Genomic DNA, 220,461 nt, shown 5'->3' on the forward strand with positions numbered 1-220,461 from the left:
ACCTCATGGCAGTGAGGAGACAGAGATGGGCGGGGGAGAGAAGAGAAGAAGGATCCAGGGACAAGATACATTCTTCAAGATTTCACCTTAGTTACCTATTTCCTCCAGGTAAGTCCTACCTCTCAACAGTTCATTCAGCTATATTGCCGATGAATTAATCTATTGATTAATCCAGGATTCATCATCTCTCATTCATGCCACCAGCTGGGAAGCAAGCCTTCACCACCTGAGCTTTTAAGAGGGGCTTTCATATTGAATAACCCTATGTAAGAGTCTAAATGCTCCTCATGGTTATGATAGCACCTCAGCTCACGCTAGACTGTGTTGTCTTTAGGTCCAGACTGGGCACAGATTCTGGGCTTATCCACATCAATATTCTGAGCATTTGAGTAAACTACCTTAATTGTTCTCTCAGCACAGACATTTGTTATTCTGAACTTCCCCGTGATTTCTTTTCTTAATTGCCCATTAAGATTGCAAATAAGTCACAATGGACTAACCCTTAGTTCAAACTGTGAAATATGACATTCTGTTAGTCATTTCTCAGACAGCTGACATGAATTCATTGTAACCCATAATTCAAACAAATTACCCTAATGTCCAATACAAGAACAAACAAAAAACTCACTTAAAAGTTTAAGACTAGAAAATATAATGTTAGTTGTTTAAAATGTCTGGCCTGCAGGTGAGGGGACAGATTGTACCTTAGCATGTCACCAAATTTAAAGGAAGAGTGTGACACTCTACAGGGCTGGGTCATCGTGAGCGCTTTCAACGGTGTTTTGCATTACCGTAAAGAAGGGGGGGGGGATTTTTATTATGAGCTCATGGATTGAGACAAATGACTGACCAGCCTGTAGTTTTGGGGTCTGTGGCAAGGCAGTGCATCAAGGAGGGTGTGGACATGGAGCAAAGCTGTTTGCCTGATGGCAGTTGGAAGAAAAGAAGGAAGAGAGGTCCCAATATCCCTTTTGTGGGGACATCTCTAATGACCTAAATTCCTACATCAAGCCCTCAATTCTTAAAATATCCTTCCATCTGCCAATGACATCACAAGCTGGTGACCAGGTCCTTAACATATGGACCTTTGAGATTCTTTCCCAATCCACAGCAGTGATGATGAGTGAAGACAGCCTCTCAAACACTGTCTTCAAAATGGCTTACAGTCTGACTCACTTCCATCATAGGGATTTTTCACAGCAAGTAAGTTTTTGTGATTCCCGGTTCCAATCAGGTGCACTTTTTTTTTTTTTTTCTCGAACACGACGGCCTTCCCTATCTAGAGCTTTCAGATACACAGCATTACATAACACCCTCTTTGGAACCTGCTTGGCCATGCAATTCAAAAGCAGGACCCCTGTGTCAGCGAGATGGCCCACCAGGTAAAGGCACTTGCTACCAAACCTGAGAAACTGAGTTCTAGCCCCAGAAATCCTGCCGCCCACCACCTCACCCCACCCCGTAAAAATTCAAGTTGTCGTCTGACCTCCACTTGCGGGCCCGGGGAAGTACATTCATATAAATAAGTAGAATGTTTAAACAGGAAAAGGAGGAGGCTCATCCTTGGAATTGGACAAGCTCACAGCTCTGCCAGCACACCAATGACTTCTCTGCAACCCCGGGTTCTCCCGGTTGGAAATCAATGCCACGCAATTTCTTACATTGGTTAGGGTGAACTGGCTTATCTTTCCAGCACACGGGGCACGGTGAGCACCCAAAACCTGTCTACCTTGAACGAATTTTATCCCACCTTACTTGGGGACTACAAAGTTACAATCTTATTCCCACTGGTCTTGAAAATTATAAACCTCGTAAGACTCTCAGTCCCGAGGCCAGTGACTCGCAGGAGGCCACAAAGCCAACATTACAAACACCAAGTACTGACTCATTTACCCTTAGGCCACTTCCCACTTCCCTTGTAAGGAACCCTTCCTTCTGGTCTAAACTGGACTGGGAGCCACTACCTCCTACATACAGAAAGTGAGCTGCATTCTGAAGACCAAGGGTGTCACCTAGTTTTGAGGCAGAAGGGTTGGCCCCACAACCTCAGGGCAAGGGCTCAGCACCACCCCGATGCCCCACCTCCTCTGCCTTGATTTTCAGGCAACTCCAACCAGCAGCCTCGCGTCCGCTGGCCCCGGCCCCCCGAACGTCACGGCCACTAGGTACAGTGCCCCCTAGGGGCCTCTGTTCCTCCCACGAGGAAGAGCCTAGTCTTTCCTGCTGCTGGCCCGTTACTGTGTAGCTTGGCTCTCTCTGGCGCCAGCCTCGCCAACCCGGGGAAGAACTTGCTGCCGCATCCCCGCGTCTCCGGAGCACCAGTCGCCCCGCGCTCCGCAGCACCATGAGCGCCCGCCTGCCTCTCCTGCTGCGCCAGCTCGGCCATCAGCAGCTGCCCCCGGGCCCGGCGAGTCGCCTCCGTGAGCTGTGTAGCTCCAGCAGCAACAGCAGCGGCAGCAGCAGCAGCAGCAGCAGCGGCGGCGGAGGTGATGACCCCGAGGGGGTGCGCGGGCGGCGGCTGCAAGATGGCCAGGCCTTCAGCATCCGTGGCCCCGGCAGTCCAGAGGCCTCCGGGACGGACTCCATCGTCAGGTGAGTGTCCGGCTTGCCTGTGTGCCGGTCCCCAACTAGGGACCCAAGGATGGAACAGCAGAGCACTCGGTGGCTGGGACACCCAAGGGACCGTTTCCGTAGGGCGGGAGGCAGAGAATGCTTGGTGCCAACTTGCTAGGGACGCCTGGCTATTGGCTGCAGAGAGGGCGTGGGGGGGGGGGAGAGAAAGGGACTCCAGGAGTATGGGACCCTGTGGGTGAGAGCATCCCCCGGCCGGCGCGCTCCTCACGGACCGCACGCCCCGCTCCACGTGCGTCGCCCGCCTCCGGCTCTGATGCAACCGCGCCGGGCGTGGCGCCGACAGGAAAGGGGCGGTGCGGCCCAGGGCGGGAGAGCTGCAAGGAGGATGGCCCTGCCATCCCGCCACTGCTGTCCCTGCCCCAGGAGGCTCCGGTAAAACTCACTGCGGAAGCCCTGGCGGTCGTGGCGCATAGTCCCGAGCATCGCCGCTCAGAGAACACGCGGGCTCCGGCGAGGCTGTCTGGAAAGTTCCTTCTCTGTCCAGTGGGGATCTGTGCAGACGCCGAGTCTGCGTCCCGTCCCCACATTGCCGCCCCCGCTCTTCAGCCTTCTGCCCCTGCCGGGGAGACCAGGAAGCAGGCCCTCTCCAGAGAAGTGGGTTTACTGGGCCACTGCGGTGCAAGGGACCCGCAAGGGACATACCTGCGGGAGGCGGGAAAGCCCTTACCGGTCTGGCTCCCACTGGGGCCGTGGAAACAGTTAAATGAGCAAAAATATATGGTCCGGGGATTGTCGCACATAGCCCTCAACAAATAGTTATTATTTTTACAATAAACGAGGATGTGCAAACTTCGTGTAACGGGCATGAGAGTAAATACTTACGGTTATTGGACTAAGAAGCAAAATTTAAAATACCACATAGATACTTTTGTAACAAGGAAGAACAAATTCCCACGATTTTTTTTTATAAAGTTCAACATTTTATGGACACTGAAATTTGAATTTCCTGTAGTTTTCCATGCTATGAAATATCCTTGTTTTTATGTTTCTACCTGTTGTTTTAAAATGAAAGCCCGGGCTAGGGAGATCGCTCAATTAGCAAAGCACTGGCTGGGGCAAGCATGAGGACCTAAGCTCCATCCCCTACACCCATGTGGATGTAGTGGTATACTCTTGTCATCCAGTCCTGGGGAGGCGGAGACAGGCAGATCACTGGGCTCACTGGCCAGCCCCCCACCCCCACCCCCACCCCCACACGCTCCCAGCAGAGTCTAAGATCTCCAGACCAATGTTACAGGTCCTATCTCCAAAACCAAAGTGAGCAACTGTTGAGGAATAACACATACCAACACACGTGTCCCCAAACATAGGTGAACACATAAATTAAATAAAAATGTATGCGCACATGCATGCATTTTTCGCTAGTGGGTGGTGGTTTCCTGGTTCTGCTACAGGACCAGAGGACAGTGCTTAGGAACCTTTTTACAATGTTCCGGTACTACTAGGTAAGAGCTCGGACAAGCCGTTGGTCTCAGCATCTTCACCTGCAAATGGAAAGCACAATGCCACCTACTTCAAGGAAGCCATCATAAGCTTTATACTATCCTAGCAATCCTAGAATGCGTATCCTGAACAGTTCTGAACCTAGTAATTGTCTTTGTATCGATTGCATCTTGTTGTTGCTGTTAACCGGGTGGCTATGTCAGCTAATTTATCACTGCCCACGCCTGTGGGATTTGGAAAGTGGACAAGTGATCAGATTAGATGTTACCCGGAGTAAGTAGCTGTGCAAGATCTTAGGATGGTATTTCTTCCATCATCTATGTACATCAGAAACGATATGGCATCAAGTCCCCAAGAAGCACAGCGACCTTTATAGAATGGTGTGGGACAATGGCCATGATCTGAAAGGTCATTTTTGGAAACATTGTGATTTCTGGTTATTGTCTGTCATCTTATGGAATCAAGGAAGTGTCAACCCCCAACACTTGCAGAGTAGGTGACAGCAGTCTGTTCGTTGGACCCCATGGGTCCATATATCGAAGGCTTGGGCTACAGAGTGGTTGGTGTCCCATAGCAACACCCAAAGGAAATATCCAGAGCAAAGCCTCCAGAATGGTCCCCAGGGTGGTTACTCATTGCTCCTGATTTCTGGTCTTGTCCCTTGCCAGCCAGGTTGTGTGTCACTACTCACTACACAACACAGTCCACACCCCCTTCTTCTGGCCAGAAGCTAGTCACATGATCCCAGCCAGGTGCAGGAGAGTGGGTTGGAAGACCCAGGTATGATCATATGCAGTTGAAACTCAGAATCCTGTTACTGAAAAAGAGGATTGGGAAAGCAGTGTCTGTAGGAAGTAGCTGGAGTCAGCTTTATCATGGAAGCTGTTACGGGGGATGTGTCTACCAATGGCCAAAGCCAAGAGTTATGAAACGGCTCTCCGCTGATTTTACCCTGGACCGTTTCTCTAAACACTAGTGACTGTCTTTGAAGGAGACCAGCTTCATATTCCTAGAAGGATCCTTCTTTTGCCTTTGGAAGAGATGAGAAGTGTGGACCTTGGTTAACGAATGGTCCCAGCATTCAGGCATAGCATTGGTAGTTTTCAGTAACAAGGCCAGCTGCTTCCGCCCACACTGGGGCGTGGCCACAGCTAGCCACAGGGAGAAGGAGGAATGTGGTTGTTAGGACAAGGCAGCTTTGTGCTCAGCTCATAGGCTTTACGCAGTTAGCCAGGCAGAGATGACCAAGCTGGTGGTAGGGGCAGAAATAGCAACACTGTCACTAACGGGTAGAATTAGAAAGACACCAGCTTAAACCTTTATCCACCTATCTTTAGTCATAGGCTACTTCAAGTTTTAGCTACACTGTTTCCAGTCAGAACTGAGGTTTTCCCCCACAAGGCCATAGACACATCTTTGGAAACATTAATGCTACTTTTTGGATGTGTTGGACCTGGGGATGCTGTTTGTTGCATTGTTTGCACTGCATTGTTTTGTACTGCAGGAATCAGTGAAAGGAATGGAAACATAATACTTATGGCCAGTTGTGGATGGGCACCCCAGCCAATTTTTTAAGTGGTATTATTTCATTGTGGACCCCCTTGGTGTAGCTATATCTTCTACTTGCCCATACCTCAATTATTCTGTCTGACAACTGACTTTTTTTTGTAAAATGTGTATGGGTGTTTTACCTGCATGTATGTGTATGTACCACTTATATGCCTGGTGCCCTTGTAGGCCAAAAGAAAGCATCCAAACCTCTGGAACTGGAGTTGCAGGTGATAGCCCCCAGATGAGTGCTGGGTGTTGAATGGTGGTCCTCTGGAAGAGCAGCTAGTGTGCTTAACTGCTGAGCCAACTCTCCAAACCTTTAAACCTAGTGGGCTTACCTATTGAAATGCTCCTTTCGTTTGGGTGAGGGTGGGCAAGACAGGAGGGGTTTTTGCTGTGCATTCCTAGGTTTAAAAGTTGGTTGCCATGACCAAAACCTGACGAAAAGCAACCCAAGGGAGTCGGGATGGGTGTGTTTGGGCCCATAGTTCAATTTTGTCCTCAGCAGAAGCTCGGAGCTAGAAGGGGGGTTGGGGGGGGGGAGGCAATTGGTTACATTATATCCCAAGTCAGGAGCAAGAATAAACCGGAAGTAGGGCCAGGCTTTGAAACCTCCAGGCTCTGTCCCAGTAACCCACTTCCTCCAGCAAGACCCCACCTCCTTAAAGGTCCACAACCTTCACAGCAGCAACAGCAGCAGGTGGGCAAGTATTCAGACACATGACTGTGTGGGGGACATTTCCCATCCAAACAGGTAGCTTTAGTAGCAGGAAAAACAATGTGTCCAAACAATAAGAAAAAGGTAAAGAGCCACTGAAATCTACCTGTTCCACAGGTGAGGAAGCCAGCCTCCATAGAAGGCTTCTCTAGTATACTGGAGGCCTGAGTGCCAGGCCTGGCTGTTTATCCATAGGCCATGCCCCAGAACCCCCAGGCACTAATTTAAAGTGATACATTCCTGGGCCCCAGGCCAGTGTATTGAGTAAGACTTTCTGAGGCGGAACCTTGATTTTTATCATGGTCCGCAGAGGATTCTTAGGCCCAGATATGCTTGGTGCTCACACCGCAATACCTCCCGAGACCAAGCAAAAATATGGACCCAGCTCGACTCCTAGTAACTTAGCTGCTCTGCCAGGCTGGGCGACCGTGTGGCATAGAAATCCTCATCACCCATCGCTGGAGAAGTGATCTTTTCCAAATCTTTCCCGTATGAGCACAATAATGAAGTTACTTCCCTGGAGACTGAACTGCTTTGTCCCGAGCGTATAAAAGCAAAGTCCAAACAGATCATTGCCAGCAATACGTACTTGCCTGGCTCGGTTAGCGTCTGTGATGGTAGGAAGGTTTACTCCACTGCAAGTTTTGAACTCTTTGTGGTTCTCTGAGCACCCTGCTTCTTGTGTCCACCTGCACCAGCGCTTAGCACCTTCCACTTAACATTTTTCAGCCACCACTCTGAAAACTGGGAGACGTTTGTTTCGGGCGGCTTACTATGGATGGCACCTGGCTGAGACTCATTCATTTTTTGAAACTTGTTAGGTGCATGTAATTAACACTGAGAACAGTATCTAAAGGTGGCCTGGAGCTGGCAGTGCCTTACCGTGCTTGTCTAGCTTGTGAGGCCCCAGGTTCACCCCACCGTCCCTGGGAGCGACTAAATCTTTTAACACTGAAACTGGGCACTGCTTTGAGTAGCCTTTCCGTCTGCCTTGAGAGAGAGAGAGAGAAACAGAGCAGATGGCTGGAGATGTGCCAGTGAAGACGTGGCGTAGAGGTGATGGTGACTTCTCTAGAAAGTTCTAGAAGGAAGCCTGGCTCTGCCATATTTATATATGTTTGCACATCTGAGAGGCGCCTCTCCTCTGCTTGGCTGTGAAGGAGAACGCGACCCTCCCTGGGCTCGGAGCGAGACTGCCTGCAGAAGCGGAAGTGGTCCCAGCAGTCTAATGCTGTCTTCAGAAGGTGCCCCACAAGCTACAGCATCCTTGGCTTCCCGCCTCTGTAATTTCCCTCTTCCGTTCCCTCCTCTTCTGTCTTGGAATCCTTTCCTTTCAACTCTGGGACCCAGAATGTAGCCAGAGACACCATTTCTTTGTCCTACGCCACTCAGCCACCACCATTCCTACATTTTGTTTCCCATCGTACCCCAAACCAATTTCTCCAGGGGGAGGAGTAAGGGAATATGGTGAAAGAATGGGATTGTGTAGAGTAGAAACCAAGACTTTAAAATTTTTTATTCCATTTATTTATTTGTGTGTGTGTGTGTGTGTGTGTGTGTGTGTGTGTGTGTGTGTGTAAGAGGACGACTTGGGAGTCAAGTCAGTTCCTTCCTTGTACATATGGGTCCGGAGGATGGACTCTGGTTGGCAAACTTGGCAGCAAGCACTTTCTCTCACAGAGTCCCCTCACTGGCTCCAGACTTTTTATTATATTAAACTTGGACACGACAAGAGAAAAATTTTAGCCTCTTGGAAATTCATGTTCACATGTACCTGGTTTGCCTCTATGTATTTTAAAAATCTGGTTGTCACATTCCATCCAGAATTGGCTTTAATGCTTCTCTTTGAATTTCTTTGGTTTTCCGAGACAGGGTTTCACCAGGTAGTCCAGGGGGGCCTTGAATTCGCAATGCTCTCCCGCCTGCCTCCCTAGAGCCGGGACTACGGGTTTGTGTGGGTACATACTGACTGCATCAGCAGTCCTTGGTGCCTCTGTGCCCTGTCTTTCCTCATGCTTAGTCTCAGTCTCCCTCCATTGTCTGGTTCACTTACAGTAGCAGGCTTTGTAAGGAGACGCATTGTGCCCGTCCTTTCTAATCCCTAACAAAGAAATGACTCTGGTGTTTTTCTTCCTCCGTATAGAGAGGTCATTCACAATTCCAAAGAAGTACTGACTTTGTTGCAAGAAAAAAACCCTGCCTTTAAGCCAGTCCTTGCTGTTATCCAGGTAAGCGCTGACCATGGTGCTCTCCTACGTTTTTTTACAGTGCAATTTAGCAAATACTTAGGAACAGAGACCAGGCGGATGTCCTGTCATAGCAGTGGACTCAGTGGCAAGTGCTGTTATGTGTACAGGTTAGACACTGCCCTGCTGGAATCACTCAACCTTCTGAGATGCATGTAGGTGGTGCGTTGAGGTCAGGAGGTGTAGGCACCCACATAAATCACAGGACACGATAGATACTAACCCCCATGCACTTAGGAATACTTAGCAAATACGGCTTGCAAGTCAGTCCTTTCTTGTTTCTGGGGAAGACAAATAGGTAGCGGCAGGTGCATATTAATGTTTTACAGCCCAAGTGTCAAAAGTCATGAGTGTGTCAGAGGACTTTGCATCCCGTGTTTATTCCTTGGCTGCGGCCCCTTAGTCCTGAGCTGCAGTTGGCACTGCGTTATTGGCATCCCTGTGTGGCGGCAGGTGTGGGGAAAATAACAGGATGGGCCAGGCCTGGAAGCAATTCAGCCCAGTAGTTGGCCTCTTATGGTGGTGCTTGGCAGGCTCTTCCTGGATCAGAATAGCAGCCTGCGTGGCGGCCAATGGTACCTTGGTTTGTGAGACTATGGAACTGTGTTCCATGTGACCTGCATCCTTTGGAAAGCTTCCACATCTCCCCACAGCAGGGGAGTTGGTTTAGGACCTTGGACTTCTTGGGAATCTGGTTCCGTGTTGCCATTCAGCCTAAGTACACAGACGCAAGCATCCAAATTCCTGTCTTTGGTGTTTCACAGAGAGTGATGCTGGCTATAATGATGTCATTCTTATATTCTCCATGTCTTAGTTACCCTTCTATTGTTATGACCAAACACCATGACCATGGAATCTTGTAAAAGGGAGCATCCAGTTGGGGTTATGGTTTTAGAGGTTTAGAGTCTATGACAGAGCAAAGGCATGGAGATAAGGGCAGCTGGGAGAGTACATCTTGAACCTCCACTAGGATCCAGAAAGACACACTGGAAATGATGCAAGCCCACCACCAGTGACACACCTCCTCCAACAAGGCCACACCCCCTAATCCTTCCTAAACAGTCCACCAAGTGGGGACCAAGTATTCAAACATATGCCTATGGGGCGGCATTCTCCTTCAAACCAGCGTATCCTATAACGTGCAGTCTGTCACTTTTTAAATGATGTAATTTTTAAGTCCAAGAAATTAATATGCATGTAAATCCCAGCTGTTAGCCCAATTTCCAAAGGCAATAGGAGTCTTTTCTGTATTTTTTCTTATCATCTTTGTATTCGGGTCACTTGTGTTCATTGTATTCACCAACGTGATCTCTGTGTTGTGGTTGGTATTCATTGTCAAGGTATTTTCATGCTGTGACATTCTCCTTTGCTCCTTTGCCCTTAGGCAGGTGGTGACAGCTTGATGCAGGAAGTAAACCAGAATTTGGCCAAGGAGGTGAGAACAGGTCATTTTAGCAATTTATTAGAATTCCTAACAGCATATTCTCTTGTGGTGACAGAGAATCTTGTGTTCCTTTTCAGGCTGGTCTAGACATCACTCACATCTGCCTGCCTCCAGACAGCGGAGAGGATGAGGTAATGTCAGCCTAGCTCATTTCCTTTCCTCATCGGGCCTATCAGCCTCTTCCGGAGTGGTGGGTGCAGGCTCAGTCTTCTCCTGTGGCTGAGTTTCCAGGAGAAAGAGATCTGATCACCTCTCTCCCTTCCGTTTGGTTTCTACTGAAGACAAGCTAGGAAATCATGTCATTGTAGCTGTTCATTCACTGTAGAAGCAGCAGCGTCTCATGAGAAAACTGTTGGGCTGGGGGTGTCTGGAGACTTGGCTCTGGTTTTGCTCTGTCCTAGCAGTATCTTTGACCTTGAACCATTCCTTTGGCATCTCAGGGTCACCATAGTCTTATCGATGTGATGTTAGAACAGGACAGGGTGATCTTCAAGGGCCTCTCTAGGCTTAGCATTCTGAGACTCCTTCATTGGCGTTTTGGGAACCGCTGACAGAACTTCCATCCTGGGCCACATCGCTCTAGTTGTGCCTGTCAGTGTCACCCCCCGGTGTCATCTCAAGTGTGGGAGAAGCAGCCCTCATCAACATGTGACAGACCTGGACTGTGTGCCGTGGTCCTGGCCTGGGGCAGGAGCCTTTGTGGCTACCTTTCCTCTGGCTGGCTGTGGCAAGGAGGTGTAGATTAGGATTCCCGGGATAGAAAACCTCAAATCACAGAATCCGGAATAACTAAGTTTGGGGTTTTATGTTGTTTGTTTGATGTTGGGGAATCAACAGTCACTTGCTAGGAAAAGCACCCCAAAGTCATGTGAAGCACAGCCCTTCCTTCCCCCTGCTCTAGCTTCTCTGTAGAGTACCACCGAGTTGAAGAGGGTGGAGTGTAGACGACTTTCTAAGCAGTCTTATTAAATAAGAAACACAGAGCCAAATACAGGGGTGAATGCCGTAGAGATCAGAGAAATAGTGAGAGCCACCAACTAACCTTAGCTCACCATGTCCCAAAAGAACCAGCTTCTTCCTGTCTAAGCTGTGCCTTTATTGCCTTGCTGTTCTGCCTTCTCATTGGCTCTTAGCCCAGCCACCTCACTTCCCCATCACTGCCTGTCTGTACAGACCTCCAGATCTCTATGGTTGGTACTGGGATTAAAGGCGTGTGTCACCACACTTGACTGTGTCCCTGAACACACAGAGACTCTGCCTGCCATGTGATCATATTAAGGGCCTGTGCTACCACCACCTGACTTTTGTTTATGGCTGGCTATGACCTCTGATCTCCAGGCAAACTTTATTTATTAACATACAAATAAAATATCACCACTTTTCAGCACAAATAAAATATCACCACAGTGGAGTCAACTCTACCTGTCATGGTGACATTCTCTCCAGGACCAAAAGCAACTCCACTCAGTGTGTTCAAAGTGATCATTGCTAGATACAGAGATGATTAGGGCAGGGAAAGACACCCAGCACATACCTCAGACTGCCAGTAGTACAGACCCTGTAGCACTGTGTGGCTCCTCTTTGGCTTATCTCAATCACCAGCACTGATGCTCTCATGCTTTGGCACGGTTATTCAGTAAAAGAAAAGTTACTTAAGCACTAACACTGTGAAGCTACCACAGCTGATCTGGGAACTCAGGTGACTCCTGAGTAACTAAGGAACAGGTCCCACACACAAGTGTAGATGTGCTAGACAAGAGGGCTGATCCGTGTCTGATTGGTTCTAGATCTCACCGTGCTACTCAGTGAGGTGCACAATTTCCAACTAATGAATTGTTTATTTCTGGAACTTTCCCTTGAGTGTTTTTTGTATCACAGTTGATGAAGAGCAACCGAAAACCTTAGAGTATGAAGTAACCTGCAGTTCCCTTCAGGGTTGGGCAGAAGCGTTTTTTCTTTTATAGAGAGGAATAAGTCTATATGTGAGGAATGGAACGAGGGAGTGGCTTGGTGGCAATAGATCAGAGAATGTTGCTACCCAATGTAGACAAATTGCTAAATAGTCTTATTACTAAAAAAAAACTTGGAGCCAGAAGTTGGGGTTAAAGCCTGAGAAAGATCAGAGGAATAGGAAAAGCCACAGCTACCCTCACCTCACCAACTCTGCAGCTTCCAAAGCGAGCTACTTCCTGTCTACCCACACCTATGTGCCTTTCTCTTCTGTTCTCTCATTTGCTCTCTCAGCCCGGCTACATCACTTCCTCTTCCTGCCCAGCTCTGTCATTTCCTGTCTGTCCTCCAGACCTCCAGACCTCTGGTTAGTGCTGGGATTAAAGGTGTGTATCACTATGCCTGGCTCTGTTCCCAGTGTGGCCTTGAACTCACAGAGATCCACACAGATCCCTGCCTCCTAAGTGAGAGGATTGTGTGCTACCATTGCCTGACTTCTATGTTAATATAGTGGCTGGCTTTTTCCTCTGATCCTCAGGTAAATTTTATTGGGAGACACAGTATATTGGGGGACACAATACGTCACCACAACCCCAAGCCAGCCTGTTTTCAGGGGTCATTGTCTGCCTGTTCAGCCTGAGGGTACCCCGAAGTTCAGGCATCTGGAAGGAGAAAGCTTGACCAGAGGTTGCTTTCCCATGCATTTTGTTTTGCTTGGTCAGTGGGAACCAGCAGGTGGGCCGGTCACTGGTGAGATGGGAGTGTGCTTTTGTGGTCTGTCTTTCTGTGTCTGTAGTAACTGTCATGAAGTGAGTCTTATCGAGACTCTATGGGGAAAGGTAATTCTTTGCTGTGCACAGAGGTTGAGAGTGAGAGTCTCCGCTATCTCTTTGTCCCAGCATCTCCGGTAAAGGTCATTGTCTAATAAGGGAAAGGATGAAGGCAGGCTCCTGCCTACACGCTTCCCTCCCTCTGAGGATCTTTTCAGCAAACCACAGTTTTCCTCCTATCCCATCTGCTGCAACCGCACTGTCTGGCCAGACAGTGAAGGAGGCGGGGAAATGTGGTCTTAATGCCAGGAGGCCCTTAGATCATGTCTAAGGACGAAGGGAAGCTGGGTATGGAGCAAGCAGTTAATATCGTATCTGCTAGTTATAGTGAGTACCAAGTATGAAGGGCACCAGCTGCAACAGAATGCAGGGAAGTAGGCCGGCTGTTTCCAGGACACTCACTGTGTGTAGTCACATCTTTAGATGGTTTCAACTGTATAGCCTGGGCTAGCCGTGAAAACACTCTGAAGCCCAATCTGGCCCCAAACTCATAATCCCCCTGCCTCAACCTCCCAAGTACCAAGATTATAGATGCACACCAAGCACACTTGGTCTGACAATTTTTTGATAAAGATTCATTTACCCCCTACCCCCCACTCTTTTTTTTTTTTCTGGAATTTTTGATAAATGAGTATGGTATTATAGTGAGTGTCGTAATTTATTAAACTTTTTCTAATTCCAGTTTTGTTCTGTCTTGATTGGTTCTTCCCCCAGCCAATTCCTTATTTTATCCTGAGCTCTGCTTACATGAAACCTCTGGCCCCCCTCATTCTGTGACCTCCTCACCCTGTTTATTCCACTTTGTTTTTCTTTACATTGTTGATCATTTTCAGAACTTACATTGTTATTGCTGTCGGGACTAGGCTTGCTTCCCTATTAGCATAGGAGGCTTACCAGGGCAGTTCAGCTACAGCTAGCTGTTAGATGCCGTACTTAGAACCTGTACAAAGTAGATGCTTGGAACATGTTTGGTTGGTTTGGTTGGTTGGTTTTTTTAATTTGTGATGGTTGGGTGTGTACACATGAGTGCTGTGCCCAGGAAGTTCAGAGATCCTGAATCCCCTGGAGCTTGTGAGCTACCTGACAAAGAAAGGTACCTTAGAACAGAACTCGCATCCTCTAGAAGAGCAGCCGGTGCTCTTGGCTCTGAGCCATTTTTCCAGCTCCCCCCCAGCTTCACAGAATTTGTTTTGTTTTGCTTTGATTTTTAGTGGTAGAACCAAAAAAGTCATCGGTCAAGGCACTTTAAAAAAACATTGACGAAACTGGGCAGTGGTGGTACACACCGTTAATCCCAGCACTCGGAAAGCAGAGGCAGGTGGATCTCCGTGAGTTCGAGGCCAGCCTGGTCTACAGAGTGAGTTCCAGGACAGATTCCAAAGCTACACAGAGAAACCCTGTCTCACTAAACAGGCAAACAAACAAACGATATATATATGTGAAAACAGCCAGCCAGGAACACAGGGGTCTGTGCTCTAAGCCTCAGGTGCTATGTGATGCCAGTGCTGAAGCCTCTGTGTTGGTCTGCTGTAAGCCTCTTAAGTCCTCTGAGGTTGGTGGAAGCTACTGGTGTGTTGCTAAGTTCTAGTGAATTTCATTTGTAGCTAAAGGACGTTAGATTAAATACGTAAGTGAGCAGCCAATGGCTATAAAAAGGATTAAAGATAGCCCAAGATAATTTATCCCCGGATCTCTAACATTCCAATGAGCCACAATCACGAAGTTCTAACCAGCCTTGCAGAATCTTTCACATTCTGTTACTCCCGCACCCCAAAACTTCAGTTCACATCTGAATGAATGAGACACATTTTCTTTCTTTACCAAACAGCATTTTCCCTCCCTACCAGATGGTAGTAATAACACAGATATTTTTGCCAAGCAATTAAATTAAAATGGTAAGGTGACACTTCCTGTGAGTGGGACCTGCATACGTGGGCAGGAGTCGTCCCACTTCTGAGTCAGTGGTTTTGTGAAGTGAGACGAATCAGTCGCAGTGCTTGAGCGTTAGGAGAGGCTTCTGGAGTGCCACTCGGATCCAGTGAACCACAGAGCCCGGGACACTGGTTGGACTCATTGCTGGGAAACCACTATTGAGCACATGATGTCTTAGACCCAAAGGCGCCACTGGACCTGGGTCAGGGTCTTGGCTTCAGGCTTCCCAACCTCCCCCCAAAGTGGTATGTGTTTGACTTAAAAGCAGTCATTTGGCAGGGAGTTGTCTTCTGTCTGTCTAAACTGGACTAACAGGGAAGCTCTGGGGGGTTTTGTTGAGGATGTTTTCTAGCACATGGCAGGACCATAGGAACTATGAAGCTATTAAAAGCTCTATTCATCCAGGTTTCTTTGGGGCTTTTCTAAACTATAGAGAGGAAATGGGACTCTTCACTGTGTTTCACACCAGAGTCTCCAGCAAGGACTAAAAAGAAGCATGTGCATCTTTAGGACTCTGTTTGCATAGGTGTTTGTGTGCATACCGCAGCCAGAGGACAACCTCCTCGGCAGTCACCCACCTCTTCATTTTTGAGGCAATGTCTCTCAGTGGCATGGAGCTCATCTACTAGGCTAGGCTGGCTGGTCAGGAAGTCCCAGAGATCTGCATGACTCTACTTCCCCAATACTGTCATCACAGGTCTACACTACCAAAGCCAACATTGTGTGTGTGTGTGTGTGTGTGTGTGTGTGTGTGTGTGTGTGTGTGTGTGTTCTAGAGATCCAACTGATGTCATCAGTAGGCACACATGCTACCAACTCTGCCAGCTTCCCGAGCCTATGTAGAAATCCTTTTTATTCCCCATCAATTTTTTTTTTACTGGCTCTTTTTTTCACAAGACTAATATTTTTTCTGTCTAGATCATAGATGAAATCTTGAAGATTAATGAAGACCCCAGAGTGCATGGCCTTGCCCTTCAGATCTCTGAGGATTCACTGAGCAACAAAGTTCTCGATGCTCTGAAGCCAGAAAAAGATGTGGATGGGTAAGAAAATATAAAAGAGAATAATCAATCTTACTGATAAGTATTGTCTGTGGTGATTTTTTTTCTAAATTTCTAATTTTTGCAAGTCTGTCAGTAATTAGTTTTAAAAAATTATTTTAAATAGCTTAGAAGGTTGAGAAGTTTTAGAATTTTGTGAACCAAAGTCATGTATCTTGGAAACCACACGTCTGTTTGGAGATAACCCTGCACTATGGTATCCACTCCATAGGCTCCTGTCTTTCTGACTCTTTGGCCCGTAATAATCTTCCCTGCGTAACTCCACTAAACAGTGAAAGAAATCCTGGGACCTGACTCCACGGGAACCCTCAAACCTCTTTCACTCTTAGACTAGTTGGGAAAAAAAAATAACAACAAATGCTTTTATTAACGATACGAGTTTCTTTTTGGTTTTTCAAGACAGAGTTTCTCTGCATAGCCCTGGCTGTCCTAGAACTCTGTCTGTAGATCAGGCTAGCCTTGAACTCGGTGATCCACCTGCCTCTGACTCCTGAGTGCTGTAATTAAAGGTGTGTGCCACCACTGCCCAGCTTATGATACCAGTTTCTAATTAAATTTTGAGATGGGGGAAGGAACTGTGACCATTGGGTGTTTTGTGAGCTGCCATGGCATGATGTAAGTATCATAGGATAGTGAGTGCCACCAGCCTGCAGTGGAGGAACAGTGTGTTTGCTAGGGAGTAAAAGCTCCATTTTCTTTTTTCTTTTTTTGGTTTTTCTGAGACAGAGTTTCTCTGTGTCGTTTTGGTGCCTCTCCTGGAGCTCGCTCTGTAGACTAGGCTGGCCTTGAACCCACAGAGATCCACCTGGCTCTGCCTCCCGAGTGCTGAGATTAAAGGCATGTGCCATCACTGCCTGGCTCCTTTTTCTTATATAGAAGCATGGGGAATACTTTTACCTGTAGACAAAACAACAATGGTGTGTTTAGGATTGTAAGGTTGTAAACAGATTTATAAAGTTAGACTTCTGTCTAGTGTGTCCTTCAGCAGCTGGATTGAGAACTTCGTACCTCACTGAACTACACTGGTTTCTTCTACTCCATCCTTTCTTTATGACCAGGGGTAGACCCCAAACAAGGGTTAGAACATTGTTTTGTAAGGGCTGGGGTGTTTGTAATTCAGTGGGAGAGTATGTGTAGGTAAGGCACTGAGTTCTCCAGGATGGAGATATGGATGGATGGATAGATTGGATGGTTGGATGGATGATAAAACCTCCAATTCCATAGTAATCATAAAGGGAGAAGTTGCTACAGTGGACCAGGAAGCCCCACAGGTAGGAAGATGTAGTTTCAGACTTTGCATACAAGAGGAGAATCAAACCTTCTGAAAGTCTTCATTCTGTTACTAATCTGGCTAGAGCTCATCATCACCTTGGCAAATGGTTTAAATTCGTTGTTCTAGATTTGAGTAGAGAAAGGCACACAGAAACCACTGATAACACGTTTGAGGTTCCCTTGTTTTTCCTTCATTTCCCACGGAGATAAATACCAAAGCCAAGGAGAAGTCAACCTGTGACAGTCTGAGCTCTGAAAGTGGACTGCAGCGCGTCAGGGCGCTGCAGCCATTGAAAGTGTCTCTGGAGGTGTGAAGTGCATCCCTGCATGGCCTCGTGCTGGGTCCTAGTGAGATTCCTGCACTGTTCTGAGAAGCAGATGTCTCTCTCGCCTGCCCATCACTGGCGTGCTGTTATTTGGGACTGAAGCTGTACTGTCAACACTGGCTGACTTGTGACTCACTTGTCCTTTTCCTCTCTGATCCAGGGTGACCGATGTCAATCTGGGGAAGCTGGCGAGAGGCAACGCCCCAGAGTGTTTTGTCTCACCTCTGGCCAGAGCTGCAGTAGAGCTTGTGGAGAAATCAGGTCTGGTGATCCCTCCTTCTGGAATGATCTATTCTGTGTATTGGGGTTTTCTGTCTGTTTGTTTCTCAATGAGGGTTTGTTGCTGGCAGATTCGAAATGAAGCATAGAAGAGAAATGCTATTTTCTACTTACTGCTCATTAGATAATTTTTTTTTTTTTTTAAATAATGACTCGTTGAAGTCTCAAAGTGTTGACTTTTCTCAGTTCTTATTTTGGGATGTAAATAGACTAATTGAAAACATTTTCCCATAAATACAAATGAATGTTGGCATCTTAAACATCAGTTTCTCTCAAGAAACAATCAAAATAACCACAGCAAAAATATTTTTCTGAATCAGCAAACTTGTCACGCAGTAGGTACAGGTAAGTCTCACCATTAGAACTGACAAGGTCAAGCAGGTGGATTTTGCATAGAGCTCCCAGGGGAGATTTAGTGACAAGTGGGTCTGTTTCAGTAGCCAGCACCTACTTACATTTTCTCCTTCTTCTTTTGACCACGTATTCCCATGCCAGGAAAATAGAGACAGATGAGTGATCTTTTTTGGTTACTGAATCTAATATTTACCGTGGGACAGCTCATGTATTTAATGGCTTCCCAACTGAGAACACAGAAACTCAACTTTTCTCAGCCCCAGTTTGAAGAGAAAAGAAACAGGTGCCCCCCTCCCCCAGCCCCACCCTCAAGCATGCAGCAGTCAAAATTCCGAAAATGCATGGTGAAGGTCTATCAAAGGATGAACTTTCAAGTTGTACCTTGTAGTCAGCAGCCACTAATATGAGCTCTGTGAGATGGGTCGGGGCATCCCGTCATGTAGGTCTTTGCCAAAAGTTCTTACAGGCCAATTACAGCTGGTCCTATATTTGTAAGGAGGTGTAGAAAGAAAATGAGCCGAAAGACTTAGAACCATAGGCAGGAGAGGAGAGTCGGGTTGGTTACAGCCCCTCTGTCCTCGCACACGGTCAGCGCACCGTGTTGCTGAGCCAGCCAAGTTCTGGATGTTTGTTTTTCCTTGTCTGCTTTCATTCTTATTTATTTTGATCAAACCCACCTCTCATCCCTCCCCAACTCCTCTCAGACCCCTCCATCTCAGTGTCTCTGGCAATTTCATGTCCTTTAAGAAAAGAAAAACCTACTGAGTGCAATTAGTGCTACCTACACATAGATGGTCTGTCGACGGTCTGTGGCTTCTCAGCCGGAAGTGGGGCGTGTGAGCCCCTACCCGTGCTGGAACATTGACTAGATTGGTCTTGTGCAGGCAACCACCGCTCTTGAGACCTCGGGAGCAAAACTGTCACGTCTAGGAGATACTGTTCTGCAACACCCCTCCCTGACCTGCGTGTCTTGTCATCTTTCCACACCCTCTTCTGAGGTGTTCCCTGAGAAAAACCATGTTAGAAGATGTTCTTTCAGTTAAAGCTATCTGGGAGGAAGTTTCTGAGGTATGATTTTAATACTGAGTTTGCATTGGTTGGTAGGAGTCACGCTGGACGGGAAGAAGGTCCTGGTGATCGGGGCTCGTGGGCCCCTGGAAGCTGCCCTGCAGTACCTTTTCCAGAGGAAAGGGTCCATGACAATGAGTTCCCCGTGGGCAGCACCTCAGCTCCAAGGCAAGGTAGGTCTCACGTGCGACTCTACAGCCTTGAATGCCTATAGTCGAAAAAAAGAAGAAAGACTGGGAATGTGTACCGTGAACACTGAACAGGAAGTTAGAAGAAAGATGAGGGGGTGATCGGGAAGGATGGAGATAATGAAAAGCAAAGCCTGCCAGCATTTGGAAACCTGAGACAGTAGTTTAAGGCCAGCCTGGGCTACAGATGAAACTGTGTCTTAAAAAGAAAATAACAAAGAGTCATTTATTGATGTGAAAACAAATGTCTATGAGAGATAGTTAATAGAGCCTAAAGTTGGTTCTTGGGAAAGATTAGAAAACAGACACAATTAGCCAAAAAGTAGAAAAGAAAGTACATGAAGGGCACGTGGATCTTATTGATCCAAAGCTGGATTGCATTTTGGTTATTTTACCTTCTAGGCGTTCTCCTACTGGAATATTAATGCATTTAAAAAGTGAAAAGGTTGTCACAGATTGGGAGTGTCTACAGCAGACGTTTAGCTGGTGATGGCTGTCTTGTACAAGACTTAGAAATCAATAAGACAAAAATAATCGATAGAAAAATGGCAGATGGCCATTCAAGGGCATGTGGTGATTCACCGACGTGTGAAAAGCTGCCCGGCTCCTTAGGATTTGTGCTCACCAGCCATGCCAGCCATAAGTAAATAGTGACAAGTACAGATATTGACACGTTTGTAAGAGTCCAGGAGCTGACATATTGCTGTAAAGACTTCAAAGTGAAATAAGCCCTTTGCAAAGTCCTTTCATAGAGTTGAAGGTACTTTTTTGACCCTGACATTTTCCTGTCTGCATATATCATCGACAAATTCCTGGACATACAAACAAGACCACAGGGGTCAGGGGTTTGGGGAGATAGCTCAATAGTAAAGTAGTTGCCTAGTATGCACATGGCCCTAGCTACAATCCCAGCACACAACAAAACAAAAGGGAAACACACACACACACACACACACACACACACACACACACACACACACACAGAGGGGGGGCACAGCATGTGTGTAATATAAAATAGGAGAGAGAGAGACAGAGACAGAGAGAGAGAGAGCACAGCATGTGTGTGACACAAAACAGGACCTTTGAAGCGGGATATGGGGCAAGATGGGAAAGAGGAAGTCCAAGGGGACTCTCTTCCTTTTGCTTTTAATAGTAAAATTATTCTCGTTTCGTTTTTCTTCTTCAAAAGCTCAGCTTTGGGGTTGGAGAGATGGGTTAACAGATAGGACTACTTGCTGAGCGTGCGTGAGGAGGACATGCGTTTGAAACTTCAGCACCATGTAAAAAGTTGAACACGGTCACGTGCACCCATAACCCCAGTGCCATGGTGGTAGTAAAAAGAGGATCTTGTCAGCTGCCAGCCTCGGTACAATTCTTACAGACCTTGTCTGGAGGAAATATGACAGAGAGCGATGGACCAGGACAGATAGCCAGTGTTCCCCTCGGGCTGGATATGAGTGTGGATGTACATGTGCGCACACACACAAACACACCACACAATTAACACTCACCTTGGAGTACCAGAGAAAGGAAATGGGAAACAGCTAGCATGGGAATTTCTGTGGTCCTTGCCATGACTTTGAGAATGGAGGAAGGCAGTGAAGAGCCTTCCCCCTTCACCTTGGGAAGGAGGAGCGAAGGAGGTGCCTTCCTCCCCCTGCTGAGGACTTCTCTCCTCTCCATCTCAGTCCTGTTTCTGTCCTGCTCTCGCGCTCTCTCTCTCTCTCTCTCTCTCTCTCTCTCTCTCTCTCTCTCTCTCTCTCTCTCTCTCTCCTTTCTCTCAGAGCCAGGCTTGGGTATTCACCCCAGTGGGAGCACTTCTAAGACGGTTAGTTTTCACTGTGTGGTGAAGGCCGGCGCATCACATTCTTCCTGGACTGTGTGATGCCAAAGGAGACAGTTGGTCGATGGGAAGCATTAGCAGGCTACCTGGCTTGGAATTAGGGCTCAGTGGGCTGGAACAATCAATCTTTTAATTCTCTGTCTTTGTTCCCTCTCCTTCCTTGACTTATTGAGTTTCGTGTGTTATATGATTATTATTTAATGTTTATTTTTTTACTTATATGTACTGAATAAAAATGCTAAGCAATTTTGCTTGACTTTATCTATGTCCAGGTTGAGTGAACGTAAATGAAAAATATTATAAAGGAGGAGGTAGATATGTAGCTCAGTTGGTAGAGTACTTGCCCTAGCATACATAAAGCCCTGGGTTCAGTCACCAGCACAGCATGCCTGAAGCAGAAATGTCAGAAGTTCAAGGTCAGCCTGGGCTAGAGAATCTGTCTCAAATTAAAGAAATAAAGCACTGCCACTCATGCTACTCATGAATAACTATTCTAGAGTGTAAGACTGGAGTATAAAACTGGAAAAAAATAGCAAGTCATTAGCGCTTAAATTAATGGTGGTTGTCGGCCATGCTCAGTATGGGGGCAAAGTCCTATATCTAAACAGTTTGGGTAGGAGCTGACTACCTGCATTTAGGAAGGGATGAAGAAGGAACTTGGTTTGGGCATGGTGACATGCCTGTAACCCCAGCATTCAGGAGACTGAGTCAGGAAGACTGGTTCGAGGCCAACCTTGGCTCCATGGTATAAAATTTGAGTTGAGGGGAATCGTTTATTTATAAATTTTAATTGAGACTTCAAAAGTAATTTATAATTTTGACTTATTTTCCAACATTAGAGCCTCTGTTTTAGGAGAGGAAATATGTGTTTCTTTTTACTTTATGAGTGTTTTGCCTGCATCTATGTCTGTGCAATACATGCATGTGGTACCTGCAAAGACCAGAAGAGGGCGTTGGATCCCTTATGATTGGAGTTACAGTCAGTTGTGAGTCCTTCATGTGGGTGCTGGGAATCAAAACCAGGTCATCTGGAAAAGCAGTCAGCCAGCACTCTTAACTGATGAGCCACCCTTCCAGTTCCAAGCATTTGTTTATCTTGAGAAATTGATTCAAAATCAAGAGTAACACCATTGTCCTGTTTTGTTAATCTGGACGACGAGTGCCATGTATGTATGTATGTATGTATTATTATTATTATTATTATTATTATTATTATTATTATTATTGTTATATCTGTCCATGTATGAGATACTGCGTAAAGCTTTTCATTTTAGAAAACAGCAACGAGCCGGGAGTTGGTGGTGCACGCCTTTAATCCCAGCACTTGGGAGGCAGAGGCAGGCAGATCTCTGTGAGTTCGAGGCCAGCCTGGTCTACAGAGGGAGATCCAGGAAAGGCACAAAAACTACACAGAGAAACCCTGTCTCAAAAAACCAAAAAAAAAAAAAAAAAAGCAAGAAAACAGCAACAAACAAGCGCATCAACTGTGACAATTACAGCAGAATCTTACTGGCAGTTTTAGCTCTCTGTGTCTGTGGGATCAGCGGGACCTGGCAATATTCAGTGGAAAATCCCACAATAAGCCACTCACGAGACTGCCGTTCTGAGTAGAGCAGGGAACTCCTGAACCTTTGGTGTGTTCCTTCTTCACCCTGCCCAAGGTGAACCCTCTCTGTCTGCCAGCTTCTCACTGTGAGCTACCCACCTGTTAGTCACTCGGTAGCCCTTGGGGGCCATCAGATCTAGTGTGGCAGTGTGACAGCTCCTGTATATGGCTGGCCTTTTGCTTTATTTAAGAAGGACCCCAAGGCATGAAAGCAGTGGAGATGGTGATTTGGATATAGCAGAGAAACCAAAAAGAAACTCTAAACAGCTTCCTTTCGATGAAAAACTGAAAGTTGTGAGTGTGCAGGTGTGCCCATGAATGGTGCAAATGGAATTAGTATAATCTCTGGCCGCTGGCACCCACCAGGGATCTCGGAATATATTCCCGCCCCGGGATAATGGGGACTGCTATATGCTGAATGATATCTAAAAATAAATATTACTTGTGGTAAAAGATGGGGAATGAGGAGCAGGTTAGAGGGTCCTACATGGGAGGCAGAGGTCTCCACCTACAGCTGGAATGGTGGCCTGGCAGGTGGATCCACCTGATTGATGCCATGCTTGCTGATTTTAAGACACTTCAGGAAGGTGGTCTTGGAAGTGAATGAAACTCGTGTGTGTTTTTAGTAATCACCACATGGGGGCAGCCTACTCAAGACGATTCCAGAACAATCGTTTGCCCCACCCGACCCCTCTCTCTCACAGAATCAAAACTTGTGCTTGCTTAGCTTGGCAGCCACTGAGTCACAGCCCCTATTTTGCACTTGAAAACCTAGAATTTGGGGTTTGGAAGCAGTAGTGGAAGAGGAAAATAAGCCTTGCCCTGTGCTGAACAGCTGTGGTGGGAAGAGAGAGGCCTTCCCTGCAGCTGAATGTTTTCACAGCTGTCCGGAGACTTTGGCTGGTTGTAGCTGTATTTTTGAAAAACAAAGACATTTTTTTAGAAGTATTTTTTTTTCTCTTATGAAAATAAATCACCTGGACTCTTCTCTGGGATGAAGCACATCCCAACTCTGAGGGGAGGATTCCATTGCTGTGGTTTTTCTAGAGAATCTGGGGATGATGAACATTCCTGTTCTCACGTATCTAAAAAGCTCTGTTTAATAATTAATATGCATTTTCCTCCTAATTCCTTCACGTCACAGTGGTATCGTAGTGAATCTGAGACACTTGGTTTTAGTTGGGAAGAGACACCATCGTGACTTGGTCACTTCCACCCTACTGCATGTGTGTTGATGTGTGTGTTTATGGGAATATGTGTGTGTGGAGACCAGAAGCACAGCCTCACATGTCATCCTCAGGAGCTGTCTGCCATACGGAGTGGGGTTTGTCACTGTCCTGGAGTTCACCAAATAATCTGTGCTGGCTGACCAGCGAGCTCCAGGGAGCTTCCTGTCTCTGCCTCCTTAGTGTGGGATTCCAACCCACCCCACCTTGCCAGATTCAAGTACTCAAACAACGTATGAGCCTATGGGAACTATTCTCCTTCAGACTACCACGGAGGCCTTCCACAGAGCTAAGCAGAAGCCAGCACTAAGCCCTTGAACCTGAAAAAGTTAGAAACCAACTCCACCGATCGCCTATCTTGGGCGTTCTGTTATAGTAACTGCACGTGAGCTGATATAGAGAGGGATGATACGGAGAGTCTCCAGGGGATGTGAGCATGAAGAACAGAGCTCTGACCTCCGGGAGCCTTGCAGAGAACAGAATGGACCTCCGTTCAGGAGTTATGCCCACTGGAGTTGGAGTATGTCACTGAAAGTTGAGAAATGTGCTAACTCATTGTCATGTGTCAAGTTTCAGACTCTGAGGCGCGGTGTGCATTTCCGTAGATATCCACAGTGGAGAGGAGGTTGGCCGAATGTAGTCCGCCTTTTTCATGTGCTAATGAGTGTAGACTCAGGTCTTAGCTGTATGCATTCGAGAAGGGCTGAGAACCCCTCTACCCCCACCCCACCTCTTCTCGTTTTCCTCCACACAAAAGTATCTTCCCAGGCCCCTTGGCAGCAGAGTGATGGAGCGGACAGACAGCCCATAACCCCCGTTGTTGGGAATTTGCCATGGCTGAGTGGTCCCCTCTTTCTCACTGAGGATTTCACCTTGGTATCCAACCCCGTCTGAAGTGAGATGATGCTTTGTCTTGGGTGCTTATGAGCCAAGTGGTACCCTGTCCTGGGACAAAAAGAAATTGCTGGGTATCACAGAGTTCTGCTCCCTTGAGAGTCCCGCTGAAATCATGGTTAGAGCGCAGCTGGGAGATACAACGGGAATTGCCTCCAGCTGGGGTGAGCCCGGTGGATCCCCAGCTGCCTAGTGAAGACGTGCTCCGGATAGCAGAGCTGTGTTTGAATTCATTTTTCTCTGAGAGTCTCATTTTCTCCTCATTTCACAGAGATGCTTAGAAAACCAGCACTCACAGAAAAAGGGAAAACATGGATCTTTGACATTTTCAAAAGTGAATCCCAAGCTCAAAAGCGTCTGGGATTTGGGAACAGAACTCCATTATCACAAAGTTTACATTTAGTGCACAGTATGCCTAGTAAAAGGGCTTAAATGTGAACTGGAAATCCCTAGATGTCCTGTGTCACGTGTATGAAAGGCTAGGGGGAGACAGAGCTGGGGCCTCCCAGCCTTTCGAGTGGACTGGGTCATCGAGTTCTATGACTGACTGATCTTGTCACACTTTAGGACAACACTGTAGACTAATACGATCAGATCATCAGTCACCTTAGCTGGGTGGCGGGTCACAGTGAGTGTTGTCTCAGTGATTTCAAGCCTTGTACCCTGTTAGACAGGACTGAGGCTCGGAGAAGACTTTCTGGAGATTGTAACAGTTAATAACAGATACTTGGGGCTGGAAGGCTGGCTCAGCCGCTAAGAGTGTGTGTCCTTCTCTTGCCGAGGACTCAGGTCCAGTTCCCCATACCTAACATTCTCTTCTGGCCTCCACAGATCTGTGCGTGCATGTGGTGTGCATGGACTGATGCAGGTACACGTACATGCTCATAAATAAACAAATACATCTTTTGGGGAAGAGAGATGTTACCATGTTTTCCTCCTCTGTGCATGAAACCCTTATTCCAGATGTTCATGTGACTCTGATCTCTGAACTCAAAGCACTGCCCAGCTCAGCTGTGGCTCATCCCAGCAACCAGGGCCCAAGCCAGTGAGTTGACTGTTTAATCATTCCAACTCTTTATGATTGCAGAGACAACCTTGAAAGATAGGCAAGCTGAAGTAGGTTAAATGCGACTGCTTCCCCTAGGCGTTGGGTTTGACCAACCTTCCAGGCCCCCTTCTAGGCAACAGTGGCGTGCATCCTTTGAATGAGTGGGGACGACACCTAGCCAGGGGTGGCGGCATGATGCCTGTCATGTGTGAAATGGGTACCATATAGTTCCGCGCTAAGCCAGCATCTCGCTTTTCCAGAGTGTGTGTATTCATGGGCCCCTGGGGTGCTGGCCACTCAGCTTTCTTTGACAAAGTGCATTCAGATGTTGTCTTCCACTCTTTTCACTCTTTCTCCTGCCTGGTCACATGACTTGTCAACACCCACGGCGGGGGCTGATTGGAACTTTTTGGAAAGCCAAAATATCAGACTGTGCTGAGAAAGGGATTCATGAGCGCAGAGTGAGACAAATAAGCGTGAGGTCAAGTGGAACCGTGGAAATTAGCGGATTGATTAGCCTCAGCTGGTTCCGCATGTAAGCTGAGATACTAAAATGTGGGAGAAATGGCGTGTCCATCGGATAAATTTGTGGGGCCAATGTAATGAGAGAGGTGTCTGTCTCCACCTTGCTCTTTACAGTTGCCCTCATTTTAAATACCCTCCCCTACATCCTATAGACAAATTATTCTCCCCTACATCCTATAGACAAATTATTCTGATTTCAATCTTGATGGGTTATGTTAGAAATGTTCAAACATGGAATGCATTCTCTCAGTACTAGAAATGGTGGTGTAACAATTTTGTGGGATTCGGGAGGGGGAGGGCGGCAGTTTAAGGAATCAGAAGTGGAACTGTGTGGCTAGCATGCCTCATTCTCGGTGGGAAACCTGCTTGGGGACTGAGATGTTCTCCAGACATGGATTTGGGTTCAGCTTTCAGGCCAGCCATGTCACTTTGCAGTCCCCTGTGGTCCACCACAGCTGCGCCCAGCGTCATCAGAGTCCAGATGTGGTTGGTAGTAAGGTCTAGATTGCCCAGCAGGGTGCCCTCGTCAGTCCTGCTGGATTCTGGGGCTGTGTTCTGAAGGAATCGGGCTGGGAATGTCAGCTTCAGCCCACTTGCCCATGACTTGTGTTTCCCTTCTCCAATGTGAGTGGGTTTCTGAGGATATAAAATGAAAAGTTTATAAGGCACGCTCTTGTACATAATCTGAAACGCAAGTACATCTGTTTCTATAGTCATTTCCTAGTCTTTTGGGTGTGCATGCAAGTCACTAGACACCAGGTATTAGGCTTACCACAGGCCTGGATCCTGACCATCGCTGGTAAACCGAGCCTCGGCTTAAGTCCAGGTGATGTGATTCCACCTGCCATGTGTCTGGATTCCTCGACTGTCAGGGGAACAGCTAAGGCCCAGAGAGTTCCTCCAAGAGAGCAGATGCAGCAATCTGATCTGTAGATGGGCGGGGGGAGGTTGGGTACCGGAAAGCATAAATGCCAGGAGATGCAAAGCCTCATTCCCCCTGCCCCGTCCACGTACCTGAACTTGAGGCTGCTGTGTGCTTGAAGACAAACGGTCAGCCTGAAGGTGCATCCCGAGGCCCACCCTCCCCTACACAACCTTCACCACAGCACACACCCACTTCCCCTCTCCCTTCCCCTCCCCCTCACTCCTCTTCCTATCATCCGTCCCCCTCTCTACCCTACCTTTATTTTTTTTTTCTCATGAGTCTGAAGAAAATAATTATCTTTATGATCTTTCAAAGCATATATATTACTGTGTTTTCTTTTTTTAAAAAAAAAATCATCTCCCCTGACTTTTAGGGTATTTGGTGGTGTGGTGATGGTGTAGTAGCCTGTGTGTGTGTGTGTGTGTGTGTGTGTGTGTGTGTGTGTGTGTGTGTGTGTGTGTGTTTGGATAGGGTCTCATTTTGCCCAAGCTGTCCTCAAACTTGCTCTATAGCAGTGGATCTCAGCCTGTGGGTCTCAACCCCTTTGGGTGCTGAACAATCCTTTCTCAGGGGTCGCCTAACACCATCTGCATAACAGGTGTTTACATTGCGATTCATAACAAATTTACAGTTATGAAGTAGCAATAAAAATAATTTTATGTTTGGGGGTCACCACCACAGGAGGGACTGTATTCAGGGGTCGCAGCATTAGGAAGGTTGAGAACCACGATTCTAGAGCCAAGGAGGACTTTGAGCTTCTGCTCCTCTTCCCTTTACCTCCCAAGTTGAGGGATTATGGATGTGTGCTAACCACGCCTGATTTTAGGGAATCCCGGCTTCCTGCATGCTAGATAAACACAATAGCAGCTGTATTACATTCCCAGTTTTATCTAATTTAGATATATGAAGTTCACTTCAAAGGAGATGAACTGTCCTTTCTAGCATCTTTGGACATAACTGAATAGCTTAGATATGCACTAGAATGATGAAGTAAGAGTTGAACTTGGGAAAGTTGAGGAAAAGGAAGGCCATTTATTATCCTTCGGGGGGGATGCTGGTAGATATAGAAGTTTAATTCTCTGTTGCCCGTTCGGCTTGCAGTCATTCTGATTTATGAAATAAGCCTCAAGGTTTTAAAAGCCAATAATCTGTTTTACTGATCACAAGAGAGAGTAGACAACAGAAATACACATAATTCCTGCAAGGGAAAAAATTCTCCCAGGGTGAGGTCACTGGGTGGGCACAGAGAGGGGGAAATACCTTTGTTACGACTCTCATCCTCTTATCTTGCCAAAGCCTGACGACATCTGACTGAAACCATCTGACGGCCTGACATTTTAGAGTCGTTACAGCTCTTTCCATGTTCCTCATTTTATTATTGCAGGCGAACGTGGCTGTTGATTGGCTGATACAGAGCACAGCCTTATGGTATTTGCTCAGCTAATTTCAGATGAGATCTGGCACGTTCAGGGTGGTATGGCCCTAGACTCAGCTAATTTCCAATCAAATCAGGTGTTAGGCATTCTAGGTTTTTAAATTTTATGAATAGACAGGAGGGACCCCGCTAATGAAAAATTGCACCAGAAGGAACTCTCCGTACACAGCCCGCACACGCTGCTCCATTGAGAAGTGTGTGCCACGCGTGGTTGCTATGGTAAAATTGCCCATCAATTCCTAGTTGCCAGGAATGTATTTTTGGCTTCTAGTTTATGTAACTACTAGGGATGGTGTAAACCTCGGCCACGCCCCTTCCTTTACCCTGCAGGGCCATGGCCTCTCTTCCTAACTCCTGTGCCTTACCGTATTTCCATCCTTAGCTCCCCTCTTACTCATTAACACCAGTGCCTCCCAAAGATGAACTTGGGAATCTTACTCAGCCTTCTAGTTCTGCCTTTACTCTGTATGGGGGTGGGTCCTAGCTGGCTCCCCTTCCCCACCGCTCCCTGACCAGGCTCAGTTCCAGCCCCAACATCACGTGTCTCCCCCCCCACCTGCCCATCCTAATCTGACCTCTTAAGACATCTTCCTAAGACAAATCTCATACAGCTTCGATCAGTCTGACCACCTCTGTGTTTCTGTCACATTTTTAGAATGAGGTGTATTGAGCAACAATGAATTTTAGACTTGTACCTTAAGTGGGGTGGCAGGGAGCGTATTTCAGTGTTTTCAGATTCCTGGCTGGTTACTCTTGGAGATTCGGGGACAACAAATGAGTAGTCTCATAAATTTCCCAATTACTATTTGAAAGGATCCAGGTTGACGGGAAGGCTCTGGTTACAGGTCTCAAAGCAGCAGCAAGCTTCTCGTGTTTCTTGTTATTCTAATCACTATAGAGAGGAAAGGAGCGAAAAGGAGCCAGCCATCCATCCGCAGGTGAATGGACAGTGGAAGTCTGATACATATATAAAGTGATTCCCTTTGTAGCTCTAACCATAAGTAAAATCACACAATTTGCAGGAAAATGGATGGATTTAGAATGTATAAAATTAATAAAGGTTACTCAATCTCGAAACACACACACACACACACACATTCTCTCTCATGCAAATCCTAGTTTATAATGCATACGTGTGTGTGTGTGTGTGTGTGTGTGTGTGTGTGTGTGTGTAAACAAATGTATGTATAGCAGTTAAAAAGGAGAACTAGAAAGGGTAATTTTTAAAACTACAAAATGCATACTGATAAATTCCCATATATAGTATACTTTGTGTGATCCTGGGAGTGCTTTGCCAAGCTGTGACATGTTTTCCCTGCAAAATAAGACCTTAATTGTGCAGTGTCCACATGTGACTCTGTGAGGGCAGTTAACGTTACTGTGAGACCTTGATTTTAAATTACATTTTTTATTGTTTGAATATTCCTGTAGGCTGTAGTTCCTTCCAAGCCCTACTAAACTGAGCATATTTTATTCTTTAAACAGGAATTTTGCTTATCCAGATCCCTGTCTGTTGTTAAGAAAACATTAGCAATTTTGGAAATATTGGCATTTTCTAAAATAAAAGTGACACTAGCTAAGAGCTAGTCCAGGAACTTCCATGTTACACAGGATGTTCATGGACACTTCTCTCCTTACAAAGCACTGTGGAGAATCTATATAGAATGGAGTATTATAGGATCTGTAATGCCACTGAGCCTAATGTACCCCCTTTTGCTAGAAGTTAAATGTCACGTGTGGTGGGTCCTCCCGTTCCCTCGGTACCCCTCTGTTCGGTGTGTGTGTGTGTGTGTGTGTGTGTGTGTGTGAGTGACAGTGGGTGGGTTGAGGGGACAATGTCCATCCAGACATTAAATGCTCATAGATCTCACATTCAGCGGTGTGGAGGAAAGTAAGGAGCTATTGAATACTGACCGTTTCCTCCTCGTATCTCAGTGATTTGCCTTGTGTCTCCCCATCCTGAAGACCTCAGTTCTAACATCTGCATGCAGGGACCGAGTATTTACCATCATACCCCCAGCTACCTAAAAATAAATAAATAAATGAGGTGAATGAGCATTTTCAATGAAGACTCCTAAAGTTCATTTAGTCCCACTATTCAGTATCATTTTTAAAAGTGTATCTCTGCTGGTGAAAGCAGTTATCTGTTGAGTTTTGTGTTGTTTGTTTATTTAAATAGAGTTCTTCATTCCAACTTCATTTTCTTAGCTGGGCTGGTAACATTCAAAAGCAAGGTTTATTAACTCTCGGGTACCAGAAAGCAAAGTTCTTCAAGTAAAACTTTCAACTTAAAAAAAAAAAATTGCATTTCTATTTATTTACCGGTGGAGGGGGGTGGGGGCGATGGTACACATGGCCCAGCATGCATGTGGAGCTCAGAAAACTACAACAACCTGTGGGAGTCATTTCACACCGGGGCTTGAACTCAGATCTTCGGGCTCGGTGTCAGGAACCTTTACCCATGGAGTCAGCTTATCAGCCCATCTACTGGGTTTTTGTTTTGTTTTTATCTTTGGTTTTTTTTTTTCTTTTTGTCGGGGAGGGCGTTAGTTTAATTTTGTCTTGTTTTACCTGTTCCTGCTTTAATCCATCAAATGGAAGACCCTTATGTATTCCCCTCCAAAATACATTGCTGGAGAACTCCTGTGTCTCTTCCAGTCAGGATGATGGGGGTGCTGCATTCTTCCGTCTTTAAATGCATTACATTTGCTAGGCAGAAAAAGCCAAACTCTGCTGCAACCTTCCAGATCCCATCCACCTTCTTCCTTCCCTCCATATTTGATACCCCCACCCCCAATGAGTATCGCTGGAATAGTTTTCCTGTTACCTAAACCACACTGTACCCCACGTGATCCACATTAATATCCCTGTATCTGTGTCTTACTATTGTTTTAACATTTGGTCCTCTGCCTGGGGAGTGGGTGGTTCCCTCTGAGCTCTGCTACACTAGTCTCCACAGAGAAAGCAATATTTTGTTATGAGGTAAAGTTTCAAGCCAGGCTCTGGCCAGGGCCTTTCCCATGTGGGGAGAGGGGAGCAAGAGCAGCCAGGGAGACAATAATTCTCCTTGAATTTGAGCTCATTAAAAGCTTGCCCCCTCCTCGGTAGGTTATTTATTGATCTAAGCATCTAGCCCTTTTTCTTTCCAGAAAGAATTAGCATCTACACTGTGGTCATGGTGAAGGGAGGGGGGTTTTGCCCCTCTGTGTGACATTAACTGCCCCCTGATTGCTTTTTAGCACAGCCGCTTTATCAATGTATGTATGTACGTAGCTAAGGAACCGGAATAAAACTCAAGATTTATAGGTAATGAAAAGAATGGATTGTATCAAAGACACCACGTGCAGGAATCTGAGGGGCCTTAGGGGACTAGTACAAAGCTATGGTCCCTGGCTTTTCCCAAAATGAACACTTCAGCGTCGTTCTTCTAGAGACATCCTTTCAAGAAGTGTTTTTAACGTATTCTGGTTTCGCTGTCCTCAGGCAGGAAGATCTAGCAAAAAGATGTTTCTTATCTGCTGCTCTGGAGCCAGCCTTAAACATTTGCATTTCCTTCGAGGGTTGCTGTGGTTGGATTTATGACAGTCATTTAAGTATGTAAATGAGGAATGGCTTTTTGAAACAGATGTTTACAATCGCGTTTCCCACCAGAACACTTTTCCCCTACATATAACATCACCCACAAGTTCTAGCTGCTCTTCAGATCTGTCTGCAGAGATCATGTATAGCTTGAACTGGTCAGATTGCTGGGAGATGTTGGCTCCACGAGTCTCGGTGCAGTTTAACTGTGTCATGGCCGCGTAGTGCAGAGCAGGAAGACCGGCTACGCAGGCAATTGTTTCAGCAGAGATACCTATTTCCTTCGCTTTCTTTTCAAGTCTCTCCCTCTTTCCCCGAGTGTGTGTGTGTGTGTGTGTGTGTGTGTGTGTGTGTGTGTACATGTATGTGAGAGCGTGTGCATGCTTGTGCAAGTGTGAGGCCACAGAAAGTGAGTGGAGGTCAGGGGCTCACTTTGCACCTTGTTTGAGACAGGATCTCTTTGATCTATTGCCAATGCACGCCCTAGTCTGCCTGGCCCACCAGTTTCTGGGGAATTCTCCTCCACCACCTGACAGCTACACTACCAGGTCTGGTTATATGTGAGTTTGGGGGATTTGATCTTGGGTCCTCATACTTGCACTTAAGCTCTTTACATACTGAGCTGATTTCCCAATCCTCTGTTTCCTTCTGAACATGATTAATCTATAGAGTGGTGGCACATGGAACTAAGACGTGTGTAGCGTATACACTGAGGTGACTGTCGTGACGATGTTTTTAAAGTCCCGTCTTCTTTCTTTCTTTCTTTCTTTCTTTCTTTCTTTCTTTCTTTCTTTCTTTCTTTCTTTTTAAAGATTTATTCATTTATTATGTATACAGAGGAGGGCGCCAGATTTCATTACAGATGATTGTAAGCCACCATGTGGTTGCTGGGAATTGAACTCAGGACCTCTGGAAGAGCAGTCAGTGCTCTTAACCTCTGAGCCATCTCTCCAGCCCCCACCCCCCGTTTTCTTTCTAAGATGGGTTAGTTGTTGTAATCACTCACTTGAAAAATAGAATGTAACCACATTGTAATTTTTATATTACCTGAAAGATTTTGCCTCTGTGTAGAAGCTGTAGGGGAAAGAATAGAGTTAAAATGAGTGAGAAGGAAAAGCATCAAGAATGAGAGTTAGAAGGAAAACATCAAGAATGAGAGGAATGAAATCACCAGGAAAATAAAGAATAGGGAATGGGAAAGAAGAATAAAGAAAAGGTCTGAAAGAAACCATCAAAAAATAAATAAATAAAAGATGTGTGAGTTGTATTCTGCTTATACTGAGAAATGCTTATTGGTTCAGGGTCTTAGTCCAGGCCCACAGTTTAGAACAAAACTCAGACTCTTTTATTAAAATTGTCTGTTACTTTGGAGTCATGTGACATCAGAAGTCAGTCATGTCTTTATGCGATAGATTAATGTGTGTGGTTTTCTCTTTTTCTCCTTTTAGCTTCAAGAGGCAGACATTGTGGTCTTAGGCTCGCCTAAGCCAGAAGAGATCCCTGCTGCGTGGATTCCATCAGGAACCACCGTTCTCAATTGCTTCCATGACGTCTTGTCAGGTAAATAGCTTCACCTTGGTGGGGCAGGGGCCAGTGCTGTTGGGGAAAATGATCACCTTGCTTCTTCAGGAGAGAATGCGTATCTTAGTTAGGGTTTTATATTGCTGGGAAGAGATACCGTGACCATGGCAACTCTTACAAAGAAACATTTAATTGGGGTGGCTCGCTTATAGTTTCAGAGGTTCAGTCCGTTATGATCATGAAGGGGGATCATGGCGGCGTACAGGCAGACATGGTGCTGAGAGCTGAGAGTCCTACATTTTGCAAGCAGCAGGTCAACGGATAGTCACACTGAGGGAAGCCTGAGCAAAAGAGACCTCAAAGCCCCCACAGTGACACACTTTCTCCAACAAGGCCACACGTCCTCATAGTGACACTCCCTTTGGGGGTCATTTTCTTTCAAACCCCCACAACGTGTTCTTGAGATGCTCCCTGCTGCCAGTGTGAGTGTGCAGAACAGGCAATTGGACTGTGGATGTGCCTACCTTTGGGCTTTTCTGATACCAGCTTCATGCTGTGAGCAGAGAGACCAAGATGTCAATGGAGGTGCGCCCCCACCCCCACCCCACCCATGCCTCTGCTGACCTCTGGTATCTGAGAGACCTGACACCTGTGACCTCAAGGAGACAATCTGGATATGCATGTGGTAGACTAGAAATGGCGGCTGCTTTCCTGCCAAAGATTCTTGGCAGCGTCTCTGTAAAAGGCATCGGGGAAAAGCGGAGGGTTGGAATGGAGATGAGCCTGTGTCTCCGGAGTTCCCCTCCCGGGGACCCCTGAAGCATTCTGGCTTTAAAAGCACACAGATGAATGGAGCAGGCAGAGGTGCAGTCGTGTGTGAGAACAGGAGCGGCTGGGCTGGTGGGCTCAGTGGGTAGGGGCGCTTGCCACCAAGCCTGACGACCTGAATGCTATCCTCAGGCCCGACTTGTGGAAGGAAGAACCAACTCCATGTAGTTGACCTCTGACCTCCACACACACAAACCACAGCCACGGCATGCACATCCTCACACACATGTGTATATAAATAAATAAATAAATGTAATTTTTAGAAATTAAGCAAAATAAAGTGCATGCTGTGTGGAGGCTGGGGCATGTAGCTCAGTGGTAGAGGGCCTGTCTGGCCTGTGCAAAGCTCTGACTGCGATCCCGTGTGCTATAAAAACACATAAACTACATGTCATGTTTCCCCCCAGACATGCATGCAATGTTTATTTGTCCCCTGAGAAAATATCTAACCCATAAATGATGGCTGTGGTAGACTCGGCTCAGCATCTTAGGTGAGGAAACTTAGTTATAATACCCCTCCTTCCGCTTTTTCGTGATTTTGTATTCTTTGCAAGAATATTTACCTGCTGGTTTTTGTTAGCATTTATACTGAGAACAGTTTTGGTACCATTCTAGCTGGAACCTACTTCAGTATTCTTTTGGGCTGTCTTTAGTCTCTGCTGATATGTCAAAATGATACATTTTCTGTAAGGAAAACTCTTTAATGTTTCTTTTAGAGCTCTTGGTTTTGATAAATCTATGTCTAAAGATATTACACCTTTAATCACATCACTCAGAAGTCAGAGGCATACACAGAGAAACCCTGTCTCGAAAAACCAAAAAAAAAAAAAAAAAAAAGAAGTCAGAGGCAGATGGATCTCTATGAGTTCTAGGCAAGCCTGGCCTGCATACCAAACTCCAGGCCACCCAAGGACTACATAGTGAGACCCTGTCTCAAACCAAACAAACAACCAATAATAATAATAATTAATAAAAAAAAGGTTTTATTGAGGAGTTGGTGTGGGATTATGTACATATATGAAATTCTCTAAGAATAATTAAAAAATTCTCTTAAAAAACATTAAGTTACAGTGTTTCAATACTTAGGAGAGCATAAAAAAACTACAAGCCTTCTTCTGTATTGGTTTAATTATTCTGTAGGTAGAATAATTGCAGCTAGTTTATTTTAAATTTCTCTGGTCCCTTTGCAATACTTTTCTTGTTGGTTTTGGAATGTCACAGGAAGGAGATAGTGCCTGGCCCCATAGCGAGCACTGGGTAGAGACTGAGTGTTGACCACCAGGGGCTGAGCACTGCCCCAGACCTGTACTGTGCCTGCAATAGAGACGCTTCCTGGAGCTTGTCCTGCTCACACGCAGGGCTGACAGGACAGTATGCTGATACGATGCATGGCCATTTCAAGTGCTGCTCATGGTTGTAGCACATTCTAAATGGTCAGAAGTTCTCATGTAGTGACGTAGATGACTATGAAGACTTTAACTATGAGGAAGTTGGAGAAAGGTCCCTTCCCTCCTGCTCTTTCTTCATAATCTTGCCACTTGAAACAAATGAGTAGATTGTTTTGGAATCACTATTAATGAGAGAAGTACTTTTGTTTAAACTCAAGGTCAGATTTTTTTAATACACTGGCTGGGTAAAGGTGAGGATCTTTAATGAGATTTTCATTCTCATCGTGATCATGCTGCTCCACCGACTCCCCGGGTGGACAGGCCCTGGGAGGTTGTGGTGCCGCAACTCTGCAGAGGCGTTATTGATACCTAACCCTAGGAGACAGTTTCCTGATGGCTCATGTCCCTGAAGCTGTGCTCAGAGAACAGTTAGACCTGACTATCCAGGTCTTCCATTCCACTGTTAGATGAACTGAATATGTGGAATTTAGACCCAGAAATTCTGCGTTCTGTGTTCTGGCTATAAGGTCAACTGCTTTATTTATTACTTATCACTACGTTCAGTTGGTTACCTTTAAAAGGATTTAAGCCAGGGCTGGGGGATGTAGTTCAGTTTGTAGAGTTCTTGCCTGGCACACACAGGGCCCTGGATTCAATCCCCACCTTGGCATAACATCTGATGTGGTGACGCACACCAGGAATCCCAGCCCTGGGGAAGTGGAGGCAGGGGACCAGAAGTCTGAGCTCAACCTTGAAATACATGACAGCCTTCTCAAAAGAAAAAAAAAAGCCATTTAGATTATGCATGTAGTGTCTTAATTCCTCCTTAATTTGGTCTTAGAGGTTGCAAAGTTACATAAGGTAATTCTAATGTTTACGTTATTTTCATTTCTTTGTAACTCACATTCTTTTTTTTTTTTTTTTTTTTTTTTTTTTTTTTTTTTTTTTTTTTTTTTTTTTTTTTTTTTTTTAAAGAACCAGAAATTGTATATTGTGATTTGATAGTGGGATCCAAATGGTTGAAATGATGGTGACCGCTCCGGAGGGCACCCTCATGAATTTTCACTAGAGGCTCCCTTCTGGCTCCTGCCCTGTGTGTCGCCATTTCACCTCAAATTCAGTGTATGGAACTGGAAAAACTAACGACAGCTCGGTGTTTTGTTTAAGGATTATCTGCATTCGTTCCCAATGTTCAGCTCTTCTGGCTTTGGGGTCGCTTGCCATCCTAGAAAGGAAAACCATGAAAGAGTTGTCTGTGGATTCATAGGCTGGTAATAGAAAGGTGGTCCACCGGCAAAGCCAGGTCCTGAGGTGGGGGAGCTGTGAGTGAGGAAGGCTGTCTTAACTTTGTGGTCTGTCACGCATCCCAGGACAGTCCAGGAAGGGGCTGTTCTGACTTCAAGGGGTAGCAGCCTAACACTGAAGCCTTGACTTTTCTTTCTACACGAATTTTGGTTCTCATCATTTTAAAACATTATAAATGGGACGCCATCTGTTAAAGTGACTTGCCCCGGAGACGCCGTGAGGTAAATCAGAGTGTTTGGTGGGAAGTGAAAAGATCCATCCTTGCTTTGGGACAGGACCCGCTGTAGGCATGGATACCCAGCCTGAGGACAGCTTCCAGGTGGGATCCTTCCTTCCCACCTGAGGGTGCTGAAACAGCGCTTTCCTTTCTCAAGCTTCATTAGCATTAAAGTGCACTGAGAATGTATTCCTGCTTCACAGAGCCCTCCATGTTAATGGATTCAGATTCTCTGCAGAATCAAATAAAAGTCTCCTCTGACCCTATCATATTTTCCCATTTTAAAAAAAAAATCATAGTTTTACCTGAATCTAATAGAAAGAAAAGCAAATGATATTCCAAGCATTGCTGAAATTTAGACACCCACTTCCAGAATAGAGCTGCTGGGTTCTGTAAGACTCTTGTAAAGTGTGTGTGTGTGTGTGTGTGTGTGTGTGTGTGTGTGTGTGTGTGCGTGTGCGTGTGCACGTGCACGTGTGTGCTTGTGAAGAGCCCTGTTGTGGCTTAGTAATAACACACTTGTCTAGTATGTGTGAATTAGATGGCAAGCCTTTGTCCACTCACTGTGCCTAAAAGGCTAAGGTCAGCCCTGTGTGTGTGAACACAGTCGACTTGCCCAGCTTCTGTGAGCAGATCTGGCGCCCTGACACCTACAGCTTTAGCTGCATCTTTTGGTGTTTATTGAGTGTCATTAATTGAGTGTAAATTGCGGTTAGAGCCGGGTCCCTGCAGAAGGGAAGGCTTGACTGGTCACAGACTTCTGTTAGCATTAGAATGACAGCTCCCTCCACTCAGGCTTTTCCTCCCTCTAGTCATTCTTGCTGCGGTCTTCCACAAACTCCTCACGATGTCTGGTCGTTGTATTCTCCTCTAGATTTAGTTCCCTTCCACCAGCTGTCCTCAGGGCTAGAAGGAAGGAAGGTGTTTTGTTTTGCATATACCTGCTCTTCACACTGTTCATCATGCCTGAAAGTCATTAACGAGCTGGTTTGGACATAGCAGCCATTGTGTAGCTTTTCAGAACTGCACCATAGCGTCTCTCTTTGGGAGTCCTGTGTTGTGCAAGAGCCTAAAGTGATAAAAATTCTTTACCGTGCAACCGTGACCCTTATGTTCTGGGAACATGCATTTACAAATGGGTACCAGCCCCTGGAATGTAGCTGTCTTAATTGTCCATTGCTTAAAGACAGGAGAACAAGCAGTGCGCTCCTCTTTTCCATAGTAGTTGGACGGGATTGGAAGAGCAGGTCTCTAGTGGCTAAAACAAAGCAAAACAAATCTCTCCCATCCTTTGACTCTTGTCCCCTGCCTAGATGTGATTTATGGAGCTGAAGCATTGCTAATCTTTAAACTATACATGGGGGGATATGGTTTTCCAACGCCCTTAATGCATTTGACAATAAAACATCATGAAACACGTACTCTTAAGTGTTTTGTGCAATTTCTTGCAAAGGACTGTCAGCAGAGTGGATAATTTAAGAGTCGAGTGGTCCAGAAACAGAGGAAAATTGTTTAATTTAAAAGCATTGCAATTTTTTTCCCCTCGAAGAGAGGGTACAGGTCAAAGCATTTTACATGTGTGTTTTCTTTTAGTAAATTTTATAATTGCTGACTAAAAGAGGGGAAAGTGGAATTCTTATGGGTGCTCCCCAAATTTGAAAACCAGGGCTGTCTGTCAGCTTTCTACTACTGTGGGAATTATCGAGAAAAAAAGAAAAATCAACTGACAAGGAAGAAAGTCTGTTTCGGTTCATGGTTTCATGCCAGGATTACCAAACCCTGTTGCTTTAGGCCTGTGGCAGGACGGTACCTAAGGTAGGGGTGCTGGCAGGGAAACAGACAGGAAATGGAAGGATCTGGAGTCTCAAGGGCATAACCCCAGTGGCCCAGCTTCCTCCCACTAGTACCACCTTCCTAAAATGTCAACACATCCCAATGGCACCATAGACTGAGGAACCAGCCCTTTCCATGTGGGCATTGGGGACACCCCAGACCCTGAGTAGCACCAGATAACCCCTGAAGTTAATATCCTGAACCATAATAGTTTTTGATGGACATTAGGTCCTATTTCTACGGCAGGCATTTTCTTTGGATAATTAAAAAAACCGAATCTATGGATCTGGGGAGGTGACTCATTGGATAAAGCGCTTTCCACTAAAGCGTCAGGACCAGGGTTCAGATCTCCATCTCCTACGGAAAGCCGGGTGGACACAGCAGCTCTGGAGGCAGAGCCAGGGGATCCCTGTGGCAAGCAGGCCAGCTAGCCTAGCAGTCAGCGAGTTCCAGATCCAGCAGTACACCCTGCCTCCATAAACAGTGATGGAGGAAGACACCCGACACCAAAGCCCGGCCTCTGGTTCATGTGTGTCCGAGCATACACATAAACACACTCACATATGAACATATAGACACACACCCTGAAAGAAATGCCGCAGTTATGCTGGGAATAGTGGCACAGGCCTTCAATCTCAGAACTTGGGAGGTAAAGGCAGGCAGATCTGTGTGAATTTGAGGTTAGCTTGTTGTTCATATGTAGTGAGTTCCAGGCCAGTCAGGGCTACCTGGTGAGGCTCTGTCTCAAAACAAAAACAAAACAAGACTCCAAGTTATTACTTTGAAAATATAAATATAATCTGCAAGTTGTATGTATGTCTTCTGATTCATATTGCTTGCTATTCACTACATGTGATTGTATTTGAACTGAATATTTTTTACATAGATAAATTGACAGTACGTTTTCATTTTTTTTAATGACCAAAGGAAGCTTGCTCTCTTCACAGATTTTAGGTTTATCCTCTAGGTGTTTTTTCCTCCTGTTTGTGGCTTGTGTTTACAAGTAAACTCTCTTCTATTTATTTCTCTGGTGTTCTACTGTAAAGGTTACAGATTCTTGTCAGAAGACAAAGCCCCACTGTATCAGATATCCAACGTTAGCTAGCAAGTACATCTGATAGTTAAAATGAGTATCCTCCAGAGAGCGTACTTCGTGGACCATGTCACGTTTCATTCCACACAATTCTGAGAGGTTGATTTTACCCTTAGCAACTAACAACCCAAAGCCAGGCTGGTTTGGAGGTGGAGGTGTCAATCTGATACAGGTCTGGGGTCTGTTACAGACTGTGCCGCCTCTACCATGAATACTGGGCTGGGGGGTCGGGGAGGGACAGGGATGCTGGGCATTGAACCCAGGGCCTCAAGCATGCTAAGCAAACACTTTAGCACTGAGCTGTATCTCCAGTTCTTTTGCTGTTTAATTTTGAGACAAACTCTGACAGTCTTCTCCAGACTGGCCCCAAACTTGTAGTACGTAACCCCTGCCTCAGTCTCATGAGTAACTAGGATTACAGGCTACCAGACCCAACTAGAATTGTCTTAAGTTACTGTTATATTTATATCTCTGTTGGTTTGTAGTTATGTTCTTGGGAAAGGATAATGCTATGTAGCCTAGACTTTGCTATGAGCCTAGGATAGCTTCAAACTGTCTATTCTTCTGCCTCCGCTTTCCAAGTGCTAGGTTTACAGAGCCACATCCAGCTAATTAAGTATTTGTTTTTGTATGACACTTGGGGTGCTTGAAGAGACTGACTAGATTGTTTCTATGTCCTTCAGTATAAGATATCTCCCAAGCAGTGTGCTTTTTTAAACCCTGCCTCCATTTATCTCTGGTTAACAACTTAAGTGGATGTCAACATCTCTCTGATATAAAATACAAAAGAACCCCCACTGGGAGCCTCAAGGCTGTGCCAGAGGTCATTTGCCTATAGACATTCCCTGATCTCCCAACATTCCCTGATATTCCTTGGGCAGTACCTGATGGGCACCATGATTCGGTGTGCTGGATTTTTCACAAAGAGCAGTTGTTTATAAGTGACAATACGCTGTAAGCCTTTTCCTATTCAATGTTTTCGAAGGGAAGCTGAGAGGTGGATCTCCTGGGGTCCCGGTGGACGGACTCGTTGCAGAAGAGAACCTGAGGCTCCTTGCTGCAGCTCTGCGGATACAGGTTTGTTTGACACGGCCGTTTGAGTTTGGGTGTCTTGTTAGTAGTTGCCAGTGTGTTCCAAGTGTTCCTGCCTATCAGGTACAGTTTTAGACACTTCACACACCTGGGGTCAAGACCTTCTGATGTGAGGAAATGGGGACTCACAGGAGCTGTCTACTTGCCTACTATCCATCACATGATGTGTGCATGGCAGATACCGGAAGTACTGTCTATATAATGCGTCACCTCCCAAATGTAGCAACTCAAAACTTAAAGGGGGCATTGTCTCATAGCTTTCCCGTGTCAGAGACCTGGGAGCTGGCTAGGTGTATGGCGCTAGCTTCAAGCCTGTCATGTGGTTGAAATCAAGATGTCATCCAGGACTTGGTTAAGGGTTGAGAATTCACTTCCAAGATAGCACAGCCACACATGGCTTTGACACGTGACCCTGAGCTCCTCATTGGCTGTTGAGTAGGTTCTTTCATTCCTCATGATGTGGACCTCTCCAGAGGGCTGCCTGCATTGCTGCAGCTAACTGTGAGTAACCCCAAAACAGAGCAAAGGATGTGTTTTGAGGTGTGTTTTCGGAAATCACATGTTGCCACTTTTTGCTTTTGTTAGAAGCAAATCACCTGGCCTTTTTAGAGGGAAAACACATCGGGCTATTGAAAAGTCTGTAGGCGTCTTTTCCAGCCACCATCATCTGTGTAAACCCTGAAGTCCCCGGCTCTTAACTATGTCTAGTGAGCATGCTGAGGATGCCAGAGCCTGAAGGGCTACATCTGTTTATCTTAATTTCACATGCATACTGATGCACGTGTATCACTGTTGAGTAACTCAGTTTCCGTGTACGTTTCAACTGGCTGCGGAAGGATTGTATTGGGAATGGCATCACACATTTTGGAAGCTGGGCATCCAAGCTCATCTTCATGCCAGCTTATGTTGTCTTCATTTTTTCTTTTCTAATTGAAATGAAGAAGTCATCCAACGGGCTAGAGAGAGAGATCAGTCAATCCAGTGCTTGGTCCGCAAGCCAAGTGGCCTGAGTTCGATCCCCAATACCCACACAAAAAGCTGGGGTCAGTCTTGTGAGCCTGTAATTCCAGCACTCGTGAGACAGAGGCAGGAGGATATCTTGCTGCGAAGACGGTATAATTCCAGGTTCAGTGGAAGATCATGTCTCCTAACTAAGGTGGTAGGGCTGGAGAGGTGGCTCAGTGGTTAAGAGCCTTAGGTGGCTACTCTTACAGAGGACCTGGGTTTAATTCCCAGCATCCAGATGATAGCTCACAACCATCTGTAACTCCATTTCCAGGGGATCCAATACCCCTTTCTGGCCTCTACAGGCATCCTGTACACATGGTGCATAGAGGATACGTGTAGGGAAAACACCCATACACATATAATAAAAGTTAATGAATTAATTATAAAAACGTAATTTGGAGAACAATAGAAGAAACTGTACCTGATGTTAGCCTCTGGCCTCCATATATAAACACATGTACACACACAAATAAAACTTAAAAAAAAATCCATACAAAATAATTATCTTGGTATCTTTTGTGTGAATAGTTAAGCTATTTTAACAGTGCATATATCTACAAGCCCATCTGCAAGGCTAATTGCATGTCAGTCACATTATTGCTTATATTCTGTGATAAGTATCTTGCTTTGGGATTCCTATGGCTTTGGAACCTCCTCCACAGTGTTGCTGGAGTTTATGTGAGTGGCCTGTCACCCTGACTTCTATCTGGTCTTCTTCCCTCTCTCTCTCTCCTGAAGAACATGGTCAGCAGTGGCAGGAGATGGCTCCGGGAGCAGCAGCATCGGAGGTGGAGACTCCACTGCTTGAAGCTTCAGCCTCTCTCTCCTGTACCCAGGTCGGTGACACCGCACTCGGCTTGTACTAGTGGCGGCTCACTCGAGGGACGCCGGGCTCTCGTCCGTCAAAGATAGTCGGCCTAACTTGAGGCTTCTGAGTTTTTGTTCCTGTGAAACATGGTCTCACGTAGTCCAGGCTGATCTGGAACTCACTGGGTAGCCAAGGATGACGTGAACTTCTGATCCCCTTGCCTGGGATTCTACTCGTGTACCGCTCGGTTTTATGCAATGCTTGGATGTTGGGGATGAAACCCAGGACTTCATGCATACTAAGCAGCGCTGAGCTACATCACCAGCCCCAGGATTTGGATTTTGGTGGTAGATAATTTCCTCTAATCACCAAGCTGAGACACCATTTCTATCACAAGTCCTTCCTGATTAAGTCATGAACATGCTTACCGTATTCGATCAATATTAAGATTGCATGTCATTTCATTGCGTCTTAATGGCGTGTCCTTTATTAAATGGATACATACAAACTGTTTCTCCTCACTGAGCAGAAAGCATTGTCTTTATGTTTGACAGAATATGGGTCAAATATACAGCATTTGGCAAGTGTTGACCAGGACTAGTAACACCCAGGATGTGGACCAACTTAGTGCAACAGGCAGATATTTTTCTAGTCTTAGGGGAAATGACCCAACAAGATAACTACATTCACATGGGAGCTGCATTCAACTTTCTTCAGGATTGTCCCCTAAGACATCATGGTGATCGGGATGGGCGTTTTCCCTAGCATCTTAATGGACCTGAGTTACATAGTCTCTTTGTACAATTTTGAAATACAAACTACAGGCCATAATCTTAGTGTGTGATTTGGAACGGTCAGTGTGATACGACATCTGAACCAGGGTCACCGCTGACCGCCTCATCCCAGCGAGTTGGCCACACAACTTTATCCAGGTTCATGCTGCCCGAGCCCCAGGTCATCCCATCCAGCAATGCTGAGATGTACAGAGTGCTGAGTAGCTAACACCTCCAGTAACTGCCTGAGTTTTTCACTTGGTTATGAATTCTCCTGGGGAGGTAATAAGGAGAAATGAATCTTACTGTAGGCCAGGTTGGTCTAAAACTTGAGGTAACCCTCCTACCTGTGGCTCTCAAGTACTAGAATCACAGGCATGTGTGACCACACCCAGCTACCAGTGGCTTTCAGAATTGACCTCTTTTCTCTTAGGTAACCAGCTGTCTACTGGTTAAGCATGCCCATGAGATTGCTTTTATCTTCACAATAGGCTCTATATCATAGACGTGCTTGCTTTGAGGCATTAGCACAAATTCCTAGGAGGAATGCTCTTCTTTATAACTTCATCCCTATCATGGTACAATCAATTTTGTAACATATCTTCTTTTTTGATTGGTTTTTATAAGCACACCAATAAAGTGTACCTGCAGAAAGCTAAAAATAATAAATAATTATTATTATTTATATAATTCCTTTATTATTAAGATAGATTCCATTTCATTGTGTACCAAACTCTTCTAGAGTGGATTCTACTTAGGGAGGGCTGCTTTAGTTATTGAGCCAACTGTGATTTCTAGAGCCACTGGGAAAAGGAAGGCAGACTGTATAGTTTATAAATCACTAAAAAATTGAAATGAGCCTGTAACTCCAGCATAGGAGATAATAAAGCAGGAAGACTGAGTGTTTTCAGACCACCCAGGTCCCCTAACAAACAAACAAAAACCAAAATTGATGTCGCTGTGGCTCCTCGGGTAATAAAGGAGGAGACATGGAAAATCTCCAGGATTTAGCTGCTCAGTTTCCAGGATGACAAAAGGAAAAAAGCAACAGCTAGGAAGACAAGATAAAAGAAGATTCCAGAAGCTCAGGGTGGGTGACAAGAGAAAGGGAAAGAGCTATGCCCGTGACCTGGGAATCGCCTGACCTGACAGGAAGCCAAGAGTTCAGCCTACACTGGCCTAAGACACCACTCTTTTCTCCCAGCTTCCCACTGGTACCCTCTGGAGCAGTGAGGATGGGTTTGTTTGCTATTATCTCCCATACCAAGGTCAGACTGCCCTGGTCCTCTTGTCTAAAGAGAATTGTAGCATCGTATGGAGGCTGAGCAGATTGTTAGCAGCAGCAGCAGCGAACAGTTACAGCTGAGGAGTCGCCTTTAGCGGTAAGGGTGGTCTCCTGTTTCCCTCCAAGACCACTGTGCCCCAGGGACGGCCAGGGAGTAGTTGTCCTCTTACATACGATGCTCAAGGCTCCGGGAATAAGTGCCATCGGTGTGCCTCTTAAACCGATGTTCAGTGGGATAAATAGACAGGCTAGCCCCAAATAAGAGAGATGTCTGGGCATATCGGCCACAGCAGTGTTCTCTGTGGTCCGCAGTACATACGGTGGTGCTGAGAGCCCCTGAAATACAACAACTGTTTGCTCGCCTCATAGTGAAGTCTGGTGCCCAGCCACCCTGCCGATGAAGGTTCTGACTCTCCTCAGTCTGAGATTGAGTTCCGGGTACTGCATCCTCTCACGAGCTATTACATAATTAATGAAATATTTTGAAGTATTATTTTTGGACTGGAAATGGGAAAGAGAACAAATATGGAAGGAGATAAAAACAAAATAGCATTTCCATATTCCTGAATAGCCAAGAGACGCTTTGGCTAGCCAGGTGGGAGAGCATTGTGTGGTGGCCTTTCGGTCCTCCCCTGCCTCAGGGAGCTTTGTGCTCAATGATGGGTTTACCATAGCCATAGTGCAAAACACACAATTGCTCTCTCCGTGTGACACGGGAGTGGGGGGCGTATCTTTGTGCCTGACACCATTCTAGGATCTTGGTTAAGTGTTCTGTAATAATATCTCAAAAAGAAAGGGAGGGAAAAGTCACTTTCTCATGCATCTTAATTGTTAGCAGTTGTGTTTAATTCTGCCTGGGAAAAGGGACCGCAAAGCCATTGGGTTGATTTAATGGTTGGCGGGGCGCTTGGATGCTTTTCCCTCCAGCATCGACCACCTAAGCTGAGGCGACGGCCTCCTTCATGCTTCTTTCTTCCCCTCCAGTGATATTGAGATTTCAAGAGGACAGACTCCAAAAGCTGTGGACGTCCTTGCCAAGGAGATAGGATTGCTTGCAGATGAAATTGAAATCTACGGCAAGAGCAAAGCCAAAGTCCGTCTGTCCCTGCTGGAGAGGTTAAAGGATCAGAAAGATGGAAAATACGTCTTGGTTGCCGGGTAAGTCTCCACTACAAAATGACTCTCCTGAGGAGATGTGTTTCTAGAACTGTCTTCCATATTTGTCTCTGTCCACCTGCCCTTTAAGGGCATAGTGTTCTCAGTTTTGTCCTTGTCCCTTTTTGTTTCAGTGGACAAACCTCTGCTTGTTACAAGGTAAGGCTCCTCACCCCCAGGCCGGAACAGATTAATCTCTATTCTGTATCTAGAGGAACAAGCTGCTAACTTGGCTGTTTGACTTTTTAATTTATTTTTTAAATTGGACATGCTAGGGCTCAAACCCAGAATCCGTCATGCTATAGGCAAGGGCTCTACCATTGAACTACACCACCAGTCAAACCAGAAGTGGGGTGGCTTCTTTTAACAGTGCTGGAGAACATGCTAAGCTTCATGCATGCTAAGCAAGTGCTGTACCACTGAACTACACTCCCAGCCCCCAGGGCCTTCTTTTTCTTACCCTATACTTAATACTGCTCTCTGGGCTTCTCTCTCCCACCAAGTCATATGTTATGTAGCCCAAGATGTCCTTGAACCCTTCATGCTCCTGCCTCTATCTTCTAAGTGCTGGGACTACAGGCATTCATGACCATTCCCAGCTGTCCAGCTGTCCTGGACATTTAAATTCCATTTTCCATGATAAAAAAAAAATCAAAATAACAATTAGAAGCACATAATTTTGGACCGAGTAAGGGCTTTGAGAAGTGTGCTGCTGCGTGTTCTACTTCCAAATAATATTTTAAGATACATCGTGAAATGTACACACTTTTGTTAGTGTCCTTGGGGGTTCGTTTTCATGTGGACCTTACACAACCTCATTACATTTCAAACTAAGGTTGGGCCATTTTCAACTGTATTGACTCTTATATGAAAAATAAATCGGTACTTTGTGTGAAAGGGGTCAGTTGTTGTTGTTTTCTTTTAAAAATACATTTGCTAGCTGAAGTAGACAATCAGGGATTTGAACTATTGATTCATTGTGACATTAGAGAACATCAAGAGACATAAGTTCTTGTGTAGTTTTGCAATTTTGTGCAGTTGACTTGTCTATGATAGGTAGGTGGGCAAGTAGGTAGGAGACTAGGTAGATAGATAGATAGATAGATAGATGATAGATAGATATGGATAGATGGAGAGAGAGATAATAGATGATAGATATGATGGATAGATAGATAGATATGATGGATGGATGGATAGATAGATAGATAGATAGATAGATAGATAGATAGATAGATATGATGGATAGACAGATATGATGGATAGATGGAGATAGATAGATAGATAGATAGATAGATAGATAGATAGATAGATAAAGCTTGAGGTACAAAATGCATTTCTGTCTCAGCCAGAAGCATTTCTTAGCTATGGACTTGTCTCCTAGTTAATTTCAGTTTACTTACTTATCCATGTGATAGCTTTCTGCTTTCTTTTTGTTGGTTGTTGTCCTGGTTGGCTTTGAGGGTTTTTTTGTGTTTGTTTGTTTGTTTGGTTTGGTTTGGTTTTTTGTCAGCTTGACACAAGCTAGGGTCATCTAAGAAGAGGGATTCTCCATTGAGAAAATGCCCCCATCATATTGGCCTGTACGCAACACGGGAAACCTCACTCGGCCCGGACACCGACAGGATTGACAGATTGATAGCTCTTTTTTTGGTAGGCTGTTTTTTGTTTTTTGCTTTTGTTTTGTTTTGTTTTTTTGATGGATGGTTGATATGGGTGGGTATACCCCGCTATGGATGAGTATATCTCACTATAGGCAGTCCCTCCCCCATTCCCTGAGCCAGGCAGTCCTGAACAAGCCAGCGAGCAACATTTGTCCATGGTCTTTGCTTCACTTCCTGTCTTCAGGTTCCTGTCTTGAGTTCCTGCCCTGGCTTCCTCAGTGATGGAGTGTGATGTCAGAGTTGTAAAATGAAGTAACCCTTTCCTCCCCAACTTGTTTTTAGTCTTATGGTGTTTTATCATAGCAATAGAAGGCAAACTAAGACAGCTATAAAAATAATGTAGTCTCACTATAAGAATTTTTTTTTTTAAAATACTGAAAATAAACACGAGAATAAAATATCACAAATTCTCCCACCCAAGGGGAAACAGATCCTCAGGTCAGGGTGGTCTCACACTGATCAGTCCTTCTTTAAGTAAGGTCATCCCATAATGTGCTCAGTGGCACACTTCTGGAATGAGCTAGTGCACATTTACTGTTTTCGTGGCCATGGGATAAGCATTCTATTATATATCTGGATTATTTTCCAGTGTCTCCAGCTCCTTGTTCTCAGTGGGGCACAGGTGTTAAGATACCTCACCATCACTAGTATAGAGTGTTTCTAACTCTTCTAGTGTACTGAGGAGAGAAAACGGCTTGACAACGGGAGAGGGATGGTCCAGAGTTTATTCCCCTACTGATGGACATTTCCACTGTTTTCAAGTTTGAGATCACTGTAAACCGTGCTAAAATGAATAGCCCTGGACATGCATATTTGTGCATTTGTCTCCTCAGGAAGCTTCTCTAGAAGAGAAATCATTTGCAGTGAACTTTTAGTATCTGCAGGGGATTGGTTCCAGGGACCTGGGGACACCAAAATATGAAGTCCCAGCCCCTCTTGTAAAATGTCGAAGTATTTGTATATAATTTATACATATCATTTTATAAACATTAAGCCATTCTTAGATTGCCTATGGTAGTTAATACAGTGCAAGAGCTATGCAAATATTTATTGTCGTATCTTGTTGATGGAATAATGACAAGTTTGTACTTGTTCAAGACAGTTTTTCTTTTTCCAGATAACTTGGTGTAGCACCTCCAGGGTCTGTGGCTTAAATGTTGTCCCTCAGGCTGCCAGCATTTGTACTCACCAAATTCCTTTCTAATCTTAGAGCCCAACCCTATGTCCTTTTACCTGAGCTTAGAGATATTGGTCCTATCTGCAGGTACGCTGTAGGCCCTGCTGCTGAAAGGCGAGGTGGGAGGGGCATGGCCATTCCTCCACTCCTGGGTCTGAGTTTAGAGCAGCTTGTAGTCAAGGTTGCTTCTAGGCAAGTATGCTTGATGCCAGCTTGCGATGAGTAAGCACGTTTTTGGACACTGAGGTATTTAAAAGCATCTCAGAGCTGGGAAAGGGGGTACACACCTGCACTTGAAGTAAAGGGGCTCCCTAAGGAAACACACACACGCTTTAAAGAAAGTAATTAAAAATAATGTATCTGCTACACGGCTTTGCTTCGCTTCTCCAGGCTTTGCGTAGTCTTGGTGGGTTTTACTGAGTTTTCTCACTGTGGTCTAGTTCAGAAGGTTTGGGACGGGAGTTGTCACTCGGTTGTAGAGCTGCTTTCTTAGCGTATGTGAGGCCTTGGGTTTAATCTCCAGACCCTTTAGGATAGGATCCAAGGATCTCAGGAGAAATGTGTTATCTGATAATAAGGGAAGATTCATGAAGCACTTTTTTTCCCCTCATGAAGTGGCTGTGATATGCTCCATCTGGGGCTTGTCCATTTTAGAAATAAAGCCGAGATTTAGACATGGCCCCGCCTTGAGCTAAGAACAGAGTTGACATGTCTTAAACAAAAGCTATGATGATATTGTTATCAAGTTCCCAACGTGGGAGTTAAGCCATTAAGGCCTGGCCTCCGGCCACATGCTAGATCCAGCTTTGTAAGTCTGGAGTCGTGTCATCAAATGTGGTGGTTGTGGGGGAGAAAAAAAAAAAGAGGACAACAGTAAAAGGCTGGTTCTGAATGCACAGCCATGAGAAATTAATTCAGAAAGCACATAACGTAGCTGACGTGTCTTTGGCAGTACACAGCCTTGCTCCGTCATGCATCTTGAGTGTACACTGTGTGCCCTTCACACTGGGCCTACCTACCATCACACCACACACCGCCCATTCAAATTCCTGAAACACATGAGCTCACACTCACATTTTCAGCTGTACCTATGAACTATTCTGCTCGGACAGGAACACACTGGTTTAATTATGGAGAATAAAGGCTTTTGATACCTAACATTTTCCTCCCATCATTTGTAGCATGTAAGGGTCAAGTCGGTGTGTCTTTGGGTTGTATTGTGTTAGAGTGTTTGATTTTTTTTTTTTTTGTTTTTTTTTTTTTGTTTTTTCGAGACAGGGTTTCTCTGTGTAGCTTTGAGTGTTTGATTTTTAAAATTGTTATTTGAGTTGCTGACTTGAGCTTCCCAAAGAACAAAATGATGCGATGAACTGGGCTTGGGACTAGAACAGAATTTCCATCAGTTCCTAAATATGCTTCTGCTGTTCTTGTATGGCATATTTATGCAAAGCAGCGTTCTCATCATGGACGATTATTAAATCAAAATGTCTTTCAATTCTGAAAAAAAATATTGAAGATGCTTTATGTCCTTTAAATAGTCATCCAAGGTTTAATTCTTCTGTAAAAACCACTGCACTTCCATCTTAGTATGCAAATTCACTTTTTAATAAATGGTAAAATTATATATGCCAAAGAATTGAGGTATTGGGGGGGCGGGGTTTGTAGTTTTTTGAGAAAGGGTTTCTCTTTGTAGTTTTGGTGCCTGTCCTGGATCTCGATTTGTAGACCAAACTGGCCTCCAACTCACAGAGATCCACCTGGCTCTGCCTCCGAAGTGCTGGGATTAAAGGCGTGCACCACTACTGCCTGGCAGAATTGAGTTTTTTAATTTATAATTTATTATTAATTAATGGTTGATTTGCATACCTGAGACCACACAAAAATTTCTTAGTTGAAAGGATTCACAAGTGAAATAGGATTAAGAAGCCCTGGACTAGACCATACCATGGCCAGAATGGCTGATCACTGGCTTCCAGCAGTCTGCACTCAGTGAAACCTTACTCCACATCAGCCCATTGCTGACATGATTACTTGTGACCTCAATGGAACTAGCCTACCACATTGTAAATGAAAATATAAATTGAGGGCTGGAGAGATGGCACAGAGGTTAAGAGCACTGACTGCTCTTCCAGAGGTCCTGAGTTCAATTCCCAGCAACCACATGGTGGCTCACAGTCATCTGTAATGAGATCTGGTGCCCTCTTCTGGCCTGCAGACAAACATGCTGTACACATAATAAATAAATAAATCTTTTTTAAAAAATGTAAATTGAAGTTGAGTCCTCAAAGACAGATTAAATGGCAGAAGAACAATTGTTCTTTCTCTTGAGACTATGCATTAAACCCTCTCAGCTCACAGAAACATTTGAAGCCACATCAATGAAGGGGTCTTCCTTTCTCCTATATTCAAAACCACACAACAAAGCAAAAAAGAACCCGTGAAGGTGAAATTGTTTAGCCCTGAGCACATCCACGGCAGAAATCTATGGCTTCTAGAGAGCCCACACCCCACTGTATTCTATAAGAACAAACAAATTCAGGAGCCAGGTGTGGTGGCACACACCTTTAATCTTAGTACTGGGGAGACAGATACAGGTGGATTATGAGTTCAAGGCCAGCCTTCTCTACACAAGTTCCAGGCCGACCAGGGCTGCATAGAGAGATCCTGCACAATTAAATTACTTAGCTAATTCTCCTTCAAATGCAATACATGATATATTTGTCAGTGTGTTAACTAGTTCTGGCAGCTGAGTGATTGATGTCAGACATACAGTTGTAATATAAAAATGGAAACTAAAATTTGACATAAAATTCACCTCCCTTTTTTGACTTTTAATCAGATGAAAAGCTAGAGGGAAATTATAGTATCAACTATTATATGGCTTGTTGCAACTTTTTTAGAATACAAATGACCCCTCAAAGGAGAAATATTCCCCCCCTTTTTAAAGGCTCTTTTTATTCAGAAAATAATATTGACTTAGTGTATAAAATGTAGCATAACGAAAAGTCAGAAGGAGAAAATAAACTATCTCATTACTCAAAAGTTCATTATTTTTTCTATTTCCTCCCAGGATTTTACCTTTATACCCATCCTATTGACTTTAAAGATCACGCTATAAATAACATTTTGTGTCCTGCCTTTTTCTCTGAACTCTGTAACATAAATACTCTCCCATGCTTTAGAGAATTCAGATACCCAAGACATTTTTTCAGTAAACCTAAATCGCCAAAAATCCAATATGGTACATTCGAATCAAGTGTAAATGTGAGTTAAACATATCAACAGAAGGGATGAAAATATGGAAGAGTGGAGGTTTCTTTCTTTTTTAATTCTATTCTTAACTCAAATGGAGAACAGATTAAACCTTTTCTTTTTTTAAGAACCATTCTTCAGATTGTAAGATTTCATCTTCAGTGGGAATGATCTGCCTCTCATCGGCTACCCGTCACATGATATTTACACCTACACAGGGCTGTATTTGCTTTGCCTGACAAAATGAAAACTATTGGGAATTACCCAGGGAAATATGCCAAAGGATTCTTAGGGGCTCTTGAGTTTTACATTTTTTCCCAGTGACACTAGTGAAAAGGAATTTTGTGTGAAGGCTTGACATGGGGTACAGCTGCAAGCCTTTTGAATGTGCTCTGGTGAATTGTTCCTGCACCAACTACACTGTAGAAGATTCTAGAATTTCTGTGAATTTATTGGAAAGAACAGTTTTTAAAAGTCCAAATTGCTCTGTGCTCTGAGAATATAGTCTTTTATTTCCTCACACTGGAGGAAAATGAAGATCCTTTGTGTTGGTTTTATTTATTTATTTATTTTTCAGAATGCTAAGTACCGGATTTAAATTTCTTTCTTTGAATGTTTCAACCCATTATTTTGGTGCAATTTGGAAACAACTGTTACTGACTTTGGAAGATTTTCCCTTTCTACCTTAAGTAACATCTGTGAGGTTTTCTTTAAGTTGTACTAATGGCGACCTAGGACATCGATCATTAAAAGAAACAAGTGCCAACAGGGCCTTGAACTCTTCACCTCCGTCAGCTATAAAGGAAAAAACAACCAAATGGACTGTCACATTTACTCTTAGATAGTAACGGGCTTTTAAAACCTTCCAAATCATAAAGATGCCTATGTATTTATGGCTGTTTGTGCATGTAACTTGGGAGTTCATGGTCAGGCCACGCATAGCTGGTGCCCATGATCCTGTTTGACACAATTCAATTTTAGATATACTTCAAATCTTTACCTCTTGTCTCTGCATAGGAAATCTCTTTCACTTTTGAATAGACCTCTTTCCAGTTGTCACAGAATATTGTGATAAATCTCCGCTGTCAATAACAGCAAAAAGTACTAAGAAAAGGCTTCATGGCATTGCTAGACTTCTTTTGTTGTTGTTCATGTGTGCCCCGACAGGTGTCAGCAACGCAGGAAGTGTGGGCATTTTTCTTCTCCTATTAGCATGTCAGAATTCTTATTATAATGTCATCTCAAAAGTCATAAAAATCACATGATAAATGTTGTAGATTCAGCACCAGGAAGGCAACCACAGCTTGGAGATGGTGAGAGAAACTCCCGGCCATTTCCATAACAAAGAGGCTTCCTAGACACAGAAAAGGAAACTTCACTTGGAAGTTACTCCTTGTGAAACCCACTTGACAATTTGGGATCTGAGCTCAGGAAGGATATGGGGAAAAACTTAAACCAAATTTTGATATCAAATGCAGAGATGGGGGTGAAATAAAATTTTATTGTCGCTCTCCTTTTATTGCTTCCAATAAATACTTCCTACTTGGTGATTTTCCTGTATTGTGTTCGTTGGCAGCGAGCTGAACAGTCCTGTGTTTCCAATTAAGACTTGGATGGCTGGCTAAAGTTTGAGGTCATCGCGGGGTGTGTCTCCTTCAGCTCTGCCAGCATATCCTTGGGAGAGAAAATGGACTCCTCCGTGTGACATAAAGCGCAGCTCCTCAGACACATAGGTGGCTTTTGCAAGATGGTGGTGTCTGTTTGGGCTCTTTGCTTTCTTTGATTCAGGGTGCATCTACAAAAGTGTGACATTGACTCAGAGCCTTGTGTAACCGTCTCCACTGGGACTCCCCTTGATGCCGTGCTGTTTAGACATTTGGAGAGGGGCCTGATAAACCCTCCTTCCTGTGACCCGAGCATTTCCGGTTTCTTTCATCAAGTAGTATCTAATTGGCTCATCAGAAGTCCCTGCTGTGTGGTGGTCAGCAGCGGCCCCGTTTGTCGCTGAGCTCATCAGTTCTTCTTGGTCCTCATCCTGATTCAGTCCTTGGTGGCTCTTCATCTCTAGACGTGGTCTTCCTTAGCCTCTTTCCAAGCAATGAACATGCTCCATATGTTCTTCTTGACTGGTTCCTTTCCTGACTGTTCCTTAAAGAAAAACGTACCCAATGGCTCTTTACTTATCTTTACTCCTTGTATGCTTACATGCCCTGGGTGATGACCATTCGGAGCTTTGAACTGTTGACTGTAGCCACACTTTCCCTCAGTAGGAAAACCCACTAAAAGCAGATGAAAACCTAGAGTGTAATGCCTTGTCTTTGGCTCACTCTACATTTCATGTAGGTAATATATTTATCCGATAGCCATGTCCCAGCTTAGACTTGAGGTCTGCAGGAAGTGTCCCTTGATGTTCCAAAGCGAGTGAAACCTTGTTCCACATGCTTTTAATACAACGCCTGCCCTGTTTCCTCCTCTTGGTGTTTATCACAGTTGCTATAATCACTGAGTTATCTGTATCTCCCATCAGTTAGAAGTCCTGGTAGGGAGACACAGAGTCTGACTTGATCATCTTTGTGTTCCAGGGTCTAGCCCAGTCCCTGACTCATGATAGTACTGAATAAATATTTACTGTATGAATGACTGACTGATCATGTCACAGGGGTGTTCTGAGAGAGCTGAGGACAGAGTTGTATCTGAAGGCACGCCTTCCTCCTTGTGATAACATCACCAGATTTTGTAGGTTAGAAAACTGTCGTTAGAGTTGTTGTGGCCAAGTTTCCTAGACACCCTGACTCACACCATATAACTCATAAAAAAAAAAAAATGAGGTTGTAAGCACTGAAGAGAACATTTAAGGAATTTTAGTGATGGTTAAAGTATGCTGTAGAACGGTGCTATGGGACCTTACTTGGGAATGAAATATCACAAAATACAGCAATATTATGAGCATGAAAAAATATGTCTTTGTGTGGTGTCCTGGGAAGTCAACTCCTCCATGTAGGGGTTTCCTCCTGGGTGTGCAGTGGACTCTGGACTTACTCATCTAGCATTTGAAGCCCTGTACTTTTGACCATGTTGTCCTCTACAAAATTTATAATTGCAAAGCACATAATTTAGTTAAACAAGAAAACGTTTTTTTTTTTTAAACCTCAGTACTTGAAGTAAGTTTATGATTTTGTGTTGGGCCAATTTCATGGCTAGTCTGAGGTGTGTGCAGCCCACGGGCCCCAGATTAGCTGACCCTCCCAGGATGTAGGCAATAACAGGGAATCGGATGTCTCCTTTGGAACACGAGACTTGTTCCTAGAAATGTCACCTGGCCTGCTCACTTGGGCAGCACATCCACTAAAATTGAAATGATACAGGGAAGATTAGCATTGGCTTTATGCAAGGATGACGTGCAAATTTGTGAAGCATTCCATATTTTTAAGAAATTTGAAATCTAATGCAATATCCATTAAAGCATCTTATGGGAATGTGCACTCATGTGTGTGTGTGTGTGCGCATGCACACACACACAAAAGGTCACCTGGCAGTAATGAGCTTGAATCTACCTGTTGGATATGGTGAGGACCAAACCTGGATATGAGCATCTGGGAAAATGTGGGCAAGCCAGTGGGGATTTTGGGATCCCTTCTAATCCTGAGAATCTGGCCCTGCCTCACTCATTCAGCAACCTTTGAGAAAGTCCCTTTGCCCACTCTACCCCACATAAATAGCTCTGGAAAGCAAAAGCCAGGATAGCCCCAAAAGACACCACATCAAGTTGGTGGTCCCAACTATTTTAAAGACTATTTTTTATGCTACTCTCTAAAATGAACATTATTAACACCGTGACCCAGTAACTCTCCATTTTGGTCATGTAGCCTTTCACTTATGTGCCTCTGACTTTAGCTTAAACATGGCCCATGTGCTATGCCGGGAACATTCCAAGAAACTACGGTCTCAAGTATACTGGGAGAGTTTTGCTCGCTACCTGTGTCCTCGGATTTGGATTTGAAACCTCAGCTTGGTTTTATAAAGGTTGTCTTGGACATGCCATTAAATTTATCTCTCTACCCCCCAAATCAGGATCACGCCCACCCCACTTGGAGAAGGGAAGAGTACAGTCACCATTGGACTGGTACAGGCGCTGACCGCCCACCTACACGTCAACTCCTTCGCCTGTCTGAGGCAGCCTTCCCAGGGACCCACTTTTGGAGTGAAAGGTACTTCTTTAGCAACCAAAGCCAGTTTCCAGAGCAAAATGGGGGGAGCAAAAGTTCAAACTGAACAGGAGGCCCAAAGATGGAACTAAATGTTTGCAAAAGAGCTGCATGGTCTTTCCTCTATCTCCCCTGAACACTCAGGACGTAGGCGTCACCCCAACTTGAACCTCCTAGTGCGTAAAGGCATGCAGAGGTTGCTGCAGGGTTGGGGGGGGTCTTCCGTGGAGCCCCGGGAAGCTGGTCCCTTGACACTGTTACTCAGGCCTCCTGCCGAGTCTTCTGTGTATCATCCCCACCTCCTTTGCCAAGTGAGTTTGAAACTCCGCCCATCTTCTTGGCGCTTCCTCATCCCGGCCGCAGTGAAAGGTCTCTTCCTGTACACATATGAGCTCTGTAGGTCAGGCCCCAAGTTGCAGCGTGTGGGAGTTGTTGGGCAGGGCCAAGGAGCTCTGGAGAGGAGACAACTGGCTGTGTGTAGAGCTGTGAGGAAATTCCTCCCTGGCTGAGCTGCGCTGACGTCTGGCACCTTCCTCTTCATTACTCCTGCTCTGTTGATTTATCATTAGGTCGTTCCTCGGCCCTCATTGCTGCAATTACTGCGTGTTCTTGGCAGTTCGTGGTTTTTAACTGTACTTTATTTATATCGCTGCTACAAATATTAATAATTCCTAACCCATTAAGTACCGATTCCTCCTGGAGGGCCATGCCTTATGCAGCAGATTGAACATGAGGCTTAGAGGAGAGGGGCTAGGGTTTTTATCCTGGCTGGTGTCTCTCACCTCTGCAAGGTTCTGTGGCGAATCATAAAGTCTCTGAGGCACATCTCTTTAGTGTAGAAGAGCTTCTAGTACGAGGCTCATCTGGCTACTGTGAGACTCAAATAATGTGGAAAGAACATCCGAAGAACAGGGTAGATTGTAAAAATGATGTACGTTTGTGAGAGACTGGTATCTTCAGTGTAATAGCTAATCTTGGGAGGGATAAGCAGCCATCAGATGAATTGCCTGAAGCCTATCATGTTTATGTCTGAGGTGTTCACAGGTGAGTATTTTTTTTGGTTTAGTTCTTGTTTGGCTGTCATGGTGGTGAAGATTGAACCCCAGCAGCTTGGGCATGACAGGAAAGACACACACACACACGCACACGCACACGCACACGCACACGCACACGCACACGCACCCGCCCCATGGGCAGCCGTTTCGGTTTGGGTATTTTCGAGGGGTGGTCTCACTGTGAGGACAAGGCTGGCCTCAGGTTTGATGCCCCTGATTCTGCCTCCTGGGTGCTCCGCCAAGCCTGGCGGGTGGTGTTTGTATTTATATCATGTATGATTTAGATTAAACATAACCACATAGACCCTAAGATGAATTTAATAAAATGATCTCATATCCTCAAATACGTGTTTTACAGTACTGATATTTGCTATATTGTATTTACCTTTGGGGATGTTTTTTGTTTGGTTTCAGATGTTTTGTGTGTGTGGTACTAGGAACCGAACTTAGGGGTCTCATGCAAACTACAGCAATACTCGACCACTGACCTATAACCCAACCCTTTTTTTCAAAAAAAAAAAAAAAAATTTTGAAAGCAGGATGTTGCTAAGTTGCCCAGGCTGGCCTTGAACTCACTCTGTTGTCCAGCAGGCCTTGAATCCATGATACTCCTCTCCGTTTCCCTAGGAGGGGTAATTGGAGGCCTATGTCAACTTTCCTTTTTAAACACAGAAACAGAAGGCCTAAAATGGCATTATTGGATACAGTGCACTGTTTTTGTTTAATTTCTGTCTGTGTGGACAGAACCTCCGGGCCTTAGCAGGCTTCTCTGTGGAGTATGAGTAGTGTCCTTAGGTCTGTGTGTATCCTGTAACTAAGTCTGGGGACTCACCTCACTGTTCCTGCTGTCTTGTCTAGGAGGAGCTGCAGGTGGTGGATATGCCCAGGTCATCCCCATGGAGGAGGTAAGGCCATGAGATGCTCACCTGAACACCTGACACTGGCAGCTACATACAGATATGTGTGTGCTGCTTGGCGTAAATATTCACGGTCCACTAATGCACATATATTCTCCTATAGCAAATGGATGCTGACCTAGTCCCTGGTTGGAGTCTTTTATGAATAAATTATAAAAATATGTGTGTGTATGAATATGTATGTGTGTATGTATTTATATGTTATGTATATATGTATGTGTGTGTATGTATGTGTAGGCACGCACACACATGAGCACACACACCATACTGCCTTTCTAAATTCCAAAACGATTCTGTGTCCCCAAGCCTATGTGGACTCAAGCCCATTTTAGCTAAGACAGTGTTGTTCTGGGTCCCATCATTCATCTATCTCTTAGACTGCCAAATTCAGAAAGAGATGAATGATTTGTTTGACTGATTGAGGACACAAATAAAATCATCTCATAGAAAATGGGCCAAAGGAGTCGATGGCGTTGATGCTTATTTCTCCAAGAACGCTTCCTTCATCTTGCTTCCCTTATCCCCATGTCTCGCGAGGACTTGTTCACCTCAGCCCTGCCTGCTCTCTCTCAGCATCAGCCTCGAGGATCAGTCCTGAAATCCCCCTAAGCTCTTGTCTGAGAAGGACACTGTCCTTCCTATTACCTGTTACTTCTGTGTGGCCTGAGAGATCAGAGCAGGCCTTTGCTCCTACTTTGTAGTCTGTGTGACCGACCCCTCCTTATCAAGTTCCTTGGAGGTGCCTGTCCTGTTTTCCAAGTGGGTGCTGGGGTGTAGGGTCTCATGAACGCTGAGCATGCACGTAACCACTGAGCTGCACTGGTACGCTGTTTTCTCTCGATTCTAAGACTTTTCCCATGCATGGAATGTTCTACCCTTCCTCTGTCCTCAGTTCTCTGCCTGAGTTATGGCCTCAAGATTCTGCTTCACTCCAAAAGTCCCTCATTCTCCTTCACAAGGTAGGAGAATCCAAGGCCTGAAGGCCAAGTTAGGATCAAGAACAAGGAACATGCCAGGGGAGCAGGTTGAGGTTTAACTAGCAAAGACGGACAGAGCAATAGTGCTCATCTGCTCATCTGCATGGGTCTTCAACGCCATGGCTTGGTGTAGGGGTGCTGCCTTACCCCACACAGAGGCAGGCAGGTCGCCCCTTGAAGCTGGGACAAACTGGGTGTCTGCTCCATCTGTATCCACAGCTTGTGGCACAATGCCTTCCATGTAGTGGGTATTGATTGACCAGATTCCATACACAGGCATCAGAGACTCAAGGGTTTGTGGAGTGAGTTCTAGATGGGCCAAGGAATTCAAGGCATTAGATTGAAGAGTGCCAGTCTTGTGAAAAATGAGGTAAGGCATTTGTAGTCAGAGAAACCCTATAAGGAGAGCCCTGAGACAGAAAAGGCTTTGCCTGTTCAGGAACCACAGGATGTCACTGAACTTGACCAGAATGCAGGGCCAGGGCATGCAGACCAAGGAAGCTGAGGCAGAGGAGTAGGCATGAATGAGCCAGCCTTCCGTTCATAGCCAAGAGGTTAGGTTTGACTTGAAGGGTCATAGTCAGCCATTGGAGGATCTTGAAAAGATAGTAATAGGATTACACTGGGTTTTTGTGTAGTAATGTTAATAATTTCAGTCACAAACAAAATGTAGGATGGAATTTTCCACTTGTGGCTTCATGTGGGTATTCAAAATGTTACAGATTTTGAGGCTCTTTGGATTTCAGATTTGGAGGTTAGAGATGTGAAACCCATAATAACTTTTCCTTGAAGGTTTGCAAGGGCCCACAAGATAGATGGCTCAGCATTTAAAGGCACTGGCCAGTCAAGCCTAGAACCTGATTCAAGCTCAGAACCCAAGTAAAAGTGAAAGGAGACCAGCTCCATGAAGTTGTTCTCTGACCTCCATGTGCATGTCATGCCCACACCCCTCCTTCCACCATATACATACATGATAATAAGTAAAACTTGAATAAGTTAACTTTAAGAATTAAAGTTTTCAAGTTATGAGTGTGTTGATTCTGTAGACAGTAATCATGTGTTAATACAAAACTAGCTTTCAGTAATTTTTCTCCTACTTCATTTTTCCTATCAAAGTCTTGTTTCATTCCCAAGTGTATTTGATATAGTACAGTTTCCTAAATAATGAAGTGGTACAAATAATAATTAGAAATGAAGAAACTAGTCATTAAGTCCATTAAAATGTGTCGTCTCTAACCTGAGGATGGAGGAATCTGTGATAACCTCAAGAGTTCTTTAACATCAAGTGGAAGGCCTTGACCTTGATTTTCTAATGCCGGCCCTCTTGTCTTGGCTCTTGATAAAAACAGATAATTAGCATACCATTTATTAACTCAGCCAATTCTTGAAAACTGCCCTATCTGTGTGATATAAACAGAAAGATGTGACATTTCCTTTCTAGTTCAATCTTCACCTGACTGGGGACATCCACGCCATCACTGCTGCCAATAACTTGCTGGCTGCGGCCATCGACACAAGAATTTTACATGAGAGTACTCAGACAGACAAGGTGAGAGGTGGCCCTTGTTAGCCATCTTGGGGCTTTTACCCGGGGGTTCCTGCGTCCTTGAGGATTTCATGAAAGACTTTTACAGCCCATCTGTTCTGAAATTGTATTCAACATTTGGTGAATTTTATCCATATCCTCACTTCCAGAGGAGGAGAGCTACCTGTCAATCAGGTTCTCAAGAGGGTTGATGATCACTGCAGAGCAGCTGGGAGAATTGTGGTATACTGATTAGGCCAAATGTTACTTGAGATGAGTCTTTTTAAGTTTTAAAGGTCTTTGGTACATCATTTGTTTTCACTATGGTCATAGACACATTGGTCCATTCTAAAGGGGATTGAACTTTTGGGGGAGGGGGAGTTGGGGCTTCCAGTACTGGGACTTGAACCCAGGGCTTTGTGCATGCTGTACAAGAGCTGGACCATTAAGTGATAGCCACAGCCAGCCATTTGTAATTAAGTTTTTTTTTTTTTTTTTTTTTTTTTTTGAGCTGAGGATCGAACCCAGGGCCTTGTGCTTGCTAGGCAAGCGCTCTACCACTGAGCTAAATCCCCAACCCACAGCCAGCCATTTGGAAGACTGAAATTACATGCAGCAACCACGCAGTGTGAAAGAGCTCAGAGGCCCTTTCTGCCGTCATAGGCGTGAAGTCCAGCTCAGAGCTCACAGCTGTTAAACCAGCTCACAGCTGAAAGCGACTGAGTTCTGGGAGTTTATTCCTCGCAGGCAGAGGTCGTAGGTGAGAGAGTTACTTCCTGGCATGATTTGCCATAAGGGTTCGGAGGTTTTCAATGATAATAATCCCCTAGTGAATCTTTCAAACAGAATTCAGGTAACTATTTGATAAGTTGTAAGGGTACAGACCAGATAGGCTTATGCAAATTCTCTGTAATGTGCATCCTTTCCATTTTACTAAGTTTTATTAAAAGGACAGAATTTAAGCCTAGATCGTTTCTATCAGCCCTCAAGTATCGATAGAGTCTGTTTGGTTATAAATGTAATGCACTGTGTCCATTCACGGACACAAAGGCTCATGGCTGAACCTGAAGCTCTGGTGTATCGTTTTCTTCCCTTAGGCGCTGTACAATCGGCTGGTTCCCTTAGTGAACGGAGTCAGAGCATTTTCAGAAATTCAACTTTCTCGGCTGAAAGTAAGTTTCCAGTTAGTAGTGGTTTTTAAGAAGAAAACATTTGGGCTAGAGAGATGGCCCAGCAGTTAAGAGTCCTGGCTGCTCCTCCAGAGGACCCGTGTTCAATTCCCAGCACCCACAGGGCAGCTCACAGCTGTCTGTAACTCCAGTTCCAGGGGTTCTGGCATCCTTACACAGACATATGCAGGAAAAACACCAATGCACATAAAATAAATAAATAAATCTTTTAAAAAAATAGACAAAGAACATTCTAGAAACTTGACTTGACTTGGCTTTTCAGATACTCCTTTGGCTATTAAATTCCAGATCTTGGTTCCCAACCTTCCTAATGCTGCAAACCCTTGAATACATTTCCTCATGTTGTGGTGACTCCCAGCCATACAAGTATTTTCTTTGCTACTTCATAACTATAATTTTGCTACTGTTGTGAATCATAATGTAAATATCTGATATGCAGGATATCTGATACGTTAACCCCCCAAAGGGGTCAGGACCCACAGGTTGAGAAGCACTGCTTTTAGAGAGTGTTAACTCAGAATATCATACACAGGGATGTCCACAGATGAATCCCTACACCAAAGAAGCGGGGGAAGTGATAACTTATTTTTTCCTTTTAAAGATCATATAGTTTAAGAAAACTTGTTTATATTTTGTTCTGCTTATTTTGTGTGTATGGGTGGAGGTCAGAGGACAGCTTACAGAAGTCATTTCTCTCCTTCCACGTGGGGTTCCTCCAGGGATTGAGTTGTTGGGTTTGGCATCAAGCACTTGGCCTGCTGAGCCGTGTCCCCAGCCCGAATGATCCACTGTTTTAGGGCTCCGTTTCCTCATGTAGGAGGTGGGAGGTGTGCCTTCTAACCTGGGAGCGCCCTAGTTAGCTCACACATCAGGTTGTATTGCATGCAGCCTTCCCCTCCTGAAGGGAAACATTTTCCTACTTGTAAACGTTCTAAAGAATGGGGAGACAGCCTTGGCTATCCATCGCTGAGGTTTGTTTGTTTTGGATTGGGTTTTTGTTTTTGTGTTTTGTTTGTTTGTTTTTGTTTTTTTCAGGACGATCAGTACTAACCTTTGTATTTGAAAAAACCATCTTAATTCTTTCCCATATGTTTCCTGGTGCTATTAGCTGATTCTGTCCTATGAGTCATTTTTTTTTTTTAAAGAAATAAGAAACAAAAAGCACCTTTATGATATAATTTATAACCATTAGTTGGCATTAAGTATATTTCTAGAGCCAGTTTTTAGGATATTTTCTTTACAGAATTAAATCCATTAAAGCTTTATGTTGCTTTGACTTTATTTATTTTTTTGAGACAGCATCTCATGTGGCTCAGCTGCAAACTCCTGATCCTCCTGCCTCTCTGTCTCCTAAGCCCTGGGATTGCATGAATGTACCACCACACCCAACTTAAAATTTTTAATTCCTTTTTCCAAGTGAAGTAGAAAATTATTCCTTTGAAACTTAGACAGGCACTTCACTCAGGATATGCATTTGAAAAGGCCAATGAAGCCAGGTGGCTGTGGCAGCGCATGCCTTTAATCCCGGCACTCGGGAGGCAGAGGCAGGAGGAGGATCTCTGAGTTTGAGGCCAGCCTGGTCTACAGCTTGAGTTCCAGGACAGCCAAGGCTACACAGTCTCAAAACCCTGTCTTGAAAAATCAAAAAGAAAAAAGGAAAGGGAAAAGGCCAATGAAGTAAAGCATCCATGGTGACAGTGGGTCATTCATCTTCTAAGTGAATGACCCTAAGTAGTCAGGGTCACCAGTGGGTGACACCAGCCTTGCAGGAGAAGTCCATGTGTTCACTGTGTGCTGCTGAGTGAACCCCGTTTTCAGAGCATCATTTTAGGGTATCCACAGATCCCCACTATCTTCCACTTGTAGAAAACATACGCTGATATGATTTCACCTAACCCACAGTTCACTCCAGGTTTTCTTTTTTGCAAGGACTTTACTAAGTATGGGAATAACACCATAGGGGATGGCTTTTGTTTGGGTCTGGCTCCTCGTTCCTTCTTGTTCTTATGGCATTTCTCCCCAATTAGAGACTGGGGATCAATAAGACTGATCCAAGCACGCTGACAGAGGAGGAAGTGAGGAAGTTCGCCCGCCTCAACATTGACCCCTCTACCATCACATGGCAGAGAGGTAGGTACTGGGGGAACCAGGGGGCGCTCGGGGCCAGACTGGGAGGATGTGTCTGAGCACCATCTCTTAAGTTCAATTCATAAACACTCAGTCTTACACATAACCGCCTAGTCTGAGCTTTATACTCTCACCTTCGGTTGCTGCCCTTTCCTAACACCTCTCTCTAAACTCAATTCCTTCCGTTCACTCCCTCCTCTTCCAAAGTGAAGGGCTGTGGTTGGAGCTCAGTGAGAGAGTTCTCTTCAAGCACGTGCAAAGCTAAAACACCACAAAGTAACACCACCTGCCCCAAATGTCTTAGTCAGGGTTTCTATTGCTGTGAAGAGACACCATGACCACGGCAGCTCTCATAAAGGAAAACATTTCATTGGGGAGGCTAGTTTACAGTTCAGAGGTTCAGTCCATTGTTGTCATGGTAGGTGGCATGGCGGCATGCAGGCAGACGTGGTGCTGGAGAAGGAGCTGGGAGGTCTGCATCTCAGCCCGCAGACAGCAGAAACAACTGTGTATCCCACTGAGCATAGCTTGAGCAAAGGAGCCCTCAAAGCGCCCCCCCCCCCACAGTGACACTCTTCCTCCAACCAGGCTACACCCACTCCAACAAAGCTGCACCTCCCCATAGTGACACTCCCTATGAGTTTATGTGGGGTTATTACACCAAATATGTACGGGAAATCTTCTCTTCCTAAATCTGCATTTAAAAATGTTTTTAAGGCAGGACCTCTCTTTGTCCTGGTGAGTTCTCTTCCCCCAAGCCTGGTTTGTTCCTCTACTTTTTAAAAAAAAAAAAGAAATACATTTTGCATTATTCTTTGTTACATTCAGGATCTCAGTGGGGAGGGACATTGGAATAACAAAAGACATGAATTGGCCCTAAAGCCTACATTCTTTTATAATCTTTCGTTTTGCCTGTGTGTATGCGTGAATACCATTCATATACAGTGCTCACGAATACAAGAAGAGGATGTCAGATCTGGAACTGGAGTTACCCGCTGGCCATGTGGGTACTAAGAGCCAAAGCTGGATCCTCTGCAAGAACAATAAGTGCTCTTAACTGCTGAGCCACTGTAGCAGGAATCTTAAAAGTTCTTACTAATAAAATCAAGCCCGAGGCCAGTTATTGGGGTCAATGCTGGTAGATCAGAGAGACAGAACAAGCCACAGCTGACCTCACCTGGTCAACTTCTCAGCTGGTCTTGTTTCCTCATACTGGAAGCTTCTGTGTCCTCATCCCAATGGCTCTCAGCTGAACTGCTGCTTAAAAGCCTGAATGCTTAACCAGCCAAATGCTTAACCAGCCAAATGCCTCTAGTTTCTGGTCCTCACACCTTATATACCTTTCTGCTTTCTACCACCACTCCCTGGGATTAAAGGCTTGCTTCCGGGGATTAAAGGCGTGAGTCACCATGCCTGGCTGTTTCCCTGAACACACAGAGATCTATGGGATTAAAGGCGTGTGCCACCACCGCCACACTCTGTCTATGGCTCTAATAGCTCTGACCCCCGGGCAACTTTATTTATTAACATACAATCAAAATCACATTTCAGTACAATTAGAATACCACCACAAGCCACCTCTCAGCGCCTCTTTTTATTTTGATTGGGGCATGGGTGTGTGTGGATGTGGGTGTGCGCAAGCATGCACATGCGCGTGGAGACCGGCAGTTGACATCGGGTGTCTTTTTGAGCCTATAGTTAGACTGGCCGGCCAGAAAGCCCAAAGGCTCCTCTTTTCTCTGCTTCCCTAGTGCAGAGATTTGAGTGTTGGGGATCAAACTCGGGTTCTCTTGTTGTACGGCATACTTTATCAGCTGAGCCATCTCCCTAGTCCCTTCTGTTTCTGAGACAATCTGGTGGTATTTTGTGTGTGAGCTAACAAATAAAGCTTTCCTGAAAATCAGAGAGACAAAAGAGTAAGCCCCCGCCACCACCCCTTACCTCGACAACTCCTTAGCCTCAAAGAGAATGAGCTCCTGTCTCCTGCTGCCTTATATTTCTCTCTCTCTGCCCAGCCGAATCACGGAGCTAAGCCACTAGTTAGTCATGGAGGTCAGGCAGTGGTGCTACACACCTCTAATCCCAGCACTCGGGAAGCAGAGGCAGATGGGTCTCTGAGTTCAAGGCCAGCCTGGGCTACACAAGATCGATCCAGTCTAAATGAGAAACAGAGCCGGGCAGTGGTGGCACACACTTTTAATCCCAGCACTGGGGAGGTGGAGACAGGAAGTGATGTGGCTAGGCAGAGAGAGGAATATAAGGTGGGAGGAGACAGGAGCTCACTCTCTTTCAGGCTGAGGAGTTGGTGAGGTGAGAGGTGGTGGATGTGGCTTGCTCTTTTGTCTCTCTGATTTTTCAACATTTACCCCTGTGTCTGACTCTGGGTGTTTATTATTCAGACCAGTTAGGATTCACGCTACAAACAAGGTCTTGTGATGTAGCTCTGGCTGGCTTCAAACGGCCTGGAATTTGCCTCAATCCTCCTGTTTCTGCCTCCCGAGGGTGTTAGAATTACAGTTGTGTTTCCAGCTGTGTCCTACGTATGCATCGCTCCGGCAATCAATCACACGCTGCACAGACAGCCTCCGTGCTCCCTCCTCCTTCCTTACCTCCCTCTCGCTGGCATCCCTTCCCCCCCCCCCCCCCCCCGCTTTTCATCAGCTCACTTCAGTGGAACCGTGGGCAAAGGACTGACCATGGAATTCAGCCTGGAGAGTAGCCGCCACTCTGCTTAGCGATGTGGCCTTGATCAGGTGTCCCTGCTCTGTGTTCTCGAGCTTTGAATAGAGTCATGGAGATGATGATGTCTGTACTTCACAGGAATGTGGCAAGCTCAGCTGATAAACCCCACAGACCACCAAAATGATGGATGACATGTATTCCTGGACTGACTGTCTCAGACATGCCCCCATTCTCCCACTTCTGTCCTCTTTCAGAATATGTTTAATCAATGCCTGAATTCTAAGTTCCCTTTTAGCACATTCTCCTGTTTGCATCTCCATCCCTTAGTTCAGTAGGTTTTTAATGCAGAGTGACCAGCCTGTCAGAAGCCTCGGTAGCTGCCATCATGGTCCATCAGATTACCATTAGTCTGTCACTCAGGACTTCTGGTACCTAGTTTCTGTCTTCTCTCCACCAGGGGCCTGCTTCACCGTCTTGCCACCCTTTTCTTGGCCATAACCATCCTTAGCCCATCTCTTTTCTAGGTCAGTCTTCCTCCCAGACTCAGCCAGCCTCCCACCTTCCTGAGCTGTCTTCTCAATAGCCCATTCAGCCAAGCCAGTAAGAATCTCCCAGCAGACCTTGCAGCCAAGAGACAAAGGAAGACCAGGCACAGTCTTCTTAGCTCTGCAACATTTGAGCTTTACAACTTTCGATTAAACCACTTCCTCAGTTTCTTCATCTACACAGTGTAGTAGCCCTTTATCCAGAACAGCCGAGACCAGCAGTGTTCCAAACTTCAGAGATTTGGTGGTTTGGGCAGATAGCGCAATAATGACGGCCAAGCCTAAACACAAAGTTCATCTGTTGTATTTACATCTCCCGCTCATAGCCTAAAGGGTGTTTCCTAGATTCTTTTAAATCGTTTTGTACATGAAGCGGTTTCGGGCTGTGGGATTTTCCACTAGCAGTATTATATTAACACTCAACAAGGTTTGGCGTTTGGATGCCGAACCTGCAGTAACATCAGCTTCGTCCGGGGAGGCTCCACTGCAGTGTGAACACACGGAACCGCAGAAGCACGTCCCCCATGACCCTTCGAGGGTCACGGCTGTGTTGTGTTGTTTCTCTGCGGTCTTTGTCTCCTAAGATCCAGTTAAAATCTCCTTCAGCACTCTTGCAAGGATCCGTTTTTTATTTTAAAGCAAGTAATACTATCGTAAAGATTTTGTCAAAATGTGTCCAAAAAAATGAAGTGACGTTTCACAATGCTAAATAACTGCTAATCATGGTTTTGGGTGTATCTGGTTTTTCTGTACAGCTCTATTACCATTTATTTGTGTGGATTCTATTTCCTCCCCAATTCAGTTACAACCTAAGCACGTTCTACTTTGTTAGCCCTTTCTTGGGATGGTTTATTCATTTATTATTTCTCATGGTGGTAGAGATTTAACCCACACAGCCTTCGGCATGCAGAGCATATACTCTGCCTCCAAGCCATATTCCCACTACCTGGGGCGGTCATTTTAAATGACTCCAGAGTAGTCCTTTGGGGATGAGCTATGACCTATTCATGCCTCAAGTCTAAACTAGACCAACAAACAATATTTTAAACAGCCGACATGAATATTTTCAGCATTTTACTGGGGCATTATTTTTTTAAACCAGAAGGATCTATTATTAAAATGCCACTTGTTTGCAAAATGTGCAGTCAACCTTTCAAAGCTTTCTCTGAGTTTGTGTTCCTCTTTAAATTGTTTTGTCGGGGGGCGGGGGAGTTTTTAGTAAAAGAAAAATTAGGTGATGGAATATTTTCAACCCTATGGTGGCGCTGCTGAAAAAGACACTCTCAGACCAACTGGCATCCTTGCACATCTGTACCTGGGCCCCAACCTCAGAAATCATGATGTATCGCCTCTTTGATGTGCATGCAATTGGATTCTCTGTGCAAAGACAGGAAGGATTGGAATACTCTGTGGTTACAAATCAATTTTAGTGGAAGTGACAATTTCAAAAGTTATCCCAAGAAAATCCAGACTTCCATTACTGTCCGGGGTGCTAGAGGGAAGCAGTCTTGATTACTGAGGACCAGCCACCTGGGCCCGAGGAATTCAGGCTGAAATTTGATCGGGAATTTGGTTCTGACTGGTGAGTTAGTTTGAGAAGGAGGACTCGTCATAGATGAACGGAACACGTTTACTGGTGGAGTGCTCTGGCTTTGAGTGAGGACAAGTATAACCCAGGTGATAGAATAGAGCTTAAGATGCTGGACTGTTCCAGAAGCACGTCACAGAGGCAGGAAGAGAAGCTTATCTCCAGGCATATAAGGGCCAGCAAACTAGGCTTCCTTACATTGGGTACCCCAAAGCCGCTGCCTCTTAGAGAACCCCGCTCCCCAGACTTACCCTCTCCCACACAAGTCCATCTCCCAGTCACAAGCCAAGGGCCCACCAGCCCTACTCAATGTCGGCCTCTGCTTCCCCTCAGATACCACGCCTCTGCTTCTCAACCGTAGCCCAGTGGCATCATGGGAAAAAACGAGCCTGCCCTGGTCTGGCACCTGTCCCTGCCTGTGGTGGCATGGTATTCCCCAAAATATTGTATTGTGTACCTTAATAAACTTATCTGGGGTCAGAGAATAGGAAAGCCACTAGTTAGGCATTGATAGCACACGCCTTTAATCCTAGCATTCCAGAGGCAGAAAACCATCTGGGATCTCTGTGAGTTCAAGGCCACATTGGAACCAGCCAGGCATGGTGACTCACACCTTTAATCCCAGGAAGCAAGCCTTTAATCCTAGGGAATGATGGTAGAAAGCAGAAAGGTATATAAGGCGTGAGGATCAGAAACTAGAAGCATTTGGCTGGTTCAGCATTTGCCTGGTTAAGCATTCAGGCTTTTAAGCAGCAGTTCAGCTGAGAGCCATTGGGATGAGGACACAGAAGCTTCCAGTCTGAGGAAACAGGACCAGCTGAGAAGTTGGCCAGGTGAGATAGCTGTGGCTTGTTCTGTCTCTCTGATCTACCAGCATTGACCCAATAACTGGCCTCAGGTTTGATTTTATTAATAAGAACTTTTAAGATTCCTGCTACACCTGCCCTTCAGTTCCTGGGCTGGCATTGGTTCCTTGAAGGATCAGGAATGCTCCGGGTGTTCCTCTGAACATCATCAACACTAGCTAAAGAAACTGCTTAGAGCAAGAAATAAATAAATAAATAAATAAATAAATAAATAAATAAATAAATAAATAAATAAATAAATAAATAAACCCGTCAGCCCCCAGGCCCCACTGCCTTCCTTCCATGCATGTGCTCTGGTGTGCATCTCCTCTCGGGAAATGCCAGGAGTCAGAGACTGGTGCCTGGTGCACCTTCATGTCCCTGCCTAGCCAGCACAGGACTGAGCACAGCAGAAGCCCTCAGAACCTGCTCTGGGAAGGAATGAGGATGTAGCATATGCTGCCTTTTGCTCTGTCACAGAGATGCCAGCTGTGTGTTCCTGTTGGTTTCTTAGGGCTTTAGCCACATCTGTGTCTTGTGGGTTGGAATTGATCCGGCACATCTTCTCTCATGTGTCACTAGTGCTGAATTCACACAGCTCTTTCCCCCCGGGTGGAAGTATCCTGGTAGGTCACAGCACTCTGCCGAGGCATTACGAAAGGCACAGTGTCCTTTGGATGATGCAGTAGTTTGATCGAACCCTTTTGCTTGTCTTCCCTTGATCCAACTAAAATTTGAATGCTCCGCTGCTGACTTTAAATACATTTGATGGGGGCGTGACCTCAGTCTGTGACTAAGAGTGTTGATAGACTACACAGCAGAAAAGGAGATGGTTTTATTGCGTGTGACTGTGTGCCTAGCATCGTGGGAGTAAAAATAGTAGCTGGTGACACCATTTGAGATGTAAACCTTTGACCTTGCAGGTGTTCTACTTCAGGCTTAAAAAATAAAAGTGGAAGTTTGTGTATATATATAATTTGGCTGTGAGTGTGGCTGAGTGTGTGTATTTGTGAGTGTGTGAGAGAGAGAGAGACAGACAGACATGGCAGCAGCAGCTAGGGTGAGGGCCCAAGAAGGGTTTTCATGTCATTAGGAAGATGAACAGTCTCCATCCTACAGATACTCCTGGTCCCCAAATACATAATCTCTGTTTTCCGTTTTCATTGGTGGCATGTTATGCATTTAGTAAGCTGGATCTCAGTTGTTGCTGTGAACAGCCCTGCTGTTTTAAATCACAACGATGAGGGAAGTGTCTCTTCTGCCTTTCTTGGCATTATAAAATGGGTTTTTTCTAAGCCAAATAGTTTTCACAGATATTCTGAACCGGTGCAGTTCACACAAGCAAGGGCTGTGTCTGATCTAATTACAGTCAGTCTCCTCCCGTGTGCTCTGTTTCCTTTGGCTTTTCTTTTTATTGCGGTTAAAATATGCATGACCCAATAGTTACCACGTTAACCATCCGTAACTGCGCAGCTGATAGCGTTAACTGCATCCACAGTGATTGCTCTCTCACCATTGGCTACACCCAAAGCTTAGCATCATCCCCTACCGAAGCCCGAGACCAGCGGCTCTCAACCCTCCTAACGCTGTGACCCCTCAATCCAGTTAATCCTTATGTTGTGCTGACCCCCAACCATACAATTACTTTTGTTGCTACTTCATACCTGGAATTTTGCTACTGTTATGAATTGTAATGTAAATAAATATCTGATATGCAGGATGTCCAATATGTGACTGCCGAAGGGGTCTCCGACCCACATCTCCTCTGCTGCTGACCCTGGCTGTTCTGTTTTCTGTGTCTGTGGATTTTCCTACTCTTGGTCCCTCATGGAGGGAGAACCATACAGCATTTGCTCTTCTGTGTCTGCATAGTCTTTCGAATATATGTGGAGCATATACCCAAACGCTCATTTTATGGTGTGTGAGATTGCATTGTGAGTCAGTCCATTTATCTCATTGGTGGAAACATTGGTTGCTTCTGCTTTCTGGCCACTGTGAATGAGCATGAACACATACACATCTGTTCAGGTCTCCGTGTTCAGGCTTTTGGATACCACACAGGAGTAGAATGACTGGGCCATTTGGCTGTTACTTGTAGGAGAAGCCGAACTAACTTCTCCTTGTCACTTAGATGTCCGTGTAAAACATACTCTCGGAACTACTTGTCCTTGCTGCCTAATCAAAAGCACCCCAGCCCAGCCCGCCGTCACCTGACACGCTGTCAATGAGACACTTACCCCTAGCCTATGTTTTTCACCCTCATTCGATTCCTCCAATGAAGCCAGACCTTGACTCTTGTTTTCTGCTCCTTCCTTACTGTCTCCCAGCATGGTCAGTCCCTATTTGTTGATTGAATAACCGACCTGTTCTCTTTCAGTATTGGATACCAATGACCGATTCCTCAGAAAAATAACCATCGGGCAGGGAAGCACAGAGAAAGGATGTTCCCGGCAGGTAGGTAGCGCCATCTTCCCGGAAGTGTCTGCCCTTCCTCGCCTTGGTTTCCAGTCTTTGCTTTTTGCATCCGTTCCCCCAGCAGCAGCTCCGGTGGCTCTTCCGCTGTCTCGGGTGGGTTTCCAGTTGCTCTGCTGCTCTAGGACTGGAGGGTATCAGGATTGCTCTGGAAATGACAGTGTCAGGAGGCAGAAAGTTTCCAGTGTCCTCTTCCGTGTGCTTTTGGCTGTGTTTCTGGGGAGACTCATTCGGGAACGTCCCACACTACAACTGTGTAACAATGGAAAAGTGAAAGTCTCAGGTTACACCACTCCAGTTTCATAAACCAAAGGGCAAACACCTACTTATTGGGTTTAATAATATGGAGGAGTTTTTTTTCCAAAGGATAATAGCTTATTACTCAAAAGCAGACAATGTGGGGCGAAAATTATGAGCTCTGCCTCCATTTAATGGGTCTCTGATGTGGGATAGTGGCACTTAGGAAATATAAATTCACTCCATAATTTTTTAGCCAGGCACAACAGCCTTCTAATTTTTTTATAGTAAACTTTCTTTGGATTTTTTTTTTTTTAATTTATGGGCTTTACATTAAATTTTTATTAGTGGAAAAAGTTACTTTTATGATAATAGTCATTTCTCATACCAAATGGATTTGGGTACTTTTGATAGACTTTGAATTAAAAAGGGAGTGAGAGGAGATCACTCGATGAGTAAAGCACTTTCTGCACAAGCATGAAGCCTGGAGTTCATGCTCCCACACCCTCACTTATGCTGTACAGGCATGGTGACCCTCTTGTGACCCAAGCACTTAGGAGACGAAGATGAGCTCAACCCAGCCAGCTTTACCTGATAAGCTCTGGGTTCAGGTGAGAGACCCTGCCTCATTGTGTAAGATAGAGCGTGATCAAGGCAGACACTCCTTCTTAACTCATACTCATGTACACATGCATACCATACACACACATTCATGGGGGGGGGCGGGGGAGAAGACAAGACTGAATGTGGAATTAGATCAAGAAGCTTGACTACACCCAGGTACCTCCCTTCTTGCCCCAAACTCTGGATCTTTCACACACAAACATTTCACATGATCAACATTATCTGTGCTAGAAAACCAGATTCCTGAAAAGTTTGGAGAAGGAATTCAGTTCATAGAGAGGACAACCTAGAATATGGAGAGGGACCTCTAAATTCAACGGTGCAAGGTGTCCTAGCTCTCAGAGCAGGAGAAACTGGCCACCCTTTAGAGTTAGTATTTGGGGATGATCCCTAGACATTGGTGGATGGGGACCTAACTGTGGTACTTATCCACCTGGCCACAGCCTGTACACAGGCATAACCCAGCCTGGGGACCTGTGCTGGATTCCGAGGTCAGGGACAGGATCACTGTCCGCCCCACAGGGAACCATTCATGTTGCAGTCACAGGTTGTGGTCTGCCATGCTGCTTGCCTGGAAGGTGTCAGTGAAGTATTCATTTAGAGAAAACCAGCATACTGCGGCGACCCTTTTTTGAAGAGAACACAGACTTTTGACATTAGCGTGTTAAGCACCTGAAGGGTAGCAATGGGCCTGGGAATGGTTCTACTACTGAAGGGGTCAACGGCAGCTTGCCCTCCTTGGGGACATGGGCACGCGAACTAGACATGGCTGATGTTATATCCTCAGACATGTAAGAGAGGGCCTCAAGTCAGCAGTCACCTCACGTGTAAAGAAATATACAACATGAAAACTGACCGGGTCCTGGGAAGAGGAGCTCAGACACCCAAGAGAACAAAATAGGAGACCAAGGGGCGGAGTCTGAGTGGTGTGGTACCCAGTGAGAGTTCACTGATGCTCCAAGAATTGTGTTAAGATCCGAAAAGTAGTACCATGGGTGTAGAAAACTGAGGTGAGGAGGGAGTAAGTGCACGAGAGAGGAACTTCAAACCAAGGAACTCTCTAGAAATGGTTCCCAGAGGAAAACAATAAAAAAGAAACCCAAAAGTTTAAGAAACCGAAAGCACATACCTGGAAGTCCTGAAGACCCTAGATTTGATCACCCAAACACACCCACCCTCAATTATAAAGGTTCTATCAGGGCACAATGGCACATGACTATAATGCCAGCACTCAGGAGGCTGAGTCAGGAGGATTGCAAGTTTGAAGCCAGCCTTGGCTACAATAGAAAAACCCTATCTCAAAAATGATCACATGGACTAGGGAGATGGCTCAGTCGGGACATAAATATAAGGACCTGAATTCAGATTCCCAGTACCCATGTAAGGGAAGTCAGGCGTGATGGCATGTACCTGTGACCCCAGCATTGGGGAGGCAGGGACAGAGGAATCCTTGGGAATTGCTGTTCAGCCACTTCTACTCACAAGGTAGAACAGTTGAGGAAGACCGATGTCAACCTCCAGCCTGCGCGCGCGTGCGCGCGCGCACGCGCGCGCGCACACACACACACACACACACACATACATGAAGACATAGGCAAAAAAGAGCGTCCTCAGTCAGAGTCTCCTGAGGACTGCACCTCTGAACAGAGTGGGCGGCCTATTCAAAGAACTAACAGGACAAGAATTCCTCAATTGGAGGAAAACAGCGTTTTCATTTTAAAAGACAAATACAGCACAGAAGGGGGGAGGGAGGTGGGAGAGAAAAAAAACAAAGACTTCTGCCCAGAAACATCAGGCTGAAATTTCAGAACATGGAGGAATAAAGAAGAAATTCCTAAGTGCTGCCAAAGAGAAAAGGTCCTGATTACTCACAGAGGAATAAAAATCCTCATCAACAACACCAAATGCCAGGTGGCCTTGGGGAAATTCATTCAGAGTCCTGAAGGGGAAGGATGATGGAAACTTCAGCAGAAAGAGAAGAACAATGGAGCTAACGTGAAACACATTAGCGTGAGAAAAAAAACAGGAGCCAGCCATGCCGGGACAAGGCAGCCATTAGCAGTCACTATACAGCGGAGCTGTCCCTGACAACATGCCGAGACGGCAAAGGAAGCCATAGACCATTTTTGATAACCTTCAAAATCAAAATCTTCCTTCTAAAACAGTGACTCACACAGAAAATTTAAGACTAGTGGTCATCTGGGACATACGACATGGATCATTGTGTCTAACAAAAACATCCAACCATTAGTACTCAGATATGGCTGGCCACCCTGGCCACCTTACATAACACTGCAGGGTTCTGTCCCCAAATTCTCCTCTCTCCTGGCTGAATCCTGCACCTGAATACCTTCTTAACAGCCGGTTCTCACACGCTCCTGAAAGCGGAGTTCTGCCTTCTGTGCTCACCATTGTCCTCTATACTTAGAGCAAATATTTGTCACAGTGAGTAGGTGGTATCAATAGGTATCTGTTAAACAAATAAATGACAGTTGACAGATATAAAAATCAAATACCACTGTGAAATGGTATCTATAGCGCTATAGATTAGTAGTGTAGATACATGTGGTGGTACATGCCTGTAATCCTAGGATTTAGAAGGCAGAGGCAGGAGGATCCCTGTAGTATGAGTTGGGGATTTAGCTCAGTGGGCCCTGGGTTCGATTCTCAGCTCCAAAAAAAAAGACAGCCTAGTATACATAGTACCAGTTTAAATTACTTGGCAGGTTGCTTATATTTTGTATTGTCTTGGGCATTTTTTAAGTAATAATGAGTTATATTAGAATATTCATTGCTTATTTTAACCATCATACTCAGTACATCATTATCCCGCATTAATAAAGGTAAAACTGTATGTCATGGGTTTTAATGGCTACATAAACTCATGCAGATATATCAGCTAGCTCACCAATTTCTGTTAAAGGACACACAGGCTATTCATTGTGGTTGACTCTCTTAAATAGGCTGTGATAAGTATGTTTGTGCTTATGTACTTGTCTGGTATTGTTGGGGGTAGATTTCTGGTGATATAATTGTAGAGTCAGTGTATTGTACATTGCATAGATTTCTGCATTGCTTTCCAGAAAAGTTAAATCCACTCACTGACCTAGCTGCATTGTACACTCACTGTCCTTTTGTTTCAATCTCTGGCAATCTGAGAAACATTATATTCTGTCCTTTTGTTTATATCCGTGGCAATCCATTTGTCCCTTTATGTAATTTTGAAGTGTTTTATTTGCTACAAAATATGAACATTTCTCTCCCAAGCACATTGGTTAGTGACATGAGGAACAATGGTCCCTAAATAGTCTCAATTATGTGAATGATCTTAGATTGACTCGGTTTGCATTGATACATACATGCATACACACACAGAGAGAGACACACACACAGACACACACACAGAGTCTTGCTATTTAGTGAATGCTCATATGGAACTTAATAGGTAGCCCAGGGTGGCCCCAAACTCATGATCCTCCTGCCTCAGTCTTCCAAATGCTAGATTAGAAGCATCCACAATGATACAGGCTTACAGTTTTAGAACTAAAACAGTTATAAGTGAAGTACTTGTATACACATTATAAATTCTACAAGTTGCTTGCTATGTAGTTCATATTGCAAAAGTATTTCCAGGCTCACATTATGCATTGGAAATAGTAATATTTTGGTCATTTTTCCAGGCACTGTTTACAATGTAATATGTGCTATAGGAAGTTCGATTGCATGCAATGAAAAATCACTTACGTTTTAGAATGAGTTGTATTGAGAATATAGTCATTGGATATAGCTGTATTTAACTTTGGGGCAGTATTTTTTCAGTAGATCAATGGCTAATACAATCTCAACCAGGAAGGAGCCAGCCAGCTCCTTCCTGCCTGCATTTCCTCATCTGTCAGTGATGGAAATAGGTAATAAAATATCTCCTGAGGTGATCCCACCAGGGCAGAGCCATTCTCTCTCTGAGAGCTTGAACCTGTCTGACTCACACTCCCCCTGGGATCCAGAGAATTAAGCTGGAGCTTAACGAAGTGGCTATGTGCAGATATTTCCCCAGTGGCTGGATTGGAAGGAGAAGGAAATACACACTCTTGTCTCCCTCTTCATTCCCACTGGACTCTGTACAACGTGCTTTTGGAGCCAAGAGAGGGGAGGAGGAAGTCCTGGGAAATTTTTGAAGAAAGTCAGTGCTCTCTGACTGTCATTGCTGGGAGCCTTAGGATAGGATGGAGCCATGAACCAGACACACATCGGTTCTGGGCCATTCTTCAGCTGCTGGGCCAAGACTGTGCTGAGATTAAACTCAACGAGAAGTGGGCCTTGTGCACAGGACCAGGAAGCTGGCAGGATGCTCTTACTCCACACTGTTTCATCTTTCCTGGACACAAAGACTTGTAATTAAGTATTAATGGGCCGATAGCTCAGTGGTAGCATGCTTGCCTAGCATACTACCATCCTGGGTTTAATTCCTACCTCAACAAAAAGAAGAGAGATGAGATCCGCAGGGTAGAGACGAATATAATGTGACCCACCGCTATGAAGAGAGATAGCCAGTAGTTCACTGACTAGTTCATTCAGCATGCACTAAACACCTATTGGGTATCACAGGCTGTTGTCCCTGCTGGGTATCCAGGAGGAGTCTTCCTATATGGCCCCTGCCTTTGTACTTTTGGAGCCAAGAGAGGGGAGGGAGAAGTCCTGGGAAATTTTTAGTTTTAGTGATAAAGATGCTCAGAAGAGAGATAATGACACTCATACTTTGGGAATCGGAGGGAACCAAACCCAGGGCTTCATTCGTACTAAGCAAGAACTTCACCATTGAGCTGCACCCCTGCCGTATATTAGTACTTAATTTTAGTCTGAAGCACACTGCATGGTACAATAAGCAGCGGGTTTCACAGGCCTCACCCACATGACAACTATTCAGCAGAGCACAGGAGACAGTGTAGGCAACCCAGGGAGGCCATCTTTGATGGTACAAGCCAAGACCCTACATGCTATGCAACTCTAGAAAAGTGAACCTACCCACAGGGGATAGACCCCGGCTATGACTGCCGAAACCTTGTGAAAAGTGTCCATCCAGTAACACTTCAGATGACCACAGCATCTGCTTTGCTCTCTCAGGCACAGTTTGACATCGCAGTGGCCAGCGAGATCATGGCAGTGCTGGCCTTGACGGATAGCCTCGCAGACATGAAGGAGCGGCTAGGAAGGATGGTGGTGGCCAGTGACAAAGACGGGCAGCCAGTGACAGCTGAGGACTTGGTGAGTGTTCCTCGGAGGCCCTGGGGAGCTTGCTGCCCATCCGGAGAACAGAGATCTCCCTCTTAACACTGGTGTACAGTGGGGGTTCCGAAGAGTCGCACATGCCCGTTATCTCCTTCACATTGGTGTTAATAACAGGTCTGTACCTGGCTGCAACCAGAACACATGAGATGTATTTCATAAGCATTTCATATTCTTGTCTGTCTTGACCCCTACTTTCCTTTGCCCAGGCTGGGCTGGTAGGGTTGGCCAGGCTGGGGTGAGGAAGACATGGGCAGAGCCAACAATCCCAGGTGCATGATCAGCTTGGGGGATGCCCCCCACCTAGAAGCAGAAGGGGGGGCAAGGGGACAAATCAGCATGGGCCTAGGGGTTCTTATGCTGATTTGTGAGTCTTTTTCTTTCCTGTAGGGGGTGACAGGTGCCTTGACAGTTTTGATGAAAGATGCCATCAAACCAAATCTGATGCAGACCTTGGAAGTAAGTAGTTTCCCTTTTATTTTTTTGTATTGCTTTTTTTTAAATGTGTGACTATGCATCTGTAGGTGTGTGTGCGTGTTAGGTGAGGGTGCCACATGCATATACATGCATGTGTGTAGAGGTCAGAGGTCAACATCTGCTATTATTCCTCAGGTACTATCAACTTTAGTTTTTGAGACAGGGTCTTTCCTTAGCCTGGAACTTGTCAATAATGCTAGACTGACTGGCCACCCAGTCCTAAGGTTCCACTGATCTCTGCCTCTCTGGTCCTGGGATCACAAGTGTGCCACCATGCTGTTGCTGGAGGGCTCCTCTCCAGGTTTCACCAAGCCCCGCAGTCCCACAATCTACGTATAAAATAATCACTCAGACGCTTATATCACTTATAAACTGTATGGCCGTGGCAGGCTTCTTGCTAACTGTTCTTATATCTTAAATTAACCCATTTCCATAAATCTATACCTTGCCATGTAGCTGGTGGCTTACCGGAGTCTTTACATGTTGCTTGTCCTGGTGGTGGCTACAGTGTCTCTCCTTCCTTCTTCCTGTTTCCCCAATTCTCCTCTCTCCTTGTCCCGCCTATACTTCCTGCCTGGTCACTGGCCATCAGTGTTTTATTTATATAGAGTGATATCCACAGCACCATGCCACCTTTTTTCCCCCTTTACTGTCTTTTAACTTGAGTTCTGGAGTTCAAACTCAGATCCTTCATGGTAAGGTATCTGTCTACCCCTGGTTTTCTTTTTATAATTGTTTGTAACATAGCATTTGCTTTCATTGGATTGACGTTAGGCAATACGAACATTTTCGGCCAGAATGTCAAAATAACTCTTCGGCCAGAATGTCAAAATAACTCCTCCGTCTTCTGAAAAAAATAAATAAAAAGTTAAAAGTGAATTTATTGATTCTTCAGTGTGACTCATGTCTTGGCTTTGGCTTAACTGACTAGAATAGGAACATAGGAAATAAAGATCTACCTAGTGCACCCATGGGTGGTAACATCATGTTTACCTGACATTGTCTAACTTTTTTTAAACTTTATTTATTATGTTAATTATCAATTGTTTGTTTTATAATAATAAATTGTTTTTCCCCCCAAGTAAAATACAGTAAATACCAAGAAATATTTTCTGAGGATATATATTTATTCTTGTCACTTTTGTGGAGACACTTTTTATAGTCTTGTACACAAACACAGACATTTTGTCTTGGCTTCTTTGATTCAAAGTGTTTTCACCAACATGTATATACATTACAATCTAGTTTCTAAGTTACTGGTCATATTCATTTGATTTGGCTAGATAACAGTTTTTAGGATTTAGACCCAGAGAGATCCAAACGGGGAGGGAGTATCTGGATTGGGTTTAGCAAGAGACAGATACTGGGCTAGAGAGATCGCTCAGGAGTTAAGAGCACTTCCTGCTCTCCCAGAGGAACTAGGTTTGATTCCCAACACCCACACAATAGCCCCAGTTCCAGGGGATAAGATATCCTCTGGCCTGAGCCATGCATATGGTACACATGCAGGCAAAACCCTCATAAACAAAAAAAATCAATATTTACAAAGAGAGAGAATAGATGTGGGGGTGAGAGATGTTACACTGGTCTTTTTATAGGCAGTTGCCAGGGAGAAAAAAATATTTCCACTCCGGTCAATGTCACTGGATAGAGTTAAAATTTGTGCTAAGCTGCCATGGGAAAGAGGGTTAAAGGTGGCCAGCGGGCAAGTACTTGGGAGAACAGAGCAGAAAGACCACGTAAATGTCCAAATCCATCCATGTACTCAGCTGATAAGAGGTTGAGTTTGAATGGACGCGTTGCCATTTACATTTGTGTCCTGGGGATGAGTTATTTACTCCTTCAGTCTCAACTTTCTCCCATGTAAAGTGGTGGCGGTAACAAGTAGCCCAACAGGGTAACGGTGAAGATTGAATGTTGCTGTGGGATGGTCTTTCTGCACGCTGTGAATATGTGTTGCTATCATTGGTTAATAAAGAAGCTGCTATGGCCTATGGCAAGACAGGATACAGGCAGGCAGGAAATCCAAGCGGAGATACAGGGAGAAGAAGATGGAGTCAGGGGAGACACTGAGCGCTGCTGGGGGAGCAATATGTAATGGAACACAGGTAAAGCCACAGACACGTGGCAATGCATTGATTAATAGAAATGGGTTAATTTAAGATAAAAGAGCCAGTTAGCAGGAAGCCTGAGCCAAAGATCAAACAGTTTGTAATTAGTATAAGCCTCTGTGTGTTTATTTGGGACTGAGTGGCTTTGGGACACAGGAAAACTTCTGACTATAGAATGTTGACATAGGGTGGTAGTGGCACACACCTTTAATCCCAGTATTCAGGAGGCAGAGACAGGCGGATCTCTGTGAGTTTGAGGCCAGCCTGGTCTCCAAAGCGAGTTCCAGGAAAGGCGCAGAGCTACACAGAGAAACTCTGTCTCGAAAAACCAAAAAAAATAAAAATAAAAATAAAAATAAGAATGTTGACATACATACTGCGGGTGGGTGCTGAGAACACTATGGGGAGCTTGGACTCAGAGGTCCCTGCACTCCTGAAGGTCGCACAGTGGTTGGGAAGGCAGATAGCAGACTGACAAGTCCACTGCCTGCCCCTTGGTATAATAGCTGAAAAAGAAAACTCAGAGAATGTGAGCACAGAATAGCATGGAGCATGAATCTGTGTGTTCATAGGATAACTGGTGGAGGTGTGAGAAGCCGAGGGACCATGCTATCTGGGCCTCAGGGAATACTGCTCCAGGCAAGGAGACCAAGGACAGGGGGTCTAGGTCAGTGGTTCTCAACCTTCCGAACACTGCATCCCTTTAATACGGTTCCTCATGTTGTGGTGACCCCCAACCATAAAACTGTTTTCATTGCTACTTCATGACTGTAATTTTCCTACTGTTAAGAGTCATAATATCGGGCTGGGGAGATGGCTCAGAGGTTAAGAGGACTGGCTGCTCTTCCAGAAGACCCAGGTTCAATTCCCAGCAACCACATGGTGGCTCACCACCATCTGTAATGAGATCTGGTGCCCTGTTCTGGCATACAAGCAGAACACTGTATACATAATAAAGAAATCTTTAAAATAATCATAATATAATTATCTGTGTTTTCCCAAGGTCTTAGGTGACCCCTGTGAAAGGGTCGTTCAATACCCCCAAAAGGTTTTCGACCTACAAGTTGAGAACTACTGGCCTAGGGCAAAAAGAAAGCTACCAGACAGTTTAGCAGGACTATGAAACCTGAGCTGGATACTGCCAATTAAGGATATGATTCAAAGGCATCCCTGGGCTTAGGAACAAGGCCCAGGCTCCAATTCAACAGACAGCTGTAATGCCAGAGGAACACAGAACAGAACCCTGAAAGCACAGGCCTGCCCACCCCTACCCATCTACCTTCCCCAACTCCCTCTGCCTTTTCCCCATAGCCTGAACCCTTCCTCTCTCGGACCATGTCCCATCTGACACCTATAAGTGTGCTTTGGTAGGTTGTTTTAAATCTTAGCAATCTCTGTGTATGGTGGTATTCACCTGTGACCCCAGTACAGAGAGGCAGGAGAATTAGACATTTTGAGGTCAGGGTGGACTGCATAGAGAGTTCAAAGTCAGCCCGAATTGTGTACTGAGACCTTGTCTCAAAAACTCACCGTGCAGAGAGATAGCTCAGTGGTACAGTGCTTGCCTCCAATGTGCAAGGCCTGGGCCTAGCACAGTAAGTGAACTCATAAGTAAGTAAATAGATATCACTAAGCATTTAAGATATCTGCCACACTGAAAGTCTAGTTTCACTTAATAGATGGCGTTCTCCTAAGCAATGCTTAGTACATTGACATTGTTCCTAATTTTCATTTATGGAATTGACTAGTTTAAGATTATGTGAACAGATAATTTGTTTAAAAAACAGAGTGCAGATTGGTTAAGATAGTTGCATATATGAACTCCTTCTGTACCTTGATTCTAGACAGTCATTTGGGAAGGGCTCCTGGAATCAGCGATACTGGGGAGGGGGGAGGTCTGTATCCGTGGATAGCCTAAAAGTCTAATTTGTGGGCAGTATTATATTTTGGACACACCCATTGCTAGTGTCATCAAAGGGCATTGGGGAGTCCCCTGCCTCATGACAGGTGGCCAAGATGCCAGCAGTTCACAGTCCTAGCTGTTCCTTGGAACACCTCAGAAGACTCTGGAATACTGATCCATGCCAGGTTCTAATGTAGACTAAGAGGAGCAGGTGTCTAGGGGAGGGGTTAAGGCCTGGATATTCCAGACAAGCCTATCTAGAGCCATGTTGGAAACCAAAAGATTCCCGTAGATGAACTCACACGGCATTGATGAAATCACCGTATGATAGAGCACACGGTCTGGTGCCGTTGTGGCCACAGGTTACATGCATCCTTCTAAATTAAAGTTTGATAAAGTTAAAAATGTAGCCTTTCAGTTGCTGGACCACCTGTCTGCTGTTGCATTTATTTAGGTTTTAGAGAAAGGAGTACTTGCAACATTTTAAGTACTTACAGCTGTACATGGCCAGGGGACTGGACAGAATGGAATTGTAATACTCTGTTGATGCTCTGGGAAGCAACCAAATCACTTAAGAGACTGAAGTAAGAATAATTGGAAGTAATAATCTTAGGAAGTTTCTGGAAAGAACCATTATGGAGAGTATTCATCAGGAGAAACTAAGGCAGTTCCTACTTCCCATTCCCAAGCATTCTGCGTATGAAATAAAAGTCAAGATGGCTGTACCTCCGAATGGAATTTTTTTAGACAGTGTGTTTAGCTCAAACGCTGTTATTGAATGTGGTGCCATGGTCGCTGTGTTGAGTGTCTGATAACACCGTTTGATCGTTAGTCCACTCACACTCCAAACTGGGAGTTTCAAACCAACACTGTAACCTTAATACTGTTATTAATCTGCTCTGTGGCCTTGGAGAATAATACCCCTTGTTTCCCTGGGCCTTGGGTTTCTCATGTCAGGAAGAGTCCGGCTCTTGCTTGCACATTATTTGGCTCCATGATTTCCAGCTAAAACTAAAACTACACAAAATTATAAAATGCAAAGTAGAGGGTAAAAATCATGATTACCAGGCTGGATAGAAATCGACCAAATGGTTCCTATTCTGGTGAGATGGGAATAATGACATTTCCGGACCTGTCAACCATAGTTAGTCATTCACAGAAACCAGAAAGGAGAGAGAGAGAGATACAACAGGATGTGTCAGGTGATCTAATATAACCTGTTAGCTTCCCATTACTGTAACAACTGCTCAGATAAACAACATCTAAAGAGGAGAGGTTTCTTCTGGCTCACAGGGTCAAGTTTTCAGTCTGTGTCTGGTCACCCTGTTGTTTTTGGCGCTGTGAAAGACAGCACATCCTGATCAGAGAATGTATCAGAACGAGCTGCTCCCCTCATAGCAGCACATGAAGGCAGTAAGTGACCAGGGTTCAGTGGTCCTCTTCATGGAGATGCCCCTTCCCCAGGACTGAAATCCTCCCACTTAGGCCCCATTTCTTAAGGATTTCACCACTTTCCCTTGGTGCTAAGACTTCACCACAGAGGCCCATGGAGGATAGTCAGGAATCAGACTCCAGCAAAACATTCCATAATGCACACATCAAAACATCCTGTTGTTCTCCTAAGATACATAATTGCCGATTAAAAAACAAAATTTAAGGGCTAGGGAGGTTGCTCAGTGAGTAAGAACGCTTGCTGTGCAAGCATTGGAGCCTGAGTTTGAATCCTAATTGCCCACATAAAAGGCTAAGTGTGGCCACAAACACCTGTAACCCTACCTCCTGTGTTGAGGTGGGAGACGGAGAAGGGAGGACCTGGGGCCAGCTAACCTGGCATGTGAGCAGTGAAAAGCAAGAGACCCTGTCTCAAATAAGATGGAAGGCTCAAGACCAAAGCATGAGGTTGTCCTCTGACCTCCACATGCAGACTGTGTCTTGCGTGATGCACCTGCGCACACACACACACACACACAAGAAACAAAGATAGAATCACAAAGAAGTTTTGCTGATAGATGAGTCATATAGCCTAGATAATAAGAAAAGCTCTGTGGAAGATGCAAGTCCTTTTCCTTTTTTAATAAATAGATTTGCCTTAGATTAAGCAGCAACTTGGGGTGATTATTCCAGGAATCATGAAGCCTATGCCTGTTCGGCCACACCATGTCACCTGTGACCTGTGGGGAACCAGGGCCTGATGCCTCTCTGACAGATGGCCACAATGAGATCGCAGTCTGTGGAGGAGGGGAGCCAGCTGCCATGCAGGGATGGGGCCGGGGACTTGGTCTGCATTGGGCTTCTCCAGGGTAGCAGCATGCCCCAGGCGACAGACAGGATTGGGAGACTGTGGACCAGACTTGCGAGTCTCTTTTTCAATTTTTCCTCAGAGCACTTGAAAGGTGTGCGTGTGTAGCTAGACGAGAGGTGTTGTGGGTAGTTAGGGAGATGGACAGTAGTCATGTGTACCTGTGAACACGAATGCTTGTCGGATTTTATAGTCCCCGTATGTTTGCATCACTTTGACCTCAGGACCCGTGTTATTCACTCTCCTGAGGACTCGGACAAGAAAGCTAAACATCGAGTTCAGATCGTGGCTTTGAGAAGCTGTTTTATTCTCAGACCATTTTTTTTTCTTCCACTAACTGTCTTCCTGCTTTTGTTCAGCTCTCTCGTCCTTGAGCCACGCTCAGCGAATAGCCCAGCGTGGTTCATGGGAATTTTCCGTGCTTCCGAGCCGCCCCACCCCCACCCCGTATCACCCCCTGCTTTCCACTGTGTCAGCAAAGGGGCAGCCTATATTTTCACAGGTGGGGCCAAGCCTTCCTCTGAGCAGACCCCCAATAACCTGCCTGGGGTAGGGATAAAGCCTGAATGTTTTAATGAGAAAATTATTTTCAGATAGGACTAAAAAGCCTGTTGTCATCAATAAAGGAAAATTTAAAAGTGTATAAAAATGACTATATTGACAAGGTTCATTTAAAGACTTTGAAAGCCTGAAATTTTTAATTAGTCCCTTATATTGGTTTTGTTTTGTCTGTAATTATGCTGACTGGTTTTATGTCAACTTGATACAAGCTAGTTATTTTTGGAAGAGGGAACCATATCCCCGCCAGATTGACCCATGAGCAAGCCAATGGTTGACGTGGAAGGGTCCAGCTCACTGTGGGCAGTACCATCCTTGGACTGGTGGTCCTGGGTGATATAAGAAAGCAGAAGGTTGAGAAAGCCACGAGGAGCAAGCCAGTAGGCAGCATTCCTCGATGGCCTCTGCCTCGGTTCCTGCCTTAAACTTCTGTCCTAACTTCTCTCAGTGACGGAATGTGATCTGACGGTGGTATGCTGAAATAAACCTTTTCCTCTCCGGGTTGCTTTCAGTCATGGTGCTTTATCACAGTAATAAAAACCATACCTAGGACGGTAGTCAGTAAGAATTGCTCATAAACTAGGTATACACGTATATATTTTGTATGCTTTCTATAGTAAATTTGAGTTGGGTATGATGGTACTTGGCTGCAATCCCGGTATTTAATGAGCAGAGATAGGAGGATCAGGAGTTCAAAGTCATCCTTGACTACATAGCAAGTTTGAGGCCACCCTGGGCTACATAACAACCTGTCTGAACAACCACAAATCGTTTCTATCATTGGTACATTTCACCCATGGTGTTTTTTCTCTTTTTCTTTGCTTTCGTTGTCTTAATAATTGCCAGGTTTCTAACATATAAAATAGTTGGATTATTTTTCAAGGAATTAAACAGAATTTTTAAAAAGTGAGAAGACAGCTTTAGTATGAAAATAGTAGTCCGATCTCGTCCTTTATGTAATTGGCCTGCTCTGGTTCCCATAATTCATGAGTTGTGTTGATTTTTATATTCAGTTCTTTATTTATTTGTTTGTTTTGAGACAAAATCTCATGTAATCTATACTGGCATCGAACTGATAATCCTCGATTCTACTTTAACTTCCCAGATTCTGGGGTTGCAGGAATGTGCCACCATGCCTGGCTTTGACTTTTCTTCTTTTCTCCCTCCTCCTCCTCCTCTTCTTTCCTCTTTCCCTTGTTCCCTCTGTCCTTCCCTCCCTTTCTGTCTCCCTCCTCATGTCCTCTCCTCACTATGTAGCCCTGACTAGCCTGGCACTGACTGTGTAGACCAAACTGGCTTTGTATTCACAGAGATCTGCCTTCCTCTGCCTCTTAAATGCTGGTAAATGTTTCTTGAATTGACTAATTGTTATTGGGGGGAGGGAGAACATGGAAGATATTATTTAGACTATCAGGGTTTGAGTTATTTTTTTAAATATAATTGGGCAATAAGAAATAAGGCACAGGGCTTATTTCATGATCAACAGGCAATGAACAGTAACTTATCAAAATTATAATTGGAGGTGATTGCATTCTTAGAGATTTTATCTCTCACTCAGCATTAACTGTAGGCTAATTCTGTCCAAGGAGACTTGAGACATACTTAATGTCTAAATCAATCAGGGTATCTTTGATTTCAGTTTTGTTTCAAAGGGTTTTGTTTTTTGTTTGCTTTTTATTTGTATGTATGTATGTATGTGTTTATGTTTGTATAATGTGTTTGGAGGCCTCACATTGGCATTGGGTATCTTCCTCTATCCATCTCCACTTTGATTTTCAGGCAGAGTCTCTCACTGAATCTACAGCTCATCGACTGGGTAGACCAGCTGGCCCAGCAACCTCCCCGGATCCACCTATGTTGGCCTCCTTCCCCTCCCTCACTTCTTGTGTGCTAACGTTTACAGCCTGGTGTCACCATGCCCAGTTTTTACATGGCCTCTGAGGATATGAACTCAGGTCCTCATGCTCTGGTGCCAGGCATTTTACTGGCTGAGCCATGTCCCCAGCCCTGTTGTGTTTATTTTTAGGTCAGGCTCCTGTAGCCCAGGCTGGTTTCTAACCCCTTCTGTAACTAGCCATGACCTTGTGTCTCTACCTCAAGTGTTGGAAGTACAGAGGTGCTCCACCCTATCTGGCTCACAGTACATTTAGATCTCTTGGGAGCTATTGTGCTTTGAGTGCGCAATATGGACTCAGAATGTCCGGGTAAGCTTTAACACGGAGCACTCTGTGGCACCTTGTGTCCCCAAGTTAAGCGTGGTTTCCATTCTTCCCTTTCCTTGGGGATTCTGATTTGTTCTTCTTCTTCTGTAGGGGACGCCTGTGTTTGTGCACGCTGGTCCCTTTGCTAACATCGCTCACGGCAACTCGTCGGTGTTAGCCGACAAAATTGCTCTCAAGTTGGTCGGGGAAGAAGGGTTTGTAGGTAAGTAGTATTATTTAAATTTTAATGATTGTGGAATACTGATAAAATTGAAAAGATAATGGCTGGGATAGAATATTGACGTGGAATCTCATCTTTTATACCTCTCTTTGTAGAGGGTCTGTTCTATTCCAGTACAATTATATTGGTTGAGCCATTGATTCTGTGGTCAAGCACATATGCCTTCCAATACCTGTCAGTTGAATGACCTTGGATGTATTTTTAAGTAGCACTGAACCTCGATTTTCTTATCTGTAAAATGGTGCTATTGAAATTACTTTAAATAGTTCTCCAATGGATAAATATTTAGAACTTACCACATTCAATGCTCAGAACTGGGGATCCAGTGGTCAGCAGAGCAGATCTAGTGGCAGGCCTTGTGGAATGTCCTGTCAATGGTGTGTGCACAGGAGAATGTGGTCATTGCCTGAGCCATTAGCAATCATCATAGTACTAATACATTAAAATCAATGGGATTTTTTTTTTTTCTTCCCGGAATCCTGGTGTGTTTCTTGTGACCTAATAGAAGGGAGGCTCCCAACCAATAGGCTCCAATTTTATTTGGTAGATTCATACTGTCTGCTGTCAGGAGGGGCCACCTGCCATAGAGCTTTCGTCATGGTTACTAGCCATGATCTTAGGCCAGAAGGATAAAGCTATGAAGAAGCAAAAAACAAAAACAAGGATTCATTTGATGCTGGAAGGATTTGATGGTCAGATTCCCCCCAGCCCGCAGGCAGTTCTCATTATCCCGTAAATGTCCATGATCAGGTCCAGCAGCCGCTTCCTTCCCAAGGACCATCAGCCCTGCATCAAACTCAAAAAGTGAGTCCTTTTAGTAGAAGAAAATTCTGCTGGGCAGAGGAACCTAGATCTACACTTTCGCACTGCAACAGCTCAGGGTTCTTTCAGAGTTATTGAGACTGATTTAAGGATCCCTTGTAGACACGGAGTCTGGATCAAATGAGGATTTATGTAATTCCATCCTTCAAAGATCTGTGTAATGCGCAATCATGTACTTTGCTGCTTAGGCACCAAGTCCACAGCAAGAGTGGCGAGGCACGCTAAGTGGATTTGCTCGGATGAGCATCCAAAAGCAGTAGAGCTAATGACCGAGGAGGCTGGGGAAAGGCAGATACTGAGGAGATGGGCACTTAAGTGAAGAGGTTCTAATGTATTGACTGTGGATAAAAGGGCTTCTAGCATAAAGCACTCTGGTTTGTGCTGACAGGGCTCTCTGCTTTACTTTATCAAGCAGGTATTTACAGAATATGCATCATCATGACAAAATATCTTTGAAGATACATGTTGATGGTGTCTGCAAAGCATGCTACTTCTCCTGTGTGGCCTGGATAAGGCATTAGACTCTGGGTGTGCTGCTTGGTGGCGTACTCATTGGGAAACTGTGAAGGTGGATCAGAAGAGGAGTGGGAAATGGAGGGTAGCACTGAGGCAGGGTTAGACATTATGGGATGGGAGCCTCCTCTTGGTGGTATGAAGCAAGAACTTTCCTAGGGCTCAATTTCCTCTTTGGTAACAGCAGAACCCCTTTACTATAACATTCAATAATATCCAAAGGAAAAGTGATCTGTAAGACATAGGCGACTAGGCAATGTCAACCACGCTTCTAATTACTCCTCTGATCCCTTGTAGTCTGAGGGGAGAGTTCCCTGGTAAGCTTGCCCAATGAGGGTGTCAGAACCCTCCTCAAGGCGCATTAACTCGCTATGCCTCAAATTCCTTGTGTGTAAAGTAAGGCCGTTTAAAAATCATAATTGTGTGTATGTGTGTGATGGGGGGTGGGGTAACCATGGCACATGTGTGGAAATCAAAGGACCAGTTTGCAGGATCGGTTCTCCCGCTCCACTTTAACGTGGGTTCTAGGGTTTCAAGCTCATGTCACCAGGCTGGCTCGGCAACGCCTTTATGCAGTCTGCCATCTCCCCAGCCAAAATAAAAAGTTTAAGAGAGCTTTCCTCACGGATTTAAAAAAAAAGGGGGTATGTGACAGTGTGCCTGTCAGGTTCTGGCCTGACCCCTTCGAACCCTTAACTAGTCCTTATTGTGACTCTTCCCCCATTATTGACGCGTGACTAGGAAAGGTTAAAGTCCTTTGAAGAATTGAGTTTATTTTGGAGTGATAATGATCCTCATTTTAATTGCTGTACAGTACACATCACTTAGAGTCCGCCATCTTAGAGTCCACCATCATCTTAGAGTCCACCATCTTAGAGTCCGCCATCTTAGAGTCCGCCATCTTAGCTGTACAGCGGAAGAGAATCAGTCACTGCACAGCCAGTCTTCAGAACTCTCCATCTTTGTGGTCACCAGCCCTTCCTTGCCTGGACTCCAGACGCTTACCATTGGCTTCTACTTTTTCTACCTTCTGCCTTTTCTACCCTCTAGTCAATCAGGGTGTGGTAGGGGAGACAAACCTGTTGAGTCTCAGCAGAGAGTGGGGTGTGGTGGTATTGTGTTCCCCAAAATATTGTGCACCCTAATAAACTTATCTGCGGTCGGAGACAGAACAGCCACTAGATACAGAGGCCAGAAAATGGTGGCACTCACACCTTTAATCCTAGCACTCCAGAGTTAGAAATCCCTCTGGATCTCTGTGAGTTCAAGGCCACATTGGAAACGGCCAGGCATGGTAACTCACACCTTTAATCCCAGAAAGCGAGCCTTTAATCCCAGGGAGTGGTGGTAGAAAACAGAAAGGTATATAAGGCGTGAGGACCAGAAACTAGAAGCATTTGGCTGGTTAAGCTTTTAGGTTTTGAGCAGCACAGTTCAGCTGAGATCCATTTGGATGAGGACACAGAGGCTTCCAGTCTGAGGAAACAAGATCAGCTGAGAAGTTGACCAGGTGAGGTAGCTGTGGCTTGTTCTGCCTCTCTGACCATCCAGCATTTCACCCCAATGACTGGCCCCGGGTTTGATTTTATTAATAAGAACTTTTAAGATTTCTGCTACCTACTGTGGGGTGCACGTGGGGGCGGGGGGCAGGAGCTTGTTGATTAACAAAGAATGTGGAGGCACTTGCTGGGAGTGGGGGAGCATCTCTTGGACAGAATCTTTCCTGTTTACGCCATTTAATATCACTCTCAGTTCTGCCCCAACATCCAGCAAGGACTCCTTTTGTCTACCCAGAATAATTACTCTAAGATAATGGAATCAACAGCCCATTTGGCCTTTGCCGTAGCTCAGTGTTTATTTAGTTAGCTGCATGGATTTGTCAGATGAGAGCCAAGTGCTTCATGAGAATTTTAGAAGAAAGTGCTGTGGGGACTGTAATGGCCCCTTCTTGGGAGCCAGTGGTCCCCACGGGAATCCACCCAACCTCCAGGCACTGCTGAGAGGCAGATCTCTCTCCAGCATCAGACCCAAGTCAAGAGTTATTTTTACTCTTTCTTTTACAAAGAAAGGAAAGGAAAAGGAACATTGACTTCCTAATTTTTAATTATTATTATCTCATTTAAGTTTATAAAAAAAATCTCAAAATTGTTCCCAAACCTCAGCTTTTTTCTTTTTCTTTTTTCCTGCTCATTTAATTGACTTCAACTCCAGTTTTCAGCTGAAGGCCCCGCCTCTACTTGAGAGTGTGAACCTGGAATTGTATGTGCTCATAGCTGAGGGTCCTTACATCCAGCGGTTGCAGCCACTGGAATCCATGGCTAGGCTTTGGAGGTCTACTGTCCCCTCCCATACTTAAATACTAATAGAGTGGGCCGAATGTGATAGCATATGCCTATAATCTTGGAAGACTAAGCCAGAGGGACTATGAGTTTGAAGCCAGCCCACACTTGTCTAAATAACTCAACCATCTCCCACCTAGATCAATCAATCAATAAATATAATTGTGATAATAATACCATGCCAGTGCATCTTAATATACTGTGGTAGATCATGTTTGTCTTGCCCCAACCCCTCTGTATTAGCCCATTTTCTGTTTCTATAATACAAATACCACAGATTACGCTTTAAAGAAAAGAACTCTGCTTTGACTTTTGTTCTTAGCCTGGGTTGATGGCCTGTGTTTTCTGATGGTCTTCAGGCTGGCAGAGTTGTGAGACAACAAAAGGCATCACATAGCAAGAGGTGTGTGTGTGTGTGTGTGTGTGTGTGTGTGTGTGTGTGTGTGTGTATACATGGGTATGGGGTGTGTGGGTGTGTGTATAAGTGCATGCCTAGATATGGTGTGTATTTTTGCCTACTTCTGCTCTTTTTTTAAATTTTTTTCCCTTTTAAAAATTTGTTTTGTTTCTTTGTTGTTTTGACTGTTGTTTTAAGAGAGCTATTTTTAGTACATGTGAGTGCAGATGTCTTAGGAGTCCAGAAGAGGGCATCAGATCCCCTGAGTAACAGGTGGCTGGGACCACACATGATATGGGTGCTGGGAACCAAACTCAGGTCCTCTACAAGAACAGCACATGCTCTTACCCACTGAGCATCTCTCCATCCCAGGGCAGATGCTTTTGAGACAGGGTCGCACTTAGTAGCTTTATTTGGCCTAGAACTCACTGTGTAAACTAGGTTGGCAGAGATTCTCTTTCTTACCTCTGCTTCCTGAGTTCTGGATTACAGACACCCCTTGATCCCTCTTCTCAAAAACTCATCAACCTTCCATCTCAAGGCCCCAGCCCTGGTGACCATATTGAACCCCATCAGTTCGGAACACCAGAGCTTGGTTCAGGCTCTGCCCTCTTGTGCCTCGTCGTGTTTATTCAATTCCAATGGGAGTGTAGAGAGGAACCGTATTCTAACGCAGTACTCTCTTGCCTTGAATGGTCTTTCTCAATACGTTGCTGAGTAAAGGTGACCTTGGGGGCCACTGACTCTAGTCATCTTGCTTTGCCTTCATCCCTCATCCTTTAGGACAGTTATAAATCTTCACTCCTGAGTTTCAGAGGACTCTAGTGAATAGTTACACCCAGCTACTGGCTTATTCGCGCCATCTGTTTTTATTGCAATGAAATGTTAAATACTCCATCATTTAGGTAGAAGAAAGCCAGACCAAACTAAACATTCCTATAATTTTATCCACCCTTTAAAAAAAAAAAGTCTGAGTTGAAGTAGTGTCCAGCTTCTGAGCTTAGAGGCTCCTGGAGCTCACCCTGCTGACATATAAAACCCTGCTCTCGGCCAGGGCTTCACTCTGTTATGAAGTTCATTTTTGTGTCTTGAGTAATGCTATACATAATCATGTCAGGGGTAAGAACTGGATTATTAGCGATCTGGCTGGAGGGGCTGTGCAAACCCAGGCAGCTGCTGAGTCTAGGGAGTGGACTTCAGGCATTGGACTCCAAAAAGCTCCACTGCAGGAATGTTGGTTCGTGCTGTCCCTGGATGTCGGATTCCGGGAGCTCGGTGCTGACTCCCGTTCGCTGGCCTTTCTCTACCACACATGCTTTCCTCCAGACTAGACCTCTTTGGGGTTTGGTTTTGATTTTGATTTTTAGCAGCCGGTCTTCAGCCCTTAATAAAATAATAATAATAATAATAATAATAATAATAATAATAATACCAAGGGGAGCTCAGTGGTAGAATGCTTTCCCAGCCCTGGGTTCGATCCCTAGCACAAATAAATGATAGAGGCTGCAGAGATGGCTCAGTGGCTATGAGCACCTGTTGCTCTTGTAGAGGACCAGGGTTCAGATCGCAGCACCCACATGGCAGCTCACAGATGTCTGTTACTACAGTTCCAAAGGCTCTGAGTGGGCCCCAGGCAAGCATGTGCTGCACATACATACTTGCAGGCAAGACACTCATACATGTAAAAGTAGAAAATAAGTAAGATTGGAACGTTCTGGTTATATACTACTGGGGAAAGTAAACAGATGATGTTAACCAACCCCTTTCGTTCCCGACACGTCTTGCTGTGCTTTCCCTGTGTGCTTTAGATTCAAGGGTTGGTTTGTGATCAGACGATACCTGGAGATAAGATTCCAGGGCAGAGGCTAGCAGGGCTAGGGCCTTGGACTCAGTTCCCAGCACTGAGAAAGAAGGCAGAGATATGACATGTGACTGAAATCTCTGTGACTTGGTGGCTGTGACCTGATAGTTGACTGCCGGATTCCTCCTCATAGCAATCCTGGGCGGCCCTCGTGGATGAAAGCCTTTGGTTTGAAGTTAGCTCCTGAGCTCAAGGGACAGGCCTGGTTATTCTGACCTTACCCCTCCTGTCTTAGATGTGCCTTGAACTTGTCTTCTACGTGTGTCTCCTTACTCTTCTACTGCGTTCCAAGACAGTCACACACACGCAGAGTAGGTGGTGACATCATGCCAATTGACTCCTAGAACCGTTAGCCAAAATCGACCGCTTTTCTCTAAAAATTATCCCATCACAAACATTACAGCAATATGAGATGTGACGCCCTCCTTCGCTCCGCCTTTTTTCTGCCTCTCTAGAGCAATGGTTCTCAACCTGTGGGCAAACCTCTATCTCCAGAAATATTTACATTATGATTTATAACAACAGCAAAAATACAGTTATGAAGAAACAGTGAAAATAATTTAATGGTTGTGGGGGTCACCACAACATGAGGAACTATATACTAAAGGGTCACAGCATCAGGAAGGTTGAGAATCATTGCTCTAGAGGGAAGCACTCTCCAGATGGGAAGAGGTATCATTTCCGGGTATACATTTATACCTTTACCACAAAATATCTACAATAAACCTTCTCAAGCCAACTCTGTTTACAAGATTAGGTTACAGTAATTTTTTGGACAGTACCCCAGATCCAAAGAAATGCCAGACACATCCATTTATTATGTAATTAAAGGTCAAACAGTTTAATGGGTGTTTGTAACCTAACAGTTTACTAGCTGTATCTAAGAATAATACCATCAATTGAAAATAACTATCATTCTTTTTCTTTTTCTTTTTTTTTCCTTCGAGACAGGATTTCTCTGTGTAACTTTGTTCCTTTCTTGGAACTCACTCTGTAGCCCAGGCTGGCCTCGAACTCACGGAGATCCGCCTGCCTCTGCCTCCCAAGTGCTGGGAATAAGGCGTGCGCCACCACCGCCCGGCAACTGTATTATTCTTAAGTAACCTCCATACCATATTAACAAGACACCTGTTGGGCACCACCCAACTTCACAAACCCTAGAACAGATGTGTTCAGCCTCTCAGCTTCTACTCGGTTCTTCCTTCTTCCTACAGAAGTCGTTCTAACTTGGCTTCACGAAGCACAGGATCGTAATAGATGCTGCTGTTGAAACAGTGACCTGCTTCACAGTAGCAGTACTTGCCATACCCAATAGATATTGTATACTACCTTTTTACCCTCAAAAATGTCAAGTATGCCAGACTGGAGAGAGGGCTCAGTGGTTAAGAATACTTACTGCTCTTACAACGGGCCTGGGTTCAATTCCCAGCACCCACACAAGCGACTCAGAATTGTCTGTAACTCCAGTTCTAGGGTATCCGATGCCCTCTTCTTGCGTCTGAGGGTACCAGGCATGCATGTGATGCACAGATATATACATGCAAACAAAATACCCATACACATAAAATTAAAGAATAATAGTTGGGTTTTGTTTTTGTTTTTTAATGTAAAGTGTCTCACAAGATGAGATGGCTCATATCTGTCATTCTAGCACAAACCTTGGGCACGCTAGCGAGATCATGTGTCAGAAAAGAAGGGAGAGAAAGTCTCTCAATATTATCCCCAAGGGGTTTTTTGTAATTTTTAAAAAATATATATTTATTTATTATCTGTGTGGGGGTGGCAGGAATGATGCTTATAAATCACATGAGCAGTTTCCGGCCTAGATAAATCTTTGCTGAGAGCATCATGAGTTAACTTTCCATCCTGAAAGCCTACTGTGTGCCAGACACCAGCCTAGAGCTTTGCGCTTGGGACCTCACTGGCTTGTTCTGCGACCCTCTGAAGGAGCCACTGCACTGGCCACATCTTCCAGCTGAGAAGACTGAGTATCAGAGTGAAGGGGTCTGTCCCAAGCGACAAGCTGGGGCTGGAAGGATAGTGAGTCGCACCTAGTCCTTGGCCCCTAACCTGAACTCTTGCTCACTACCTGTAAATGTATACTTTGGGTCCGCACCATCATTTTCCAGCCCTGTCTTTGCATCCAATAGGACTAATGTTTGTTGAATGAAAACCTAACAGTACATGTCAGTTATACAAAAGACTTCTCTAAAGGCAGGAGTATCTAGATTGCCATTAGGTTTTGTTGTTGTTGTTGTTTACCATGACCATGAGCATGTTTCCAACATGGCTTATTGATGTAGCAAATAAATAAATTGAAAGTCATTACATGAAGCCTGTTGCAGTGATTACAAGTCTCAGCTACTCAAAGGGCAGGGGAGAAGGATTTCTTGAGTCCAGGAGTTCAAGGGCCAGCCTGGGAAATAGAGTGAGATTCCCAAAGACTCCATCTCAAAATAAATAAATAAATATACATTAATTTTTATATAAATATAAATAAAAAGGCAGGGACTGGAGAGGTAACTCGGTTGATACAATGCTTGTTTAGCAGGATAGCTCCATGGGTGGAACCCAAGAACCTTGTAGAAACTAGACGTAGTGATGCATGCCTGTGATCACAGGGCTCAGGAAGTGGAGTCAGGGGGCCCACGAGCTCAGTGTCACCCTCAGCTCCAGAGTGATCCTAGAAAGGCCTGATCTACTTGAGACCCTGTCTCAAAAAAAAGTAGTTGGGGACTGGAGAGATGGCTCAGTGGTTAGCGTGCTTGCTCCTCTTCAGGGGACTTAAGCTGGGTCCCCAGCACCCACATCAGACAACTCACAACTAACCCCCAGCTTCACAGGACCCAACAGCCTCTTCTGGCCTCTACAGCAGACACAAGTACACACATGGCCTTCGCTCACAGACGCATCACACATAAAGAAAATAAAAATCAAAAATAAGTATGTTTAAAGTCATTTTTAAAAGTAAAATGTTTTAAAAAGCCATTTTGAACTTTAGGAATGCTCAGGCCTGACCTTGACCTTTTCTTTATGCCCTACATAATGCAAATGTGTTTAAAAATGAGCTCCGTGGCTCATTCCTGTTTGTGATTTATGGATATTCCAAACGGCATGCTTGGAATATCGTTCTGCTTATCATCATAAAATGTGGAGTTCAAATAAGTCCCTTGTCAAAACATCGTGATGCAGAGAGATTAGCGCTGTGAGAGATGACATAGAATGACTCTAAGAAGTGGTCCTGAGGTTAAGCTGGAGTTCTGTAACTTGTGATTACATGGGCCTTCTAAGGGATTTTCTCTAACGTCCATTGCACAATACGTTTTCAGATTACGTTATGTGACTGCTATCCTAGCCCATCTGGGCCAAGAACATCTAGCCTCAAGGTGCTGGACAGGAGCCAAATTGCCTTTTATAGTTTCAAAAATTGCAATTATGTGAGGTTGTTTTTTACATTTTTGAGCAGCATTTGGTGTAATTACAATATGGTGCTGTTCCTATACAAGACATGTATTAGAATTTGAACGAGGAATGCTGGGACACTGGCAATTCCTAAAGGAGTATAATTCAGGATGTCTTGTCAGGGACTTCTTTGCATCTTCGGAGAAGGGCATTCTGAAGAGGAAGCAGATTACATTGCTTTCTAAAAGCTGCAGGCCTCTAGCCCCCTCTACCTATAAATGTTCTCATCCTTTCACTATTAATAGTTGGGTACAAAGTCGGTCGCTGCAAAACGCTGCATAAGGGTTCAGGGTCCTGTGGGCTGCTTGTCTAGCTCACAGCAAAGCAGAGTTTAGAAAGCTAGAGACGAAAGAGGTGTCTGGATGAAATGATATAGACAATGGAAGAATTTAAACAAAATCAATAAGCCAGGAACTAGCGAACAACATCGCAATAAATCGCATCCCTCTTGGGCACACCTGGTCAACCTGGCCAGGATGTCCATAACCACCGCTGTTACTGTCTTACTCTGGAGACCTAGCCAGTGGGGTAAAGTACGAGCCATGTAAAAAGTATAGATAACTTTTCTATTATTTATATGTGTTCGTGCAGAGATAAAATTCAAGACGCCAACTAAAATTTATCGTAAGTAATAAAAGTTTTAGTTTGCCCAGTTGGCTACAGTATAAATATGTAAAAGTCAATATAGCCTTCCTTTATGTCAAGGATAAACATAATGTGGAAAACGATCCTATTTATTCCTACCCTCCTCCACGCCATAAAATACCTAGGAATAAATTTAGCAAGACATGAACATGGAGAAAGAAAAATACAGCCATGTAGGAAAGTCAAAGTTATTGATGCAGTGAGCCCGGAGTAAAGCATAATCCTATGGTTATCTCTGTCAAACTCATACTCAGGACCATGCTGTGTTGCACTGATTTTACTCCACAAGAAATGAAGGAATGTGAGCCATTTAGAATGGACTCCTTTTTAACTTCTTACAGAGATATTTTCGTCAAATGATTTCAGGAGCTCCTGGGACTCTTTTTTTTTTTTTTTTTTAAATCTTTTGTTTGAATTTTTCAAAATTTTATCTTTAGCTGTCTGTTTTGTGTACGTGTCTGTTGGTCTGGGAACTGAATCAGGGTCCTCTGTAAGAGCAGCAAGTGTTCTTAACGACTGAGCCACCTCTCCAGCCCCCATTGTTACCTTTTTTTTCCCTAGTTTTATTTTGACCTAGGACTCCATGTAGCCCACGCTGGCTTCCAATTCAGTATATAACTGACACTGGCCAGGAACTGCTGACTCTCTTCTGAGTGCTGAGGAGAGCAGACCCTAAATTGACCGCCTCTCCTGCTTCCTTTGGGATGTTCCCACCCTGGTCTCGCCTTTACTCAGGACAAGTTAGTCTGGCGTGAGTGAAACGGTTACAGCCGTGGTTCTCAACCTTCCTAAGGCTGCGATCCTTTAACATAGCTCCCATATTGTGGTGACCCCAACCATAAGATTATTTTCATTGCTACTTCAGAACTGTCATTTTGCTGCTATTATAAATTGCAATAAATGTAAATATCTGATATGCAGAATTTGTGATACTGGACTCCCATGGGGGGGTCTTGACCCACAGGTTGAGAACCACTGGGCTGGGCTGTATACCTATTACTGTGTAACACAGAGCACCATGTGTATATATAATATTTTTTCATGATGCTTATTATGCCAGCAAGAGGCGGACATTACAAAGATTGTTTCTCCCCTCTTCTCTCCCCCTCCCCTTCCCTTCCTTTTGTTTTTTTGTTTGTTTGTTTGTTTGTTTGTTTTGTTGTTGTTGTTGTTGTTGTTGTTGTTTTTTCAGTTGGAATCTTGTGTTATCCAGGCTGGCCTTAAACTCACTGTGTAACTAAGGATGACCTTGAATTTTTAATCCTCCTGCCTCCACCTCTTGAATGCTGAGATCCTGCAGCGGCTAGGATCAAACCTGGTGCCTTATGCAGCTAGGCAAGCATCCTATCTACCTCTATCCCCGGTTCCCAAATCAAAGTTTCATCATGCCTATTGGCCTTGCAAAATTTTGGAGCAAGCTTCATGGAGGGCAGGTTGAAGTTGTTCCCAGAAAGACTGTAATCCCTAGCTCTATGTTCCAGCTTGGACATCATGAAGCCTCGTAAAGGACAAGTTCATATCCTGATCTTTTCCCTTTGGAGAAGTCTCCCTTGATTCTAACGTATTTTAAACAGTATTTCATCGTGTAATATTCTACTGTCAGAATACGAATTCTCCAACTTCCGCTGGGCAGGCCTGATTCTTCTCTTCAGAGCCTCCGCCTTGCCATCTTTCTCTGATGGGAGCCTGAACTCTCCTCAGGCTTCCTGACATGCTCTTGTTTATCTCTCTGTCCGTAGTGTTTAATAATAAATTCTATGTCCCCAGCAATCTGTCTCAGTGACCCTCCTGAACACCCCATAAGACCTTCCAGGTCTGCCCCTCCCTCCTCCTGGCCTCCTAGCAAAAGAAGATGGAGACCTCACAAAACAGATGATGAGGAGAAAAGGAGGAGGCATAGGAAGACTTGGCAGGCTAAAGCAACTTACCAGGAATGCTCTAGAAGCCCTGGGAGGCTGAAAGACTCACCAGCCCCTCCCTGGGGTGATATCTGAGCAGTAAACAGCCACAGCAGTGTGGTGGGTATCTGTTCAGAAGAGCTGCCAGCCAACTGGACCCTGAGCCCCTGCGATGCAGCTGTCTCTGGTGGTCACTCATGCTGGGGGCCTGGGGTTGGGGAGCCCTTCTCCCTGATGCAGCTGCTTGAGAGTCACCCCACCGACCAAAGTCATCGCCCCACTGACGGACGCTGGGATTCTTTCTCTGGTTTGTCGTCAGTGCCCTGCCTGGGGTGGATAACTGTTAGTTGCCGTCTCTTCAGGAAAAGGCACAAAGCAGACGGCGGCACAGATGACTTGGCATGAGCTCACGTCTGCCTGGAGAAGCATTCTGAACGCCGCCGCCGCCGCTTTCTGCTTGAGGGTGATGGCGGTGGATCCCAAAAGGTCTTAGCTTTCCAAGCCCCGCCCCCACCCCCACCTCTCGGTGTCTCTCTTCTCTTTTTCTCTATCTCGTTCTGTGTGCGTATCTTTCTCTGCCGCTCTCTCTTGAGACAAGGCTGGCCTTGAACTCGTGTATCTGAGGATGACCTTGAATGTCTGATCCTCCTGCCTCCACCTCCAGAGTGCTAAGATTACAGACATTTGCCAACCTTGCCCTGTTTAGGAGGTGGCGGGGGTAGAATCCAGGCCCTTATACAAGCCCTCTGTCTACTGAGCCACATCCCAGCCCATCCAGGCAAGTCTTTTGAAAAGGGGTATGCCTTTCCTCCTCTTTCCCCACTGTTTGGGACTTTTCGTTATGATAGCAGGGGCCCCAGCAATCATCCTGGACCCCTGGGTAGTAGCAGCTCCGGATGATGGAGGAGCTGGTCCACCAGCGCAGAGTGCCAGCTGTGATCTTCTTCTGTGTGAGAGAAAATACACTTGTATTGGCATTGTGCCACTCCTTCGTGGCTCCTCAGATTTGTGGGTAAACCTAATCCTGATTGGTTCATTCCTGAAAACAGCCTCCTTACAGACATCGTAGTATTTTCTCATTTAGATCATTTCCTCCTGTGTATTCCTCATAGGCTACGGGCGCTTTCTTTCTCTGCACAGCATTAACTCTAGGACTGAAGTCAAGGGGACATTTCTAATTTAGAAGAGATGTGAGGTTTGCTCGAAGTTTTACTGATGGAAGAACTGAACTTCTAAGGGCTAGAATGTGGTCAGGATTCTGTGTGTGATGTGTGTGTATGCGTGTGAAGGCCAGAGGTCGATGTTGAGTGTCCAGAGGTCGATGTTGAGTGTCCTCGTCTGTTGCCTGCCACCATACTTTCTGAGACAGGTCTCTTGGGGAGGCGGGAGCTCACTCTTTTGTCTAGATTTGCTGTCCACTGAGCACCCAGCATATTCCTGTTTCTACTCTCTCAATGCTGGGGTCACAAACGTGCATGCCAAACCTTCAGGTGGATGCCACTTGTACAGCAAGTCCTGTACCCACTGAACCATCTCGCAGGTCCCAGAACTCACTGATTGGTGCTTAAAAGCCTCGGCACTGAGGAAAACAGCTGTTGGTTTAAAAGCTCTGGATTCAGACTTGACTCAAGACAACAGAAACCATTATTATATTTTTGTTAACCTGGGAGTAGCATGGAATACATGTGTAGGACTCCGGAGGGTTTCCTGTTCGTGGTGTGTTAAAATAATTTCTACTCTAAACTCTATCTCTTCTGTGTATATTCTAAACCAAGAAGTGGTTTTTCGAAGCAAACTATTTTCGTAGTTATTTTAAGTATTTTTAGAAGTTATATCACAAAATTGTTGCCTGGCCTTAAAAAGTAAAAGCCATCTACACTCATCCAAAATATTCATGCAATTTTATAAAGCAAGCCGAAAGACTCTAAAGGATGTGGCGGGGGAAATACAGATGCAGGTAGTGTTGAGATTGCTCGCATTTGGAGCTCAGAATGTGTGTGCACATAAACGTCCAAAACATGCTAAGCATCTAAAAACCGAGTGAAACACCAGCCCTCACCTTGGTTCTGAGCCGGGAGTTAGAATGGACACATCTGCCACTCAGTGCAGGCTACATTGGAACCCAGTGAGAAATAACAGCCAGATTCATTTCTGTTTGCACAGAAAAAGTCTCAGCCCTACCCCCACCTGCCTATCTTCAGCTGGTCCGCTACTGCCCACATCTGCACCGCTCATCCCAGGGGAAATGCAAGTGTGAACTCCTGTCCACAAAACCTGTCAGCACCCCTGGCAGGCAGCTTGAAGCACCCAGCCCACGTACACACCGCTCTTAACATTTATATTAAGCTCGGCGGACAGCATACAGCAGCCAGTCTGGGCATTAGCCACACCCTCTGAAATTACAGATGCAAATATCCTCCTTTTCTTCTTCACCAAGCACACCAGACCGCTTCCTTGAGCTGTAACAACAGAAGGTGTTCTAGGCACTTAACTCTGGTCGTCCCCTTCCCAAGTCATAGCTCTTAGGACCATGGAGGCCTGCCCAATTGCATTCTCATACATTTTGAACATATGTGCACAGGCAAAATAGAATTCAATATTGTGTGTTGGGCTCTGAAAATGTAGCAGACGTACAGATGGCCCCCCGTCTCTCAGTTTGACACAAACTTCACAATAGTAGGAGAGTAGCTGCATTCTGTGGACAGCATCCTGGGAAATTTGGGATCTCTGCTTTTTTTAGCTGGTGATTATGGCATAATACTAGGCAGCCAGCCCTGCCATCACCAAGGAAACAGCTGATAGGCTGCAGCGTGATGTGCTGTGAGGCTAGAATGTTTAGCTGGTTAGAGGCGTGAAATGCACTATCAGCTTAACGTGTTCTCAACTTAGTCTGCGTGTATCGGGACAAGTGAGGAGTATCTGGGTGTATGCTATCCCACATCGCTAAGCTCTGGCCTTGTGGGTGACCCCCCAGAGTGTGGCATGAGCTTTTTTTAACTGCTGGGAAGTTGTTTTTTTTTTTTTTTCCGAGGGAGAGAGCCCCATTATCAGCCAATTGTCCCAATATCACTTAGTCAGTAATCCACCTGCTCACCACCATTTTGAAATGTCACCTTTACTGATCTCTTTTCCCCACATCATGGGGTAAGTGTTAAGGACACTCTTGAATGTGGCTTTGTCTGGCCCTCTTATTGCTGTGGCCTGTTATCCCCTTTGATGGTGTCAACCTGTTTTGCTACATGGTCGGGTAAGCCATCCATCCGTAGTTTCTAAACTCTCCTGGAAGGCAGCTGTGTGGCCCCGTTCCCTATGGGGTGGTGAAGATAAGCACAGAGGTTGCTGATGTTAGAATGAGTGATGCTCCCAGAGTTCTCCTCTGCCCTGGGTACCAATGCTGAGCAGAGTGGGCCAAGGCTACCACGGTCTGCTTGTGAGAAATGGGCAAGCCAAGCTCTTCTTCCCCTAAATAAAGATCATGGGTGAAACTTTTCCCAGAGAATGTTTGGCTAAAATCCAGAGGCGGGAGTAATTTCCCCATCAGCCACATGTGTGCAAGAACCATCCCTAGGGTCCAGAGAGATGGTTCCATTGGTAAAGCACCTGCCATACATACCTGAAGAGCTGAGTTTGGATTCCCAGCACCCACATAAAAGCTGGTGGTAACCCCAGCACTGGAGGAGGCGGGAGGGTACAGGCAGCCCTGTGGAGCTCATTCACCCACCTAGCCGAAACAGTGAGCTCCAGGTTCAGTGAGAGACCCTACCTCAAAAGTAGGGTGAAGGGAAAATGAGGAAGACCCTGACTTAGACTTCTAGTTTCCATGTATGCACAGGTATGTGTATGGATGCACACAAACATATATACACGCCACACACAGGTACGTACATTTTTTTTAAAAACACACCCAAAGATTATAGCTTTCAGTTTTAATATATTTTCCTTCTATCTTCATTGCTGCTGGGAATCTAGAAATTATAAAAAGAACTTCACGGAAAGTCTGTCTGCTGTGATTCGAGTTTCTCAGGAGTCAGAGCGGGTTATCCTGACTTTGTGATACTGTTCTTTCTGCAGAGGCTTTACGATAAAATGTGTGTACCTCCACATTCCTTCATTCTTCTTCCTTAGGTGTGTTTACACAAACTCTTCTTAGAGAAAATGCTCTGTCCCATTTTTCCATTTTACTAAGACATACTTGTTAGTAGCTAAGCCAGGCATAATTCTTTTTTAATTCTAAGATACAGCCTCACTGTGGAGCCCAGGCTGGCTCAACTGGCAATCTTCCTGCCTCTGCCTCCTGAGTGTAGAATTATGGGTGTGTACCAGCACCCTTAGCTTCAGAATTTGTCTCTGGAGATGGGTGGACATAGGGCCCACGTCTCACAAGCTGCAAGAGGACAGCTTTGCCCCATATAATCATCCAAAGGGCAAACTCTCCCAATCCAGAGCATAGATTTTTATGTGGGAAATAAAGCTAACATGAAATATTGGGTGCAGTGGGCTACACCTGTAATCTCAGCACTCTGGAGGCAGGGGTAAATGTATCTCTCTGAGTTGAAGGCCACCTTCATCACTAGAGTGAGTTCCAAGCCAGTCTGGGCTACATCGTAAGACCCTGTCTCAAAAAAATAATTAGAATGCATAACTTAATTTTTATCTAAACATTTGATTATTCCAAATTTAAATTTCTCTTTGGCCAAAATTAGTTTACAAAACAAGATGGTTAGTGATAGTTCTAAGTAACTAACTATAACTAATCAATCTCGGGGAGTAAGTTCTGAATCCTTCTTCCAACGTACATTGATATTTTTAAATTTTTAAAACTTTAGTTACTGTACACACACACACACACACACACACACATATTATCCAAGTGTTCCTATATCCTATTTATTTATCATTAGCTTTTTGAGACTGAGTCTCACTGTTGCTCAGATTGGACTAGGACTCACTCTGCAGACCTAACAGGCCTTGAGCTTCCCAAGCATCTTGCCTCTGGCTCTCCAGTGTTGGGATTAAAGGCATGTCGACTCGTTATATGTTGTTAATGTTCTCTTTCCCTTCCCCCAGAGTACACCCCATAGATTCCTCATCCTCTGTGCTCCAACTTCAACCTTGCCCAGGGTGTGGAAACCTGGCCATTGGGTAAGAGGGAAGGGTCTTCAAAATAACATTCATTTGTGGTTTTACTGATCTCTTCCTTCAGTCTCCAAATATGCGCCCCATAAGTAGATTTTTTTTTTTTTGTATTCTCTATGGAAATTCAACTCTCTTACATTTAATAAAATCAAGGGACCGTGAATTACATCAATGAAACAGACAGAGCAGAAAGGATTTTGTTTTTAGTAAAATTTCATAGACCTGAGATGAGTTAGAGCCTCACAATTAATACGTTCTAAACCAAGGTCGTTGTTGTTTTTTAAGCTGTAACAATAACGCTGAGCCTCCCCTGTGGTTCATTTGATGACTCATCCCCATTTATGTAGTCTCCTAGCCACTGAGAAAATAACTAAAACTCCTCAAAGGCTAGCCCACCTTGAGCTCCAGTTCAGAACGCATGTGCTTTGGTGACTTTGAACTGACTCTTCCCGAGTTCCTCTGCAGGCGGCTGCAAAGAATAACTGTGTTTACACAGGCCAGAGGGGGCCTGTGGGAAGACTCATCTCTGTTCCCTTTAGCTCTGTACAGAAACTGTAACCCGGACTGCTTCAGGGTGAAGCCTGGCTCCGACTTCTTCCTATGTGTGCATCCCTTACAGTCTCTCATTTGTCATGAGGAAGTCAAGTCTGGACTGGATGGAAGCTACAATTTCATTTCCCCCTGTGTTTATAAAAATTCATTTTGAGAATTGACCAAATCTGTCCTGTGCAGACATTTTTTTTTTTTTTAACCTCAGCCCATGCTGAGCTGGTTGTGGTGACTAGTTCTGTGAGAACTTCAACAGTCCATAAATCCGATTTCATGTCCAAGGATAATGGAGAACGCAGTATGTTGAATATTATATGTGTGTGTTGCATGCATCACACAGAAAATTTATCACTGTCGTAAAGTAGCTATGAAATCTGACAATACTGGTTTTTCTTTTTATCTTCTGAGTTCTTGTGGAACAAAGGGTGCTTTCATGGTAGAACAAGGTGAAAATTCAATTCGCAGTTCTGGTGGTAATCTTCAGGTGCTTCGAGTAAGAGAAACTCAAGGAAAACCTGGCTCGATTGAAGGAGGGTCTCCTCGGTTGGGAAGCAAAAATGGGAATTTCAAAAGTAAACCAGTTTCCTTATTCCCAATCTGTCTGCACATTTGGTACAGACGATCTAAGCTAGGATATTCAAGTTACCTGCTCCGCCAACCAGTGATGAGAGAGCTGGTGTCTGATTTAGGGAGACAAGTCTTGGGGAGTCTCAGACAAGTTGGGGAGTGGCTCCAGGAGACTACTTGGTTCTGAGGAGGGCCACCACAGTGTGCTTGTGTGTCCTGTCTGTGCTTGGTGTCAGGAACCAAGTACAGATCGACCTGGTCCCTGAAGCAGCCTCTCTAAAATCTTTTTTAATTCACCATAAGGCTCCCCTGCCCTCCGCTGCCCCAAATCCCACCTCTGTTGGCATGGCAACTAACAATTGGGAGAGGTGATGGGTAACCCCCACATGAATTGCTCTAAGAGAAAACAAATTTCTGAACCCAAAGAAGGACATGCCCTTGAAGCACAAAGGTATTTAGATTTTTTTTCATTGAAAGCAGTTCAGCTAGAGAAATGTTTCCTGGTTGGCTGATGCATCAGCAAGGCAGTGTGGATTAGGGACATTAGCAGAGACTGCATAACAGAGTGACATTGGGAACAGTTATTGGAACCTTTCCATCATTAGCATCATAGGCTTTAAGCAGAGGTTTATGTTGGTCACATGCAAAGGGGGAAGGAAGCACCCAGATCACATTGGCCTGCGCCCGTTGTCTTGATGCAGGAGGGGTCTGTCCCACCATGGGCAACACCATTCCTAGGTGAGTCTGGGCTGTATAAGAAAACTCACTGAGCACGAGGCAGTGGTGGAGCCAGAAAGCGCCATTCCTCCATGGCCTGGGTCCGTGCTCTGACTTCCCTCAAGGATGGATTGTGACATGACTTTTGTAAGCTGAAACAAATCCTTTTCTTCCCAAGTTGTGTTTGGTCAGCGTGTTATCACAGCAACGGAATAAAACTAGAACAAAGGGTCAAGAGGAAACGCCCAATAAATGGTCCCTTTGGCCCGTCTTCTTGTCTTCTCATGCCTGGTTTTTTTAAATAGTCCCCTCCTCTCACCGTCTACACTTCTTAGCAGGAAGGCTGACAACCCCCACCACCTGTGCCTTCCCATGCTGACTGTTTTCTTCCCCTGGCCCCTCCTTCCTCCTTAAGCTATTAAGTCAGGAATCACTTTAGACCCCAATGGCCAAGTTGCACTGACCCCGTTATTGATGCAATACATCAAAGCTGTGCTGAGCGGGATTTTTTTATTTGGATAATTCAGACTCCGGGATCTCGGTGGATGAGATTACGGTGATTAGCATAATGAGCTGGTGCAATCTTGTAGTCTAGCCTCCGGTGCATTTGTAATATTCTCAGAGGGAGTGTCTAGAAAGTCCAGTGCTCCTTTGTTCTGCTTGACCCATAGCCGGCTGCCTGATGAAGCAGTCTTTGATTTTTGGAAGTGGGCTGCAGTGTTGTGCATTATAGGATGCCTAGCAGTGTCTCTTAATTAGATGCCAGTAGTGACCAAAAATATCTTCAGAAACTGCTATGTTTCCCCTGTGCCCTCTCCAGTGGGGTGGGGGTTGCAGGGAGCAGCATCATTTCACTCAAGAAGAACTCAATGACATTTTATCGTTTGTGATGCCTGTGAACGCCATAGGGATAGGTAAAGAGGTTAAGGCTTTAGAATAGCCAGAGATAAATACGAGACAGGGTGGAATTCAGATTGACCTGCATACAAGTAAATAAATACAATTTTTAGCCAGGTGCAAGCCTTTTATCTCAGCCCTTGGAAGGCAGAGGCAGATGGATCTCTGTGACTTTGATGCCAGCTTGGTCTACATAGCGAGTTTTAGGCCAGCCAGGGCTACATAATAGGAGTCTGTCTTGAGGTTGGGGGGTAGAGAGGGTTAAAAGTATAAAAGTAATTTCAAAAAGGAAAGGCCACATCAACATTCCATCATGAATGGGACAGAAATTCACGATGCCCCACCCCACCCAGGGGCACTATAAGCAGTTAATGATTACTTTGTGGAGGTAGTCATATTCCTGGATGGCATAAGCTAGAGCTCAGTTACCCTTGCTTGTGCAAGCAACCATAATGAAATGCAGTGGGCCCCAAAGCAGATAATAAAAATAATAACAAGCGATGAAAGGAGGAAGACTTGCTGGAACGGAGTTTGGTGGCAGGGGGAAGGGACTGAATAGATGGACTATGTTTTCATGTAGACTATGAAGTTTAAAAAAGAAGAAAGGCCAAAGTCATGCTGCTTGTTCATTGGGTAATTAATTTATCTTCATCACAGTAATAAAGTCCAGTTGTGGACTCCATTGCCTCACTAAATGAGGATTGTAGCTGGAGTTATCTCCAGTCCCGCCTGGGCCTGTAGTCACTCAGATCCAAAACACACAGATGCTAATATTATTTATAAACTGTATGGCCATGTGGCTCAGGCTTCTTGCTGTCTAGATCTTATATCTGAAATTAACCCATTTCTATTCATCTATAAGTTGCCACGTGGCTTGTGGCTTACCGGTACTTCACATCTTCTCATGGCGGCGACAGCTGGCAGCGTCTCCCTGCCTCGGCCTTCCACCTCCCAGAATTCTCCTCTCTCCTTATCCCGCCTACACTAGACTTCCTGCCTGGCTACTGGCCAATCAGCATCTTATTTATACAGAGCAATATCCACAGCAGAGGATGTCTCCGGCAGTTGCATAGATACACCTCAGGGAGCAGAGGTTTCGTTGTCCAGGGAGAAGCAATGGCAGTGTTTTCCTAAAATCTGTGATGTATGTGTTGAATGGGAAGTGCTCTGTCATAGAATGGTGGACCGCAGCGCATGAAGTGGGCACAGCTCCTGACTGGGCAATAGAGGGACCTGGACACCGCCAGTGGGTCCCTTGACCTGATCTCCAAGAGGTCAATTGCCTCAGGCTGAGGAGCCAAGAGCTTAGAAACTGTCATCCCTAAAATGCGTCACAGTTCTAGACTTGGATGAACCTGTATTTGACAGGATTTCTCTAGAAAGAGGTAATCTTAATAAAGATGGGTGTTTCCTTTGAAATGCGGGTCTTAACTGTCACCAGCACTTTCTTCGAAGTGTGCAAGGAACCAGAGATGTCCTAGGGAAACCTGGCAAATACAGACTCCCTCCCTTGGGGGGGGTGGGTTGTGTTTGTGGAGAGCCCGTGGCTTGCCTCGTGTTGTGGGCAGTGTAGCATTTTTGTGGCTGTCCTGGTCACTCCTATTCCATAGTTTTTACTCCAGGACTCCGGGTGCTCAGCGGGATTGTCATAGCCAAGCCAGCCGCCTAGGCTTCCACCTCTGTCCATACTCAGAGCTCTGTTTTGTGAGAGCCTTCTAGCTTGGACCCAATGACCTGCGCCCCTGCCCCCCTTTCTGAGCAGTTTGTGGGTTTTGAAGTTTGAAGTCTGTAGGTTTTGAGTCAAGCCATCCTGCAGGATGACTTCTGTGCTTCCTCGATGAGCCTCCCCGTCAGCATTTCCTGTTTCCATTCACGCTGTAACTGAAAGAGCTGTAACAAAAAGAAGAGACATTGCCAAGACAAACAGTGGCTGCGGCTTGCGCAAATATTTTTTATCACAAGCCCTTTTTTTTAAGTAGGCAGCCTTTTGAAATCTACATCCCATGCTTTTCAGGAAAGCCAAGTCATGCTAAGTGGACTTGCTTCATGATTTAAGAATATGTCTATTACATTCAGTGTGAGATAATTCCTTTGGCTCGGCTCTCAAAAAAATTTATTAGGGACAGCAAATAAGATAAGAGAATAAATAGCTGATTCTAGGTCACCGGGGAGGTTTGACTTGTCGGTGATTCCCCGGAAGTCCTGAGGAAATGAAGCCTTGTCCTGTCACACAAGTCCAGGCTTCTTATCAAGGCCCTGCGGGGCTAAGGCTGAACCTTGCAGTATGTGCCCGTCTCCAAGTTAGTCCCTGGTAATGCGGTGGGAAAGCGCTTCCTTCCATAGTCAACACTGGTCACCCATCAGCCCAGCTCCTCCCTTCTCCTCGGTATCCTGCAGTGTGTGGAGCTGAACAACCTAAACGTGAGTGATCACATGCTCCAAAAACAGCAGTTTTCAAAGCCTGGGAATCTGCCTCTTTCTCCTGTTTCCTGTACGTCCTTTGGCAGCTGGAGTCCCCGGGACCTTCGCAGCCACAGTCCATTTCCACCCCCTGACTGAAATGCCCTTTTCCACCATGTTTTTGTTCATTTCCAGTTTGTGTGTTAAATAAAATACAAAATGGAGCTGAATTTGTCTGTGTAGACATTTGAGATGATCATATCATTTACTGTCGGACAGGTGTGGTATTTACACCACTGCATCTTTGATTTAAAAAAAAAATCAAAACTGAGTTTTGTAAGAAAAAAAGAGAACAGATAGAACTGATGCATTTTTCTTCCTACTTTTAATGCACTCATCCATCCGTCTTTGTTGAATTGTGACCTTCCCATTGGCTGTTGAGTCCCACGCTGTTCGTGTGTGCCCTTTAATGTGTCAGGGACCATGTTAGATATTGGAAATGTCAAGGTGTAAATCAGGCGGTGTCCCTGGTCTCTAAGGAGGAGCCAGCCAAGTGCATATATACATGAGGATGCTGCATGTACTTGACAGGGTGGGCTGAGGAGAGTGCAGATCTCAGGAGTGGAGGGTCAGGAGGAGACAGACAATAGCTGAGGTAGAAAATGCCCAAGAGGACAAGAAGGAAAGCTCCCCTGCCTGAGATCCAAACAAGCTGCTAGGAGATGAGCCACTGAGCTGGGGTTTAGACGCTGGGTTTAAGGAGAGGAGAGGAAAGAAAGGAATTGTCCAGGTGGGAAAAGAAGAGCAGAGATGATAGTAATATATCATCTCTGCAGGAAGCTGGATAGCTTGCTGCTGCTGCTGCTGCAGAATGAGGTGTGGGTGTCTGTTTGCGCATGCTCGCTGCATATGCACATCTTTGTGTGCACGTGGATGTAGGCCAGAGGACAACCTCAGTGTCAGTCCTCAGAATGTCACCCACCTCTTTTTTCTTTTTGAAGACACTTTCTCATAGGCCTAAAACTCACCCATTAAGGTTAAGTTGGCTGCCTATCCAGTCCCAGGGATGCACCTGTCCCTACCTGCCCAGTGCTGGGATTATAACATGAACCGCCATGCTTGACGTTTTATAACATGGGTCCTGGGAACAAACTCATGTCCCTATGTTTATGCAAGCAGCAGACCAACTGAGTATCCTCCCTGCCCTGGCCTGCAGAGGGGGATGAAGTAGGGATGGTTTGCATGAGCAAGCCCTCACAGCTCAGGTGACGAAGATCCTCAGATTTTTTCCCTAGAACCTGTGAGCAGAGGAGAATGTGGGGACCACACTGAGAGTTAAGACAGAATCACTCGGGCTAAGAAGGGAAAAGACTGTAAACGGAATGCGTTCGTCCTCTGTATCTGTGAGGAAGTGTTTAAGGGTTTGGTCTTTGCATTAATTACTTTTCATGCTGCTGTGCTAAAACACTGAAAAAAGTAACTTAAAGAAAAAAAGGGTTCAGTTTGGCTCCCAGTTTGAGGGGGTTTGTCGTGGCGGGGGAGGGTGGTAGCAGAAGTGGGTGGCATCATCCACAGTCAGGAAGCTCAGTTTCCCCTTTCCTCTGCGGTCCTTATGTCTCCCACATCCCAGGGTCTCCTTTGCATCTTAAGCTTTATCTTCATAGCTTCTTCATGCAATTGCCCCTCAGGGCCTCCTTGCTGGGGGAAGGAGTCATCTCTAATTTTGACCACTGCCGATGGAACCATGAGGACGGTCTCATCTGCTGTGTGAAGAAGGAATGTCCTTTGTTCTGTTATAAATCTATGCAAAGAGAACGTAATAAAAATCAGGGAGGGGGGAGGGCAGGCAGTGGGGGAGGGGAAGAAATGAGAAAAATGCCATGAAACCTATTCTTTGCTATAGCAACCTAAAACATTAATTCTAAAACATAAAATTTAATAAAATGTATATCAGCGGTCATAAAAGATACTTTATGTCCTTGGCCTGTCACCTCACCCTTGGAAATTTATTCCAGGAATATGCTTTGAAAGAGATTGGAGCTCGTGTGTGGCATGATTTCGGTGTGTCATTGTGCATGCTGGAGACTGCCCAAGCGTTCAAACACAAAGGGAACAGACTTACAAATTCTGGCACATCAGTTAACAAAATTACAAGCTGCTGTTTTTATAATCATGAATTCTGAAACATTTGTAATCCAGAAATAAAACTATACTTTTAAGTTAAAGGAGACTACAAAATCCTGTGTATTCTGTTAAAAAAAAAAAATAGGTACATGAATACTAAAAAGGAAAAAATATGAATTAAGTGTATTTAGAGTTTAATTTTACATCTGAAGAAAATTTATTTCCCTCGGTTCTTATTAAAATTTCTGTATCCCATGAATACTAGAGCAAAATATCATTTGTTCACTTTTCGCCTGTTTTGGTGCTGCCAAGAATTTGAAGTCGGGAATTCACTCAGGCAAGGCAAGCATTGTACTTCAACCTCAGCCCTTAAATAGTTTTATATAAACCATAGCATATCCGTTTACGTCTACTTCCTCTGTGTACCACTAATTATGGCCTCAGTCAGAATGTCAGTAGATGGTGCATATTCAACAAGTTTTTACATCCATAGTATCTTCCCAAGTGACCATCAACAACCATCGCACATGAGTGTCTTTTTAAATTACTGATTCTGGTGGGGCTGGAAAGATGGCTCAGAGGTTAAGGGCACTGGCTGTTCTTTTAGAGGGCTGGGTTTGATTGCCAGAACCCACATGGCTTATACCTATTTGTAACAGGAGATCCATGGTCTTCTCTGACCTCTGCACATACCAGGCACACAAATGGTGTGGATATATAAGCAGGCAGAACACCCATACATGTACCATTTGTTATTTTAAATTCTGGTTCTGGTTAAGTAGATCTCATGGGCCCAGTGTTCCACCTTTTTAACAAGCTCTTAAGTGATGCCATTGCTCTTGGTCCATGGGTCATACACACTGAACACCAGAGGTCACACACACTGAAATCCAGAGGCTTTTCTCTGCCTCGTCCCAGCATGCAGCCACTTCAAATAATTGACTTGGAGGCTTAATATTACTTATAAATGTTTGGCCAGTAGCTCAGGCTTATTACTACTAGCTCTTACACTTAAATTAATCCATAATTCTTACCTGTGTTTAGCCATGTGGTTTGGTACCTTTTCTCGGTACAGCATTTTCATCTTGCTTCCTCTGCACCTGGCTGGCGACTCCTGACTCCGCCCTTCTTCTCCCTGTATCTTTGTTTGGATTTCTCACCCAGCCTTATTCTGCCTGGTTATAAGCTAAATCAGCTTTAATTATCAACCACTGAGAGCAACATACATTCACAGTCTACAGAAAGGTCCTCCCCCAGCACCCTTGGGTAGGAAGACAATCTGATGGCCCAGTATCTGTCATGGTTTTGGAAAACAATACTCATGTTCTATCTGCCACCTCTACAAATGCCACAATGTCTTTTTTTGGGGGGGGTGGTTATACAGATATACATATGTGTGTACATGTGCTCGTGTGAACACAGAGGCCAGAGGAAGACTTAGGATGTCCTATTCCATCACGTTCTACCTTCTCTCCTTGAGTTGGGGTCTCTCAATGAACCTGGAGCTAGGCTGGTGGCCAGTGAGTCCCAGCAATCCTCCTGTCTCTGCCCCCAACAGTACCAAGGATACAGGTGCACACAGTGGCACCAAGCTTTCTTCGCGGGTGTGGAAATTCGAACTCAGTTCAGATGCTTGTGTAACATTTTCTCACCCACTGAGCCCTCTCCCCACCCCCACAGTAACATTTCTATCAACTTGGAAGTAGTCTGTAGAATTGTGATTCTATCTTTCGTCAGGTCTCGTGATCGTGCCTCCAGCTTAAATTTTGCTCATCAACAGAAGTGATCAGCCGCCCCTCTGATAAAAGTTGCCCCCTTGATAAAGTTTGGGACCTGATCACAAAGTTGAAAATCTCATCTATGTTGAGAAAAGCTTTGGTTTGAGTCAGAGTGCTGGGAAGACAGCTCTTGGCCTCTCTGTAGCCTGTTGAGTCCAACAGGGTAAAGACCTGCCTTGTGCAATGAGGTTGAGCATCTACCATTGTAAGAGAGATGTCAGGTTACAGTGCCTTGCCCTGGCCTCTGTGCAGCAGGAGTAGGGACCACTGTGAGCGCTTGACTTGTGGTTAAACATTGATTTCTAGCTCCCGCTTCTGTTTTCACACACCAGCTTATTCCCTACTTGTTTCTGTGCAGTGACTGAAGCTGGCTTTGGGGCTGATATTGGGATGGAGAAATTCTTCAACATCAAATGCCGAGCTTCCGGCCTGGTACCCAACGTGGTTGTGCTGGTGGCCACCGTTCGAGCTCTGAAGATGCATGGAGGTGGGCCAAGTGTAAGTGCTTGCTGTTTTTTCCCTAGCCAAAAAACAAACAAAAAAAAAAAAAAAAAAAAAAAAAAAAAAAAAAACAGGTGGCGGTGGTGCGCACCTTTAATCCCAGCACTCGGGAGGCAGAGCCAGGTGGATGGATCTCTGGGAGTTCAAGGCCAGCCTGGTCTACAGAGTGAGATTCAGGACAGACACCAAAACTACACAGAAAAACCCTGTCTTTAAAAAAAAAAAAAAAAAAAAAAAAACGGGATGGAGAGATGATTCAGTGGTTAAGAGTACTTGCTGCTCTTAAGAGATCTGGGTTCAGTTCCCAGCACCTACATCTGGTAGCTCTCCACTCCAGTTCTAGAGGATCCAGTAGCCTGCTCTAGATTCCATGGGCACACACCTAGTACTCATAAACACATCCAGGTTGCATACACACATACACATAAATAATAAAAAATTTTAAAGCTATATATGGGTTGGAGAATTGCTCAGTGGATAAGAACACTTGCTTCTCTTGCAGAGGACCTGGGTTCAATTCCCAGCACCCACATGGTGGCTCACAACCATCTATAACTCCAGTCCCAGGGGATCCAATGCCCTCTTCTGATCTTCTTGAACATCAGGCGTACATATGGTATACACATATACATGTAGGCCAAACACTCATACACATGAAATAATTTTTAAAAAAGTTTTTTTTTAAAGTTCACATCTGTAATCCTAGCACCCAGGAGACTGAGACAGGAGGATTGCCACAGGTTCAAAACCAACCAAGGCTCAGACTAGAACCTGTCTGAACCAGTAGAACCAGTGTGACTTAGTATTTGAGACATATTATATGCTAGATGTTTCCAATCGTCTGTAAAGTCAACTCCCTTCAAGTTCATCCCATAGAGCACGTGGAGTTTAGTTCACTCATGCCAGCTACTTGCGATGCCCACACATGACTTCTAAACTGCACCACAGAACCACTCTTGAGTCTTAAGAGTCATCCCTGACACACGGGCAAGCTTCTGTAAGGGTGTGAACCAGATCGGGAGAGTAGAAACGCTCAGTCCTCAATGAGGACCCCTGGGGTTGGCATGACGGCTCTGACGGACGTTTGCCATGCTTTGCCAGATACTCTTGGCACAAGGATGTTATGGATTATCAGGTTCCACCTAAAACCTCTTTCCCTCCGTCTCTGGTGATGGTCATGTTGCCTTGTGAATCTTGTATCTCACTGTATGTTTCTAAGGAGCCCTGTTTGAAAAACACAAATTCTGCTTTTTAAAACAAAAAAAAACAAGGTCTCACTATTTAGCCCTAGCTAGCCCAGAATTACTCTGTAGACCAGCTGGCATGGAACTTAAGAGACCCACTTGCCCCCTTCTCCCCACTGCTGGGGTTAAATGGATGTACCACCACACCTAGCAACTTATTTTACTATATGTGAAGATTTTTAATACCTATCTTTAAAATGTACAAAAGAGGTATGTATGTGTTTTATTTCACTTGGTTTTTCACTTTAGAAGTTTCCACGTGGGAAAATTATTATTTGAAGGTTCATTATGTTCCCATCTGATATCATTACAGCATGTGGCTATGAAAGACACACCGTCAAACCTAATTTCTTAATTAGAGTACTATGTTCACAAAACTCACAGTCAAGCCGGTCATCAGCTATTTTTTTCATCCCTTTCTATAGCTGAGGAAGCCAAGGTTTGCTAGGTTTAGAGACAATAGCCAGCAGCAATTCAAATCTGAAGCCAAGAATGTCAGTCCAACTACCTGCTGTGTCCCCATGCAGAGCGAGGGCCAGTGGGTGCCACACAGTCTAAACTCCGGCTCAGTACCAGACACTTAAGTACTTCATTTGACCTCAAGTTGCATTATCATCCCCAATGAAAAATTTGTAAAGACACACATTATGAATTTGTAAGGGCAGGCATTATGAATCCTCAATAATTCTGATGATGCTTAAAATTCCAATTCTTGCCGTCGGTCCTCCACTTTAGACTCTGAATCTCTAGGCCAGCTTCTACTTTCAAAAAATAAAATATGTGTGTGTGTATCATTTGAAATACTCTCTTCCTCCTCTACCATTCCTACATTTAAACTCAGAGAGCTTTGGTCTGCTAAAAGGCTGAGAGTCGACATGGTCTGGTTTGGTCTTTATAAAATAAGGGAGAAAATTGTGGAGATGTGTGGAGATCCAGCGGTGGGAACATCATACCTCTGTTTAGGGAACTGGCCAGACATAGAATTTACAGTCCAGGGTTTGCCCAGACCTCCAGGCTTTAAAAATGTTCGACATGATTTCCAGTCATACTGCACTTCTTTGTGCTGTGTTGTGAGGCTGTGTTTTCTCCCCAGTTTTTCCTTCCTGCCTCTTCCTTCCCTGCTTAACGTCGTGGTCCTGTGGCAGAGAGGGTTACCACGAGGTTCCGGACCATAGGTAGAAATGCAGACCATTTAGTCAGCTTCCTATTACTCAAACATACTTGATGATCAACTGAGAAAGAGATACGATTTATATTCACTCATATCTTTCTAAGTTTCAATCATGTGGTCGGCATTTGTGCCTGTAGCAAAGCAATACATCCATCTGGGAGGCCAGGACAAAGCGAAACCACTCACCTCATATCTAGGGAGGGTGGAATCCCATCTCTTTTGAGGGCTCCCATTCGATGGCTGCTTCTAAGACTCTCCCACCTCTCACCAGCTCTACCCAAGAGAACATACCCCCATAGACACATGGGGAACATTGAGAGACCAAGGTATTGCATGAATGAATGATAGTAATCAGGGAGGGCTGGACAGGCCAGTGAAGCCAAGCATTCCTTCCCTGGACCTGGGTTTTATAATTTTTATAAATGTTTCTCTCCTCCTCTGATTCTGAATTCCTTGCACTCGGGAAATGTCTTATTAGTTACTGTGCCCCCAGGGCCTGGCAGAGTCTGTATCCCGGAAATGTTTTTAGTAATTGAGTAGCAAATGAACTTTTAATCCTCCATCCATTTTCTTCCCTGTTCCCCACCCCAGTGCGTTCGCATCTTACTTGAAGCGGCTCTGTTCTCCTCTTTCCTGATCCAGGATAATTTCTGCTCCCTTTGGACACCGTTGCCCAGATAGCCGCGGCTGCCTGGCGTGTGTTTACTCAGCTGAGGTGGCTCTTTCAAATCCATTATTTGTGCGCTGGAAAAATCCTGTGACCTTTGAACCGACCTTTGAACTTAAAAAATAAGTTTTAACGCACTTATTTTTCTCATTGCTGTGACCGAATACATGACAAGAAGCCACTGGAAGGAGGAAGGGTTTGCTGTGGCTCGTAATTTGAGCCAACAGGAGAGGGGTCATCAGTGCGGGGGCAGGAATGGTGACCGGAACATGATGCTCAGGACTGCCCCGAGCCCTCAGTCGAGAAGGAAAGAGACGATGCTAGTGCATCTCTGGCTGTGTGCTATTTCCCTTTTCAGTCAGTCATGGGCCCCAGCCTATAGGATATCCCTGCCTACCTTCACCAGGAGTCTCCCCTCCTCCATGAAACCTCTCTGGAAGCACCCAGACAGGCACACCCAGGGCTGTTCCTCCTCCATGCCCGGGGCATTTCCTAATGCATTCAAGTCAAGGGTCACAGCTGCGCTACCAGCATTTTAGATGGTTAACCTGTCTTCCAGTGTGCTGGCCATTCTTGACATAGTATAAGAACTGGCATCCCTACACCCCTAAATCCACACAGTCTTTTCACAGTTAACCCTATAATGCACTCCAGTAATCAGAGCTCTCAAGAAAATAGAAGTCACTGTATATGTGGATATGTGGTGGGACGTGGAGGGTAATAAGGATTTGGGTCATGTGATCATAGAGCCTGGCAAGTCCAGAATCCAGGATCTCCATAGCCACCTGGAACCCCAGGAAGAGCTGAGTATGGAGGTCCAATCTGATGGCAGCCTGCTGGAAAGTCCCCCTTGACTTAGAGGAGCTCAGTCCGGGTTGTGTTCAGGTCCTCTACTGGCAAGTTGAGATCAGCCACATTATGGAGATGATACCACCCTGCTTTTCTCCAGGTCTACTGATCTATGTATATAATCTCATCAGAAAATACCCTCACGGAAAAACACACACAGTAATGCTTGAGCAAATATCTGTGCACTCTGAATTCCCACGAAGTTTACATGTGGAATAAACCATATGTTTTGGCATGTGGAGCGTTGACTAGATTTCATTTCATTCTTTCTTTTATTTTTTTGCATTGCCAAGTAATTGCCTCCACACTGTCTCTTAAGTTTCCCTCTTTGACTTAGGGTGAGATGGATCTGTTTTCCCAAAAGTGTGCAAGTCTCTTTCCAGGATCTCCCTTCAGTGGATCTGGTCTAGCTAGATCTCATCGTGAACTATGGAGAGACCTCATCTGGTCTCGTTATATCATGTACTCTAGAGATCCAAAACCAGGCCATTCCTTCATGTCTGTCTGTCTGACCTTCAAATGACCCTTTTCACTGCTATCTGCATCTTCTTGATGGATTTTATTTTATTTTTTGAGGTTTGGGGGATGCAGCCTACATAAGACCAGCTCTGTACCACTGAACTGCGTGCTCGAAACACCGTGTGTATTTGAGAATTAGTTTATAGGTTCTGCGGTCTCTTTAGAATTTCTATTCAAAGGACATTAGATATCTCTTCATTGGCTTGGGTCTGTTTGAATGTATTTTAATGAAAGTTATTGCTAATTTCATTAAAAAAAAAACTCATGTTTTCTTAGAGACCTGTTCCTATATGCTTTATATTTGTAAACAAATTTCTGTTCTTATATGTTACCTTATCTCTAACTTGTCTGACTTCTCTTAATTGCTCTACTGATTTAACCTATCCAGTCTTTGGGGGATTCTGTGCTGCCATTCATATCTGAAAGTGAGTTCCGTTTCTCCCTCCCAATCTATACTGTTTCCCCTTGTCCCTGGCAAGGTCTTCCTAATTGCGATGCTTCCTAATTGGGTGGGGGTGCTGGCCACAGGCATCTTCTCAGTCCTCATCTGGAAAAAAGGGTTGTTTAAACAGCTCTTCACTAAGCGTGATGCCTGGGATCCATTTTTAATGAGGATTCAGGGATTACCTTCTATTTTTAATTGGCCAAATTAGCATAATAACTGATGCAGGTTTTTCTTCATCTTTCGAGAAGACAATTTTCTCTTTAAGACTGTGCGTGTTGCTTAAATTGTTATTCCTTACAAGAAATCTTACATTGCCAGAGCAAGCCCAGTTCAGGCAGATATGTCTGCTTCACAAGGAACTGGATTTTACTAATCAGTTTGGTAATGTTTTGAGTCAGTTGTTTTTTTTTTTTTTAATTTATATGAGTAAGATGTTAACTATACAAAATTTAAAAATTTTGGAGTATTCTTTTTTTCTTAACTACGGAAGGCTTCTGTAAATATTACAGTAACTGAGTTATTCAACATCGAGTAGAACTCTCCTATAAAACCATCTGGGCCTATTGCTGTTGGGAACATTGTTTTTCCCCCAGGCAATGGGATGAATCTTACTTTTTGACTCTTTTTTATTGCAGGTGACTGCTGGGGTTCCTCTCAAGAAAGAATACACAGAGGAGGTAAGAAAAACTAATCATTCCACCTGATTAATAATTAGCTTCCAGTTGGCCATCAACAGTCCCACTAGCAACTTCTGAGAAATGTGCTTTTCTGGGCTGAGATGGCTCAGCAGATAAAACGATTACCTTGCAAGCCTGAGGACCTGAGTTCGATCCCTACCACCCAGGAGAAAAACACCAGGCATCGTGGTGCGTGCTTGCCACTAGGGAGGTGCAGACACGTGGATCCTTGGGGTTTGCTGGCCAGCCAGCCTACTCGGTGAGCCCCAGGCTAATGAGATACTACCTCAAAAAAGAAAGACAGACAGCCCCTAAGGAACAGCCAGGGTTGCCCTCTGGCTCCACATTCATGTGCACATGCATGCACACATACAATAATTGATTTTTTAAGAGTCTCTCTCAAGGGAGGAAGGATGGGGGACAGGAGGAGGGAGGAGAGGGGGAATCTGTGGTTGGTATGTAAAATTAATAGAAAATTTCTTAATAATTAATAAAAAGGAAAAAAATCCCTGTCAAAATGGATGGGACAAAGAGGTAAAAAACCATGCAGTTAATGCAAAGCTGAAAAAAAAAGATAGATTATAGGCTTATTTGCCGTCCTCTACTCCCAAGACAGCCATCCTGACCCAGAAAAGAGGGAAGCTTGTACTTCTAGTGTCTTCCTTTGTTGTAGAAAGGAAGCTGACTCTTGAAAGATGTGCTGTTGTTTTTATGGCTTACAAGAGAGCTTAGTAACTGTTGTGTGGATAAACCTGTTAACTGATGGCAGTACCACTTAGCTCCTACAGGTGGCGCCATGGGTTTAAGCCCAAGAGGCTTAAACAGGCTTAAGTCCCTGGGCCTTTTGCCCCCCTGGCTGCAAAGAGTAGGTTCTATGTTCTGATGGGCCAGTCCTCCAAAGAAATAATTGCCTGGCCCAAGACTCAAATACATGTGCTTGGATCCAACTAGTTTTAGAAGCTGACGTGAACATAAATTACCTCTGTCTTGGCCATCGTCCTTGGAAACCCAAGGTGACTTAGGTCTCCTTTTAGAAGTTTCCAGGACAATAAAGTAAGACAAGATAGAATCAAAAGTTGCCAGTGTGGTGAGGCTGGTCTGGCTTGGGGTAGGAGGGCAGCGATGGTAGGTAAGACATAATGACAGGAAGACTGATTTCCTTCCAGAACATTCAGCTGGTGGCTGATGGCTGCTGTAACCTACAAAAACAAATTCAGATTGCTCAGCTCTTCGGGGTGCCCGTCGTGGTGGCGCTGAATGTCTTCAAGTGAGTCCAGCTGTCTTGTGTCTGTGGGTGCTGAACCCCCCCCCCCCCCCCGTAGCCACTAGTGACCACGTTTGTGTCCTAAGGGCACTTGGGTTTCTCGGCATCAACTGCAAGACCCCGAATCAGTCAGCTCATTCTGTTTGTTTGATTTGGTTTCATTTTCACAGATGTGTTCTCAAGTGTTACTATGGAAATGAAACTCAGATAGTAAATTGCCATCTGTTTGGGTGGGAGGTGGGTGGGTTTTTTTCCCCATTCTATCCAATGCTTCTGTCTGGTAGAGTGAATGAATGATCAAAAGGAGATATTATGGAATTTTCTCGATTAGAAACCCTTAACGGCCTGAAACGTTCGAGTCATGTTAGAGAGGATTCTTTCTATGTGCTGTTCCTCAAGTCTGGTTTATTTAAACACAATGTGGCCGCTTTTGATGTTTAGAATATATTCAGTGTTAGGGAGCGAAGCTCGGTATAAACCGTTAGTCCTTCTTTCAAAACATCACTAAGTGAATACAGATGCAAAACCCACACACATTCTCATCACCAGGACCGACACCCGGGCAGAGATCGACCTGGTGTGTGAGCTCGCTAAGCGGGCCGGCGCCTTTGATGCGGTCCCCTGCTATCACTGGTCGGCTGGGGGAAAAGGGTCTGTGGACTTGGCTCGGGCCGTGAGGGATGCTGCCAATAAGAGAAGCCGCTTCCAGTTTCTGTACGATGTTCAGGTAAGTCGCAGCTGCCGAGTGGTGGCTCTCGGGCCGAGTAGAAGGCCAGTGCTCCGAGCACTGAGTATAGGGCCCACCTCACGTAGCCTTCCTAAAGGCTCTGCAGGGCAGGACGCTCATGACTACATGCACTAGCCATCTGGCAAGGTCCGTGTGCCAAGGGCAGATCCTATGCCTGCCCCTAACCTGCGTGATCTTAAGGCTCTGCTCTCAAATAGTGGGCTCCGGGAAGGGGAGGCTCTGGGTGGTAAACTCATACCTGCCAGCAACAAGACTTTTGAGCAATTCATAGCTGTTCAGTTATGAGACATTTTTCTTTTCTTTCTTTCTTTCTCTCTTTCTTTCTTTTTTTTTTTTTTTTTTTTTTTTTTTTTTTTTTTTTTTTTTTTTTTTTGGTTTTTCAAGACAGGGTTTCTCTGTGTAGCTTTGCACCTTTCCTGGAACTCACTTGGTAGCCCAGGCTGGCCTCGAACTCATAGAGATCCGCCTGCCTCTGCCTCCCGAGTGCTGGGATTAAAGGCGTGCACCACCACCGCCTGGCTGAGACATTTTTCATTATGCATTTCTGCTATGGTTCCTTCGGGTGTGTGTGTGTGTGTGTGTGTGTGTGTGTGGTGTGTGTGTGTGTGAGTGTGTGTGTGTGTGAGAGAGAGAGAGAGAGAGAGAGAGAGAGAGGTGTGTGTATATGTGGGCACGCACATGCCACAGCATGCACGTAGAAATCAGAGGTTAACCTGTGGGAGTCAGTTCTGCCCTCCCACCGTGGAGGGTCCAGGGATGGGACCCGTCCGTGGCAAGGCTCGTGGCAGCAGGTCCCTTTATCCACAGAGCCATCATCTCACCAGCCCTCGCCGTGGTTTTCTTGTGCTATCTTGCATAGGTTTTCCTTGTAGTCACGTGCACATGTTACCATTTATGAGTGTACAAATTCAGTGGCACTGAGTACATTCACATTGTTGTGCAACCAGTTTCTAGAACTAATTCCCATTGTAGTGGAAAACGGAACGGCTCCTCCTGCCCCGCTTCCATAGATCTTTCTAGGAACCACCACTCTACTTCATTTTTAGGAACTGACTACTTATATACTTCATACGAGTGGGATCCTGCAGTCTTTTCTCCTGTGGCTTGTTTCAGACAGTGCAGCGTCCATGGCTGTCATGGCGTATGTGAGAATTGTCTTTGCTTTTAAAAAAAAGACTGGATGTTGTCTTTACTGCATGTCTACACCACATTTGGTGGACAGGCCTGGGTTGCTTCCACCACATGACTACTGGAAGTGCTGCTGTGACCACATGTGTATAGTGTGTGTGTGTGTGTGTGTGTGTGTGTGTGTATGTGTGCGTGTGTGCGTGTGCATGCGTGCGTGCGTGCGTGTGTGTGTGTGTGTGTGTGTGTGTATCTCTTCCAAGATGGTTTCCAGTCGTGTGTGTGTGTGTGTGTGTGTGTGTGTGTGTGTGTATGTGTGTGTATCTCTTTCAAAATGCTTTCTGGTCTTTGGGTCGCATAGTCAGCAATAGGAATACCAGGATTTCTAGGTTGATTTCTTTCTTTTTCTTCGGGGTGGGTAGTTTTTGGTGTTTTGTTTTCCCAAACGGGCTCTCTTATAGTCCAGGCTGGCCATGAACTTACTCTGTAGCCGAGGGTGGCCTTAAATCCCTAATCCCTCTCACCTCCGCCTCCTTAGCACTTGGATTGCAAGCACGGGTCACTATATCCAGCCTCATAGTCCATTTCTTTAACTCATCTTGACATGGAGCCTTAAGTAGAAAACCCGGATTTCCCAGAATTCATTCCTAGACATTGTCCTGGTGTCCACCTCGCATCTTCATTCTGGATTGCATGGCCTGAGGACAATGGATTTGTCCTCGGAGGGTGTTCGCGGCTGCCAGAGCGTCCGCCTTTACAAGCTAACAGCCGCTCCCGTCCCCTTCCCTCGCGCATTCCTCTGGACTGTCTCAGAGGCAGCATCGCTGTCTCTCCTGCTCGTGTGACTCGGCAGTGTAAGGGACAGGAAGCAAGGAAGGGACGAGGGCTTGGTGACATCTGTCAGCCTGAGATTGACTCGTCAGCGAGAGCACCAGGTTGGGGGGAGCGGTCTGTCCACACGCCGCCTACAGGGCACTTTGAGTCTGTCCACTTCTTTTTGTCCTGATATCCCGGATTGGCCAGGACCAGTGGTGCCCTGCGCTAGGGTTCAGAGGTGAAGGGCAGAGGTGGAGGAACCCGCCCACTGTCCCCGAACGAGAAGGGCGCAGACCTGGGAGTCGAACTGAGACAAAAGGTCAGCATCCAGCTTTGATCTTCAGCACTGGGGACGGTGTGCAGAAGTATGTGTGAGGGAGGGGGAGCGACCTGCAGCTTGAGGGGGCAGCGACTATATAACTCAGGGAGGCGACAGAAATGGGAGAGGGGCAGAGTCCCCGCCAGATGAGGGTCATCACCGACACTCAGCATTTTGTGGCAGGAAGGACTTAAACAATGAGGTGTGATGGTCAGTGCAGAATGGATTTATTCATGGTAAGGACGCTTGATGAATGGCGGCCTAGAATATTCTGGGTTACTGGTCAAGATCAATAGGGGAGCCCTGGGGAGATGGCTTCACAGGTAAAGGTACCTGCTGCCAAGCCTGATGACCTGGGTTCAACCCCAGGGACCCACGTGGTGGAAAAGGGGCATCAGGAATGGGAAGTTGGTCTCCAATGCATAGTAAGTTTGACATCAGTCTTTTGGGGGTTTTTGTTTTGGTTTGGTTTTTGGTTTTTTGAGACAGGGTTTCTTTGTGTAGTCCTGGCTGTCCTAGAACTCACTCTGTAGACCAGGCTAGCTTGGAATTCACAGAGATCCCTCTGCCTCTGCCTCCCAAGTGGTGAGATTAAAGATGTGTTCTACCATCTGGTCTCAGGAAAACAAAACCTAAGTTTCAAAAAGTTCCTGACATCCACCAACCCTGAAAGGAACTATCCTTTTCTGTGTGTTTTACTCGTATTTTCATTATTTTCTTTCCTGAGTATCTATTCCTTTCTAAAATTATATATTGACAATCAGTTGTGTTTATTTGTAAGGTGCGTTCCTAATGCACCTTCAGCATCAGGCAGGCTCACATTAGACCACACTTCCTTCTCTGTGAGACTCAAGACCTCTAAGTGGAATCATAAAAACCCATTTTTGTGAAGTTGGAGGATGGATACCACACCGGAAGCTAGCCGGAGTCCGTGACCAGTTTATCCTCTCCAGATCCTTCCTCTAAACTCACAGACATTTTGAGGTGTGACCTTCACAGCGAGGCAGACTCACGTTTGTTTTGGTTAGAAGGTCTTTCCTGTTCCTTACGTAGAACCTCCCTCTGGCGCAGTGGGGGCTGGATGGAGAAAATCCAAAGCACACAAGACAGCCGGCAGTGAGTTCGTGACCTGGGACATTCTCAGCCCCGCTAGTTTAGGGCTGGCTTCTACCCTGCCAGTCATTTTCAAAGCAGAGTGTGTTTGGGGTTTTTGTTTATTTTGTTTTGTTTTCCTAGTCGTTAATTAGGAGTCACTTCCTTTTTCTTTAAAGATTCAAATTTGAACATATTCCACTTAAAGGTCTTGTGGCTTTCCTTTTGAGATGCAAGGTGTTTGCCACCAGAGCCTCAAATTTTATATGTATAAATTTAAATGCATGTATACATGCACATATGCTTCCGTCTATGGATGTAAAGTAGGTTTTTTACAGCAGAGGTGTGATTGACTCAACGACATTCGTTTTTACATGTCTGCTACTAGGGCTTTGCATACATTATTGTGCGTGCGGGGTTGAATTTGTAGAATTTTAAGACTTAAAGTGATATTTGCTCATCTCTATGCATCTTGCTGTTTGTAGCAATTGGGGAGGGGGGCGCAGTCAAATGCAAAAGATTGCAAGCCCCTTCTCGTTGTCCGTGTCCCGGTCCCCACTCTGTCTTCCCATTGTCATCTCCCCCTTGGTCCCCTGCACCTGCATGCCCTTTCCCGGCCTGTTTCTCCTTTCTCCTTCCTAGACACTGGGCCCACGGGAGGCATCTGTGCCAAGCCGCCTGCACATTTCCCGGACGGTTGCGTTTCTCCTTGGTGAATCTGCCCGTCTCACGTCTGTGCTGTTGGAATCTTGATTCCTTACCTATGCCTGAGCTGCCTTTGCAGAGCTCTGGTCTTCCATCCATCCTGCCCCTCACCAGCCTCCTGCATGACTCATTCCCAATTCCACGACACCCAGAGCAGATCTCACCCCCACTCTGGCTCTTCTGCACCTCCACAGCCCATCGGGTGCTCCATTCCTACGTGCTTAATGGCCACAAGAGGCCTGAGCCTCACACAAGAACCACCCTGGCTGGCGGAGCATCCTCCTCCTTGTCCCGTGTGGGTCCCCTCCTTCCAGCGCCGTCTCGCTGGCGAAGGAACAGCACTAGATCAGCCACAAACAGTTTGTGATTTCCTTTATGTTCCCCGGGAGAAACAGAACATGGCTGTGATGGAAGTTTCTAGAAATGCATTATCCCCTCTAACACTATGAGAGACTCTCCAACGGCAACCTAGGACGGTCACACCACAAGTGAGATGGCTCCCATTTACCCCCACCCCGTTCTCACCCAGCCTTTCTAGCTTAAATATAGAGGGAATGAGAATATAGTAGTCTCGTTGTAGGGGCTAAAAGTAGACCTCAAAGATACCAAATATAGTAAAATACATGCAGAGAAAGCGATCCCATTCAGATTCAGGGGAGACACTTATTCATCCTGGTCTCAAGAAGTTGAGGCTTGGTTTTAAAATTAATTTTTTTTTCTTCCTTGTAAGACTCTCCCTCCCTTTTTCCCCCTCCTCCCAGCATGTGTGTGTGTGTGTGTGTGTGTGTGTGTGTGTCTGTGTCTGTGTCTGTGTGTCTGTGTCTGTGTCTGTGTCTGTGTCTTTGTGTATGTCTGGTACCCATGCACATGTGTGTAGAAGCCACAGGACAACCTCAAGCATGGTTCCTCAGGTACAGTGCACCTTATCTCAGGTGGACAGGGTCTCTCTTTGATCAGGGAATTGCAAGTAAGCCAGGCTAGCTGCCTGAGAAGCCTCAAGAACCCACCTGTTTTCACCTACCTGTGCTGGTACTACGTGTGTGCCACCACGCCTGTCTGTGTTTGATGTGGGCCCTGAGGGATCAGACTCGGGTCCTTGTACCTTCAAAGCAAGCACTCCCCCCCTCCCCAAGATGTCATTCCAGCCCACTCCTTATTCCTGAAGGAGACTTTAAGTCTTGAGCCAGAGGTATTTTCCCCGGAAACACACGAAGTACACGTCAGTGCACACGACATAGCTTCGCTGTATAGTCCGGAAAGTCAGACCCGACGTGCACGGGCTCCTTGCACGTGAATGTGAAATGGAGGTGTGCCTTGTTTATTCCCATCACTTTTACAGAACACGCACACATGCACACGCACACGCACACGCACACACGTTTCCAAGTCAGATTTGTGAGACAGAAAGGACAAGATACAACATGGAAATGCTCGAGCAAGCCGGGCGTGGTAGTACACACCTGTAATCTCAGCCCTGGGGGAGCTGAGGCAAGAGGGTCAAAAACTCAAGGGGAAAAAAGGGGGACGAGGAGGAATAAGTGTTGGTAGTCCCTACAGAGTTCTGTTTGGAAATAATCAAAAATCACTCTTGGGAATTGCTTACTTGCAGTATTTTTCGGTGCTCGATACAGGTTTCCTAACAACAAGACATTTGTTCGTTTCCCAGACCCCATGGTTCTCCAACACACATTGTAGTTGCCTTACTTAGCAAGATGATGTTTCTCGGGGGTTCTGAGGTGAACCCACGGCTCAGAGTGGGATGCTTGGGGTCTAGGAAGTGCAACCTCACCCACTCGGTAGTTCACATGTGCTAGTCTGTTTGTATGGTTTGTGTCGGACATACAGAGCCCTGATGTCCCCAGGACAACAGGTGGCAGTGCATGGGCCATGCAGCTCTTGTACCTGTGTGGTCTGGTCAGTGTAAATGAACACGGACAGTTTCCAGTTGTGTGTCTGTTCGAATTACTGGAAAGGATGCCTGCCAAACTACGTGTACGTCATTTAAAATTAATGCCTCATTTAAGAGACAGGCGATGAGCTGAAGAAGTAATTACCGTGCACCTGGAGATTGATATTCGACTTCTAAGTTGTTAATTGCTCCTTCTCTTTAAATCTTTTATGGGCATCAAAATACATCATCCCAGTATCACAGAATAAAAACGGTTAACCTGCGCGCTTTCAGCTCCATGGCCATGGAGAAACAAAAGCGCACTCTTTTTTATTCAGCATGTCAGGATGCATACCAATGACTTTATTTGGTGCAGTGCTGAAGCAGCAGCTGTGTGGGCTTATTAAGATATGGTCGGGGTGGGTAGCAGAACGCTGTGGAGTGTGTTCATCACTCAAAGGGGATTTCTCCAAGCTGCTGCCTTTAGCAGCTGATCTTCAAGTGAGCGGAAATATCACTGTTTCTAAGACATTGGTTTGTTTTTGTTTTGTTCTCCTGTCTCTGTCTCTGTCTCTCTCTCTCTCTCTCTGGTGTATGCCCACATGCGTTGGGGGTAGGGTATGTACACCTGTATGGATGCACTTGGAGGTCACAGAACACTAAGCATTCCGCTTCATCACCCTCTACCTTATTCCACTGAGAGCGGATCTCTCACTAAACCTGGAGGTAGCCTGGCAACCAGCCAACCCCATCCACCTATCCCTCTCTCATAGCACTGGGGCCTATAAGCACATGACTGTTACATGGCTGCTAGGGATTTGAACTCAGCAAGCACTCTTACCCACTCAGAGAGCTCTCCAGCCCCACAAAGCCTTTTTTACCTTGTTATTTCTAGCAGCTTCGTTTTTAAACTTTAGTTCTGTTTCACTTTATTTGGTGCTTTTTTTTGGGTGGGGGGGAGCATTGAGACAGGGTTTCTCTGTGTAGCCTTGGCTGTCCTGGATCTCCAGCATTTGGTATTTTAAAATAATAATAATAATTAAGACATTTTTACATCACCTCCACTGTTTCCTCTCATCACCTCTAACCCTGTCCATGCCCCTTACTCCCTCTCCAATCAATGGCCTCTTTTTCCTTGATTATTGTTAATTATACGTATAATAGGGGGATGCATACATACATAAATTCAACCTGTCGAGTCCACTTTTGTTGGGTGTGTGTATATGATTTCATGGCTGACCACTTTGTATTGGGTAATCGATTGAAGGGCGCATCTCTGGGAGACACTAATTCTGATCTCAGCAGTTATCTGTCTGTCTTTGTCTAGGGGTGAGGCCCCTGAGACTTCCCCTTCCACTTTTGGATTTCTATTGCTACTGTCATTGTTCAGGTCCTGTTTGGGCAGCCATTTTGAGGAGACACAGTCTCACAGCAGATGACTTGATCTCTTGGCTCCTGCAATCTTTCTACCTGCTCTGAACTTTTAGAATAGAGCTGGGAATTTGCTGGTCTAGTAAAGCGGAAGTCGTGTCTTCACCTCTAAGATCCATGATCTTACTAGGTCTGGATGGTTGGTTGCTTTCTAGTACTAGCATGGTTTTCCTCCTTTGGCGTGGATCTTAACTACAATTGACAGCTGTTGGTTACCACCAACATATGAACACCACTACATAGCCTGGACTGACCTGGAATTTGCTATATAGACCACAGGCTAACCTTGAACTTATAGAGATCTGCCTCTGCCTCCTGAGTGCCTCTGCCTCCCAGCACCCACATGGCAGCTCACAGTCATCTTTAACTCCAGTTCCAAGGAATCTGACACCATCTTCTGGCCTCCAAAAATGCATCTGATACACAGACATACGTGCAGGCAAAATACCCATGCACATAAAATGAAATAATATTTTTTTAAAAAGCTACACAACAGTATAATAGTTGGTCGTATTGTTTTTCTAAACCCATACTGCCCACGACAGTTGGAAGCTGTTTAAATAATAATGAACTAAAGTAAAATTAAAAATTCATTTCCTCGGTCATGTTTCAGATGCACTAGTTACATTCCAAGTGCTTTAAATGCTCCTGTAACGTGCATTGCTACTTGGCTGGAAAGAACAAAAAATATTTGTATGGTGACAAACATTCCATTGAACAGTCCCATTCTAGAATGTTCCAGGATCCTAAGTGTCGATTTCAGAGGCCTGGGGAGAATTGACATAGAATGTGTTCGGAATACTCACGGTCTAACATAGTATTAATTCAGAAAGGATCACCAGCACTTGTCTAGATACCTAGCTCTGGAAAGCCTGGATTTTCATTCAGTGTGCATGAGCGTTTGCCTGCATGGACATCAGAGGCCAGAAGAGGACATCAGATCCCTTGGAACCGGAGTTACATGTAGGCTGCCACATAGACGTTGAGAACCAAACCCAAAGTCCTTTGTGAGAGCAGCCAATGCTCTTAACCACTGAGCCACCTGTCAAGCATCTATCAAGTCTTCCTCCTGTATTTTACACTCCTACCTTGTACAAGTAGGATACTCGCTGTTTTATGACAAGCTTTCTGAGCCTTGCTGTCCAGGCCAAGGCTTCTACTTTGATCTTCATGCAGAGTGAGTCATTTTGCTTTGCTTGTTGAGATCTTTCTTGTCCTTCCTTCAAGACACTATTCAAGTTGTTTTGTTTTGTTTTTCCATGCTGGGGATCAACCCTAGAGCCCTGTGCAAGCTAAGCAAGTGCTCTACCACCAAAGTACACCCTTGAAAGTTCCCTTTAATGCCTTGCCAGCTTCTGCAGATCCCCATGCCTTCCCTGCAGCCTGCCGCCTCCTGACGTCTTCATGTTTACTCGGAGCCCTGATCGTCCGCCGTCTCCTGCCACACTTGTTTATCGTGCCGTTGTTTACACTCTATCAGGAATTCGTGCACAGAAAGCTCCTGAAACTTGCGTATTAATCCTTGACATTGTGAAAGTACTTGCCATAGATGGTAATTTCTAATTTAGCACAGGCTTGGGCGAGGCTACTGCGTGTAAGCCGTTCTGCTAGACACTAGGCATATCAGGATGAAGGAATAAACAGATTCATCCCTGTGTACAGTCAGGAATGCCAGTACTGATAAATGCACAAACAGTTCTAACTCATTTTATCATCCTATTTGTTTTTAGAAAAGCTAGATTTTTCCACAAAGCAGCTTAAGTAAATCCCAAGTTCAGGTGAAGATTATTAGACTGAGCTTTCCCCGCCAAGTTTATACTTCTCTTCACAACCAAGCAGGAGAAGGATAGAAAGTTCTTCCCCTGAAGACATAGAGTACATAGATTCCCCATAGTTGAATATACAGATTACCCACAATGGAAGCAGAAATCCTCATCTGGGGAAATTTTCGCACTAGCCCTAAGCACTGAGTTAACTGAGATATTTTTATTTATTTATTTTATTTGCAAAATGCCGCAGCAGAAGTTCCTCGGAAGGAACCTTGGCGTGGGCTTCCTGCTCAGTGGGTTGGAGGGCCCTGCTGAGAGCCACGCAGCTGTGATGGTGAGAAGCAGAGGAGCAGAGACTGCCCACTGCTCGTCTCTTCCTGTTTTTCCACCCGCCATGGGTTCTGTGGGAGGCTTGCTTAGTATAGATCACAAAGTCAGCCTGGGCACTGGCTTGATGGTCCAAACGCACTTTCCAATAAACACTAGCAAGGAAGAGAGTTACTGGCGAGAACTATGCCCTCCCTTGTGCTCACAGGAGGTCGGAGTGAGTGGTCCTGGGACAGGCAACATCTGAAGCTTCGCTGGAGTGGAGAGATGCATAGGAACTACTGCTCCCTGCTTCAGGATCAGGGCTCCTGGTGACTGGCTTCCTCTGGTCCTTGGCTTTATGAGAGGATTCTTTCCTGCTAGGAAGATCTTCTAGCATCTCATTAAATTTTTGTTTATTTTGGAGTGGTGGTATATGCTATGCCGCACATGTGGAGGGCAGAGAACAATTTCTTCAAGCGTCTGTTCTTTCTACTACTTGGGTCCCATGGATCAAACTCCAGTCAGGCTTGTTGGCGAGTGCCTTTACCGGCTGAGCCCCTTCACTGGCCCCATGCTGCCGCTGACCATCAGAGGAGATTGTGGTAGCTTCAGCAGTGGCAGGAGCAAGCACTTCCTTGCATGGTGATGTGCTGTGCAGACACAAGATCGAAGGTTCATGTACCAGGTCCTCTGTCACTGCCACCCCATCATCTGAGCTTTCCTGTAGGTGGCATTTATCATTGAGACCATAACTACTCAGAGACCTATTATTAAATTATAAATGTTTGGCCGATAGCTCAGGCTTATTGCTAACTAGCTCTTACAACTTAAATTTTAACCCATTTTTATTAATCTACATTCTGCCACATGGTGTTACCTCTCTTTCGTCTTGCACCTCTCCATGTCTAGCTGGCTACTCCTCTGACTCCGCCCTTCTTCTTCCCAGTGTCCTTAGTCTGGTTCTCCCCACCTAACGTGATCCTGTCCAGCTATTGGCCAGTCAGCTTCTTTATTAAACTAATCACAGTGGCATATTTATACAGTGTAAAGGAATATTGCACACTTTCCTGTATCCTCTGTAAAGTTCATGTTTCAATGACAGAAAATTTGTAGTCATTTGATCACCAGTATATGGGGTAACTATCCACTCCAGAGGTTAGAATAACCTTTGGATAAATAGATGGTTCTTGCAATTGCTAACATTGTCCCCTTGCCAGGATCTAGAATTGCCTAGGAGACAAACCCCAGGGCATGTCTGTGAGGGAGTTTCTAGATTGGGTTAACTGGAGTGAGAAGACCCATGCTAAATGTGGGTGACACTGTCCTGTGGACTGGCATCCCAGACTGAATAATGAGAAAGCAAGCTGGGTGCTGGCATTTGTTACCCTTTGCTTTCTGGCCGCAGATGCAAGATGACCAGCTGCCTCACACTCTGTCGCCATCCTTTCCCATAATGAAGGAATGTATGCCCTCTGACTGCAAGCCAAAATGGACCCTCTGTGAAGTGGCTTCATTTCAGACCCTTAGTCACAATAATATAAGAAAAGCATCTGCTACAGTCCTTGACCTCAAAGACATCACAGCCCATCTCTGTTTTTCAGCTAACTTGAGCTTTGAGTTTCGTATGTTAGAAGTTGTGTTGGGTTTCATGGCATAGTCCTTTAATCCCAGCTACTCAGGAAGTTGAGACAGGAAGCTTGTAAGTGCAAGGCTAGCCTAGGCTGTGCATGAGGCCAAGGCCAGCTGGAGTGCATTGAAACCCTGTCTCAAAATTAAAAGGAAAAAAAAAGTAAATAGAGGGTAAGAATACAGCTCAGTGGTAAAGCACTTGCATAGTGTGAACAAAGCCCTTTGTTCAATTCCCAATACTGAAAAACAGTACCACCCTCAAGGGTATCTCTAGCCCAGCCTCAACTTCACATTTGTGCCGTAGCTCTTTCTATGACGTCCCTGCATCCCTTGTATTTGTACTGAGCTCTCCCTCAGTGCTCAGTCTGTGCCCGTGGGACAGAAAGGACTTCCCTCTGACTTCCAGCTCTTGATTCACCTTCACCTTGATGGGAAGTATTTAGTTGTCCCTTTTCAGAGAGGAACGCTCCCATGCGATTTCTCGATTTCTCGTATCATGTGGTTTGTCAACGGCACCTTGCCAGCCAGGAGCTTTTAGGATGAGAGTTCCATCCAGCCACTTGAATCCATCAGTAGTAGGACCTCTGATTCCATCAGTCCAGTCCCTTCTGAGGCAGCATAAAGCCTTGCCAGCAGCCTCTCCATCAGGAAAGAGCACTGTGGGTGCTCCTGCCAGCAAAGCAGGAAATGCTGATGCGTACTAAGCATGTCCCTAAAGGCTTTGTGGGAGGGGTGGCCGAAGAGATAGACCCGAGAGCTTCAGAGAGTTGGGTGTTTGAAGAGGACAGGGAAAGAGATTTCATGGGCCAGTCCCAGAAGCAAGAAGGCAGAGGACACAACGGTTCCCATGACATAGGGGCGGATGCTAAAATACCTCGGCCAGCGTGTCTGTTTGCAGACTGTGCAGTGCTGTGTGTGGTGCAGGACTTTTTTCGCACTTAGGTATATGTTGGGAAAGGAGGATTTGTGGTAGACTGTTCAAAGCAAAAGAGAAATCAGAGAGATTCCCCAGGAGATGAGACAGGTAGTCGTCCCCCCCCAACCCCCTGCAACTGAGGCAAGCATATGTACCCTGTGACTTCCTGCCTCTTCACCTGCACTTGACATTTCACGAGTGGGAATTAGAGTTCTCGGGTTTTTTTGTTGTTGTTGTTAGCCCTGTGGTTTGCCTCTTAGATGAGAGTGGGAGGGAGGGAGGGGGGAGGGGGGTGATACAGGGGCGTGCAGGGGGGTGCAGGTGCACTCACCCCGGGCATGCTCACTTGGAGGCCCAGAGCCTTCCTCTGTCACTTTCCAGCGTTAGTGTGTGTGTGTGTGTGTGTGTGTGTATGTGTGTGTGTGGTTTTCCCACAAACCACAGTGTGTGGAAGGCAGAAGGCAGCTGGCAGAAATTGGTTCTCTACATCCACCCCGTGGGCGCTAAGGATCAAACACAGGTTGCTGGGCTTGGCAGCCCCTCTGCCTTGTCTCTTACTAATGCGAGGCTTGTCTCGTTCCCTAGGCTGTAGAGGGAGCCTGTTTCCTCCTCCCCAGTACTAGAAGTGTTGGTGCATCGAAGCCGTAATTATGAGAGTGCTGGATCCGAACTCAGGTCCTAATACTTGTACAGCAAACACTTTACCCACAGAGCTAGCTCCCCAGCCCACGAGTTAGGGTTTTTTTTTGTTTGTTTGTTTTTTTCTTTTTTTATCATTATATTAGACATTTTATTGATTACCAGTGAGATGATTTTTTTCATGTGGTTATTAGTTTTTGCCCGTTATTAAGTGTCTTTTTGTAGGTATTCAAAATTCATTTTAATACTAATCTTTTGTCTTTTAAACTATTCAGATTTTAATCTTCTCTCAGTGTGCCCCTTATCCTTTTACCTTCAAAGCTTTATGTTTTTTAACTCAGAATTTGCTGAGTATAATGGGGTACACCCTTAATCCCAGTGTTCAGGGGCTAAGTCACCGTGTCTCAGAAAAAATGAATTTTTTTTGTTTAAATTTTATTTATTTTATATGTGTAGTTATATTGTCTATAATGTATGTCTGTGCATCGCATGCTTGCCCAGTGCTCTCAGAGGCCAGAAGAGGATGAACTAACCCTCTGGGACTGGAAGTTACAGGTGGTTTGTGAGCCGCCAAATGTGTGCTGGGAATGGAACCCAGGTCTTCTGGAAGAGTAGTAAATGAGTCATCTTTCCAGATTCCCAGAGGGAAAAAAAATTTAAGGATCCATAAAATCATTTCTTTTATGATTTATTGTATGTGTGCATGCATTGGTATAGGTTGAGAGTGTTTCATGTAGCCTAGGCTTATCCTTGAACTCATGTAGCCAAGGCTGGCCCAAACCTCCTGATCCTTCTCCCTGTACCTCCCAGGTGCTGAGAATACAGACATGCGTGACCCATGTCCAGCTTTACTCTGTTCAGTTGTTACCATCTTTAAGAAATCTTTCCCCGTGCTGGGAAGACAAATCCTGTGGTATTTAGAGCTTTGGTTTTCAAGTTGAGGCCTCTGCTCCATACTGGATTTTTTTTGCAGGGAGGCAGGCTGGTGTGAATCTAGTTTTCTTTCTTTCTAGTCCAAAGCCTGCTGGGTCCCTAACCCTTTTCTGCTGTACTTCTCTTATGTGCTTCCTCCTCCCTGGAGAGATGCCTGTCTGAGTCCATTCTTCTCTTCCATTGGGTAATTCATCCACTGCTGGGTTGCTATCACAAGAAACTGATTAAATATAACTTAATGTGCCTGTGAAACCCGCTTATTTCTAGTAATGTTTTTGCATAACATAAACCATTATTTCTAATGATGAAATGGATTAAAACTGTTAAGTAGATTGACAGCCCTTTTGTTGGCTAAATATCAAGACTTCCTTCCTGCCGGCTGACTTCTGATGTGAACACTTCAATGCCTTAGTAACTGAGGGAGAAAGGATAGCCCGTTGTGAATGCTGTGCTCGTGGCGGAGTTTTCCGTCAAAATCTACAACGACACCAGGCTTTCCCTTAGTTCTTCCACCATGTTAAGGCCGATGATTCTCTTCTCATTTCATGTTTCTCCAGCTTCCGATTGTGGAAAAAATAAGAACCATCGCCCAGGCTGTCTACGGAGCCAAGGACATCGAGCTGTCCCCCGAGGCACAGTCCAAAATCGATCGCTATACGCAACAGGTAAATAAGAGCCCCGTACTTTTAGTGGGGGAGTCTGCCTTGCAGTCTACAAAATGCACACCTCAATTTGAGGACACGTAAGTTTTGTCTCATAATTAAACTCTATTAACTTGCCCGAGGAGCAACAGATTAAAGTAGTAGCATAAGTACTGTTGGGTTAGGGCATTTATCCTCTGACTCGGGCATCATGGCTTCTGAGATTATGAGTGTGGCTCTCGTTTGCGGTGCTAGGGATGGAACCCAGAACCTGGCTCCTGAAAGAAGACAGCATTTTCCCACTGGGCTTCATCCGTATTCAGGGTCTTTGATATGGGTGTCTGTGGGGGGACCTGGCCCCACTTTTCTGCTCAGGGTACTCTTGAGTAGGGAGAACTGAGAAATATTTAGATAGAAATATAGAGGAGAGACAGAAACAGGACAGCCTCGGGAGGGCCTGGATCAAAACTCACCAGCCCCTGCTGGCTCTTCTAAAGGGCTGTTTATAGAAATACCAAGGGGTGGAGCAAAAGACCTCCCCCTAGCACAGCCAAGTGCAGACCCTTCCAAACACCTGGTGACCATGCATGTGGTCAATCCATCCCCTTATGCAGTCCTGCTGTGTAAAGCAAGCTCTGATCTCACTAGGAAACCTTTGTGGGCTCCCACAGTGTCATCATCCATGGTCACACTCCTGTTCACTCAGCCAAAAGCATTTGAAAGTGTCCCTTTGGTGTGGGGGGGGGGGGCAGCATTTAATTCTTTACAATTTCTCCTCATTGTGGAGCTCTACTATCGTAAAAATGCTTGCATGCTGTAGGTGAGTGACATGATGGGAGTGTTTGGTGGTGTTTTGGTTTTTCGAGACAGGGTTTCTCTGTGTTGTTTTGGTGCCTGTCCTGGATCTCGCTCTGTAGACCAGGCCTTGAACTCACAGAGATCCACCTGGCTCTGCCTCCCGAGTGCTGGAATTAAAAGGCGTGCTCCATCACCGCCCGGCTTGGTGGTGTTTTTATGCGGGTGGTTTATTAGTTTATTTTCAGGACTGTCCTTAGGTACTGAAGATTCCACCATCCTTTACCTCCGTACAGTGACAGGGGCAGCAAGCAGCTATGAGAGGGACTGCGTGCCTCCAGTGCCTCTGCCTGCTTTAGCCTCATCACATAGTGGTCAGCATCTCAGCAGCTTGCTGTCAGGGTCACTATGTTATAAGTTGCATCGCTGTCTGTCCGTCCCCCTCCCCCCCAACTCCCTTATGCTACTTATAAATAAGTTTGATATTTTGTCAGATGCTATCCTAACGGTGCCAAGTTGTTTCTCTGGGGTTTGGTCAAAAATTGTTTTTTTTCCAGCCTTTAACCCTGCATTCAGAGGCAGGTAGCTCTCTGAGTTTGGGGCCAGCCTGGTCTACAGAGCAACTTCCAGACAGAGCCATGGCTACACAGAGAAACCCTGTCTCAAAAAAAAAAAAAAAAAAAAAAAAAAAAAAACACAATCACGAACTTGGTTTTCCCAGGGCAAGGCTTATCCATTGCACTCCAGACATGCTGACCCCTGAATCTCTCCAAATGTGGGAACTCAGACTGCATAATTTTTGATAGTTGGGGACTGTGTTCGTGCTCTCCCCTGGGGGGAACAAAATCATTTTTTCCTTGAAGTTTGTACACGTATTCTCTTGGCTTGTCTTTTTTTTTTTCTTCCTATTTTTCAACACTAAGGCACGTTCTTGACCTCAGCTTTTCTTTCTTCCTTTGTATGTGTGAGGCAGAGAGTGTATGTTTTGCACGCATGTGAGTGTATGGGTGTGCACACCTGTGCATAGACACGCAGAAGCCAGAATGTCCATACTTTCTCTTCGTGCCTTGACACAGGGTTTCTCACAGAACTAAATTTAACCCTTTCAGCGGGGCTAGCTAGTCTCTATGCACCCCACTCCTGCTGAAGTTACAGGCATGCATAACCATGTCCTGATTTCCACATGGACGCTGGGGATTTGAGCTTGTAAGAGTAAGTGTTCTTACCCCTGAACCATCTCCCCAGTCCCTGAGCTTTTCTTTATTTTAAAAAAAGGATTCCCAGACTAGGGCTGTAGCTCAGTAGTTGAGTGCTTATGCACCAAACCCTGAGTTCAGTCCACAGTAGCACGTAAACTGAGTTTGGGATGGAAGACCTGTAGTCACTGGCCGGGGAAGGTGGACTCAGGAAGTCCAAGATCATTCTTAGCTACATAGAGTGTTGAAGGTCAGCCCAACTAAAGACCTGTCCCTCTTAAAACACACCCCCATTACGTACAAAGGCTTGTCAGTCACCGCTCTACACTCTGATACTCTATGGTCATTCTTTCACTGTCAGTCATCTCTCTACACTCTGATTCTTGGTCATTCTTTCCTGTCAGTCATCTTCTACTTGTTTTCTATGGTCATTCTTTCACTGTCAGTCATCTCTCTACACTCTGTTACTCTATGGTCATTCTTTCACTGTCAGTCATCTCTCTACACTCTGATACTCTATGGTTATTCTTTCACTGTCAGTCACCGCTCTGCATGACTACACTCTGATACTCTATGGTCATTCTTTCACTTCTGTACAAACACCTGAGTGAAATCAAGTCATTGTCATCAAGCTTGGGGTATTTTTCCCATGAAGTTTTAATGCTAAGAACTATCATTTATTCTAATAGTCTTTTTTAGTTCTAAAATATTATTTATGGTGTAATATGTTATTGGGGTGATATTTTTTTAATTTTTCTACTAAATTGTCAAAGGCTATATATATATATATAATATATATAATTTCATAGGAATTATTTCAATACTTAATCATTCCACAAAATCAGAAACTCTGGGTACCAGTTGTGATTTTTCTTTCCTCATCAAAATCCTCATTAGTATGTAAAAGTAGGGGTTTCCAAAACCCAGCATCCCCCACACACAACTGATAATACTCTAAGATGTTCTAAATAGTTTTAGGTTGAATCATAAGTAATTGCATTCTGTCATCTGTCTGTCTACCACGGGAATATTCCTTAAAAGTGAGTGTCAGGTATGTGACTGCAATTAATTAGTGAGACCTCTGAAGGGATGCTATGTGCTGTTTAATTACAGCATCCTTCCCAGACACTGTCCTTTTTGTGAGATGCTGCACGTGACTTCCTCCCCTTTCACCTTTGGAATTCTGGGTCAGGCACAGACTTTGGTCCTTAAAAATAAAAGAGGCTTAAAAAGTGACCTCATCTTAGTTCCTCTAATGTAATCGCAGATCAAATAGCCATGATTCATAAACCAGCACAAAGGGCCCTTTGCTTCCCAGCCAACTCCAAGAAGGACAGAACAATGAGACTCAGAGCCTCATTAGGAGCCTTGTTCTGTATTACCTTTCTCTTTCCTGGATATTAATAGCCTTGGAAAGTGCTTTCTACAACTGTTCCACTGCAGTGCCTAAAAAATAGCCTCGCCTTTACACACACACACACACACACACACACACACACACACACACACACACGACCGTGCAAGTGCCTCCTCTTTAGGAGGACCTCCAGAGTAAACAGTAGACCTCATACTCTGATAAATCATGGCCGTGTGGACATGAATTCTTATTCTCAGCGTCTTGCTCAACAGATAGCAGCAGCCATTCTTGCACCTGCCTGGATCCGCACCAGCATTCAGTTGCTGCAAAGGGGTTGTAAAATGAAGATTAAGTCCAAGGGACCAGCATTTATGGCAATGAATGCATTTCCTTTTCTTTCTTACAGGGTTTTGGAAATTTGCCCATTTGTATGGCAAAGACCCACCTTTCTCTATCTCACGAACCTGATAAAAAGGGGGTGCCGCGGGATTTCATTCTGCCTATCAGTGATGTCCGGGCCAGCATTGGTGCTGGGTTCATATACCCTTTGGTGGGAACGGTGAGTACCAGGCTTCAAAGCCTTTCCTCATTCCGTGTGGCTGTCATGTCTTAATCACGCTCTGCCAGCTCTCCAAATCGTACACTGGGGAGGAATTGACAATATCTGCTGTTTTTCTGAGTGCTCTTCCACCAATCACCAGGTGAAATCACACCTCTGCCATTGCAAGCCAGCCTGTTCTATTTTCAGATCCTGGGTTCAGGATCCATAGAGGCGTGAAGTGATTTTCCTGCAGGGACAGAAGTCACTGGGCTGTGTGGCCTAGTGCCGGACTTAACAAACCTTTTCACATTGTTTATGACTCAAACTTAGCGTATTGTGCCTCTCTGGGGAAATGGGGGCTGGCTACTCACACCAGCCAGGACACTAACGACTACCTCTGAGCTGAGGGGGATCAGTGTCACACCCCTTTGCTCCGTCCTGAGCACCTCTGATAGAACCTAGCTAAGAAAATGAGTAAGTCCCCTGCGTTCCCATCTTGATGGGACCGTCATGCAGAATGGTCATTGTTAGTTCAGTTTGTCTGTTGGAGAAGGGGGTTGGAGGTGAGCAGAGAAATAAATAGGCTTTATCCCAGTCACCAGGCTAGCTTCTCTCCATGGGCTTTTGTGGCCTAAATTTGACTTGTGATGGGATTACTTCTAGATTAGGTTTAGAATTTTAAAACCACAGCTGATTGATCTGGGCATGGCGGCACATGCCTCTAATCCCAGCACTCGGGAGGCAGAGGGAGGCGGGTCTCTTGAGTTCGAGGCCAGCCTGATCTACAGAGCAAAGGCTCCCCACAAAAGACAAAAAAAAAAAAAAAAAAAAAAAAAATACCTCTTAGCATCACTATTACTGCAAGTTGTTATCAACTGACCTGAATCCCAATTTTAAAAGTCATAATAATTTTTATAGTAAGGCTCTATAACGCAAACAAGGAGTGAAATGACGAAGAATTCTTTCCCCGATATTTAACCATTTCATCTGATGTTGGGCAGAATTTTCTGAGCACAATTTGTTAATTCCTGATGCACTTGAGGTACAGAGACTCTGAGAAAAGCAAGTGTGAGCAACAGAGGAAGGGCCGATACAGAAGCGTCTAGAATACGCTGCCTTGCGCTAACATGAAGTGTAGCCGAGGACGCACCAGCTGGTTCCACCACGGGACGGGAGGGGAAGAGGAGATGGGACGAGTTCTTCCTAGAGGATGTGACCTCAGGATTAAAGACACAGTGAATGTCACCTCAGAGGCACAAAAGGACATGGTGCCCCTACCCAGGTAGTTTAGTGTGACTGGAGACGTCAGGTAGTACAGAGCCTCGGTGGTCATCTTCAATGAGATCTCTAGGGGTTTGTCTTTCCCTCGGTCTGTCCTAGAGCGCCACTGAAGGGTGGGGTTGGCGTAGAATGCGCTTTTTAGGAAATGAGCTGCAGCCAGCACCTTGTGGGAGAGAGTTTAAGGGAGAAAGAACCAGCCCCGAGGGTGCGTGAGATCAGCTGACACCAGAGGTGGGTGGAGTCAGCTCTGCAGCTGCAGAGAAACACATGAATGGAGGAAGCAAACCCAAGCCATGGTGTAAGGATGGCTCCCTGCCGCGGGAGATGGTGACAGGGCTGGTGTTGCTGCCCTTCTCTTTGCCGTAACAAAAGCAAGTGAAGGGAGGAAGGGTGGGAACCGTCCTCATTATTTGGGCTCATGGGTTAAGAAGGAACGCATACAGTTCGTCATGGAGGAAAGACAACTGATCACAGAGAAGTGGGGCGGGGCTTTAAAATCTCGAGTCCTGCCTCCTTCACATGGGAGCCAACGTTCAAACACATGAACCTCCGGAGACATTTCACATTCAAGCATTTTAGCCGGGCAGCTTTGGGTAGTCCCGCTACTGTTAAGTAAGGAACAGGGGGAAGCCAGTGGCGCCTGCCTTTAATCCCAGGATTGGAGAGACAGAGGCAGACAGATCTCTAGGAGTTCGAGGCCAGTCTAGTCTACGTAGTGAGTTCCAGACCCACCTAGTGAGACCTTGTCTTTTGTGACAGAGGGAAAGGGGGGGAGGGAGGAAGGAGAGGGGAGGGAGGGAGGGAGGGAGAGAGAGAGAGAGAGACAGAGAGAGAGAGAGACAGAGAGAGACCATGAGCCCAGGAAAGAGGTAGATTCACAGGGACAGGGTTGAGTCTGTTATCGGATCATTTTGAAGGATTGTCAGAACATAGAAAATAAATCTGTACCCCACTTAGAAACACAGAAACAGCCAGGGAGATGCTTCTGTGGGCCAGTCTTCTCACTCCCCTCCACCTCCATGGCCAGACTAAGCCCAAAGCTGTTCTGGAAAATCAGAGAGAACTCTTCCGCTCCCAGCCTGGTCCCCGGCCTGGCCCTTTGACTTCTGAGTATTTAATAAATGAACGCGTGGAGTAGCCCTGGAGCAGTGGAAGCTCACGGGTTTCCTGGAGGGAGTCGTCTGTGCCCTTATCTCACCTCACAGGGCTCCGAAGTTCCTCCGTGGCCACTCTCAGGGACAGAGGGAGTGTCCAGTGTGTGCGCTCTGGCTCAATCCTGAAACAATCAGGCCTGAGGAATCAGGAAGGAAGTGGAGCCTGAGTAAAGGGGGTCCGGGAAGCAGGACACTGTCACTTGGAGGCAATGAGAGGGCTGCTTTTCGTGACCGCACAGGAAGCTGTATGCAAACCGGGCAAATGCCCCCAGGAGGCCAGGATCTCCTAATAAGGCTGCAATTTACTTTCTCTGACCCCACTCTGGGCCCTACCACAGGCTGCCTGGATGCTTCTAACATTCATCACCCCCTTGGAGAGAGACAGCGTGGTCACTTCCTGGTGGGGTGACTAAGGGGAAGGAATGGGAACCACGGAGTGGGGGTGGGGTGAGGACTGACTCCTGCAGGTGGGAAAATTCTCGCAGAGTGAATCAATGTTATGCTTAGTCATTCCACATGCCGTTGTTATCAGGCATCTGAGATGCAAGACCTCGGTCCACACCCCCAAACCCCCACCCCCGTGCCCCCTCCAGGCCTCACAATCAGAAAGATTCTCCGTTTCTCCATAGCGTTTATTTATGCATTCATTCACTTACTCAGCAAATCATTGATAAGTACCTCCAGCGTGCATGGCCGTGAACTTCATGGAGAGGAACCAGACCCCAGACCTCCCCTCTGGGCCTCTGGTGCATAGACTCTCCTAAATCAAGCCAACATGGACAGAGTGCTGTGGGCTTCGGAACAAAGGTCCCCTCTTGGGATGTCCTGAAGGGAGGCAGACAGCCCTTCACACCTTTGCTACTGCGTACTGATGCTTGGAAGCAAAGAATTCCCTGCACAAACCAGTCCAGCCTTGAGTAATACCGTGGTCAGCCTGACTGGTGCAGAGAAATGCTAGAGGGTGTTTACTTTGTCCCTTCCATATTTTAGCTGCTAAATAAAAGGGAAGCATGGGTAATATGCTTCCCTTTCTTACCTAGCTGTCCCATGTATTTCTATGGCGGAACTATCACATCACATTCTGTTTGGTCATTCCTTTCATTGATGCCAATTACCATAGTCAGTTGGTGACAGTCAATGCATGACCCAGTGTGGAAGCGTCCCTAGCCCATTCCACCTCCCCAGGCTTTCCACAGAAACTCCTCGGCTCTTGAGCTCCAGTAGACTTTGCTGTGGTGGTTTCCATACGTGTGAAGGCAGCTGATTAATGGTTTCTCAAGAAACTTCCTTTGTTCCTATGTAAGAATGCATCCTGGGCTGGCAAGATGGCTCAGTGGATAAAGAGGCTTGCTGCCAAGCTGACGACTTGAGTTCAAATCCCAGGGACCCGTATGGTAGGAGAGAACCTACTCCTAGAAGTTGTCCTCAGAGACCCCACACATGCGTGCACGCACCCATACACAAAATTAGTTAATATAAAAGAATTTAAAGAACACATTCTTATGTGGTTTTGTTTTTTTGGGATGATGCCATGCATACGTATTCTTGCCAACATATTATTGAAAATTACAAGATAATATAAGATTGTCAACCAGTACAGCTCCACCACTCAGTACTTCTTTCTCTAAGAAATAATTTGCCAGACTGGAGAAATGGCTCAGCGGTTAAGAGCACTGGCTGTTGTTCCAGAAGACCCGGGTTCAATTCCCAGCACCCACATGACAGCTCATAACTGTCCGTAACTCCAGTTCCAGGGGATCTAATATCTTCACACCAATGCACATAAGATAAAGTTAAATTAATTATTTAAAAAAAAGAAATAATTTGCCAAATGCATGCTTTTGTGGTGGGGAGGAAGAGAAGATTCTGTATTATGATTTTCCCAAACTTGTGTCTAATAAACTACTCTTCCTCAGAGCTAATGGTTTATAATAGCCAATAAACTAAATAGCCTATATAACTTCTCAGAAAATAATCTCATGCCAAAGAAAAGAATGAACAGTGTTCTTTGTCCTGTCACATGGCTGGGTACAGTCTTTCATTTTTAATTTATAAAGCCTGTTTAATCACCTGGCATGAAAATATTACTATGTAAGCCACATGTGTGAAATAATGTTGGAAAATAAATTCCTTATAAGAAGGACCGGAAAGTCAACACCAACCCCTTAGCATGAGGCAGCATCTATCACTTTTATAACATAAAAAATGCAATAAATGGGGAAATGATAAACCATAAGCACTTAGAACAATATTTAACTTGGGCCAGACACTTTGAGGAGAGTCAGAGCTTATCCCAGCGTGTGGGATCTGACCCCTCATCTCTAGCTTGCCTGTTTGGGCTGCTGGGTGGTGGTCTGCAGGGATCCTGCTGTGTTTGAGCAAGGGGAACGAGGAAGGGTGGCCCTAAGAGACGCATGCTCTGAGGGTGGTGTGTCTGGATCCGTCCAGTGTTTGTTCAAAAGAGATATAAGAGGTTTCTCCCTGTTAATTAGTCCTGCCCCCCCCCTTACATTCTGTATCAGAGAAGAGGTGAAGGACTCCTTTCTTCTCAAAGAACTTTCCTAAGCGGAGACACATTTTCATAACAGCATGGAGAGGTATCCAACCAAGCTTGAATTCTTAGCAGATGTCCATTTGAAGTTAGCGTTCTCTGTGATTGTTTTCCTTTGATATCATAGCATCGAGGCTGTGAGCAAAAGGCTCTGAAAGAATTCACAGTGTGAGTTCTTCCTTAAGGGGTTAGGGAGGCTTTGCTGAGGGGGACTTAATAGGGCTCACTACATGGCCTAGGCTAGCCTTGAACTCACGATTCTTCTGCCTCAGCCTCCTAAGTGCTGGAATTGTACGCGTGAGTTACTGTGCCCAGATTAAACCACTGTGGGGTTTAATGTGATGCCATGCAGGCTGCTTTTGGTTGACCGTCTTGACTGGAATCTTGGGCTTAAACAATCTTACAGTTCATCTAGGAAAGTTTAGGTCTCCTGGTTGGTATTTCTGTGGGAGCCAGCACCATATAGGGCATGTCTAAGGGCCAGGGTAGCTACTGGACTATAAAGGAATATAAATACACTGGGGTCTGTCTCCCAGATTCGTGAGGAAGATGTACACTGTGTCAGGGACAGCGAGCATGACACCCGTTCTGACATTGTGGCTGTCCGTGTGGTTCCTTCCCACTTTTTCTCCTAGTCCATTCATTCCCTTTGGGCCCCGTGCCCTGTCAAAGGAGGAGGTGAAAAGAGGATTCTGCGTGCATGCACACACCTTTCTTATTTTATTTTACTTTATTTTCCTTGTAGAAAGGGACTAGACGATCAGCTATGGCTTTTATCCCCGCTCTAAGTGCCTTGATTTGGGCTCATCTCTCCCAGGTGCACCCTGACGTCATTGCCTCAGCCCGCCTCCAGAAAGCAGGAAGCTGCTGGAGCCAGTGGGGAGGAATCAGTGATGTCATGCCCGACCGATGCTGGGTGGAGAGTACAGGAGGTGGGGGTGGGGTGAAAGAGCAAGCTGGGGCCCCACCCTCCGGAGGCATTGCCGGTTTGTTCTTTCTCACATTCGTTCGGTTGAACTCACTTGGTTTCCCCCCCCTGGTTCTCTAAGTATGTACTGAATGCAGAGCTGCCTGCTGGGTCTGATTCAGGTCAGCGATGATTCCTTTCAGCTTGCTGGGGTGCGTTTCCCCCTCCCCCTCCGAATGCACGGTTAGCTAAGCACTTTCTAAACTCCACTGGGTGTTGAAGGTGAATCCATTCAGACCTTGTAGGTTTTATTCAGAGGTATGGCTTAGGGCATTTTCCAGAGATTTACATCCATTTACACAGTGAGAAAATTAAACACTCCCTGAGCTGTGCTTTAAGTGAGACGCACAAGCAGTCACCAAGTGAAGAGTTCATTGAGTGCACCTCTACCAACCCGGGGTGTCCATTGCGAGCTCAGGGCAATGTGCTTCCTACAAAATCACCTGTTCCCCTACTCTCCTGCCTCATCGATGAATGGAGAAACTTCCAGCCTGTTTCACACAAGTTCCCGGAAAAACACCTTCCTCATTCTAGTGGCCCTGGCTTGACCCCTGTGACCTCTAACCCCGGGCTGAGTTCTGGGCGGTTTCCTCTTCTTCCCTACCCTGTGGGATTTTCCTTCCCCTGTCTTCCCTATCTCCACATCAGAATTTCCTGCTTTCCCTCAAACATGGCCCATGCATCAGCTGCTTCCTCTTGACGTGGTGTCCCGGCTGGGTGTTCTCCGCCCCGCTTGGCAGCACACTCTCTTCCAGGAGGTCACACGTGTGTCTGGCCAGAAGCAAAGGAGACCTTCCTGTACTTTCAGCATCATGTGCCCAAGAGGAAGGTGACTGGTGTCCTCAGTTTCCAAAAGCTATTGACTGACAAGAGGAGAAAGCTTTGTGACTCATGGCGATGGTGTCTTTCTGCTCTCAAAGGTCATCTAGGTCCCGTCGTTTGTTTCTTCGATTCTTTTCCTTCCTAACTGGAAGCCAAATTCCACTTTGCCTAGATGCAAAGTTACTTTACGGAAGCAGCCCCACCAGGGAAATTAATGCTGGTAGAAATGTCCCCACTGTGAGCTGTGCGTCGTGGCACATTCCAGCACTTAGGAGGGGGACACAATAGGATCAGGAGTTCAAGCCAACCTGGACAGGGTGAGAAAGAAAGAGAGGGAAAGGAAGATGGGGAAAAGGGAGGTGATTCCTGCCGCTAAGTTGCGGATGTCATCCTTCTGTGCTGGATGGAATCTAGGGCCTTGGCATGCTCGCCCAGCTTTCTACCACTGAACGACAATCCCAGACTAGAGTTGACCATCAGTCCGTTCCTTTCCTCCTATGTAGCTCTTTTAGACTACAATCAGCAGATCAATCTATTGTTTTCTCTGGTGACTGATGCAATCTGACCCCCCCACACACACACACCCCAACCTCCATGTATAGCCTCCTTGTTTTCTTTCCCTAGGGTTTTGGTGTGGATTCCTAGCATAGGAATGTTAGCAAAAATACATCCTAGTTCAGGAGGGCTTCTGAAAGACGCCCATCGAGTCGTCTTACGTTTCCAGAGTTTGTCATAATCTGTGCCTCTTTATCCTATCCATTATCACTTCCGTACCCACAGGCTTCGCCAAGAAGCCTATCATCTAAAGCAGGGAGGCAATTTGTGCAAATGAAATCAAATTAAAACCAAAATGCCAATGTTGCAAAAAAAAAATAATAGCAGGCCACCCTCAGAGTCTGTTTGAGGACTTAGCAGGAGGAGTGAGTGAAAAGAAAGGAAAAACTTTTAAGGAAAACATCATTCTTTAAAACTGGAGTTGCAGTGTGTGGAGAAATGTAACTGGTAGATGCTGGAAGTCACGGCAGTTGACAAGCTCAACTGAGTATGTGTCTATTAAGTTATCCAGCCATGAATATTAGCTTGAATGGAAATGTGATAAATTGCTCTTAAGAGACTCGGTATCGCTGCCTTCTCTGAGTGTCGCTGAAAATGCAGAGCATTTCGTTTGCTCTGGCTCGACTCAGTGTTAGAAAATCAAGGACCACGTATAGATAGGTTTGGGGAAATAGTTTATGTCAGTTGAAATGATCAGTGAAGGTATTTTTTTTTCCAGACCTATAGAAGACACAGAATAAATTTGTAACCTCCTCACTAGCCCCTTGTAAGAATTTACAAGACATCCACATTAAGCATGCTCCCCATGGCCATTTGTAGTGAAGGTACTAGAAGGCTGAGAGTATAAGATGCTGAACCCATCATGAATGTCAGTCTCCAATTGAGACTGGGCAACCCATCCCCAAGAATCAGTTGTGGGGAGAATGGTACCCATGTCTATTTGTACCTTCCAAGATCATCTTCCATTTTCCAAATATACCTGTTTCTCCCCTAAATACAAAGGTGCTGAGCTCCCCAAGCCTTTCCCGGGATGGGGTAGGGAGTGGGGGGAGGGGTGCCATGAGAATATACTTGCTCTCCTCTGAACATTCCACTTCTCCATCAAGTACGTGTCATTCATGTCCCCAGCTCCACCCAGCTAGAGCATGGCCCATGTACTTCCTCTAGGTGGCCTCTTAGTCTACCAGGTCACCTTACCTAGTGTCTCCTGTTCCTTCAAGCCCTGTTCTCTCAGGGAAAACTCACGCTTTCCTCTCTGTACACCTTCTGCAATTGGACACTCCATGTAGAACAGTAACTTGGCGGCCAGCTGAGTACCCAGTTCTTCACAGAGGACCAGGATGCCTTTAGGAGCCTTCTGCCACGATGAACTCACCAGCACCACAGTCTTGGGCTCAGAACAGTCTAAAACAGTCTTTTAAAGGTGTATTACAGGCTGAGGGGCTCACAAATCCTTTCTGCACTCTAGACTTCAGAATCAGTGTCCTGGTGGTCCTCATCCAACTAAGTGTTGACCATAAAACAAGGTCCAAATACATATCGGCCTTACTGATAAGCTCCAAATGTGGATTTACATATCAAATATCCCAGCATAGAAGAAGAAACAATGAAGTATGCCATCCGCCTGTTTCCAAATAAGCTCTGAGAACCAGCTATAAGAATGTTCATGACCAGTTCAAAACCAAGGGCCGCCAAGTATAACTCAATCCTTTAACTCCTTTTTGACATGATCTACCTATAGGTGGCATTAGATGCCATAGGTTGAGGCTCAGTCATACAAGACTAGGCTACACATCCTTCTGAATAAGTGACTGACTAAAAACTATAGTCCCTACTACCCTCTTCTCGGCCCCACTTCATCAGCTGGAATGATTCAGAACTAAGGACCATGCATGACTGCTTTGTTCTCATTGCTATGAAAGAGATAAATCAGGTGCCATCTGGAAGGGCCCCGGCTGCTGGAGCTTCTGTCCCCGTGGTATTCAGTTCACCATGCTCAAGGTCTTGTGAGTTTATTCTAGAGCTTTTGTAGAGATCAGTCCCCACCCCACCTTTCCTGGAGATTGAAGGGTGGGTGTGACTGAAAATTTCGATCCTTGTTCTCCTCCTTCCTAGTGCTGACCTCTGCCCCAGCCTCACAGTTCTCTCAATTCAAAAAGTTACCCAAGTAAACTCACATCTGCCCACCATTCGGAAAGTCAATCTCTGATAGAACAGTTGTAGGTAAAGAGAAAGTTGGAGGAGATGGGGGCCCTTTGACCCCAATCTGCCTCCTCTCTGATAGGATTTAGAAATACAACATTAAGCATCTGAGTGTAGCCAGGTGGTGGTGGTACATGCCTTTAAATCCCAGCATTTGGGAGGCAGAGGTGGGCAGTCTCTGAGTTCGAGGCTAGGCTGGTCTACAGAGTGAGTTCCAGGACAACTAGTGCTACACAGAGAGACACTGTCTAAAAAAAAAAAATCAGAGCAGGCTGCATCAGCATGGAGAAAGAGATGATCAGAAGGAGAAAGAGAAGTTGAGTAAACAATTGTCCACGCTCACAGACACTCTCAGCTCTGAATGGCTCATTAGCATGTGCTCTTGCAGAAGTTTGCTCTTTGGTATCAAAAAGTTGCCCATTGGGCACTTTTAACCGAACCAGTAAAGGGGAGACATGGTTTTAGCCAGTAGGAGTTTGACAAGGCTTCCTGAAAACTTTTAATTGAAAACAATCATTAACAAGGTGCGTGTGCATCAGGACTCTTAGAGAGTGCTCTTTGGTATCTGAGTTTTAATTAGAAAGAGAGGATGTCTTGGGTCTCTTACAAAAGGAAAGAATTGTGAATTTTGTTATGGAGAGTTGGTCCCAGAGCATTTGATTTTCCTTGTGACCAGACTCTTCCTCTGGTTTCCCTACAAGCCCCAACATAGTCACCTCATTAGCATGAACGCAGGTGTTGATCGAAGGACCTCATTATGAACATTATAAATAATGAAAAATGCTCCTGTCACACTGGAAATTCCATGGGTTTTAGGAGCCCTCTTGAATAGAACTGAGGATAGCCACCAATGTGCATAAGCTTCCACGTAACCATGGGTTGGAAATACTCGGCGTTTTCTCCTGTGTGTTTGTTTAGTATTCATACTGAACGTGCACAAACGTTTGCTCTTGTTCTTCCCTACACAGTACAGAATGACAGCGTCTAGACAGCTTTTCCACGGCTTTAGATATTGTAAATAATTTAGAAATACGTGAGGTGTGGGGGAAGATCATCTGTGTCATCTGTAAACACAACAGCATTTTCTAGACGGGACTTAAGCATCTGTGCATTTTGGTATAGGGACACTGCACATGAGGTTCCTGGAACCAGTCCCCTGCAGAGACCATAGGATGCCTATAATTCATACTGTACCTCACCCATCAAAAGAGAACTTAGAGCTTTTTGTGCATATTTTTGTGGCAATGTATTGCATTTGTTATTTCAGACTTTTTCCACAATTGTTGTAGTAGTCTTCTGCGGTGTGTGTGTGTGTGTGTGTGTGTGTGTGGTGTGTGTAGTGTATATGCATATGAGTATGCAGTTGCACATGCTTAGACCAGAGCAGCACATCAGGGGGGCTCTTTCTTATCTCTCTCTACCTTTCTTCCGTGAGACAGGTTCTCTCACTGGCTGGGAAGCTGTTTCTGGTGAAGTTGACTGGCCAGCAAACTCTCACACCTACCAATCTCTCACAGACACATGACCACTGCTAGGGTTCCAGGCACGGCAGCCATGTCTGGCTTTTTACAGGTGTGCTGGGGATTCTAACTCAGAACTGCTGATTGACTATAGACCACAAGCTTCTGAAGTTGTCTCAAACTATGATTAACACCAATGAGTAGAGTTGTCCATCAAGAGGAAATCTCTTCTGCTCTGAGGCCATTCTAGCTTGTCTTCCATGTACAGATACTTTGATACACTGTAATTCTCGGTTCTCAGCTGACGTGCTATGTATGACACAGGCTATTTTAATTGTGAGGCCACTGGGAACCACTAACCTGGTTTCTCGTCACCTCTACTTTCTGCCTATTACCTGGTTATACAAATTCCATGGCTGATGAGAGAACCTGAAAGCTATGAAGTCACAATGAGTGGTGAGAACATTTCTTCTGTGCCCGTGTTTACAAGAGAAGTGCACATTTCTTTCACATCGCTCATCTCGAGAGACAAGTGTTACCAGGCATGGCGGCATGTGCCCGTCATCCCAGCATCAGGGAGGCTGCTGAGGCAGGAGGGTCTCAAGGTCAACCTGATGTCCATAGTGAGACTCCCATCTCAAAAAGGGGAGCAAGCTCTAGTTTCAGCTTGATTTATAGTAGATGTCTTGCAAGGACTCATCTACTTCTGTCTTCTGCATTGGTCCGGGTAGCTCCAAGCCCATGACCGCCATTGGTATTCTCTCCCAAATAACAGTCATCACACTGGTAGCTGTAAGTACTTACTATTTAGTGTTATCTCATCATATCGTCATAACTGTATTTTTTTTTCCCAAACAAAGTTGTTTGACGGCTGGAGTTTGTTTTAATTTTGATGTTTGTCATAAGGAGTGGAATACACTTCTGTTTGAGGGTGGAAACATTTTGACAGGAAGAGAGAAGAGAAACTGCACCCCACCCAACCAAGGGGATCCCTTTTGGCTTCTATAGAACGTCCTGGTTTTCTCTTGAGGTACAAGCGGGAAGCTTGTGTCTTTAAGGTAGGAAAGGTTTCAAGAGAAAAATCCATTGCTAGGACTCTGTTGCTAGAAAAAGAAGAGACGGTTGGTTCTGTGCGGGATAATAAGAGTAACTTTACCACTCGGAACTTCGGGCAGAATCCGTCCTTTACTTAGGCAGTAAGTAGTTCATGGTGCATCCCAACCACAGTGGAGGATGTCTACGGCGCTTTTTGTAAAATATGCCCATAAATCCTCCCGCTGAACTTCTGAGATCACAGACCCAAGCTGAGGACAGTGATGGAGTAGTGGTGCAGTTCATGTGAAGTGCAAGTCCACTGCAGCGAGCTGCGGCAGACAGCCCCACCCCCACCCCGTCATCCACATGCAGCCTAGGCTTCCCATACTGTCTCTCTCGAAGCAAAGAATCTGCCTGCTACAGTTCAATGAATCCTAACGTCTCCCGTTGAGGTTTTCTTTCTTCTTTCTGTATCTTTATTTATTATTAGTGTGTGTTGGTGGTGGGTGGGGTACACATTACCACGGCACACATTGCCACGGCACACTCGTGGAAGTCAGAGGACAACCTTAGGGAGCCCAGTCTCTCCTTCCGCCTTGGGTTCTGGGGACTGAATTCAGTTCATCGGGCTTGTGAGGAAGCACCGAGCCATCCTGCCAGCTTCCACGTATCTTTATTGAGCCCCTGAGTTGATATATTTCTGGCTCCAAAAGAACCTTTGTCCATAAATAGAACTTTTTTAGATAGTTTCTATTCAGAATGGTTGTCTTGAAGTATATGCTATGACCCCATATCTAAAGTGTGTTATGACTTAGAAAACTAGCTTGTGTGTAAGGAGCGAAGAATGAGATTTCATGGCATATACTCTCATAAGAATGCATACAGATGGCCAGGTGTGGTGGTGCACACCTGTAATCTCAGCACTCAGAGGCAGCGACTAGCCTGGTCTACATAGCAAATTCCATGCTAGCCAGAGCTACACATTGAGACTGTCTTTAATTTAAAAAAAAAAAAAAAATGTAATGAATGCATAGAAGCGTAGCTCAGTGGTAGAGCATTTGCCTTTCTGGACATCCAGGAAACAAGGCATAGGAAGGGAAAGAAATGGAGGGATACTTAAATCAATTATAATAAATCAATACTATAGTCAGAGCTAGCGTTTATTGAGCACTCGAAAGTGTGGGCAATGCTCAGAGCAGTCTGTTTATGTTAACTCTTTTTCTGCTCCCAACACCCTTGAAGAGAAGTCACATCTCTGTCCCTGCTCTGAAAGCACAGAGGGCAGCCATAGATGGGAAGTGGCAGGTCAGGATCTATCCTCTACCTCACTTCTTTAAAAAAAAAAAAAAAAAAAAAAAGTGTTCCCATTTTTTACTCTGGCCACATGGTCCTCTTTCCTGTGAGTTAGTAGAATTAAACTTTGCTTCTGCTAACCAGTTTGTTAGAAAGGGCAGCTTCAAAATAACCACTTTAAAAGTAATACCATTATGTGGGGAAATGATGGCCACCCTTGTGCCTAGTGTCCAATATTTCTCTAAAAGCTTAGTGAAGTGGTCCATCACGTTGACTCAGCAGGTAAAAATCCTTGCCACACAAGCCCAAAAACCCGAGTTTGATACCTGGAATTCTCCGTAGGAGACAACTGACTCCTGAGAGTTGTCCTTTGACCTCCACATAGGTGACAAGGAACATTTACGTGTACACGTACAGAGGGGAAGGGTGACTATACAAATGTAATAGAAATAACAGTTGTTTGAACGAAGTCAAAATGCCTTTAGGGGCTTGGGGAGATGGGGAGATGCTCCGTCAGTAAACTACTTGCCACTCAAGCATGAGGACTCAAGTTCAAATCTGCAGAGTTCACATAATAAGCCAAGCTTGGCAGCACTCACCTGTAATCCCAGCACTGGGGAAGCCGATCCAGCCAGCCTCACCAAATCACCAAATCATTGAGCTCATTGAATCACCAGATTCAGTGAGAGACCATGTCTCAAAATAAGGTGGCAAGCAACAGATGAAGACACACAGCATCATCCTCTAGCTACACATACACAACATACACACACACACACACACACACACACACACCACAGATGCTCACAGAAATAAATTTCATCACCAGAGAAGCTTTCTCGGGTTCTTGATTGAAAACCTCCCCTTTCTGGGATTGGCATCTAGAAAATGAAGGGATGAAAAAATAAATGGTGGTACTGCTTCCAAATGCTTCTACACCAAGAGACAGAGATTCTCCTGACCAACAAAAAACATCCACACGTACAAAGAATGTTAATTTCTCTGGGTGCCAGGCCCAGCCTATGGCATATTTATGATGAATTGAGGTCCAACCTCTTCTCTCACTTCATTTCCATATGCAGTAAGAGCAGGCCTAGCCAATCTCCCACATTGACTGAATAAAATAAATAGCGTTTCGCTGCCAAAGAGAAAGAGTGAGGAAGGATCATGGCAGGACCCAGCATGGGTGGTGCCAGAGTGGAGAACAGAGCAGCCACTGAGGGCGCCGATGGCCTGTGTCTTAAACCGCCTGCACTTCTGGCTTCCAGGAGCTTTGGGTATATATCACTGAAACGTGACTCGTTTTGCTTTAGGAATGCCCTACCAGTGACAGCCAACCAAAATCATTATTTCCATTACACACCTGTGCGTCTTTCTGCGTGCTGGATGATAAGGAGCCTGCAGAGTCCCATTGACCCCACAAGATATCATGAAAATAACCACTTGGGGGATGCACATATAATTTACCATTGTGAGAAGGGAGAGACGTGACTCAGGCATGCCCTTAACCCCACATCCCTAATTCCCCACCCCTTTGACACACCTGTGAGGCCCTGGTTCCCCTCTTTGGATATCTTGGCCTGTAACAGTTCAGTAAATTCCTACAGGTCTCCCAGGGGATATTTCTCTCCCTCTCTTCTTTTTCTCTTCTTCTTTTTTTCTTCTTCTTTCTCTCTTCTTCCTGTATATTTTTCCACCCAAATAATCCTTTTCTCTAGTGGTAAGCACACTGCCAAGATACTCAGGGCAATAGGATACCTGGGTTTAGCACCCACCTCTGTAGGGCTGATGCCTTCATTCCAGGGTACACTGATGTCCTCCCACCCATCTTCCGTTTTAGGCTCTGTAATTCTGAATTACATGTAATCGCATTACTCAAAGACCAAAATATAAAAGTTGGTGGGCGTTAGGGTCTTGCTTTCGCTTTTAATGAGAAATGACAAGCACCCTCTTGAGGATGAAGGTGCCAGAGTTGAATCTCTGCTCTTCCGGTTTTGTTGAATAGTTTCACTACTGAAAATTCTTGGGAGTGGGGTCCTGTTGCTACCCGGGCCACCTGGTGATTGGCATGTCCCAGAGAACTTTCTAGAGCATGCCCGATGCTACACACTATAGGCTTCAGTGGAAGAAGCTGTGCACGGTGCCTGAGAGCATGTCCAGCTCCCCTTTGGCACAGTGAGGAAGACCTTTTCCTCACGATATTGTGTAATGCGCTGGGGAGTCAATGCTTTCAGTGGGTTTTTGGCTGTTATTGAGTTCCACACTGGAGCCTTTCCTGTATTGGAAGGGAGGTACTGGAGTCACCCAAGGAAGGACATAGGAATTCAGCAAAGGGCAAAGCAGGCCACAGAGAGCAGGGAGACCTCGGAGGTGAGGCAGCATTGGATTCATGGGAAATGGCAGAGGAACAACTGAACAGATGCTTTAGATAATGGGGGCTTCGGTGTGTCTCCTTGGCATGTGATACGCACCCCACAGGGAGCACTGGAAATTTTGTGGTGGTCCCCAAAAGTCCAGGTGCAAGAGTTCTCCCACCAGAAATGACTAGCCCTCTTCTTTTAAGTACCCAGTCCTCAGACACACAGGGACCATTCATTAAGCCGTTCCGGCCTGGGGAACCCATGCCCCTGCAGCCACACAGATGCCCGCGTTCTGATTCACTTGGTCAGCATGTGTGGAGGAATGCTGGGTATGGGGGCAAGAAAATAAACAACCACCAAGGCCTGAACCTGGGCCCTAAGGGGTGAACAAGCTAGTGAGGGACACAAGCTGTGTGTGGAGATGACCGAGAGCTGGATCCTCCAGTGGAGTGAGGCTGGGGGGCTCCAAGAGCCTACAGAGTTGATGGCCCTGAGGACTGGGACAGCTAAGCAGAGAGAGGGGTCACCCAAGCCTGATCCTGATAGACAAAAAAAGAACACCGTAACCGGGTGCTACAGGACAAAGAGGCGGGAGATAGAAAACTTCGAGGCCTGAAACAGTCCTGCTAATGTCCATTAATATGGCAATCTGTCAAATGTTAATTGACAATGTGTTATGACACTGGGTAGGAAGGCTTTGACCCGGGTGGCATGGACTTGAGGGTCAGGCTTAGGAGTCGGAGTTTATACTGCAAAGCCTGAGAATTTTAAGCAGAGCAATATCGTGATTATGTTCGAATTTTAGGAAGCTCACTCAGGCAGCAAGGTGGATAGGGCTGAGAGGGGAGCAGTTAGAGGCATACAGACCTTGTTAAGAGATGGTAAGAGTTACAAAGACAGAGGTACAGAAAGCCTGAGTGAGGTAGAGGCAGGAGATGGGGTAAGAGGTTATGAAGGTGGAATGATCAGAAAGAAGGAAAAAATTCTCCAGTGGTCCTCACTTCGGATGCTCACTGATGATGGAGTTTCCATTTCTTAGAGCTGTAGTAGAAATAGGCCCATTTTAGGGGAAAGATAATTCTTTGTGGGGGTCTCCAGGATCATTTACAGATACAGTTGTTCCCCCAAGAAGACGTATAAAGTCAGCGTACAGCCATACTGTGATTTACTGCAGAGGTGGAAGACAAAAAAAAAATAGAAGGACCCATCCCACAGGCTAAAGCAGAGAAAAAACCAGGGCGAGCCCCAGAGCCCTCCCCTCCTAGAGCCCAGCAGTGAGTCGTGACAGCGCCTGAGATGCTATGGATCAAGGTAGCTGATTAGAGACTCAGACCCCAAGGTTTTCATTGGGACTGATCGCCTGGGCATCTTCTGTCTGGCTCATACACATTGCAGTCTCTCAAAAGGAAAGCAGACATGAAGCATAAACATAATTTTTGGTTTAAAAAAAGAAAACATGTTGGGCAGAATGAGCTAGTCCTCCCACTTAGGGAATTGTGGGGGCCCTGCCCACACCCACACCCCCCACACCATCCTTGTAGGCGGAGTTCCATGAAGATCGTGTTCTCCCGCCTCATCTTACATCATCCCTGTCCTGCACGGCGGCGATGCATTTCTGTAAAAAACACGTTGACTGAAGGAGTGTTACAAGTTCAAGTGCAGACACCAGGGCACTTGGTATCGGGTGTAACGTTCAATGATGAAATCTGTTATCAACTTAGGGTTCCGGAGACACGAGCATCTCATGGGCATTAAAATCAAGGTTAGTCTAGGCACCAGTGGGACACCTTTGATTGGAGCACTCAGGAGCCCCGGCAGGAGTCTAGCAACAGTCGCTCCCAGGGAAGTCCCAGGGAAGGCCAGCCCTGTACCTCCTCTTCAGACTATTGTGTGGGGATGAGGTAAGTCAAGCTTAAGCTCTACCATGTGGCTTGCATGCATAGTTTCCTATTTCAAAGAACCTGAGCCTCAGACCTTCACAATAGAGCTGGTCACATCAAGGCTTCCACCTGGAAGGAATTTCTAAGCAGCCTTTGAAGTCAGCCGTTCATGTTCAATCAACCTGGTTGTCAAAGGACGAGAGAAGACTAAGATCACTCTTCTTTACTCTTGTGCCCGGCCAACATTTTTTTTTTTTTTTTTTTTTTAGTGTTTCCAGGTACTGTGAACAGCAAGGAATAAAAGAATGACATAGCAAAGTCTTTGCCCTCAACTACTTGTATTCTAGGACCAGGAATGGGATGGTTGAACCCAACGTGCATATCAGAAGTGTGTTTTTTGAAAGCAGAAACCGGGTAAATGCCCCTTAAATACAGAGAGTAAAAGGTCAAACAACCAAGCATATTAATGTTTGCATAAAGCTCTGTGAAGGATACAGCAGAACCTGAAATAGCTGAAGTAGCTCAGTAGGTACAGTGCTTCCTAGGCAAACGTAAGGACCTGAGTTCGGTCCCCAGAATCCGTGTAAAAAGCCAGGTGTGATGGCATACACTTGTGGGTCATTGTTTTGGTTTGGGGTTTTCGTTTTGTTTTGTTTTGTTTTTCTTCTGCTTTGTTTTGTCTTTATTTAGAGTTTTTCTGTGCAACAGCCCTGCCTGTCCTGGAATTCACACTGTAGACCAGGCTGGCCTCGAACCCACAGAGGTCCACCTGCCTCTGCCTCCCAAGCGCTGGGATGAAGGTTGTGCTCCACCATCGCCCATCGATGGCATACAGTTATAATCCCAACCTTGAAGAGGCACAGACAGGCAGATCTCTGGAACTTGCTGGTTTATTTGGTAACTTCCAGGCCAATGAGAGAGACACTGCCCCAAAAAAATAAGGTGGATGGCATCCTGTGAAAAGATACCCAAGTTTCACTTATGATCTCCACGTGCATGCATACACACAGAGACAGAGACAGAGAGACAGAGAGAGACAGTCTGAAAGGGGACATCACTGCTTGTTTATTTTGGTTTCGAATGTTATTCCAGGTGGCTTACCTTGGATGGAAGGCTTAGAAAGTCTATGACAGTTGTTCTTTGAAATGTCCATCTCACCTAACACATGGAATTTAGCTCTGGCTTTGGTCTCAGGAGTTAAACATGGGGACCTAAAGTGATCTTCTAATCCAGATGCAGTGATGCATACCTATAATCTCAGCCACTCCAGAGGCTGAGACAGGAGGATCACTGGAGCCCAGGGGTTGAAGGACAGGACTGGGCAATGTTGTGAAACTGGCGTGTGAGTGCGTGTGTGTTTAAGAGAAAGAGAGACTGGATTCACATTATGTGTGTATTGTCACGTTTTAATTTACTTCCACATCTCTCCCTTAGTGATGATAGGTAACACCTTGCATTGTCCTAAGTGTCTCAGGGAAAGCTGTGAAAAATATACCAACCAAATTTAATACTAGAATGTAAATTTTAAAACAAATTTCAAGTCTTTCATATAGTCTTGAAGTATATGTTTAAGAAAGTGAGAATTCCCCCTTCAGGTCTTTATTCCTTTGTCCGCTTCCTCTGCTCCCTCATGCGTCGTCCACACAGCCTTTGTCTCTCAGCTTTCAAACGTGATTAATTGATACCATGCAGCCTAGCATCAGGGAAAGCCTGGATATTTTGTGAGACCATTAATCTTGTTAAATGCCCATCTCTCTTTTCAGCTTCCCCCGATAAATACGGCTTCTGCAGATATAGGGGCGATTTGTTTATTTCCCTGTTTGAATTTGTGGCTCTTTAGCATAACATGTTCCCTTTCCACGAGGCTAGCCAAAAATAATATTGACAAACTCATGAAGGCTTCCATCTGATACTGTTGCAGTCTTATGCAAATATATTTAGACAGTGAGACGAATGGAATAATTAAACATCCAAATGTCAAGAATGGAGTGGGGGATGGGATGCCGCGCCAGCTGTCATTACATTTTCTGATTGGAAGTCAACGAAGCGTTTGGAAAACACACCTTTAAAACTAAAGGTCTGGATTGTGTCTGCTGGGTTTATTATTATTATTTTGTGTGTTTATCTTGACTTTGTTGTCGTCATTTTTGGACTTTATAGAGCACATTACAGTGACAGGAGATGGCAGGCATTTTAGGGGGCCGTATTTTTCTGCACGTGCTGTCAGAGGTTGAAAAGACCCCTGTCATAATTTTCCCACTGGGACCAGGCCACTCCTGGATGACCTCACACAGAGGGAGAGGCTCTCAAAATACAAAACCAAGTTGTTTGTCCATAAAAATATTCTGTTTTAGAGTCTCCAAAAAATCCCAGAATGAAAAGAGGCTAGTACTTGGCAAAAATAGTCAAGTGGAGGAGCTGTGTCCCGAAGTCCTCCGGTTTCTCTAACGAAGCTTGCTTCCAAAGAAATTCACTTCGTCTGTGATGAATTTGAAACTTTCTCTTCGTGACATCGGTTACATTCCTGAGGAAGATCCAACTTGGGGATAGGAGGTTTTCTTTTTCCAGCTTAGCAAAGATTGGTTAAAGATCAACTACCATGTCTATAAAAAACACATTAATATTAAAACAAATGATAGTTCATTCTTTATCAAGGCAGCAAATCTTTGCTCCCTTTCTGGTTTCTGTGCTGTTATTTTCAGGGAGCAGTTGATGGTGCCCAGGCTGTCTTTTCTGAACGAAGGGCCTGGTAGAGTTCAAGCACAGCCCTCTGTCCCAGGCTACCTCACCTCAATCCTGCCTCCTTGCAGACTTGCCCGGGGACAGCCCCTTCTCAAAACTGAAAGGCTTTGGGCTGGGATGGGGCTGCTTCCTGCATGGTGAGGCCTGAAGCTCAACCTGTTTGTCAGAACTCTCTTGTGGTTTCAAATGACAGAAACTCGACTCAAACTTGGACAAAAAAAAAGAGGGAACAGATTGGCCCACATAACACGGCAGTTCCCCAGTTGATCCTGTCTCAGCCGCTGCTCCAGGCAGGTCAGTGGCTTCTGTCCCCCTTTTCCTCAACGCCGCTCCAGCCATTCCACACCCCCATCCCCTCCACCCCACCCCACCCCACCCCATGCCTGTCCCAGTGGCCCACCTCAGCTAAGACTCATTGTCTCACAGAGAGGAGCCTCTCCTCCACCATAGCAAGCTGAGCTATACTCAGTGTCCCTTGGCGGCCCTGTTTGTCGGCCCAGCCTGACGCCGTCACCGTAACCCACCAGCAGGTGATCCACGTGTGCCAGTTAGAGTGGCCGCCATAGTCACGGAAGATCAGGACAACCCCGCCGTGGCTGCTGTATCTCAGGCTGTTCCTGGACTGCAGAATTCAATCAAAAATGTCCCACTAGCAAAGACGAGTGGTGGCAGCGCAACCTTTAATCCCAGCACTTGGGAGGCAGAGGCAGGCGAATCTCGGTGAGTTTGAGGCCAGCATGGGCTACCAAGTGAGTTCCAGGAAAGGCGCAAAGCTACACAGAGAAACCCTGTCTCAAAAAAAAAAAAAAAAAAGACAAGTGTTGGTTTAGTTGGGGGAGGGGTGGCCGGAATGTATGAGCTTGAAAGCCATTTGAAGCATAACTTAACGTGTAGCAGAGTCTTCTCATGATGCATTTTTGTGCTCAAATGGATTCTGCTCTGGGAGACTTAATTTTCTTCTTCAAACACAAGCCCCAGGGTCTCTGCGAATGTTTTGGCTAAAAGTAAAGCATAGAAACAAGCTCTTTATCATTGGCTCCTCCAAAGGGTTGGCCAGCAAAGTTAGCTTTCTCTGATAACTTAAGTGTCCTCACCCAGAGGTCTGCTGGCTAGTTTTTATGTCAACTTGACGGCAAGCTAGAGTCGTCCGAGAGGAGGGAACCTGAGAGGATGGTCCCGCCAGATTGGCCTATGGTGCATTTTCTTCATTGACAATTGATGTGGGAGGGACCGGCTCAGCTGTGGTTGGTGCACACCTCCTACCCCCTCAGAGCTGCTCATCCTGGGGTCTATAAAAAAAACAGGCTGAGCAAGCCAGTAAGCAGCTCCCCTCCATGGCCTCTGCATCTGCCCCTGCCTCCAATTCCCTGCCCTGTTTGACTTCCCCATGGGTGATGGACTACATACAGCCTGTAAGATGAAATAAACCCTTTCTAGGCAGAAAGGTGGCTCAGCAGTTAAGAGCACATGCTGCTCTTGCAGAAGACCTGAGTTCAAATCCCAGAACCCGGGCTGAGTGGCTCACAGCTGTCTCGAACTCCAGGTCTGTGGGGTCCAGCCCTCTCTTGGCTTCTGCAGGCACCCCATACATGCACACATACACACACATAAATTAAAATAATTTTTAGCAATTGAAAAGAAAAAAGAAAGAAACCTTTTCCTGCCTGAGTCTGTTTCAGGTTATGTTCTTTTATCACAACACTGGGAACCCTGACTAAGACAGGAGACTCTCAAACCTAAGCTTGTTCTTGTGTGCACACAAACTCCCTACAATTGTTCATTGTGTTTCGTGGTTCAGCACATAGAAGCAGTGTGGACAGGTCATTGTCCTCCATTTTGGTGGGAAGAGTCTATCAATTTGACTGCTAGGAGATCAAATGATGTTAGTTTAGCCAGTTAAAAAATATCGTAAATCATTTCATCGTTTTTTAGATTTCTATAGTTGACAACTTCATACATATATAGATGATATAGAGAACGTACTTTGCTCATTTTCACTCCCCAGTGCCCTCTCTGCCCCCCTCCACTTCCACTCAGCCCCTTACTGCCTTGTCTCCCTCCTATTTTCAGGTCTTTTTTTCTGTGTATGTGCATGTACGTGTGTGTGTGTGTGTGTGTGTGTGTGTGTGTGTGTGTGTGTGTGTGTGTGATGCGCGTGCATGTGCGCGTGTGCTCTACACTCAGTTTAATTCAGGTGGCTCATATGAGCATGGGTAGGATGTTATTTATTGGAGCATGGGCAACTTAACCGTGGTGACATCACTGAAACCAACCACATGTAAACATTTAATCTCCCTCCCTCTCTCCCTCCTTCCCTCCCCTCTCCCCCCTCCCCTCTCCCTCCCTCCTTCCCTCCCCTCTCCCTCCCTCCTTCCCTCCTCCCCTCCCCCCCACTTCCTTGTTATTTCGTTTTGTTTTGCTTTGTTTTGTTTTGTTTTTGAGGCAGGGTCCTATTATGTAGCCCTGGCTGTCCTTTAACTTGCTATGTAGACCAGGCTACCCACAAACTCACAGAGATCTCCCAGCCTCTGCCTCAGAGTGCTGGGATTAAAGGTGCCACTGTGCCCAGCAACAGTTAATTGTTTTTATAAGTAGTAGATACCACCTTCTCAGCCTGGAAACTTCAGGAATAAATGAGGTATGCTGTCAGCCCATGTAATCCAAGCACTCAGAAGGCAGATATAGGAGGGCCAGGAGTCTAAGGTTATCCTCACTTGCAAGGATAAACTCTGGTACATAGGAAAGTACTGGAAAAGTAAAGCCCTTAAATAAAAAAATAAAAAAAATTTAAAAAAAGATTTATTTATTTATTTATTGAGTGTCTTAGTTAGGGTTTCTGTTGCTGTGAAGAGACATCATGACCATGGCAAACTCTTATAAAGGAAAACATTTAAATGAGGTGGCAGGTAAAAATTACAGTTTCAGAGATTTGGTCTATTATCATCAGGACCCGGAGCATGGCGACATGCAGGCGGACAGGTGGCTGGAGAAGGAGCTGCTACATGTTGATATACAGGCCACAGGAAGTAGACTGAGTGTCACACTTAGAGAAAGCATAAACAAAAGAGACCTCAAAGTCTGCCCCACAGTGACACACTTCCTCCAAGGCCACACCCACTTCAACAGGCCACACCTCCTAATAGTGCCACTCTCTTTGGAGGCCATTTTCTTTCAAACCACCACATTGAGAGTATGTGTGCATTATACATATGTGGGCACATCCTTGCTGTGCATGCAATGGGATTGAGGCTAGTCTGTGATACCTCAGATTTCAGCTCAAAGAAAAAAAATCAAAACAAAGTGGTAAAATGCCTGCCAGGTTATACGAGGCCCTGAATTCAGTTTTTAGCACTGTAGAATGAGTGAATGAATGAATGAGTGAGTGAGTGAGTAAGTGAGTGAGTGAGTGAGTGAATGAATAAATGAAATAGGAAGCTTACATGCAGATAGATAGTGACGTACATAAACATGTATCTTCATTTTTTGTATCTGCGATCCACCATCCAGTGGCGGGACATTGCTGTATGGTTAACCCTTTAACCCCAAGTTGGAACATGATGGCAGCCTGCCAGCTAGGCATTGCCATTAATTCCTTCCTGCTGATACTGTGGGGATACCAGGCAAGGTACTCTGATGTACCCTATGGTTTGCTGCTGTTTCCTTAAGCGCTGACGGTGAGTTGGGAAGGGTATGACTTCTAGTGAGGCTCTCCAGAAGAGTGGAGAAGACTTGAAACTCACCTTTGCATAAGTTTGGCATAGCAACGTGAAAAAGATGAGCAGCCTTGAACAGACAGCAGAACTCTGACTGGGGGCCCTTGTCGCAGAGGAGACTTCTGGATAAACCTAAATAACAGCTAGAATGCGGACCTGATAGCAGCCCTGTGTTTTGATTAAATCAAGGGATGGCAAAGAAAAGTTTATTCCGGTCCTCCTAGCTGTAGTAACAGACCCATGCATGCCTGCCGGACCACACCGAAGGAGAAAAGCCACATTGTGATTTTATAGGGCACGGATGCCTTTTGACTGGTGACCCATCAGAAGGAACTTGAGCCAAGATCTTATCAGAGATGGAGATGGAAACACCTCAGGATTTTCCAGTATTGTTTTTCAACCGTTTTGTTCTTGCTTCATAACGCTACCGATCTTTGGAATCCTGAGGCATTTCCTCAGGGCTCCGAGGGGCTGCTTTGGGTCAGCTTCCTCTTGAACTGAGGGCTTCATTACAACATCCATATGTTTCTCAGCTCACTCCCTGACCTCCCTTCTTTTTTTTTTTCTGGAATCTCTTGGCTTTTTCATGTTTCCACCCACTAATCCCAAAAGAGTCTCTAAGTGTTCAGAGCGTATCGCCCAATCATTTTTCAAAAGCTAACTTAATAGAAATTGCTTAAGCTTGATAAAAATCGCATAAACATTTTAACTTAACCCCATATCCCAAGACAGTATAGAAAAGTCAGAAAATTCAAACTTTCTCAAATTGGCAAGAATATTATCATTTTGCCCACACTTGGCATTGTCAACAAGGGTCCATTCACTGGAAGGGTCATCGGTCTCGTAAAGACAGTATCAATACTTGTCTGCAGCTGTATTTCCTTTGAACTCATCTACGTGTCTTTGAAGCAATGGTCGTGGTCTCAAGCTTTGATTCCAACCCTGTGGACTTGAGCCAGCTTTCCTGATTTCATTAAATTTTTGGAAAGAACTGAAACTATGGTATCATTTTATTGCAGCCTTCACATCAATCATAATTTGGGGCGGTCTTGGTGAAAGATGAGGAATTCAGGCTGGGAGGCCAGGGAAAGCGGGTCCCGGGGCAGAGGAATAGAATGCGGTGTTTACTCCATCTGAGTTCAGCCACCTCGACCTCTTGGGTTTTTAGCTGGCTTTATTCTGAAGCAGCTACAGTCATATGTGGCCCAAATCTATTTATGAAAAAAAAAAAAAAAAAAAAAAAAAAAACGATTTTAATGAGGCCTCTCCTTCCTCTCCCCTCCCTCTCTCTCTTTTCTTCTCTCTCCTTGTCTTTCCCCTACTCTCTCTTCCCTCTCTCTCTTCCTCTCTTTCTCCTTCCCTTTTCTCTCTGTCTCTTTTGTTCCTTCCTCTCTGTCTTCTCCCCCATCTTTCTCTCCTGCACCCTCTCCCCTCTTGCCCTCACTGCTGGCTCAGGAGGCCAAAGCACGTTTGGGTGTTGGTTTATAGCAAAAGCCACACGCAGACTTCCCCTCAGTCGATTCTCACTCACTCTGTTTTTTCCGCTCCCCACCCTTGAACCGGGTCTGCCATTATCCAGTGCTCTGCCCTGGTCTTATCACGAGCATCTTTGGAAGCACCCTTCCTGTGAGAAGCCAAACCCCCATGCTACCCATGTTCCTTCTCCCAGCAGGGCCCACGGTTGCTTTCATCGAAACCTCTGTCCTTGGTCCTACGTACCAACTTGTCCAAAGCTCTTCCACTCTCTTGGTTTTTAAACCTTCCCGTCTGTAACACTGTCTCTTAACATAGATGGGGAAACATTTCCTGTGAAGGGTCCAAGAGCAGCTTGATGGGCCAGGCTTGGACCCACACCGCTGCATTCTAACTGCTCAGCTCCACTGTGAAGGTATAAACCCAGCCACACAATCCTGCACAGTATATTTATCCATGACTGTCTGTGCTCTAACAAACCTTTATTTGTAAAAAAAAAAAAAAAAAAAAAGCAGGCAACTATGGAGGCCTCATTTTACTGACTCAAAAAGAGAGATTCATGTGATGTTGTGTCTCAGTAAATGACCATGCAAAACTACTTCAGAAGGCCCCAGCATCCCCAGGTGCCTGTGGGAATGAGATGGAAGGGGCTAACGATACTCCTTCCTGAAGCTAAGAGTCAACCATGTTCCTTTGCCCTTTGGAATCCCCGTTGACTCCAGGGCGGGGAGACGGGCAGTGACAGGGAAGCCCGCAGCCAATCACAGTTCATTCAGAGAATTCTAAAAGCTGTTCTTTGTCACCTTCTCTATGCTCTAAAATGGGACAGGGAATGAAATGGACGCTCGCCACACTTAGTAGGCATGCTTGCAAATGAAATGTTAATCCAGGCATCTGATTTGCTGTCGGTGTACAGAATGTTACCTTCCGGGGAGTGAAATGACCGGTGGGGGGTGGGAGGAGGCGAAGACAGTTCAGGTGACGTGGTGTTAGTTGAAACTGGATGCCACTTCACCGCCATCCCAAGCCGTGACAGGAGGAATGCTAAGGGAATGGTCCCTGCTATAAAGTGTATTTGTGTGGGTCATCTGTGCCGTGTATATATATCAGGGAAACTCCAGCTTTCCCAGCCTGATTTCTGGAGGAAAACAGCTAACGGATTGATGGTATCCGTCTGCGTCAGCATGCCGGAGAATTACTCAGATGCCTGAGCCATGTTTATTTGAGAATGTGCCATCATGGGAAGCTGGCATTCACCAGGGTCGTGGAGAGGGCAGCAGGAGGAGGCACGTTGATCTTGATAGTTCTTGTGTCAGTGGCAAAGCAGTGAAAGAGCCAACCTGTTAAAAAAAGAAAGAAAGAAAACAAACTCAAAGTTAAGAGGACATGCATTTTGTTTAAGAAATGTAGAAAATTGCTCGGCGGGGCGGTGGTGGTGGCACATGCCTTAAATCCCAGCACTCAGAGGCAGAGGCAAGTGGATCTCTGTGAGTTCAAGGCCAGCCTGGTCTACCAAAAGGGACAGCCAGAGAAACCCTGTCTCAAAAAAATCACAAAGGACAAAGGAGGAAGGACAGAAGGAAGAAAGGGAGGGAGAGAGAGAAATGCAGAAAATTACAGGCACTGAAGAATCTTATTAGTAGTAGTATGTATATTAACTGTTATTTTTCAGTGTATTACCCAGATAGGAAATGTGTGTAATCTTATTGCCTGTTCATCCTACAAATTGTTTTTAGAGGTTTTGTTTCATTTTATTTTTTGAGACAGGGTCTTACTGTGTAGCCCTGGCTAGCCTGGACCTCAATATACAGACCAGGCTGACCTTGAACTCACAAAGATCCACTTGCCTCTACTTCCTGAGTGCTGGGATTAAAGGTGCATGCTACCACACCTGACCCTAAGTTTTGTTTTCTTAAAGCATACATATTATATTAAACTACATTTTACGCGCAGACCCTCTTGTGCCCTGTTCTAAGTATTACAAAAACATTTTATGGGAGAAGATTGCTTTTCTTGTGTTTGTTTTATGTGTTAGTTGGGTGTTGCATAGTGAAGCTTATTAATGTAATTTTGTTCTTGGGATCCTTATCTTAAAATCTAATTCCCCAGTATATCATGTTTCTTATAACATTGCTCTCTAATTAGTGGGTGGAATTATAGTTAACTTGAAAGGCTCTGTGAACTTATAAAATTTACACGCACATTTGTAAGACAATATTATCTCGCTTAATGAGAAATAACACTCTTCAGGGTACATTGCATGCTGGGGAAGATGGAGTTACAGGTTTGAATTGAGACTCCCCTTGAAACAACTGGAAAGCTGAAAGGAGTTATGAAAAATGATACTCAAGACACTGGGTGTCAGCTGGGATAGAACCCCAAGACGTAGGATGCCAGCAAGGAGGGCCCCAGAGCTAACGGTCCTGGCTGTTGTCTAGAAAAAGGTTCCAGGCTAGTGTGTAAGGAGAGGAACACCAGAGAATGGAAGCTCAGCCCGTCCCCTCACTGAAGACATAGAGAGGGTGTCCCTCCAGGGCAACCAGGCAGCTAGCATCCGAGAGGAAAACTGCCGTTCGCAGAGGGCCTTCCTATAACATTCAAGACAGTGTGATCAGCACACACATGGAAAAACTACCTGGGCAAGGGGTCACCCAGAAAAGTTAAGAGAATCACACACAAAGGCAGAAAAAGGACGGAACTGTCAAAATATTAAAAAGTCTTGCCTTAGTGCTAGGATAAAATTAATCCCAGACTAAACACAACTCGAGTTCTTCCTAACAGAGATTAAAAGCAAAACCCAAAAAAGCCAACCTGTGCTGGAGTAACTAAAATAACTTGACTGTCCCGGAACAGAGTAGAAGGCTATGTATTTGGGCCCGTGAGATGGCTTCTCCGGGGAAGTAGCCTAGAGACGAGCCTCGCAGCCTGAATTTAACGCCTGGGACCCACACGGTACAAGGAGAGGACAAACTCCCACAGTTTGTCCTCTGGCTCTCTCTCTCTCTCTCTCTCTCTCTCTCTCTCTCTCTCTCTCTCTCACACACACACACACACACACACACACACACACACAATTTAACTTACCAATGAACAGACATAAAAAGAATGAACACACAACAAAATAAAATGCCTGGCATCCAATCCAAAATTACGAAGTGCAAAAAGAAATAGGAACATGCCATGTGACGAAGAAAGCCAATCAAAATTAACCCATGAATTTTACAGATGTTAGAACTAGTAGACAAAGGCATTAATAACAGTAGTTCAGAGCCCTGGCTGCTCTTGCAGGGGACCCAGGTTCAATTCCTAGCACCCTGTGGTGGCTCACAACTGTCTCTGACTCTAGTTCTAAGGAACCTGATGCTCTCTTCTGGACCCCACGGGCACCAGGCACAGATGTGATGCACAAACGTACACTGAAGTAAAACACGTGAACATATAAAAAAAACTATTTGAAGTTACACAAATGTGGACTCTCTCAACAGATCTCACCATATTGCACTGTCATTTCTAGCCATGTTTGCCCCGTGGGTAACTGAAACCATGGAGAAAGAAACGGCCAGTGAGGAGAGGCCCGTGTGGGTTAAATCTAAAAAAGGGTGATGGGGAAACATTAATACTAACCAAAAAGCAGCCAGAGCTGTAGAACTCCAGGGCAACAAAGCAGTGAAAGGAGACTTCAGTGGGTCTTCAACTTAAAACGAGAGGCTGAGAGAGATGGCTCCGTGGATGAAGCATTGACCGCCCAAGTGTGAGGGTCTTAGTTCAAATCCCCAAAACTCATTTAAAGCCGGACACAGTGCATGCCTGTAATCTCAATGCTCCCACAGTGAGCATTGGAAAGTGGAGACTCCCCAGAGGCTTGTGGGCCAGCTGTCCTGGCTCACACAGTGGTGACCAGCAACGTGTCTCAAGGAAGGTGGGAGGTGAGGACCAACACCTGAGGTGTTACATGCATACACACACACACACACACACACACACACACACACACACACACTCACATACCATCCGTGTAAACAAATCAGACGCACAATACAAAAATATTTTTTAAAATTAAAGAAGCAGTTTCATCAATTGACATAATAATCTTGTGTTTGTAGATAAAATAAAATGTTCAACATACATGAAGGGGAGGGGAGCCTCGAGGGAAAACAGGCAAATCCACAAGTAGAGTCAGAACTGTTTCAACCCCTCTCGGAACAAATAGACTAAAAGCAATGAAGATGTAGAAGGCTAGAATAATACTATAATTGCACTTGACCTAATTGGCATCTCTAGAACACTCCACCCAGCAGGAGCTGAGCACAAATTCTTTGCAAATGTACGGAGAACATTTGCCAAGATTGGCTGTGTTCTGGGCCACAAAACTGGTCTCAATAAATTTTAAAGGATTCAGATCACACCAAGTTTATTCAGTAACCGAAATGGAATTAAATGAGAAGTCAAGACTGAAAGACATCTGGGGAATCTCCAAGTATTTGGAAATCAAGTAAGCTCCAGTGAGAGCGTGGACTTACCAGTCATCTGCCCCATAAGAATGTATACTCTGGAATGAAAGGGACGTCTAAAACTCAATGCAGAGATAATTTTTTTGAACTGGTTGTCTGAAATCCTATTGATGGTGCTCTTGTCTGTTGTTTTTGGAGACAGGATTTCTCTGTGAAGACTATGCTTTGTAGGCCAGGCCTGCCAGACCCACCACCCCCAACAATAGAGCTTTTCAACTTTTTATTTTATTTTATTTTATTTTATTTTATTTTTATGTATATGGTATTTTGCCTGCATGTATCTCTTGGGTGCCACTTTCGTGTCTGGTACCTGTGGAGGCTAGAAGAAGGTGCAGGATCCCCTGGAACTGGAGTTACCTATGGCTGTTGGCCACTGTGTCCTGTTGGGAATCTAACCTTGGTTTTCTGAAAGAGCAACGGGTACATGTAGCCAGTGAGCCATCTCTCTGCTCCCTTGTGGTGGTTTTAAGCAACTTGGGCAACAAAGGGCTTATTCCAGCTTCTCTTTCCACGTCACGGTCATTGAGAGAAGACAAGGCAAGAGCTGAGGCAAAGACCGTGGAGAACACTGCTTACCGATTCACTCCCTCTGCTTTGCTCTGCTCTCTCTTTTTGTTGGTTTTGGTTTTGGTGTTGTTGTTGTTGTTGTTATTGTTGTTGTTCACAGCAAGCTTTCTCTGTGTAGCTTTTGAAGCCTTTTCCGGAACTCGCTTTACAGACCAGGCTGGCCTCGAACTTACAGACATCCACCTGCCTCTGCCTCCCGAGTGCTGGGATTAAAGGCGTTTGCCACCACCGCCTGGCCAGCTGTCCTCCTTACACATCCCAGGCCAACCTGCCTAGGAATGGTACCTCCTAAAGAGTGTTGGACCATCCTGCATCAATAATCAATTACAAAAATGCCTCTCAGATGTGGCCACAGACTAGTCCAATCTGGGCAATTCTTCAGTTGAGGCTTCCTTCTCTTAGGTGATTCTTCATTTGTGTCAAGTTGACAACCAAGATTAGTTGTCATAAATCCATCCCTTGTTAACTTGACACACACACAAAATTCACTTTTAAACCATACTTTTTCCTTTCTTGTTTATCCTCAAGATAGCATGTAAATATTACAATATAAAACATAGTATAACTTTGAATGCCCACAGTCTTTTAAAAATTCAACCACTTTAAAAGTTTGGCATATCTTTAAAGTATCTAAAACCTCTTTAACAAGGATCCATGTAAAATGAAAAACAAACTAAACATCTTCTTACTCCACATGAGAAAAACCAGGGCATTAAAATAATCAGTTATATAAAACCAAAACCCAATAGTGTAGTTCCAAACTTGTAGCTCTCTGTCCAACATGTGGGACTCACTCAAGGCCCCCTGGGCTCCAAAGGTCCTGGGCAGCTCCACTTTTCTGGCTCTGCTGTCTGCAACATGCACAGTTTATCTGATAAGTCCGGCCAACTCTACTCCACACCTCTGCTGTCCTTGGTGGACAGTGACTGGTCCTGGCATCTCCAAAATATCAAAGCCTTCACTGCAACTGGGGCTGCATCTTCACTTATGGCCGGGGACTCAAACCCTGCCACATGGTGTCAAGCTTCAGTGTCTTTCCATGCTCCCTGGGTTTTCCACATTAAAACACTCACTATTAGTAGTAGTAGTAGTTAAAGAAATACAAATCATAACCACAGAGGATTCTACTACATAGCTATGAGAATATCTAAAAAAAAATTTTTTAATTTTGGTTTTTTTGATAACAAGGTCTCTCTTTGTAGAACTCGATATTATACCTCCTGGCTGGCCTTGATCTCACAGAGATCCACCAGTCAGCAAGAATGTCTAAAGTTTAAAAAGATTCATCATACCAAGTGCTGGTGAAGATGTAGAAACTAGGACTCCCAGACTCTGCTGATAGGAATTTGTAATAGTATAAGCCACCTGGAAGACAGTTGGTAGGCTCTTTTTTTTTTTTAATTAAGCAAGTAGATGAGGATGGCATGTCAATCAGAGGTATTGTTATTGCCTGACCTGTGTGAGACTCACTCAAGGTTCGGTCCCCAGCATTGAAAAGAAGGCAAAGCAAAATAAAACTTGAATATATACCTACCATATGACCATTTCATCTGTAATATTTACTTTAAAAACAAATAAGGTATATGCTCATGTGAAGACCTGTGTACAAGTATTCAGTGAAGCTGCTTGTTCTGTTTTGTGTACTGGGACTCAAACCTAAGGTCTTGTACATGCTAAGCAAGTACTCTACCACTGAACTGAATCTTCAGGCCCATAACAGATTGTTTATACAGCGGTCTACCTTAGCTTTATATTTGGATGTATACACTTTATTACAAGTCAAGTTTGCCCAGTAAAACTGGGAATAATGCAGTTGGGTTTGCAAACAAATTGCAGGAAGCACTCAGGAGGCTTGGGAAGGAGGATTACTCTGTGTTCAGGGTCAGCCTAAGCTACATACAGTGCATGACCTCGCTACAAAAATTCCATTATTAGTGGGGAACAAGCTAGGAAACTTAACATTCAAATAATTAAAATTCCAGATAGGCAGTGAAACCAGAAGGGAAGAGGTAAAATTACGAAAGAAATAATCCTCCCCAGAATTGTGTTTCTGATCAAAGCGGTCACCAAGATGAATTCATAGACTCACCCCAGTCTACCTTCTCACTAAGTACAAAAGCACACTGCTCAGAGAGATTCCTAAAACTATTAATTACAGGAAAATGAAACATCATTTGTGCACAATGGATCCAGAGTCCTAGTAACATGGACCTCTCAACAGCGATGAGGAGGCTAGACTACAGGAGAGCATTGTCTTCACACTCAGAACAAAATACTTATCTATAGCTCTGTGCCCAGCCAAGCTATCTATCAGTGTACTGATCATTAATGTAAGCCCCGTGGCCTTCAGAATGCTGCTAGAGGAGCTGTTTCACCAATGAGTAAAGACTGGGGTCGACTGGGGTCATCATGGGTGTGTCCAGTACAATCTGGGTCAAGGAAATGGAAACCCAGACAGCAGAAAGGTTCTATTGATTATGGAACAGGAAGAGCCCACTATGGGGTTTGTTTTAATAACCCTCTAGGACAATGGTGCCAGAAGGCTGGCACCAAAGAAAATTAATCTTTTTCTTGAATGCATTAAGAGATGAGTTAGAGGCCTGGAGCGATGACTCAGTGAGACCTGAATTTAGCTCCCCGGCACTAAACATTAAAGCAGAGCAGGAGCTGGATCTAAGCACTGAGGAAGCAGAGAGACGAGGAATTGATCCCTGGCCAGCCAGGCTAAACCGATCATCATGCTGCAGGTGTGGTGAGAGACCCTGTTTCAGAAAGTAAGGTGGAGAGGAAGAAACCTGAAGTGGACATCTCTGCAGGCACATAGTATACACACAGAACAGTGTTGGGCAGGCAGACCTTAGTCCTCTCAGAAAACGTCATATATAGAGATGGTCTTGCTGTGCATGTTTACATAATCCTAATCCAGCCTGACCTAAGGTAGTTCTGTAGTTACAGACTCAAGAGGCCAGACATGGGGTATATAGAGCGCTCAATCCTCCGTATCTACATTAGAATGCTCGTAGACAAAACCTGAATCTGCAAGGCTGTGTAAACGGAGGAAGAGGACGGTATCTTAGGGTTTCTGTTGCTGTGAAGAGACACCATGACCATGGCAACTCTTATAAAGAAAATCATTTGATTATGGCTGGTTTACAGTTTCAGAGATTTAGTCCATTATCACAGTGGTGGGAAACATGGCAACATGCAGGCAGATATGGTGCTGGAGAAGGAGCCAAGAGCTCTACATCTGGATCAGCAGGCAGCAGGAAGAGAGAGTGAGCCACTGGGCCTGGCTTGAGCTTCTGAAACCTCAAAGTCCGACCCCACTGACACACTTCCTCCAACAAGGCTGTACCTACTCCATCAAGACCGCCATGTCCTAATCCTTTCAAGTAATGCCACTCCCTAAGAGCCCTATGGTGCCATTTTTATTCAAACCATCCCAGAAGGGAACAGCCAAGAAGAGTTAATGGTGTCTTCCTCTTGGGAGCAGCAGTGCTCTTGGGGTAGGTAGGCAGCACATAATTTTTTTATAATAAGCCTTTGGGAGTGATGTAGGCTTTTAAGCCAAATACATGAATCATTTTGGCAAAAATTAAATTTGAAAGAAAAAGGGTTGATCGTCTTGTTCCCTTACTGTTTCTTCTCTTCTCCCTGCTTAGTGCTAAGGATTGAACCCTGGTCTTCATGCATAAATATGAGCTGTGCCAGTCAACTACACTCCTAGCCCCTCTCCTTATTTTTAAAAATGTTGCATATGTGAGCAAAAACGGGAGTCGCGATTTGTGCCTGGGTTAAATAGAGTTGGTCCTCCGTTTTCCCTATTGTCTCCCTCTGGCATCCACCCAGAGAGAGGTGGTCTCATAATGTGTCCCCAGCAGTATTGTGAGTATCAAGGAAGCCAGTTAAAGTTGGGAGGATTGGGACAGATAGTACCACGGGTAAAGGCTCTTGCCACCAAGCCTGATGACCCAAGTTTGGTGCCCAAAACCCATGTAATGGAAGAAGAGAATTGATCCCTGCAAGTTGTTCTCTGCCTTCCACATGTGTGCCATGGCACACTGCATACACGCATACATACATACATACATACATACATACAGACATACAGGCATACATACACACACATACACACACACATATATACATACATACATACATACATACATAGTAGGAGAGAGAGCACATCCCCAGGCAGTAGCATACCCCACCTTATCCTGTATGTGCCCTTAAAATAGGAAGCAATGTTCTGTTTATGCAAGTAACACACTGAGATGTTTTTCAGCCCAGGATTTGGGGAAAGTTAAAATAGGGAGGAAAATATGTTGGCATTCTCCCTGTGGCATAGAAGGGCTGGATGTGATAAAACAGGGCTATAGTTCCATACTGAGGAGGCTGAGGCAGGAAGATTGTGAGCTCAAAGCTAGCCAGGACTAGACAGTGAGATCCTGTCTATTAAAGATACATGGATGGGTGGGTGGATGGATGCATGCATGCATGCATGGATGGATGGGGGGTGAATGGGGGGGGGTAGATGAGAGAGAGAGAGAGTCAGTTCTAGACTCAGAATAGTGTCCTGAAATAAAGGCTCCAGAGCGGTGCAGACCTCCATCATCTTTCCCAGGCAAGATGGAGTGTAGGTGGTCCCCTGATCCATCAAGTGTTGGCTAGCCAAGCTTCCAGTTGGTAGACACGGTCTAAGGCCTCCCACCCTTACCCCTGCTCCTCCTCTCCACCAGGCTTCCACATAAACCCCACCCCCCAGCTCCAAGAACAGCATCCAGGAAGATTCCAAGAGCATAGGACCTCCCTCTGCACACTTTGTAGCTTTTAATCTCCAAGGGGGAGCTTTGCAGCAGTCTGGAGGAAAGAAATGTTAAACTGGTCAGATGTGGCTCCCTGGTACAGTGCTTGCCTGGCATGTGTGAGGCCCTGAGTTCAGCGCAGCAGGAGGGAAAAAAACAGTAAACTTCCTAGCGGAAACAGTGCCCATCACCCCACCCTTCCTTCCAGCTCCTTCTCCTCCCTCCCCTCACAGGACGGTCATTCAGTGACCAAGGTCTCAGTTAATGTTCGGGGGAGGAGCTCCGCTCCACAGGAACCTGTTATTAAATCCGTTTGTTTCACTGGCGCTCATGGACAGTCTCAGGGTGTGCCACCTGCAGAACAAATGGCCGGTGGGTGGGTATGGTGCCCAATGGCAGGAGAGACCCGCAAGCGTGGAGAGGTGGACAGAAGTGTTTTTGATCCATGCAGTTCTGCTGGTCCTGCGTACAGCAGTCTCCATGTCAACACTGGAGCTCAGTTTGGGATCATGCTTCATTCTGGTTTATAGCTAATGTTTCTGTAGGGCTCTGGGTTGATCAGAGCTGCCCTCATTGGCTTGAATATTTTGCATCTTGGCTCTTGAGGTTCGCTTGGATTTGACTGTGGTGACTAGAGACTATAAAAGTATGGAGTTGGAGCTGGGAGGTGGTGGCACATGCCTTTAATCCTAGCATTCAAGAGGCAGAGACTGGCGGATCTTTGTGAGTTCAAGGTCAGCCTGGTCTACAGAGTGAGTTCCAGAACAGCCAGGGCTGTACAGCGAAACTCTGTCGGGGTTGGGAGGGGCAGGAGGAGGGGTATGGAGTTGAGGTACAGCCTCTGCTGAGAGTGACTTTAAGATAACCAGTAATGCAAGAAAAATTAGGGAAATATCTCAAACCTAATAATTCCTGTTTGTCTCTGTAAAAGAAATACAGTCCTAGATCAGATTTCCTTTTGCATTTCCTGTTTCTGTCTTGCCATAAGTAAGTCTTATTTTTTTTTCTGTTTAACTTATTGTTATTTGTGTGTATATGTGTGTAAGTGAGAGTGTGTCTGTGTGAGGGGGTGGAGGAAGGAAGGAAGGGAAGGAGAGAGAAAAAGAGAGAGAGAGAGAGGGATCACACACACGTCATGGCACACACGTGAAGGTCAGAGCACAGCCTGAAGAAGCCATGTCTCTCCTACCTTTACACGGTCCAGGATAAAACGCAGGCCATCAGGTCATCACAGCAAGGCGGATGCCTTTCCACCTGCTGGGCTCTCCCTGGCTGCCCATTGCTTATTTCACAGGTAATGATTAAACAACAAAGTGAGTACAGGGTCCTGGTTGCCTGACTGGAGTCTCTTCTTACTTTATCTCATTTTCATAGTGTAGACATTGTCACACTGTTCTTACTGATGACTGATGAGGGCCCCGTGAGCTATCTGCCCAAGGGCCATGCCTCTCTCTGTGAAGCAGAAGTCCTGACCTGGTTCCCACAGTTACCCACCCCTCTCAGACTGCTGACCCACCTAGAACCGAGGTCCTTGCAGATCCTCCTGATCGGTACCAAGAGCATGGCACAACTGCCCTGAGCATCCCTGCATCTATCCCTGCATCTGTATAGGGGTGGAGGAAAGACTGTCAGCCTCCAGCTACTCAGGGCTGCTGAGGAGTCAGGAACGATGGTGAGGGTGACATGGGCCAAGACGAATAGGTTCTCTATAGTGACCCAGGGGACATCTGAAGAGCCACACGTAAATGGTTCCACGCCTATGAACTAGTGACCTCTGTGTATCTCTTGGGGAATAGAATGAATAGAACAGAGCATGGGAGACCAGTTAGCTAGCTAAGGCCTTGTCTTAGAACTCTCTTCCTTGAGTTTTGCTCACCCTTTAGAACAGTGATTCTCATCCTTCCTAACGCTGCAACCCTTTAATACAGTTCCTCATGTTGTGGTGACCCCCCCTCCAACCATAAGATTATTTCATTGCTACTTTCCAACTGCAATCTTGCTCCTGTTATGAATCGTAATATAAATATCTGATGTGCAGGATATCTGATACGGTACCCCCCAATGAGGTCATGACCCACAGGTTGAGAACCACTGCTCTAGACTTAGTTAGCAAGGTGACATTCCAGCTATAACTATAATTCCTTCAGCTTCCCAAAGATGTTGTGTGCGTGTGTGACTAGGGGAGGCGAGAGGGTCAAACCCGGGGCCTCAAGTATGCTAGGTCAGCACTCTGCCACTGAGTCCCATCCCCAGCCCAGATAATTTTTCACTGAATAGGTAGGTAATTCTTCAGTGATGTCATGCAGATGAGAGCTGTTTGCAGACTTCAAATGGGTGGCAATAATCCACATTTGAGTAGCAGGGGAGATCTGGGCACTTATTTTATCCATACAAATGTTCATGTTTCACAGTCAGAGGGTATTGTGACTCCATGCTATGTCTTCTTTCTAAAGATGATCTTTGTGAAGGTGGTCCTGGTTGTCCTAGAGCTCACTCTGTAGACCAGGCTGGCCCCAAACTCACAGAGACCTGCCTGCCTCTGCCTCCCAAGTGCTGGGATTAAAGGTACCCATCACCATGCCTGGCTGTTAACACCAGTCTTAAACAGACATTAACTTTATGTGTACATTTTGTCTACATGTATGACTATGCACCACGTACATGCTCGGTGCTCACGGAGGCCAGAAGAGGGCATCGGATCCCCGGGAACCGGAGGTCTAGACATCTGTGAGTTACCCAGCTCCTCAGGCTTAGCGGTGAGCCCCACCGAGTCATCCCGTCAGCCCTAGCGTACATTTCTAAACATTGTTGGTAGAAAGTGTGGTTTCTCATGGTCAAGAAAGATTTGGGAGATTAGCTGTCGTTAAAATCAGGGTCATGAAGACAAAAAGCTTTTTTCAGCCTTTGCACAAGAGCCCATTAATGTGACATGACAAAAACGTAGATTTAGTGTCTCCTTGGTTATTTTAAGCGGGAGCACACAGTTAGCACAGAGCCCCACTGACCCCGGGCCTGTGGCCAGAGGTCAATTCCCAGGGGCTTCTCATTTTTTCTTTCTTTCCTCTGTGGTGCTTTTCTGGAATCTGGTCTGGGAGCCACACTCTGGGGGCAGCTTGTGACGGGTGGAGGCCTCGGTGCGAGTGGGCACGGTCTGGGTAACAGAAATCCTCCATATTGTGCTTCCTCAGCAGGGAAGCGTGAACGCGGCTGTTTATTCACAGGTCTGGGCGTCTCTCACTCTCCAGACCCTGTGGTTTCTTGTCTGCTGTCCCTTATCCCAAATGAGTCGTCTCAGTTCTCAGAAGTGATTACTGCATCGCCGGAAAAAGGAATGTGGGAACCGTGCCATTCGGCCCCTGTCTCTCCCACTTCAGCGAACTGGCGGAAAGGGGAAGACAGACAGCTCTCACTTCCTGTCGCTTAATATCTTGGCTAGTTTTTTGGTCCCAACATTGTGTCAGAATTGGAATGACCAGAAGACACGTGGCCACCCATACCTCTGACTCTAGGACCCACAGGCTGACATCCTGCCTTTGAAGGTCTTGGTCCTCCATCATCTGAAAGTGCCCGTGGGGAGGGAAATGGTCCCGTTTATAGAAGTAGCACGTTAACAAGCAGGAGGTGACGAGAGGTTCTCTCATTTACGTTGGACTCTGTGATTGGTAGCTTTGTCACATGGCCCAAATGCACTTCCTCTAAAGGGTTTTCTCAAGTTTCGTCACCTTGAGTGACTCTAAGCTTTGCCCGCTGTTAGTCGGTAGAGTGGCAGCCTCAGGAAAAACTACCATCGAGTCTTCGTGGGTACCTCCATGCAAGTGATGCCTTGGACCCAGAGACAGAGCAGTGTCGCTGTGGCCAACATGACCCATCCTTTCTTCAGCTAGCCTAGTGTCGACTCCGAATCTGGAGCCCACCCAGACCACAGAGGCACCTTCTGCGAGTGCCACAGAGTGCCTCGGGTGTGAGTTCAGAGTGTGCTCTACAGAGAAGTTACTATTGGAACCCTTTGTGCATTGCGGCCCAGACGCCTGCAGACATATGTGAATGAAACATGCTTGCGGTCCCAGCACAAACCAGTAAGCATGGCTTTCTTTCCGTGGCCTCCTTCTGTCGGTAGAGGAACACAGTAGTAACCAGAGCAACATGCTAGGAGCCTGCCTGCCTTTTAAGAAGGTTAAGCTTTTATAGTACAGTAGGTCCCCAGCCACTAAGTCAGATGCCAGAGCTTACACTCAGTTCACTGTTTGAGATCCGGAATGGGATTGCCCACTTGTGTGTGACAAATCGGGGCCCGTGAGACACCGTGCTATAGTCCTATGTAGGTAGCAACGGTGTCCCGGACCAGCTAGCACCACACTGGTGTGCCTTCTCCTTGCTCTGCCTCAGTCTCCCCACTACCACACTCCAGGGCCAGCAGGGCAGGGGGTGGTCAGTGAGGTTTGGGGGGGGGGAGTTGGCTGGGCAGCACAGAAACAGGAGATAGCACTGAGATGTTAACCTCTTATGAGCTGATAGGAAACAAAGAGGGACTGTGGGCACCATGTGAGACACAGTTTCCAAGTCACGGTATGTGTCTGTGTCCCCTGGGGACTTGCTGTGGTCCCAGGCACCCACCCAGCAGGTCTATGGCTTTGCATTTCCGCCAGGCTCCTAGGGCGCTGCTGCTCTGCGGCCCTGGCTGAGTGAGAAAGAGTCCCTACACAGAAGGTCGGGTGTGAGAGAGGGCAGCAGGGGGCTGAGAACTGCATTTCACCTTATGTGGTTGTCTGCAAAGAACTGAGGAGGGATGGGAGGAAGCAGGAGAGTGAGTGCCGACCCATCACTGTGTGGAGACAGTGATGAAGAGTGCTGGGGACAGGGACAGGCTAGATGGCCTCAAAAGAGCCCGAAACCAGATCTCACCTCTGCCGGATGGATGCATGGATGCATGCAAGGATGCATGCATGGATGCAGTTGGAAGGCGTGTGCCTGTTATAGCCCAGCAGGAAATCCCGAATCCTCTCATCCTGGAACAGTGTGTTAGCGGGGTACCTGCCTGCTCTCTTGGTACACCAGGGCCTTCTGCGGCAGGGGACAAGGTGACAGTGCTGAAGGTCTCCACTCACCAAAGCCGTGAAGAGCCAGGCTCTGCCCCGAGCTAGCCATGCCCACCAGCACTTACCTTTGGAACTTAATATCCTCTCATCTTACCAGACAGGGTGGCCCCTGCCTGTGATCTGAGGACTTGGGAGATAAGTCACAGGAAGGTCAGGAGTTCAAGGTCACCCTGAGCTATGTGAGATCGTATTTGGGGAAAAAAAAAAAAAAACAGGCCACAGCACTCCTCACCCCCACCCCACCAAAATCAATCAAGTGAGGAGAAAGCAAGGTGCTGGAAGCTGGATAAAGCTGTCTGTCATCTGTAAAATACACAGTGTCGTTCCAGGGCAGTGATACGAACGTATAACATCACAAGCCAAGTCCAAAGGTTGTGCGGTGCCTATTACCCATGCAACCTTGGACATGTAACTTCCCCCTCTCTGGATCTCACTGCCCTTCCCCATGTGCCATGGAAATAGTAGAGATGCCTCTCGTGGGGGTTACTAAGAGAAAAAAAAATGGGTAACGAGCTCAGCTCTCTACCCAGTGCAAAGCGTCACTCAACACAGGAGTTCATGTTGGAAGGGAAGCCAGATGCCAGGTATCTGAGGGAGGGGTTTGCACGGCACCCACGGGCTTTTTGCTTCTTCGCCGTGCTTGGGGAGGAGGAGGCAATGCCAACCCCAGCCAGAGGGGCTGGTCTCGGGTTCTGTATGCAAATCTGACTCAGAAGAGAAGCTTTGGAAGTCACTGGTGGTTACTGCATCCTATGGGGGACCACAAGGGAGGGTGAATGGGCTACATTTCCGTGGAGGTGACGTGTGCTTTCTGTATTTGGTTGGTTTCCTTGCAGAGTGAAGGCTGGGGGGCAGGGGGGACAGCAAACCAACAGGGCTGCCTGTGTCCATAACCTAATGCGATATGGGGCTGTCGTGAATTGTATGGTTGGTTTCTGTCTTCAAGTAAACTGTGCCGTGATTAATCACTCGGTGGACTTTGTCACGAGCGATGTTTTGTCTTCTCTTCCAGATGAGCACGATGCCAGGACTACCCACCCGGCCCTGCTTTTACGATATAGACCTTGACACAGAAACAGAGCAAGTTAAAGGCTTGTTCTGATGGAACGGCACTCGCTCAGGACCTGAGCCAGGTGGGCAGCTGTGATTTGGGTCTTGTTGTCAACTCACATGCTTTCTTGTGTTGTTTTCCTCGTGTTTATTTTTAGGTGTGATCAAATAAGTCAGTTGATTCCTAGGTCGCTCCAAGTTTAGGCCTAATAGCTGCCTGTGACTTGGGTCCCCTCCCCAAAGTGGACATGCTCCCCCGTGTACCTGGACTTGAGTCCAGTAGCCGTTAGATCGTACATTCTCCCATTATGGACTTAATTGAAGTGCTTCTTGTCGTGACAAAGGCTAGTGTCAGGCGTCATTTAAGACTTACCTACCACACATATCGGTACAGAGTTACAGTTGTGTTAAAGAAGCCTTGGGTTTACTTCCCAGGGCTGCCATAACAAAGTGCCATGGACGCGTTGGTTAGAACAGAGCTGTGTCCTGCTGTCTGTCCTACAGACTGGAAGTTCAGGGTCAGAGTATCAGTTGAGCGGGTGTCCTGCTCCCTCTGAGAGAGGCCATGGCGTATTCACCACCACGTATCGTGTGCCCACCATCTCTGCCTCTTCAGTTTTCTCTTCCTTCTCCCTCTGTGCTTCTGCCCTTCTGGGGTCTTCTCTTTTTCTCCTTTTTCTTTTTTAGTGTGTGTTGATGTTGGTTGTCTTCAGATTTTTTGGTTATTTTTGTTTTGTTTTGAGATGAGAACTCACTAACTAGCCCAGGCTGGCCTTGAACTCATGATCCTCCTGCTTCACCCACCCAAGTGCTAGGCTTATAAGTATCCAACACCATTCCTAGCACTTTGTCCTCTTCCACTGAGAACCCCAGGCAATTCGATTCAGGCTCAGATAAAGATATCATCTTAACTTGATTACTCTCCAAATGCCCTGCTTCCAAAGGCAGTCATGGAGTCCCTGTCACAGGTGCCCAGGGGCAGGGTTCCCACATACCTTTGGGGCAACGCAATTCAACTTTTGACTATGGTTGGGCTCTTCTGCCCCTGGAAAACTACATACAGGTAGACAACAGGTCTATTGAGAGAAACCTTTCTGGATTCTGGTCACTCAGTTTGAGAAAATATGGCTTTAATTTATGCTTTTTAGGTCACTCAGAGCTGGGGGGTGTGGGCCTTATTCCTGTCCATCCCATGGTGTTAATGCAATACCTGCTGGCTTCTGGCTTGCCCGCCCGTATAAAGAAAATGACCACTTTTCCCATGTTCCTGCCTGGAACTCCCAAGCAGAAGTTGTAAAGGTTTTGGGTCTTCCTTTACATCCATACGTCAATGTGTCCTCACCATATTCCCAAGGTCCAGTCTTCCCTTAAACTTTTTCTCAACTCTCTTCCTTAGCTCAGAACCCCTCCTTCTTGGCATCACACTGTGTTCTGGGCCTTTGGGTGGTCTTGTTTAACCTGAATACCCTTCAACACCTCTGAGTTGGGACCCTAAGCAGGATGCAAAAATCCCATTTCCTTTGGTTTCAGCACTAATAGCTAAAACAGTTTTATGGGGTTTTGGGGAGCTGATGTTTGGGGGTGAGCTCAGGTGTGGGAATGAAAGGACAGCCTCAGATCATGCTTAGGAGCTATCCAGAGTTCTGCTGCTGTCGTTCATTTTAAGTAGGGTCTCCCATGGACCTGCGGCCTGCAAAGGAAGCCAGACTTCGTGGCCAGAGAGCCTGGAATTCCTTCTGTCTCCACCTCTCCAGCCCTGGGATTACAAACACACACCACTAGACCTGGAAATTTTCATGTGCAGGTTCTGGGGATCGAACTCAGACCTCATGTGTGCAAAGCACTTTACTAATTAAGCCATACTATCCCAAGCCCCCTTTGGTGTTTTGAGTTTGGAGAGGTTCCTTGTTTGGTTTTCTTCCTAGAAGATTTTTTTTTTAACTGAACAGTTATGATCTGAACTCTGATAAGAAAGGTAAGGAGCCCCTGAAATGGACTCATCGTGAACTGTCAGGTGAAATGGCTGTTTTCATGCTAGGAGTGGTGTTTCGCTGCCTGTGTGTGTTTGCTGCTGAGAAGCAGGGGCTGTTGTAACTTGCAGCCACAGCCATGCGTTTCATCTTCATCATCCTCGGAAAAGAAAACCCCAAGAATGGCATCAGATGAGCCATTGAACAAAGGAACCCAGGGACGTGACCTTGGATAACAGTGCTATTTCGGTCCTCTGTTGTGTTGTGCCGTGTGTTGAAGTCCCCAGCTAGGTCTTGGGAAAATAACAGCATCATTCCTTTTTAACCGAAAGTTGAACCTTGCCCTAACTAATTTCTTTTTGTGTCGAGAATCCTATGTGGTACATCTCTGTCATTTGTCTCCATAACAAGCGTGCACGAATCTCTGGTCTCTAATGAATAGTATTTTCCCCAGACTTTTGGTCCGTTTTCATTTGTTCTCCAAGTAGGTCATATGAGCCCAATGCTACCCTCATTATTGCCATTAAGACTGAGGTCATGCCAAGGATGTGCCCTTGTCTGTTCCAATGCATATACCTAAATACATTTGTGACTTAACCTATATGTTCCCTGGTAAGCATCCCTTCAGCTTTTATCTGAAGATGAGGCAATCCAGGAATGGGCTCAAGCTGTTAATCCCAGCACTCTGGAGGTAGAGGCAGGAGGATCAGGATTTCAGGGTTACCTTGACTACATAGTGATCACGCTGGGCTGAACAAGACCCCATCTAAAACTAACACATAGGGAGCTAGCAATATGGCTCAACACTTAAGAGCACTCGCTGCTCTTCAGAGAACCCAAGTTTGGGTCCCAACACCTATATTAGAGGGGCTCACAACTACTTGTAACCCTAGCTCCAGGGAAACCTGCCACCCTTTTATGGACAGACTGGGATGGGGACACACTCACACACATACACTGAATCTTAAAATATATGATTAAAATGGAGCAGGGGCCTGTGGTAATGATCTTCTGGCATGCCAGGTACTGTGCTCAGCACCTTGCACTCATGGTTCCAGCACCTGCAGCAGGTGTTGTCCTAGTATACCTTAGAGGCTTCAGGAAGATCGGTCCTCTGTGTGTGGTCACGGAGAGGTGTGTCTGAGGGTAATCTGCATCCCCGCTGCCTAGCACTCTAGTCATTATAGCGAGCATGTGTCGTTTTGCCATACCAGTCAGCTAGCACGGAGAGATTCAGTTACATGTCAAGGCTGTGACCACACAGACCCAGAGAGGTCAACACACTGCCCAGCCAATGGCGACAGAAGCCAAGCTCCAGGCCAGATTAGCCAGCTCACAGTGTGACGCAGCCCTCATACCCCATTCCCCTACATGAGCTTAGGCCCGTTCCAAAAGATGCTATCAGCCGGTGAATACATTTGGGTTCTTTTTAAGATAACCAAAGGTAAGTACTTGGATATTCAGCTCAAAGCTCGAAGTTTATCAAAATAGGGCGTGTAATAGGACAGCGGCAAGGTGGGACTGTCTCTCACCTCACCCTCTGCCTGAATGGCATTGCTTCTCATCTCTCCAAGGCTGCTGTCTTGGGAAATGACTAAATACCCTTCTAGGCTGGCTGGGCAGTAGTTCAAAACCCATCATTTGACCCTGCTGGAACAATTGACGAGGGATCTGGTGTCCCCAGATAAAAGCTCTTTACAAATAACCGTTCCCTCTCCGCGGCTCCTGTGTGCGGCTCCTGTAAACATTTTTCCTGTTTCCCGGGCCTCTCCCGCGTGGCCGTCCAGGACCACTTCTGTCAATACCCAGAGGTCTGTTAGCCCTTGAAATGCATAAATAGAAGACGTTTCCTCCTGGACACGGCTCCAGCATCTCGAATACACTGACTTGGTCGTCAGACTTTATCGCCACAGATCGTGTTACACCCGCTGCGGCAGCGCGGTCACCATCCTTCAAGGAATACGGTGGGAACTTGCACCTGTGCCCCACCGGGAAGACGGGGAGCTGATGACTGTCCTTCCGCTCCCTTCTCGCCTTTCCTGCCTCCCTCTCTTTCCCTCCAGGAAACGTCGTCGTGAGACTGGATGTGAACGTGAGCTCCAAGGAGTCACCAGGACTTGAGCTCAGCCCTTTTGTTACAAGACTTCCCTGTAATTAATTCTTTTGCTGTTGTTTGCATGAGGCGTGACTCATTCTTCTGGATGTCACTGAATAGAAATCTTTCAAATAAGTTGGGGCCTCGTGAAATCCATCCTGTGCTTCGAGGTGTTTGTGTTACAGGGGATAAGGGTGTTGTGCTCCTCTCTCATCTTCTGGGTTCTCATTCCCAGCCTTTATCATATTTCTAAACCTACAAATGCTCCACACAATAAGGTCTAGCAGACTTCCTGAAAAACCCAAGTGCCCTGCCTCCAATCTGCTGTACTTTTTGGGTTTTCGAGACAGGGTTTCCCTGTGTAGTTTTGGTACCTGTCCTTGATCTCACTCTGTAGACCAGGCTGGCCTCAAACTCACAGAGATCCACCTAGCTCTGCCTCCCGAGTGCTGGGATTAAAGGCGTGCACCACCACCGCCCGGCTCTGCTGTACAATTTTCAGTACCCACTGGGATCCACTCTAGTCCCACTGTAAACTCCAGTGTTTTGCCAGAAGTTTCTTTTCTAGAGTTGCACCCAAAGAAAGAATGCCCCCCCAGCTCGTTTCTTCCCTAATTGAGGGCAAAAAATGTCCAAGACCTCAAGTCAGGTGACCACATACTTGCCTTTCCATGGACAGACCTGGGCAACCTGAACTCCCACATCAAAGGGGCTCCCCGGGGTAGCATCTCAGCCCCATGATTTGGGTTTTGAAATTTTATCTTTTGCTCCACCACTACAGTAAGCACACACTTATTCTTTCCTCTCTTCCAGACAGGGATCCAAGCAAGGATAATAGCAGCCCTGGATATTCAATCCTTTCTGGCATCTAATGACTGCTACGACTAAGTCCTCCTTATCTAGCTTAGGTACCAACTGCGACCCTCTTAATTCCCCTTAAAGGGAACTATGGGGGCACAATACACTTACTGAAATAGAGTATTTCATATATATTTTGAACAGGGGATGTAGATCAATGGTAGAACACTTGCCTAGCATGAGCAAGGCCCCAGAGTCCATCTCCAGCATCAGGGAGCAGGGAGTATTTCATATATTCACCTATTACACTAGGTTCCCCGTGGATAAACTTCCAAGGTTGTTCCTCCCTTTAGAGTAAATAATTGATTTTTACATTTCCACCTCAGGCCCCCACCTCTTCAGTTCGACTTGGCATGTTTTTTGCCAATCCTTCAGCTTTCCTTACATGTCAAATGTTGTGGTACATGCCTGTAATCCAAATCCTGGGATGGCAGGAAGGTTGCAAGTTCAGGCTTGGGCTACACATTGATCCCATGTCTCACAAAAAAGAAAAAGGAGGAAAAAAAAAGTGCATCACAGACTCTTCTCTATATACAAGACCATAGGGCTCGCTGACCAGTTTTCCACTTCTCGCCTCAGCAACCAGGAAATTCTTAGCACACTCAGGGCATCTCCAGCCCACAGAGCCACCCCTCCGGGGTAAGCCAGGTCCAGCAATGCCGTTCCCCCCAGGACTCACTGACCACTACAGTGAGGCTGCTGTGTCTTTGAATAAAGAGCCAGGCAGGACCTTTACTAGGCAGCCCTCTTCACGTGACATATTTTCTTTTCATTCGTGTTTTGTTATACTTGCCATGTTTCTGGTTTCTGTTTACTCCCCTGACTTAGACTCTGATGTTGGGGGGTATTTGAAGTTCTGTCTTTCTCTCCATCACTGCCTTCAGTCTTTAAACTGCCCGGACATCTCCCCTGTCTCCAGACTGCTCAGTTATCTGTGGGAGGCAAATCTACCCGATTTCAACAGAATGAACTCTATTGGCCCGCAAATAAATCCCTCCGTGTATAAACTCAGATGAAAGGCTGCACACTGGCATTTACATTTTTCCTGGAGTGGGAACATGTTTTCTTCTGGGACTTAGATGTTTTGCTTAGTTATTGTTTTTCCAATGTAGTCTGATCACTTTCTCTTTCTAAAAGACTGCAAAGAGCTGGGCATGTGGTCCGTGTCTGTAATCCCACAGCTTGAGAGGTGGAGGCCGGAAGATTGGGAGGTAGGCCTAGACTACATATCAACTTTCAGGGTCAGCCTGGGTTAGATGAAACCCTATCAAAAATAAATGAATAAATTTTTAAAATGTTAGAGAATTTAAGACCTGCCAAAAATCATAACAGTTTTTGAGAGGAAGCAACAAATGGTTGAAAAGTCCGGGGTCTGTTTACTCCTGTCTTCTCCCAAGTGCATTTTTAGAACTTGCTGTCCGTATTAAACAGGAACAGAAATCCAAGACAACCAGATTGTTACTCCAAAGCCTGTAACAGTCCCAGGACCCTACATATTATACAGATCCAAAATCTGCAAGTCATGGAAATTCTGGAATGTCTTGGGAAGTTCAGGGGTCACCTTGTGGTAGAGCACTAACTCGTGGTTATGGGGCGCTACATCTGATTCTCCCTGTGTATATGTGTGGGGTTCATGTTTATTAGGGGTACACTTATATGTGCAACTATACATGCACTTCCGTGGAGGCTAGAAGACAACTCTGGGTCTCATTCTTCCGGCGCTAGAGCAGTTTTGACAGTCTCCTGCTGGGCTGAAGTCCGCTAAGGCTGGCTGGGCTGGGAGCTCCAGGGATCCGCCTGTCTCTGCCCTGATTCTCACTTCTCGCACGGGAAACATCCCACCCAGGAGTCCCAGCCTTGGCTTATGAATGGAGCCATTTCTCCGCTCTTGGGTTTTCTTTAAAAACAATGGCACAAGCAAGAGTTGGACACCGGAGGACGGAGGCGATTTAGCTCTGAGACAGTTTTCTCCTCCTATTTTTCAGGCTCTTAGCCTCTTTGCTGCAGTTGGAGAAGAAAGTGAGTTTTGAAATCCGCTTGTTATGCAATGGCTGGAGAAACCGAGAGACAGGCCAAAGACTGCTTCCTCCTGCGAGATGAATTCCGTTCCCAGCCAAGCCGTGTTCAGCAGAAGGACCTCCGCCACCACTGGAAGCAGCTCCAGAGCTCCTCTGGGTGCCTACAGAGTTCACACCATGTCTGCTGCTCAGGCTGTGGAGTGTTTATTTTACGGGCACTGGGGGATTACGAGAGTGTGAACTAAAAGCTGAGGTTCTCCTCTCTGGAGTTTCCTCTTTTGTCTTTTTTTTTTTGATCCTCCTTTTCCCCCTGTGTTGGGATGGGATGCCAGGCCTCCTCAGCTTGCACAGCCTCTACTGCTAAGCTGTCTCTTTATTTGTCTTTGAACTGACAATAAACATGTTTCTAGAACACCACCCGACCCAGTTGTGTTCAGTGCGGCGTAAAGCCGCGCTCCGGATGTCACGGTCCGCGTGGATCTTTGTGGGATGTCACCTGGGAGATTTGTGGAGGAAACTGCAGGTACGTTTGGTACTAGGAATGACAAGAAAGCGATCACATCAGAGAGGAATGTCTGGGCAGCTAAGAGCTTCTGACTATGGAAGGTCAGCAGGTCCCTGGGAACAAGGTACGCAATCTATGCACAGTGACTTTCAGGTCCCAGGGAAGTCGCTTACCTAATACAAGCTTACAAATTTCTTCCACCATGAATGAATCTCAATGACCATTCAACTCTCTGGGCCCACAGGGCTAGGAGAGTGCCTCTTAAAGGTCAGGTGATCGGCAAAGGTTTTTCCTTTGGCCCAGCGGAGTGCAAAGGGAGAACGTTCTATGCCCTGTTCCCTACTTTTTGACCCTTTTTTGTCTCTTTTTCCCCCTTGCAATAATATAAAATTATGTAAAACTTAAAACAAAACCGAGGATTCAGAAACAGACAATACGTCGTTGTACTTCTAAGCAATATAAGTAAAACTGTCACCATAAATATCCTAAATCACCCGAGGCACAGGATCCTTCCAGTGTGCCCTTACGGTGCCCACCCCAGTGACCCTGCTTGGCCCACAATGTGTCTTTATGCACAATTTAGCTTGTTCCAAAACACTGTTTGCAAACTGGACATCCCACTCAGAGTGCCTCTCCCAAGTGTGATTTGGCCTAGCGATTCGAAGGTGGCCTTCCTGGTCTCTGCTCTTTCTTGGGGAGTCCACCGCTCCACATTCACACTTACCCTGTCTCCTCAGTACTCAAACCTGTGTGGTGGTAGGTTCTCCATGGAACACACTCCGAGAGCAGTGACTGTGAGCTGCTGTTTAAGGAGTCCCCTCATCATATGGCCAAATATACACATGCTTTTAAAGCATAAGCCAAATATAAATCCCCTTTTCATTAGGTCCCTTTGTCAGGAATATAGTCACAAGAGGTTACTAATCCAATCTTCTATGTAGGAAAACAGTTCAGAGTCTCATTCAAGAGCTAAGCCAAATGTCCCTAACTCACCAATTTCCTAAAAGCGGGTTAATGTCCACAGGCCTGGGCCACCATCATGGGATACTGCAGAAGAATCAGAGTAATCTAAACTGTCCCTGTTCCTGAAGGGCCAGATTCCCCACCTCTTGTCACCTGTTTGTGGTCACTCTGTGTTCTGAATAAAGGACATTCATGTAAAACAGACGCAGAGATGGATTTTCCAAGGGACCATTCGTGATGACAGTGGCTGAGCCTTCCTTAACGACTTAGTTGGGGACTTGCTTCCTGAAACAGAAGAAAGAAAAGGATACAGAAAAGATGTCACTCGTGTAAACAAGACCACAGTTGAGCCTTCAAGATGAACACAACATCAAATGCTTTGCTACATTATCTTCCTGATCTCAGCTTTGTGAGCTGGGTCTTCATGTCCTCTTTCCTCTGTGCTATGTAAGCCCTAGGTAGGCAGCTCCCCAGGTCCAGGGTGCAGCTTCCAAAGCTAGCATTGCTTTGCTGAGTCCAAGGCTATGGGTACTCTAGTGGTCTGCTCCATGACGCAGCTCTAATTATCAGGCCCATACATTCAAGCTAAATTTGCCCCATATGGGTGTTAAGTAAAACACAGATCATCTCTCTGGGCAATTAACAGTAGACCCTTCCCGCCGGGCGGTGGCGGTGCACGCCTTTAATCCCAGCACTCGGGAGGCAGAGCCAGGTGGATCTCTGTGAGTTCGAGGCCAGCCTGGACTACCAAGTGAGTCCCAGGAGAGGCGCAAAGCTACACAGAGAAACCCTGTCTCGAAAAACCAAAAAAAAAAGTAGACCCTTCCCTTGAAGCATTTGAGCTCATTTTTTGCTTATACACAAGCTTTACAATTGTTGTTTTAGAAAAGCTGGTCTTAAGATTATCTTCATTAGAATACCTGAGATCCTTGCTAAAAGTGAAACTTTTGCTGGGGATGTAGCTTGGCTAGTAGCATGCCTGCCAACCATGCAGGATGCCCTGGCTCCATCCACACAAAACCAGCTCTCAGGAGGCAGAAATAGGAAGGTCACCTTCAGCTACACAGCAAGTTTGAGGCTAGCCTGGGCTACATGATACTGTCAAAAAAAAAGTGAAGCTTTCCTCTTATTTTTTACTTTTTTGGGTTTTGTTGTTGTTTTGTTTTGGGGGGGGTTGTCTTTTTTTTTTTTTTTTTTGTAATCCATCTGGTTCTGGGGTTGCTCCTTAGGATCTGTATTTTAACACACTTACTAGATGATTATTCTCCAAGCTAAGGATTAAGAATTAACCTGACCTCCACTTTTGTAGCATCACTGAGCCAGCACAATGCTAAACACACAGGAGGTCTAAATAAATACTCCTTGAAAGGCTGAATGATCATTGATGGCAGCAATCTCTGGCCCAGCGCCACCCCTCTGACAAATGTCCCTTGTCCAGCCCTGTCAATCCCTCCCCCCCCCCTCAGAGCCAAGCCACTCAGCTGCCTCCCCCACCGCCTTTCTTCCTCTGGCTCTCCAGCCCCCCAAGCTCCATTCTTTGCCATGTTTTTGGCATAGGGTCTCCCTGTGTAGATGTGAATTCACTATGTAGACCAGGCTGGCCTGTGACGTGAGATTCTCCTGTCCCTGCCTTCCCGGGCAGGCCACCACCAGCTCCGAGTTTATTTATGTGACCTCTTAGGGAAGGTTCATTTGACAGCAATGGAGAGATGAGGTCATCGGGCGCTGCCGCCATCCCTGAACCTTGTCTAACAAGCCACCAAGAGCGGAGTACCCACTCAGACAAGACATCAGCACAGCTTGGAAGATGAGAGAGAGAGAGAGAGAGAGAGAGAGAGAGAGAGAGAGAGAGAGAACTGAGGAAGGGTTCCCCAGAAATGGCTCTAGAAGCCATGAAGGGGAGTAGGGGTATCAGGAGCTGGTCAAACGAGGCTGGATCTGTAGGCAAGGCTTTTCACCTACCAGCCAGGGGGTTCCCTCCAGGCTTTGAGTTCACATTCATAAAAATCACGCTCTATGGTTAGGCTTCCCAAAACCATCTAGCTGGGCCTCTTGAACGACTTTAAAGAGCCAAACATTCAGATCCATTGTCACAGATTCATCTCATGATTAAGATGAGACAAAAGGCAGGTTGGTTCCAGAAATGGCCCGCGCCCGTCTCTGTGTTTTGGGACAATCCAGCTCTGAGGAGAGCAATGTGATGCTGTGTCTTTCCCTGAGGCTACGGTGTTTATGTAACAAATCAGCTCAACTTAAATATTTCTCATGGCGCGGTCAGGACTGCAGACCTCTGCCCAGCAGATCCACATGAATGTCATGTGTTTATGCAGCCCTGTGTGGGCATCTGTGTTTATGCAAAAGGACCCCAAGAGTTCAAAGCCAGTTAATAACTTCACTCATACATCATGCTGCTTACGTGCTTTGCTATAAAGACGGCGAAGAGGCAATTTCTCAAAACCATCAGACTGATTCTATTTGCCAGTATGCTTCAGAGCAGAGCCATTTAATGAATGTGTGTTTGGCAAAGTCTTACAATTAAGGAATTTTTCTTCCTCGGTAATTGCATGAGTCCTGATAATGCTCCTCTAAGTCAGCCTCCTGATGAGCCTCCCGCCCTGATAGAGACAATGTGTACCAGACAAAGAGCAGAGACAGACTCAGTGAAAGAACATGCAGGCTCTCCTGAGTTCAGGACAAGCCAACTAGACAAATGCTTTCCAATTTCAGCATGGAGTTCAGAGCCAGAGGAGTTTACAGGGACCAGGGGAACGGCGTTCTACATAACTACCCCTCCTGCCGAGTGTCAGATGGGGCCTTTAGGACCTCGAAAATTTGAATTCCCAGAATATCAAGTACCCTCCAACCTCAAAATGTGAGTGCAGAGATCATTCCAAAGCCGAAAAGAAATTATTTTTCAATTATTCATGCTACCTAGCTCATCCTTCGAACAGATAATTGAAGTGACTGTAAATATGTATAAACAGAAGTGACAGGAAAGGAATCATCCGCAGCAAACTACAGATGGACAGAAAAATCCACTTAAGTGCTAAATAATTAGGGAGGCCGGGAGCCAGGGATGACGGGAGGCCGGCCTTGGAGGGAGTGCTGAGCTGGGACCGAGCTGGAAGCAGCAGCAGCGAGTGGAAGTGGTCTGCTGGAGAGAGGGACCCACGGGCAGAGCAAGGGGGTGTAGACGCAGGCCCCGGAACCAAGCATGTGCGGGGAGAGAGCGGTTGGCAGAGGGTTCTGGTTTCTGACAATTCTGAACTCTCAGAGGCAGAAGTGACAGACAGGGCCTCTTGACAAAAAGCAAGTGCACGCTGTAGGAGAGATCTCAGCTGCCCAGCCCGGATTGGCTGCAATGACTACAGAGCAGCACAGAGGTTCTCAGGAGGAATGGCCGCCCCGGCTCGGGCTCTGGCGCACGTTGGCTTTGTGTTTCAGCTTACCAGTACAGAGCACTGTGAATATCCCGAACCCAAAGGATGGAGCGTGTGACTTGTTTTTCTGTTTTGTTTTCTAGTTTTACAGAATTGGTGACTGAACCCAGGGCTTCATATGTGCTAGGCAAGTACTATACCACTAAGCTACACGCCCAATAACAACAACAACAATCGTCTAAGGGCCTAGATTTGCCTAATCTGGTCATTGTACGTCAAAATGGAGGGTCATACTGTATACTATAAATATGTATGATGTTTGATTAAAAGTAAAATTAGGAGCAGGGCGGTGGTAGTGCACTCCTTTAGTCCCAGCACTCTGGAGGCAGAGGCAGGCAACTCTCTGAGTTCAAGGCCAGCCTGGTTCTAATTCCACAACAGCCGAGGCTACACAAAGAAACCCTGTCTCAAAAACCAAAAGAAGAAAAAGAAAAAAGAGAGAATGGAAAGGCCAAGGCCAAACTGAGTTACATAGCAAGACCTGTCAGAAAGAAAGAAAGAGGGTGTAGGAAGAAAGAGAACTCATAGCAGCCATTGATTACACAAGTTTTAAAGGTAAAAGAATACCGTGGCCCTCCAAATCACCAGCCTCACCCAGGACCTTTGCCCACCACAGTGTGTTCCCACTCAACACACGAAACTAACCAACAAAAAGAAACCCCATTCTAACCCAGCAGAACCAGCAGACAACCTGAAAATCAAAGCCCAAGACTAGCCGGTGTTATTGATCCACCCGAAAGGGCCAATCGAATATGAAAGGCTGCTGTGGGGTGTCTTTCTGTGTGCTGTGAATATGTGTTGCTCCCATTGGCTAATAAATAAAGCTGTTTTGGCCTATGGCAAGGCAGCTCAGAGGCAGGCAGGAAATCCAAGACAGAGAGAAGAGAAGAAAGGCAGAGGCAGAGAGAGACACCAGCTGCCACCCAAGGAACAGCAAGATGCCAGCAGACCGGTAACGCCACAGCCACATGGTAAAGCATGGATTAACAGAAATGGGTTAATTTAAGATGAAAGAGCTAGCTAGCAAGAAGCCTGCCATAGGCCATACAGTTGGTAAAGAATATGAAGCCTCTGAATGATTGTTTTATAAGTGGCCGTGGGACCATGGGGCCAGGCAGGAACAGAGAAAACTTCCAGCTACAAAAGGCTGAGCCTTTAAAGATTCTGAAGTAGTAGCAAAGCCTTGGGCAGCTACTAGACTACTAAGGACATGTCCCTTACTGAGACAGGTGCCCAATTCCACAGATGCCCAGAGACTGCACCCCAGGAGAAGCCTGCATGGAGAGCCTGTGAATACTAATATGAAGTGGAAAGCGAGCCATGTGCATGGGCAGCTATTTCCTTAATGACTCTTAATAATAGTTAACACTGAAAGATAACTATCTGCCAGGACCTGTCCCAGATGTTTTGTGGTTGTTATTTAAGGAAATAAATACAAGGCTCATTTGTCCTATGCTTGGACAGGTACAAGGACATGCCCAAGACCCCACAAGGGACACTTCTGGGACTCAACATAGTCTCTCTGACTCCTGAGCCATGCTCAACCCCACTGAGCACTATAGACTGGATCCAGGATGGGGTAAACCTGTGTTCAAAGAGATGGAAAGTCCCTCAAGGTGCTTGGACCAGGACCAACACAGCAGCTTCCAGTGAGGCTTGGGAAGCTGAGCGGAAGAAGCCACCTGTGGATAAATGACTTGTAGGCTTAACTATTAAAACATGGAAGCCAAGTGTGGTGGCATGGACATGTCATCCCAGCACTCAGGAGGCTGAGGCAAGGGGATTGCTGGGAGTGTGAAGCCTGGGTATGCTACACAGTGTGTTACCAGGGTTACATAGTAAACAAAGGGGGGATATAAAAATATCACAGCAGGACCAGCTGCACAACAAGCTCACAGGGCCCCCAGTCTGTGCCCACCCACAGAAGCAGGCTGTAACTGCCACACAGTCCCTACCAGGTACAGGCTCCATCCCTAGTACCGAAAGAGAAAAATCCTTTTAAAATTTTTTAAAGGACTAACCACTGGGTTATAATCAATTTGATTCAGTCTAATTAAGCTGAGGTTTTAATCGAGCTTCACAATCAATTTTTGTATGTGTTATAAATCTAAAAATATAAGGCCAGTGAGATGGCTCAGTGGGGTGTTACGGTTGGTTTTAATGTCGGTTTGCTACAAATTAGAATCCCTTGAGAAGGAAGCCTCGCCTGAAGAATTGTCCCAATTGTCTTAACTGATGGGGGGTGGGGGTTGGGGGACGACCCTGGTTGTGGGTTGCACCTTCTGGTAGCAACCCAGATAAACTCCCTTTTGTAATACTGGCTTTAATCTCTCCTGTTGCCTGCTCAGGCAGCCATCCCTCCTACCACAGTGTTGATTCGTGTCTGCCGCTGCTGCTGCTGCTGATTCCTTCCCCGACAAAGGATCAGGGTTTCCAAGCTTTCACCGAGGAATAGGGACCACCAGCTCTCCAGGCACTTTCCTGGCTTCCAGTGCCAGGTTGGGTCTACTGAGGTACCTGCCTTGTGGATAGAGTAACTACCTGTTCTGTCCCTTTAGCGAGCCTGCCCAAAACACCTCACCGGGGTTCATTCACAGTCAGAGGAAAGAACCAAATTCTTCAAGTGGTCCTTTGGCCTCCACCTGTGGCCTGTTGAATAAACATGCCCCCCCACCAGAAGTTATTGATTTTTAAGATTAAAAATACAGCCAAGTACAGTGGCTGCACCCTTCTAATCTCAGCATTTGAGAGGTGGAGGTAGGAAGATCAGGAGTTCAAGGCAGCCTCAGTTACGTAGGGAAACCTTGCCTCAGCTAACCAGAGGGGAAAGATTGGAAATACATTGCCAAGAATATGATTGGCTGCAGAGTTGATGGTACAAGTATGTAATCATACCATTCAGGAGGAAGATGCAGGAGGATTGGGATTTGAGATCAGCCTGGGCTGGCAAGACTCTGACTCAAAAAGCAAACAAAAAAAAGTCTCATTTAAAAAAAAAAAAATCAGGGAGCCAGGTTTGGTGTATTCCTGTAATTGCAGCACTCTGAACATTAAAGGCAAGATGATCAGAACTCAGTGAGTTTAAAGCCAGCCTCAGAACATCAGAATAAGAAGAAACAAAACCAGGGCTCTGTGCACACAAGTAAGTGTGCACCCCCTGAGCTCCACCCCAAGTCCCGTTCCAATTTCAAATTCCTTTATCACTTAGCTGTCATGACAAGTTAATGTAGTCTGGCTAGGAATGGCCTCCTTGGGGAGAATGGGGCCAGATCAAGTGACGGGCTAGACTTGGACTCTCACCCAGTCCCCTGCTTCCTGTCTGTGCAGCACAAGCAGACATCTATCCTCGAAAGGCCTTGGCTTCCACACTGCCCAGTGATATCAATGCATTATAGGGTAAGTGTGAAGAGGACGGTGTACTTCCTACAGCGCCTCCCACATAGTGTTCATAGGTAAGCTGTTACTTATCTTCTAATTATGGGGGGGGGGCTGGGTGTGTGCACATGAGTGCCTGCAGAAGAGGCCAGCAGAAGAGGGTGTTGGATCTCCTGGAGCTGCAATGGTTTGAGTCACTCAACATGGGTGCTGGGAACCCAAGCTCAGGTCCTCCGTCAAAGCAGTGCATCCTCTTAACCACTGAGCCATCTCTCCAGCCCCACACTATCGTTACAATATTATCAGAACAAAACTATTATTTGAAATGGGAGACTGGGCTTTAGAAGTCACTTTTAAAAAAAAATGACGAAGAACTGCTAACTGTTCCAATGACAGATCTGAGGAAGAGGGCTAAAAGGCCTGGGAGAACCCTGAGGCTCCCCTGAGCATCCTTCAAGGGTGGCACTAAGCCTTCTAAGCTTTCCCCAGATGCTACCAATCACAATTGTGAGCTAGCAGATCTCATTTCTTTTTCTTGTTTGTTTGTTTGTTTGTTTGTTTGTTTGTTTTGCAGGGTATGGAAGGCTGTAGGATGGAGGATACAAATAAATAAATAGCTGGGTGGTGGTGGCGGCACACACCTCTAGTCCCAGCACTCAGGAGACAGAGTCAGGCAGATCTCTGAATTCAAGGTCAGCCTGGGCTACAGAGTTCCAAGACCGCCAGGACTACACAGAGAAACCCTGTCTCAGAGAGAGGAGGAGGAGGGGAAAAAGAAAAGAAAAGAAATAAAAAGAAAAGATTGCTGTAGCCAATTTCAGAGAGCCTGGCTCAAAATTTAATTAATTAATTAAATGTATTTGAATTTTATTTTAATTTTTAAAAGTGGGCTAGGGATTGGTTCAGTTGGCAGAATACTTGCGTAGCACACACAAAACCCTGAGTTCAATCCCCAACACCGTATAAAAAAGACAATGCTAGGCTGGGGACTTGGCTCAGTAGGTAAAGTACTTACTGTGCACGCATGAAAACCTGACCTTGATCCCCAGTGCTCACATACAAAGTAGGGGGCGCAGTGTGTGCATGTGTCTGTCATCCCAGGACTGAGGAGGCCGACACTGAGGAGGAAGAGCTCGAGGACTTGCTGGCCAGCTAGTCCAGCCGAATGGTGAGTGCCAGGTTCATGGAGAGAGCCTGTCTCAAAAAAGAAGGTGGAGAAGGATGGAGAAAGACATTGGTGTCAGCTGCTGGTCTCCAAGTGCATAAACACTCACGGGTATGCATGGATCTGTACATGTGTGCACACACAAAGAAAAGAAGAAATTTTAACCAGGTGTAGTGGCATCCACCTGTAATCACACACTCAGGGGGCAGAGGCAGGAAACTGGTAAGTTTGAGGTGAGCCGAGGCTGCATATGAGACTGTGCCCCAAAACAAATGTTTTGGTGGTGGTTTGAGTGGATATGGCACCCATAGACACGTGTGTTTGAATGCTTGGCCCATAGGGAGTGGCACTATCAGGAGGTGTGGCCTTGTTGGAGGAAGTGTGTCACTGTGGGGGCGGGCTTTGAGAGCTCATGTGCTCACGCTACACCCAGTGTGGCTAAAGTCTCCTTCTGTTGCCTGCGGATCAAGATGTAGAACCCTCAGCTCCTTCGTCCAGCACCATGTCTGCCTGCACGCTGCCATGCTTCCTGCCCTGACAATAATGGATTAACCCTCTGAACTGTAAGCCAGCCCCAATTAAATGTTCTCCTTTTTAAGAGTTGTTGTGGTCATGCTGTCTCTTCACAGCAATAGAAACTCTAACTAAGACAGTTTTTTGGTTTTGTTTTTTTTGTTTTATTCTAAACAGGATCTCACTCTAGTCCTGGCTGGCCCAGAATCTATTATGTAGACCAGGCTAACCTTGCACTCACAGAGAATCACTTGCCTCTGCTCCCCAGAGTGCTGAGACTCAGGGGTTTACTACTACTCCTAGCCTCAAAAACTTTAAGCACATTAATCATCAACACCTCCAAACTTTCTGACTCGTCTGAAGCAAATTTGTCTCTCTATGCTTAGCAGTGTTGTTTCTGGGGTTTAAGTAACCTTGGTTCTGTTTACAGGGTTCAACTCAAGCTAATGCAGCCACCTGGAGTATGTCACCTCACTGTCCTGGCCTGCGGTTGCCTCTGTAAAATGAGAAACATCTGTCATGGTTCCGGGAGCTCTGAGAGTCTAGGTTCAGTAGCAACTGCCATTTGCTGGTGTCTCATTCATGCGAGGGTTTCTGCTAAGTGTAGTGTCACCAGCAGGATGTCACTCACAAAGGGCCCGTGACGGAGATATGAACAGCTTCCTCTGAGACACAGGAAGCCAGGCTCTGAGAAAGCCAGTGACTTTCCCATGAGCAGAAAGCAATCAGAAGGGAGAAGGGGGCTCTGGGAAGACCCCCAACCCCATAATCTCTGCTGTCGCTTGACTGTGCAGTAGGAAGAACAACAGAACCAAACCACTCGGGGACTTTCAGGTCGGAAAAGCCACCCGCCTGAGGCAGAAAACTCCAGAACGAGCAGCCAATCTCTGCCATGCTTCATTTCCTACTGGGCAACAGATAATTCATTCCCTCCAGGGGTGAAGGGTGACAGGCAGGGCGAGCCAGCGTGTCCTCGGCTCTTTCTGCATCAGATCTGCAGCATAGACTTCATTATTTTGCTCGCAGCAAACTGAAACACTCCTCCCAAGATTAGACACTGCATTATTTCAATAGAATGAAGGTATATATAAGGAAATGGGCTTCATGTCTAGATCATGCTTACTCCTTCTGTTCCTACCATGCATGCAGTCAAGACACAACTCACCCTGCATCCAGGCCCTGAGGCAGACATCAGCTAGTTCTCAGGCATACCATGAAGATCATAGACCTTCATATATTCTCTAGTTTCAATCTTTTTTTTTTTTCTTTCTCCCCAAACTTGATTCAAAACTAGAGCTGTTAACAAGAGGCACAGGGGACATGTCCATGCTTTACCTGGTCATTCCCAGCAAAGAACTGAGGTAAGCCCTCAAAAGAACCATTGAACCCTGGCTGAGCTAGGATATAACAAAACGATGGAGCATCCACCCCTATTGACTAAAATCATTGCAACTCACCTAAGAATTAGATAAAAATAATAATAATAAAATAAAGCATCCATATTGAGATATTACATGCCCATGAAGAATGAGTCAGACCTCCAGTGGATCATATCATTGTCCAAACCAATGTGCTAAGTCTTGAAAAATGCAGTCAACTTGAAAAGCTATCATCTGGATGTAACGAAGACAGACCTGAAAATGGTATTAACATGCTTAACCAAACCAGGCATGGTGGGGAGGGAGTTGGAGTCAGGAGAATTAAGAGTTCAGGGTCAGCCCTAGCTACGTAGTGAGTTCCAGGCCAGCCTGGGCTACCTGAGACCCTGTCACAAACAAAGGAATACATTCTTAGAGAAGTAGCAGCCAGTGTTACAGCAGTGGGAAAAGAACACCTAAAGGACACGGTGGAGAAGCAGCCTAGAGTCAGATAGGGTCACTGGTACCTCTAGAAATGTTTTTCTGCAAAGATTACCATCACGGCCCTGGAAAGGATGGGTTAGAGGAAGATGAGCGAAGAGGCAGGGAGACCAGTAGAGAGAGAAATGGTCCAGGTCAGAAGTGTCTGCAGTCTAGACAATGGCATTTGTCTGCAGCCCTGAGGCATCAGCCTAGACCATCTGCCCATTCTTGTTTCTGGCTGATTAATAAAAGCAGCTAGGACCTGAAGAGTTACAGCATCTAATATGAATAGGCAGAAAGACTATAGGAGTTTTCATTTGGTTTGGGTTTTTATTTTTTTGTTTGTTCGGTTTTTGTAGTCCTGAGAAGTGAACCCATTTCATATATTATATCATAAGGTTTTTAGGGTTTCTCTGTGTAGCTTTTGGCCCTTTCCTGGTTTGCTGACTCGACATAGTGCAGGCTAAGGCTCTTTTTACTGTGGTGTTTTGAGACAGGATCTCACTAGGTTGGCCAGGCCATCTTTAAACTTACTCTGTAGCCCAGACAATCCTTAAAGTTGCAATCCTCCTGTCTCAGCCTTCTAGGTAGCTGGGATTATACATATATGCCACCAGGGCCAGCCTATAGTTTTTTTTTAATATCCATTTAATATATAGTTTTGTATTCATGAGAATAAACATTGTACTTACTTAATATGGGGCTATAAAGTTTTATAAAACATTGATTTTGCTCATAAACCCCATAATTTTCCTCCTACAGTTTATTGGACTTGTTTCTGATGTTTCACTCAAACATATGATGCTGGTCCTTCTGTCCTGTGCTGACTTGACCCTTAGCATAAGTCAAATATCAAGGAGCAAATTGCATCCTTGGTTCTCTGGAAAACATGACCGATGGTTGAGCTACACTTCAGAGGTCTGAGAAAACCATGGGAGATGGGGATCATCACAGACATCCCTAAGACTATGATAAGAATTCACATGGGAGTTTGTTTTCTCTTGAAATGAGAAATGACTCTGGGGTAGTGACCTGCATCCACAGGGTCGTATGAATGAGCTTTAGATGGTTACCTGTATTAAATTAGAGTGCCCATAGGCAACCCTGACCCCCAAAAGAAGGGTTCTGTCTGACCTGAGGCCTTCACTCATCTCTTTGAATTTCAGTGTCTCAGAGCAAGAAAGGTAATAAGCAGACACACCCAGGAGGCAATGCAACGAGGTGCTGGCTAGCTGCCTGGTCCAGCCAAGACAAAGGAGATTGTTTTTACACCTGGTGCTTTTGAAGGTGCCATGTCAATGGTGACTTGCAGTTTAGCTCGCTCTTATGGCGCTTTACTTGAATTCTAAACTAGTTGAATAAACACACCTTGGCTTTACAGGTTTGCTAGTCTTTCTAAAAAAGTGACCCCCCCCCCTCCTCCTTTTTCTCCTTGAAACAAATTATTGAGTTGAGACTTTGTCAGGTTGATACATGAGTTTGGGGACTGTTTATACTGAAACCATATACACATTCCAGAAGACTGCCTTGTTACTGATCTGAAATCTCCGTGAAGAGCCTTGGACTCATACAGAAGCACCCGAGGGACCTTGCAAGCCTTGCTCTACTGCTAAAACATGGCATGGAGGAATAGCTCAAAACTCACATTGTTGCTTTAAAAAAAAAAACAAAAAACTTAGGTTTTAGAGAGAGCAACTGTAAGTCAACGTGGGAGAAAATGTCTCATGAAACCTCTCCATGGTGAACAGGCTGGGCGATCTCTAAACACCTGCTTCCCTCTCTAGAGAAGGACAGAATTGATGGACTATCTTCAAGAAAAAAGTATGGAGGGAAAGACCAGGGATGTCGATCAGTTGGAAGAGTACCTGCCTTGCACACAGGAAGCCTTGGGTTAGAGTTCCAGCACATCATACCTATAAATCAGATCCCCTGGAGCTGAAGTCACAGGCAGCCATAAACCACCCAAGTGAGGTGGCTAGAAACTGAACTTGGGTCCTCTCTGCAAGAGCAATGCTTGCTCTTAACTGCTGAGCCATCTCTCCGGTCCCCAAAGAACACACTTCTAAACTTTGAAACAGACAAGCTGCACTCATGAAATCAATGTTGAGTGGCTGCCACTTTCTAGTGCAGAAAAAAAAAAAAAACCTAGAAGTGGCAACGGTTTGCTCTGTCCACCTGCCACGGACTCCAGCTATTAAGAGAGGGTCCCCAGGAGTTCCGGGGATGCAGCTATGATACCTGATGCAACTATTCGTGAAGGTATGTGTAGGCGCACGAGAACCCCACCAATCCTAAAGCATGCTGGTGCCTATACATCCCAAGCAAATCCTGACTCTACTCCTGATCTCATAGGGAAGCTAGTAAGGTGGCTCATGCCTGTAACCTCAGCATTCTGGAGGCCAAAGCAGGAGAAGTGCAAGTTCAAGGCTAGCGAGGGCCTCATCTCAAACCCACGCACACCCCATATAGACTAGCACCTCGCTAGCTGTGCCTTCAACAAAAAGCAAATTATGCACCACATGGAACAATTCTTACACGTTTCTCCTTTTGAGGAGGGCAGATGAGAACGCAATGGCTAGGGTTGCCTCCATCTGTGATTATGACTCTTGTCTAATCAGGACTTAGAAATCCTGATGGCCCTTACCTGATTCTTCTGTGAAAAGAAAAAAGAAATGTGTGTATATAAAATTGTATATACATATATACACATATGCACATTATCTTTTTTTTCATCTATGAATTTCATCAAATCCCTTTGGACTACCAAACAGTAAAATTACAGACAACACTTTTCTGTTTGTTTGGTTTTTTTTTTTTCTCTGCTTATTGTCAACTCATATTCAGGTATATTGATATTCTGCCTGCCCAGCATCCAGTCCTCCTTTTCTAGAAACCATACCATAGTTATCCTTGGAGCAACCACATTTTTACCCTGGAGGGCCTCGGGTAGGGCAAACCCATCACTGGATCCAAACAGAAGCTTGATCTGCAGTAACTAGCGTTGTGTTAAGGATAGAAATGTCACCCAAACTGGGCTAGTCTACACCAGTCTTTAAAGTTTGGCGGTGGCAGGGCTTGGAGAATGAAAGAGAGTGGGCATTTCATCTCGGTGGGTTTCACAAGCACCGATTCAAACAACCATGGATCAAAAAGACTGAGAAATGATTGTGGCTGAACTGGACATGTGCAGACTTTGCTGCCATTCCTGGAACAATACAAATAGAACAACTATTTGCAAAGCATTCACACGCTCTGTGTTGTGATCTGAAAATTTAAAGTACTGGGGAGGACATCATAGGTTATATGGAAATGTGATGCCTTTGATATAAGAGACTTGAGTGCCTACAGGTCTGGCCATCCTGGAAAGGCCTGGACTCCATCCCCATGGAGACCAAAGACAGGCGCTTTGTCTCTGCGACTGCTGGGTTCCGGTTCCTGAGAAATAAGACTTCACTTGCTGGATATCACCTGGTGAGAGACGTCTTGAGAACGAGGCCAGCAGAGGAATGTGACAAATAGAGAGAGCGGCCGGCCGTGCCCTGATGACATTTCTTTAAGCCCCTGGATTTGAGCAGGGACTAAACCAAACCATTCCCTAAGCTTTTCAGCCCCTGAGCCAATACATGCTATTGCCAGACTTGGGTTATGTTTCTGTCACTTGTTATCTCAAGAGACATAAATGGAGAATAGAAGCCAAGCTGCCACGGCACATACAAAGAATCCTTCCTGGAGGTGGGGGGTGGGATGTAGGGGTGGGAGCACCATGCCAGGAGTCTGGCTGAGTGGTCTTAGGCAAACCTAACAAGAAAGAATCAATTTGGTGATAAAACTTGTTTGGGGTTTTTGGTTTTGCTTATAGTTTTGCAAAGCTGGATATCAAGCTCAGGGCCTCATGTATGTATATGCCAGGCAAATGCTTTACCAGTGAACTATATAACCAGCCCAACTTTGGGCCTTTCTGATTTGTGTCTTAATTATCGTCTTAACAATTGGATTTTTTAAAATATGATTTACTGGGCCTAGGGATATAGCTCAGTTGGTAGAGTATTTGCTGAGCACACACGGCACTGAATGGTAAGGGTCATTGATGTATCTTTCTTAAGTATTGTCCCTTCTGATTTGACTTTGTAAATGTACATTAGTAAAGCACACACCATCCAGAGTGAACTGGGCTTGAGTCCAGACTGACCACTTCTTGCTCTGGTGTTAGCTCATGCATAGTGAGACTCCTGAATTCTCCATTTGAGACGAAGTATGAGAAACATAAGGATATCCTCTCATACTAGGGTCTAAGGGAACCAGCTGAGAGTAGCAAACATGTGGAAGCCTGTTCCCTCTGAGGGATTGTGGAGTCTCCAAACTCACTTTAAGTAAGTATGCATATTTAACTTGTATCCAGTTAGGTTGGTGATTCTCAATCTGTGGTTGCGACCCCTTTGGGGTGTCAAAGAACCTTTTCGCAGGGGTCACATATCAGATATTTACAGTACGATTCATAACAGTAGCAAAATTACAGTTACAAAAGTAGCAACGAAAATAAGTTTATGGTTAAGGGTCACCACAACAGGAGGAACTGCATTAAAGGGTTGCAGCGTTAGAAAGGTTGAGAACCACTGAGTTAAAGAAAACCAGGTAGAGTCTGGAACCCTGATACAGCAATTCACTAACTGGAGCATCCGAGTCTGGGGGTGCATGAATAGACATGGCTCAGATGAATGCATTTCAATTGCGTTACTCCATATACTGAGTGCATTCTCTGCAGTTGAAAGCAGGGGGATGATTCCATTGCTATGTAGTTCATGAAATATTCAGCATTAGAGGTCTGCTGCAGATCAGCTCTTCAGAAACACGCTTTTTAAGCGGCAGAGTGATGTGGTCGGTTTCACATTGTGGAAAGATCATTTCTGATGCTGCCCCAGGGATGAACTAAGGGAGAGCAGATGGGCCAAGAAGGCAAGATTTAGGACAAGCCATTTGATAAGTGACAAGGACAGAGGATGTCGGATTACGGCAGAGGGTCCCTGAGGGACATTTGATCGGTGCTGTGCCAAGAGTGGATTGAGTATTGGTTCCTCAAAAGATACGTCTACCTGGAATCAGATGAATATGGCCTTACGTGGAAAAAGATCTCTGCAGATGCAATTAAGTTCCAGATTGTCCTGCATTCACTATGCATCCTCACAAGTGATGGGAGGAAGACTGGAGACTTGGGCAGAGGAGAAAGCTGTGAAGGGAGAGAGGCAGAGGCCACTGTCACAAGGCCAGGAGTGCTTGGAGGTAAACAGAAAAACAGAGGAGTGGATGGGGTCTCTGCCACCTTTGGAGGACTCATGGCCCTGGTCATAGTTCGCATCCAGTCTAAGGGTGCGAATGAGATTTTCCCAAAAGGAAAAGGGCTAAAGCCACAGACAACAGCAGCAGAAAGGTCTAACGATTATCTAAATTATTCTATTGTTAATAAAAACTCGGGAGTCGTGTATGAGGTTAAAACCTGATTGATCAGAGAAGCGGTGGACACGTGACCAGTGACCTCCTCTGTGTCTCCTTCCTCCATCCAAAAGGCTGTCCATCTGTCTAAGTCCTTCCCCACTACTTCCTGTGTCTCTCTATATGTCCTTGAACCTCCAGAACCTCTACGTCTAATTTTGGTCAGCCAGTAGCCAGCTCTGCCCTCTGAGTCAAGGTCAACTTTATTGGCGCAATGTTTCTCCCGAAACAGAAAGGAGTGGGTAGATGTATGAGAGTCAACAAAGAGAACAGCAGAACCAGGGGTGTCCCAGAACCCAAGACGGGGCGGGGCTGTCAAAGGTACATGAACTAGCAGCAAAAGGAAGAGAAGAAGAGAGGTACAGAAAACACACACTGGGTTTGGTCACGTGGCGCAGACTGGTGGACATGGTGGGAGCCGCTTGGTGGAGTGATGGTGGCAGACAACTGGGGATACAGGACGGAGCCTGCCCTGGTTTCGTTTTCTATTACTGTGATAAACGCCATGACCAAAAGCTACTTCGGAAGGAAAGGGCTTGCTCGGTTCACACCTCCATCACAGTCCATAAACAGGGAAGTCAGGGCAGGAATTCAAGCAGGGCAGGAACCTGGAGACAGGCTCTGAAGCAGAGAGTGCTGTGGGATGTTCTGTATGGCAAATGTGTTGCTCTGATTGGTTAGTAAATAAAACACTGGTTGGCTAGTAAGAGGAAGTATAGGCAGGACAAAGAGGAGAAGAATTCTGGGAAGTGGAAGGCTGAGTCAGAGACACTGCCAGCCGCCACCATGACAAGCCGCATGTGAAGATGCCAGTAAGCCACGAGCCACATGGCAAGGTATAGATTTATAGAAATGGACTAATTTAAGATATAAGAACAGTTAGCAAAAAGCCTGCCATGGCCATACAGTTTGTAAGCAATATAAGTCTCTGTGTTTACTTGGTTGGGTCTGAGCAGCTGTGGGACTGGCAGGTGAGAGAGATTTGTCCTGACTGTGGGCAAGGCAGGAAAACTAGCTACAAGAGACCATAGAGAATGTTGCTTACTGACTTGCTCTCCATTGCCTGCTCAGCCTGCTTTCTTATACAGCCCAAGACCATCTGCCCAGAGATAGAACCACCTACAATGGACTGGGCCCTCCCATGTCAATCATTAATTAAGAAAGTCCCCCTGACAGGCTTACCTACATCCCAAACTGAGAGAAGCAATTCCCCAATCTGAAGCTCTCTCTTCCCAAATGACTCTAGCTTATATCAGGTTGACAAGACAAACCTAACCAGGGCAGGGCACAGTGGAAGAGGCTACAGAGACACGACATTCATGAACTGGGGAACAAGCCTGACGAGGGGGGTGGACCGAGAGGTGGAAGGACCACTTGAAAATGTATGTGGAGACTTAACCCTGAACACCAAGGAAAACACCTTTTATAAGTCACAGACTTATAAAGGACTTGTGTGGATGTAGACAAGTTGGGGTGGTCTAGGTTGGAGTCCTCAGAGGAGGGTGCAGGAATTTGAGGGTATGCACAAAGAACAGTCTTGGTTTTCACATAGGAAGCAAGAACATTTTTGTTTCCTAAGGCAGCTTCTATGAGAAAGCATCACAAAGCCAGGCGGCGGCGGCGGCGGCGGCGGCGGCGGCGGCGGCAGCAGCAGCAGCAGTGGCGCACACCTTCAATCCCAGATCTCGGGAGGCAGAGACAGGCAAATCTCTGTGAGTTCCAGGCCAGCCTGGTCTGCAGAGCAAGTTCCAGGACAGGCTCCAAAACTACACAGAGAAACCCTGTCTGGAAAAAAAAAATCACCAACTGTGTGGTTGACAGCAGCAGGAACATATTCTCTCACAGAGACAGAGACAAACCAGGAGCACACTTCCTCTGAACCCTCATGGGAAACTCCTTTTTTCTCTTCCAGCTTCCAGCAGCCCCTTGACTTCCACCTCACCACCCCAGCCTTTGTCTCTTTGCTCATTTTTCCCTTCTGTATCTCTGTCTTTTCTTATAAAAGCTCTAGCCCTGTTAGATTAGGGCCCACCTAAAATCTCTTCCAGCCTGGTTATGATGTGATTGCCAAGCACGTCCAGGCAGCCTGTGTTTGCCAGCGTGCCCTAAATCTGTGCTATCTGTACATGTTGAATCAAGATGAGGTCATTCGGGTGGCCCCCAATCCAGTAAGACTAGCTTCCTGACAGAAAAGGGATGTTTGCCCACAGGCATGCATGCAGATGAGGTGGAACAATGCAAGGTGAAGGTCAGGAGAACCCCAGGAGAGAGCCAGGGCCTGACCCTTCTCCCTCAGATCCCTGAAAAGGAATCACCCCTGCTGACACCAGGATGTCAGATTCTCAGCTGCTAAAACCGTGTAAGACAGCCCATATCTGTCATTTAAGTCATCTGGAGTGTGAAAATATATTAAGGCAGCCCTAGCAAATGAATGTGGTTGTTCCTCCATAGCCAAAAGGAACTGGGTTCAGGACACCAGATCTCAAACTCCTTGGATGCTCAAGTCTTTCCTATAAATGGTGAAGTATTTGCATGTAACCTATATATGTTGAATCTTGAACCGTCTCTGAAATACTTGGAAGACAACACAATGTAAATGATATGTAAATAACTGTTTGCTGGGTTGTGTAAGAATTAATACGAACAAAACCCGCTCATGTTCAAAACCTTTTTTTTTTTTCTGAATATTTTGACCCAGGTTGGTGGAAAACACAGATGTGAAACTTAGAGATTAACAGTGTTCCCTGCACAGAAGATCCACAGAGGAATCACATTCAGTGTAGATTCTACAGGATTCTGGAACTCTCTCAGCCTCCCCTGACTCTATGCTCACCTAGTTAAAAGAATTAGCCTGAGGCAAGTCAGCAAGTCACTGACCTGGTCCTCATGCTTTTTCCTCTTCCTTTTCCTTTTCCCTGCTGGCACATGGAGAATCCTCCGCAGTCAAAAGGCATGTAATCACAGACGGGGCAGGACCTGGAGACACAGCAGTCACCACACACAGGGGACGCTGAAGCAAAGCGCTCAGAAGTCATCTCTACCCTCTCTGAGTGGGAGGAGCAGGTGGCCACAGTCTTCTCTGGGGAGTTGGTGGTAAGCACCCCATGTACTATTTTAGTGAAAACCTGATGTCTTCACTCCTGTAAGCTTGGCTAGGGACCAACTGTCTACTGGGTTGTCTATCGCCGTTCCTCACCTCCACCCACTTTCTTCTGCTCAAGGAAGCCAGACATGGAAGGGTCTTGAGGCAACACAATATAGGAGTCCAGAGTCAGGCCCTTTCTTCTCCCAAGCCCTACCTGGCTCTTCCAGGCTCCCTGTTCCTCTTTGAAGTGGCCTAAGAGCCTAAAGACCACACTCAAATTTCACATGACAATAACAGCAATGGCCGTTAGAAGAGGTACAAGTCAATTTCCTCCAAGAGAAAGAAGCAGGTTGACAGCCTATGTGGCATCAGAATACAAGCTGAGGACTCACAGGTCACCGCTAAGCATGCCACATACTAAGACTGTAATTTTTTTTCCATTGATAATTCACACAGACCATCGGGAAGTTACTGGGAAGTTGGTAAAAGGACATTGAAGCCGGGCGGTGGTGGTGCACGCCTTTAATCCCAGCACTCGGGAGGCAGAGCCAGGCGGATCTCTGTGAGTTCGAGGCCAGCCTGGTCTCCAAAGCGAGTTCTAGGAAAGGCACAAAGCTACACAGAGAAACCCTGTCTCAAAAAAACAAAAAAAAAAAAAAAAAAAAAAAAAAAAACTAAAAAACAAAAAACAAAAAAAGAACATTGAAACACCTGTAGAGTGGTGTGCAACTGTAATCCCAGTATTGAGGAAAGAAAAGCTGGAGAATTTCAAACATCAAGCTCCAGGCCATCCTGACCTACATAGCTATTTTACAAAACCAGTATCTGAGGCTGTAGTTCAGAAGTAATGTACTTGCCTGGGATGCACACATCCCTGGGGTTCGCCCTATGGTAGTGTGAATGAGAAATGTCCCTTGTGGGGACTGTATCTTCAAACCTGTGGTCTCCTGTCAGTGGCACCATTAGAGATGGCAGTGGAACCTTTTGAAGGTGCAGCCTTGCTGGAGGAAGTACTTCATGAGGGGTGGGCCTTGCACCCCGCTTCCAGTTCACACTCTGCTTCCCGTGTGTGGCTGGAGAAGTGACCTTCCTGCTCTGGCTGCCTGCTGCCAATGCCCCCCTGGCCATTACAAACTCTCCCTCTGGAACCGTAAGCCCAAATAAACTCTTTCTTCCATAAGCCACTGTTGGCTCATGGTGTTTTATCACAGCAACAGAAAAGTAACCAACGTGCCCCCGGCCCCCAAAAAGACAGGGACGAGGGGAAGGGATACGCCGTACTTGTGAAACGTGAAGCTCTCTGTGGGTCAGAAATCACCCTTCCTAGCTGACAGGTCCTCCTCTACGCCAGCCTTCTTCCTCTGTGACCTGCTTGTCTCGCTGCCTTTTGTTGACGACTGTATCCCACCAAAAACTTGGGAGGCAATTTGATGGGCACATCATGTCCATTTAGCCAAACAACATCGGTAATTTACCCGCTAGGACTTGCGACCTGCCCAGCCACGGACTCCTGATTGAGTTTACAGGAGTAAATGGTGTAAATGGCCCCCAGGAGAACAGACGTCAACTCCACTAAGTAAGAGGTTAGGTACCCCCATGACAGACTTGTCTCTATGGCACCAGTGGCCACATCTTGCCACGCCAGTTGGTATTTTGGTGCACAGAGTCCACAGCTGAGCAAGATCGTTAATGATGATTCTCCTTCAGGCACTGGGAGGTCTGGCTAAGCAGGAGGGAAGCTTTCAGCTTAGTTCCAGTTTGGTTTTCTTTTTTTTTGGGGGGGGGGAGTTTTCGAGACAGGGTTTCTCTGTGTAGCTTTGTGCCTTTCCTGGATCTCACTCTGTAGACCAGGCTGGCCTCGAACTCACAGAGATCCGCCTGGCTCTGCCTCCCGAGTGCTGGGATTAAAGGCGTGCGCCACCACGGCCTGGCCCAGTTTGGTTTTCTACATCCTGTGACCAAGGTATGTGGCATCTTCAGCAGCAGAGTCTTACTATCTTGTTCTCATGGGCCATTATTACAGTGGCAAGTGCCTGTGTGGTTGGGGAACTCTAGGTTTCTCAACTTACGGAGACGTAGCCCACCCATAGCCTTGCGATTTTCAATTAACAGCCCACAGCTTCACTGAGCAGCTCTATCTACAATGCATTGTACCCTCTGTTCAACTCCTTTTTTTGTTTATTTTGTTTCTTAATTAGCTTACCGAGGATCAGGTATCCTTATGGCTTTTGGGCGCATCTTTTGGCTTTGGGGCACATCTTTCGTTTTGGTTGGCCCTTGCCACCACCTCCTCCTCCCTTTCTGCTCTCTTATCCCCCCCTCCCTTCTTAAACCTTCCTACTTGAAGTAGTTTGCTCCCCTTGTGTAAGCACACCACTTTACTCCAGCTTAGCCTCATCTTGGTCCACACCATCTCCAGCACCGCATTGACCCTCCTTCCTAATAGTCCCACTCTGAGGTTGCTGGGAGGATGAGCATTGGGAAGTGACACTATTCAGTGTGCCTGGAGAGCAGCCATCGTAGGAAGGAACAGTTACAGAAACACTGTGTGCCTCGTGGCTCACACTTTTTTTTTTTTAAAGTTCCATTAATTCTGGGCTTTAAATGTAAACGTCTTTATAGTTTATTTTGGCAAGGATCTTTATGGCATTTTATCCACGTTATTTAATTTGAACTTTACCACGAGTCTATAATTAGCCTCGTTTTAAAGATGGAAGAAAGAAGCTGCAGAAACCGTATATGAAATTGCCCCCAAGTCAAATAGAAAATCAATGGAGAAACTGAGGAGAAAAAAAAAAAAAAGTCAAGGTCTCCCAGCTCACTTGCGTGGCTGAGAGCCAGGTTGCAGCTGAGTCATCATGGAGTGCCTCCTACCTTCATCTTTGTCTTAACCAATGCTTCCTTCTTGTCTTCCTCCTCCTCCTTCTCTTCTCCCCCTCCCTGTTTTTCCTCTCCCTGCCTCTTTTTCTTTGAGACAGGCATCTCACGATAGCACAGGCTATAGCCACCACAGGCTGACCCCAAATGCAATCATCGTGCCCCAGCCTCCCTCGTAGCTCGAGTCCCAGGTATGAATCCATCCCCCATCCTCTGCTAGTGATGATGCATACAGGATGAGTTGTCATACGCCAGGCACTGGGCTAAGATGAATTGGGGGTGGAACCTCACAGACACCCTCTGACCTGCCTAATGACTCTCAAGGAGCTGGCAGGCCAGCAGGAAGCTGGTAATTAGGGCACTGTGTGTTCAGGGAAGCGACAGGGTGGTGAGGGGGCCCAAAGGGCACCGGGCCATGCAGCCCTCTCAGACCTTGACAGGCAGGAAAGGCTTCCTCAAGAAGGGACAACCAGGCTTGATTAAGGATTATCAGTCAGGACACGGACCTCGGAAGAGGTACAGATTTCTAGACATCCATCCCGGCTTCAGGGTCCCACTGCCTCCCAGGTCAGCAAGCCAGGAATTATGCCACCAGATTCTCTTCTGCAGGCAGCAAATCCCCAGACATGGCCTCAAAAACCATGTCTCAGGGCTGGTGGTGGCGCACGCCTTTAATCCCAGCACTCGGGAGGCAGAGCCAGGCGGATCTCTGTGAGTTCGAGGCCAGCCTGGTCTACAGAGCGAGATCCAGGACAGGCACCAAAACTACACAGGGAAACCCTGTCTTGAAAAACCAAACCAAACCAAAACAAAACAAAAGATCCAGGAAAGGCGCAAAGCTACACAGAGAAACCCTGTCTCGAAAAACAAAAAAAAAATGCCTCAAGGAGAATGCTGTCAGGAAGACAGGAGGCCCAGATCTGCCGTACCGGTGTGGAGGGTTGTTTTACGCCCTTCTCTTCCAGTTGAGATGGTACCAACGGCAGAACTCGAAGAGTGTCTGACTCCTCACGGCTTGTACCCCCAGTTCTCAGCTCTGTGCCTGGCAGAGACAGCCCTTCCAGTGTCGCAAGGGGAAAGGACTTAGCTGTCACACACCCTTTAGCACCAGCCATTTCTTCTCATGCCAGGGAGGAAGAGGAGGAACCCTGCGGTTGGGAAGCTCCCGTACCTAAAGCAGCTTTAAAAGTCACAGAGTGACTCCGAAGATGCCCAGGGTCCCTCCTCTATTTTTCACCACCAGCCCCCAGAGTTTACCCGCTGAATACGCTGCCTCTCGAAGTTCCTCTCTCAGGGAAGAGATGTTTGGCTAAACCCAAAAGGTAGAAAATGGGTCGCTGCAGCCAAGCCAGCTGCAAGCGTTCTCTTCTGCTTATCCACTGACTGGGATTTCTGCTGTCAAAGTCATGTTCGCCATCTGTGTGGGAGAAGAAACATGCACTGTGCTACACACCAATCCATCAGTGACTCCTGAGCGACCAAGAGCTGTGTGGAACATCAGAGTCCCTAAGGGCGAGCTTAAAGCCAAAGCCCTTCTCTCCAAACTCCTATATGACAAGGGAGGTCGTTCATTTTCCACAGCGTCTTCCCACCAGATGACCCATACCACTGTATTTCTTTTCTTTTGTCCCGAGTTGAAGGCCAGGATTGCTCTAGTTGGGATTGATACGTGAGAATGGCCACTGTCCAAACCTAAAGCTGCCTCCAGCTGGTCTGAATGCTACAGATGTTTCCCTGCAGCAGACCAAATCCCAGAGACGGGGAAATCAACCCACACATGGTACCTCCGAGGCTCCTGATAGGCTTCTTCATGCGTATGACCCATCCATGAAGGTCCCCAGTGACAGATGTAGCTCTGGGGCCATAGCATCCATTGCCAGTAACATTTCTTGGGGCGTGGTCCAATTCCCTTTTTATTGCTGTGATGAACACCATAACCAAAAGCAACTTGGAGATAAAAGGGTTTATTTGGCTTACACATCCAGTTCATAGTCATTCACTGAGGGGAGGCAAGGCGGAACTCAAGCAGGGCAGAAGTTTGGAAGTAGGAACTGAAGTAGAGACCAGAAAACTTCCTGGCTTGCTCATCATGGCTCTCTCAGCCTGCTTTCTTATACCACCCAGGACCACCTGTCCAGGGATGGCACCACCCACAGTGGCCTGGGCCCTCCCACGTCAATCAAGAAAATGTCCCACAGATTTGCCTACTGGCCAGTCTGATGGAGGCAGTTCCTCAGGTGAAGTCCCCAGCTTGCGTCAGGTTGACAAAAAACTAACCAGCACTAACCAGGCATGCACCATGTACCTGGTACACTTACTCACTTACTCCAACAGCCCCTAAGAAAGAAATTATTGTCAGTGTCCTCTTTATACACATGCGGAACTGATGTGCAGGAAGTTTAAGCCTCTTGTCCAGAATGTGGTGGAGTCCAGACTCAGGTCCAGGTGGCCAGAGAGCAGAACTGGCAAGCGAGTCTATGATGTCACGCTGCTCTTGGCCAAGGCTTGCCTAATTCCTTCTGTTCATCGGTTTTCTGCAGCTACGGCAAGATACCCGAAACAATGAATTTACAGAAAGAAAAAAAAAAAAGTTTTTTGAGCTCATCATTTCAATGGTTCCAAAAGTCCAGAAACCATTGAGCTGGTTGCTTTGGGCCTGTGGCAACCAACCCAGCATGATGGAAGTGTGTGAGCCGGGGAACAAAGACAAAAAAGAAAGGCCAGGCACCCCACAAACTCATTTGGGGCACACTGCAATGACTGGAGGACCTCCACTAAGCCTCATCTTTCCAAAGTTACGCCACCTCCCCTTAGTACCAACCTACAAACCAGAGCCATAGGGGACAGTCGGGATCTGAACCACAACATGGCTGTGACCATTGTTCGGTCAGCGTACAAAAGGTCAGTCCTTAAAACTCACCTGATGTCACTCAAGATGGGGAAAACTCCAGTCGCGGCAGCCACTGCACCTAGAGGCTCAGTGTCTTGTTACTATAGCAACTACCATGACAAAAGCAATTTTAGGATGAAAGGGATGCTTGCCTTGACTCACAGTTCCGTGGCACAGCCCGCCATGGAGGGGAAGGCATGGGGGCAGAAGTGAGGCGGCCGGTCACATTGCTCCTGCAGGAAGCCCAGATGGATGCTGGCATGCAGCTTGCTTTCTCCATTTATTTATTTATTTATTTATTTATTTATTTATTTATTTATTTATTCATTCATTCATTCATTCATTCATTCATTTATTTTTTATTTATTCATATATATATTATATTTATTTATTTATTTATTTGTTTATTTTTAGCCTGAGACCCCCACCCACAGAATGGTGCCAGCCACCTTTAAGGTGGGTCTTCCCACCTGAATCAACCTAATCTAGAGAAGCCCTCACCGACGTGCCCAAAGGTTTATTTCCTCAGACATGCTAGGTATAATCATCAAACAAGGGAGTCTGACTTGACCCAACCCGTTGTCCTGGGAATGAAGAGAAAAGGTCGTTATGTGCATGATGTGAAGGCCGTAAAATCAAGGGGGCTTAGGTTGGGCCAGGGAGGCAGGGAGGGAGACATCAGAGCCGGCTTGTTCCGTGTGAAATTGGTGTCAACCAGCTGCCAGGGACTCTGCCTCAGGATCACCTGGGTTGCAAACGATGTAAATTTCTGTGCCCAAGCACAGCAGACTGCTGGGTAGCGAGCCAGGAGACCAGGTGGACAAGCTTTCCCAAGAGAGATGGCCACACTGTGCGGACTTTTGCTGTTGTTGAAGTCCCCATCCAAAAGCAAAGGGTTTTGTTATGGCCTTCTCATGCATGCTTTGTTCTCCCTGGCCTTCTCTCTCAATCCACTCGCCTCCCCTTCCCTGCCGCCCCTCTCCTGTTGCCCATCCCCCTCCCCACCCACCCACCCCACCTGAATTTCTTGCAGTCTAGAATATAGAGATCCAGGAGGAGGAGCTTGAGGGAGCAAGAGGCAGAGTGCACCCCTATAAGAGGCTATAGAGGGACAGGTCTAGCCCTGCGTGGCTGCTGGGGTCTCTGGGCCCGAGTGGACAGCTGCCGTGGAGGGAGGCGAGGAGCCGAGTGAGAGCCAGAGCAAACGATCCAATCTCTTTTGCAAAGGCACCTCGGGCTGTCCTTCCTACTGACGTCCCCTGGCCTGTAGAGACAGGAAGGACAGCAAGGAGTAGAAGGGACAACAGGAAGGAGAGAGGCAGCAAGGGCCAGGACTCTCTGGCCAGGAGCAGCGGGTGTTCGAACAAGGGGCAGGAAGCGGAAATACAGGAGTTTCCGATCAGGGCAGGATGTCCCCTCACATTCCTTTCTGGAAAGGGCCCCCTGTGTCCTGCACAGGGAGAGAAGAGGCATCTAGCCTCTGCCTGTGTGCACTTGATTCCTAAAGGGCAGAAGAGGAGGGGGGAGGGGGATCCCCTATGCATACATTTTCAACTGGTTTTTGTGTTTGTTTGTTTGTTTTGAGACAGGGTTTGTGTAACCCAGACTGGCCTTAAACTCACTATATAACTAAGGATGGCCTTGAACTCCTGATCTCCTGCTTTATCTCCCAAGGACTAGAATTACAGACTCATGCCATCGTGCCCAGCCTGAGAGTTCCGTCTTTACTGCTAGGGTCAGTTCGAGCAGGAAAGAGAGGAAACGGATACGCCCCCTGATAAGGAAGCAGCAGTTTGCAAAGGGTGATCTGGGAGGCCCCCCCTGAACGTCAGGGTGAACAATTCTGTCACCAGGAAATGACAGTGAGCATAAGACTTATTTTTCCGTGTGTGTGTGTGTGTGTGTGTGTGTGTGTGTGTGTGTGTGAGAGAGAGAGAGAGAGAGATGTGTGTGTGTGTGTGAGAGAAAGAGAGAGAGATGTGTGTGTGTGTGCACACACACACGCACGCACACGTGAACCCAGGACTTTACACATACCCAGGAAGTGCTGTACTGCTGAACTACACCCTCCCACCTAGAGGCTTCCCTACCATACTCTAGCATTTGGACAGAGGTCTTGGTCAGATGTTTGGTGACATTTCATCCACCGGGTGCTTCCTCTCCTCTATAGTCTCATGTAATTGTTGACTCCCACTTTACCCAGGAGCCCCTTTAACACGTCCACCATCTTCTAAAGCCCAGCTCTCAAACACTCGGATGGGGATCCTTGCCCACATTGGCTCACACTGCCATAGAACGCCGACTCTTTGTTTGCTCGTGCTCGGTTTGATGTACAGCTCCCTGTTGCTCATCTTCAGTGAGAGTAGCTAGTCCTCCTCAACAATATATAAACTCAAAACAGGGGTCCCCGTGTCGTTTCCAGGTCATTTTGCTCCTTGCTGTTTGTTGTCAAACAGTATTCCCAAATTCCTCAACGTCGGTACAAAACTGTATGTGTCTCTCTCTGGCTCTGTGATCGAAAAGGATGAAAGGGATTTTTATCAGTCTCTAGGAGATTCACAATGATGTCAGCATGCAGAGGACTCTGAGAAGTCCTGAAGGTGTCTAATTTAGCATTCCCCTGTTTTCTGGACCACGTCACTCCAGTCTCTGGTGTCTCCTTTTAACATCCCAGGAGCCACGCCCTCCTGTGGCTGAATCAGTCTCTCTTCCGAAATCCATCCTGCGCGTGACAAAGCAACATGTCCTTGCAGCTTCCACCAGGCCTGAGGTGCATTCTTCCCCCAAATAGGAGGCCTTTGTTTACTTCTTCTTATCATTACAGATACTTTTTATGGGGCTGGAGAGATGGCTCAGCAGTTAAGAGGACCGACCACTCTTCCAGAAGATCCAGGTTCAATTCCCCGCACCAAATGACAGCTCACAAGTGTCTGTAACTCTCATGCGGCACTCACACTGAAGCAATGGAGTCTAGATGTTCAGCTGTTGGTTGGGGACAGAGGGACCAGTGAGCAGAAACACACATAGGATCAAGGATCCGTGGGACTGTAAGGGACTTAGCACTCAGGTCCCAGGGGTCTTTCTTTCTAAAGAGGTCAGAGGAAGGACCCAGTTGTCCTTGTTGACCTTGGAGACAACTTCCCATACATCTCCTCCCTCTCCAGCACAGGCCCTCAACTCACAGGGGCTGACCATTTGCAGCCAGAGGGGCACCAGCGCTCAGAGGAGTTTCCACACAGCAGCAGCTGCCTTGGGCACGAATCACAAGGGCACACTGATTTACAAGTTTTTTTGAATGTCAACTCTCTCATTCTCATTCTCCTGCCTCAGCAAGAGTCCTCACAAGACATTCCTGAGTTTCAGTGGGAAGAAAACGGAATGGATTGATTTATGATGGCTCTCGGCGTGTTTCCAACCTACTGACTGCTTCAGTCGGCTGCTGTGCGGCAGCCTTATCTACACACTGGACCTGCACTCAGGTATAGAAGGAGGGACCAGTAAAAAAGAGAGAAGCAGAGTATGGGACTCAGTGGCCTGGGTGTCTCTGAGGAGGGCTATGAGACCAGGCGTATCTGGGATGGAGACAGTCACCAAGCAGACAGTGGTAACAGGTCAACAGTTGAAGTATATAAGTCAAGGTGACATCATAAGACAAGCTGCCTTTCCTGTTGCCATTCAGCTAATGAGGACTCCGAGGCTGGGCAGGGATCTTGGTAGAATCATGGCCTGGGCGGCTGGTACCATGTTCCACCAACTAAAACAACAGCACTGCTCTGTCAGTGCTGGAGATCCTTGCACCGGGAAATTGGACACTGAGGTGTCATCAGTGGCCGGCTCTTTCTTGCATTTCTTGGCTGGCAGCTACTCTGTTCTCTGCTGCCACCCAGGCCACAGGCTGCCTTCCCTCTTGTAACCAGTTATTTACATGGCAATCACCCTAGCTACATGTCGTCTCTCTTCCGATAAAGACTCCCATCATCCGGGATTCGAACTCGCCCTAATGACCTCATAATCCAATGCTGTGTGCAAAGATCCTACTTTCAAACAAGGTGCAGGGACTTAAGATGTCAGCGTATCTTTACGGAGGACAGCTCAATCCATAACTGTTCTAATTTTATTTCTCTTGCCACAACTTAAAAAAAAAAAAAAAACAACTTGACAAAAAGCAGCTAAGGGTAAATAGGGTTTACCTTAGCTTGCAGATTGCAGTCCATCACAGAGCATTGGAGACAAGACGTCAGAACCTTAAAACATCATGTCCACATCAAGAGAAGAAGAAATGAATGTATACACCCTAGCTTTCTCTACGCTTATACAGTCCAAGGCCCCAAACCAGGGAATGGCATCACCCACTTTGAGACTCAGTCTTCCCACATCAATTAAGACGATCAAAACAATGCCCCACAGACATGCCCACAGGCCATCCTGATCTAGACAGTCTCTCATTGAGACTCTCTTCCCAGGTTGTGTCAAGTCGACAATTAAAGCTGACCATCTGCATCAGATAAACAATTCTGGTCGCTCTTGGAAAATCCTTTCAAATGTGTGACACTCTTCCAATATCTTCTTAAGGGTTTCACGCCTTAGCCTCAGTCCAGTGGTTCTCAACCTGTGGGTCATGACCCCCATAGGGGTTACAGATCTGATATCCTGCAGATCAGATATTTATGATTCATAACAGTAGTTCAATGACAGTTATGAAGTAGCAATGAAATAATTTTATGTTTGGAGGTGCA

At 45.8% G+C, this 220,461-nt stretch overlaps 1 protein-coding gene and 2 non-coding genes across 3 annotated transcripts; all 3 read left to right on the forward strand.

The window, feature by feature from the left end:
- Positions 1-1,906: 1,906 nt before the first annotated feature.
- Mthfd1l (methylenetetrahydrofolate dehydrogenase (NADP+ dependent) 1 like) lies at positions 1,907-190,001 on the forward strand. The gene is made up of 28 exons (XM_028858204.2): positions 1,907-2,592; positions 8,490-8,574; positions 9,977-10,027; positions 10,114-10,167; positions 15,667-15,791; positions 17,568-17,668; positions 19,145-19,281; positions 33,826-33,937; positions 41,548-41,639; positions 43,401-43,498; positions 46,513-46,686; positions 56,845-56,981; positions 58,892-58,938; positions 61,369-61,476; positions 62,550-62,624; positions 64,670-64,772; positions 72,807-72,883; positions 78,884-79,024; positions 79,436-79,504; positions 88,706-88,817; positions 115,299-115,438; positions 120,972-121,013; positions 122,180-122,280; positions 122,827-123,004; positions 137,154-137,261; positions 140,992-141,144; positions 182,606-182,726; positions 189,552-190,001. Exons 1-27 carry the CDS (start codon positions 2,345-2,347, stop codon positions 182,693-182,695), a joined length of 2,958 nt encoding a protein of 985 aa, XP_028714037.1. The 5' UTR covers positions 1,907-2,344; the 3' UTR covers positions 182,696-182,726; positions 189,552-190,001.
- On the forward strand, positions 56,095-56,201 carry LOC114683856. Its single transcript, XR_003733214.1, has one exon. It is a non-coding gene; the product is annotated as a U6 spliceosomal RNA (small nuclear RNA).
- Positions 138,704-138,866, forward strand: LOC114683855. Its single transcript, XR_003733213.1, has one exon. It is a non-coding gene; the product is annotated as a U1 spliceosomal RNA (small nuclear RNA).
- Positions 190,002-220,461: the final 30,460 nt, after the last annotated feature.

Source organism: Peromyscus leucopus, chromosome 8a (genome assembly GCF_004664715.2).
Source record: "Peromyscus leucopus breed LL Stock chromosome 8a, UCI_PerLeu_2.1, whole genome shotgun sequence".
In the NCBI taxonomy this organism is placed as follows: domain Eukaryota; kingdom Metazoa; phylum Chordata; class Mammalia; order Rodentia; family Cricetidae; genus Peromyscus; species Peromyscus leucopus.

What these genes read in the sequence shown, in the direction of transcription:
- Mthfd1l (XM_028858204.2), top strand. Translation starts at nt 2,345, where the DNA reads ATGAGCGCCCGCCTGCCTCTCCTGCTGCGCCAGCTCGGCCATCAGCAG. An exon ending in ACCAGAATTTGGCCAAGGAG is followed by an intron (nt 10,028 to 10,113) that starts GTGAGAACAGGT and finishes GTTCCTTTTCAG; the next exon opens with GCTGGTCTAGACATCACTCA. An exon ending in TCGATCGCTATACGCAACAG is followed by an intron (nt 137,262 to 140,991) that starts GTAAATAAGAGC and finishes TCTTTCTTACAG; the next exon opens with GGTTTTGGAAATTTGCCCAT.